Source organism: Phalacrocorax aristotelis, chromosome 3 (genome assembly GCF_949628215.1).
Source record: "Phalacrocorax aristotelis chromosome 3, bGulAri2.1, whole genome shotgun sequence".
Lineage (NCBI taxonomy): Eukaryota > Metazoa > Chordata > Aves > Suliformes > Phalacrocoracidae > Phalacrocorax > Phalacrocorax aristotelis.
Window position 1 is genome coordinate 1,273,750 of NC_134278.1, and position 224,109 is coordinate 1,497,858.

Sequence of the window (224,109 nt, forward strand, 5' to 3'; positions counted from 1 at the left end):
CCCAGGGCAGGGACCTGGGGAGGATGAGGAGCTCAGGCTGCTCCGCCTGGGCGGGCAGGGGAGCGTCGAAAGCCCCCGGTCAGCTGGGAGCAGGGACGAGAGGAGAGGAGGAGCAGCCAGGCGAGCTGCTGTGGAGGGGAAGCCCAGGGGGGGCAGCCAAACATGTGCACTAGTTATTATAATAATCAGGTTTTCCCAAGGAGCCCCAGCTTATAGATTGCCCCGTGCTTTCAGCTGCTCTCAGTAGGATAACCTTACCCACCCACACCCCCCTGAATCAATATTTCTAGTTAATAACTACTTCATAACCCTGCAGGAGGAAAACTTATAAAAATGCTAATATTTAATCACGGAATCACATTGAGGTTTTCCCTTCCAGAAAGGAAAACTCTCTTCTGGGTAATTAAATCCAGCTTTGTGCGTGAGTCTGGTTTGGGCCCGGCATTGCACGGAAAACCCTGTGGTCAGGAGGAGCGGACGCCAGGGTACCCCTTACTGCTGCAGGGTCAACTTTAGAACAGACACAAATATTTTACTTTATTTTGCCAAAGATTGCGATATCCTGATGACATGGCTCTTTGCAGGGAATGCCCCAGTCCATTGTAATTTGACTTACACAAGGAAAGCCAGAAAAAATCATGTTGTCAGGCTTTCTGTTGTCTGCAGCATCTGACCTGGGTAAGGCAAACCCAGCAGGTGCATCCTGTACCCCAACTCACCCTCCCAGCTCCCTGCCATGAATCACTTCACCCACAGATGCTCTAGTTTCTCAGGGATATAGGCAGAGCACTGAATTTATCTCATGCCAGTTGACTCTGGGTGAGGCTGGAGGAGACCTATGAGCCTCATCAGCTACGGGAGGGCTGCCCACCCTCACCCTGGGCATGCTGGCTGCCTCCCAGTGCAAGGGGACCCAGTTCCCTCCTTGCTTTCCGTGGGGTGGGATGGGAGCTGCACTGGGATGCAGCCTGGACCCCCTCACCCGCAGGGGGAACACGGACTGGGAATGGGACCACTCCTCCACTGAGATGGAGCCACCAGGAGTAGGGCCACCAAAATGCTCCAAGGGCTGGAGCCCCTCTGCTGCGAGGCCGGGCTGGGAGAGCTGGGGTTGTGCAGCCGGGGAAGGGGAGGCTGCGGGGAGACCTTATTGCGGCCTCTCAGGGCTTGAAGGGGCTGATAAGAAAGGTGGGACAGACGTTTTAGCAGGGCCTGCAGCGACAGGACAAGGGGTGATGGGTTTAAACTAAAGGAGGGGAGATTCAGACTAGAGAGAAGGAAGGAATTGTTCACGCTGAGGGCGGTGAAAGCCTGGCCCAGGCTGCCCCGAGAGGTGGTCGATGCCCCATCCCTGGGAACACCCAAGGCCAGGCTGGACGGGGCTCTGAGCAACCTGCTCTGGCTGAAGGTGTCCCTGCTCATGGCAGGGGGTTGGGCTGGGTGGCCTCTAGCGGTCCCTCCCCACCCAAACCCTTCTGTGATTCGATGATTTGATGGACCACAGCCTCCCAGGTGATGGGACAGACACCATGTGCCAGAGGCACAGAGCATCTCTTGGTGTGGGTTAAGGGGGAGCTGCAGAGCACCCTCGTGTAGATATGGGACCAAACTAATTGAGGAGGCGTGCACAGGTCAGGGGTGAATCAGCTGTAGGTGAACACATGTAGGAAGCAGTCTCTGGGAGAAGACACTCCAAGGGGGACAATCTGCCACCCAAAATATTTCTCCTAAAAGCATGACTTAAGCCAGCACAGTGGAACCTCCCCTGCCCTGTCCTCTCCCAGTCCAGCAAGCATGGTTGTGGTGTTTCACTACAGCGGAGTCGTCATCCACCAGAGCCGGTGGTGCTCCAGGGGGTACCCATGAACAACCTCCCTCATTTACACACACTAATCCAGAGACGAAGCCTCGCCAAGAAGCTCTTTATAACTCCATCTGCGATCAATTAGCTGATAAGCTCTCTAATTGCACCGGGGTGCAAGTTCCCCTTCACAAGTGTAATTAGGCTGGCCTAAGAGTGAAAACTGCTGCGGGCCAGTGACCCCGTATGAACTCAGACCCCGCTGGGGGACAGGAGCAGGCAACCCTAAAATGGGCAGGCTGAAGAAAATTCACCATCTTTCTGCTCTCCCCCTGCAGCCAGCCTGAAGAGCTCCTGGCGCCTCTCCCAGGCTGCTCCCATGAGTCCAGAACTGGGAGCTCCCGTCTGTGCCTCAGTTCCTCCTATTTGCGATACACAAATAGTGCAGCTACGGCTCACAAGGGTTGCCGGGAGTGCCGGGATCCCTGGGAGAAGAGGAGCAGCGTTATTCCATAGCCATCCCACATGGCTGTCAGTCTCAGCCCTTTCTCAGGAACACTTTTATCAGGGTGGTGATTTATTCATCTCCCACCTGAGCTGAAGTCAAGCAGCGTTTCAGAGCACTGCCCGCCTGCAGGAACGCACGTGGCAGCCTGTCACACTGGAATCAAACTCTTTCTTTAACTTCTTTTCGTGCAATAATAGATGCTTTTGGCTGAATGAGCAAACACCCACTCGGGGAGCTCTGCCTGAACCCCCAGGCTGTGCTAATGGAGGGTGAAGAGAGGGAGGAGGCTGGATGGCAGCTTGACTAGCAAAGAGCAGCCCTCTCTGCAATGTTCAGCAACTCCAGGAAAACCAGGGCACTGAGGGGCTGCTGTGAGGAGCACTGACGGATGCCAGGCTGGTGGAGGTCTCCTCACCCCATGCTGAAGGGGTCTAAAGCTCCCTCTAGAGTCACTGGAGAAAGGCAGGAGACTCTTCCCTCTAGTGGCCTTTGCACCAAAACCCAGAAATCCACACCGGGATGTTCCCCTGGGTCTGGCACTGAGGGTCCAGGCCAACGTGCCTGGCTCCATCCCGTCCCATCCCATCCCATCCCATCCCATCCCCATCGCATCCCCAGCCCAGCCCAGCCCCAGCCCTGCCCATCCCATCCCCATCCCATCCCATTCCCATCCCAGCCCCATTCCGTCCCTGCCCAGCCCCAGCCCATCCCATCCCCACCCCCATCCCAGCCCATCCCAGCCCCAGCTGCCCAGCCCAGCCCTGCCCTTCCCATGCCCATCCCATCCCATCCCATCCCAAGGCGGGGGTTAGCCTAGGGCTGGGCAGCCCTTGGGCAGTTTGGATGAGCCCTGACTGGAGGGAAAAGCCGTGGCCAGCCTGGATGGGGATGAGGGCAGGGGTGGCACACCATCATTTTAATCAAACAGCAAAAGTACAGCCAGGGATTTCAAGAGCAGGTCAGAGAGGATGAGGCAGCCAAGATGACACAAGTAATGCAGTGTCACAGCAGCGCTGAACTCACCGTGCCGTGCCTCTGCTGCCCATCATTCCCAGATTCTCATGGGGCAAGGGGACAGCAACGCATTGCCTGAGCCACAGAGACACTAACCACGGAGGAGCTCTGCCCCATCCATGCACCGAGTGCCAGGACGTTTCACGGCCACCTCCAGCGTGGGACCCGGTGGGGAGCAGACCCTGTTCCCAGCCCCGGAATGTGCTTATGCATGCCCGAAACAGCCCAGAGGCAGGAAAGCCTTTCAGAGAAGGCAATGCAAGGCAGTGCTTTGCATCGTCAGAGATGGGCGTCAGGAACCACCTGCTCTGGGACCCAGCGCTGGGACCCACTGGTGCAGGGCAGGGTCCAGCCCCGGTGCCTGCAGGACGCGGCCCTGGTGCCTCCAAAGCAAGGCGCAACGTGGCATGAGCCAATTCTCACAAGTACCAAAAAGCACATCAAGAAAAGACCGAAAGCATGTGAGAACTCCTACTTTACTAGTACTACAACTGCTGAAATCCATGGTGCCTCAGAAAGATCACCTTCCCATAAGGATCGTACCACTCATGGATCCTCATGGTGTGACAATTCTGGTCCCCTCATCCAGAACAAGGTCCTGCCCCCCACGCAAGGTCCTGTCCTGGATTCGCGTCCTGTGTTAGCCGGCCCCCCAGGCTCAGTGCTCTCCCACAAACCAAAATGATGCTGCTATGTGACAAAGAGCTGCCCCGGGGGTCTCTGCCCCCGGACTTGCCTGTCTGCAGGGCAGACACGGGGCTGCCTCCACTTGCTCCCCTTTTGGGACAAGGAATTTGGGTGAGATGTCAATCAGCTTTGGAGCTGGATGTGCTAAATATTGACATGACAATTTAAATTGCTGTTTCCTGTACAGGTGAGGCTTGCTGTGGCTTCTGACAACACACTGAGTGGCATGAAAAGGGAACAAAACCACACTCTCCTCCACCCGTCATCACACCCAAGGGATGGGTCGGTCCTAACCCCCCTACCTGCTGCCTTCACCGACCCAACCGTGCATGGGATCACTCCCTAACCCACTGCTACCACCCTTTTAGCAATAAGATTTTGCTAGCCACAGCCTCAGGATCCAGCCCTGCTGGGTCTGGTCACCGGGAACCTCTCCTCTAGGACCGAGCTTGGAGAAGACGGCGGCATCGGGTGTCTCTGCAGCTGCCCAGGATGGGCAGGGGAAGAGGCATCCCTGACTGGGGGTAGTGGTGTTATCTGGTGGTGATATTCACAGTGTGAGACTAAAGCCCCTCTTTGCACAGAAATTGACTGCAGCAAGCTACCAGGTGAAAAATTTCCAAACCCTGACCCAACTGCCCTTGAAGATGGCACTAAATTTCTTCCTTGGGAAAGAAATGTCCATGTGGAGCCCAGCTCCTCGCAGCTCAGCACCAGGGAAGGAAACACTCCCGGGAAGTTTCCTGTTGCACCTCCCCGGTGATAGCGATGGCAATCCTGCACCACGCAGGAGCCAGCCCGCGCCAGGGAGGATGATGGAGATGGGATCACGGGGAGCCCTGGAGAAATGCCCTGGTGCCCCCAGGCTCTGACACGGGACCTGGCAGGAGCACGAGAGGGTGGGTGCAGCGGGAGCACAGAGTGCTGATCTCAAAGCATCTCGAAGTTGGTGTCGTTCCCATGGCCCATCGGTTGGACCGTAAGGTCTTGCAGTGGCCCTTAACGCAAGGATGTTGAGGTAGGGACGGATCCTGCCCACCCGACAGGGACTCTGCGTGCCGGGCTCGGGGCCAGGCACACTCAGCACTGGAAACGTGGGTCCTCCCGGGGCTCACCGGGAAAACCCGTGGTGGCCTTTGGTCCTCCTGCAGATCCCCCCTGCCCGCTGCCAGGAGAGCTGGTGGGGTTTCACCAAGCATGGCTTAGGGCTGGGACCGCTCCAGGCTTCGCTGTCGGCCGGGGGGACGACCTGATCCTGGAGATGTATTTAGCTGCCCCTGCACTGATGCTGGGAGGCAGGGACAGGGAAATAAGGGGGTAATTGTGCCTTTTTAATGACTCTACGGCCTCTAAGGCAGTGCAGGGAAGGCCATTTCAGGCAGTGCTGGCTGGCCTGGCTTGGAGGTGATGAAAATACCTGGTCCCCTGCTCTCCCGCAGCACGTTCAGGGAGAGAAGGGATTCCTATTCCTGACTCCCAGTGCTGTCAAAACATCCCAACCCACCTTTGCCTGCCTGCCGGTGGGCTCCCGCACGACGACTGCGATCAAGGACGGATCCGGCACCGAGCCTGCCCCAAGCCCCAGGGAGGGTTGGAAAAGGTTTGGTGGCTGCTAAGGTTAAGCACCCCAGGAGAGGTTTTGCTCCTTTTGCAGCTTCCTTTGGAAAGCTTTGGAGCCGGCACGGACCCAAGCAATAAAACCAAAGCTGCAGCATCCTTAGGAGAAATCCAGGCACACGCCAGGTCTGGCACAAGGCAAGTTCTCCTCCTGGCCCTGCCAGTGACACTTTCTTGGTGGCACAGCTTTGTGACCAAACCCTTGACCCTACGGCAGGAGCCCAGCTCCCCCTAGCTGGGGCAGGGTCCTGCTCCCAGGGGGAGGATTTGCCACCCTGGGTCTTCACTTACTTTCCCCTGGATGAATCCCCCTCCCCAGGGGTGGCGCCTGCGGGCTGCAGTGTCCCAGGCTGGGTGCAGGTGGGCTGGGGGACCCCAGGAGAGCAGCTCTGGTGGGGAGGCGGGGGCTCACACCCCAGACGGGGAGGGGTGAGAAGCCCTTAAAGCCGGCAGGCTCGCATCCCCTCTTCCCAACCCAAGCACGGCCGCGGTGGGGAAACTGAGGCAGGGGGCAGCGGCGGCAGGGGCACAGCCCGTGCCGGGACCCCCCTCCCCAGCCACCTCCTCCCCACTAACCTCGGAAAACGGCTTTGGCGATGCGGTCGGCTTTGCCGCGGAGGCCGGAGACGGTGCGGAGCTGCAGCAGCAGAGCCATGGTGCGGGGCTGTGCGGAGCTGTGCGGGGCGGTGCGGGGCGGTGCGGAGCGGTGCGGAGCGGTGCGGGACGGTGCGGGGCGGTGCGCGGAGCTGCGGCGCGGTGTGTGTCTGTGTCTCTGTGTGGCTGTGTGTCTGTGAGTGTGTGTGTGTCCGTGTGTGTCCCCAGTGCTGAATTATTCAGCAGCAGCACCGCCTGCTCTTCCCTCCCCCTCCCCTCCCCCTCCCTTCCCCCTTCCCTTTCCTTCCCTTTTTCCCTTCCCTTCCCTTCCCTTCCCTTCCCTTTCTTTTTTCCCTTCCCTTACCTTTCCTTCCCTTTTTCCCTTCCCTTCCCTTTCCTTTTTCCCTTCCCTTCCCTTCCCTTTTTCCCTTCCCTTCCCTTTCCTTTTTCCCTTCCCTTACCTTTTCCTCCCTTTTTCCCTTCCCTTCCCTTTCCTTTTTCCCTTCCCTTACCTTTCCTTCCCTTTTTCCCTTCCCTTCCCTTTCCTTCCCTTTCCTTTTTATCTTCCCTTCCCTTTCCTTTTTCCTTTCCCTTCCCTCCCCTCAGGGAAGGTGGTTAGTTGGAGGGAGAACAGTGGGGGAGGACCGGCTGCAGGCATCTTCCCACTCAGGTTGCAGGAGGTTGTGAGTGGGGAAACTGAGGCAGGGCTCCCCCCAGCATGGCTGGGTGCACGGCATCTGCAAGCTGGAGCCTCTGGGACAAGAGTATATGTCTACCCCCACCCGATGTCCCACAAAATGTCACAGGGGAGGGGAGATGAGGGTGCTCAGGAGGGCTGGAGATCATCCCCCACTGCCTGGGACCACCAAGATCCGGCCAGCGCAGGGATTCTGCACCGTTCTCAGCATCTCCTGGGCTCCGGTGCAGAGGAATGGTGGGCTGTTACCTGTGTCCCCCCACAACGCCAGGGAGCAGCGGCGGGAGGCAGGGCTAAGATCACCCCGCGCAGCCCACGGCTATAGCAGTAGGGCCACCAGGTCACAGCCCTTCGGCTGGGCCACAAACGAGTTGGAGAGCAGGTCTGATGGGGGGCGGCTGAGGGGGCTGGGGGGGGTTAGCCTGGAGAAGAGGGGGCTGAGGGGAGCCCTTCTCGCTCTCTGCAGCTGCCTGAGAGGGGCTGCAGTGAGGGGGGGGCTGGTCTCTGCTCCCAAGTCACCAGTGACAGGACGAGAGGAACCGGCCCCAGGCTGCGTCAGGGGAGGTTTAGGTTGGATGTGAGGGAAAATGCCTTCCCTGCCAGAGCGGTCAGGCCCTGGCACAGGCTGCCCAGAGAGGTGGGGGAGTCACCGTCCCTGGGGGGGTTCAAACACCGTGCAGCCGTGGCACCTGGGGCCATGGTTTAGGAGGCCTGAGGGTGTTGGGTTGGGGGTTGGACTTGATGATCCTGGAGGTCTTTTCCAACCTGAACGATTCTATGACCCTAAGTTTGGGCCAGAGGATGGGACATGTCTGGTAGTGTTGCTGGATGCAGATAGGGCCCTGGCAGCGCGGGCGGTGTCGGTGCACGGTGGGGCTGTGCCATCCCAGCCTGGAAGAGCCACTGCTGCAACACCGGCGGTGCCGTGCTCTGCTGTGCCCGTATCCGAGCTGCGGCGTGCTCCGTGCTCCGCCCTGCGTGTTTGCCATGTTCTAGGCTGAACCTCAGCAGCATCAAGTGGGGTTTCCAGACATAAGTGACAGCTTTACAATCTAGACTTGCTGGCTCTGTTTGGAGCAGGTCTTGCCTGTAGGGTTGCACATGAACACCCTTCCTCAAGTCTTAAACTCATCCTTTATTTCAAGGAAAATGATTACTGCATGCATTTGGGAAGAAGAAGAGACAAAGGTCTTTAGGCCTCACACATTAGCCTTTCCTGCTTGAGCACTTCCAGGAAAAATCCATCTGCGGTGTAAAGCGAACCCAAGAAAGCCTTAGCATCATCAGAGAGAGAGACGTGAGGATGAAACCTTCGCAAATGGGTAATAAAACACTGGAAATAAGACATCTGTTTCCATCTACCACATCAGGTTCTGTTAGAGTGTCTGGACTGCTGTTCTCCTACCAGCGGAAAATATCATTATGATCATTCATAAGTGCATGGGAGTGAAGAAACTTGTGGGGATTAACAGCGTGTGCCATTTCTTATTAGGTTTGTAATTACCTCCTGGCAGCGCGGCCTGGAGGTGAGGGTGCTGTAGCAGGGAGGTAGAAGGTGGCTGTGAAGGCAGCAGCGTGCTGGGTTGCTGCTGACGGCTCAGGAAAAGGCAGGTTTGTGACAATATTGGGAGGGGAAGGTGCAGCCCTGCCCAAGCTGGTCCGCATCATGTGAATGAGAGTTTGTGCCCATGCAAGAGCTCGGGAGGCGAGACCGTGCATGAGCCAGAGACGGGCCCAGTATGCCTGATGCTGCTAAACCAGCATTTTCCAGTCTCTGGTTAGATCATGGAATCATGGAGGGGTTTGGGTGGGAAGGGACCGCTAAAGGCCACCCAGCCCAACCCCCTGCCATGAGCAGGGACGTCTTCAACCAGAGCAGGTTGCTCAGAGCCCCGTCCTTCAGTGTTTAGGTTTAGGAGGCCTGGGGGCGTTGGGTTGGCGGTTGGACTTGATGACCCTAGAGGTCTTTCCCAACCTTAATGATTCTATTCTATTTTCTTCTGATTTTATTTCATATGAAATTTAACTGTTCCTACAGTAAAAGCACAGGTGGAGGGCTCTTGGGGAGTGGCAACTCATAGTTTTACTCCCAGACCTAAATAAAGAGACACAGCAAAGCAAGAAAGAAGAAATTAAGACGGAAGATGGTATACATGTGGGTCTTTAACACAGTGCATTAAATCCGACGGCGATCTGGCGACTGTAGTCACTGAAAGCAGTGCAAGGAACCGCTGCCCTTCGGGTGCTGGACATAAGCATCCTCTTAGGATGCCACAGCCTGGGAAAGTTCTTCTGCTTATGGGTGAGAGACCTCTAGAGCTCAGTGCTCTTCTGGATGGTGGAAGATCTCCGCTTGCACCCCTGGTGATTTATCCACCCATTATACCCGTAAATTGGATAATGAAGATGAGCAGGAGCAGCACAGGAACCCAACTGCAACAAAATCAACAAAACACAAGGACTGTCAGAGTACGGCATGTTAAAAATGTTCTCTCCAGCCTGAGAGCTAGAGAGGCCTGCCTGTGATCAACAGCGCAAGATGAGAAAATGCCCTTTACAAACATTAATTTCAGGTTTTTTCACAACGTCTCCGCAATTTTCACATCGCTGCATGTGAATAAAATTACACACCCACCTCTGAATCACTGATGATTGCTCTTATTTACTACGGGTTTACACCAAAGGCAAGGGGGAGAGGACTGCTTGCCAGGGCAGAATCAGGCCTTAACTAGTCCCTCCACATACACCTCCCGCAGCACCACTATCCCATTAAAATAAATCCAATTGCACATGCTGAAGCAATAGTCTTATAATGATGCTACGGAATGTTAAGTCCAAAACTAATGAAATTTTCTCTTCTTAACTATTTTTCTCTATTTTTTTCCAGCTCTTCTCCTCCCACGCTCAGAAAAATCATAGCAGCCTCCCCATTTGTCAAACCACTAAGATCCTTTACATTAATTACATAAAGTTGCTGTGTTTTTCCTTTCCCATTCTTTTTCTGTCGCCTGAGAGTCGGGCAAAGGCATCACACTCGGGGGCTGAATTTGGCCCCCTTCATCAACAGGAATCTCTGGGACAGGCTCCGAGTGATGTTTAAATGCTGATGGAGGATGCTAATACATTGTGTAAGTGTGCATATTTTCCTGCATTATGTTTCTCTTTTCATGCCATCCAGGCTGCTGCGTAAAACCCCCAGGAATGCGATAGCCTGAGCGGATCCAGGCTGCTGCAACACAGCCCGAAGAAGGCAGTTCTTCCAGTAACATACCTGCAATAAACGTGCCAAATAACCTGCTCCAAATTTTCTCCCGATTGCTAGAAAGGCTTAATGGATGCCTGAACCACCCCCTTTCATTGCATCTGCAGGGAGGAGGCTCTCTGCTGGAGCTGCAGCCATCAGGCATCCCAGCAGATTGTATTTCACCCCGCCATCGGCCCTCCTCGCTCCCGGGAGGATGGAGGCAGCACGGGGCAGAGCCCATCGAGGGGGCAAACGGAGCCCTGCAGAGGGTCCTGGTGTCCTGCCGGCTGCAGGCAGCGTGGTCTGGGGACAAAGTCCTTTGGGGACAGCACATTGGTAGGGTGGCAGGGCAACGCAGCAGCAGGTGGAGGGGGGAAGCAGAGAACAGTTATGCAGCTCTGGCTGATGGGCTCCTTTCAGATATAGAAAATATCCTTATCAGAGAGCTCTCGAGCCAGGACGTGCGGCAGCTCTGTGCGAGGACAGAGAGAATTTCATTTTCCAGTGGGTGATTTTGCTAAGAGAAGTATCACCTGCCCTTCCCTCCAGGCTGCTTTATTTACTTTTCAAAGCAGATCCCCACGCTGGGTCCACTGTCTGCCGAGGTCCCCAGTGGCTGCGGTCGCCCTCTCTCCCATCGGCAGCTGAAGTCCCAAATCCTGCAGAACAGGAGCAGGGACCAAACCAGCTTTTCCGTCAGCATTGGCCTGGAGGGAAGCCCTGGCCAGGCAGCAAAGGAGCTGTTGCTGGAGGCATGACAAAAACAAGCAGAAAAGACCCTGCTGCAATGCAGATGTTCCTCAGACCAAGTCCAGGTCCCACGGTTGCAGGCAGCAGATGCCAGAACCTCCTTGCCCTGAGGGACAGCAATGTGCATTTCTGCATTTCCCATCAGACTAATTTTTTTTTGGCCCTTCTCTTCCTTGTGTGGATGCTGTCCCTTTGCTCCAGCAACAAGAACCGAGCTACAGCCTTGGAGGGTGAGTAAGAAGGACACCCTCATGGAGGCCAAATACCCAAACCAAAACACCTTTCTGGAGCTTCCTTGGGAGCTGTCAAGTGCCTTACAAATACCACTTACACCACAGCTCCCTGGAGAGCAGTTACACCAATTTAGCCCCACTGAAAGGGAACTGAAGCCCCCGTGGATGAACCGACCCATGGAGCAGTGACTGTGCCCTGTAGGTGCATGGAGAGCACCCAAGAGACTTAGTCATGGCTACCAAAGTTGGGGGCAATGAATGAGCAGAAAAAGGGCTGGGAGCAACCCTTGTCTCCTGTCATTTTTCATCGCTTCACTCACAGACCCCATCATTGAGATCCCAGCTCTTCCTGACCTTGACTCTGCCACTGCAAGTCTCCCTCCATCTGCCGTCGCTCCCCCTACCACCCCAACAGTTAAGTCTCATTTTAAAGAGTTTCAGGGATGCAACTGTCATGAACGAGGCTTTGTGGGATAAAGCTGCCTCGTAGCATCATCTAAAATTTTGAGTGCTGGAGTGGGTGGCTCTGCATGTGAGTAGCGGTTTCTGAAAAAAAGGGGGAAAACACTGTGGAGGCAGTTTTTGTACATAAGCAGACGCGTGAGCAAGTAAAAAGGGTGCAGCCGTGCAGGGAATAGGTGTGAGCTCTGCACCCTCAGTAACTGCAGGTCCTTCTGCCATCGGATCATAGAATCATTGAGGTTGGAAAAGACTTTTAAGGTCATCGAGTCCAACCATTAACCCAGCACTGCCAAGTCCCACTAAACCATGTCCCTCAGCGCCATGTCTACACGTCTTTTAAATACCTCCAGAGATGGTGACTCAACCTGTGCCAGTGCTTGACAACGCTGTTGGTGAAGAAATCTTGCTTAATATCCAACCTAAACCTCCCATGGTGCAACGTGAGGCCGTTTCCTGGCACGATGACAAGACCCTCACTCATTTCCAGAGCAGTTGAAACATCTCCCTGGGGTTTCCTGGCAGGGCTGAGCTGGTCTGTGCATTCATGGAGAGTCCCAGGCTCTGTTATAGTCCTCACATCTGCAGAGGAGACACCCGGGCTCCCTGGGACCCCACCCAAACCCATAATTTTCAGGAGGACAAAGAAGATGTGTGCAGGTGAGACCAAAGCTCCCTTAGCTCTGAGAGAGCAGCTCCAGGCACTCTTGTGCAATGCCTCTCCCGAAAGCAAGCTCCATTTAAACGCCCGTGAGGTTCTGCCTCTGTGACTGCTGTTGGAAAGCCATTGCTGAACCACACGGGTCTCGTGGCCAGGCGCCTTAGGCTAATTTGCAGCCTCATCCTGGTCATGGTTATCTTCTTTCTCACTCCCTTCTGTTTTCCCCTTTTTCCCTCCAGAAGAATTTCATAAGTGAAATCTTCCCCCCCCAGCCTCTCTTAGCTGACTAAACAAGCCCAGCTCTTCGCACCTCCCCCTGATGGACAGGATCTCTCTTCCCTGATCATCTTCACCTGCAGCTCCTCAGGCCAGGGTGGTGGTACCTGGGGCTCCACATCGTCCCCCCAGGCCATGCTTGAGGGCACAAACACCACCGGTGCTTGGCACTGGGCAGCATCTCCTTGCAGGTCTGGGACTCTCAGGCACGGTCAGATCCTTTCCCCTGCTCTCTAATGCATATTACACTCCATGAGTGATCTCTGTGCAATGTTCTCACCCTCCCTTCCAGCATGTCCTCAGCAGGTTTATCCGCTCTCCTCTTTTACGCCACAATCGTTAGTGAGTGTTGAATGCAGCAGGTCCCGCGTTTGGCTCCCCAAGGACTTCACTCGAGCTGCCTTGGGCCTGGCCCCTCTCCCTCCACCACAACCCGTCTCCTCTCCTTTACCAGCTTCTTCACGGCCTTCCAGCTTCGCACCAGCTCCCGCCCCCTCCAGCTGCGCCAGCAGCCCACCTCCCCTGCCCCGGCTGCACTAACCCCTGCTGGAGGAGGTCCAGTCCCCTTCCCCAGCCAGAAGATCAGCAGTTTTTGAAGCAAGCCATTTAGTCGGTCTAGCAGGAGTGACTTTTGCTAAATCCATTTGGCCTTTTGCATCATTTTCCACTTACTTTCTTATCTTCTCATTGTATCCTCCGAGACGGGTGGGAAAGCCGTGCGGGGCCGAGTCGCAAGCCCACAGTGAGCCGGGCGACCTTCTCGCCCCCTCTTAAACGCCAGAGCTACCCTTGTCACACAGTGGCTGTAGCAATGCAGCTGCTCTCAATGAGGGGATTTTTGAAATTATTATTATTTTAAATTTAAACGGGAGGTTTTCCCATTTTCCTGAGCTCAACACAATTATCAAACCGAGCTTTCCTCCTCTGCCCACCCTGCAGAGGGGAGCCGGCTCTAAGGACATGCAGTGGTTTTCTGCGTGAGGTTTCCCACGCCCATAGCAAACCCCCCTCCCAGTTTCTCACCAGTCCCATGTTGGCTGGATCCACATCTCACTGGGAACGAGAGAAGATGGCAGCGGGAGCCTGCCCAGCTCGGCCGCCGAGCCCCGGGGTCCCGCCCAGGGAGGTGCACGGCTCCGCAGCAGATCCGTGCTCGAGGAAAGCGATGCCACGTGCCTTTTGGAGACCTGAGGCTGCGTAACCTGGCGAGACCAACACGTGCCTCTGCTGCACGGCCCAGCTGGGAGAGAAGGCAGTGGGGAGACCTTCTCCCGGGCTGGCACTGGCATGTCCTAGCGTGAGGTGGGTGCTGAAAGCCCCTGGATTTCTATTTTCTTTCTGTTTCTTTTTCTTGTCTTCTATTATATTTTATTTGAATTATCTAAGAGCTTAGTTTAAGATGCAAATAAAGAAAAACCCCTCCAGTTCCCACACCTCCCAGTGCCCCTTACGAGCATAATAGGATAATTTTAATAGAATGTGCAATTATTATTTTTACATTGGTTCTTCACAGGAAACCGACCCTTCCCAAAGCCTTTCCAGGACAGGTCTCTGGTTGCCCTCCTGGGGCAGGAACAGAGCCTGCTATTCCCCTTACACAAGGAGCTGGGATAAAAAAAAACCAAAAAGCCTAAAGAATGCAATCCTGGGGACATTTCTGGACCCCCTGCAGGTGGTGGGTCAAGGGCAGGGGGTGCAGGGGTGGGTGCAGTGGTGAGGGCTGGCTGAGTGCAGGCAGTGGGCACAGGGGATGTTCAAGAGTGGGTGCTGGGGGCTGCAAGGGTCTCAGGGTGATGGGGAGCGCAGGCAGAGGGGTCTGGGAGGGTGCTGGGCTCCCACCATGTTTGTGACCCAGCTGGGCCAGGCAGAAGCAAACAGGGTGGATCCAGGGGCAGCTGCAGGGCAGGGACCCTTCACAGCCCGGACACGGCTGGTAGCAAGCAGGGGCTGGAGCATGGCCAGACCTGCAGCTCGGGGCCCCGCACCCTGCCCTATGGACACTGCACCCGTCATGGATCCTGCACCCCAGCCCAAAATGCCTGCAACCTGCCCCATGCACCCTGCACCCTTCACGGGTCCTGCACCCTGCCCCACGCACCCTGCACCCTGCCCCACGCACTCTTCATGGGTCCTGCACCCTGTCCCATGCATCCTTCACAGATCCTGCACCTTGCCCCATGGACCTTGCACCCTTCATGGCTCCTGCACCCTGCCCATGCACCCTGAACCCTTCATGGATCCTGCACCCTGCCCATGCACCCTGAACCCTTCATGGATCCTGCACCCTGCCCCATGCACCCTTCATGCACCCTGCACCCTGCCCCATGCACCCTGCATCCTGCACTATGCCCATGCACCCTTCATACACCCGGCACCCTTCATGCACCCTGAACCCTTCACAGGTCCTGCACCCTGCCCCATGCACCCTGCACCCTTCACAGATCCCACACCCTGCCCATGCACCCTGCACCCTTCCTGTTATAAGACTGTGTTTAACACGGGCTGTAAGAGCCGGGCACTGCAGGGACTCCATCTCCCCACTGCTCTGCCCTTGCAACCCCACGTCTTCGTGTTTCCCCGGTTGTTTTACATGGGTCAGGGGTTGTCTCTCATATCGGCAGTGGTAGAGAGACAAAGCGGTGGATTTTCTCACCTCCTCATGCATATCGCATGAGGGCAGTGAATAATGCATGCAGCCTTCTAGAGAGGCAGACTTCTCAAGTGCACCCTGCTAAAACACCTGCCTGGCCCTGGAAGGACTTTCGGGGCTTTTCCTCTCCCCGATAGACCCCAAAAGTCTGTTGCCCAAACAAGCTGCACCGAGTTTTGGCTCGTCCTCCCCCTGCCCTCTCAGGTGAGGCAGCTTCCCCAGCCCCTTCCCATCATATTTTCTCCCCGCTTCTCTTTTTTTCTTTCATGTCTCCTTTCATTTTGTGTAAGCAAAGACTCCTGCTGCAGCCAGGGCTGGTCCAAATTGCCAGGGGACACCCTTGCCCTGCGCAGCCCTTGCCCTGGGTGGGCAATGCCTGTCCTTGGCAGCTTTCCTCTGATACAAAGTCAGCCCGGGTGCCAAGGCTGCGTGTCCCATGCACCCAGGAGGTGCACCCGCACCCACGGGCTCCTTGCTGGTGGGGTGACGTGTGTGGCTGGCATCCATCCCTCTCGGTGATGCTCTTCAAGCGGCTGAAGTCCATTTCTCTCTTACAGGCAGAGCTATATTTATAGGAAAGATTTTTTATTATTATTTTCAATATAATTTTTAAATTATAATTTTTAATTATAATTTTTTAATAGATACATATAAAATTTTTCCTCTGGTCTTTTGAAAGCATCATTTTCAGTGCTCTGGCGACAGCCCACTCCCAGTTCACATCTCACCGCTTTAACCCCAAAGTGGGTTTGCTGCTAAAATCTCCCATCTTTCCTCTTCTTCAGCTGCTCTGGCAAAGAGCACGCTGCAGCCATGCTGCAGAGAGAAACACCAGAAGGCCTCGAGCTGCTGGCCCCGAGGCACGGGCGCTGGGCTCTGCTCTGCCTGCCCTGGGCTGCAGGCCGGGGACGCGCCTGCCTTTGCACGCTTAAACACGTCCCGTATTTTATTTTTGGCACTTGTACCCGTTCACACAAATATTGCCAGCACTGTGAAGCGTGGCAAGTGACAGGGTATGTCCAGAGGGACCTGGACAGGCTGCATCGATGGGCTTGGGCCAACTGGATGAGGTTTCACAAGGCCGAGTGCCAGGTCCTGCCCTTGGGTCACACCAACCCCAGGCAGCGCCCCAGGCCTGGGGCAGAGGGGCTGGGAAGGGCCCGGCGGAGAAGGCCCCGGGGGTGCTGGCTGACAGCCGGCTGGGCATGAGCCAGCAGTGCCCAGGTGGCCAAGGAAGCCACCAGCCCCCGGGCTTGTGTCAGCACTGGTGTGGCCAGCAGGAGCCGGGCAGGGATGGGGCCCCTGTGCTCGGCCCTGGGGAGGCCCCACCTCGAATGCTGGGCTCAGGTTTGGGCCCCTCGGGACAAGAAGGGCCTGGAGGGGCTGGAGCGTGTCCAGAGAAGGGCAGCGGGGCTGGGGCAGGGTCTGGAGCACAAGTGTGCTGGGGGGCGGCTGGGGGAGCTGGGGGGGTTTAGCCTGGAGAAGAGGGGGCTGAGGGGAGCCCTTCTCGCTCTGTGCAGCTGCCTGAGAGGGGCTGGAGTGAGGGGGGGGTCGGTCTCTGCTCCCAAGTCACCAGTGACAGGACGAGAGGAACCGGCCCCAAGCTGCGTCAGGGGAGGTTTGGGTTGGATGTGAGGGAAAATGCCTTCCCTGCCAGAGGGGTCAGGCCCTGGCACAGGCTGCCCAGAGAGGTGGGGGCGTCACCGTCCCTGGGGGGGTTCCAACACTGTGCAGCCGTGGCCCTTGGGGCCATGGTTTAGGAGGCCTGGGGGTGTTGGGTTGGGGGTTGGCCTTGGTGATCCTGGAGGTCTTTTCCAACCTGAATGATTCCATGATTCCAAGATTCTATGATTCTATTTACTGCTTTGCTTTGGATTTGTGGCCCGTTGGTACCAGTAGAGGTGAACAACATTGCAGGGCTGTGTCACATCATCCCTGGTGTGCCTCAAGAGGCTCAGACAAGAGAAATGCTCATTATTTGGCTGTTAAACCAGAGCTGAGCAGAGGGAAGGGGCCGGCACAGCTCTCCCATCCTGTATGTCTGTGAAGGAGGGTGTCGTCAGTCAAAGGCAGGGTATTTATATGTGCTGCAGATGAGGTGAAGCGAACTGTGACCTGTTGGCACTGCGCTGGGTCTGGCCACTGATGGCCTGACAGCCTTGTTGCACCAGTGGCCATGGAAAGCAGAATCCGTTTAACAGAGAGGTCTGGATTAATGACCTTCTCTTGTGAAAAATCATCTGGATCTTTAAATGAGGTGCTGGATCTTGCTCAAATACGAGCAAAGTCTGTAGCGTGCAAATCGTCATTCCCAGTTCAAGCTACACCATGGGAACTGGGCAGGGTCAGGCAGAAAAACTCACATATAATGGACTTTCCTGCAAAAGGTGGCGCTTTTTTTGTGCTGTGTTTGTCTGCTGGGCGGTAGTGCTGTCCCTGCTGCAGGACTGGGCAGGGACTGGGCTCGGCACAGGGGGCTGCTGGGGCCACCGAGCGCAGTCCCCGTGGGGGCAGGCATCAGGGCAGTGGTTTCATCCACCTGGACTTGAAAAACAACCACTTTGGCATCCCTGGGGAGGGAGGCACAAGGCACAGGACTCAGTGAGCCCCAGGGTCTCGTCGAACAGTAGATGCTCTAAGTAGTTTGTCATTGATTTTCGCCTTGAGTCATCTCCTTTCTTCAGCAGCTCTGTTTTCTTTGCCCTGGCAGCAAGGGCAAAGGGCTATATTTCCTTCTTTTCCCTTAGTTATTCCTTTTCTTCTGCCGGCTCTTGCAGAATGACACAGCTCTGCGCTCAGAGCCGAGGTCTCCTGCACCAGCTGAAACACCAGTTTCAGGTTATAGGCAGAGCGTCTCAGACTGCAGCAAAATTAACTCCACTATGCCTTGGCTGGGTTTGCTTGGTGAAAGGAAGACGTTTCCACTGACCCTTGTGAAACGCAGCAGTGTCTCGGCACATTGGGCTTTGCAGGAAAACCGGTTGCTCACAGCCATTGCGAGAAGCTGGAGGGAGAATAACGATGTATTTCCACGCTCTGGGAGTCCTACAAGCTCTCCAGGGTGAAAGCAGTTTATTTTTTTACTATTCATTATTAGTAATAACTGGGCTTCCAGCTCTGAGCATGCAAAGAGCTAAGGGAACTTTCAGATAATGCCTTTGTGGGGCAGATGAAGTGGTAGAAGTGAGTGTGTGCAGCTGTCCCCTGCCCCCAGGGCCAGCCGGCACCGCGTGCTGATGAATTCCCCATGTTGTGGAAAGGGGGCATCTGTGGGGCTGTTCCCTCACTGAGGTCAATTATTCCCTCAAAAAGCTCCTGGTTGCTTTTGGAAAGGCAGCATCATGGGGCCTCTGGGACTGTCCCAGCAGAGGTCTGGTCCCTGGAGATGTTCTGCAACATCTCCCCATCTTCCCGCCTAGCCCTGAGCGCTCTGTGAGCTGCCCGGTAGGAACGAGCTGATTTTGGTACCATATCCTCAGCCTGAAACCCCACGGTTTGTGGGAAGTGAGGCCACCAGGAGACAGCTGGCCAAAACGCATGCTGACCTCTCCTGGGTGCTGGGGGTCTGCGTGCTTGGAATAGAGGGGTCCCAATCATTCTGTTCTCCCTCTTCCTGCTGGTTTCCTGCCAGGACCAGCTGCTCCCCTTTCCCATTCCTCAGGTGCGTGGCCAGTCTCAGCACAGCCAGGGGTCGTGGTAAATCCTGCTCTGCCAGCAGCTCCCTGCCAGGGGCACCGCTAAAATGTAAGGAAGGATGCTTAAAAGGGAAAATGAAAACTGAACATGCCCCAGGTCATGAAGGCACCATTCCCTCCATCACCAGGATCCCTTGAGCAGCAGATGCAATGCTCAGATGCAATGCTGTGGATCAAATGTGTTTTTTTGTTTCTAGAGTGGGATTATTTAAACGCAGAAAGGCAGGTGGTGGCTCCCGTGACCGTTTTGCAGAGCTGTGGAGGAGAAGGGAGATCCTTGCTCCTGGAAAACCCCAGCGTGGCCCTTGCTGACCACATTTCTCATGCAGGTATTGAAGGCACATCCCGAACACAGTGTTTTCCTTCACCAACACTCAGGGAAACGCCACTGTGAGATACCCCCAGGGTCCCCAGACCGTGACGGCAAGCCAAGCAGAGGGCCAGGACTCACGCTCGTGCATCCCACTGCACACCCAGTTCAGCCTGGATGGCAGCCGATCCCAGGAGCTGAGCAAGTTTTACCAGGTGAGGACACCGTTGAAGGGAGCCAAGATGACCAGAGGCTCCCGCTGGCTGCTGGGGGCCGGAGAGAGATGACCCCTCCTCTGCTGCCTGCACATGGTGAGGCTTGCTGCCCAAAACCCGTGCGCGGGCAGCAGGCAGGGATGCCATCTCAGCAGCTGAACTTGATTTCGAGCAGCTGGAGTGTTCAGGTTCAAAACAAGCCTCGGCAGGGGGAGGTTTAACCCATCGTGTGCACACTGTGCATGCTTAATGCACGTGGGCAGCCAGGGCTGTTGCCCAGGGGGGCTGCGTGGGGAGCTGCCCCCACATTGCAGCAGCCAGCTCTGCCCCTTGCAGAGACCACGTCTCCGTGGGCTGGCATGCCGGAGGGCAGGGCACAAGGTGGGGGTCTTAAATGGAGCAGGTTCTGTCTTCAGTGGGCAGAGACTGGCGTGCACAAGCACCTGAGAAAACTCAGCATTGGAGAAGCAGCAGGAGCTGCAGGAGCTCCGAGCACCGCACTCTCCCCACACCTCGGCCACGGCAGGGCCCGTTTCTTGCCAACACTTCAAAATGCACCACGAATAACACAAGACAAGGTGCCAAATTAATGAGGCGAGTGAAGATGCTGCTTATTAATTTGCCTGTTAGCGCGGCAGCCTGAGTGTCTGAGGCAGGGCAGCTTAGGAGCACGGCTGCAACCCGCGTTTCTGCGCGGTTAGAGCAGGGAGGGGTGATCTCTATGTGCTTTGCGTTAGTAACCCCTGCAAAATCCTGGTGCAAACACGACTTGGAGCTCTGAGCTCAGCCGAAATGCCTGGATGTTTGCCTTTACCTGCAGCTGACCCAGCAGCACTGTGGGTTTTACCGGGACAAGAGCGGGGTGCTGTTCCTCCTTCCCTACTTTGTGCTGCCCGCGAAGGGAAGGGAGAGATATCCTCACCCACTCGACCTGTGAGTACTGACACCCCTGCGGACAGTCCCTAGCACATGGTGGCACCCAATTCCCAGGGCTTGGGCTAGTGGGATGAAACTGGAGAGGGAGAGTGGGAGAGCCAGCGCCACACTTGATCACTTGATCCTCCTCCTTTTCACCCAAACCTTCTGTCCTCAGAAAATTGAGAGCAGAAGAAACCAGATTAACCTGAAAGCAAAGAAGAGGTGGGCAGCGTGCCAGGCTGTGGGGCTTTTTCCCCTTCTCCTCCTGGGAATGCCAGGGCAGATGCTGCAGAAGTTGGACTGTGTGAGGGAGCTTGTCAGCATCTCTGGGGGCACAAAGGTGGACAGAAGTAGACGTAGCACTGCTGAAATGTGGATTAGGTGGCTGGATATTTCTTTTCAGCGCTGAAAGCACAGTGGTTATGTTGGGGGTGGAAAAAAATGGTCATAAATAATTTTTAGCAAGAATAAAGGGAAAGTAAAACTTGGTGGGGACGTGGAGTAGCGCAGACCACAGCCCAGATTTGGGGATCAGTGAGGCTAAACTCCACTGGGGAGACTTTGCATGTGCAAGAGAAATTTATAGAATCACAGAATCATTAAGGTTGGAAAAGACCTCCAGGATCACCAGGTCCAACCCCAACCCAACACCCCCAGGCCTCCTAAACCATGGCCCCAAGTGCCACGGCTGCACCGTGTTTGAACCCCCCCAGGGACGGTGACTCCCCCACCTCTCTGGGCAGCCTGTGCCAGGGCCTGACCGCTCTGGCAGGGAAGGCATTTTCCCTCATATCCAATCCAAACCTCCCCTGACGCAGCTTGGGGCCGGATCCTCTTACTTGAGACCATCTGACTTCACAGGCACAAACTGTGCATTACTGGCTTGCTCTGTGGCGTGGTGTCCCACCACCATCCTGGATGGACACCCACGGCACTGACAGCCCCCAGCACCCTGCTCGGCCCTCCAAGGACCAGAGGAGCCATCAGAGGAGCGTATTGCTCCCAACCAACGCAGGCTGTAGCTGGCATCCAAAATTCCCTCTTGCCTTGAGCTCTGAGCACAACAGTGGCCTCCTGGGATGATTACAGAGGACCTGAAATAGGCTGAAAATGCACCCAGAGCTGGGAGCCGAGCTGCGGTGGGAGGCAGCTGGAGCCAGCAGCCAGAAGTACATGGGTGCCCTCTAGTGCTGTATTCCTGTGGCTCAACGGGAGTATAAAATCCAAGGGGAAGAAAGCCTCCAGTCACCTTCAGATAAAATATCTTCAGATATTTTCCTTACATCTGGCTGGATCTGCCTGTGTTGTAACCTGTGCCCGTTGCTGCTCCTATCACCATGCACCTCGAAATTCAGGGTGCATCTTCCAGCCTCCTACATCTCTACATTGTCTAGATCCTCTCTTCTCTGCTACCTGCCCTTAGGTAGCTGAAGACAATAAGATGATCCGCCTTTGCCTTCTCCTCTCGGGGCTCAATAATCCAGGTCTTTTCCTCTCTTTGCACACAGAATCACAGAAGGGTTTGGGTGGGGAGGGACCTTTAAAGGCCACCCAGCCCAACCCCCTGCCGTGAGCAGGGACACCTTCAGCCAGAGCAGGTTGCTCAGAGCCCCGTCCAGCCTGGCCTTGGGTGTTCCCAGGGATGGGGCATCGACCACCTCTCGGGGCAGCCTGGGCCAGGCTTTCACCGCCCTCAGCGTGAACAATTCCTTCCTTCTCTCTAGCCTGAATCTCCCCTCCTTTAGTTTAAACCCATCACCCCTTGTCCTGTCGCTGCAGGCCCTGCTAAAACGTCTGTCCCACCTTTCTTATCAGCCCCTTCAAGCCCTGAGAGGCCGCAATAAGGTCTCCCCGCAGCCTCCCCTTCTCCAGCTGCACAACCCCAGCTCTCCCAGCCCGGCCTCGCAGCAGGGGGGCTCCAGTCCTCGGAGCATTTCTGTGCCCCCTCTGGCCCCGCTCCAACAGCTCCGTGTCTGTCCCGTGCTGAGGAGCCCCGAGCTGGAGGCGGCACTGCAGGGGGATTCCACACCATGTGCTCCAGCCCATCGCGGTGGCCCTTGCCGCAGAATGCCCATGTCTTCCTTGCACAGGGGAGCCTCAAAGCAGCCACAGACTGCAGACCCAGGGGGCCTGGATGTTGCCTCTGCCCCATGGATGGATGACTCTCTTGCTCTCACAGCCCAGGAGGCAGCTTGTCCCTCCTTGCTGTGGGATGGGATGTTGCGGGGATGCTGTGAACTGTGGCCAGCCCTGGACACCCGCGAATGTGCAAAGATTTTTGTGCGGAGCTCAGAGAAGCTGCTTAAATGAGAGGTTAAATGATGGGCATGGAGTGTTTCATCCTGGCTGTGTGCTGTGGCTAACGCTGTCTTATCAGCCCTTCGCTGTCCACCAGAAATGAGCAGGAGTGGGGGAGGCTGTCCTTCACCCAGGCCGGGTCTCATGGCAAGAGGGAAAAAATGTGTGGGATGAAGAGGATAGATGGCAGTGGATGGAGTAAAGTAGATGCTGTCAGGGCCACGAGCGCATCCCCTTCCAGGAATGTAGCTGGCAGAGGCCAAGATCAGCCCCGGTGCTGATAAGAGCTGTTGTGAGCCAAGCTGGAGGTGATGGCTGACACCTCCCTTCCTTTGGGATCTGTTTTTAAGCTGCAGATTTACCACCGGCCCCCGCCTCTGCAGCTGGCTCTGCGCCCAGGCTTGGACCTCCTCCGCTTCAACCTGGACCTAGATCTGGGCTTGACCTCAGAGCTGTCTCACTGCTGGGTGGCTCCAGGGTTGCGTCTGACCCTGACCACCCTCTCCAGACCTGATCCTGACCCTGACTTGCTGCTTCGCGCCCCTGATCCTTGCTGCTGAGGATCTTGCTGCTCCCTGACCTGTCCCGACAGAAATGATTTGTCTTTGACCAGCTCCTGGAGGGACAATGTGTCCTCAAAGGGGCACAAGCAGTGGCCTTGAAAGCAATCTGTATTTTCCCTCTGTCCCTTCAAACACGTCCTCATCCGCAGAATCTTTCCTGATGCAGATGTGTGACTGAGCCCATCTGGGTAATGCCAACACGCAGAGCTGCTCCTGCATTAATATTTGTGGCCTGGAGGTCACGGGTGCTTGCAAACAGGAGTGCGCCGCGTGGCCTTGCAGCCTCAGCTCTGACATGGCACAGATAAACTCTCCCAGTTCTGCCTTTCTCCTTGCATTCGGCAGCGGGCAATAGCCGTGCCTATGCAACCCCTGACAGCACGACTTGGGGGCACCTGGGGGGCTCAGGGGCAGGCAGAGGGAACTCAGGAACTGGGAGCCCCAGGGTTGCATCAGCCCAGTGCAAGGTCAGATTGAACAAGTCCTCTTGGGGGGACAGCGCTGCAACATCCCCTGCTTCTGCAGCTCTGCTGGGGTGAACAGAGCCAGGTCTGCCAGTGCCCCAGGGCCCTCAGAGCACTGCGCTATGGCCCCTGCCTGCACCTCCGTGACCCCTGCCTGCACCTCTGTGACCCCTGCCTGCACCTCTGTGACCCCTGCCTGCACCTCTGTAAGCTCTGCCTGCACCTCTGTGACCCCTGCCTGCACCTCTGTACCTGCTGCCTGCACCTCCGTGACCCCTGCCTGCACCTCTGTGACCCCTGCCTGCACCTCCGTACCTGCTGCCTGCACCTCTGTGACCCCTGCCTGCACCTCTGTGACCCCTGCCTGCACCTCCGTACCTGCTGCCTGCACCTCTGTGACCCCTGCCTGCACCTCTGTGACCCCTGCCTGCACCAGAACTACCAGACCTTCCCCTCGGGGAAGAGGGTCACCTCCCCTGGAGCGATCCGAGATAGCCCTTTCCAGTTCAGAGCCAAAGCGATGGAGTCCACCCTGCCCTCGGTGGAAACCTGGTTGTGCAGCTGCGAGGAACAACAGGAAAATAAAGGAGAGGGAGCTGCCTGCTGCCTCGGGCTCTGCGAGCCATGGGGTCCTGCCCGCGTGCGGCAGGGATGTCCCTTGTTTGTGGCCCCCAAGGAGAGGGGGCAGCTGCCCACCACACCGCTCCTCCTGCCATTCGGGATGATCGATGGGTTGAGGACAGGCAGGGGATTAGCTCGGTTTCATGGGGGCAGGCAAAACGCCCCCTCTCTGCCCCTGCCCGCTCACGCTGCTGCCTCCGCCGGGGTGGAAAGGTGGGTCTGCCCCGGTCCAGGCTCTGCTCGTGGTGGTGGTGGGGTCACCCAGGACCCTCTCACCTGGGTATTGCAGTGGTGGGGAAGAGCCCATGGGCTTCAGCATAGTCACCGGTGACCTCAGGCGGGGTGATGAGTCTGTGCGTGGCATGAAATCATCCAGGACAAGGGCTGGCTGCAGGAAGATGCTGCTAAACCCTCTGTGGGACTCCCAGTCCAGCGGCACCACCCGGCAGCCAGACCATAGGTTTACAGTGGGTGGGTGACTGGCAGTGGTCAAAAAAGCAAATCAGACCTCAGGAATACTTAGGAAGAGCGTTGAGAGCAGATCGGGCAGTACTGGGAGGCAAAGGGGGTTTGCCCTCCCTGCTCCCCATGTGTGGGGTGGCCGTCCTGCCTCCAGGAGATGGGGGAGCAGGAGGGGGAGAGATGCTGGAGCAGGAGAAGGTTCAGGGAAGGGCTTCAGATCAGCTGGAGGTCCTCGTGGCATCCCTGCAAGAAACAGCCGTGCAAGCCAGAGCCCAGCAGCCTGGAAGAGAGGGTGGGGGGACGGGGCAGAGGGTCAGAGGGGTGGCTGTTCGCTGGCTCATCCCATACGAGAGCAGAACAGGACCACGGGAGGTTACCACGTGTCACGTCCAACACAAACCCAGCGGGGTAATTCTTCTGAACTGCAGGGCTCCCCCTCCCAGGATGCTGCGCATGGCGAAATCTGACATGGTGTCAAAAAGCTACCAGAGAAATTGGTGGGAGAAAACTTCTCTCAGAATGACTCTACAAGGACAGCGAGCCTGGGGCGGGTGTGCTTTGCCAGGAGGAAGGGGAGCTTAATTCCTTCACCCTCTGGGAGGGCTTGTGCTCCCTGGAGAGCACATTAGGATGGGTTAAGCCATGCCAGGGCTGGTAGGACAGTGTCCCAGTGCGGGCAAGTTGTGATGCACAGGCTTAGCCCTGCTTAATTTATTTGAGATGTATTTTCACCTGCGATTTTGGAAGTGGGTGACGTGGCAGGGCACGAACAGAGTCCGTCACTGATGGTTACGACCAGGGCTCTGCCCCCGTGTGCCACCCATCCATGAGGGGACGTGGAGCCTTTGGGCCACTACCGAGCACCCTTGCAAGGTGTGTCCGTGTTTGAGAGACATCTGCTTACCTCTGAAGAGCATTTCCCTGGGTGTCAGCCTGTGCCCTTCGCCCATGGGGCTGGAGGAGGGGTCCGGATCCCTCTTCTCCACCATTACAGGCAGAGCTCCATCACCTACCCCATCTCGGAGCTGCTGGGAGGGAGGGCAGAGGCAGGAGGTCCAGCTCAGCCCCGGCACCACTGGACCCTGGGGACAGGAGAAGCCTCGTGTCCTCACCCCGCTTCCACCCCAGCTGCATTTTTCCTCCTTGTCTGATTCATAACCAGCCTCCTGCCTGACTCCCAGGGCTGATTCAAAACACAAAAGTACCCCAGCAATCAGGGGCTCTTTGTAGCAGCTCTTTTGGAAAACCAGATATGGTTTTTTAGTAGCTTTTTATTGACTTTTTCCCCCCTCTCACTGACATCTGAAGTGAAAGAACCCTTTTAAACTTATCTCCTCATTACCCCCCAGCCAGAACGTTTCATCCAGTTAGAGCAAGCTGATGGGGACTTAACTACTGCAGCACTTCAAAAGCCCGGGTTTAACACACCAAGGCAAGCCCTCATGTATTTTAGTGCATTACTAAAATCCCTTTAAACTCCTGTCAGGTCATCATTCGCAGTGAGACAGAGCTGTGCATGCTTTTTAGGGCTTGTTCCTTTGCCAAGATCAACCATGCAGCATTTACAGGCTGGGGGAAGGATGCGTGCAGCAGCCACAAGGAAGAAACTCACTTTGTGCCAGTGGTGCAAAGACCAAACACCAAGAGACATCTATTCATGTGCACTATAAGACAAAAATACATTAATGGCATCATTTCCACCAAATTTCCTTTGCCCCCCTGGAAGGGCTTTGTGTGTTGCCCCTGACATGGCTGCTAAGGTGTCCTGGGAAGGTTCACCCCTTGCAGGTCCAGGATCTGATCCTGAAATTGCTTTTAGGCACCTGGGCGGGGGGATGCTGCGGGAGCATCTGCACAGCAGAGCGGGGCCATGGGTATCTCTGTGCTCGCTCCTCTCCCGGGAGCTCTCTGCTGGGTTTGTGGGGGCTGCTGGGGTCCGTGGAGCACCCCTGCCTGCTCTCCCCAGCTCACAGCCTCCACCCGGGGTGGCCGAGCCCAAACCCTCCTTGGCTGATGGCTCTGGACCGTGGCCAACGCAGAGTCTAACATATCCGATGCCAAGTGAGGACCTTTTCTTTTTTTTTTTTTTTTTCCTTTTTATTGCCTTTTCACACTCTTGTGAGCTCCCTCTGCGGTTCCTCACCATCAGCCCGAGCCCCTCAGCATCACCAGCCCCCCTCCCTGCAGATGCTGGAGGAGCTCCATAACCCCGTCCTTGAAGCGCCCTGGAGCTCCCCCGCACATCAAAGCCAGTGCTGCAAATAAATCTCTCTTGTTTTCTTTGCTCTGGCCAAGACTTCCAAGACGGACTCATCCTTCCAGCCACCCCTGGAATTTAATTCAATTAATTTAATTTAATTTAAAACCCCTGGTATTTAATTCATGCACGGCACAGTCCGAGCACCGAACCCTGTGAGGTTGTTCCCCATCACGGGGAAACTTCTCCCTCATCTCCCCGCTCCATGAATCACAGTGGCAGCGGACAGGGAGCCCAGGGGTTCCCAAATCACGTCCCCAGAAGATGACCGGTCCGTCACCATGTCCCCGGGAAGGGCTGCCTGGCAGGGAGCTGGCAGGGGAGGTGATCTTACCGCAAATACCCGACGCGGGGTCTATTTTTAGCCAGGGACATGCTTTGTCACTGCCTAGGACGTCCCGACGTGCAGAGCTATGGTGTGCAGAGAGCACGGTGCAGGTTTGGTGCCCGGCAGGACTGACCTGCGGGCAGGGAAGAGATCATTGCCCAAATACACCCTGCAGGGTTTAAGTACAGGAAAGCAAATGAAAACAGATGGAAAAGAATCCCACAGTGAAGGAACCTTTCTGAGAACACCACTTTGGGTTTTCCAGGCTTTAAACCATGCTCATAATTACTGTGTCCAGTGTAACAGAGGCAAGAGCAGGTTCAACAGCTTTCCTGGCTCCTCTCCCTCCACCTCCCCAGCACTCTCGTGAAGGCACCGAGAACACCTCGGCCTTTTCAGGAGGTATTTTAAGCAACCTGTTCTGGTGTCCCCATTTTAGTAGCTCTTTAATGCAAAGAGAAATGGCGACGTTTGCAGCACGGGAGCACCCAAACTCTGCCAAGGGTGCAGACGATCCTTGCCACGTTTCTGAATGTCTTTAATAGGAAATGTGGAAGGCAGAGGAAGGTGAAAGCCCTTCTGCAGCATCACCTTGCCCAGCCTTCCCCACTGCAGCTCAAACATTAGGGTGAATTATTGGTGTGTTTAGTCCGTGCCCCCCTCCCTGGAGCTCTCGCACCCATGATATCCGCTCTCCATCAGCCCAGGAGGGTGGGTGCTTCTCCCCTCCCTCTTCCCAAGCAGCACAGATCCAGCAAACAGCCCCATTTTCTGGTGCTTCCCCCACTGCAGAGGGGTTTGGGGCTGCTGCGGCACAGGGGCTGGCCCCGGCACCCAGGGTGGCAATCATGGGGGGCTGAGAAACAGCACGATCCCGATGAAGCACATTTTTTGGGGGGCATTTGGAGCTGTATAACTCCCCCTAGAACAAGAAGCAGATTAAAACCGCTTCAAGTTTATACCCTTAAAGCCTCTCTCAGGGTTTCTGTGGCTTTCTCGTGCTCATCGGGGCTTTGATGATCGGATCCTCTTGCTCTGCGGCCCTGGCATCTCGCAGGCAGGGTCGCAGCAGGGGTGAGACCAGGCTGCTGGGGTGGTGCTGCTGGTGGAAGGAGTTCCCCCCACCCCAAATCCATGCTGTGTTTCCAAAGCAGAAGACATGTGCCTTGCAGCAAGGTGTCTGTCCTGCTAGGACAGGGGACAAGCCTGCTGGGGATTTTTCCCTTTGCTTCTCCCTTTAGAGGGCACCAGCGAATTGCAAACGGTGCTCTGCGGTCACTTGGCAGCGCGGTCAGGCAGAGGGTGGGCGACGGGACCCTCAGGCCTTTGGGCTGGTTTCCAAGCTGGCTGCTTGCACGGGCACCACATTTGCCTTGCTCCGTCCCGACTCAGTGTTTGCCCCACGCAGGTGCCACGGTGCCGAGGGGCAGCGGGGCTTTGCTCGGCGCGGCTGCGGTGCAGGGACACGCAATGCGTGTGCAGGCAAGGCAAGGGACACCCGCTTCCCCTGCCTCAGTTTCCCCTATCGCCTCCCTCGCTGATCTGGGCTCTGCAAGCAGGGGTTTTCCCTGGCACGGGGGAGGCTGAGGCACCCGGATCCCACCGGCACCGTGCCTGCTTGTGCAGGACCTGCACTCGGGCATCCCTCCTGCTCCCGCCGTGGGCTGGGGTGAGTGACAGGGGAAGGGCAAGTTAGAATAAGAGGGTGCCTCCTGCTTGCACAGCAGAACCAGGGCATGGGCAGGGTCCCTTCTGGCAGGGGAAAGTGCTGAAGTCTGCAAAACCCGGCTGTGTTTTCCAGCTGCTTTGGCTCCCAGCCCTCTGAGATAGTGTTGCTCGCCTGCAGGGCCCTCTCCAGGACCTGGGGAGACGGGAGAGCTGCAGACACCCCCCAAAGGGGACAGGGAGCCCCACGGCGCTGTCACTGTCTGGGGCCAGGAGACTGGGAAGGCTCAGCCACATCTGGGATTAAAACCCACCATCCAAGCAGGCCGTTGCACGTCCTTGGCACAGCGGGAAGGGGTTCTCCTTTGCAGTGCAGACTGATCCTGGCCATCACGTGCTGCTGCTCCTGTGATGCTGGAAGAGGCTGGATGAGGTAACCCCAAAGGTAATGGGGTGAAGGGGAGGGCGAGAGGGGAGGAGTAGAAGCCTGGGTAGAAATAAAGGGTTGGAGCATCCCCTCTGCAGCAAAAGGCAGGGGCAGGGTACAAAGATGGTCTTGAAATAGCTCAAGATGGTTGGAGTTCTTGGGGGAAAATGTGTTGAAAAAAATCCCTTCAGGAGTGAGACCTCCCTGCACTGAGCCCCTCTCGAAATCCCACTGGGCTCACCCCAAGCAGCTCCCTCAGGGAGTGGGGGAACAGGGTGGGGGGGTTACATGCAGACCCCATTAGAGACATGACAAGCCTGCTGGGGGCTGTCCTGTGGTGGTCTGGGGCACCCTGAGCAGCACCCAGCCCTGCAAGCACCGCTGGAGCCAGTGCACATCTTGGAGGTGAAGGTGCTGGGGGCAGGTCCCCCATCCCAGGATACTCCACAGAGGGACCAGGCAGAGCCCTGGGGACCCGTCCCGGTCACCACCGAGAGGTCACTGAACCTGAGATACTGAAAAAACAAACCAAAACATGTAGCGCTCCAGGGACCAGCGTTTTCCAAAAGAATTTTATTTCACTGGAAAATCTCCAACCATCAAAAAGATGATGTAAGGATAAAATCCAAAGTGTCAGGGAGGACTATATAAGGCGGTGCATAGATGGTACGATGTCATCAGTCATTAAAACATGCTCGGGAGCCCGGAGGTGCTCTGCTACAGCAGAAATTTGAGGGTCACGGCCTCAAAGGCTACACCAGTGTCACCGGGAGCGCTCTGTGATCTGCAGGTCCAGGAGCTGCGCCCTGGCTGGTAGGAAACACCACTGGATTCAGGGGAGGAACATGGACACAGTCACAGACCGATGGGGAAGAGGCACCCACCGACGGGGACAGTACAAGTGTCACCAGCACACCTGGTGTCCCAAGACAGCGAAAACCCCGTTAACCCTAAGGGAACGTGCCCAGCACTTTCCTGCAGCTCTGGGGAAAGGGGCACCAGCTCCTCCGTGCTGCAGAAGGGGAAGGTGCTCCTCTACTCTGCGAGGCTGCATGGCAAAGAGGTCTGCAGGGCGCAGCATGGGACTGGGTGCACCTTTGCGGCCACGGTGTGGGGACCAAGCTGTGCACGCCGCTGCCCTGGGGTGCTGCTCCTGCGGGCAGCGCTGGCCGTGTTGGGGGGTGGCCATCAGTGACGCTGGCTCTGCTCACTTTGGTGGGTCTGTAGTACCCAGGGGCTGGAAAAGCAACATGCTTGGATATGCCCAGACATCTTCTCACTTACAAGTGTCCTCTCTGCTCCTCAGTGTGGCCCTAGACAGTGTGGATCAGCTCTGTGTAAGCCAGAGGCGGGGATTTCCCCTGCCAGCTCAGGCCCAGGCTCTGGGATGGGTCTAGCCTAGCGAGGACCATTTCCTATTTCTCTCCTTCAGGGGTGCCCATGCCTGGAGACCCCACACCCCGCTGAGCTGCCCCTTTTCCAGGTGGAAGAGCTCTGCTCTGTCCTCTCCCTCGTGCTAGGGCAGCCAGGCCACTCGGCTGGCACCCCATGCCATCTACCACAGCTTTCCTTGGGATGTGCTTTCCAGAGCTGCTGTCCCCCTTCAACACCCCTAAACACGCTGCTGGAAGTGATGCCCCCCCTTCGCTCACCCTTGCCTTCCCCCTAACGTGGGGTTTGCCCTCAAGCCCGGGCACCTCTCCGAGCAGTCGTACTATGTTTAAAGCCCATCATGGCTCTCTCTTTCCCTTGTGCATTACTTTGCACTCAGCAATGTTGGATTTCGTGACCGATCTCCTGCCGAGGCAGCCTGCAATGAGACCTCCTGCACCTTGCCTGGCTGCAGGCTGGGTTTGAGTGTCCCAGCCCACTTGGTGCCACTTTTTCCGTGTCACCTATGAATGCTGTTGGGCACAGAGCTGCAGAGAGCCACACCAGCAGCTCTCCTCTGCTGGGAAGAAGACCCATGCCCACCCCTGCTCACTCCATCTGCTGGCCCCCAGCAACTCTGAAGATGCAGGAGGGTGGCCCAGCTCATCCACCCGGCTTTCCCAGCCTCTGCTGTGGGTCTTGGTCAAACCTGCCTGGAAAATCTAAGTATACCCTGAATACTAGCAGAGACTCCAGCCCTTCACACAAGCATGGGGAGAAAGGGAAGGAAAACCCTTCACTCCCTTCATCCTTTCAATTATGGCTTGCCCTAAGAGGCGGTCGATGCCCCATCCCTGGGAACACCCAAGGCCAGGCTGGACGGGGCTCTGAGCAACCTGCTCTGGTTGAAGGTGTCCCTGCTCACAGCAGGGGGTTGGGCTGGGTGGCCTTTAGCGGTCCCTTCCCACCCAAACCCTTCTGTGATTCGATGATCCACCACAGCAGAGATGTCAGGGATAAATGACGTGGTTGTTTACTGCACTCTTCCCACCCTCCAGCCTGTCCCATTAATTAACTCAGGCTCTGTGTTTTGCAAATGCAGGTTGATTTTGTCCAGACCCAGCTTAGCTCCAAGCAAGCCCTCTCCTCCTCCTCCTCTTGTGCCCCTGGAAAGCCGCCTCTCCCTCTGACCACCGCTGCCCCTTCCCCACCTCATCTGCTCCCAGGTCCCATCTCAAACCCGTGAAGGTGGGGTGCCCCCTCCCCACCAGCCCGGGCATCAGCTGGCACAGCCACGGGCGCCATTTAACCAGGTAAAGGTTAACCCAGGTCGGCGCCCGCCCTTACAGCCCCAGCCCTGCCGTGTTTTTCCAGCTACGGAAGCGGGCAGGTAGATGGTTACGGGATCGATCTGCTGCTTTTTTTACTGTCTTGATAATTTGTTTTATCTTTCTGCGCTCCACCTCCCCGAGACAGTGACATTGGCTTTTTCCCACCTTTTTTGTGTTTAGATGGGAGCTCCTTTGGAAGGGAGATACATGTTTTATTGCCTATTCATCCAGCCTGCGGCACAACGCACGCCTGGCGTTAGGCGGGGATGTTAGATACTTGCATAAAACAGATGACCCATAATAACGAAGTGTTTTCTGACTCCCATCATGAAAAAAAAAAAACCCCTCTTGGCTCCCTGGCCCCAGCTCTGTGCAAAATTCAGCAGTACAAAAGCAAACCAGAGCTGCTCCCTGACGGTGCCGGTGTGCTCGGTGCCGGATTATCTGCATAAGCCGGCGGGAGCTGCCGCTGGAGCCCTCCGTCCTGCTATTATGGCAACATGCACGGCTGTGTCTTCTTTATTGTCTGTTCGGCGGGTAATGACTGCAGAGGCAGCCCGAGGAAAGGCTCGCTTGAGCACTTTATAGCCCTCCCGAAATGCAAAGTGTTCGGCTGAAATGATCCATGGCAGGCGCGTGGCGAGACTCTGCCTCCTGCTCGCTCTGCGCCGCGTTGCTGCAGGAATAAATAAGCGGGGAGGCTCAGCACCGGTCCTGTCGCCTGCGGGGCTGGTTTTGTTTCCCAAGGGGGAGATTTCTGTGGGGGAGGAAGGAGAGAGCTGCACGGCAGCAGGGCCAGCACCCCAAAGTCCTGCCTACACCAAGGGGTCTTCTGCTCATCCAGGAGAAACCCCTCCGGACAGGAGCCTGTTGGGTGGGTGCAAGGCGATGGGACACATCCTGCACCTTCCCACCCTCGGGGGTGTTGCTGGCTCTGCAAAGGGGGTCCCCCCCACTCCGGACCCTCCCCACCCCACGGCAGGGGTCCCGCAGCCAAGCGGTGAGGGCGGTGGGAGTGCTGTGCCATCGCAGAGCAATGTGTACACCGGAGAAATCCTCATCGGAGCCACTTTTTGGGGCAGGAGTCACATGAATTAGTTCAAATGGTGGCTCTAGGAGGAGGAAAATCACACCCAGGAGACACCTCTTTGCCCACACCGCCTGGAAAGACACCCAAAGCTGGACTGTCGCCCTGGCCACACTCCGTGCGGCGTTTGCGAGCCGCCTCCGTGCCGCGGCTTTCCTGGGCGATCCCCACCACCACCCCCCTGCCTTGCTCATCGGGGCAGTGGGATGGAAAAAGCCCTCCACGTGTCCTGCTGGCAAGCGGGAGAGGGACACCGAACGTGAGGATGGGGCAGGCCAGCACCTGGCAGGTGTAAGCAACCCTCCAAGGCTAGGATGGGAGCAGGTGGAGGGGGAAAGGCGTGCAGGAAAATGGCCCAAGAGCTAGGCTGGCTGGCGAGCCGCCTTGGCTGCCGTATGATCTTCCAGACCCTTGCAGGAATTACACTGCATCCTTCTGCAGTGGCTGACGGCAAGTTTGGTACCCCCTGGCTCCGAAGAGGATGTGCACCAGGAGGATGGAGTCCAAAGAAGAGGAGTGGGAGCCACTGGGCGCTTTGGAAAGGGACTCAGTGGGATGCTGAGCCTGTCTACCTCTGAGGAGAGCAAAGGAAAAGCCTGGAAAAACCTTTCTTCATGATGGAGGGGAGAGACGCTGCTCCTACTGTGGGAAGGGGTGCATGGGATGACCTCCCAAGCACCTTCTCGCTCTGTTTTTCTTAGGTTTTATGATTCTGGCACATTTCAGAGTCCAGAGAGGGAAAGAAAGAGGGCCAAGAGGATAAAAAGGAAGTGACTGGATTGCCTGGTGAGCAAACAGCAGAGCAACACGCCTTAAAGAGGACTCCAGCAGGTATTTTTGTGGCCCAGATTGGTGCTGCTGATACCCGTGACCCCAAGTGATGTGTCCCGGACCATCCCAGCCAGCTTTGAGGCTGGTCTTAAACCCTTTTGGTTTAAAACCCCATCATCCCTGGGCTGAGTGAGACCTTGCAGGCAAAGTCCAAAGGAAGCTTCGCCCCAGGGGGGAGGGATTTCTCGTGAGGTCCAAGGAAGCTTTGCCCACGGGGAAATTCCTTGTGGGGTGTGCACGTACGGATCGTGTGCATCAGCCACAGGGATGCTCAGGAGTGCAAAGTCCTCACAACCTGGTCAGGGGGAAAAGGAGCACCGGGGTGGGCATCAGGATCAACCTGGTGATTTTCAGCCTCAAATTCGTCTGGTTTTGTACAAATGCCTTCGAGATGCCAAGCTCTGTTCAAAGATCTTGCAGAGGGGCACAGGTACAAAGTTGAGGAATGGGGGGAAATGTGTTTTTTAAAGTATTTTTGGTTATTTGGTTTGGAGAAGTGAAAATGATGCAAATTGTTGGTTTGCTGTGTTTAAGAGGAAGAGAAGACAGGCTGTGCTCACTGTTGGCTCTCTGGAGGTGTCTACCAACCTTGTATTACACAGAGGATGGCAGAAAACTAGTTTCCCTGGGTTCTGTGAGCAGAGTTTTGGGAAAACCAGGAGCTGAGCCCTGGGGGCCGGGCCGGGAGTCAGTGGGCACCACTCGTCCCCCGGGGCCCATGTGGGACATGGGCTGCATGGTATGGGTACCACGGTGGGGGGATGCCTGCACTGGCAGGTGGGGATGGGAAGTGCAGAGGAATCAGTTGGGTTCATTCATACTTGCAGAGGTGATTTAATGGGGCCAGAGGGGGCACAGAAATGCTCCGAGGGCTGGAGCCCCTCTGCTGCGAGGCTGGGCTGGGAGAGCTGGGGTTGTGCAGCCGGGGAAGGGGAGGCTGCGGGGGGACCTTATTGCAGCCTCTCAGGGCTTGAAGGGGCTGATAAGAAAGACGGGGGCAATCTTTTTAGCAAGGCCTGCAGCGACAGGACAAGGGGTGATGGGTTTAAACTAAAGGAGGGGAGATTCAGACTAGAGAGAAGGAAGGAATTGTTCACGCTGAGGGTGGTGAAAGCCTGGCCCAGGCTGCCCCGAGAGGTGGTCGATGCCCCATCCCTGGGAACACCCAAGGCCAGGCAGGACGGGGCTCTGAGCAACCTGCTCTGGCTGAAGGTGTCCCTGCTCATGGCAGGGGGTTGGGCTGGGTGGCCTCTAGCGGTCCCTCCCCACCCAAACCCTTCTGTGATTTGATGATTTCAGACCCCTGCCAAGGATGCAGCAAAGCAGGGAGATGTGCGATCCGTCTGGGTGACTGTGTAGGAAGAATCTGTGCTCGTGGCTGTGCACAGGACGGAAGAGCTGCCCTCTGCTAGAAAAAAACCTAATTACCAGATCAGGAAAGGCTCATTGCTAAGAGCCAGCGGGATTCCTGGCCACTGGGAAGGGGCTGCAAAAAATCAGTGAGTAAAGAGGATTACTCAGCGTGAGCGGGTCAGGACTGAATGTTTTTCTCTCCCCCCCCAGCCAGAAAAAGTGGAGCCTCGGGATGCTCCAAGTGAGCCTTTTCCAGAGAAAATCTGCTCTGCGGGGAAAGAATCTCCCAAGGCAGCAGGGCTGGGGCTGGTGATGCTCCCACCCATGGAGGGGGATGCTGGAGGGAGCAGAGGGGAGGCAGCACGGATGGGGGAAAGGCACGGCCGTGCCACGCTCACGCTGCTCCTTCGCCCACGCCTCTGCCTGCCGCGGTCGCAAAAGTAATCTTAGCAGTGCCGTTGGATGGAAAAAAGCACAAAGTCTGCCACAGCTCGGCATGTTTACATAACTCCAAATGTCAAGTGGCGAAGGCGAAAACAACAGAGAGAGGGATATTAAAACACAGGGTAATTAGCACGGGCTCTCAGGCAGCGCGGGGGTGACCGCCGTGACACGGTGTGTGCGACGCCCGGTGCGGGGGTCCCACCTGGGGCCTGTCCCGGGAGGTTTCAGCATCGCTGAGCTTGGTTTTCCCCCCAGCTGGTGGGGCTTGTGGCTCTGCCTGGCACGAGCATCTCAGCCCTGAATAAACAACTTCATCCGTGCTCCCTCTCAGCCCAGCCGGGTTTGGGGAGGACAGGGGGGTGATGCTGTCTGTCCCCGCTGCCAGCTCACCGCTGGGCTGTGGGGGCGAAGGGATGCAGGCATCGCCGGTGGAGCAGCCGGGTACCAAGTGCAGCATCCGTTGGGGATGTGGGAATGGGACATCTCCTGCAAAGATGGAGGGGGGGTGTCTTCTCTGAGCTCCCATCGCCCAGAGCAGGACCCCATGGCCCCAGATCTCAATGGATCTCTGGAAAGCAAAAAACCTCCCCAAAACACACCCCTCTGTCCCACCCCCCCACGCACATGGCAGTACAAGTCTCCCTTTGTTTTTTTCCAGTTTTCTTTTAACATTTAATGCCTCCGAGAGCTCTTCATTCTCAAAACATTTGTTCCAGGAGCTTGTAAAGTTGAGCTGTGAGATTTGTGTGGCCCGTTATGCAAAGAACTTTAATTAAACATGTGAAAGTCCAACACACTTGGTATAATTCAGACGGACAGTGTAGCTAAATATATTTAGTTCCTGGATTTTAACTGAGTCCTCTAGAGCAATTGTCTGATTCCTTAAGCACAACTCAGAATTCCTCTTTTTAAATTTTTTGCTGTTCCTTGGGACAGAGGACGGTTCCTCCATGGATATTTGCATGATTTCATATATTTTAAGTCCCAGAGAGGTGATGGATGCTCATGACATTAGGAGGAAACCTGGATGGGTCCCAACAAGAGAATCTCTCTGATTGTAGAAAAGGCAAGGCTGCTCATTTTTTGCCTTCCAAAAGAAACAATATATTTTTTGTAAAGTCATAAATATCCCATGAACAACCATCAGCACTGAAAACCCCTACAGGAACTCTACGAAGTACTTGGATGCTCCTGAGACGGGCGCAGGGGAGACACCTCAGCGCGGTTTGCTTTGGTCCATGGCTGGAGCGGGATGAGGGATGGAGAAAAGCCCCCGGGGGGTCTCCACCCCCCGACGCAAGCTGTCCCCAGATGCTGCTCTCCCGCCTCTGAAAGCAAATTTGTGGTATTAAGTGAAATGGCGTTATTAAGTGAAACACATTCCTTCCCCCTTGTGTGTGCCCTGCTTTCCTCTAATCAGTGCAATCCCTAAATGACACAGTTAGGGCACTAGAAATCAGCAATTGATAGACCCTTCTCAGGGCTTCTTGGGCTCCCGGGCGGGCTCGTGCCTGTCTGTCCCAGGGCGCTGCCGGGGTCTGGCCAGAGGAATCTGCTCTTCCAGTATCTCCCAGTTGCTTGCTGGGGCTGAGGCCTGGCTTGGGAACCACCAGGTCTTGCTCTGAGCTCGCGGTGAACATCTGTCTCCCACCCTGCTCCAAGCCATCTGTCCTGTGGAGGGGAAGTAATTAAATGAGACTGCTCATTAATATGTCCTTGATGCTACAGCACCCTGGGAAAGGAGAAGCTTCTTCCCTGACAGGGGCGTGTAATTATATGGCGGCACTGAGAGTGGCACAATTTTATGTGCATGGCTTGCGTGGTCCCTTGGGTACAGGTGCAGCTAAGGAAACTTCGGGGCCACCTTATCACCATCCTTTTGTATCTCTTATTACCACCCTTTGACATTTTTTCCCCCTCCCAGCTGCCTCCCTTTGTTTGCCCCTCTGTTATTTAGGGCAGCCCCTGAGCATCATTTCTAGGGCAGCCCCTGAGCATCATTTTTGGGGCAGCTCCTGTGCATCATTTTTGGGGCAGCCCCTGAGCATCACTTTTGGGGCAGCCCCTGAGCATCATTTTTGGGGCAGCCCATGAGCATCGTTGTTTTTAGGGACCGGCACTTCAGCTGCAGGTGATGCGAAGTGCAAACCACGCACGAGGCTACACAGCAGTGAGCAATTTGGGGACCCCATATAAAGTAATTTTTTTTGGCAAGCGAGCTCCGGCGCGGTTGTTTGCCCATCGCAGGAGGCGTCTGGGAGGGCCTGGAGGAAGCTCTGCTGGAAAGAACAGAGTTGCCCTGGGGTGGGAAGCATGAAAGGGAAGCGACAGCTGAAAATGCAAGGTCAAGCTTTAACCAGGACGATTGGAGCTGGCAGGGGGGAAAGAAAGCAAAATCCAGCAGCAGTTCTTAAATAAGCGGATGGTCTTCTCAGTTTTTGTCTTTAAGAAACAGCTTTGACAGTCCCTTTCACTGCTCCACAGCTTTCCCAGAGCTGGAAAAACTACAAAACAAGGGAAAAAGGGAAAAAGAAAAAAAGGAAAAAGGAAAAAGGAAGCAAGGGGGAAAATGTGGAAAGAGCTGAGTCTTCAGCATAATTCATTCGTATTTCAAGTCAAAAGAAGGCAGAAAATCCCAGTAAATCCTTTCTGGGCTCTGCAGATGTTTGGGGAAGCCGCAGGCAGGTGAGCGTAGGGGTGGCCAAGTCCCCCCATGGGGCTGATTTGGCAGGAGACAACCTTTTGCATGAGTTCGGTACGGATGTAAAAGCAGGAGGCCCTCGCCCTGGCCGGGACACAGCAGCTTTGCCTCCTCCGCAGCTGCCCTGCGGCTTGGGGAGCTCGCGGCCGCTCTGGCCGCAGAAACCCAACCCCAGCACCTTCCCGAGCCGTTGCAGTCGGGACGGGGATTTTCCCTCAAAGGGAGCTTTGCAGTTTTGCATGAAAGGCCCAAAGATGTCTTTCGGAGAACAGTTGGGGAAGTTCTTTAGCACCAACGCCATGCACATCAAGCAGGACCGAATCCCCCTCTCTGGAAGCGCTGCGGAGCCTTCAGCCCTGGAAAATACATGTGATGTTTTTATAATGGTATCCAGATGTCTGAAGGCGGGTGGTGGGGAGAAGATAAGAGGTTGAGAGCTGAGCACGGAGCGGGCTGTGGGTACCAGGAGCACTGCACCTGGCTGGGGACTGCGTCCTTACACCCTCCTCTACACCCTCACGCAGGTGTCCAGGGTGGTCCGTGTCCCGGTGGGGGTCAGGAGAGACATGTGAGCTGACCCCTGCAGAGCCCCACCCTTGGTTCACCCCTGTGGGGCTTGAGGAAGCCTTCAGGGAGGTTTCCTAAGTGACTGTGAAAGCTTCATCTGAAGACCCAGGCCCAGGGGTAGCCCCATCCCCTCGGAAAGGTCGTGCTGGGAAGCTCTGATCTTATTCCAACCTTCATCTTTGCTTGCTCCAACTTTAGTCTCCAGCACTTCCAACCTGCTTGATCAAAGATCCTCCACTAGCAGTCGCTTCCCCCCAGGAGAGATCATTATATGCTGTGACAAGTTTTCTCCCTCACCTTTATTTTGATGAATGGAAGAGCCTAAGCTCGCTGTGGGAAGGACTTCACAGACTGGGGATGTTCTGGCATCTAACTCTGGGTCTTCATTCTCCCTTGCAGACAGGGACCCTGCTGGGTACGGAGGTGACGTCTGTGTCCCCGTACACCCAGCAGCCTTGGGGGGAGGGGGATGCTGCAAGGGGCGAAGAGGAAAATAACCCTTGTTGCTATTTCATCTGCTTTAAACCCTGCATTGCTTCATCGTCCCCAAAGTGATCCACCGCTGCTGTGCTTCAGCGTCTCAGCCCGGCCGTTCGTCTCCCATCCATCATTGTGTCGGAGGCAAAAGCTCTCAGGAAGGATTTAAGGTTGGCTCTGGGCGCGTCGAGGGGAATACTGAGCGGCGCGGGGCTGGGAGCCGCTCACTAGCCTTGCTGCAGGAGCATGCATTTTCCTTCCCGCCGGGCAGATAAGGCAGCAGTGTTTCAAAAACCTTAACACGTGTAGTTTCGCTGTTAAGAAAATCTAGACATTATTCTCGGTGTGCATAGAGTGTTAGCATCGCCTTGGCTCTTGCAGGGACATGAGATACACGTGACATGACTTTTCTAACGAGGTGTTTAAACCCTAAAGCAGGCAGACTGATTAAAAAGGGAAATGACAAAGGGAAAATTAGGAAGAAAAAAAAAAAAGGAAGACATGGCTGCATGCTATGCGTGTCTAATCCCCTCCAGATGCGCTGTAGCAGGCAGGTTAATACCAGGTACCCGCCTTTTCCAGACTTGCTAGGCCGTCTGCACTGAAGATGCTGCTCTCTGCCGACAGGGGAAAACGTGTTAAACCCCAGACCCTCAACAGGAAGCTCAAAATTATTTTCAGATCATGCTCCAAGGCCCTTGCGTGTTGCTCTGCTGGCAGGACAGATGTTTTCCCAGGCAGGAGGTGTCTCGAACAAGCTGTGCTCGCTTGCTCCCGGCCCTGCCGCCGCCGGTGTCACCTCGCGTGACCCGAGCTTGGGCAGAGCCCGGTGGCAGCCAGGGAGGCTCCGCGCCCCTCCGCGTCCACCCGGACCGCCGCGGGAGATGCGCTGCTCTTCCCCAGGTGCAACGCCTCCAGCCGGACTTGGTGCCAGAGAGGGAAGAGATTTTGCATTCAGCTCCCTGCCGTGTCCCCACATGCTGATACGGATTAAAGGGCTGTGGCTTGTTCCCCAGCTGCATGTACACACACGGATAACACAGCAAAATTCCTTGTTTCTCCTTTTTCTTCATCTTTGACAGCCAGAGTACACATTGGGAGGCATAAGGAAATCCAGACCAGAGAACACATACTCTGGCGTAATGAATTTCCCTGTTCACAGAATAACTTGGGGTTTTGACTCCTTAGCTCAGTCGCTAAACCAAATTATCCCTTATTTACCCTGCTCTGCTCAGCATCGCTCTTGTTAGCGTCCTCCTTTCAATTATGGCAGCTTCGGAGATCAGTGGGTTTCCAAGGGCAATGGATTATATGTGAGTAAAATAACCCATTTGTTTCCCTCGTGCCTGCTGCCTGTGGGAGATAACTAATGAACAAGGGCTGCAGATCACACTTCTCCTAAATACAAATCAGTATGAGCAGTTGCACACAGCGGGGTTAAAAAGGACCATCCACCCCAGTGATCCCTGGGCCAGAGCCACAGATAAAACAACTCCATTTAACTGGAATTGCTGGGGTTTTGCTGGATTTGGGAGAGATTAACAGCCAGTCAGGTGGCTTGGTCTTGAAACAAGAAGGTCTGCTCCTGGGAAATGGAGAAGTTGGAGCATTTATCCACTTAAAGAGCTGCAGCCTCATGACACGCAGGGCTGAGGATGGACACAAAATGCCTTTGCAGCCTCCCCGGGGGATGCCGGCGCTGAGGGGACGAAGGGAAAAGTGATGCTTGGTGCTTTTCTGTAGTTTGGCATAAGCAGGGCTGTAGGAAGGGGCTGGCAGCAGCAGGGTTACCCCACCTTTGGGCCCGTGCAGCTTTGCAGAGCCACACAGCACCGAAGCCACGGGGCTTCCCAGGAGAGCTCTGTGCGTTGGGACGCTTCACCCCGTGGGGACGGTCGCCCCAGGCTGGCAGCAGCCTTGCGTGCATCTGCCATGGTCCTGCCTTCACACGCTGCCTGTGCTCCAGCTCTGTCCTGGGACAAGACCGCCCTCCCTGGCCCTGCTCCCCTGTCCTCGCACCGGTGTCCTGGGGTCCCTGGCTTGCTTCGGGGTCCCAGCATTTGCACAGACATCCCAGCCTCAGCCCCTGCTGCTTCTCACCCCCTGAGCACTGCTGGTGCTTCAGAGGTTCTTAGCGCTGGGTTCTCTCCTCCGTCATCGACCCTTGTGCTTTTACCAGCAGGCTGGCAGCGAGCCCGTGCCCCGGACTTTGCTCTCCACTGCCTCGGGTGACAGCAGAGCCACTTCACCCCTTCTCACCCCGACGAGCTTCATGGGCGGCTGGGGCACCCGGCACCCTTCTAGGACAGGGACTGCTGCCACCTCCTTGAGCTCTCCGGGCTCTTGCACAGGCTGGTTAGAGGGGATGGAGTGAGCTTCGCCCAGGATAAGGGTGAAAGCGGGGCTTCTCCAGGCCAGTCCAGGAACTGGTCTGGGAGACCACGGGCTGACCTGGAGGCTGTTGGTGAACAGCTGAACTGAAAGACTGTGTTAACCCTCTTGGTTCGGGAAAAAAAAGAATGGAAAGCGGGTGCTGTGACCTGGATTTTCCTTCTGCAATTAGGCTGCATTAGTTGTGCCCAGGGTAAGGAGCATCCTTACTCAACAGAAGTAAGGCTATCCTAGGCAAAAGCCTCCCCAGAGGCATGAGCTGTCACCAGTGTCTCCACCTCCTAGTCCAGGTGCACCTTTCTCTGCCCTGTCCCCTCCCAAAAACAGTGAGGGAGGCAGGAACGCAGAGGCACTTATAGCAAATCTAAAGACACTTCACCCCACAGCATGGATTTCCTCCTCGCCTGGCTGGAGGACACACTGATGGGTGGGCTAGTGTGTGTGTGCCGACTCATGTCCAGAACGTGCCTGGAAAAGGAGGAGGAGGAATGCGATCAGCGCCTGCCTAAGAACATCCTCCCTGGCTGGGACTGTTGGCTGGGGCAGGAGCCCCCTCCAGACGAAGGTCCCCAGCTGTGCCCTGGCATCTGCCCAGTACTTAAAGGGGGGACTATAGGAAGGATGGGGCAACCTCTTTAGCAAGGCCTGTTGTGACAGGACAAGGGGTGACGGGTGTAAACTAAAGGAGGGTGGATTTAGACTGGATATAAGGAAAAATATTTTACTATCAGGGTGGTGAAAGCCTGGCCCAGGCTGCCCCGAGAGGTGGTCGATGCCCCATCCCTGGGAACACCCAAGGCCAGGCTGGACGGGGCTCTGAGCAACCTGCTCTGGCTGAAGGTGTCCCTGCTCACGGCAGGGGGTTGGGCTGGGTGGCCTCTAGCGGTCCCTTCCCACCCAAACCCCTCCATGATTCTATGATCTGCACATGCTTTTGGTGCCTGGCTCCCGTTGCAGCCCATGGAGAGCTGGCCCAGGGAGCAATGCAGCTCTCCATGGGCCTGTGCTGTTGAATCGCTCTGGGCTCAGTCCCAAAGTCCAGATGAAGGCACAGATCTCCGTTAACACCCTCTAGCCCCACATGGGTGCCTCTGGGTGCCCACCAGCACCCTTGTTATGATCCCTGACATCCCAGCCTCACTCAAATAACGGAGCATCTGCCAAGGGAAACAGCTCCAGCCTGGTTAACAGGGTGGAATGATGCTCCTGCCAGCTTTGTCCCAAGCACCCTCCTGAAAGGCTATGTGTGGAAAGCACCAGTAGCATGAGTAATCCATTGCAAGTGTTATACTTGGAGGAATTAATTTCTCTGGGGAGCTAGATAGATAATTATTGTCCTTTTAGTATGTTACTTGGACACAGTGGCTGTCTCCAGCCTCTCTGGCCCTGGCTTAGCTTGCCTGCGTTCTCTCAATCATCAGACACATTTGGGCGGTGAAATTTCCAAGAAAATGTAATAAACTTGTCCTTAGAGACTCTATTTCACATCGTGTCAGAGATGAAAGCTAAGAGGAGTTAGGTCACATGAGAACTCCCTGCACTTACAGACACTGTCTCCACTTGGAACATGACTCAGCCTGTCCTCAGCAGATGACGATGATGCCAGGCTGGATGATGGGAAAAGGCTCGTCAGCCCATCCCACGCAGATGTGCAGGTCTGGATGTCCCCTGCCACCTTGGCAGTGCAGAATCACCTTCTGCCATGCGGGCTCTGGGGCAGCAGCAGCAGGGACCCGGGTGATGCTCTCCAGGCACCGACATGGGAGTCACCAGTAGAGATATCACAGAGTCACAGAGTCACACCGGTGGGGTTGGAAGGGCCCTCTGGAGCTCATCCCGTCCCACCCCTGCCGGAGCAGGCACCCCCAGAGCAGGGGCACAGGGCCGCGTCCAGGCGGGGGGTGAATGTCTCCAGGGAAGGGACCCCACAGCCTCTCGGGGCAGCCTGTGCCCCTGCTCTGGCACCCGCACAGGGAAGGGGTTTGTCCTCATGTTCAGGTGGAACTTCCCGTGTTCCAGCTTGTGCCCGTGGCCCCTTGGCCTGGCGTTGGGCACCGCTGAAAAGAGCCCGGCCCCATCCCCCTGACACCCACCCTTCAGATATTTATAGGCACTGATGAGACCCCCCTCAGCCTTCTCTTCTCCAGGCTGAACGGACCCAGGTCTCTCAGCCTTTCCTCACGAGGGAGATGCTCCAGCCCCTGATCCCCTTGGCAGCTCTGCGCTGGCCTTGCTCCAGCAGGTCCCTGCCCTTCTTGCACTGGGGGGCCCAGACCTGGCCGCAGCCCCGCAGGTGTGGCCTCACTGGGGCAGAGCAGAGGGGGAGGAGAACCTCCCTCGCCCTGCTGCCCACACGCCTTTCCATGCCCCCCAGGACACCGCTGGCCCCCTTGGCCCCAAGGGCCCGGTGCTGGCTCAGGGTCACCCCGCTGCCCCCCAGCACCCCCAGGGCCTTCTCAGCAGAGCCGCCAGGTTTAACACCAAAATATTGATCAGTTGGTTTAATGCCAAAATATTATCAGGGGCTGGAAGAGGCGAGCAATATCCTTTCTGACATGCAAGCCTGGTCCTGGAGTAGCGTAAGAAAAGTATTTGGAAGCAATGAGAACAACTGAGCATCAGCTGTTCACACAAGTGCACAGCCTGAGCCTCCATCTCTCCACAGCCCAGGAAGGAAAATACCCTCTTGCTTTTCTCCATATTGAAAGAGGCTGGAACGAGGTAATTTTATACAACCGTTGTTCTCTTCTGTTTTGGTGTTCCTCCATGTATGAAAGGAAGAAAGGACTCTCCTAATTAATTTGTTGTTGGGCAGATGTATGACCTACTGAGGAGTGTGAAAGAACAAAATAAAATAAATTGCAGCTTCCCTGAGATGTTTGCATTCCGGAGGATGGAACAGTGCAGGGCTGTTACTTTTTCATTCAGTTTTAGTAAAGAAACAATTAAACTCCCCTCTGTATTGAATCAGGACTCCAGAAGGCAGCAGAGTGACGACATCATTTCTGCCTGTTAAATGCTGAGCGTAGAAACTGTTGCTGCTTCTCACAGAGGGGGGGCGGGAAAAGAGAGGGGAAAGGGGAGAAATGGGATTTACATTTCTTCACCAGAACTAACATCGCCTCAGAGCTCAGTTTGCTCAGCCATCTTGGTCCTGCCAGGCAGGAATTACCGCCTCAGAGTGTTTGATTGATGTGTTCTGGGATGCTTGGGAGAGCTGGGACATCCCGTCAGGGCTGTCCCTCCTCCAGCTCCCAGGGCTTTTACCTCCTGGCAAGTGATGGGTTCTTTGGCTGCTGTAGTTTCTGTCTCTCTGGGGGGCTTTTGATGAAGAACGGGATGGAGCAATTGGGTCGTACGCTCCAAGGGCCCTGTGATGCCCAACACCATCTCCTCTCATCATCTCATCCCATCCCATCTCATACCATGCCATGTCATCCCATCCCATCTCACCTCCAGAATCTGAACTAGCTCAGGCTTAAGAACACTATTTCTTGACCCCTTGCTCCAGAGCCACTTTGCCTGCACGAGGAACAGAGTCTCTATGAAACGGTCCGGTGGGAGCTGTGAAACAAGCTGGAGGAACTCCTTCACCACCCAGCACCGCAGACTGATGCAGCCCCTTTCTTGCTGAAAGAGTGAAAATGTTCAAGACTGGAGGGAAATTCCATTCAAGGACTCTTGTATTCAAAACGTGGGTATGACCTGTGGTGCGGGAGGGTCTGAGATGACCTCCGATCGCCGAAGCTGGGCGGCACTGTAATGAAGAACAGAACAGCCGACGATGTGGGAACAAGGGCCACGTGGCGCAGTTATGAGTCCCTGGCACATCAGCACATCCCAGACGTCAGCAGATGTCTGAGAACTGAGGCACAGAGATGTTTGTCTAGTGCTTTTACCCACCCTCCACTGAACCGCGTTTCGAGGAGCCGGAGGTGGAGGGGGCACGAGGTAACACCCTGGTCTTACATGCTTTTCATGAGCAATCGCCACCGAAATTAGAGAAGACATTTTTGGTTGAGATGAGTCTTGGTGTGGGCTGAAAATGGCCGTTCTTAGGTTATTAATCTTTTCTAATTCACAGGCTTAGTTTCCTCATTTGCAACGTGTGTCTATTCACTCTTGTGCTGGAGCCTGGACAACTCGCCTCCCCACCCCGGTGCTCAGCAGCACCCGTTTATCAGGAGCACCCCTATCTCAACCCCTTTATCTCTTGCCTTTCTTTTCCTGAAGTCAGTACTTTGGTTCTGACGAATAATCTGGCAGATGGATGTCCCAGTGTTATCCGGAGTGGTTGGACTTTCAACCTGGGGAGAAGATAACAGGCTTCCAGCACAAACAAGGAAGTATTTCTGCACATGGCATCTGTCATTAAATGGTATCAAAAATATTAAAAAAATGTGTATGCATTCAGAAGAGCCAGGCTCATGGAGGACAGGTCCTCTGTTTGGTTGTCGTGCTGGTCTGCATGTAATGCCTGGTTCAAGGAGTCCTTTCTCTGGCTGCCAGCAGCCAAGACTGTCTGACCAGAGGAATGATCCATCATGCATGTCCTGTCCCAGGCTTCTGCTACCGGCCATGCTTGGAGGCGGCATCCAGGGCAGCAGGATGCCCCTGCAGCTGATCTTGCATTTAGAATCATAGAAACATGGAATCATTAAGTGGGAAAAGACCTCTGGGATCATCTCGTCCAACCCCCAACCCAACACCCCCAGGCCTCCTAAACCATGGCCCCAAGTGCCACGGCTACACGGTGTTTGAACCCCCCCAGGGACGGTGACTCCCCCACCTCTCTGGGCAGCCTGTGCCAGGGCCTGACCCCTCTGGCAGGGAAGGCATTTGCAGCCTCTGGCTCTCAAAGGGTGCTGGCAAACCGCTGGAACTGTCTCCTTCACCGAACGAGGTAGAGAATGGCTCGGATGACCCAAAATGGGTTTTTCAGCACCTCCGCAGAGGCAGGAGACGCAGGTGGCGTTGCTCGAGTGGTAAAAACATGACCCCCTCTCACTGCCTGCCAGATATTTTGGTTCCTGTCCCCCCGGGGATTAATCTGTTTCCATTGCCCACAGCAGAATCAGGTTGTGCAACATCCCTTGCCTTGCGTTATGATGATTTCAAAACTTCTCCACCTCAGACCCCTTAATCCACTTGCCACCACAAAATTCAACTATGTGCCTTAGGCAGATGTCCCTCACCATTCCTGCCGCAGTGTTTATTAAACCGCTGTTGCTGCTGAGGGTGGGTGTTTCAGCTCTCTTCCCCCGTGCCCTGGAGACAGAACGGCCTCCTTGGTGCTCTTTGAACTCCAGGAGAAGCAGAGCCCAGTGCTCTGCCCGGGGCCGCTCTGAGCTGGGACCTGGAGATGCTCACCCAGCGCCACCAGCATCCTCCCTGGGTGCTGCACTGGATGCTGGGTGTCTTTATTTTAGGTAAGCCTTAGTAGTGCACGTGCTCAGCCGTGCGCCCCGGCGGGGGCAAGCACTTTGCAGACGCCCTTGTTAATGGAAACCCCGCTCTCCGTTACCTCTGCAGCGTACATGGGAATCCGCCCAAGGGTTGCTGGGCCACCTTCTCACCCTGCAAGGTTCATGAGAGCTGCCACAGGACCTGAAGAGGCAACGCTGGAAGCTTTTTCTGCCTTCTTAGAGCAGGCGCTCCTGCTTTGTGGTGATGGTATCTCACCATGGTGGCTGGGAAAAGCTGAGTTTCCCAAGATGCTGCCTCACCCCTCCTGCATCCCTCCTTCTTCCCAGCCCTGGGAGAGGAAGGATCCCAAGACGACATCTCCATTGCAACCATCTGCGGACAGTGCCAACCTGTCCTCTGTGTCTGGGAGCTCTGGGTGGGGGAGAGAGGGTGAAGGGATACCTTGCTACTGTCCCCACGCTCTTGTCTAACATCCATACTGGTAACCACCAGCAGCAAATACCATCTGCAGTCAAGCAGGCTGGGTAACAGGCAGAGCCCTTCTCTGGGCTTGGATAACGTCGGAAAACTGTTTGCTGTGCGTCAGCCCAGCTGCTTTGAGCACGCTGCGGTGTGCAAGGAGGGTGTGCAAATACAAGTGGTGACCAGGTGGGCACCACCGCACCGATAAGAAGTCACTGTGGAGGGAAACAGCCTGCTCTTCCCTCTGCGCTCACCAGGACAAGGCAGGGATGGGGTGTCCTGAGTGGCACGGGAGGGTGAGGTTAGGTGATGTGACAAGGGACGATGAGGTTAAGCAGTGGAGGGACAGTCTCAGACAAGTAAAACTCTGTGATAGACTGGGAGAGGGTGGTGGCTCCATCCCAGCGTGGGCTGAGGATGGTTAGCACACCTCTGTCCGGGGTGACATGTGAAAAGCTGATCCCCATTTAGGGCAGGGCTGCCCTGCCCCAGCCCCACCAGCCTCAGCCCTGCTGATTCTCCTGCTCTTCCAGTGCCAAGCGTACGTGCTCCAGGTGAAGGGAGGCTGTCGCGTGTCCTGCGGGCTCCACCGTTACACCGCGCTGCAGTTTTCCAGGGACTCTGGGGTCGGTTTCGGCTCCCTCTTTGCTGCTGCCGCCGCTGAGCATCCTGCTCCAAGGCTGAGGGTGTGGAGCTCAGGACTGAAGCTTAAGCTATCCTGCCTATGTAATTGAATTAAGCTCCTTAATAAAGCCAGTTGTTATTTCCTTAATTCCCTACAGACTCTCTAATGCTATTACCTCAACACAACATGGTTTAAATAGCTTATTATCGATTGGTTCGCAAAGCAAACTTGCCATTTACGATGGCACTGGGCACTTGGGAGACCAAACGAAACAGAAGTGGACAACACTGCCTAGTGTGCAAGAATGCAAAGGTGCAGTCAAGGTTAAACCCGAAGTTAAAGGCAGCCGGAGGTGGCGGCTGGGACCCGAACAGGGCGTCTATGTGGCTGATGAAGCACAGCCTGGAGCATCTACTCCAGGTCAGGATCTTCTGCTCTCCAGATTGCTTATGGAAAGGTGCGTGTTCAGGTTGGATTGAAACCAGGCTCTGGATCTCAGCTGTATTCAACACCTTAGAGCAGAGAGCAGCTGGATATAGTTCCTCCCTCCACTGGGTTGTGGCTGTTTTCAAGCGACAGAGGGGTACAAACACCCGAGTGGCTTCAGGGCTGTGCCCAACAGCCTCTGGGTCCTGATGTTTGACATGGCATCTCTGCATCTCCCCCTCCTCTTCACCTGGCAGAGCTGATGTAGTCCAGGTGTCTTTGGCTGCAGCTTGGCCATGAGCTGGGAGAGGAAGGGCCTCGATACACAGCCCCAAAACAAACCACACGCACAGCTGAGATCAGCACCGAGTATCCCGACATCCGCAACAAGACATGACACCAACAGTCCTGATTCGGTGCCAGAACTCCTGGCCCTTCCTTGAAAGCTCTCATCCCTTTTCAGATGTGTGTTGTTCCCAAATGGGAACAGCCTCATGCAGCAGTGGAAAAGGTAGCTGAGCCACTCCTAGTGCCAAGAGCACTGCTCGCCTTTGCTTTGCTGCACAAGGAAGTACCAAATGAGGTGGGCTGAAGGCAGTAAATCATCCTCCGCCAGGTACCATGGAGCGGGCTGGGACTCGCTGGAGTATGGGACCCCGGGAAGTGGCTCAATCCTGGGCACAGGCGCAGCATTAACACCTCTGTCCTGCAGCAGGACCCCGGGGAAAAGATACGACTGGTATGACACCAGCCCACATGATGCCACCTCTGTGTATTCACACATTTCTTTGCTGCAAGAAAGAGAAAAAAAGAAAGAGTGAGACACTGCATCCCCCATAGGGGCTTAGTTGCAGCTCATGATCTTGGGGTAGGAAATCCTTCCTGCCTCAGAAGCTGCTTTTTAGCTCAGAATCCAAAGCTCTGTGTGGGACAACTTCTTCTGGCAGGACAGCTGCCCAGGACAGGAGCTGATGGACCTTCATCCCTCCTCCATGCTACCAGGGCACTGCCCTGCACCATCCTGGCCCCTCTTGCTGCTCTCCCTGGCCCCAGAGCCCATCTGCAACCTTCTCCTCAGCATGTTTTTCCAGCTCCACCATCCATCCAGTCCTCACCTACCCCATAGCCATGGCTGCCCATGGCCCCATCGCTTGTTGGGGGACAAAGCTAACTGCGGGGAGGATGGAGTGAGGTTGGGCTGTTCTGTTGGCTCCAAAACTCGGTCTGATTAATGCCAACAAGCCATGCCTGGAGGACAACTGGAGACTGGCCCAACAGGACAAAAATATGTCAGTATGCCTCCTTGGGTCAGTGGCCTCGGCTCCCTTTGGAGGAAGGAGGAGAAAAAGGTGCTTCTAGGAATTGATTCGTCTCAGCTAAGACAGATAAATTCCTCCTGGAAGGGCTCGTTTCTCTTTGTGCAACAGGAGCACGAGGTGCTTCGCCTCCAGGTGGGCACCGAGACTGCCAGGCATCTCAGCGTCGGCCAACGCCCACGGTGCCCCGCAGCAATTCTTCTACTTATCATCTCACCAATCTTAGCTGTGTATTACATCAAGAGAAAAGATGTTCCTTGGGCTTCCATGTGATGTTTTTGCCCTGAAGGACTGCTCGTATGGGGAGCTCGGTTCCTCCGCTTTCCGGATGACTTGGCATTCACCTGGAGCATGGGCTCATGGAAAAGCTGGAGCTATGGCACAGAGGGACCTTCAGCACCTTTGTATAAAATAAATGTCCATCCAGATTTGCTCAGATTACCCTTCTCTGAATCACAGGAGCAGCTCTGCTGATTTGCATTGCTCACCAGAGAGTAGAAGCCGGCCACACTGCGAGGACATCATGCCCGGCATCGCATGTGCAGCTGCCGAAGCCACAGCAGCAGAGCAGCACAGCCCCGGCAAGGGCCATGCTTCTGCCTTGGTGAGAGCCAGAACCAGAGAAGATGGGACGTCAGCTGCTCCCAGGGCTGCCCCTTGCTGCCCACAGTGTTTGCATAGCTTGGTGTCTTGCAGAAATCAGCTTGGCCTGACCCAGGTCTCACAGGGTCACAGAATGCCCTGAGCTGGAGGGGACCCACAAGGACCATCGAGCCCAGCTCCTGTCCCTGCACAGAACACCCCAAATTCACACCGTGTCTCTGAGGGCCTTGGCCAAGTGCTGCTTGAATATCGCCAGGCTGGTGCCGTGATGCCTCCCTGGGGAGCCTGTGCCAGGGCTCCACCACCCTCTGGGGGAAGAACCTTCCCCTAATGCCCAGCCTCACCCTCCCCTGGCACATCTCCCTGCCACTCCCTCAGGTCGATGTGCTGACAGTGAAGAATTAGGCTCAGAAAGCTGGGATGGTCGCTGGCAAAGTGGGGAATCCAGGAGATAACGCTTCCGTTAACTGTTAACCACTAGTGATCATTATCAGGAATTGGTTTTGGTGACTGACCAAGCATTAAGCAGTAATAATATAACCGTGGCAACAGGATAGTAAATGTTGATGAATGACTGACATAAATTTGAGTGATTTGAGTAGTCTATAAGAACTCAGTATCCCCCCAGGGTAATGCAAATATAGCTCAGAAATAATTTAGCGGTCTCCAAGGGCAGAAAGATCTTACCTGGGGGCAGTTCCTTGGAGCTGCTGTGGGCAGGTGGTGATTTGAACCAGCGCATGCTCCCATTTCACTCTCCCAAAAGAAAAGGGTTGATGATACCATCAGGACGCAGAGCTGCACCAGCGATGCTTGTCCTGGACTAACCTCTGCCTTGGTCCAGGATGGCGATGGGTGTGTTGGCCATGGTTTGCCCGTGCCAGGGCCATGCTGATGGATGATGGGCTGTAGCAAACAGTTTTGGCTTCAGCAGCAGGGAAGCAAAGTTAAGGAGCATCATGTCTTGCCCTCTGCCAAATTGATCCTGTTCTCCATGCAGCATTTTCTGGACGGTTTGTCTGGGACTGACCCGGCAGAGGCGCCAACGCTTGCACGGCCTCAGCTGCAGCAACAAGTCAAGCAGTCGATAAACCTGAGCCCCCTTCCCCAGCCTCTGAGAAAAGCAGCCGATGGCAGTCCCCTCCAGACCCCAGGGGCTGAGTTAAGGTTGTAGCAGCAACCTGAAGTCCAGCTGACCTTCGCCTTTCAATATTTATATTCCTCCTCCTTTTAATGGCTTTTGGCTCTCACAGCTCTTTCTACCTTCCTGTACCAATTTCTGCAACACAGGCGTTAATTAGTCTCCCTGTGCAGCCAAACAGGGAGCCATTACACTATAAATTGACTCAAGCAGATCAGACAAGGTCAGAAATACTATCATTGTGAGGATCTTACTTATCCAAGCGTTTAGCTTCTGCAAAAAGAAAAATGGGATTCTTTAGAGGAAAGCAGAGTTTAAAAATAAGCCCTTTGATTGCTTCAAAGGCAAAAAAAAAAATCAATTGCTTGTCATTTTTGAGAGCAGCCAAGAATCTGACACAGAGCGGAGTTGCCAATTAGAGCCACAGAGAAAGGGGCTGATGTGCTTTGCCATGAGGCACAGCATGGAAAGATGAAGGACCAGAGTGTCATTTACCCAGTGTGGAAAGCTGAGGGGAAAGGAGCCAAATAATGTTTTGTGCCCTCATTTTCTTCCATTCAAACCTGTCGACTCTGCCCTCCTCCTGCCGCTGGCCGCCTGCTCCCACATCCTGTCTCCATCACCCTTCTGCAGGTGGAAGAGGGATGTGCAGGATGCAGGAGAGGCTGAAGGAGGGCAGGATCAGGGCAAAGCTCCTCACTCCCCCCAGCCCCCAAACCTGCAACAGAAAGGGAGGTATTTGTCCCCGTCTGCTTCGGAAGCGCTTCTGTTAAATAGCGGTGGATGAGGAAAGCAACCTCAGCGCTTGCTGAGGTCCTGTCCTGCCTCCACCAGCTGCGTGCGGCAGGCTGGGAGGGGAGGGACGGTGACATATAAGGCCACCATGGGACCCAAAACCAGAGATGGACAACCCTCAGCTGTTATGCTCAGCAGTACCATCACTTCCCTGACATTAATTGCTCTCCAAAGCCATGCCACAGAATCACAGAATCCCAGGCTGGTGGGGGTTGGAAGGGCCCTCTGGAGCTCATCCCGTCCCACCCCCTGCTGGAGCAGGCACCCCCAGAGCAGGGGCACAGGGCCGCGTCCAGGCGGGGGGTGAATGTCTCCAGGGAAGGGACCCCACAGCCTCTCTGGGCAGCCTGTGCCCCTGCTCTGGCACCCGCACAGGGAAGGGGTTTGTCCTCATGTTCAGGTGGAGCTTCCCGTGTTCCAGCTTGTGCCCGTGGCCCCTTGGCCTGGCGTTGGGCACCACTGAAAAGAGCCCGGCCCCATCCCCCTGACACCCACCCTTCAGATATTTATAAGCACTGATGAGATCCCCCCTCAGCCTTCTCTTCTCCTGGCTGAACAAGCCCAGGTCTCTCAGCCTTTCCTCACGAGGGAGATGCTCCAGCCCCTGATCCCCTTGGCAGCTCTCCCCTGGCCTTGCTCCAGCAGTTCCCTGCCCTTCTTGCACTGGGGGGCCCAGAACTGGCCGCAGCCCCACAGGTGTGGCCTCACTGGGGCAGAGCAGAGGGGGAGGAGAACCTCCCTCGCCCTGCTGGCCACACGCCTTTCCATGCCCCCCAGGGCACCGCTGGCCCCCTTGGCCCCAAGGGCCCGGTGCTGGCTCAGGGTCACCCCGCTGCCCCCCAGCACCCCCAGGGCCTTCTCAGCAGAGCCGCCAGTGAAGTGAGTTGCTTGGACTTTGGTTGCTTAAGTCTTTCCATCCCAGGTGACCCCATTCCTTTCCTGCTATCTGCCAGCAGCTTGTAACCAAACCTCAGCTGTTTTGCTTTTTCCCTCTGCCAACTCACCAGGCTGCCACCTAAAAACCTTCCTTTCCCTTGCCAGACCTCACCCAGTGACACTGCGGTGGCATTACCTGCAGGGTTTATCCGAACCCCTGCAGGGCCTGACTAAGTGCATGGCTGTTGGAAGCTGCAGCCACCCCGCCGAGCTGGCCGTGGCCATTTAAAAGCACTAATTGCACTTGAGGGACCTGTTGCAGCAATCTCTGCTTTCCATCAAACACCTGGCTGGTCTAATAAGCCTCTGCTCGCACACAGCTGGTCGCCCCGGGCCCTTGGCTTGCGTCCTCGCTGATGCTGGTGCCAGGGATGCTCAGAGGCAGCCAGGACAAGCATGGCCGGTTCTCACACCTGAGTTTGGCTCCATGGCTTTACCCAACAGCTCTTGGGCAGAGGGGAAAACCAGCCTGGGATATCGTTCTTAAAACTGTCCTCAGGAAGGAGAGAGGGGTATGGGAGGGACCAGGGGAGGGATGTGGGAACCTTGTGCTGTGTGAGACACAGGCGGTGCAGCATCCCATCTCCCAGGGCACCCCATCTTCTGTCTGTGGCCCCCTCCATGCTGACCCTCTGGTCATTTTTTGGGTTGAGGTCTCTGGAAGATGCTTTCTCCATGGACCTTCCTTCCACCTCTGCACAGGCAGCTCTAGGTAGCAGTGGAGGGGGTCGAAGGTGGTCCAAACCCTGCTCTGAGCTTCAAGAACAAGACTTTTCTACAGCAGAAATCAACCAGGGAGGACAAAGACTTATTCTTTTCCGGGTTTTTGCCCATCATCCAGCTGTTACCACTAAGATGATGAGCAGGGAGGTGGCTATCAGGGTCTTTTTTTTTTTTCTTTTAGTTAGTATCTCAGCTTCCCTTTGGAAGACCGCTACCTCAGATCTAGTCTGAAGGGCCAGAGGAGGTTATTAGGAGGGAGGCTGGGCTGCTCTGGCCGATGGATGGCATTGCCCAGCCTCCCGGGGCAGCTGAACCACATTGCACGGGCAGAAACACGGCTTACTGCTCCACTCAGCCACTCGTACAGCCTGTGGCTCTGGCAAAGCCGGCACCGGCTCTTGATGATGAATGAGGAAGCACGATCCTACTAAATAGGGTCAATAAGATAATGCGCAGCCAGGGGGACCAGCCGTGTGCAGACACAGACACACAGATTTAAGCATTACAAGGATAAATGCTGGTGCTTGACACGGTCTTGTTTGGAAGGACAGATTGTTTTCTATCCCAGTCTCACTGAAGAAAGTGTTGCAGAAGGAGTGAAGGGCAAAATTTCTGCCTGGAAGGGCTGGGGGGTACTCGGCAGCAAAGCTCATTTGCAGCGGTGGAGTCATGCAAGGAGTTGTTTGAATGAGGATCAAATGCTTCAGCCATTTCCTTGCATTAACAAAGACGAAAATATTTTATCTGAGGTACTCCTGAGGGCTAGGAACAGCATCCTGGGTTCCCCATCTCCACCAGCTAACAAACGCTTATCAGGCAGACCTGTCCTGAGGCCAGTGACCGCCTTTCAAGAGGGGCTGAGCCAGCAGATGAGCAAAGTTCAAGCAGCAAAGGCATTCAAAGCACAGGACTGGGCTGAATTTCTTTCCCTCCTTGGGCTGCCTGAGCAGACTTTCCGCTATCCTCCTCCTCACTTGCAGATTAAACGTTGCTGGTTGCACTCAGCAGGGTCCACAGGAGAACGCGCAGCCGGAGGGACCGGCCACGTGCAGCCACAGACACATAAATTTAAGCAGAAGGGTAAATGCAGGCACTTCCCACAGTCCTGTTTGGAAAGGCGTTATCATTTCCTTTGGGAAACGGTTCAAAGCTGCATCAGGGAGGTTCAGGCTTGGCATTAGGAAGTGTTTTTTTACCAGGAAGGTGGTCAAACACTGGAACGGGCTTCCTGGAGTCGATGCCCCAAGCCCGTCAGTGTTTAAGAGGCATTTGGACAATGCCCTTAATAACATACTTTAACTTAATCACCCTTGAATTGGTCAGGCAGTTGGACTAGGTGATCTTTGTAGGTCCCTTCCAGCTGAGAATTCTATTCTATTCTATTCTATTCTATTCTATTCTATTCTATTCTATTCTATTCTATTCTATTCTATTCTATTCTATTCTATTCTATTCTTTCTCTTCCTGAAGAGCATAATTCCTTGCACAGTGTACAAAGCCAAGCACTTTTCAACTCTGAATTGCCATCATTGGGGCAATAGGATAAAGGAAATAGGAATAATAGAAAGAGAGCGCAATGATGAGGAACCCAAGTGTCGCTGCGGGGACCCAGCTCAGGTCCTGGGGGTTTATTGGCCCTGAATCAGCCCTTGAAGCCCTGAGTACCTCATGAAGATCCAGGCAGGGTGTCTGCACGCAGGGGAGGATGACAAGACAGGTGCCCCCTTGACCAAAACACAGGTCTAACCCATCTCCTACCCCAAAGTAGTACAAAGCCCCAAACAAGTACAAAGCCCAGCCCTGGAGGCCCCCCTCGGGGCGAGACACCCAGGGCCGGCACGGTGGGAGCATCCGCGTCCCGTGGGGCAGCGCGCCCGTGCCAGGGCTGCCTGCAGAGAAGTTTATTCCCAGGCAGGGATCCTGCCAGCTCCTCCCTGGCCAGGGGCGCACACAGCAGCCGTCGGTGTCCTGTTTCGGTGGCCGCGACCCTCTTTGTCCCCCCGCGGACAGCGAGACAAGTGGCAGCAGCTGGATAAGCCCCCGTGTACGGAGCTGATGCAGGATTGCTTAGATGATAAAAACAAAAGCTTCAAGCACACCCCTGCACTCCAGCCCTTCCTTTTGGGGCTGCCCAGGGAAAAATTTCTCAAAAACCGAGCAAATAATCGGTTTTTCATAGCTACGTAGCGGCAGCAGGGCTGCCGCATCCCTGCCAGCCCCCCAGGTTCCTCCTGCTCCCCTGCCTGATAGTGCAGGCAGGGGTCAGCTCATCCCAGAGCAGGGTCTGGCCGCTCTCAGCTGGATTAGCACCTTGTGGTTGTTGTGGCCATCTGTGCCGTGAGCTGGGATGCCCGGCATTGCTGCCCCAACCCCTCATGGCCACGGCTCTGCCCGCCTGGAGCTGGCAGCATCCCACCCGCCCCAGGGCAGCCGGCGCATCCATCCCTTCCCGTCTGGCACAGTCTAAAGCCTGTTTTTACAGTCCTGACCTGCAGAGAAGCCCTGGGGCTGCTTCAGTTCTGGTAAAGTAACCGGGAGAGGATGGATCCTCCACGTGGGGCAGATGCCTGCAAAGTGAGTCACGGACACACAGCAGCAGCCAGTCTTGCCAGGGATGATTTCCCCCTAAATATCCCTTACTGCTTCCTTTACAAAGCCCTGGCAACCAAGCTGAGCTAAAACGAGCCCGTGATTCAGGTGGCCGGCCATGGTCTGTGTGTCTCCTGCAAGAGGCGAGGGGCAGCGAAGGGAGGAGCGTGTAGGGGGCAAATTTCTCTAAGCTCTCCCTGGCGAGGACCCGCTCTGCTCTCGGCACCCGTTACTGCGAAAATGCTGGAAGGAAAACTGAAAGTCTGGAGGGGAAACCCGGCTGCCTGAAGCCCCCTGAGGTCAGACCCGGTGGATAAGTCCGGCCAAACCACCCCTGTTCTCCCTGGAGCCTTGGGAGAACGACAGTTAGGCAGCTTTAGTGGTCTGTCCAGCTTTCAGGGTCACCCCGTGGGCTGCAGCGTGGGGTGAGCGGTGGGGCTCAGCCACCAGAGGGGCAGGACAGGGGATATCTAGGATGCACCAGCAGCCCCCTCCCCACATCTCACACTCCTTCAGCTGAGGATTCAGGTCCCCGGTACCACTCCATCCCAGCATCCAGCACCAAGCTACTCTCAAATTGCACGTGGCTCTGAAATTCAGGTAGTACCCCCCACCCCACCGCAGGCTACGCCCCAACCTGACCCCAACCCCTTTGGCAGCTGGGGAAACCCCACGCTCTCACCCCCCGCCCCTGCTCCTGCTCTCTGCCTGCACAGGGATGTGGCAGGGATGCAGCTTTTGCCCTGCCCAGCCCCAACCTGCTCCCGGTGCAGCCACAAAGGAGGAAGAAGAAGGAATGAGGGCAGCAGGATGAAGCCAGGAGCTGCTCATGTAGGAGGCTGGACCTGGGTGAGCATTGCAAGTGCAATCCCTGGTGTGGTCCTCACCTGGGTGAGTCACTACCTGTCATGGAGGGCTGGCAGTGGGGCGGCAGGTTGCCTGTGAGCTCTTACGTGCTGTCTCTGGTGAGGATGGGAGGCAGCAGTGACCTGTTTTACCTCCGTGAGCAGGTACCCTCCCCGGCAGCGCTTGTCCCCAGCCCCTTGCTGCCCTTCCCGGCTGCCTCTGCCCCCATGATGCCGGGTGGCAGAGGTACCAGCCCCTTGGCAAGAGCATCCTTTCTGGGACGGTCCTCTCTGTAGCAAGCCTCTTGCTGCAAAGGGAAAGGAGAACCAGGGCGATGATCTCAGTAGAGACAAGCAGGGCTGTGGCATTGGCCCTGCCAGCTCCTGCTCTGCTCTGCCCTGCTGCCGGAGGTCACACCGGGACAGTCTGGCAGGGTTGCCTTGCAGTGACAGGAGGAGGCATCACCTCCTCCCCTCCGTGCTCCAGCTGAGCCTCCGACACGGTCCCTGGGTCCCCGCGGAGGAGATGGGGACTCGGCCGCGGCTGGAGCGGAGCGGTTCGGCTGAGGATACCTTGGCCAGGCCACCGCAGTCCCCGGAGGGCTGCATCCTCCATGCCACCAGCTCTGCCTCCCTCCTGGCCCCGCCTAAGGCTCCCATCCATCACCATCCCAACCCCGCCAGCTTTTCTTATTTAAAGCCCAAGTCTCCCTCTCTTTTCCGTGCCAGGAATCCTAATCTTTAGGACGAAGAGGCCGGGCATGCTGCGATGCATCAGCAGAGGCACCAGGTACATTGTGCTCCCAGCCCTGGCAGATGCCATCATCAGAACAAAGTCAGGGCCAGCAATGATATTTGGCCTCTGTGCCGCAGTGGGACTGTTTAATACCTACCATGCCATGGGCTTTGGATGCCGCATTCGGTCGCTGTGCCCAAAGAATTATTTATTCCCTTCCTAGCATTTTTATTCCCCGATCCAAACCCCCGTGGGAGCGGGGCTTGGAGAGAACGGATGCCGGCAGATGGCAAGCGTAAAAGAAAAAAGAATTAAAACGCACGACATGATGGGATTTGAAATAAAAGTCACAAGAGGATATTGCTGGTGACTTTCTTGCAGTGCTGAAAACCGGAGAAAAAGACCAAACCTCTTGAAGACGTGGGTGACGCAAGTCTTGTGAATGCTGCTGCCTCCCCATTGCCGTGCTGGGTGCCCTTCGCTGGGCATCCTTGCAGGAGTTGGAGCCTCCAGTCACAGAATCCCAGAATCCCAGACCGGTGGGGGCTGGAAGGGCCCTCTGGAGCTCATCCCGTCCCACCCCCTGCTGGAGCAGGCACCCCCAGAGCAGGGGCACAGGGCCGCGTCCAGGCGGGGGGTGAATGTCTCCAGGGAAGGGACCCCACAGCCTCTGTGGGCAGCCTGTGCCCCTGCTCTGGCACCCGCACAGGGAAGGGGTTTGTCCTCATGTTCAGGGGGAACTTCCCGTGTTCCAGCTTGTGCCCGTGGCCCCTTGGCCTGGCGTTGGGCACCACTGAAAAGAGCCCGGCCCCATCCTCCTGACACCCACCCTTCAGATATTTATAGGCATTGATGAGATCCCCCCTCAGCCTTCTCTTCTCCAGGCTGAGCAGGCCCAGGTCTCTCAGCCTTTCCTCACGAGGGAGATGCTCCAGCCCCTGATCCCCTTGGCAGCTCTCCCCTGGCCTTGCTCCAGCAGTTCCCTGCCCTTCTTGCACTGGGGGGCCCAGACCTGGCCGCAGCCCCGCAGGTGTGGCCTCACTGGGGCAGAGCAGAGGGGGAGGAGAACCTCCCTCGCCCTGCTGGCCACGCTCCTTTTCATGCCCCCCAGGACACCGCTGGCCCCCTTGGCCCCAAGGGCGCGGTGCTGGCTCAGGGTCACCTCGCTGCCCCCCAGCACCCCCAGGTCCCGTGTCCCCAGTGACACCAGGAGCTGGCCGGCCCCCATCCTAGCGTGGCGGTTCTTTGGTTATCAGGCAAAAGCCTGTGCCCAGCCTTAACTGGGGAGACATCGTCGGCAGGCCCGGAGGAGGCGAGAGATGGGCTGTGTGTGCTCACACGTTGGCTGTGACGGCTCCTGCTCCTCGGGTGAGCTGGGGCTCCTGCAGGCACAACCGATCCTCGGTCGTGTTATTAAGGATTGAGTCATCAGGCGTGCGGACAAGGGGGTCCAACCTCGTTGTCCAGGCAACCAGGATTCTGGCGTTTCCTACATTTCTGATGCTCCTCCTTTTTTTTTTTTTCCTTCGTTGTCAGTGATTTCTGAATGGAGTCACTTGGGACTGCATGGGCTGGGGATGACAGCATCGCCTCCCACACAGCGAAGCCCTCTGACAAATGTCTGCGGGTCTGGGGATCTTCCAGTCTGCCCACTCCTTGCTGGAGAAGACAGTTATTCAAATGGGGTAATTCCAGGTCGAATTTACCGTTTCTGTAAGTGAGGGTGAGCTGGGCTCTCCTGACTGTCTCTGGGCTGTTCCAGCCGACTGGCAGAGCCCTTAGTGGGCTCTTGTCACCCCCGTTTCCCTGCTCGAGGAGACCAGCAGTGTCCAGGGGCACTGGGCTCCCACTGGGCAGCAGCTGGGGGATTTGGGAAGGGAGGAGCAGCATGCTGCATCCTCCTACCTGCGGCACGCCAAGCAGTGAGGGATGCTCCGCCGTGGTGCTCCAATATTTCCAGGCTGCCTCAAGGGCTCAGTCTCGTCCCCTGACAGTAATGGGGGGGTCTGCCAGGGGCTGTCACCCACAGAACCACACAAGGCCCAATTTATCGGGGTCTGGGGTCTTCTCAGAGGGCATAGAGAGCCCACATCTAGACTTATTGCTGGTGGGATTAAAGATGTGGATTTGATTCCTGGGGTGGCTTCTCACCCTTTTAAATAATGGGGAAGGGGAAGAGCAGGAGGAGGACCCCCAGTCTCCTCCCTTTGGATTTCTGGGATCGGGGGTTTTGGGCAGGGAAGGATCTGGGTCTCCGGGCTCCTTTGTACCCCCTGTTCTCCCCTTGCTGACCCTGCCTCCCCCAAAACATGGAGCCCTGAAAGCTGCCACAGAGGATGAGCCACCTCAGAGTAGTGAGGGGCCTGTCTGTGCTCCACATGTGGGGGCATCCTGGCCTCCCCCCTCCCTGCAGGCAGGGCTGAGGAAGGGCTCAGGGTGCCAAGGGGTGCAGAGCTCCCACCCAAGAGACCTGCAGGGGTAGGTGTCCCAAAAAGGTCAGGTCTTCAGCTGCAAATGCTCCCGATGTCCCAGTGCTGGCAGCGCTGGATGGGGAGGACTGGCCAGGACCTTCCCAGTGCTTGGTGCTGCACACAGGGCCACCAGCCCACACCGGTTTCTGACCCCAGGACAGGGCTTTCAGCATCCTCACGTGTAAAGCTCAGCTCACACTGCTGCAAAATTTGGGGTGAAGTTGCTCTCGGCTACAAGGGGCCAAATCTCAGGCTCTGGGTGCTGCTCCCCAACCAGCTGTGCACACACAGGGCTGCAGGGCTCTGAGGAACTTCTTCCCACTCCCAAGCCCAAACCAAAGTCCCCTGTGGACATCTGGCTCCAAGGCAGCTCCTGTCCAGACTGTAGCTTGACATGTCCCTGTCACCTGCTTCCCATCCCGTGTCCCCGCCAGGCTTCTCTGATGGCTCATGGTGGGCTTGTGTCTGGTGGTGGGATGTTCGTTCACATCCCCGAGGAGAGGCTGTAGGGCTGTCCAAGTGTTGGGGTTCTCCTGCTGTCCTTGGGAAAGTGACCCCAAAAGTCAGTCTCCAGGTTCCCGCAGGGACCAGTGCAGCCACGACGCCCCAGGGAGCCAACGCTGCAGCTGGAGATGTTGTAAATCAGGGGGAGGAGGCTTTAGCTGTCACTGCTCCAAGACATGGAGGGTATTTTTAGCAGCTTTGCTCTGCAGGTTTGTGGTGGCATTGCCCAGGGTGCTTGTACCACACTCATCCCTCCCGGGGATGGTGGGGCAGGGGGTGGGCGCTTGGGGCTGGGTGTACCTGAGCGTGCACCATGTGCCGTGGGGCCGACTGAGACATCGGGGACTGTGCTGAGGGTGGCAGGGGCCAGTGGAAGATGTTCAGGAGAAGTCTCTGCTCAGGGATGACCTCTGGGTGTCCTTCACACACGGTGTAACCTCAGCAAGGGTGCTGGGCTTGTAGGCACCCAGCCCAGGGTCCCTCTCGCAGAGCCCTGAGAGCTCCTTGGGGCTCAGAGCTGATACAGGCTTTCCCCACATGCCCTTCCTGCGGAGAGCCTAAAGACACGAAATCAGCACCCCATCTTTAACAGCAGCCCTGAGCAGGTGCTTGGAAGAGGTTAAAAAACCCAGTGCAAGTGAAAGGAAACCCTAACCCCGGCCAAACCCTCTCCATCCCCTGAAAATGGCCAAGCCGATGCCCTCAGTGTGTCGCAGCACTAACGAGCCCCTCTGCCAGCAGAGTCCTGCCCAGCCCTGCGCCACCCCTCAGCAGCAAACGTCCCGGGTGTTCTGCAGCATCTCCTGCTGAGCTTGTGCTCTTGATGCTGCCATTCCCGTGTCCTGCATCCCCGATGGGAAACCACCTGCAGGGGCCGTGGGCTGCTATGGAGGGGGAGCCGGTCTCTGCAGCCTGGGGCTGCTGGCTTTGCTTCTCCCCAGGTGCCTGGAAAGAATGATGGCAAGCTGGGACATCCTGAGGAGGGTGCAGAAAATCACCGGGTTCACCAGGCGAAGTGGCCAGCCATCTGTGAGAGCAAGGACCAATGGCATCCCCGGCTCACAGCCGATGGGACAGGGACAAGGGCACCAGGGAGGTCTCTATTTGTGTTCCCAGTGCTGTCATTGATCATCTGCACAACTCTGGAAGAGATGGAGAGCATCTGCCTCCCCCTCCGCTGACCGCAACCCGGCTCTGAGGGCCTCATAAATGGAAAGCATCAATATTTGATGGCTCCCGTCAGCTGTTTTGCTCTCAAGGTGAAGGAGAGCAGACCCCTGTGTGTGCCCTGCCTGCGTCTGCGCAGTGCTGGGACATCACAGAGGGGCCAGCGCCACGTCCCTGCATGCCAGAAGCTGGTCCCTTCCCCACAAAAATCACCACCTCAATTCATACAGAGCTGCCATCTACCCCATCCATCCAGGTGGGATGCAGCAGGAGGGCTGTGATGGGGTGTGGGACCACCAGCCTGGCTGCAAACGTCTCCTCCCTGACCCCCAGGCAGGGGGCACGAGGCAAGAGCCATCGTGTCCTGCGACGGTGACTATCCGAGGAGATGGGTCTGAGGAAACCCTGCACTATCTGCCTCTGATGGCAAATAGTTTCGCCTAAATTGGGCATGGGGCTCGGTTTCAAGAGAAGCCAAGCGCGCCGCCGCGTTGCGATGCCATTTTGGCAGAAACGTGGGCTTTTTTGTGCATTAGGTTGTTGCCCTTAAAATAGCAGTTTGGAGTTTGTTCTTCAGATCCCTTTTCATTGAAACAATAAGGAAAGAAAGGGAGCGTAATTAAGCTGGAGTTAAAGTCCACTGGTGCATCGCCAGCATTACCAGCCTGTATCAGAGGAGGGAGGTGGAGGGGGTCTGGGCTTTAATCAGCATCCGACTGACAAAGCCGGTGTTGGGCATCATCCTGGTGGAGATGCTCCTGCCAGCCAAAGCAGGGCCTGGTGCTGCACATCCAAGGCTGGCCAGATCCAGCTTCCATCCTTCAAATGTGCTGCTCGAGCCCCAGAAGTGGTTCTAGAGGAGTCATGAGGGGCAGCTGGAGGATGGGGGTGGCGCGTCTTGTCTTCTCATCCCTACTAGATCTCACCTGCTGGATGCACGGCAAAGGGAGCTGCCTGCAGCATGACGATCCATGGGGCCCGGGAGCTGGCAGCAGCGCAGGCAGGGCCGTGGCAGGCAGCTCGTGGCACGTGGGGCAGAGCCGCATGGACGATGGAGCAGATGGAGGATGCGATTTTTGGGAAATGATGAGGAAGAGATGAGAAAGAGCTGAGGAAGCTGCTGTTGCAGTTGGTGGTGCTGGGAGCAGAATCACCTGCAGCTGGGGAGGGGGTTTTCTGCACCTGTGGGGTCCAGGCCTGCCTTGGGGAGTCAGGGTGGAGGGGACGGAGCGAGGCAGGGAGGATGGCAGGGTCTCCTGCAGCCTCAGTGGGGCAAGTCTGGCCAGATCCAGCAGATTAGCCAGGATATGGACTTCCTATGCTATTTTGCAAGGTTTTCTGTGGAGCAGAAACCTGCTTTGAAAAAGATAATAACTAAGAAGTAACATCTCTTCAAAGCATCATACGTCTGCAGGACCCTGAAGCCACAGAAAAGGAGCACGAAGCTCTCACAGAGGCTGTTGCTGCTTGGTCTTTTCCTTGTCCGCAGCCCCAAGCCCCTGCAAGACCTCTCTCCCTCCTCAGGACCCAGTGCAGATGCTCATGTAGATCCATGAGATGCATCACCTGCAGGAACAGGTATTTTACCTGCAAGGATGAACATAAAGGGAGATGAAACCTCCAGGCTCTGAGGGGAAATAGCTTGTTTCCACAGAAGCTGGCTCCCTGGTCCCCAGACACCAAAACTCTCCCGAGGGAGATGGGCACCTCTTGCAGTCGGTGAGTCCAGGCAGGATCAAGGCACTGCCAGGCTGCAAGATACCCACGGCAGACTTGCTTGCTCGCGGGCAGGATGCTCATTACCTGCTGGGAGCCGCCTTTGTGCGGCTATTTGTGTAATTAGAGAGGAAAACACAAAATTACAGCGTAAGCATTGTGGGCGTGCTAAGAGAACATGGGTTAGAAAAGCTGGTAATGATATTCTCAGGGAGAGCAGGCAGGAGACTGGCCACGAGCGATCCCCTCCCCATCTCCCACATGCTGCCTGGGAAGGCGTCGCGCCACCAGTGCTATAACCCTGTTACTCCTGAGCCAGGGTCTGGTTTCGGCCATGCCAACCAGCTCCAAGCAACCCTTTCTGCCTCCCAGTGCTTCCCCAGGGCTGGTTAGGACATGCCCATATGCCCCTCCAAGATGAGCTGTGGACCCACGGTCCTTTTTCCATCTGAGAAGCACCTTGATAAAGCAGCCTTATCAAGGGGAAGGAGAGATGGTGAGAGCGGTGGTGGGACAGAGGCCAGCAGCCGCCTCTTGAGCCTTGCTGGGCTCATGCCCCAGCAGAGATTCACCTGTACGTCTATCTGCACCCAGCTCTGCCAAGGGACGACGGCTGGAAAGGTCTCAGCCAGACGGCCGGGAAGCCCCCACACAGCCAAGCAGCACCCCGCTCCATCCCTGTGGCCATCACCCTGATTCTGGCTGATGTGCAAGAGCTGCCCTGGTCCCCACTGAGGTCCTCACCGCTGTCACGAGGCTGGGATGGAGCCTGAGCCCATCAGGGCTCGTCAGCGCTGGCGCAGCCCATCCCCAGCCCCTCTGGGCTCCTCTCTGCTGGTCTCGGAGGGGTTTGTAACCACGGGCACCGTGCAGAGCGCTGGGCAACGAGCTGGGCTGGGAGCACAGCCCTGGGTAGGGCAGAGCCCACGGCTGCCTGCACCGGCTCTGCAGGGCACAGCTCAGGGTCCCCATCCCTCTGGGGACCACGAGCCCAGGGCTGCGCTGCTGCCTGTCGGCCTGGGTTGTGCGCGTTGCCCGGGGAAGCGGAGGTTTTGGGAACGCGCGGTTCCCTTCCTCCCCTCGCTTGTCAGAGTTCGTTTTTGCTCTCCAGTAGAAATTGGATTTTCTCTGATTTCATTCCTCTGCTGCCATATCAGGCGCTTGTGGCTTTCATGCCTCTCCGCTCCCCGATGCTTTTCTGTTCTTGCTTCAAACAGCTCTTGGTGCGACAGCTGAGAGCTCGGCTGTCTTCGTGTCTTTTATTCGCCTGCACCCACTGCCGGGGCCAGTGCAGATGCTCTGAGATTCCACAGCAGCTCGCCGGTGCCTTTGCTCTGATTGCTTCCAGTGGTCCAGAAAATATGACCTGCAACAGCAGTCAGGAGGAACGGGAATTGCTTTAGTGTAGAGAAGAGGCAGTGCCAAGGAGACCTGGCCCTGGTTTTCAAGTGCAAAAAATACATCTGCAAATAGGAAGAAACCGTCCAGTCTTTGGTGTCCTGGTGGTCAGCAGAAAAGCCCAGGTTCAAAATGCAGCAAGGGGGATGAAGGTTAAGGAAAATCTTTCTAGAAAGAAGAGCAAACTGCTGGTCTGGACCATGAGAGGTCAGTGAAGGGAGATTTTCAAAGGCAGGTTAACAAGGACACGCCAGGGAGTGCTCAGGACAGGCAGGAGGTTTTGCCTGGGGGCAGGAGATCCCAGTTTTACATCCTCTCTTACACCACAGACCACTTAGACCCCTGGCAAGCAGAGTCCCAAACCCCGTGGTCTGGTGGTGTGACGAGACCCAACAGCAGCTCACAAGCCAACAGAAGTCCAGCTGAGCGTGGCCTGAGCTTTGCTCCCTGTCCCCTGCCTGCCCCCTCCTTGCTCAAGGGTGTGTAGCATTGGGTAGCTGCTTGGGTCACTCTTCTGCAGCCAGGTCTTGGGTGACCCCCACCATCTTACACAGGCTGGTGACCACCGGCGGTGTCACGGTGTGCCCCGCTACCTCTTGAAGACCCAGCCTGATCTTCTCAGCGTTACACATAGGTCCACTAAGCAGTTACACGCAGCTACGAGGTCAGCTTGCAGAGACAGCCCTGGCGCAAGCGACTGTCGTCCCGACCCCCCGCTCTCCTCAACGCCACCTCTGGGTTGGGTTTGCTTGAAGAGGTCCCACATGGACGGACCCAATGCACCCATCCCGGTGCCTGGTGCTCCTCATAAATGCATTTCCCAGGAAAGTCCAGGCCTGCGAGCCATGTCCTGAGCTTGGCCGCTCCTCAGCAGGGTAGCCTCCACTCCCAGCTTCACACACCTCCACTGAAGCCGGCCACTCTCCCACCCATTGCAAGTCCCTGGAGAAAAGCAGGAATACCTAGGTGCAATGAGATAAACTTGTTGTGCCTTGATGAACTAAGATGAGCTGCCCTTTGGAAATGCCCTTTGAGGAGAAGAAGAGCGATGTTACGGACTCACGTCAGTCACCCAAACATAGGTGGCCAGATCCACCTGAGGGACTCACGGGACCTGGGAGGATGCCCAAGACATCCCGATCGGCTGGCTGAGATGGAAAAAGATTCATGGGAGGCCCGTGGCTCTCTGGGCTAGCAGATGGGACCTGAGGGCATCACGAATGGCACTAGACACCTACCCATGGGCATCTGGATCGTGACCTGGTATCAGGGGTATAAATACTTACTTTTGGTCTGAACACGCTCCCCTGAGCTCCCCAGCTCCCAGCTCAGGCACAGGCAGAAGGTTTTGGGAAACGACACCAGCCTTCCTCAGCGGGTGCTCGAATCCAGACAGCAGAAAGAGCAAAAAGACTCTTTGAAAAGCAGGTCCTCTTGAGACACCCCCGCCTGCTGAGCCCACGCCTCCTCCAGCTCACCGTGGCCTTGCAGACCCGGAGCAAAGCCGCAGAGATGAACGCGTCCCTCATCCCATTGTGTCAGCTATTGTGCTCTGCGTTTTAACTCGGTGCTTTGCTCCTCTGGCCTCCTGGAAAGCAACCTCCAGTTGTACCCTATGATTCACGCCGCATCCTTCAATAATCCCTCTCTTCTTCATTTCCCCCCCTCCTTTTTATTTTTAAAGGGAAAAACCCAAATGTTTGTATTTCTTCTTGGCAGACTGCGGCTCCCAGCCTCAGACCTCAGAACGGCAAGATGATTATAGATTTCTATTCCATATTTTCCTGGACGTCCATGCCCATGACTCACCTGTGACGCCTCTTGCCCTTTCGCTGCTGAGAATACAAATGTCAGAAGTGTCCCGGGTGCCGCAGGAGCCCGTGCCCAGTTTTTGGCTGGAGTTACCCAGCCCTGCGTGACTTTCCCTGGGTACCTGCAAGAGGCAAGGACTTCCTCTCTTCCCAGCCCAACTGTCCCCTTCTCTCCGCTCTTTCCCAGGCTTTTCAGTGCAATCCTTGGCTGCCTGACTGAGGATGAACCGCAGCCAACTGTGTGGACCGATGCCTAGTTTCAGGCTGGTTGGAAGAGAGACGAATTGGGGCTTTGCCCTTGGTACCCACACGCAGTTAAATACCCGCTGTCAGCTGATGCCAGCGCCGGGTGGCACGAACCACGGCAGCCAGGAGCCCCTGTGCTCCTGGCAAAGGCTCTCACGTAGCTGGGGTGGGAGAAGGGACGTGATCTGGGTCACAGCATCCCGCGGATGAGCCATCTGGATTACTGAGCGGGACATGGGAAGGGGCTGGATCCAGCTCTGCTTGTGGCCATGGCCCTGGGACGCAGCCTCTGAAGCTGGATGCAAGGCAGTGGGTGGCCCAGCCGGCGCAGACAGACGCAGCAATGGGGCAGCCCTCAGCTGGAAAGAAGAAAATGGGAATTTTGCTAGAGCACCTCCATCCTTTCATCATTCCCAGCAGCTGTGGGGACACGGTGGTCCCGAAGGCCAAACCATGGCCAGGGACTGATGCCAAGAGATGATGCTCGCTGTCTCCAGGACTGGAGATGCTGGTGGCCAGACGGTGTCTCCCGTGATGTTTGTTTCTCCCCCGCTTTGCTCCAAGGTCCTGTTCCCCACAGTTGCCCACACCATGTGCAGCTCCAGACCCTGGGAGACCCCGTGCCCTCTGGCAGCCAGGGCATGCTCAGCTCTCAGGAAAAAGGGTCCTTTTAGGAAAACCCCAAAATGAACATGAGCAATGGTCCCAGAGCAGTGGCCCCTGCTCCAGCTTTGGGGAAGGGATGATTTCAGCTCAGCCCCTGGGCCAGCTGCCTCCCCAGGGGACTTCCTTGGGCACCTGTGGGGAAGGAGAAGAGGATCTCTGCCCTGTGAAGCCACCACCTGCGCTTTCCTCCTGCACAAGGCCCATTGCACGCCCTTTGCTCCTGCGATTTCCCTCTTTGCAGAACATCCAGCGCTTGGATGTTCCCATGAGCAGAAGGTTTCATCTCTCCATCACCAAGGCCCATCCCAGCCCCAGCAGCACCCATCCTAGCCCCAGCAGCACCCATCCCAGCCCTGGTAGCACCCATCCCATCCCCGGCATCACCCATCCCAGCCCCGGCATCACCCATCCCATGTGCTTCCCTCCAGAGGGTCCCTTATAAAAGTCATCTGGGACTGGAGCCAGCCCACCAGGGAGAAGGCTTAGTTGAGAAAACTCAATTTTCCTGAAAACCCCAGGTTGTCGTGACAACAAACAAAACAATTTGAGAAATGGGATTAAACTGCTCAGCTCGGGAAGCAGCACAACCCATTTCACTGCTGGTTTTTAGGGGAAGAGGCTGCAGCCTCCTCCTTGGCATTTCCCCAGTGATGGTGGGTCAGGGTGGGCTTTGCTCTTACAGCTGCTCTCCCCGTTAGCTCCCGGGAGGCCAAAGAGATCCTACTGGTGGGATCCCTGCTTCCCCAGACGTAACCGGGACGGGCTTAGCCATAAGGAGCAACCAGCGTCATCCCATTTTTATAGCACTACCCCATATGCCAACCCACCTTCGTGTCTCTTCTCTCCTGTCCCCCTGTTGCCCTCATAAGGGAGCAGCAGCACGGCCAGGATGATGTTCTTCCTCCACGCTGTGGCCAGGGAGCAGCTAGAGGTGGTCTCGCTTGGCTTATCGGTGGTATGAGTTTGCAAGGTCTCAGCATAGCAAAGGAAGGCTTCTCACATCTTTCCAGCCACTAGTGACCAGCAAATACCAGCCCGGGATGCAGGAGGGGTCCAATGCGCCTTCACTGCCCTTCTCTTAGCAAAACACCTCCAGCCTTCCTCCACATGCTTCCTCGCACTCTCGTTAGGCTGGGTCCATCCCTGGGCATCTGGCAGCGGTCCCGGTCAGAACCAGCACCACGGGCACGGATCTGGCATGGTGTGACCATTCGCCGCTTATACCCTTCCCATACATAACCCGGGACTTTTCCCAAAGCTCAGAGATCTTTCTCAAAGCGCCGGGCAGGTGCCAGCAGTGACCCCTCGGCTGAGCCAGGCTCCCAGCAGGTGCCGAAAGCCTGTGCGCTGTGCTCTTGGCAGGGGAACGGGACGTTGGCAGCGCCTCGCGGCTCGGCTCGACCTCAGCCAACTGAACAGCCCTGTTGTTATTGCAGCTTGCCGTGCTTTACGTAAGCCCAGCGTGGCCCCGGAGAAATCTTCCCGGTGTGGGGAGGCAGGAGGACTTGCAGGCACGAGGGCAGACCCCAGAACACCCCAAGGTTGCTTGTACCTCGCTGAATCCCACCCATTTTGGGGTGCTGCTGCTATGTTAGAGGTGCTGGGGAGGGAGGAGGTGCTGGGGAGGGAGAAGGTGCTGCTCTGGAGTACACGTGCGGCCCCTCAGTGATGCTGGGAGCACGGGGCTGAGGGGGCACAGTGGATGCCCCCACCCTGAGCAGGCGCAAGGGATGGCAGCCCCTCTGGAGCCAAGCTCTGGGGGTGCACCTACAGCAGGGTGTAACCACGGCCAAACTCCAGCAACGCCTCCTGCTCGCCCACCCCGGGGCACGCCCAGCTCCATCCCACCCCAGCGCACCCCCGGGGCGGGCTGCCTGGGCTGGTGCAGCGTGCTGGGCAGCTCGGGGCTGGGCGACTGGATGTGCCACCGCTCATTTCGCTGAGCAGAAACGATGCCGTTCCGGCTGTGCCTGTGCGCTGCAGGGGGCATGGTCCGGACCCTGTGCCCACGTTAGCTGCATGCTCAGGGACCTCGGTGCAGGCACGGGGGGGAGCGTGGGCAACCGCACGCTGGGCACCAGCTTCTCCCAGATCTCGGCGGTGGGAAACAAGCAGCATCCCTGAGGGGTGCCGGACAGCGAGAGGTAACCCAAGCTACGTCAGTCCTCCTGCATCCTTTTCTGGCTGTGCACGTGTCATGCCGAGGTACCAGGCTTGGGCTTTCGGACTGAGGAAGCCAGACAGGGTGTTTTTTGCCCTGGAAATGGCGCTGCTGTGTTTTGGGCTGGGAAGCTTGCTTCTACGCAGCCCGCGATGCCGCGGAGGCGAAAACAAGCCACCCCTACGCTGGGGTTATCAGCTGCTTGCAAAGCTCTCCCTTGGCGTGTTCCTGAGCGCGGCGGTTGTTGCCTTTGTGTGTCACTTAAAATCAGAACAAATGCTGGGTTTTCGTTGTTTTGACTGCATTGCTCTATATTTGCATTGCTTTCAGTTTATTAGCATTCTTGGTTCTGTCTTTTGGTGACAGCAAAAGTATGTACTTCAAATGAATCACAACATGCGTTCGGGAAAGTTTTCTGGTGCCTTCCAGTTTCCCATCAGTTTGATCTCGTTTCTCGGCCCATCAGAGTGTGTGCTCTTAAAAAAGCACTCGCGAAAGAGAATTCCCCTGCTCGCCAGCCCTGCTAGAGCACGGGACGTGAAAAAGCTTCAGATCAGCCCTGACGAGCCCTCCCTCGCCCCATTTTAAGCTGAATAACTTTGGTTTGCTTGATCTACTTAAATAATGATAGTCTTGTCGTTTCTGTAGCTGAAGGTTTCACATCTATTTGAAGTCCAGCAGCTTGTCTCCCTCCATCGTCTAGAGCGAGCAATCAGTATCTCAGAAGGTGGTTCATCTCACCCCTGGCTTAAACACCATGCGGAGGATATGCTGAATCACTGCATCACTCCTTCTGACCGACGTGGGTTTGGGAGCTCTCCAAGAGGGCAATAACCTCCTGGAGACGGGAAGATCTAAGTAGCTGCAAGCAGGTCCCACTCTTCCCGGCACTGCTGGATCCAGAAGACAACATCTGCCCAGAACCTCCTTGTTCCTGCAGGACTGGGAAGGTCCACGGTGCCCGGAGGGCTGGGGTCAGCAGAGCAGCTCCGTGATTTATTAGCAGGACTCATAAATGAATGCTGAAGAGTGCAAGCTCGTGCCAGGAAAAAGTTTCATCTGTCAAACTATTAAAAAAAACCCAAACATTTCATGACATCTCTGTACTCCTCACCCATGTAGTCACCCTCCCCCAGGGTGGGATCGGGCAGCCTTGACAAGACCCTCTGCTCACAAAAGCATCGCTGCAGAAGCCAGAGCAGCATTGCTGGGCTGGGGCAGGGGTCCGTGGGGTGGATTTGCCCCGTAACACCCTGCAAGCAGAGCTCTGCATTTCACCCAGGCCAGCTCTGCTCTCTCTTCCCTGGGAAGCAGCCTGGGGAGGGCTCGAATCCCATGTGCTCTTGCACAGGACGTACCCAGGAGCGGGCAGTGGTGGGGCCTGGCAGCACCCTGCAATGAAATCCCCAGCAGGGACCCAGGGCTCTTTTTTTGGGAGATTTTCTCTGTGTGAACATGGAGGATTTGAGATCTCTTCTGATAGACCTGCTGCTCGTTCCTGTCCCTCTTCCCTCCGAGGTTTCCCATGCTAGAGGAGATCAGCACTTCCCCGGTGAGGGTCTCCAGCTTCCCAGAGATCCGAAGGCAGAGCCTGTTTGCACAGCAGGGTATTACCTGTATTTCACTGCACTGGGAGCAGGACTGGCCTCACTGGGAACCACCTAATTCCCAGTGTAGGACCCTGAGAAGGACCTAAACAAAACCCTGGGTCTGAAGAACCTCTGGGATGAAACCACTTTCCCAAAATCTCCACCACAGTGTGGGTATTTTGGGACGTGCTTTGGGACACCCGTAAACTCCTGATGCTGGAAGTGCCCAGAGAGGGGTAGGGCTGTTCTGCTCCGGTCCCGATGTGGGGCTGTCCCCGTTCTCCATGAACAGAGACCAGATCGTGGGCCAGACGAATTTTTAATCCCACCCAGTGCTGCTGTCAGGAAGCTTTTCCTTTCCTGTTACTTCTAGCTGTCCATCATTAGGCTTCAGGGTTAACAGGTTCCATCTTCAGCCGAGGCAGCCGCAGGCACTGCCAGGGCAGGTGAGTCTGAGTCTCCTCTTGGCAGATGAGAGGGGCTGATTTGGGGGAGCAGCACACCTGGCAGTTTGGGGTCTGCTACCACAACTTTGCTGCTTCCCCAAGGTAGCTGCTGGTTTGATCTGTGTGTTATTCCCAGTCCTTGGAAAGAAGAAACCCAGGCCCCAGATTACCCGGAGTGATGCTTCCCTCCGCCGATGCCCAGATCTGCTGGCCACAGCCCAAGGGCTGGCAATCTCTGCCGGCCTCCAGCCCCGCGGGCAGAGAGTGACGAGCTCGGCCAGGGCTCCCCCAAACCACCGTGCACCGGGTGCTCGGGTGCTGCCGCTTGCCAGGGCTCGGGGAGAAGCTGGGCTGAATGGGAAAAGCAAGAGGAAAGAAAAATATCCCCAGAAATGAAAAAAACAACCCTGCTCCTCTCACTGAGCCCGGGACCTGTGTTCCTGATGGGTGAATAACTTACAGCAAGACGATGTATTTATAGCATCTAGCTCATGAGTTTTTAATTAAAATTCCATTTTCTTTTGCTCCAGATGGCACAAACAACCATTTTGGTGTTTTCATTGGGTTTTTAAGGGATCACGCGTCTCTTGCTGGGCTGGGTTTGTTTTGGGGGTGCGGGGAGGGGGTATTTTGGGGGAGGGGGAGGTCCTGGTGTCCTGCACAGCGCTTTGGTTGCCTTTATGGGTTTGCTGGGGCAGAGGAGAAGGTGGCTGGCTCCCCCCTCACCTCTGCAGACAAGTGTCAGGTCCTTGGGGACCACATCCACCCAGCCGCCGCGGCGGGGAGAGCAGCTCGCAGGGCAGGAATGGCTTCACGTCAGAAAAAATCAGATCAGGAAACGAAGCCATTTACCGGAGCTAAATCGAGCTGGCTGTAGAGGCTGATGATGCATTAGGGAGCAGCGATGCCAAGGAGGCCGGGATGGGTGCGCGCTGCCACCCTGGGGTGCGGGGCACCCCACCACCCCCACCGCGATGCCGGGCTGGGGTGCAGTCAGAGATTTGCACAGCCATTTTCCAGCCTAACGCTGCCCCAGGGGACACTGCGGACACCCCCTTTGCCCACCTGCACCTGCAGCACCCAATGACCCCAGGGAACCTAGAGCAGCCCGCTGGGGTCTATCAAGCCCCTCTCTGAAACCTGGGGGTGATGGGTGGCTCAGGAACTTCCCCTGGGAAAAAACCTGCCAAAATAATGAGCTGGTGCAGGAAAAGTTCACGCAGCTGGTGCTGCCAGGCTGGGGGACGGGCAAAGCCAGGGACACCCAAACCCAGAGGCACCGGGACGTGGCAAGAGGAGAAGACCAAGTTCAGGCCCTTGCTTTGGGTGTCCTCCTTGCAGGAACCCCTTCCCGTAGCCTGCACCACCCATCAGACCTGGGCTGGTTTGCATCGAGAGTGGCCGGGGCAGGACAGGGCTGAGCATCCACAGGGCAGCGGGGCTGGGGCAGGGTCTGGAGCACAAGTGTGCTGCGGGGCGGCTGGGGGAGCTGGGGGGGTTTAGCCTGGAGAAGAGGGGGCTGAGGGGAGCCCTTCTCGCTCTCTGCAACTGCCTGAGAGGGGCTGGAGTGAGGGGGGGGTCGGTCTCTGCTCCCAAGTAACAAGCGATAGAACCCCAAGCTGCGTCAGGGCAGGTTTAGGTTGGAGATGAGGGAAAATGTCTTCCCTGCCAGAGGGGTCAGGCCCTGGCACAGGCTGCCCAGAGAGGTGGGGGCGTCACCGTCCCTGGGGGGGTTCAAACACCGTGCAGCCGTGGCACCTGGGGCCATGGTTTAGGAGGCCTGGGGGTGTTGGGTTGGGGGTTGGCCTTGGTGATCCCGGAGGTCTTTTCCAGCCTTAATGGTTCCATGATTCTATGCACAGAGGCGATGCCCCAGGAGCTGCAAAGCCCAGAGCCAAGCCCTGGCTTGGCTTCTGCTCTCTGAGCCCCTTCCAGGTGCAGATGAAGAGCTTGGGATCACTGGAAGGGAAGAAGCACCAGCCCCAGGCCAAAGCGGGTTAGGAAGGACCAAGACGACTTTGCATCTTGTTCCCGTGGTGCGACTGCTTTCTGCACGGACGACAGAGATGTACCATGGAAGCCTTCTGGCTCTGTGGCCCTATACAGATATCCAAGCCCTGTATTTTGTTAGCAAATGCACCCGGTCATACAACATGGAGCACGGTGCAGCCACAGCTCCTGGGACCTCTGTGTGAACCCCAGCAGCAGAAGCAGTCAAAAATAGAGCAGCAGGAGCTCTGCAGATGATGGAGTGGGGCTGTACAGCCTCCCACCTCGGGGAATAAAGCAGAATGCACTGGGTGAGGTGTAGGAGCCCGGATCCGATGATCCCATCTAGCATCAGAGCCTAATGTCCTGTGCAAGATACACCCAGGTTATGTCAGTGGTCAAAGCACCCAAGAAAGCCAGACCTGGGCTAGGCTTGGGCTGTGCAGGGGGAGCAGACTAGGGCAGACCACAGGATCTGGCTCTCAAAGAGCAGAACCAGCCTGTTGCAAGGGCCTGGGTTCCCCGCTCCAGTGTGCCATCATTTCCCAAGTTCAGATCCATGCTGCTGATGGGAGATGTACAAGGAACCATCCTTCTGCCCTGGGGTCTCAGTGGCCCCTTGGTTATTGCTTTGCCTGGAAAAACCCTCCCATCACAGCCCAACACATCCCAGCCCAACACACCCCATCCCACCCCCAAGGCTGTTGCTCTGCCAGCCCGCCCAGCCTCTGGTTTGCAGAGAAAGGTGGTTCTTGGGGGGTTCTCCAGACATGCAGCTGTAGGAGAGGCCCATCAGTGCCAGCCCCCACGCAGGAGACCCAGGGGTGCAAGGGCTGCGGGTGCCCCCAGTCCCCTGCCCCAGCTGCTCTGGGAGAACAAGGGGGGACCTGTAGGGAGAGGGTGCCCTGGGAGACCCAGGCTGAGCAGCCACCGCCACGGATGTCCTTTCTACTGCACAGTCCCCAAACCAAACCTGTTTCCCAGAGTCCCACTTGCAGAGCTCCTGTCCCAGACCCCTGGCCCACCTCCCTGGATGGGGTGGGGGCTGGTCCCAGGGTATGGCTCTGCTTTCCTCCTGAGGCGTGAGGATGGGCAACCTGAGCATTTTCCCCTCCCAGCCCCCAAAAACTTCTCTCAGAGCAGTGTTTTAAAGCAGATTTCCACCTTTGGGGGCAGGGATGGCTGGGCAAGGACCCCAGCCCTGGGCAAGGACGGTACTGCCCGGAGGAGCCTCAGCAGCCCACCCCTTCCCTGCAGGACTCGGTGTCTGGCTGTCGGGGCAGAAATGCATTAGGATCCTGCGAAGACAAAATAAAAAGCCTTTTGGGAGTGACTCGGCTGCGCAGCCGGAAGAGAGACAGCACAGTTTGCTTTTTAGGAGGTCTTTTCGGTTTCTTTTTTTTTCTGTTTCATTTTATTTTTGGCAGCTGCACTGGCAGCAGGGAGGGAGTAAATGGCCTTGCTCGAGCCCGGATGCATTTGTGGCTTTCAAGAGGCAGAAGTGGCTGGAGTTTGAGAGTCTCTGCGCTGCAGAGGGCATGAGTCACAGCCAGGCAGTGGGGCTGCGGAGGGGAGGGGAGGGGAGAGGGAGGTGCTGCAAACCCAGCAGGGTGCTGGGATGGAGGAGCAGGGGTGGAGGAGCGGGGTGCTGGGATGGAGGAGCGGGGTGCTGGGATGGAGGAGCAGGGGTGGAGGAGCGGGGTGCTGGGATGGAGGAGCGGGGTGGAGGAGCGGGGTGCTGGGATGGAGGAGCGGGGTGCTGGGATGGAGGAGCAGGGGTGGAGGAGCGGGGTGCTGGGATGGAGGATCGGGGTGGAGGAGCGGGGTGCTGGGATGGCTTGGATTGCTGTCAGGGCAATCCAAGTGCCCAACGGACAAGCCCACACCAGTCTGATGCCAGAAATGAAAATGCCTGCTCACACCCTGCTTGTCCTCACTCCAGGCAGAGGGGCTCAGGCAAGGCCTGTCTCTGCTTCCCTTCTTTGGGCCCCTTTTAACACCATCCTCCTCCTCTCAGTGGTAACTGGAAGGGCTAGGGGGGGGTGTCCAGTGACCTGGGAAAGGATGCAGCACTTCCCCCCTCTCGCGGGGATGCTCTCCTTTCCCATTTTCTCTGGAAGCAGACAGCTCAATCCCTTTCCAGAGTCAGGCCTCACCCACCCAGCATCTCCAGTCCTGGGACTGGCAGCAGGAAGGTGCTTCAGCCCACTGGTGGGTCGGTGGGGTGCGGTGAGGTCTGCCCCGCCTCTGCCTCCTGGATAGCCCTGGAGCAGCCCTGGGGCACAGAGAGCCATGGCAGGCAAACTCTGTGCGTCTTTAGCAAGAGGCCAGATGGCTGGGGTCCCCGCCTGGGGCTGAGCAAGGCATCAGAGCTCAGGACCGCTGCTTTCCCACGTCTGAAGAGGTCCCAGAGCAGGAAAGAAGGTGCCACCAGCTGAGAGCGATGACCAGCGATGCTCCCAGGGCCCATCTCAGGGGCTCAGCAGGGAGCAGCGAGTGTTCGGGGGAATAAAGAGCTGCCAGCTGCTCCCCAGAAGGAGAGGTCGCCTCTGCCTTTTCCCCAGCGCACCCAGGGCTGCGGTGGTGGGCGATGCGGCAGCTGCTGGCGACAGCTTGTGTTGCACTCTGTTTGCTCACGCCTCGCAGCTCCGGCTGGCGAAGAGCAAGGCTTGTGCAGGGGAAGCAGCAGCACCCTGCGAGCTACAGCACCCTGCGAGCCACAGCACCCTGCAAGCCACAGCACCCTGTGAGCCACAGCACCCTGTGAGCCACAGCACCCTGCAAGCCACAGCACCCTGTGAGCCACAGCACCCTGCGAGCTACAGCACCCTGCGAGCCACAGCACCCTGTGAGCTACAGCACCCTGCGAGCCACAGCACCCTGTGAGACGCAGCACCCTGTTAGACACAGCACCCTGCGAGCCACAGCACCCTGCGAGCCACAGCACCCTGCGAGCCACAGCACCCTGTGAGATACAGCACCCTGCCAGATACAGCACCCTGTGAGATGCAGCACCCTGTTAGACACAGCACCCTCTGACCTACAGCACGCTGCTAGCCACAGCACCCCATGAGCAGCAGCACCCTGCTAGACACAGGAGCCTGTGAGCCACAGATCCCTGTTAGACACAGCACCCTGCGAGATACAGCACCCTGTAAGATACAGCGCCCTGCAAGCCACAGCATCCTGCGAGATACAGTGCCCTGTGAAGTACAGCACCCCGTGAGCTGCAGCACCCCATGAGCTGCAGCACCCCACTAGCCACAGCACTGGCGAGCAGGCACTTCCCAAGCTCCTGTAAATTATTGTCTTGGCTCTAATTTCCAGATGCAAAGAGAAATGGGAGTGTGACGTGGTCCCCTCTAGACACGCAGGTACAACCATCGCCCTCCCAGCGGCCGGCAGCGGGGTGAAACGGGCGGCCAGAGCCTGGCAGAGGCTTTCCCTGTCCCCAGGGGCACGGTGACACCGGCGGGTCCCCCCGCCTGCCGTCACAATGCTGAGCTGCTCTGTGCACTCAGGTCTCTTTCTTCCTGCAGAAATCCTCCCAAACCTGAAAGTAAACTTTCCCCAAAGTTGTTTTGCTTTTCCTGGCTGAGGAACAACCCCTGCCTTTGGCACAACCTGTTAGTGCACCCATGCTCGAAGGAAGCACAGGGCTGGAAGCGTGCTGCGGGGGGCAAAGAAGTCACAGCTCTGCCTCCTGCACGATTCTTGTTTCAGCATTTTACACACTTTACCTCCTGGAGAAATCTTTGGGTTTTCCTTCTTTTGCTTTCACTGGGTGCCAAACAAATGCAAACCGTCTTCTGGATGGGCTCAGTGTCCTTCTGTCCCGTGGGGAAGTGTGTCCTGGCGGCTGCAGCCTGGCCAGGCTGGGTGTCCCCTCCCTCCTCTCCTGCCCCTTCTCACCTGCCCAACTTGAAAACCAAACAGAAATGGTGCTGGGGGGGGCGGGGGGTGAAGACAAAGAACGGAGCTGGGAGCCCAGGAGGGCAACTGTCACTTCCTGGCATGAGGGAAGGTCCCCTGGGAAGCTGATGCCAAGAGCTAATTTAGTGTGACCATGGAGCATCCTCCCACCCCGTGCCCTGCGTCAGAGCAGCGGAGGCTGCGGCATCAAATAATTCCCATCCCCGCAAGCCCTTTCGGCACCGCCAGATGCCTTCAAGCCCCGTTGGGGCAGGATTTGTCCCCCTCTCCTGCAGCTGGGCATGATGAGGAGCCGGGAGGCAGCAGAGATGCTGCCACAGCTGAGCCATCAGGGCACAGCCAGGGGCAGGATGCTGGGGTGCTCGCAGCGCTGCTGCGGTAGGACCCCCCTGGGGACCAGAGGGGCCCCAGCATCCTGCCACGGTGACACATGTCACTGCTTGCTGGCAGCTCGCTTGAGGTGCCAGCACATGTGCAAAGCACAATTGTTCCTCGTTTCGGGTGTCAGCGGCTGATGAAACATGTCCCAGGGCCACAGAGACAAGCCAAGATCGTTTCCTTTTCCATTCGGTAGGATCCGTTCCTGCTTCCACCCAGGACTTTTTGCATTTGGGGCCTTTGTTCCAAAGATCCCCGATGCTTCGCAAGGCCGATGCCTGGGATGGAGCAGGGAATGGCACCCACAAGCACACACCGGTGCTGCGGCACCCCTGGGGTGCCAAGCATTCCCCCGGCAGCGGGGACAGCCCCCATCCCGCGGGTCTGGGCAGTTCAACCTCTGTCCCGTGCACAGAGCGTGCCAGGATCCGGCCTTTCCCTGCACATGGATGCTTTTGCAGGCGGGTCCCCGCACTGGGGATAGGGTGGGGTGAGAGCGCTGTGGGTGCGGGATCGCCCTCAGCGTCCCTTGGCGAGAGGAGAGGCTGTGAGGCTGACGCCAAGGCCCGAGAGCCCACCCCGCGTGGGGTCTGCAGTTTTGGGGTGCTCGCAGCGTGAGGCGTGCAACCGTGCAGCCGTGTGTGCACGTGCACGCACACGAGCGTCCGTGCAGGTAGAGGCGTGCTGGAGGGGCTGCGGGGCTTGCTGTGCGACATGTGAGCGTGCAAATCCACGCACGCGTGTGACTACGTGAGTGTGCGTCTGTGCGTGTGCGTAAGCGTCTCGGTATGTGCAAGCACGGGCACCCAACTGAGTGTGCACATGCGTGCATATACGTGGGTGGGCGCATGAGGGCGTGTACATGTGCATCTGAGTGTGAACACATGCATGTGTGTGTGGGTGCAAGTGCGGGTGATGGGGTGCACACGGGTGGGTGCGTGTGTGCCCGGGTGTGAGCATGTGTGCACGCGGGGGCGGTGCCCGTGTGTGTGCCCTGGCACAGGAGGTGCCGGTACTGGTGTGTGCAGGTGCCGGTGCTGGTGTGGGTGTGGATGCTTGAGTGGGTGCCAGTATGGGTGAGGGTGCTGGTACCAGTACCGGTGAGGGTACTGCTACAGGTGTGGGTGCCAGCGTGGGTGTGGGTGCTGGTGCGGGTCTGAGCACCCGTGCCAGTGTGGGAGCGGGTCTGGGTGCAGTGCGGGTGCAGGTGCCAGTGCCGGTACTGGTGTGTGTGCTGGTACTGGTGTGTGTGCAGGTGCCAGCACCAGTGCCGGTGCAAGTGCGGGTCTGGGTGCCAGTGCCAGTACCGGTGCGGGTGCTGGTGCAGGTCTGGGTGCGGGTGCGGGTACCGGTGCTGGTGTGGGTGTGGGTACCAGTGCCGGTGCGGGTTTGAGGTCTGGGTGCGGGTGCAGGTGCTGGCACCGGTGCCGGTGCGGGTCTGGGTGCGGGTGCGGGTACCGGTGCTGGTGCGGGTGTGGGTACCGGTGCCGGTGCGGGTTTGAGGTCTGGGTGCGGGTGCAGGTGCTGGCACCGGTGCCGGTGCGGGTCTGGGTGCGGGTACCGGTGCTGGTGCGGGTGTGGGTACCGGTGCCGGTGCGGGTTTGAGGTCTGGGTGCGGGTGCAGGTGCTGGCACCGGTGCCGGTGCGGGTCTGGGTGCGGGTGCGGGTACCGGTGCTGGTGTGGGTGTGGGTACCGGTGCCGGTGCGGGTTTGAGGTCTGGGTGCGGGTGCAGGTGCTGGCACCGGTGCCGGTGCGGGTCTGGGTGCGGGGCGGTGGTGCTGAAGGACAGCTCCGCCCCCGCCCGCCCCCTCCACCGCCCCCCGCCGCCCTCCCCGCTCCTCCGCCGAGCCGAGCCGCGCCGCGCCGCGCCGCGCCGAGCCCAGCCGAGCCGAGCCGAGCCGAGCCGAGCCGAGCCCAGCCAAGCCGCGCCGCGCCGAGCCAAGCCCAGCCGAGCCGAGCCCAGCCAAGCCGCGCCGAGCCGAGCCGCGCCGCTCCCGCCGCCGCTCCCCCCGCCGCCGCCGCCATGCCCCAGACGGCCCCGCCGCCGCCCGCCGCCGCCGCCGCACCATGAAGCGGCAGAACGTGCGGACGCTGGCGCTCATCATGTGCACCTTCACCTACCTGCTGGTGGGCGCCGCCGTCTTCGACGCGCTGGAGTCGGAGGAGGAGACGGCGGAGCGGCGGCGGCTGGAGGCGAAGAGCCAGGAGCTGAAGAGCAAGTACAACCTCAGCGCCGAGAGCTACCGCGAACTCGAGTGGGTCGTCCTCAAGCTCAAGCCGCACAAGGCCGGCGTCCAGTGGAAATTCGCCGGTTCCTTTTACTTCGCCATCACCGTCATCACCACCATAGGTACCGCTTACCCCCGCCCCGGCGCTTCCCGGGGGTCCCCGAGAGCCTTCCTCGCCTCCCGGCTCCGTGCAGCCCGTCCTCCAGGCGCCCATCCCCGCGGTATCGGGGCCACCCGCCCGCACGGCTCCGGGAAACTGCCACCCGGACCCCCCCCCCCCCCCCGCCGCCCGTCCCCGTGGTATCGGGGCGACCCGCTCTCCCGCCTCCTCCGGCACCGGGAAACCTCCGCCCGTCCCCGTAGTATCGGGGCGACCGGCCTGCCCGGCTCCTCCGCCACCGGGGAACTGCCGCCCGGCTCCCCGCCAGTCCCCGAGGTACCGGGGCGACCCCACCACCACCACCTCCAAGCCCCTGCTGCCCCAAAACGCCCATCCCCGCAGCGGCAGGGCTGCCCTGGGGAACCCCCTCCCGCACCTCCGCCCATCCCCGCGGTACCGGGGCTACTCACCAGCCCCATTCCCCAGCCCCGCAGCCCTCGCCGGACCCTCCCCGTCGTGCCCATCCCTCCTGCCCCGGCTCCACGTCCTCGGGGAATGGCGACCTGCCCATCCCCGTGGCCTCTGGTCTCCTTCCTCTCGAGGCACCCCCCACCCCGCCGCTCCCACCCCTGCGGCCTCTGGGCTCCCCATCATCACATCCCCCAGCCTTGGAGACCCCCGCACGGACCGGGGGCTCCTCACCCCTACTCCCACCCCTCTCTGCGGCTTGGGGGTGTCCGGGGAGGGGGAGGGGGGCTGAGCTGGGACCCCCTTTCCAGCCCTGCAGGGAGGTTCCCGGGGTGGGGGGGAAGACCCCGGCAGGGCACTGGGGGCAGTGGATGCTGGGGGGGGTCACAGTGGAACTGTGGGACAGGCAATTTCCTCAGCTGACCCCTTCCCTGGGGGGGGGAGGAGGGGGAGGAGGAGGAGGAGGAGAAGGAGGAGGAGGAGGAAGGTCCCCTGGGGACAGGGTTCCCTCCCAGCCCATCTCCTGCCCTTCCCAGGAGAGGGGCTGCAGGAGCTTGCGGGGGGTCTGCAAGGTTCCCCCGTGTCCCAGACCGTGTTCACCCAGTCGCATCGCCAACCCATCTGTCCTCAGGTCCCCTTGATGGGGCACCTGGGGTGACCCACCATCCCCCCAAACTGCCTGGGGGAGTGGGGCTGGGGGGCTGGGGGACAGCCGGGGTCCGGGCCAGGGTGACACATGGCCCTGGCCAACATCCCCGCAGGTACCCCGGCCCTGGAGAGATGCAGGCAGGAGCTGGGGGGTGGGAGAGCTGGGGGGGTCCCAGATTTGGGACAGGGGTGTTGGGGCGGCTGTTGGCTCCCAGCGGTGAGACGCGCGTGTTGGGGTGGCTGTTGGTTCCCGGGGGTGAGATGTGGGTGTTGGGGCGGCTGTTGGCTCCCAGGGGTGAAACATGGGTATCTGGGCGACTGTTGGCTCCCGGGGGTGAGACGTGGGTGTTGGGGCGGCTGTCGGCGCCCGGGGGTGAGACGCGGGTGTTGGGGTGGCTGTCGGCGCCGGGGGGTGAGACGCGGCTGTTGGGGTGGCTGTCGGCGCCCAGGGGTGAGACGCGGGTGTTGGGGCGGCTGTCGGTGCCGGGGGGTGAGACGTGGCTGTTGGGGTGGCTGTTGGCGCCCGGGGGTGAGACGCGGGTGTTGGGGCGGCCACGGGCTGAGCGGAGGCAGGGTCTGGCCTCTCCCGGCTGGCGGGAGCAGCTGGGAAAGGCTTTGAAAGTGAAGACAAGCAGCTTACGTTTGACGTGAGCGGGAGGAGGAGCGGGCAAGGGGGTGCGCAGGGGGCTGGGGAGAGGAGCGAGCGGGAGGCGAGCAGGAGCGAGCAGCGTCTCGCCAGCCCACACAAAGGATGCTGCAGTGACGGAGGAAGGAGACAAAGCCAGGCCGGTGTGCACGGTCCCAAGAGGCCGTGGCTCAGTGCCGGGCTGCAGGCAGGCGTCGGGGCCCCTGCCCTGCCTCCCCCGGGACACCCAGCTCCTGCAGCTGCCCGGGGCCCAGGAGGGATGGAGCAGGGATGGCTGAGCGTGGCTGAGCCCCGATGCAGGCGTTACACCCGCCAGCAAAGCATCCTGTCAACTGCAGCTGTGGGTGAAAACCTTAAAACCTCATCTTGGACTCGATGTGGGAGGGCAGGGTCCTCTCTGGGGTTGGGGTGATGACACCCGGCCCCGAAAACATGTCCAGCTGCAGCGGAGTGGGAGGGAAACGCAGAGGGAATGTCCCCAAATTGGGCTTTACGGCTCTGCAGACATCAAGCCCTTCTCTCCCAGTAGCTTCAGCTTCTCTATGTTGTCCGAGGGGGTGCAGGAGGAACATAAATAGGCATGAAAATATTGCTTTTATCAAAATCTGATGATTTTGAAGGCAGGTGTTTTAGCTGGCCTGTTGTAACAGAGCTCAGGTGCTGCTGAATGGGGCCAGCGTGCACCAGCAAAGAGAGCAAAATCACCAAAAGCCACAGGACGGGAAAGTAAATTCCATTATTCCCATGAAATGGGATTTTCCAGTGGGGAAATAAAAGGCATTCTTCCAGGAAATCACCAACCAGCCCCTCTGTAAAGCTCCTGTTGTACTTCAGGAGTGCGAAGAGCCAGGATCCTCCGTCCATCCATCGGGATGCCGGGGCCGCTGTGCCGAGGTCCCTGTGATGTGGCTGGCTTTCAAGCGGGAAGGAAGAAAAGCCGGGAGGGCAACGGGTCCCACTCAGAAAGTTTTTCTTACATTTTGGGGTTGTTTTGGGGATTTTTTCTGATAATTTTTCCCCCTTTATCTGGGAAATGAGCCAAGAGGCAAGCTGCCCTCCCAGCGCTGCTCCGAAGTCTCCCACAGCCCCGCCCATCTCTCCACGAGGCTGCCCTGAGCCCTGCACCCCGCTAGTGGGGTGAAGGCCCCCTCTACCCCGCAAGGAGCAGCCCCAGCACCCAGCGACCCCCAGAGCACCCGGGGCCTGGGATATTTAGGTTTGTCATCAGGGAGGGAGGGAGCGCACCTGCCCTTGGGGCCAAACAGAGCCCAGGGGGGACACCGGGTGCCCCCTGAACCTCTTCTGCACGTGGTGTCCTCATCAGCCTCCCCATCACCCTCCGTCCCTGTGCTGCCTTGTCTAGTGATGCCGCCGCCGCCAGGACGAGGATGTTGCAGCAATTTTGGGGCTGGAGCGGAGCTGGTCAGGGGGAGGAAGGCCAGGGGTGGGGCAGCCGCTCCCTCCAGCTCCTCCGGACATTTCTGTTCCCATCCTGCACTAGCTGTGCCTGCTGGAAAGGGTAGAAGTGGAAACTAGTGTTGACACCTACAAACATGCCTTTGATAGGTTTCAGAGTTAACATGGTGGGAAAAACTGTACCACTCCCTTCCAGGGCTGAGATTCCTCTCCCCTCACCCCCATGGGAGGTGATGCCCAGGCAGCAGGGAAGGATGGGCAGCATCTCACCCCTTTCAGCCCCTGGGGGTGCACAGGGCCTTCCCTGGGAGAGCGGCCCCGGCCAGTCCGGCAGCTCCTCAGCCACTGCTGGGGTTCGAGTGCCCCAGCTGTGCTGCTGAGCTGCAGGAGTCGGCAGAAAGCAGCACTGGGAGGTCAAGACCGCTTTCCTTCCCTCTCCAGTTAGGAATGAAGCCACCCCCGGCCACCTTTGCCTGTGGTATGCTGGGATTGCTGATTGGGGTGTTCACTCTGAAACCTAATGAGGGCATACGCATCTCTGCCACTGATCCTCATAGCAGGCAATGGGCAGGAAGAGGGTGAACGGGGAGGTGCCATGTATGCACCAAGAGCGGAGCCATCCCGGAGCCCTTCCCAGCAGCGATGTGGGGTTTAGGGGTGGCAGTCGCAGCCTGCTGCCCCACCAAGTCCGCCTGGCTGGGGCTCAGCAGAGCCTCTTCCCGCGGAGGCTCCAGCAAACCCATGGCATGGCGGGGTGGGGAAGGACTCTGTGTGTCCTCTCCCATGGGATTCAGCCCGGAGACCTTCCGAAGGTGGGGCTCGGCCGCTGGCAGGAGCGCTGCCCCTCTGCGAGCATCCCTCCCCCCATCCCGCTCCCACCTCCCCCCTCTCGCCCCCTCCGCCCACGCTATAAATTCCCTTCTCGGCTCTGTCCCCGAGCGATAACAGCAATTAATACCCGCTCCCTCCCTGCCCCCTGCCCGGCCTCTCCCAGCTGATGCCTCATTAAACTCGCCAGCAAAGCCTGACTCAGAGCAAGGCATAAACACCACGTGCCGGGGCAGAGATGCTCCGAGGTGAGGGTGGGGGGCGTTCATCGCCCACGATGAAAAACCCCAATTCCTTTGGTTTTCGGGAGTTTTTTCCCCCCAGTTGCCAAGCCCCGGGGCTGGGTGCTGCCAGGTCTGGTGCCAGGAGGCCAGACCCAAGCCGGAGCAGCGGGAGAGCCCCGCTCTGCCGGCGTGTGATTTATGAGCCGGCTTAAATATTTATCAGGCAGCTCTCGGGCTGAAGTGACTGCGATGCTGGATTTATAACAGGCACCGCCACTTTGGATAAATCACGGCGCAGAGGGTTAATTGAAGGAGCAAAAGCGGAGCGTGCTGCCGCGGGCGGGGGTCTCGCCTGTCTGCCTCCCCAGGGGGGTGAGGGAGGGCGGCCATGGGGCAGGAGGGCCCCACTGGTGCTGCAAGCGGTGCTGGGTGCTGGTGCATGGCGCTGGGTGTTGGTGCATGTTCTGGTGCACCTTGCTGGGCGCTGGTGCACGGCACTGGGTGTTGGTGCATGTTCTGGTGCACCTTGCTGGGCGCTGGTGCACGGCACTGGGTGTTGGTGCATGTTCTGGTGCACCTTGCTGGGCGCTGGTGCACGGTGCTGGTGCACGGTGCACGGTGCTGAGTGTTGGTGCACCATGCTCGGTGCTGGTGCACGGTGCTGGGCGCTGGTGCACGGTGCTGGGCGTGGGGGCACGGTGCTGGGAGCTGATGCACGGTGCTAAGGGTTGGCGCACAATCTGGGCACCTGTGCATGGCGTTGGGTGCTAGTGCATGGTGCTGGTGCACAGTGCTGGGCACTGGTGTATGATGCTGTTGCACGGTGCTGGCCGCTGGTGCATGGTGCTGCTGCGCAGTATGGGGTGCTGGTGCACGGTGCTGGGCACTAGTGCACGGTGCTGCTGCATGGTGCTGGGTGCTGTTGCATGGTGCTGGATGGTGGTGCACGGTGCTGGGCACTGGTGCACGGTGCTGCTGCACTGTGCTGGGTGCTGGTGCACCATGCTGGGTGCTGTTGCACGGTGCTGGGCGCTGGTGCACGGTGCTGAGTGTTGGTGCACCATGCTCGGTGCTGGTGCATGGTGCTGCTGCACAGTACGGGGTGCTGGTGCATGGTGCTGGGCACTGGTGCATGGTGCTGCTGCACTGTGCTGGGTGCTGGTGCACCATGTTGGGTGCTGCTGCACGGTGCCGGGTGCTGGTGCACGGTGCTGTTGCACCACGTTGGGTGCTGTTGCACAGCACTGGGTGCTCATACACGCCCCTCCACACCATGCCACTACCCAAACTAAGCAAAGTGCCAGGAGGAAGGGGCCGCATCCTGCTTTTCATAGGGGAGCCCGTAGGCAAAGGGACCCAGAGAGGTCCAGGGCTGAGAGATGGAGCAGCACCCCCGCCCCACCAGCCTTTGGCTCTGCCTTGTGAAGGCCTGAACCAAAAAATGGTGGAGAATAACCCCATTTTCTGTAAAGGAGAAGCCGCACATGGCACCCACCTGCCTCGCGGGGGAATGCGAGGGGGATTTGGCAAGGGTGGCAGGGAAGGAAGCTTCCCTGGCGTAAGGAGCTTTGCAGTGAGAGCCATCAAGTGCTCAGGAGCTTTAGCTCATCAGGGAGGAGGCGGCAGGGTGACCGGATCAGGCCGTAACTCCCGAGGGGGATGATGCCTGAGCTTGCACCGCATCCCCATCCCGCTCGGTGAACGTGGGGGGGTGCGTTTGCAGATGGGGTGAGAGGACCCAGGGCAGAGTGGAAGCATCCTTTGGGGTCTGAGACCCCGCCACCTCATGGCTGGGGTCTTTGTCACCCCCCGGGGGGGGGCTTAGGGCCTCCTGCAAGCGTGGGAGGTGGCCCCGGGGTGCTGCACGGGGTAGGGGGGGCACTGCTTGTGCCAGGGTCCCCCTGTCCAGTGGTGGGAGTCGATGGAGGCAGGGCAGCCCCCCGTCATCCCGCCCGTCCCAGGACAGGCAGAGCAAGCAGAAATCGGTCCTAAAGGCCTTAAATGACTTTTTATTCCCCCCGGAGGCCCCTTTTCCCTGTGCTGGTGTAGAAAGCAGCTCTGCTCCCGATTTCGGCCGTCCCAGGGGCTGCAGGGGTGTCCCCAGCCACAGGTCTGTGCTGAGCCATGGGGTTATGGGGTGTCCCCCTCCCCCACAACAGCAGGATCAGCCTCCCAGGTCGGGGTGTCCACCAGCATCCAGCCGTGCTCATCACTGGGGTATCCCGCCTTGTCTGCCAGCGCAGAGAGTACCCCCCTCCTGCTGCAGGACCCCTAAGGGCAGTGGGGGGGCCTGGCTGCACCCCGTTTTTGCAGGAGGAGGAGGAGGGGGGGATGGAGCAGGGAGGGATGGAGGGGGCCGGGAAGGGACCTGGCGGAGCCCCAGGACTGAGGGAAAAATTGCCAGTTTTGGCGCAAAGAGGCCGCTTGGCCGGCGCCGGGATTTTCCATGACACCATCCTGACCCCCCCGCTCCGGCGGGGTCCGGCCCCCGCCTGCAGGCAGCAAAGCCTGGGGGCGATGGACACCAGCTTCACCCCCAAACCCTCCTGCTCTGCCCCCTCCCCGGACAGGGAGAGGGGGTGTGGGGCTGCCCCCCACCACCCCGCTGCAGCAGGAGGAGGGATGGGGGTGGCTCCGAGCCCTTTTGGGGTTGAAACCCCCCTAGTGTATAGGATAAATCGGGGGGGAAGGGGTCATGGTGACACAGGGACTGGGGGTCTGGCAGGGGCACAGATGCTGCTGCAGAGGATGGGAGGAGGAACTGGGGGGCTTACCCTAATGCTGTGTTTTGGGGGGGTCCCCACCTTCATCCCCCCCACCCTGCTCTGGGAGGTGGTGTCCTCAAGTTGGGGTCTCCAATCCTAGGGTCCCTCCCACCCCACAGTCAGGCTCGACCCCCCACTCCCCAGGTTGACCCCCCCGGCCAGGGTGACCCACCCTGGGCAGTCCCCAGCGCTGCAGGGCTGGGCTGGGGCAGGAGGGAGGCTGAGCGTGAGGGGGTGGGTGGGATTTGGGGGGTGGGAGTAGGGAGATGGGGGTGAGGGGGTGGGTGGATGGAGGGGGGGGTGAGGGTGGGCAGGGAGAGAGATGGGCAGGAGGAGGGGTGGGGGGTAGAAGGAAGGAAGGAAGGAAGGAAGGAAGGAAGGAAGGAAGGAAGGAAGGAAGGAAGGAAGGAAGGAAGGAAGGAAGGAAGGAAGGAAGGATGGGTGGATGGACGGACGGACGGACGGACGGATGGATGGATGGATGGATGGATGGATGGATGGATGGCAGGGTGACAGGCTGGCTGGCTGTCCCTTCACCTGCCCTGGTGAAGATGCAGCAAGGCTAGTCCCGGCTCCTGGTCCAGGACCCAGCTGGGACAGGGCCAGCCTGGCTACTCTGGGTCCCAGGGCTTGCTCCAGCTCTGCCTAAGTTCAGCCCAGCGCCGGGGAGGTGCTGCCCGGGTCCCAGCCCTCTGCTCCGGCTGCCTCTCACCCTGCCCTGCCCAGGAGGTGTCCCCAGGCAGGACGAGCCCCTTCCTGCTGCCCTCAGCCCCTGCCCTGGGGGGACGGAGGCGTTGTGGGGTGCGTGTGTCCCCACGCAGCACAGGCAGTGCCGTGCCCCTTCGTGCCAGGGCCGTGTTTGCGCAGGGCAGGCTGGCAGCGCTGCTGCCACTGCCACATGCTGCTTTTCCCAGCCGCTCTCTCCCTGCTTGTTTGTTCACCTTGCAAAGACGGGGCATCTCCCGGGCAGCGCCAAGGGGCACCCCGTGTGCCGGCTGCATCGCCTGAGACCCCATCCCCGGCCTGGGGGGACGGCCGAGGTCCCCAGGCTCAGCTCTGGCACTGGTTAACTGGCTCCTGGCCACAGGCGATGGAGAGAGCTTGGCACTGTACCTCGGCCGAGCGCGCGTCACCCAGGGGACACACTGGGAAATGGGTGCCCATTAAATGCTGAGTGGGATGCTGGTCCTTACTGGGAGCAGCGGAGTGGGGGGCCGCAGGGCTGGCACGAGGAGAAGGAGAAGGATGCTGCCCGGGGCACGCTGCTGCTCAGGGGATGCCCATCCACCGCTTCCCCCAGGGTTTCACTGTGAGAGCCAGGAACTGGGGGGCTCAGGACTGGGTGCTTTGGGCTTTGGTTGGTTTTGGGTGCCAAAGGGTTTTGAGAGCCTGGCGTTGCTGCGTGGTCGCCGTCATACCAGCCAGCCACAAGCATAGGGTCTGCTTGGGGAGGGTGGTCTCATGGGGTGGCCAACATCTCCGGAGGATGAGGCTTTTCCTCCACCGAGGCATCCCTGGGCACTCCTAATTACAGATCCTTGCACGTCTCTGAATGCAGCTGGATCGTTCCTTTCACCCCAAAGTGCACAGGAACATACCAGCCTTGGTGGCTGCTGGACCTGCCGGGAAGCGGGGTGGGAAGGGAGGCAGGGCTCGGTGGGCTGTGGGGTTTCATGCTCCAGGGAAATCAGGCTTGGAAGGAGCAGCGCTGGCTACGCCCCAGGCTGGGGCAGAAACGGGCTGCTCCAAAGTGTTGGAGACCCCCAGAGTGGTCAGTGGCTTGGTGGATCCCCCATCAGCTGGGATAGCTGACCCTTCCCCACTGTCCCTCGTTGCTCCTGCAGCCTCACCGCTCGGCAATGGACAGCGAAAGCTGCAGCAGGTCAGAGATCACGGTGAAGGGCTCTGGCATCCCTGTGCAGGGGCCAGGGTAAGGGAGGGGGACACCAGCCACGCGTCCGCCCAGCAGGCACCCAGGCTATGGCAGAGAGGGTGGGTGCTAGGAGGAACCCACCCTGCACCCAGCATGGACCCTGGGAGCGTTCCCCACCACTGAAGCAGACGAGGAGAAGCGTGATGGCTCTGGCAGCGGGATGCAGAGCTCCTGCCTGGGCATTAAGGTGTCCTGGCGTGGGCCACAGCTCATGGCCACCAGCCCTCGCTCACTGCCAGCGCCTGCTTTCCTGCAGCGATTTTATAAAGGAGGGAGCTGGTTTCCTGACTGCTTCGTCCCCTTAGTACCCCAGCCCAGCTCCCAGCCCCTGTTGTCAGCTGGGACTTCTCATGCCCCCTGCCCTGGCTCCCTCTATCCCTCCCACCCTGGCTCCCTCCATTCCCCTGGTTGGCTCAGCCCCCTCCCATACCCCCCAGCACCCAGTGCCACCTCCCAGGGACCCTCTCCCTGCCTTCCCAACGCTTCGCACCCTTCAGCTTCGTAACACCTCTGCTCTGCAAAGTTCCCCCCCTCCTCCCGTCCCCAGCAGCTGCCCTGCTAATCCCTGCCATCCATCGCTCCCGACAGCCTGGGATTTACTCCAGGCCAGGGGCCAGCCGAGACCTGCACCTGCTCCCCGGAGCCGCGGCCAGATCCACCCCTGCTCCTCCACAGCCCTAAAAAGGAGACGAGCCGGCCGCGTTCCTCAGGGACATGTCATATTTTCTCCCTGGGGACACACGCTGTGCTCCCTGCCTGCTTGCAGCACCCTGAGTTGGAGCCCAGAACACCCTGTCTCTGCTCTCCCTTGGCAGCATCCTTCCTGGGGGACCCCCCCACGCCTGCTTGGAGGAGCATCCACCTAGCGGGAGGGTTTAGGGGGGCTGCAGGAGGGAGGCAGGAGATGGAGAGGAGGAGGGATGCTGCGTCCCTTCTGCAGGAAGGGCAGGAGCATGGCGGGGAGCCTCGCTGCCTGTGCCCGGGAGCCTTGCCAGGCCAGGACATGCCACAAAGCCAGGCACGCCGGTGCGGTGGGGCAAACAGAGCCGCTGTTGGACCTGGCAGCTGCCGGGACTTTGCGGCAACCCCGGGAGCCAAGCCCTCCTCTCCAATGCATTCCCATCCCGTGGTCATGAAACCGCAGGTAGAAGAGGGGCTCGGGGGGTTTCACCCTCTCTGCCGTCTTCCTGGGGTCTCCTTCTCCCTGCCAGCCAGATTTCATATCCCAGTGACCTTCCCCCTGTCCTCAGACGTGCTGCAGATCAGGCAGCGCCTGCTAAAGCCGGGAAAGGGGGGCTGGCAGATTGACGGACGCTTGGACGCGCTGCGAGAGCTCGTAAACTCCCTTCCCCGGGGAAACGGGGCTAAATATAGCTGCGGGAGGCTGCAGTGGTGCGGGGCAGGCAAGGGGATGCTCAGCGAGGCTGTTGGCAGGGACAGGGCCTGCGGGCAGCGCTGGAGGCTTGCATCCGAAAAGTCCATCCTCCGTCGGGCAGTGCATGAGGAATGGGGGGGTTTGGGCCGCTGGGAGGGGGGCAGAGGCGTCTGGCAGGAGAGGAAGGGCAGTGGCAGGCAGGGAGGGTGAGGGCTCAGGGGCAGCACGGTGTGACCCCGGTTCGAAACGCAGTGCCCGGCTCTGCTGTGGGACCCGGCGGCCGCCCGGGTGGCGTTGCCTCGGGATCCTCCATGCCGCTGGGGAGGGGACAGCAAGCAGCAGCCCCCTTTTCCATCGGTGAGGGAAGGCTGGCACCCGGCAACGATGAGAGCAGTGATGCTCTCCGGTGACACTGTCTGGTGATGCTCTCCAACGATGCTCCCTGGCGATGCTCTCCACTGATGCTCCTGGCTCCTGCAGCCGCAGCCCGAGCCGGAGGCGCTGGCAGCTGGGAGAGGTCACGCCAGCTCCTCGGAGGCGGCTTGGACGGAGATCTGACAATCCTTGGTTTTGCCTTGCCCCGGCCCGGCTTAATCCTTGGCCTTCTGAGGCTGCCGGCGAGGGTGACGGTGAGGAATGCCGCCTGCCTCTGCCCAGCCAGGCTTAAACAGAGCCAGGGCAGGGCGAGCTCCCCTCCGCCGTTCCCACGGGCTCGGGGGCTGCCGCGGCGTGGCGCGGCCGTGGGTGCCGGGGCTGGTTTAGTTGCTAGGACAGGCCTTGGAGGAGTCAGTGCTGCAGTGGGTGTGTTCGTGCTGGCACCCCCAGCCCTGTCCCAAACACACTTGGAGTCCGAGGGAAGGGTTTCTGAGCCCTGCGGGGTCTGAGGGGTCGTTGAGCCGCAGCTGCAGCCCCCAGCCCCCAGCGCTGCTCCTGCCTGTGGGAAAGGGAAATAGAGAGGGAAAAGGAAAGGGGTAAGGAAAGGAAAAAGGAAAGAAAAAGGAGAAATGAAGGGAAAAAGGAAATGAAAAGGGAAAAAAGAGGAAGGAAAGGGCAGGAAAAGGGTTCCATTAGGGATGAATCATCTGCCAGGGCAGAGGCAGAGTAAGTCTTAGCCATATGTGTTTCATGCAGGCGGGAGATTAATTGAAACCCAGATGGGCCCCCCGGGGCTGGGCACGGATACTCCCCCAGCTCCCATGGCAGCTCCTGGACAGTGGGCAGTGGGACATGGGGACATGGGGGCACGGGGCTGGGATGGCAGAGGAAAGCCAGCCACCCTTGTCTCTTGAGACCTTAAAAATCCCTATTTTCCTCATTTCCTGCACTTCTCCACCTGCTGCTCTGAGATGGGCCGTCCTGGGATGGGTATTTCAGGGAAGAACGATCTCCAATTTCCGAAACTCCAGGGCTGGGGAATGTCCCCCACCCCAGGTGGGGCCCATCCAAGCATCCCCCAGCTTCTCCTGCCCCAACCCAGGGAGGCAGCACCTTGTCCATCAGCCCCCCAGCTCTTTTCCCATGAGCCAAGGGCTTTCCCCCTTCTCCAGCCCCCTCTCCTTCATTTTCATTTGGACACCTCATTATCCCCCCCAGCCTGCCCACCCACCTGCAGTCATGTCTGGGGGTGAGCATGGAACCAGTCAGCGTTGGGGTTCACCACCAGCAACTCAGTGGGGGAAGTGGTTTGAGGGGCTGCCTGCCCTGCACTCCCCTCGGACCACCAAGCTGATCCCGCCCCGTGGCTTTGCTCCTCAGGTTACGGCCATGCAGCCCCCAGCACAGATGGGGGGAAGGTTTTCTGCATGGTCTACGCCCTGCTGGGGATCCCCCTCACCCTCGTCATGTTCCAGAGCTTGGGCGAGAGGATCAACACCTTCGTCAAGTACCTCCTCCACCGCATCAAGAAGTGCCTTGGCATGAGGCGGGCGGAGGTCTCCATGGCCAACATGGTCACCATCGGGTTCTTCTCCTGCATCAGCACCCTCTGCATCGGGGCAGCCGCCTTCTCCTACTATGAGCACTGGAGCTTCTTCCACGCCTATTACTACTGCTTCATCACCCTCACCACCATCGGCTTCGGGGACTACGTGGCGCTGCAGAAGGATGAAGCCCTCCAGAACAAGCCACAGTACGTGGCCTTCAGCTTCGTCTACATCCTGACGGGGCTGACGGTCATCGGGGCTTTCCTCAACCTGGTGGTGCTGCGTTTCATGACCATGAACGCCGAGGACGAGAAGCGGGATGCCGAACACCGGGCGCTGCTCACGCGCAACGGGCAAGCCAGCACTGTCCATGCCACAGACACTGCCTCGGCCGTGCCGGCGGCGGCGGGGGGCGGCGGGGGCGGCTTTCGGAATGTCTACGCCGAGGTTCTCCACTTCCAATCCATGTGCTCGTGCCTGTGGTACAAGAGCCGGGAGAAGCTGCAGTACTCCATCCCTATGATCATCCCCAGGGACCTCTCCACCTCAGAGACCTGCGTCGAGCAGAGCCACTCCTCGCCCGGCTGCTGTCCGGAGACCCCCTCCAACAGATGCTTCTGCAATGCCCGCCGGTCGGCCATCAGCTCCGTCTCCACCGGTCTCCACAGCCTTGCGGCTTTCCAGGGGCTCATGAAACGCCGCAGCTCCGTGTAGCCCCTCTCCATCCCCACCCGCGCCTCCCCAGACCCCACCTCAGCCCCACGGCCAAGGGCCTTTCTTGGTCACGGCAGGAGAAAACCGCCCTGGGGTCTGGCTGCTGAGGGGGAGGCAGCGGGCTGGGACCCCCGGGGGGGGCCGTGCTCCTCTGCTGGGACTCGGGAGGGATGCAGGAGCAGCGGCGAGGCTGCCCCAGTCTTCTCTGACGCGGAAAGAAAGGAGCTGCTGGTTTTATTTTATTTTAATTTAAATTAATTTTATTTTATTTTGCAAAACCACTCCTCAAAAATGTGAAACTTGAAGAGCTGGAGAGTGTTTTAACCTGACTGGGGGGGGGCGTGGTGTAACGCCTGCTCCTCCGGCTGCGATACCTCTGTGCAAGCGGCTGGGGACACCCCCACGGCAGCCCCACGGCAGCCCCGGCGTGCGAAGCTGCGTGCCACGGCATAGCCGTGAGCCGGACGCGTGACTGGAGCACCAGAGGCCTCGTGAGGCATGGGGAGAGGAGGACATGGGGCTCCCAGCACCGGCCACAGGCAGCAGCGGGGTCCCGTCCCCTCCATACTCTTCCTCCTCCGGCCACGGGGCCATCCCAGGGGAAGGCAGGTCCCGGGGGAAGCAAGTGATGCTGCGACGAAGGCGAGTGTGCATCAGCGGGCAAATCAGGCTAAGAGGGGCTTAGATGGAGCTTTTTCGATCGCTGCGCACATCAGCCTGCCCCTGCGGCCGAGACAACAAGCCTTGAGTCACGTAGGCTGCTGAAAACGCCTGCTGCGACGCGGTGGGCAGCCCTCCGAGAGCTTTATGCGGTTACTTTGACCCTTTTTAGATGGGCAAACCTGGGCGTCCCCAGGGTTTTCCTGGTGGCGAGGCAGCGGGAAGCCTGGAGCCATCCCTGGGAGGCAGGACGGGCAGCAGCAGCGTGGTCCCCTGGGACCCCTGTCTCCATCCTCCCCTGCGGCAGAGCCATTACCCTTGGGGAGATTTTTGGGGGACAAGCTGGGGCATTATAAGACTTTTTCACCCTTCTCCTTCACACCCCTGGGTTGCACCGGTCCCCTTTCGACCCACACCCCATCTCGTCCCAACACCTTGAGCCCAGAGCAGGGGATGCTCCCAGGGCTTCCCTTGTCTGAGACCCAGGACATCCTGGGGGTCACCTCCGGCACGGCCATCCCGACATGGCAAAAGGGGGTCGAAAACTTCTTTCCTTGCCCCCCTCTATGCAGGGGGCAGCCCCCGGCCCTGCAGGGAGCACCTACATCGCTCCCAGGACGGTGGTCTCCCCGCCAGCACCCAAAGCACAGGCTGTCCCCCCCACCAGCGGGGGACACTGGGGGACACCGTAACATGCACTGGCCCTTCTTTGAGCCCTGGGGGTGCCAGGGGGACTTTGGGGACAGCTGAGGCACCCAGCCCGCCTGTTTCTTTTCTCACCTTTTAACAGAAGAAAACCAATGTATTTCTAATACTTGACGACCTGTACATACTGTTAGATACCAGAGAGGATATTTATTATAAATCATAAATCATCATATCTATAAAAAGCTATAAATATGTATCAGAAAGGAGTCTCGGGGGGGGGAAGGGAACTCGTTGATGACTCTGGGGAATTTCTTTTTGCTCTCTGCATCTTTCTCATCCTAGGGCACCCACGAGGAACCGCGCTCCCCCCAGCAAGGTTTCTCTGGTTCTCATGCCAAAGTATATTTGTACCGCTGAGTTACTTTCCTTAGAGAGAGAAATAAAGGCTGGTTCAAACCCCGGCATTGCTTCGGCTTCTTCCCTCGGGCGCTGGGTGAGGGTGAGGGGCTGGGAGCGGAGGGTCCTGGTCCCCTGGGATCTCCCCGTGCTGCAGCCCCGTGCCCCGTCGCCTTTGCTCCGCGGTGATCAAGGAGTGTGAGAATCTCCTCGGGACGAGCCTCTGCCCCTCTCCTGATGTTTCCCACAGACAAGGGAGAGGAGGAAAGGAGAGGCTCAGCTTTGAGCTGTACCAGGCCTGCAGCATCCTTTGGTGGGCTCAGTGGGAGAAAGGCTGCTGGGTAGGGCAAAGCCCCTCGGAGCTCCCCAACCTCTTCCATCCCACCATCACCCACTGATGCGGGGCTGGAGGGGACCCTGCAGCAGCTTTTCCCACGGGAGCCCCCCCAAAAGCCAGCACCGCTGTATCCCTCCTGCTCTTGCCCATAGCAGCTCCTCTGCAGCCTTCGCTCCACGGCACGGGCTGGAGACCTCCCTCTGCTCCGTGCGGCAGCCGAGCAGCGTCCAATGATTGCGAGCAGTCCCAATCTGTGTGACCCGGGGGGACAGGGCTGGGGCCCCCCTGTCTGGGGCTGTGTGGGGAAACTGAGGCACCGGCAGGAGACGCACAAAGAGGAGAAGCCGAGGGTACCTTGAACGGTGTTGGGTATCTGGCTCCAAACCTCCAAGGGGGATTGGGTGTCACTGATGGCCAGGACACACCAGGGTGGACGGGGACATGCCACCTCCGTGGCTGGGGCCACCTGCAGAGCTCTGGGCTGCTCTACTGCCTTTAAGTGGATAAAACCGGCTCCCTCCAAACCCAGGCGAGAGCCACCAGCTAATCTAATAATGCTAAGCCTGCAAAAAGGAGATCTGTCTTGGCAGCAGCCGATGGAGAGAGCGGCTCATCCCAGCAGCAGCTTTCGCCCTGCCCGAGGGTGCACCCATGGGGATGCGGGAGCATCGGGGGACTGGGTGCTTCCCCAGCACTGGGTCCCTCTGTGAACCCTTCCCTCCTGCCTCTGGGATGTGGCGGGAGGGAGTGGAGGCATCTCTTCATCCTCCTCTACCTCCAATGCTTCCCATTGGGAAGACATGATGCTGAGCCAGCTGGAGCTTTGGGCTGATCCAGTATGACCATTCCCAGGGTGTAACTGGTCCTCCAGGCTCCCAGCCCTCTGCACGCCGCCGCCAACCTGCCCGGTGTGTGCACAGCCCCCTGGCACCGGGGCAGCTGGGGACAAGGTCACTGATGGGCTGGGGTGGACCTGCTGGGAGGCAGCCCTAGTCCACGAGAGACGTGGATATACTGGATAGAGTCCAGGGAAGGGCCGTGAAGATGGTGGACTGGAGCATCTCTCCTAGGAGGAAAGGCTGGGGGAGCTGCGGAGCAGAGAAGGCTCAGGGAGGTCTCACCATGGCTATAAATACCTAATGGAGGAAGAAGATGGAGCCAGGCTCTCCCAGTGGTGCCCAGTCACAGGATAAAAGGCTCAGCCACCTCCAGCGGGTCCCTCAGCACCACCGCCCGCTTTGGGGAAATGGGGCATCCTCTGGGGAGCAATGGGGACCCGCAGGGGCTGGGCCGTGCAGGCAGGTCCCTACTGCGGGCAGAGGATGCGCTGGGAGCTGGCACCCCCCCATGGCGGGGGGCTGAGAGGTGTCCCCTACAGAGCAGCCCCCAGTGGCAGCCCCAGGGAGCACCCAAGCCACCTCTCTCGCTGCCTCATCCCCTCCATCTGCGTGATTTTTTTTCCCCTCTCAAAGCATTTAAATTTTCCTTGTCAGCCGTAGCCCAAATATTTACAGTCCGCTGGAGCGACTTAAAATTCCTCCCCAGTATTAAGCAGCATGGCCGTGAGCGAGCGGCCCCGGGGGAGGCTTAGCCCCGGGTGACCGGGGCTCATCCTGCCACCTCCTCAAAGCCACGAGGAAGAGGAGTAGAAGGGGTGAAGAGTGAAGACTGCTAGCCCGGCCAAACAGGGGCCAGGTAGGGAGTGGGAAGTAGGTAGAGAATGGGGAAAATAGGGTTTTCCATGAGGAAAAAAAGAAGAAATGAAAACTCACACTGCTTTGGTTTCTAAAGGCATTTCAGTAAATAGGGGCTTAATTTAAAAAAAAAAACAAAAAAAAAACCACCTTATTAAATGTTTCTGTTTTCCTTCCCAGCTCATTAAACTGCAAAAAGCTCTGCTGGTGAGGGGGAAACCTTATATTTATTATCCCAACCTTTTCCCCACCCAATCCCATGTGTAGCCCCAACATCTCTATTGCCCTGCACCAGGATCCTTTGGATGCTGACGGCATCCCGAGGGAGCCGGGGGACTCGGGACCTCAAGGACATGCTGGAGGCCACCAATCCCTGTCCCCAGACTGCCTCCTTTATTGATCTGAATTTGGGGAGAGGCGCCAGGGAGGAACCCTGCGCCCGGCTGGATGGGGCTGTGGGATGGGAAGTGCCAGCGGCACCGGCTTGGGGACCCCGAGATGGTGGTGGGGACACTGGGGTGACCTGAGAGGTGGAGGGAACCCGCGGCAGCTGGTGGCTTTGTGCCATCCTCTGTGGCATGACATCACTCTGGGGTGACAGGGTGATGTCACTCCCCTCCTGACCTCGCCGGAGCAGCACCAGGGCTGCCTTTCCACCTCCTGCCTGCAGCCCAAAAATGGGGGTGCTCCAAGGAAGAGCCACCCCGTGCCTCGGCTGGCATCAGGGCTGGGTGCAGGTTTCCCCAGCATCGTGCGAGATGGTGATGAAGACACGGTGGAGGCAGGCAGGCCCACATCTGCCGGGGAGCGTCTCTGTGGGTGAGGGGGGTGTGCACGTGTGCCAACCTGCAGGGATGCATGCGTGCGGGAAGGAGACGCCACCGTCCCCACGCTGCCAGGCTGCCCCAGCTCCTCCTGGTCCCCAGCTGCAGAGTGCCCTGGGATGTCCCTAATGTCCCGTCTCCTCCCCCCTGGGGACCCCAGACAGCCCCACACGGGTGTCTGTGTGGGGCTTGCGCTGGGTGGCCACACACGTGCGTGTCGTGTGTCGTGCAGGGGACTTTGGAAGTCAGCGGCTCTGCCACCGCTCACCTGCACGTCCTTGGGACGCTCACCCATCCCAGGGCTAGAGGAGGGTCCCAGCATGGGGGGCCGTGGGGGGCCGTCCCCAGCTGTCCCATCCTCCCCATCCAGCCCGTAGCATCCCCGTGGGTGACACCGGCACGTGGCACGGTGCCCGCTGCCCGTGCAGACACATGGTTGGGCTCCTCCGGGCACGAGCTGCCCACAGCAGGAGGCTGCCTCCCCCGCCGTGCCCCCCGCCCGCCTGCCACCATCTTATCGCCCGGTATTTTCCATGGGCGAAGGCTGCGGGGAGGGACGGAGGAGGACGGGGGGTGTTTGTCTTAGAGCGAGGGGTGATGAGAAACGGCCACGCGCTCGGTGGCACCAAAGAAGGAGAAGTTGGTGGGGCCAGAAGAAGGCGGCCACATCCTGATTCCTTCGGCCTTTCCCTTTGGACATGGCCGAGCGGCTGCCAGGGGTCCCCACCGGGGGAGGGATCGGGATGCGCTTGGGGTGCTGCAGGCACGGGGGTCACCGGGGGTCCCGGAGGCAGATCCACAGCCCAAACAGCAGCAGGTGCCAGTGGCTGTTGGGTGTCCTGGTCCTGTGGGGTTTGGGGGAGCTGCTCTGCCCCAGCCCTGTGTTGGGAGGAGCCCCCTGCCATGAAGACACCAGAGCCAGCGCTCACTCCCTGCCACATCCCTCCCCAGGGATGCATTACAGTCCCCTCTGCATCCCATCCCTCCCCAGGGACATGTTTTGGTCCCCTTCCCGCAGCATGCCGGCGGGCAGCGAGGGCAGGAGGCGATGCCCATGCCTGCCCTGCCCCTGCGTGGCCACCCCAGCCGCAGGAAGGGTTAACTCAGATCAGCGCAGACAGCCTTGGCGAAGGCCCTTGGAGTGGGTTTTTCTCCCCCCGGCTGCCTCCCACGGGTCACGGCCGCTGGGGCTGACGTCGGATGGAAAAACAATTTATCTCCGGCTGGCGGGGAGGCCCGTGGGGGGGACAGCGGCAGAGCCCGCTGCCAGGTGTGGAGGGGCCCCCGGGCACCCCTCAGTTGGGGCAGTGTGGGACTGGGGGTCACAGGTGCGTGTCAAGGCCCCAGGGGCCAGGGCTGGCCCTGAATAGGGCTGAGGGGGGAACTGCCCCCCCCCCGCCCCTGAGAACCAGCCCCAGGGAGTTCGGGGGGGGGGGGGGGGGGGCTGGGAGGGCTGGAGGGGGTGCCCTGGGGCTGCGTTCATGAGAGAGGGTCCTGAGCCCCCTGGGGTGCTGCGGGGATGGCATCCCCACCCAGCCCAGCCATGGGTTAGCCCGGGAAGGGCAGCGTTAGGCTAGGCAAGTGTCAGCCCATGGCAAGATTTAGCCCAGGCAGGGCAGGGTTCAGCCCAGGCAGGGTTTAACCAAGGCAGGGTTTATTCCAGGCAAAGCAGGGTTTATCCCAGGCAGGGTTAGACCAGGCAGGGTTTAGCCCAACAGGGTTAGCCTAGACAGGGTTTACATCAGGCAGATAGGGTTTAGCCCAGGCAGGGTTTACCCGGCCAGGGTTAGCCCAGGCAAGACAGGGTGTAGCCCAAGTGGCGTTTAGCCTGGGCAGGGTTAACCCGGGGCGAGCAGCCCTGGAAGGCGAGCCCACCGGGGGGCTCCGAGCCCCCGGGGCGGCGGGAGCCGAAGCCTGCACCGCCGGCGCCATCTGCCGGCACGGGCGCGGCGGGACACGCGGGACAGGGACACCCGCGCGGGAACCGCGGGACTGCAAACCCGGCGGGCACCGGGGCACCGGGGACGGGGATCTGGGATGGCGGCGCGGCGATGCGGGGGGGACACACACCCCAAAGCAGGGGAACCGTCACACGGGGTCGGGGACAGGGACAGGGACAGGCAGCACAGGGACAGGCAGCACTGGGACAGGCAGCACTGGGACAGGCAGCACTAGGACAGGCAGCACTGGGACAGGCAGCACTGGGACAGGCAGCACTAGGACAGGCAGCACTGGGACAGGCAGCACAGGGACAGGCAGCACTAGGACAGGCAGCACTGGGACAGGCAGCACTGGGACAGGCAGCACAAGGACAGGCAGCACTGGGACAGGCAGCACTGGGACAGGCAGCACAAGGACAGGCAGCACTAGGACGGGCAGCACTGGGACAGGCAGCACTAGGACAGGCAGCACAAGGACAGGCAGCACTGGGACAGGCAGCACTGGGACAGGCAGCACTAGGACAGGTAGCACTTGGACGGGCAGCACAGGGACAGGCAGCACTAGGACGGGCAGCACTAGGACAGGCAGCACTAGGACGGGCAGCACAGGGACAGGCAGCACTAGGACAGGCAGCACTAGGACAGGCAGCACTGGGACAGGCAGCACTAGGACGGGCAGCACAGGGACAGGCAGCACTAGGACAGGCAGCACTGGGACAGGCAGCACTAGGACAGGCAGCACTAGGACAGGCAGCACTAGGACGGGCAGCACAGGGACAGGCAGCACTAGGACAGGCAGCACTGGGACAGGCAGCACTAGGACAGGCAGCACTGGGACAGGCAGCACTGGGACAGGCAGCACTGGGACAGGCAGCACTGGGACAGGCAGCACTAGGACAGGCAGCACAGGGACAGGCAGCACTAGGACGGGCAGCACTGGGACGGGCAGCACTGGGACAGGCAGCACTAGGACAGGCAGCACAAGGACAGGCAGCAGTGGTACAGGCAGCACAGGGACAGGCAGCCCGGGGACAGGCAGCACTGGGACAGGCAGCAGTGGTATAGGCAGCACAGGGACAGGCAGCACTGGGACAGGCAGCACTGGGACAGGCAGCACAAGGACAGGCAGCACTAGGACAGGCAGCACTGGGACAGGCAGCACTAGGACAGGCAGCACTGGGACATGCAGCACTGGGACAGGCAGCACAAGGACAGGCAGCACAGGGACAGGCAGCACTAGGACGGGCAGCACAGGGACGGGCAGCACAAGGACAGGCAGCACAAGGACAGGCAGCACTAGGACAGGCAGCACTGGGACAGGCAGCACAAGGACAGGCAGCACTAGGACAGGCAGCACTGGGACAGGCAGCACTAGGACAGGCAGCACTGGGACATGCAGCACTGGGACAGGCAGCACAAGGACAGGCAGCACAGGGACAGGCAGCACTAGGACGGGCAGCACAGGGACGGGCAGCACAAGGACAGGCAGCACAAGGACAGGCAGCACTAGGACAGGCAGCACTGGGACAGGCAGCACTAGGACAGGCAGCACAGGGACAGGCAGCCCGGGGACAGGCAGCCCGGGGACAGGCAGCACTGGGACAGGCAGCACTGGGACAGGCAGCACTAGGACAGGCAGCACAGGGACAGGCAGCACTGGGACAGGCAGCACTAGGACAGGCAGCCCAAGGATAAGCTGTCCTAGGCCGGGCCCCCGGAGCTGAGCGCGGCACGGCCGGAACGGAGGGCGTGGCCATTCGTGTATGTGGGCGTGGTTAGACACTGAGGGGGCGTGGTTTTAGCGTCTTTTTTTCCTCGGCTAGACTCCGGGGGCGGATCCACAATCATGATTGTGGGCGTGGTTATCCCTGAGGGGCGCGGCGGAGCTAGGCGGGGCGTGGTTTTGCTATGGGGGCGGGCCGCAGGGGCGTGGCGGTATCGTGGGGGCGTGACCGGAGGAGTGTGTTTGCGGCGGGGGCGTGGCGGAAGGCGTGGCTTTGCCGCCGGGGGCGGGGCGGGGGGCGGGGCGCCGCGGTGGGGCGGGGCGGTGTCGGCGCGGCCCCGGTGCAGGGCGGGAGGCGGCGGCGGGCCCGCCATGGCCTGGTCCCGGTACCAGCTGGGCCTGGCTGCCCTCATGCTGATAACCGGCTCCATCAACACCCTGGCGGCCAAGTGAGTCCTGCCTGGGCCGGGGGGGGGCCCACCCCCGGGATGGGCTGCGGCAGCGCCCCGGCCCCCCCAGCCCCTCCGCTCCCCCGGGAGTCCGGTTGGAGCCTGGGCTTCAGCCCCCCCCATCCCCTCCTCCATCCCAGGGTTGGGGGTCCCCCCCCAAAAAAAGCTCCAGGGGTCCCCTTGTGTGGCCTTGGGGACTGCTCCCCTCGGCCCCCTCCCCAGCCCCGTGCAAGGCTTGGGGGGCCAGGTCTGGGCTTTGGGGTGCCCCATTGGACTGGGGCTGCTGCTTCTTGGGGGGCCAGCTTCTGGTGATGGGGGGAAAAAGGGGGGCTGCACGGCCAGGGGAGCAGCGGGGGGGTCTCCAGCCCTCTTGTGGATGCTGCTATGGGGTGCAGGTGTCCCGGCGTGGGTGCTGTGCTCGGCCCTGGGGTGCCGTGGCGAGTGCTCCCCAGAACCAGGCTCGCTTCTGCACTCCAGCTCACCCCAAAAGCCAGGCAGCGGGCTGGACTGAGCCCCTTCCCACCGAGGGCACCCTGGGGTGCTCCTAGCCTTCGCAGCGAGGATGAGGATGGCGTTTCCAAGAGCTGCCCGCGCACGGCAGACCTGCCAGGCCGGCTCGTCCCGGCGCCGCCGGGCAGACGCGGAGGCGTCCGTGGGGTTTCAGGGGTGGCCAGGCTCCAGCTGGTCCCGGTGTCGCAGCAGATCGAGGTTCCTCGGATGGGGAAACTGAGGCAGAGAATCCCTCCGCGGCGCACATGGGAAGAGGGCAGAGCTGGGAGAAGGCACCGAGCTCCCCGCCGGCTCACGAGACCCGCGCGCGGCCGACAAAAGCCTCTTGCGAAACGCTGGCCCATGGCAAGGGGCTGACTCACGCCAAAATCTTGCTGGCCTGGCTGAAAAGCCCCTCGCCGAGCGGCGAAGAGTGGGCTGGGGATTGCCCCCGGTCTCTGCTCGCAGCCCGTTTACCCGAGCTCAGCAGGTCTGTGGCTGCTCGGCGTCAGCAAAAAGCAGCTGGAGTGGAGCTGGGTGCCTGCCTGCCTGTGTCAGGGTGCACCGCTGTGCTGGGGGGGTCCTGGGGACTGGCAGCTGGCCACCGAGGGGCTGGGGTCCCCTCCCAATGCACTGGGGTCCCTGAAGAGGGGAGATCCTTGCCAAAACGGGCCATGGGGACCTGTGCCACAGCCTGCGTTTATCCAGCGTTGCCCTCTGTACTGCCTGGAATACCCAAAAGAGGGGGTTTGTGCCCCGAAACCGTGGCTGGGGGTATGAGCAGTGGGAGCTGCTGCCCTCCCCCCAGCCTGCGATCCAGCGTCCTTTATGGGCTCTGTGTCCCTTAGCCCCCGAGTCTTCAAGGCTGGTGACATGGGGAGGGAGTTGGGGCGACCCCCCCCCCCCATGATGCCATCCTGGTCCCCCCGCCAGGAGACGGTGCTGCCCGGCGGGCTCCGGCCACACGCGCCGGCAGCGATGGGCGTGGGGACACCGGATCGCCAGGCTGTGCGACACGGTGGTGTCCATTTCCCTGCCTGTCGCTCAGGGCTGGGAGCCGGGCCAGGAGCAGGTCGGGCTGGCCGCGGCGGTGTCTCCTTCCCCACAGATGTCCCGTCCCCGGAGCTGTCACCTCAGGGAGCTGGTGGCCCAGAGGACAGCCCTGGGCTGGTTCTTGTGGGTCTTCTCCAGCCCCCCACACCCTCCCGCTCTAACCACCACCCTCTGCTTTGTAGGTGGGCCGATAATTTCAGCGCAGCCGGCTGCCGTGGGACGGAAGAGCACGGCTTCCAGCACCCCTTCCTGCAGGTGAGCCCCCTGCCTGGGGCAGGAGATGTGCCAGCAGGGCCAGCCCCCCTCACCCACCTCTCCCGCAGGCCGTCGGCATGTTCCTGGGTGAATTTTCCTGCCTGGGGGTGTTTTACCTGCTGGTGTGGAGAGATCGGCGGAGGCCGGAGCCCAGCATGGCCCCGTCGCAGCCCTTCAGCTCGCTGCTCTTCCTGCCCCCCGCCCTCTGCGACATGACCGGGACCAGCATCATGTACGTGGGTAAGTGCTGGGGATGGCGCCGCCGCCTCCGTCCCCCCTTCCCCAGACCTGGCTGTCCCTGGGGCCGGACTCGGCTGTCGGGCTGCAGGACTCCACGGCACGTTCGGTTTGGGGGGAGGACGGCCCCGAAGCCGGTTAGAGGTGTCTGACCAAACACTTCCCACCCATGCAGCGAGTTGTGGCAGGGCTCAGCAAGCCGTGCTGTTTGCGGGGCACAGGGTTCCTGTAGAGCTGGGTCTTGGCATGAGGTTCTCTGCTGCCGGCTCAAAGTAGGAGTGGGGGGACACAGCGTCGCTGCCCCTTCCTCCTGTTAATCACTCTTAATTACTGCAGCAGGCCGTTAAGCAGAGGGGTGGCAGCATTAGCTGGCTCCGGCAGCGTGCACGATTCACGGGTCGATCTCCCTCCCCGCAGCTTTGAACATGACCAGCGCCTCCAGCTTCCAGATGTTGCGAGGATCTGTCATCATCTTCACCGGGCTTCTCTCCGTGGCCTTCCTAGGCCGCAAGCTGGAGCTGAGCCAGTGGCTGGGCATCCTGGTCACCATCGTGGGGCTGGTGGTGGTGGGGCTGGCTGACCTGCACAGCTCCCACGACCAGAAACACAAGCTCAGCGAGGTGATAACTGGTACGTGGTAACCCTTGGGGGAGGCGGGACGGCCACGGCGGGGAACTAACTCCCCTCAGGGTGCATGCCTGGCTCTCCGGGCATGGCTCTGCCATGCTGCCCGTTGGTGGGCAGGGAGATGGGGGCTCAGCCTCCCCTTTGCCCCTCTCCCCCTTCTCTTTGCTCCTCTCCCCCTTCTCTTTGCCCCTCTCCCCTCCCCGCAGGCGACTTGCTCATCATCATGGCCCAGGTGATCGTCGCCATCCAGATGGTGCTGGAGGAGAAGTTTGTCTACAAGCACGACGTGCACCCACTGCGGGCCGTCGGCACCGAAGGTCTGTCGCGACATCAGCTCGGGGGGAGCTGAGCCCTCGAGGGGTGCCAGATCCTGCAAAAACCCAGCCCGGGAGGACTGCTTGTGCTGGGGGGGGGGCACAGGCTGCAAAAGGGGTGCTGCTGGCGGGGCTTGGGTCCCATGGGGCAGGGAGGGTTAGCAGACAGGCATCCCCGGGGGGGTGCTTGGAGCCAGCACCCATCTGACACCCACTTGCACCCAGGTTTTTTTGGCTTCGTCATCCTGGCCCTGCTGCTGGTGCCCATGTACTACATCCCGGCGGGCAGCTTCAGCGGGAACCCTCGGCGGACGCTGGAAGATGCCCTCGACGCCTTCTGCCAGATCGGCCACCAGCCCCTCATCGCCCTGGCCCTGCTGGGTAACATCAGCAGCATCGCCTTCTTCAACTTCGCCGGCATCAGCGTCACCAAGGAGATCAGTGCCACCACCCGCATGGTGCTGGACAGCCTCCGCACCCTCGTCATCTGGGCCGTCAGCCTGGCCGTGGGCTGGGAGACCTTCCACGGCCTGGAGATCTTGGGGTTTGGGGTGCTGCTCATGGGTGCTGCTCTCTACAACGGCCTGCACCGGCCCCTGCTCGCTCGCCTGCCCTGGCGCGTGGAGGAGCCCGCCGGGGTGGCCGAGCGGGAGGGTTTGCTGCGTGGGGAGAGCACGGCCATCAACAGCGCGAGCTGAGCCCCCGCCGCACCGCTCCGTGCCCGCCTTGGCCCCGGCGTTGAGTTCCCCAAATGATCTCTTCCCCTCCTGGGAGGGGATCAGCGTGGTGGTGACGCCGGCCACTCTCCTGCTGCTGTTTGCGGGACAAACCTCTGCCCTTGCCTCGCTGCGGGGGCTCCGGGAGGGGACGGTGAGGCTGTGCCTGCCCTTCCCGGTGGGAAGCGGACCCCCAGCCGGCTCTCCGGGGGGAGATTGGGGCCTCTGCCCCTATTCCCAAGGGGCTCTGGGGGGTGGGGGGTGGTGGGGCTGGGGTTGGGGCTGGCCCCACTGCTCCCTGACCTGCATTTCCCCCCGAATAAAGTGCCCGTGGCTCGCTCCCTGGGTGTCTGTGCTGGCTGGGAGGAGGGCCTGGGGGGCAGCGTGGGGTGCCGGCAGGGGTGGGGGCTGAGGGCTGACCCCCAGGGATCCCCGCTGGCCCCAGGGGCCATGCAGGACATGATCCTCGGTGTCCCCAAGGGAAGGAGAGGACCTGGACCTCTCACATGGGGTGGGGGAGAAGGCAGCAAGCTCCGGCATCCTTGGGCGGGGGGTTTCTGCCAGCCCAGGTTTGGGGGTGCTGGGTCCTGGCCCCTCCAGCTTGTGTCCTGTCCCACCCACCCCTCCCATTTCACAATATCCGATGAGCAGCACCGGACACAACGCAGCTGCTTTTTTGCAATGTTTATTTGCTTGGGGGGGGCGGGGGGGCGCGTCCCAAAGAGGCACAGGAGAGCACTGTCAGGGTGTTCGACTCTACCTTTATTTTCAGTTTGTTTGGGGCCCACGGTGGGGCCCCGGCAGCGGCAGGGGGGGGTGGGGGGGTGGCGTCCGACCCCCTGGGACGGGGATGGGGCAGCGGGGGGGGGCTTGCTGCGGCACGGCGGCGGCGCAGGAGCATCGCTCGGCTACTCTCTGCCAGAGGAAGGATGGGAGGGGGTGAGCTGTGGCATGGCCCCCCCCCTCCACCCCGCCAGGGGGATTGGGGGGTCCCGGGCTCACTCACATGGCGTTTTGCTTGTAGTGCTGAAGCGCCTGCTCGGCCACGATCTCCATGAAGCGGGGATCCTCCCAGGAGATGTCCCCGGGCACGGTGAGGGACAGCGGCTCCGCATCGAAAAGCTGCACCGTCACCTGCGTGTCGGGTGGGGCCGAGGGGTCCTCGAGGTTGGGAGTCTTGGAGAGGACCTGGATGGAGGGAGGGGGGGGCACACAAAGCAGGGAGAGGCGGGCTAGCCCCCGCGCCGGCCCCTCGCCCTGGCACGCGGCCCCGCGGCCGGCTATTGTGCCGAGAGGCGCCCAGGCGGGTGCACAATCGCCTCTTTCTCCCCCTGACCCACTTTCGGTGGCTGCCGGCCCTGCCGTGGTGGGGGAACCGTGGCGGGGGCGGGGGATAAAGCCCTCCGGCTGCGCCGGCGGGACTCACCGTGGTGACCTGGAGGAAGCCGTCGGTGCCTTGGGTGAGGTTGGCCAAGCGCGAGACCCAGCCGAACTGGCGGTTGAGCTGGTCCAGGAGGCTGGTGGTGTTGAGCATCTCGGCTTGGAAGGCGCGGAGGAGGTCGTCGTAGCGGCGGGTGAAGCGCTCGGCCAGGCGCAGGGCGTCCTCCAACTGCTCCCGCAGCTGGCTCTGGGCAGGGTCCGTCTGCCAGCAGTCTGCGAAGGGGTTTTGGGGGGGTATCAGGGGGTGCCGGGGCTCACCCCCAGCCCCAGTGCGTGTACCCCCTTGCATCTCCCGCCCTCCCCGAGCACGGTCCCCGTCCCGCCCCGTCTCACCCACGGAGAGGATCTCCCGGCATTTCTCGCACTCATCCCGCATCCGCAGGCAGCCCGCCGAGTTACGCCGGATCTCCCGACACACCATGCGCTCGTCGCTGAAGTTACGGGACTCTGTGGAGAGCCCAGCCCGGCCTCAGCACCCCAAAACCCCGCAGTGGTGGGGAGGGGGGCAGCGCCACAGACTCCCCAACCCTGGGGCAGAGCTGCGGGGCCAGCCCCGGCCAACACCCCGGGGTGCTGTGGAGGGACAGAAAAGTGCTTTTTCCGGGGCGTTTTGACCTGTCCAGCTATTTTTTTCCCCAAAGCAAAGCACTCCCTGCCAACCTCCGTTTCGAAATCCCCCTTTTTCCAGCCGCCAGAGCCGGCGCTGCGGCGGCAGACAGTGACGGCACCGGCGGCCGGGATGCAACCGGCGCTGCCTGCCCAAAACAAACACCTTCCCGGGACGGCAGCTGCTCCGGCAGCCAAGATTTAGGGAGGGGGAAAACCCGAAAACCACAACCAGGCTCTGCAAACAGTGGAGCTTGTGATTCTTGGGCTCCCGTGGGGATTCTCTGATGTGTCGTAGTAGGGTTGAGCTCATCCTCTTAAGTTAGTCACCCCGTAATAAGGAGGAGGGGTGGCACTGCCGGGAAGCCTGGCCGTAAACCTGCTGCTTTCAGCCAAATTGGGGAGCCCACAATACCCAGCCCAGGGCGAGCACCCTACCTGGGGCAAAGCCACCGAACGGGCGCTCCCAGCCGCCCTGTGCTTCCTCCAGCATCCTCTGCGTCATCTCGAAGAGCGGCTGGAAGAGGCGGTGGAAGCCGTGGTGGGGATGCTGGAAGAAGGGATGCAGATCCCGGGAAAACCTCTCGCTGCGCGGGGGGAAGTAGATGTGCTGGACGGGGGGGCGGAAAGCCTCGCGGAAACCACCGAAGGGTGCTCGGAAGAAGGGATACATGCGGCTGTAGACCTGGGTGCTGTCCTGGAAGATGTCATCCACCCCGTCCTCCAGCAACCCAAACCGTTCTTCCATGTCCTCGAACTGCCGCTCCTGCCGCTGGTCCCGCTCCAGCAGCGAGTCGATGCGCTCGCCGTTCACCCAGATGGAGAAGGGCGAGGAATGGTTGAGGAATTCCTCCAGCTGCCGGGCAGGGAAGCGGGATCAGGCCAAAATCCCATCCCACCTCAGCATCGCAGGGCGTTGAGGGACCACTCACCTGCCGTCCCACCAGCCCCGAGCCGCTGTGGCATGTGCGGGAGTAGAATCGCATGCAGGTGTGCTTGAGGCAGGGCTTGCACTCTTCCCAGAGCGCCAGCATCGTCTCGTTGCACACCTCCTGCTTCTCTGCCAGCTGCTGCTCCTTCTCCCGGGCTAGCTGCACCGCCTCCTGCAAGGCAGCCGCGTCCAGCCCCGAGGGTGTCCCCCTGCCCCCCGCACGCCTGGATCCAGGGCACGGCATCCCCCGAGCGCCTTGGATGCACCCAGACTGGCTGGGAACTCCGGGTACCAGGGCCGGAGCAACCACCCTCCTCATCCTCACTCACCTCCTTCCTCCTCTTGGTCTCCTCCAGCGTGTGCAGGATGGCCTGGTGGTCCTTACTGGTCTTGTCCATGAGGGTCTTCATCTGCTTCACACCGTTGATGGCATTTTCCACCTCCGTATCGATGTATTTGCTACCAGCTGCTGACATCTCTGGTGGGGGAGGGGGGAGGAAGAGCATCCCTCAGCTGGCTGCTCCCAAGGAGGCAGTGGGAGCCCCACCAGCGCACGCAAATATTTGTGGGTGCAGAGTCCTGTTTGCTCGCCAACAGCCCGATTCCACATCACAGAACTCAAGAAAAATGACCCAAAATTCTCACCTGGGCTGGGGCCGCGTCTACCCACCCACCACCCCCAATGATTGGGCAGCACTGCCCGTGAGGCCCGACTGCCCCCCCTGACTGGCCTCGCGCCGGGGCGGCCCTCGGGCTGTGCCGTTCCCCTACGGCCATCACCACTGCCTCATAGGGTGGCCGTGCCCGCACCGGCCCTTGCCCTCCCAGCCCAGGGCGATTCCTGGGGGCAGAATCTTCCTTTCCCCCCTCCCCCAAAAAAGCATCCAGCCTCAACCTTTGATCCCATCCCAGGGATGATGCCCCATGGCCCACTCCATCCAGCCCCCCCCAGGGACGATGCCCCATGGCCCCCTCCATCCAGCCCCCCCAGGGACGATGCCCCATGGCCCCTCCATCCAGCCCCCTCAGGGATGATGCCCCATGGCACCCCATCCAGCCCCCCAGGGACGATGCTCCATGGCCCCTCCATCCAGCCCCCTCAGGGATGATGCCCCATGGCCCCCTCCATCCAGCCCCCCAGGGACGATGCTCCATGGCCCCTTCCATCCAGCCCCCCCAGGGATGATGCCCCATGGCCCCTCCATCCAGCCCCCCCAGGGATGATGCTCCAGGCCCCCTCCATCCAGACCCCCGAGGGATGATGCCCCATGGCCCCCTCCATCCAGCCCCCCAGGGACGATGCCCCATGGCCCCCTCCATCCAGCCCCCCAGGGACGATGCCCCATGGCCCCCTCCATCCAGCCCCCCAGGGCTGATGCTCCAGGCCCCCTCCATCCAGCCACCCCCAGGGATGATGGTCTGGGTCCCCTCCAGCCCCTGCCACCCATGTATCCTATCCCTGGTCCTACACACACCCCCCATGGGCACAGCGCTCCCCCACTCTGCAGCCGGCCCGCTGGCTCCCCCAGCCCGCAGGGAACCCACCCCCCCCCCAATGAAATGCTGTGTCCCCCTAACCCGGCAGGTCCTGCGTCCTCCGCACCCAGCGCTGCCCCGGGCACGGTGCTGCCAGGCCCCCCCACCCCACGGCACCCATCCGGGCTGCACCCCACCCCCACCCCCCCACCGCACGGCCCCCCACTCACGCTTGAGCTCGCTGGGGGGGACGAGGCCTGGCCCCCTCCCAGGGGAGCAGGAGGCCGAGCAGCGGGAGCAGCAGCAGCGCCATGGTCCCGTCCCGGAGGCAGCTGCCTGCGCAGGCAAGAGTGGGGGCTCAGAGCAGGATCCAGCCCCCCCCGACACGAGACTCTGAGTCAGCAGCAGGGACCAGCCCCCACCCCACCCCCCCCGGAGCAGGATTTTGGGGACATAGCAATGGTTGAGCTAATGCCATGTAACCGGGGGGGTGCAGCCTGTACCCGGGAGGGGGTCCCTGGGTGGGGGGATCCCGCTCGAAGCCCTGGCTGGGGGGGCCGGGATGCGTGTGTGTGTGTCCCCCCGCCTGCCTGGAGGACAAACAAGCCCCAGGCCCGGGGCCAGGTGGGGCGGGCGGCCAAAACGGTGACCGGGCACGGATTTCCCCCCGCCGTGGGAGCCAGCGCTGCCTTTCTCCTCCCGTGGGCCCCCCCCCGAAGGGGCTGCAGAGGGGCTAGGGGTGGGGGGGGTGGCGGGGGCTGCAAAGCCAGGCCGGGGCTGGGCTCCTGCCAGCTGCGGGCAGGGGTAGGCACTGCCGGGAGGACCCGCTCCCCCGCCCCCAGAGAAGGGTGCTGTGCCCAAGGCACCCCCCAGCTCGGGGCCCCCCCCGGGTTGTGCAATAGCCCAGCTGCAGGGTGGCTACCAAACACACACACCCCCAGCCCCCCACCCCCAAAAAAAAAGTCAGATTGTGCAACCGGCCCAGCTGCAGCGGGGCTCTGGCCCCCCGCCCCCCCCCCCGCCCCGCTGCACTGGCCCGGTGCCCCGCAGCACTGCAGCACCATTGCAGCACCGGGTGCAGGTACCGCTGCACCCCCCTACCCAGTGCTGCCCCCCAAATAACGCCCCCCATCCCACCCCAGCTCCATCCCGCCTGCCCCAGGGCATTGTGGGAAACTCCTGCCTGATGGGATGAGCATCCGCCCGCTGCATCACCACCAGCAGCACCCCCCCCCCAGCAGGGCCCGGAGGGGCAGGGGGCACCCTGGGGTACACAGCCCCCACCTCTGCCCCACAGAGGGTCCCCCACACCCAGGGTGGCCGTGGCTCCCCCTTGGCATCCCCCTTGCACCCCCAAACTGGGCATGGAGCCCCATCCCTCCCATCCCAGTGCAACCCAAACAGGGCAGGGAACCCCTGGGTGCACCCTGGGGGACCCCTGTGTCGAAGGGAAGGGAAGGGAAGGGAAGGGAGGGGAAGGGAAGGGAAGGGAAGGGAAGGGAAGGGAAGGGAAGGGAAGGGAAGGGAAGGGAAGGGAAGGGAAGGGAAGGGAAGGGAAGGGAAGGGAAGGGAAGGGAAGGGAAGGGAAGGGAAAGGGAAGGGAAGGGAAGGGAAGGGAAGGGAAGGGAGGGAAGGGAAGGGAAGGGAAGGGAAGGGAAGGAAGGAAGGGAAGGGAAGGGAAGGGAAGGGAAGGGACCGTACCTGCGGTTGGCACCCCCAGCCGCCCTGGCGAGCTCCGCCGCGGCCGCCCGCCCCCGCCCGCCCCTATTTATCCGGGCCGCCGGCGCTGCGGGTCCGCCCCGCTCCAGCCCCGGAGCTTTCTGGAACCGGCGGGACCGGCCCCGGACCGGCCCGCCCCCCCCCCCCCCCCCAGTGCCCCCCCCCCCCCCCCTCCGTCCCGTCCCGTTCCTCCCCCTCCCGACCCGCCGGTGCGCGGCGCCCCGAGACTGCGGGGATGGGCGCGGTGCCACTCGGCACCGCCTCGCACCCCCCCCCCCCCCCACCCCCGCCGCGGGTGGGCATCGTCCTCCCCAGGGCGCCCCAAATATGGGTGCTGCAGTCTGTGGTGGGGATGTTAAACCTCGCAGGACACCGCGCACCCCATTAAATCCCCCTCCCCAGGGACCCCCTATTCCCCCTCCCCTGGGTGCTGAGGGCGGGGGGCTGGTGCGAACGGGGTATCTCCTTCCACGCGTGGCCGTGGACTTTGCGGGGGCTGCGTGGGACCCCTCCAATCCATCTCCCACCACCCCAAGAGCTGCAACACGGGGGAAACTGAGGCACCGCACACACCACACACCCCCGCTCCCGACCCCCCCCCCGGCTGCCCCCCCCACCCTGGGGCGCTAAAGAACCGGTTACCACCCAGTGCAAAAATGCAACCTTGTGAACTGGCGGAACTGGTTGGCGCCCCGCAAAGGGGCGGGGGCGGCGCGTAGGGGGCTGGGAGGTTGCAGACCCCCCCCTCCCCCCCCGCCCCACAGCACGGCAGGAGGAGGGAGCGGCCCACGGCCCCGTGGGACAGAACCCCCCCCCACCTCAGGAGCGCTCGGCAGCCCGGCTGCACCGCCCACTCGGGACGGGACGAGGTACGGGGGGGTGCGTGTGCTCCCGTGTGCGGGACACGCATGTGCGTGAGGGTGCAAGATCTTCCGGGACTGTCTAGGGGACGTGTCGGTGCATGTTCTCGTTCTCCCGGGACCGTGTGCGGGACACGCGTGTGCGTGGGGTGCAAAGTCTCCCGGGACCGTAGGTGGGATATGTGAGAGCATGGTCCCCCAGGACCGTGGGTGCCTGCTGTCCTGGGACTGTGGGACATGGGGTGCATGGTCCCCCGGGACTGTGGGTGGGACATGGGGTGCTGCTCTCCCCAAACCATGGGTGGGATACGTGGGTGCATGTTCTCCCGGGATTTTGGGTGGGATATGTGGTGCCTGCTCTCCTGGGACCATGGATGGGACACGTGGGTGCATGTTCCTCCAGGACTGTGGTGAAACATGGGGTGCACACTCTCCCCAGACAGTGGGTGGGACATGGGGTGCCTGCCCTCCCCAGGCCATAGGGGTCTGGTATCTCAGCTCTGTCCTCACTGCCATCCTCCCCCTGAAAGAGGCCTGACCAGCCTTTCTCTTCCTCCCCCAGCTTCCTCTTCCTCCCCAGACGCAGAGCAGCCACGTAACCCTTTCGCTGCCACTCCTGCCGGTGCTGGCACAGACGGACATCCCTCCGTACCACCGCAAGCCCCCGTGCCGCAGCAGTGGGAGGCAAACGTGAGGGGCCCGTGGGGTGACACCTCGTTTCCTTCCCAGTTTTCGGGGCGATGGCATTTTTCTGGAGCAGGAAGGACAAGCAGAAAGGGGGTCTCCCGCCACCGCTGGCCTCGCAAGTGGCAGATTTGGGGACACTCGTCCAGGAGAGGGGTCCCAAGCCCTGGGTGGAAGATGCCATCCCCCAGCAGCCGGTGGTGGGGGAGCTGGAGGAGGAGTTTGCCAAGTTCTGCCGGATTCAGCGCCCCGGTAAAGGCCGGCGGCTGACTGGGACCCTGCGGTTGCTGTGGCACATGGCACAGTTGAAGGGTGGGAGCAAACAGCGCCGGGCTTCCCAAGGAGCTGAGGAGAGCCGGAGAGTCGCTGGGATGCAGGCACAGGCTGCCGGGAGATGCACCGAGCTGAGGGGGGAAGCGCCGGGGCTGCCGGAGCAGCCGTGGACATGCCAAAAAGCCACCCAAGGTGGGGAAGCCCAGCAGGAAGAGCAGGTGAAGGCGGTCAACATCCCTAGCATGGTCCTACACCTCGGGGAAGACGGCTGGGATGAGCCGATGCTTGGATGCAAAGCACGAGGTGGGGATGTGCCGAGGGGAGGTGGTGGCCATGGGGATGAGATGGGGCAAACTCAGCCCCTGGTCCAGGCAGGTGCCAGCAGGAATGAGGGGGGAAGGACCACCGGCTCACCCGGGAGCCTGGGGTTGTGGGTGGAAGACAAAGATGCTGCCATCATCCCTCAAGGGGACTGGGATGGGCAGGACTTTAACCCTCCATCAGCAGAGGGAAGGTCTGGGGTGGAGCGGAGGAGGCAAGTGTGGAAGAAGCTGCAGCGCCTGGGAGAAGACATGGCGAGGTGGAGAGGGAGGTCCACGAGAGACCTGGCAGTCAGGCTGGTGGAGGTGATCCTGCAGACAGAAACCAGGATGTACCCTACAGAGACAGGGAACGACAGTGACCGGCAGGAGCAGGGGCTGGGGGGGGCGAGAGCCGGGATGGGCAGCTCGGAGGACACGGGTGCTTTGGTGGACACCCGTGTGAAGGCCAGCACGGTGCAGCAGCGCCCACAGCTGCAGGACCTTGCCGCGTACCACAACATCCCCGTCTCCATCGGTGGGACCGTGTATGGGGATGATCAGCACGTCCCCACCATGCTGGAGCCATATGGGGATGAGCAGATCTGGGAGGACCCCGATGATGACATCCTGGAGCAGGGAGGTCCACCAGCTCCTCCTAGACCCTCAGTGGTGGTCAACTGTCTCGTGGCGGCAGAGGCCAGCAGCAAAGAGCAGTGGAGAGAGGAATTCCCAGACGTCTGGGCGCAATATGAGACGGACTGCGGGCTGGTGTCCGAGGAGGAGGAGGTGAGCGGAGCACCAGTGCCCTTCCAACGGCAACCCCTGTTTCCAGCAGACATGGAAGACGAGGTGGCGAGCATCCTGCAGGACCTGCTGGATGACGGCGTGGTGGTGGAAGGCACCTCTTCCTCCAACAGCCCTTTACAGCCCATCCGAAAGGCTAATGGGAAGACCTGGCGCCTGACATTGAATTGCAAAGCTGTCAACAAGGCCACCCCCATGGTGGTGGCTCCGGTGGTCCTGGACAGGACCAAGCTCATCACAACCCTCAGCCCCAAGAGCAGGTATTTCTCGGTGGTGGATCTATCGAACCCCTCCTTCGCCATCCCCTTGGCAGCAGGCTCCAGAGCCAGGTTTGCCTTCACCTTCAGGGACCGGCAGTACCTCTTCACCCGGCTGCCCCAGGGCTTCCACAGCACCAACTCCATCGTGCATCGGCGGGTGGCTCAGATGTTGTCCCAGCTGGCCCAAGGAGATAAACCTTGGGTTTTTTCCTACGTTGATGACATCCTCATCACTGGGAAAAAGCAAAAGGAAACTGAAGACCGAACAAAGAGGGTCCTGAAGCTGATCCAAAACACGGGCTTTAAAGCCAAGTTTGAGAAGGCGCAGCTTGTCCAGCCCAAGGTGAACTACCTGGGGATGACGATCGGGGCCAAGGGGCGAGAGATCCAGGCCAGCAAGCTGGAGGCCATCAGCAAAGCGCCCTGCCCGTGGGACATCCACAGCCTTCGCTCGCTGCTCGGGCAGTTTGGCTCCTTGCAGGATCACATCCCTGGTTTCTGGGAGCTGGCCCAGCCGCTCCACCGCCTCACCATGGGGCAGGTTGGGTGGGAATGGGGTCCGGAGCAGGAGCAGGCGCTGAGCAGCCTGAAACACGCCGTCCTGACAGCTCCCACCCTGCGATTCCCTGATAAGTCCCAACCCTTCGTTATCAGGTTAACGACCAGCAAAGAGGCGGTAGGAGCCACCTTGCTGCAGGAGGACGAACGGGGCCAGCTGGTCCCAGTGGGGCACAGCTCCCGCATCCTGAAGGACCACAAGGTCTCCTACTCACCACAGGAGAAGGGGTGCCTGGCGGCGGTCTGGGCCGTGCAGGCGTTCGAGACCCTCACGGAGCCGGCCCCCATTGTTATCCAGCTGCCCCATTCCCCATGGAAATATCTCCTGTGGGGCGAAGTGCTGGGTTCCCGCAGGACGAACCCGCACCCAACGCGGTGGACTCTGCTGGTAGTGAATGGGGGCGCGGCGGCAAGGGGACCCCAGCCTAAGCGGGGACACCCCCCCAACACCCCGGTCCCCACTGCTCCCGCCCTACGGCTGCTGCCCTCTCACGTCCCCAAGGCCAACGTGTGGTTCACGGCCAGCAAGAAGGCTCGCTCCGCTGGCTTTGCTGCGGCCAACCTGGAAGAACGGTGGCTGCTGGGGGTGGCCGAGGGCAGCTCGGCGGAGGGCGCGGAGATGGTGGCTCTCAGGCAGCTCCTGCACCATCACCGATGCTCCTCGCCCCTCTATTTGTACACCAGCTGCTTGTCCTTGGTGGAAAAGCTGCAAAGGCAGGTCGGCGAGTGGGAGTGGGGACCGTGGGTGAGCCCGGGCGAGGGTCTGTGGCCGAGCATCGTGCAGTGGGTCTGCGCCAACCCAGGGGTGCTGCACGTCAGGTACGTGGCAGGGGATGGGAGCAAGGAGCCAGAGGAGTGGATGTGGAGCCAGGAGGTGGGCAGGAGGGCCGCGGCGATGTCTGGCAGGGCCGTGGGCAGCTGGCAGATTTGGGAGCCTTCGAAGTATGAGAAGCAAGAAATCATCGCCCAGTGTCACAGCTGGTTGCACGAGGGGGTGGAAGGGACGCTGGCAAGGGTGCAGGAGGTCGCGTCCTGGGACGGCGACAGCGGGCAGGTGGCCTGTTGGGTGCAGAACTGCCTGAGCTGTGCGGCAGGCAGGGACGGAGCCGGCAAGGTGCTGCCCCAGCGGGAAGAGGGGCCGTGGTCGCAGATCCAGCTGGGCTACATCAGCGGCCTCCCCGAGACCGAGGAGGGGTACCGCTCCCTCTTGGTGGTGGAGGATGAGTTTTCGGGGTGGGTGGAAGCCTTCCCGATGTGGGAGAGGACGGTGGAGGAGGTGGTGGAGGTGCTCTGCAGCCAGATTTTTGTGTGGTACGGGACTCCTCGTGCCATCCGTTTGCCGCCCAGGCCGCGCTTCCTCCGGGATGCCGTGATGGTGGGATGTGGCGTGGAGCTCCCGTGGGACATCCTGCAGCCCGGCCAGGTGGGACCGGCCACCGCAACCCTGCAGCGGCTGGCCTGGGGGGCTGGCAAGGAGTGGGTGAAGATGCTCCCCTTGATCCTGGCGGGGACCAGGTCCGTATGGGCGCAGGGAGCGGCGCTGACCCCCTACCAAACTATTTTTGGCTTCCCGTTGGAGATGCGGTGGGCATGCGAGGAAGGGGTCTGCCCCCAGGGCAATGTCCTCCCCTGGCTCAGGCAGCTGCAGGAGGACGGGGCCAGCTACAAGCACCAGACCGAAGCCGCGCTGCTGAGGGACTGCCCGGAGGGGGATGCTCCGTGGCCGTAGCCCCCCAGCTCCTCCATGGGCTTGCTGTCTGTGTGTTGTATATTGTGGTGTGGGGAGAAAATGGGGGTACTGGGCTTGCTGGGGGGCTTTTAGGCAGGACTGGAGAGCTTTTAGGCAGGACTAGAAGGTTTTAGGCAGGACTGGAGAGCTTTTAGGCAGGACTGGAGGGCTTCTGGGCAGGACTGGGGGGCTTTTAGGCAGGACTGGAGGGCTTCTGGGCAGGACTGGGGGGCTTTTAGGCAGGACTGGAGGGCTTCTGGGCAGGACTGGGGGGCTTTTAGGCAGGACTAGGCAATGTGCAACCTCTTCTTGCTATGGTGTTCAAGTGCAGGGAGGGAACACTTGCTGGGTATACTGGTTTTGACTGGGATGGAGTTGGTTTTTTTCCTAGCATCCAGCACGGCACTGGGCTCTCCAGCTGTGACCTCCAACAGTGCTGGGAGCACTGGGATGGTGCTGCCATCCACCAGTCCTCTGGGGCTTGGGGGACCTGGGTTGTGGGAGGGGTGGGCAATGGCCTTGGCCTCACTTGCTTTGGTTTCTTTATTTTCTTTCCCTCTTTTTCCACTTTGTTGTTTATTAAATGATTTTTTAAATCTCAACCCACAGGTTTTCTTGCTTGTCCTCTTCCTTTCTGTACTGGGTTTGGCTGGGATAGGGTTAAATTCTTCCTAGCAGCTTGTGGTTTGGGTTTAGGCTGAGAACCGTGTTGATCACAGAGGGACGCTTCAGTTATCGCAGTGTTTGCACAGTGTCAAGGCCTTTTCTGCTGCTCCCGCTTCGCTGCCCACGACACCGGGGAATCAGATCCCAAGGCTCAGCAGCCTTTGGGAGCAGTGGAGGAGGGGAGAGGGGCCGCGGTGTCCAACACCCGAGTCTCCGTCCCCGTTAGTGACCTCCAGGTGATCTCCTGATGCTCCTCGTGGTCTTCAAAGGGCTGTGGGTCTGTATCCTTCTCCATCTCTCCTGATGGTTCTCAGGTTATAGCTCTCCAAGCCCCTCTGCTACTTAAAATCATAGAAATCAGAATTATCCAGGTTGGAAAAGACCCTTAAGATCGACTCCAACCATTAAACCAAACGACAAAGGCAATGCAGGGCGACCACAAGCCCCTGGAAACCTCAAGCTCTGGCCCGTAAGCTGGTTGAAGCCAGAGGAGCAGCGAGGCGGGAGCTGTGGGCTCACCTGGGGACCCCCAAAGAGCTGCGCTGGACGACAGGATCCGGGGCACAACAGGTAGCCCAGGGGCTCATGGCAGGAGCCCATCTGCCACCCCAGAAGAAGTGTATTTAGCACTTCTGCAGCGAGCGAGCAGCCCGAATGCTGAGTCAGCACAGACTCAAGAGAGCAACCCCGCCGCTGATTTAGCACCAGCATTTAGCTGGCCGGTAAATCCCGTAGCAAGGCAGCGGTTAAAATAGCTGCAGCTAAAGGAAGCCGGGATCGGCTGAGTTGGACATCTCTGGATCGGCTCCACCAGCCGTGAGTCATCGGGGATGGCCTGGACGGGCTGAGGAAGAGCAGCAAACTGCAGCCGCCGAGGATGAGGATGGTGGGAAGAGGACCCCGATTGCTGGCGAGCATCCTCTGGCAGCTCTGGAACCCCAAAGAGAAGCCATGGGCCGGGGCGTCGAAGGACACAACCACGGCAAGAGCATCGCTTGCGGGGCTCTGGCGATTAAAAAATTATCGTGATAGACGTTGGCATGTTCTCTGGTACGACCTGGTGGGGAGAGCCCGGGGATGGAGCAGAGGCACCCCAAAAATGCTTCCAGAAACGGTCCGGGGGAGTGAGGGGGAGGTTCCGGGACCCAAAAACACGGGATGGGGATGTGCAGGAGCCACGTCCGAGCAAAAAGGGGCTGGCAGGTGCTGGTATGGGGAATATTATAGAAAATCAACTCTTATAAGCCAGATGAGAGGGGCTGGAGCAAGTAGGGGGCTGCTGCAGGAGCGGCAGAGCTTTGGGTGGCTGGAGACCCCTATCCCCGGTGTCCCCATGGTGACCGGGGACCCTTGGAAGAGGAGGGAGGCCGTGCCGGGAGGAAGGCTGGCCTGGGACCCCAGGTAGCAGCAGCCTGACACAAAAGCCTCAGTGGAGAGGGGGTCTCGGCAAGGAACCCCCAAATGTCCTTGACCCACACAGGACCCCTGTTGCACGTCTCTGAACTGGGACCACCGCTCCAACCAGAAGCTGGGAGCCAAACAACAGCACCCTGGGTCCCAGGCAGGACCCCAGACCCCAAACTACAGCACCTCATGTCCCTGACCCAGAACTGGGCCCAGAGCAGGACCCCAGACCCCAAACTACAGCACCCCCTATCGCTGACCCAGATTCAGGGGCCATACCCAGGACCCCAGACCCATCTCCCTGTGTCCCTGATCCAGATCCAGGGGCCATACCCAGGACCCTAGACCCATCAAACCGCCCCAGGTGCATGTGCCCAAACCCCCAGACCCCCCAGTCCTGACCCCAGCCCCTCATCTCCCTAAGCCAGACTCCTGAGCCACGCTGCCCTTGGTCCAGGACCTCTTCCCCCAGACCAGGACCCCTTCCCCAGACCCCAGGCCCCCCAAAAGCCGCTGAGTGAGGCCGGCACAGCACGGCACGGCGTTGGTCGGACATTTGTTAGTCATTAGGGCTGGAGGGAAGGAGGGCGGGCGCGGGACCAGCCTTTCTTCTCCAGCACATATCCCAGCGCCTCGCCTTTCGGTGGCCAGCGTCCAGCCCGGCCGGGCTCTGCCGTCACCCGTCACCCGTCCCCATCCTGCGTGGGCAGAGGCCATGGGTGACCGGGTGGCTGCGGGGATGCTCCACCACCGTGGTTGTTTTTAAAGGCTCCCCAGGAAGTTTTGGGAGCGGGGGGCCGGCGGGGGGGAGCAGCCCCAGCCATGCTGGCCGCTCGCTGACGCTCGCCGGGAGGAGACGTGCCGGGGCGGATGCGGGAACCGGGGCGGTGAGGCCTGGGTCGGTGCGGGATTGCACCCACCGCCCCCCAGCTTGGGGGCTATGAAAGGTGAGTGGGGGGCAGCCCTGGGGGGGGGGTTGGAGCCATGGGGAGAGGAGCTGGGCTGGTGGCACGGGGGACAAGACGGGGTGGCCATCCCGGAGCGGGTGGTGGAGCTGGGGGGGCAGACGGCACCGGGGGATGCAGCCCCCTGCTCCCCACGGGCAGCATCTCCCCATGGCCCAGGGGCACCCACACCGCTGTGGGGGCAAGAGGGGCCGGGCGGGGGCGTCCCAGCAGCAGTGCTTCCCCTCGCTTGCTCAAAGCCCACCACTTGTGGACTCCCCACGGCAGAGAAGCACAATTTGGGGCAGCTGAAAAGTGAAGGGCCATGCCAGGGAGGACAGGGGAGAATCACCACCGCCCCCAACCCTGCGAGTCCCCCCCGCCCGAGCCCCCCACCCACCTTTGCATGGGGGAGGCCCCAGCTGTATAAAGCAGGGGGTGCCAGTGCTGTGGTCCCTCCGGCCGTGCCTGTAGCCCCCCTGCGGCACCCCGGGCTGGAAACCCTCTTTCTGCCAGCGAGGAGGTTGGGGAGGCCCTGGGCAGGGGGTGGCTGGGCTGGCAGGGGGCTGCGGGGGGCTCTCGGGCACGGCACAGCTCCCGGGGAGCTTTGGGGAGCCAGGGAGGGAGGCACCATCCCCCTGCCCCAGGCACCTTTGGGGTCAGGTACCGGTGCTGAGCGCATCCCCTGGGCCGAAGCCACAGGTGGGATCCAGCCCAAGGTGTTTCCCACCGTGGGGGAGCACCCCAACTTGCCCCCCACCGGGCTGGGGGTCTGGCCTGGGTGCTGGCTGGGGCAGCACATGGGTTTTCTTTGCTCCCACGGTTTTTGCAAGAAGGGGCTGGGAAGCCACAAAGCCCCTCAGGGGGGCCATCAGCTTCTCCATCTCCCACTTTTTGGCCAAATGCAACCCATTTTCCCCAAGTTTATGGTGTCTGAGCAGGGTCGTGTCCCCATGGGCTGGTGCCGCTGGGCTTTGGCCAGCTGAGGGTGGCGGTGATGGCTCCCATGTGGTTTCCCATATGGGGGGACACTGGGTCACGGCGACGCTCGGCAGGCATCTCCAGGGACCACCGGGACCCTCGGGGCTGGGAGCAGGAGAGTGCAGGCAGCTCAGGTCCCTCCTATGTTGGCTTTCAGAAGACGAGCCGATGGGAGGAGAGGAAGAGGAGATGCCGACCTTCAGCTGCCGACAGAGCGGTAAGGACATCCCCCGGGGTGGGCAGGGGGTGCGGCAGGGTCTGATCCTTTCCCCTCTGCACTCAGGCAGGGCATGGACCAGCTGCAGCCGGTGCCAGAAGAACCTCTCCCTCCAGACGGCCGTCAAAGTCCTCTATATCTTCTCCATCCTCCTCATCGTGGCCGTGACTGTGTTGGCTGCCTTGGGTGAGCACGGGCAGGGTTGGGAGGTCCAGCTCCTGCCTTCCCTCCTGCCCTCATCGGGGCAGACCCTTGGGGACACCGGGGCTCCCCCAAAGCACCTTCAGCACCCGGGCACGGACAGGAGCTTCCAGCTCCCCCTGACCCACCCCTGGGATGCATGTGGGACCCTGTGCGTGATGCCACCTCACCAGGGGATGGCTTTACCCCCACGGGGACCTCAGGAACCACCCCAGAGTCCAGAGTTTGCCACCCCAGCACCTCCACGGGCAAGAAACTGTCTCCCAGGCTTCAGCTGACGTGGGCTGGACCCCAGGAGATGCTTTGTAGACCTTAGTCAAGCCCTGAACCTGAAATCCCCTTGGGACACTCACCCTGGGGACCCAGCACTCACCAGCCACCCAGCCCGGCTCTTCAAGCCCTGGCCACCCTCCTCGCCGGGGAACAAGCTGGGAGGAAAGGTGTGGAGGACGATGACATCCTGGCACCTGCCCACCTCCCCTGACACCCCACCTTTCCTCCACAGTGTTCAAGAAAGTTGCCTCCATCTCCAACGACATCAGCTCAGCGCAGACCTATTACGAGAAGAAGATCGTGTCCATCCAGGAGGACCTCCAGGGACTGGGTGAGTGGTTTGCACCTTGACCTGGAAGTCTCCTCCAGGCTTCGGCACCGTGTGTCCCTCCAGCTGGGTGGACCTCAGCTGCTTGGTGCTGTCAGCCAGGGGCTGAAGCATCTCCATGTCTCAGGTCCTGGGGGGTCCCTCAGAGCCAAAACCCCACTCCTCTCCCAAGATTTTGGGGAAGGACAACTGTACAACGCCAAGGGTGGGGTTGGTGGTGTTGGGCTCTTTGGGGAGCTTGCTGCACAGAGGTGGCAGGAGGAGGATGAGGGTGGGAGCTGGTGCAGGCTGGTGGCATCAGGGTTGTCCCAGCCATGGCTCTGTGGTGCCCATCTCCAGGGATGGACCATGGTGCTCCTTCCTCTGCTCTGGGCCTCAGGCCCAGCGAGGTCCGGGGTGGGGTAAGAGACCTCTCTGCCCTTCATTCAGATGAGAAGACCTCGGGGAACTGCTCCCTGTGCCACGAGACGGGACAGCTGGGCCAGGAGATCACCAAGCTTCAAGGCGAGCTGGAGGAGATCCAGAAGATGCTTTTGGTTCAAGAAATCCTGCTGGACCGGACCTCCCAGACCCACGACCAGCTCTCATCCACCAGCAACAAGATCACCAGCGAGGTGGACAACTGCTCCTTCTCCATCCGGCAGGTCAACGAAAGCTTGGGGCGGTTCCTGGCCCAGGTTGGGGGGTGGCAGGTCGTCACCTCCCAGCTAGACAACTCTCTCAAGGGCTTGGCCCAGGAGCGCTACGACGTCCGAGCGGCCATGCAGCAGATGAACTTCACCTTGGGGCAAACCTCCGACTGGATCCAGGTCATCCAGAGGAAGACGGACGAGGAGACGCTGACGCTGCAGAAGATCGTCAGCGAGTGGCAGAACTACACCCGCCTCTTCGGCGGGCTGCGGGCCACCTCCTCCAAGACCAGCGAGCTGGTGAAGAGCATCCAAGGCAGCGTCAGCGCAGCGGCTCGGCAGGTTGGCCAGAACTCGGAGAGCATGCACGACCTGGTGCTGCAGGTGATGGGGCTGCAGCTGCAGCTGGACAACATCTCCTCTTTCCTGGATGACCACGAGGAGAACATGAACGACTTGCGCTACCACAACAGGTATACGCAGAACCGCACGGCCGAGCGCTTCGAGACCCTGGAAGGTCGCATGACCTCCCACGAGATTGAGATCAGCACCATCTTTGCCAACATCAACGCTACCGACAGCCACGTCCACAGCATGCTGCGCTACCTGGATGACGTGCGGCTCTCCTGCACCCTGGGCTTCCACACCCACGCCGAGGAGCTCTACTACCTGAACAAGTCCCTCAGCCTGGTCCAGGGTACCACGGACCTGCTGCGGGAGCGTTACAGCCTGCTCAGTGCCCGGCTGGACTTTGACATCCGCAACCTGTCCATGATCATGGAGGAGATGAAGGTGGTGGATGTCCGGCATGGGGAGATGCTGAAAAACATCACCATCTTACGAGGTGAGGTGCATCCTGGCTGGCACAGCCTAAGCCTGGCCTGGGATGGATTTGGGGAGGTAATCTGGCATGGGGAGGAGGGGGCTGTTTCTTCTGTGGCTGAGCATGGTGGGATCTGGGCTCCTTGGGAGCGTCCTGCACCATGGAGGACCCAAACCACCATTGGTGAGGCCAAGGCTGTGTTGCGATGTGCATGAAGGCACCCAGACACTTGCCCATGGACGACAAGAGTCCTGGGGATGGAGCTACGCAGACTCACTTGCACAGCTGGCCCTGCCTGGGGGGACAGGGACAGCAGGGAGGTGACCCATGTCCTTCCAGCACGGCCAGCTTGCATACTGGTGCCAGTGACCCCTCTTGCTGGTCCTGGTGGAGAGGGCATGGCTGCCCCTGGATGAGGGTGCCTGAAGCTTCTCGCAGTGGCCTGGGGACATCTCCACCCACCCAGGGGAGCAGCGGGGCTCTCCCAGCTCCACCACTGGCCCCACAGCACCCTGGCAGCTTCCCGCTCCACCACGGACCACCCAGCCCAGAGCCACACGGCAACCGCATCTGCATCGTTACGGGGCTGCCCGAATGAGTGAGCCTGGGCCACTTCTTGGATCTGGTTTTAGGAGAACCCCTGTGGTGGCCCCCCCGCAGCACTGTGCCCCCAGGCAATGCCAACTGCCCTTGGAGCCCGGAGTAAGGGCCACAGGGCTGGGGGAGCCGGGCTCAGCTGATCCCAGTCTTAGCAAGGGCCACAGGGCTGGGGGAGCCGGGCTCAGCTGATCCCAGTCTTAGCAAGGGCCACAGGGCTGGGGGAGCCGGGCTCAGCTGATCCCAGTCTTAGCAAGGGCCACAGGGCTGGGGGAGCCGGGCTCAGCTGATCCCAGTCTTAGCAAGGGCCACAGGGCTGGGGGAGCCGGGCTCAGCTGATCCCAGTCTTAGCAAGGGCCACAGGGCTGGGGGAGCCGGGCTCAGCTGATTCTGATGTTACCAAGGACTATGGGGCTGGGAGAACACAAAACCTCTGGGTACCTCCCCCTATCCGTGCTTTGGGGTGCTGCCCCCCATGCTTCTTATTCACCCCTCCTCTCCCCCCAGGTGTGCCGGGCCTCCCAGGCCCCCGCGGCCTCAAGGGCGACGTGGGCGTCAAGGGCCCCCCAGGAAGCGAAGGAGAGAAAGGCGACGCGGGCAGCCTGGGCTCGCCGGGACCCCCGGGACTCCCCGGCCCCCCAGGACCCCCAGGTCCCCAGGGCGAAAGGGGTCCCCTGGGTTTGAAAGGCTTCCCTGGCCTCAAGGGCACCAAGGGCAGCTTTGGGCAATCTGGCTCCCGGGGACAGGGGGGCCCCAAGGGAGACCCTGGCCCCCCAGGGCCATCTGGGGTGCCGGGGCCAGTGGGACCCCCCGGCCCACAGGGCAAACCGGGACTCCCCGGGAACCCCGGGGCTGTGGGCCAGGCTGGCCCAACGGGGCCCAAGGGAGACCCTGGTTTGCAAGGCCCCCCAGGGCTGCCGGGCCCCCCCGGCCCCCCAGGACAGTGACCCTGCCAGCCAGGGCACCAGGGCAGATGAGCTGGTGTGGAAACAGGGGGGTCCCCACCGCCAACCCCCACCCCGGACCCCCAGAGCATCCCCGGCGGGGGCGTGAGGCAGAGCCTCACAGGACTTGGGGGGTGGAGGGATCCCAGTACCCCCAGCGCGAGGGGCTGGGGCTGGTCCCTGGCTCTCAGGGGTGCTGCCGGCTCTGGGGTCTGGGCTCGGCCATTCCTGGCCCTGGGGTGGGGGTCCCCATGGGACAGGGGGTCCCCACGGGACAGGGTGCAGCTGGTTTGTGCCCTTTCCTCACCCCTGGCCACCTCTGACTCCCCCAAGCCCGAGTTGTGTCCCCAATGTACTCCCGGCACAATAAAGCTGTATGGGGAGAGGCAGCTCCTGCGTCGGGGGCAGCGGGGTGGGGGGAGCACCCACAGCCAAACGGCTGCTGGGACGGGGTGCAAGTGATGGGCGAGTGCACGCGTGGGCATGAAAGTGTGCACGTGTATGCACGCGTGTACCTGAGGATGCCAGTGCACGCGTGGGCAGGTGCACGCACATATAGGCACGCGCGCAGGGGGTGCCCACAGATGCGTGCACGCGTGTGCAAGCGTGCACGTGTGCCGTTGCTGATGGGGACCCCGCTCTCCTGCCTCCCACAGCCGCGCTCCCCACGTCCTTGGCAGTGAGAAACGGGGCTCTTGGCTCTCCCCAAACCAGAGCCCCCCTACCCCCCCCCGCCCTGGGGAGGGGGGAGGGTCGCAGCCCAGACCCCCACCACAGCCGGGAAGGTGCGTCACTGCTCCGCTCCGTGCCTCAGTTTCCCGAACCGGGCCCTGCGGTGAGACGGACCCCCAGTGTCAAAGGGATGGGTGTCACCTCCTCTGCGACCCAAAGCCAGGGTCCCCGAGGCCTGGCTGTGGGGGGACCCCACCAGAGCAGGGGGTGGGCAGGGAGGGGGTGCAGCTGGTACCAAGAGCATCATGGTGCTGGGGAGAACAGCCAGGCCGGCCCCACCGGCCCCGTCCCCTCCGCCGGCGGGTGCCCCAGCTCGGGGAGCCCCATGCCCAGCCCTGCCCAGGGCACAGGATCCCACCGGCCCGGCGGTTTTATTGCTGTTGGCAAAGCAATTTCCTGTTTTCATCGCAGAAACAGCCCGGGGATGGTTATTAACACGGGCCAACGTGGCCCCGGTCCTGGTTTGTAGCTGCCGCGGTTGGAGAGGCAGCACAGAGTGGGGGGTGGGGGGCTCTGAGCAGGGGGTGGTGGGGGAGCAGAGACCTGACAACTCATTACATGGATGGGGTGCGGGGAGACAGGCCCCCAGGCAGTGGCTGGGATCGCTGGGGCTCTGGGGATCAGGATAAAGCCCTGAGCCCCCCTGCCCCGAGGGGTTGCTGACTGGGGGGGTCGTACCCCAACCCAAGCTGGTGGGCCCTTGGGGCTGTGAGTGCCACACCACAGTGTGCGATTATCACCGGAGCCGGAGCCTCGGCCATGCCCAGCACCGCTCCGTGCCTCAGTTTCCCCCAACTAGGCAGGTCCTGACCATGCTGTAACCCCCACCCTGACCTCCTCAGCCCTTCCCAAACTCCTGCGTCCGCGCAAAGCCGGAGCACATCTGGCGGGGATTGGCCGCAGCATAACATTGGGCAGCGGCTGTGCTGGTGTTTGTGGATGGGCGGCCGCGTCCTCCCCCGGGCCCGCGAAAAATGTGCAAAGGAATGGGTTTTCCCTGCCTGGTACGGGGCAAAGCTGTGCTTTCCGGGCGGTGGCGAGGGTGGGCGATAGGATTTCAGAGCTGGGAGCAAAAGGATTAATAAATAAATGAGGAGCGGAGGCGGGGAAGGGCTGGGTGGGAATTGCTGACGGCAGCCGGGAACGCTCGCCTTCAAGGGGGTTATTCTTGGCTGCTGCTGGCCGGTGGGGTGGGCACGGAGGGGAGCGGGACGGCTGGGCTGCACGGCCTCTCCCCATCCCTGTCCTTCCAGAAGGGTTGTCCTAAACAGTCTTGTGGAAGGATGGCGTGGACACAGCACCTCCTGGTCCCATGGCAGCTGTGCACAGGGTGCTGGGGACACACAGCCCCATGGCAGCAAGGCACAGGGTGCCCAGGGACACACAGCCCCATGGCAGCCGTGCACAGGGTGCCCAGGGACACACAGCCCCATGGCAGCTGTGCTCAGGGTGCTGGGGACACATGGCCCCAGGGGACAGCCGTGCTTTGGGACGTGTGGCCCCATGGCAGCCATGCACAGGGTGCCCAGGGACACACAGCCCCATGGCAGCTGTGCTCAGGGTGCTGGGGACACATGGCCCCAGGGGACAGCCATGCTTTGGGACGTGTGGCCCCATGGCAGCCATGCACAGGGTGCCCAGGGACACGCAGCGCACAGACAGTGATGCACAGGGTGCCCCCGGGGACACATGGCCCCCAAGCAGCGATTCTCAGGGTGCCGGGGATACGTGGCCCCATGGCAGCGATCACACACGGTGCTGGGGACACACAACGCATGGGCGGCCATGCGCAGGGTGCTCTGGGACACGTGGCCCCCAGGCAGCGATGCGCAGGGTGCCTGGGGACACGCAGCCCACAGGTGGTGATACGCGGGGTGCTTGGGGCCACGAGGCCCCACGGCAGCGATACACCTGGTGCTGGGGGACACACAACGCCCGGGCAGCCATGCGCAAGGGTGCCTGGGGACACGCAGCCTGCAGGCAGCGATGCACAGGTGACATCGGCCATCGATAAACGCCGCAGGACGCCGGAGGCGCCGGGCGGGCGCCGCAGCCAAGCACAACAGTTTGCAGCTGCAGGGCTGCGGCCGCGGGCGTTGCTGATGGCGGCGCAGCTCAGGACCGGCTTTCAGGTCGCCGGCCCCAGCCAACACCCATGAAAGGGCCCATTGATGGCGGGGCGGAGGGAAACCCGACGGTGTCGAGTCTGCAGGGTGAGGTGGGGTCCCTCCAGCTCCTCGTCCCCCGCCCTGCCCCGCGGGGGCTTCCTGGACTCCTGCCTTCTCCCCTGCCTCTGCCAGGAGCAGCTGGGAGGGGGAAGAAAACCAGTCGCTGCACCGTGCCTCAGTTTCCCCATCGGCCCCGGGGTGGTTCACCCCCACCCAGGCCCTGGGCCAGCTCACATGGCAGGTCCCTAAAGCGGTGGGATGCTGGGGAGAGTTTGGGGTGCCTTAGCTGGAGTCCCCCTAGATTCAAGGTCAGCCTGAGGTGAGACAGGACACGAGCAGCAAGAGGATGCACAGCCTGACCCCCACTGGGGAGAAGCAGTGCCAGAGGCAGAGGGGGCTCCTCCCCCAGCTCCTGTGCCGCCGAGGCTGCAGCCAAGCTTGCAGCATCGAGATGTACCCCAAAAACAGAATTCCCTGGACTTTTGCTGTCCCCCCTCATGCTCCGTGGACCCTCACAGCTCCGCTCCCTCTCAGAGGCGCGAGCGCAGCAGGTAACTCCCACCTAGCAGCACATTTACCAGCATGGTATGAATTTAATCGTGACACGTATATACAGGGGCTGCAAGGATTACCGTGACTGTTTCATACAGGCTCATCCACAAAATCTTACAGAGCTCTGGCCAAGACAGGCGTAGATTCTGCGCAAAGCTCAATTCTTCACAAACTTCTCTCTCCAGAGAAGGTTTCCGAGGAACAGCCCAGGAATTGCGCGTAATTTAAAAGAAGATACGCCGTGGGGCTATTCTTATTCTGCGCTAAAGGCGCAGATCAAGTAGGCTGCAACAACAGCCGAGCTCAGTCTTCATCATCTGTAGCTCTGTATTTAATGAGGAGCCACCAGATTTACCGCCAGCACGGGCCGGGGAGGTCTGCAAGGAAGCTGTGAGCTTCTCCAAATATACACCCCGCAATGGCAGGGGGATCCCCCAGCTTTGCTGACCACCGCCAGCGCGAAGAGGGACGTTACGCAGTCAGCAGCGTCGCGCTGGGGCTCGCGTATGTACCGGCGACGGCGAGTTAACGGCAACCGTTTCCGAGACGCTCCGCTGCCGGGCCAGCGGTGAGACAGCACGGTTTGGTGTCTTTTCTTTAAATCTCATTGGATACAAAGCTACACCAACCCCTTCCCTAGAATAAATATCATCGTCTTTACAGAACTGAAAGTCAATTCTCTTCCTTCCACCCACGTCCCTGAAAAAAAAGAGATGTATGTGCAGGCATACAGGTCTTCTCCCTTCAGAAGGTGTCCGTGGCACAGAGCTGGTCAGGCTGCCGGGAGAACCAACCAGGTTCTGAAGAAATGGCGTCAGAGTTCACTTTTTTGGGTGTTTTTTGTTTTTTGGCATTCTTAGCGATGATGACATATTAAGACATCTCAAACCACCTCATGATTGAGAAAGGAGAGAGACTTTATTTACATAAAGTCATCCGAATCGTTGCCATCCTGTGGGAAGAGAGACAAATCAGGACCATTGTGCACATTCAAACGGAAAATGGAGAAGCGGTGCGTTCAGCAGGATTTCAGAGCTGCCATTTATTGTGGTTTCCTGCTGTTACAGTACAAACACCACGAAATCAGACCAAACACACACAACGGCAGCTCTGAAGCGGGAAGAGCCCTGAGTGAGGCTCTGCGTTGTGAAACCGCAGCGGCTGTTTGCTGCCCTGAAGCTGCAGCCCATCTGCTGCGACCTGGGAGGAACCAGAGAACAGGTCCACCAGCAGCCCTGCAGACCACCGCCATATCACAACCTGAGCTTCTTTCCAACTTGGGAGAAGGAAAGCAGTCTGGCATCACGCGGGGGTCAGGTGCTGAGCGGAGGAGACCCCCTGCACAGCATTTCTGCCATGCCTCTCCCCGGCAAGCGTCACTGATCAGGCACAGCCTGCTTGTGCCTGTCAGGAGACGCTCGTACTTCAACCCAGTTCAAGTTTCAAAGGGGATCTCCATGCCAACCCGGAGGAAAAATCAAGAATTCTTGAAAACCACACGCTTCTCTAAATAGGTAGTCTGGGACTTGGATGGAAAGGGTGGATTTTAAACTGAGAGTCACTCAGAGGGGCTCCAAGACCTGTTTGCCCAAGGTCCCACCACGGAGGAAGCTGTGGATGCGCCAGACCTCAGGCAAAGCACAGGTGCATCCAGTGCATGTCAGGACCTCTTCTGAACTTCAGCCCCCAGCCCTCCTGTGATCACTTTCTCATTTCCCCCCTGCTGGCCTGTGCTCCTCCCTGCTTCTGCTCCTTCTCCATCAGCCTGCAGCCACACTATGCTGCTCCAGGCTCCGGGCTGACGCCTGCTTGGCTCGCTGCAAGCACATCCCTTCAGGCTTCCTCTTCTGGCCCTCAGCACCTACACTCATCCCTCCCCAAACTGTTGTCTGTACATCTCCAGTTTACCTCCTGTTAAAAATATGCATTTTCCCCCCCTCCCTTCATAGAATCCCGGACTGGTGGAGGTTGGAAGGGCCCTCTGGAGCTCATCCCGTCCCACCCCCTGCTGGAGCAGGCACACCCAGAGCAGGGGCACAGGGCCGCGTCCAGGCGGGGGGTGAATGTCTCCAGGGAAGGGACCCCACAGCCTCTCTGGGCAGCCTGTGCCCCTGCTCTGGCACCCGCACAGGGAAGGGGTTTGTCCTCATCTTCAGGTGGAACCTCCCGTGTTCCAGCTTGTGCCCGTGGCCCCTTGGCCTGGCGTTGGGCACCACTGAAAAGAGCCTGGCCCCATCCTCCTGACACCCACCCTTCAGATATTTATAGGCACTGATGAGATCCCCCCTCAGCCTTCCCTTCTCCAGGCTGAACAGACCCAGGCCTCTCAGCCTTTCCTCACGAGGGAGATGCTCCAGCCCCTGATCCCCTTGGCAGCTCTCCCCTGGCCTTGCTCCAGCAGTTCCCTGCCCTTCTTGCACTGGGGGGCCCAGAACTGGCCGCAGCCCCGCAGGTGTGGCCTCACTGGGGCAGAGCAGAGGGGGAGGAGAACCTCCCTCGCCCTGCTGCCCACACTCCTTTCCATGCCCCCCAGGACACCACTGGCCCCCTTGGCCCCAAGGGCCCGGTGCTGGCTCAGGGTCACCCCGCTGCCCCCCAGCACCCCCAGGGCCTCTCAGCAGAGCCGCTCTCCAGCAGGGCCCCCCCAGCCTGTGCTGGTGCGGGGGGCTGTTCCTCCCCAGGGGCAGGGCCTTGCACTGGCTCTTGCTGAATTCCCTGAGGCTCCCCTGGGCCCAGCTCTCCAGCCTGGCCAGGGCTCGCTGGGTGCCAGCACAGCCTCTGGTGTATCAGCCGCCCCTCCCAGCTCGGTACCGTCAGCGAACTGGCTGAGGTTACGCTCTGTCCCATCCTCCAGGTCACTGATGAATCTATTAAACAGGACAGGGCCCAGCACAGACCTCTGGGGAACACCGCTAGTTACGGGCCTGCAGCCACACCCTGCCCCAGTGATCACGACCCACGAAGTAACAAGGTGGTACAGGCAGGTCATGGTTGCCACCGGGGAGACCTCCTCTGCTCACGAGCCAGGTTATGCCCAAACAGCCACCAAGAAGAGTCAGGTCTGGTGTGTGCCTCCTAAATCTCTACTTGTTCTTTGGCTTCGTGGGAAGGGGACTGGGAGGGCTGTGCACACACTTCCAGCAGCACAGGCTCCGGCTGGCTGATGTACAGGCAACAGGGCCCTCTCCGAAAGGGGAGGAAAGTGGCAATGCCCTTCAGGGAGAAGGGGTGACGGAGACGTGCTCTGTCATGCAGAAGCCACCAAAGCCAGACTGCAGTGCGGGAGCTGTGCCATCACGATCCCGCATTGAATTTCAGCCGTCTCTGAAAGGTTTTCTGTGGGCATCAGCCGGCACTTACCTGATTGGAGGACATGTTCTCAGCCTTCATTAATGATGAGTAGCTCCTGGAAGGGAAATGACATTATCTTGCATGACATGTTTTCAAAACCCACCAACAGTGAGGCATTTTGATAAAACAGGACTGAGTCCCAGAAAAACACATTTTTTTTCCTTTCTAAACTCAGGCAGGCTAGACAAGCACTCACTTCTTCATCCTCTTTGGCTAATTAAAACAACCTGAGAAAGCCCAGGCACTACGCAGACTGCTTCTCCACAGCTTTGTTCAGGAACTACCAGCTAGATCATCCCAGGAGGTAGAAAATCCTTTACTTTGGGGGATGGCCAAGAGGCAGCTCTGGGGCAAGGTTAAATAAGCAGGCAGGCCCCTTGTTCTGCAGCACAGACATGCCTGGTTTAGTTTTCAGTCTCCTCAGTTTAGTTTGCTTCTCTAAGCCCTCTTTTCTGAGCTTTCCATGTGTTGAATTACTCAGGAAATCCCAGAGTTTTTCAAATTCTGGTTTACGCTGTCATTTACAGATGAACACGACTCACTAAGGCTTAAAAGTGAGCTTTTGGGGCCAGCCAGCAGCTGTGTCCAGCGCGTACGTACAGGGCCGTTGGTACTAAGGAACGAGCTCACTCATGCTGCGGCAAGGACAGAAAGGTCAACGTGACATTTCAAAACATCGTGCCTCATTCTGTGTTTAAAGGAGCGTGCGACTGAGGATTCACACACTGTAGTTAATGTCAGTGATGCAAGAGATGGCCGAAGAACTCTAGCGAAGGCTTGGTGCTTTCCGAAGCCCGCGCAAAGCTGGAAGCAGTTGCTGCCATCCCTATGGCAGAGCGAGCCAAGCGGCTTGCCCCATTTCACCCGAGTTAGGAACAAGTTTGAGAAGACACAGTCCTTTCTTTTAACAATGGTTTAACATCCAGGTTTATTTTAGGAAAAAAATGGGGAAAACGCATTTCATAGGATCACAGAATGTCCTGAGTTGGAAGGGACCCACAAGGATCATCAAAAGTCCAACTCCTGTCTCTGCACAGATTTATTCTAAAGACAAAGGAAATCGCTGGGCCATGCAGACGCCCACGCCAGCGCAGGTCAGCTGAACACCGAGGGCCGACTACTAAAGAGAAACTGCTGACCCACGACTCCCTCCCAGCACCGATGAAAACTGCACAAGTTAGAAGTTGGCACCACAATTTTATTACTTACCTAAGTTCTTCCAGCTCTTTCTTCTTCTTCATCTCTTCCTTTTCCTTCCGCTTCATCTCTTGGATCTGGGCTTTTTTCTCATTCCTCTCCTCTCTGTCCCGGGCTTCCTTCTCAGCAGCCAGGTCTGGGAAGCGCTCCACTTTTGTCTTCTCTAGCCGGTTCAGGATCTCATTCACCTTCTTCTCCACTGTCAGCATTTTCACCTTTGGAGTGCAAAGAACTGTGGTCCTTATAAAAAAATACTTTTATTCTGGCACTTTCTCAATGGAAAGAAAACACCCTATTTCCACTTTACACATGGCTGGATCCCACAAAACCAGACGCTAAGGAAAATTGCTGCCACCGAGGCCTATTCAGCAGGTTGTGTAACAGCGGAGAGAGGCCCCCTCCCAACACTCAGAAGCACATAGCTAATAATCGTAAGCATTGCTAAGTACATAAGCATTACTAATTTCGTTTCTTGGCACATGCTTCAACAAAGAGGCCAAGAGACAAGAACCAGCCTCTGCTGATTCCTGAAGAGGTGGCACGAGGTTTCTGGGGTCCGTTTTAGGAGAGAAGCTCACGTGCTGCTTGTTGACTGCAGAGTTTTTAGCATTTCTTGCCCTGGTACAGACCGGTTTTAAGCAAACAACGGCATCTCTAGAGAGCCTCTCTCCCAGCAGTCAAGCTACTCAACCAAAATTTAAGCATAACACTACCTGGGGACACTAGGTCAGGCTTGGCAATAGCTTAGTAGACTGCCTTGACCCTACACCAAAGCCACGCAGCTCCGCCTTTTACCAGGTTTCACAAAATCAGAGGCAGCACCAGGGCGAGACAGCTCTCAGAGCAGAGACAGCAGAGCCAACCCAGCAACAGACATCTCCAGGACCCCACGCAGCCCTGCTCTGCACAGCAAGTTCAAGTCCTGAGCCCTTCCGGACATGTGATTATACTACTGCCTGTGAGCTGATCTGAAGTGACTGCTCATATGCAGGCCCTTCAGCTGCAATAAGATGATTTCCGCAGAGATAAATTCAAGCGAATAGCACAGCCTGACGCGTGACACCATTCGGCGTCAGCAAAGACTCATCAGCTACACCGTGCCGCAGTTTAGAAACACATGCTGTGCAGGCTACACTATGCTGCAGGCTGACAATCAACCACGGGTTTTCAGGTGATGTTCAGGCAAGACCAAACATGCCCCGGGATCTCTCAGGAGCGGACGATTCCCTGGCTGTAGGGCAAACGCTGAAGACAATCCACCCAGCTATAAATATGGAAACATTAGAGTCTGCCGCCAGGTCACCGTTGCTGCCTTGCAGCAAACACTTACATCCTTCTGCCTGTGAAAGCCGATCTGCCCCACATCCATATCTGCGGTCTTCTTCAGGTTAGTCCACGGCGTGTACACCACGTTGACGTTGTTCATCTTGCAACCTAGGACGCAGGGGAGAAAGGAAGGAGGGAAACATTGCAGTTCTCTCCCTGCTGCAGGAGGTCTCAGCGCCTCCCATGCGCACGGAAACCGGCAGTTATTCTTGTCACAAACATTACTAGCTAGGCAAGAAAGAAGAAAACGGAGAAGTCCTTCCAGTGTTACAGTGAAATGGAAGAACACCACAACATCATTTTCTGCAGTAACACGAGCGCTGCGGCAGCGTTAACGAACTCCAGATGGAGACCGTCCTTGCCAGAGGAGCGATTCCTATGGAAGGGGGCCCCAAGGTGGTGTTAGAGAAGAGACTGCACGGCCTCCCTGGCTCAGCCAGCAATACGGAGGCACAAACGGGAATTTCGGAGATTTAAAATCCCTCCTTATGAAAGCATAAGGGGCAGCCCCAGCAGCTGCAAGCGACATCTGCTTCCCGTAAGACCTGCAGGCGCAGGCTTAACAAGAGAGCACCACAGCAGAAACGTCACAAACGTTTTGATCCAAAAAAACACACACTCGTGAGGACCAGAAACGTCACAAGCACCTCACGCCGATCTCCCGCGAGTCAGTATTACCTTGAATGCTGTTCGCCTTCACTAGATGGGCGCAGTCTATCAAAACTTCTTTAGGAATGTCATCCACTGTCTGCCCCTGTGAGAGAGCAAGGCAACGTGAGCGGCCTGCGGCAGGGGGCTGGGGGGGAGAGAAGGCTGAGGGGGGATCTCATCAAGGCTTATAAATATCTGAAGGGTGGGTGTCAGGGGGATGGGGCCGGGCTCTTTTCAGTGGTGCCCAACGCCAGGCCAAGGGGCCACGGGCACAAGCTGGAACACGGGAAGTTCCACCTGAACATGAGGACAAACCCCTTCCCTGTGCGGGTGCCAGAGCAGGGGCACAGGCTGCCCAGAGAGGCTGTGGGGTCCCTTCCCTGGAGACATTCACCCCCCGCCTGGACGCGGCCCTGTGCCCCTGCTCTGGGGGTGCCTGCTCCAGCAGGGGGTGGGACGGGATGAGCTCCAGAGGTCCCTTCCAACCCCCACCAGTCTGGGATTCTGAGACTGACGAGCACACAAATACCTGCCATGGCCAGGACGCAGGGCGTGATGCTCTGCAAGCACACCCAGGACCTCTACGCTCCACATTTTTGAAGACTGGAGTCTTCCATAGCATTTGTAAGGAGAGGCTTGAAATACCACAAGTGATTTGCACCCTGCTTTTCCCAAAAGTATTCTCCCCATTTGAGTGGGGTGATGGTTCCTTGACACACACTTGGTGTCAAGCCAGGAATCAATTGTTCTGTTGGGCCACATTAAAATTCCCACTCCTCCCCATATTATTTGGTAATGGAGGCTGTAAATTCAGTCTCCCCACACCAGTGGTTACCTGCACCCTTAGGGACCCCCGCAGGCTTTGCACATGAGCAAAGAGAGTCTTCTTATGCGGGTGGATGTTAATGTTTTTAAATATACATGTCACAGGATTACCTTGTGTAACCGAAGGTACACGTGTGCTGACGAGAGTTTATCCACATGAAACCTACAGAATAAAAAAAAAGCACATTTAACAGAGGATGAGAGATGCTGATCTGTTCTGAAAGATTTACTTCCTAATAAGTGACGAAACAGCCACTCCACGGACGACAAAAGTAGAGAAACATTCATTATACACATGCTTAAAAGCAGGCAAGAGATTGAGCCCACCCTTCAAGGAACAGCAGTCCTCTCAATGGGAGAGTGAAAAAATAAAAACCTCCCTTTTTTCCCTTTTAAATGCTATACTACATGGAGGCAACACTCACAGGATGAGCCCATGCATGTGGCATTTTGGTCTATTTATCCTTAAGAGAAACAGCAAACTCATGACCCCTGCAGCAGGTGCCGCTAGTTACGCCACTGACATGACTGGTCTCACCCCACAGAGCATATAAACCAAACCCCAGTTTCTCAGCGGTCAGCAGAACCGTCCACGGAGCCCCATGCTCTGCCGCCAACAGCAGGAACAGCGCCGGAGCTTGTGGCTTCAGGGGGCACCAATCCCGATGGCAGGTGAACACCAGTTCTGTGTTCACTTCATCCACTCCCTCTGAGATGTCACAAGCCTCGATCACCCCCCAGACCTCTCCCCACCAGCGGGAGGAGCGCTCTCCTCTCCAGTCCCTCCTGACAGCACGGCCGCTCAGCTCCTCGATGGCTTCAGCTCTCCAGACCTTTTCTAACCTGACTGCGTTTCTACCTTTATCACCTATTTTTAAGCCCTGCCCCGATCAACGCTCACTCCAACCCTGCAAACTTCCAAGGACAGAGCGGGGGGAACTGATCTCACGTCACCTCCCAACCTTTCTTTCCACCGCTTTCTTTTTAATGTAACGAGACCTTTTCCCTTCCTGACGCAAGACAGAAAATGCTCCAGCACCAACATATGAACTCTCGCTCGTACCTCCTGAGCCTCCTGCCCTCGTTCCACTGGATCCTCCTTAAGAGGAGTAAGTCTAAAAGGTGCCAGGCACTGTTAGGATAACAATTCCCAGGAGGCCTCCGCAAGAGGACCGATGGTATTTCGTTGAGGTGGCACTAGGGTACAAAAAAAAGCATCTCGGATGGTGTTGGTGTGAGCCACAAGATACGAGAGATGGGGAAAAGATTACTTTCGTGGTTCAGGTGATTTGAGGATGCATTTCAAGGTCGCTACTAAATAACAGTATAGACATACCTTAAATTCTGTAGTGATAGGACAAACACGAGACAGAAAACGAATGTGATACTGCTACAACAAAGCGTTATTGAGCTGAAGTACAATCTCTTCTGCTAGAAAAGAAGAATACTCCCCTGCCAGTTAGCTGCCTGCTGACAAAACGACCTCTACGGGGCACGTTAGCTACTACCTGTTCAAACCTACCGAGACGCCTCAGCTCGTCCCGGCAAAGCCACCCTGAAAAGCGAGAAGGAGCACAACCCACATGGTGATTCTTGCTACAAGCTGTCAGCGAAGGAGAGGGCAGCAGCTGCAATACATCTGCCTGTGCGATAGCGCCTGAAAGCAAGCTACCTCCTTCATAAACATCTCACAAACCTCCTCGGGATGGAAGCTTTATGGACTGATCCAGCCAGCAAAGATGCCACCAGCTGCTGCTGACAGGATCGGGAACTCCCCTTCTCTTGGATTTCTCTTCTGATGAGATCTTACAAGCCAAAACCAACCCACACATGTCAGAGCGCTGCCTTTTGCCCATCTGGCCACAGCTCTAGCTTTCACCCAGCAGGAATCACAACGTCAAACTCCTCTGCTCCTGCTCACCGGCTCCGACTCCCGAGACAGCGACAGCTGTTTTCCCGGACAGGCCAGCGCTTGCCCACAGCGCACGCAGCGGGGACACGGAGCACACACAGAGGAAAAGGCACTGGGAGGCAACAGGCAGTTTTCTCTAAGCATAGCATTTACTATTGCTCAGAAAACTCCTGGCTCCATCCCCAGGCCCCGTCTGGCTGCTCCATGATTTCACAGGTTTGTGCCGCCGCTCTCCTCATCCTGGTAGTCTTTTGGTTTTGCTGGTTTGGCTTGTCCGTGCACGGGGATATCCAGGAGCTGCTACTCCTGCTTGACTCGGGAGGTGCTCTCTTACAAATACCTGGCTGCCTTTCCCATTTAACTCTGCCCATTTCCCAAACACACTAAGAGCAACAGCAAGCAAGCACCTATATTCTGAAACACAAACATCTGTGTGTGGAGTTACTGCTGCTCCAGCAGCTCCACACACAGATAAACCCCAAAAAGCTTCACGAAGGGACCAGCTCTTATGATGAACGAACCGAGGGATGGAGGGTGTAGGGACTAGAAACTTGTCTCAACATTGCTGGCGGGCAAGTTTCACTACTAAAGCCCGATCACTCCGGCAGCTGAGCAGAACGGTTTAATCACCAAGGTCGACCCGGCAGGAATGTGCACCCCGTTATCTCGGAGTGCTCGTCCTCCACGCGTATGCCCGGGCCCAAGGCCGACTGGCGACATACGGGGGGGGCTCGGACCCTCCAGAACCTTCTAGCGACAGTACCGGGCATGCGCCCCACCGCCGAGTGGGAGGCAGGGGTACGCAGAGCAGTTACTGACTACGCAAGAGAGCAACCTTATAAAAGGGGAAAGCAGCGGAGACGACGGGGCGTGTTCTGGAACATCCCCCCCTCCACCGGCTCCAAAGATGCATCGGACGCCTGGACTCCCCCTGCACCCAGGCCAGACGGACCGCCGCAGATCCGTGGTGATAGCTATCGCGACAGCCCCACTCCCTCCCTCTCTCCCTCTCGTTCCCTTTTTCACCTTTTTTTTTCCTCTTTCTTTGCTTTTCTCTCCTGTATCTATTTCGGGCCAAATAACACGACTTGGCACTTGACTCCGTTTTGAGTCTTAATTCTGTTCCCGAGAACGTAAAAGGAACCTGGTGACGATAACACATTGGCGTTAATCAGAAGTTAAGCCCAGCCGCCCCCAACCTCCCAGAATTATCTGAGGCCAGTTGGAAAGCAAGGGGGTTTAACCTCTGCCAAACCCAACAGTGGGTCGTGACATTTTAAATTGCCGTAGCCGGCAGGATTCTCGGAGAACAGAAAGTGCAACATTAATGTGTAACCTCCTGAGGGTGAATAGGGGCAACTTGGAATATTAAGCTGTGGCCCCCTCAGGGCGATATCGCCCCTTTGTGTTAAGTAAGATGGCCGTTCAGAGGGCAGTGGATGCCGGCGATTACGTCTCTTCACTGGTGGAAGGGATAAATAAACTATACGATCTTTTGGCGGCACACCGATCTCGTCCCTCACCCCAGGGACAAGATTGGGCAAAAACCCATTGGTTTCAATCGCAGGGTGTGGTAGACAGGATAAGGGTGCTGCAGAAAGAAGCGGAGGTTAGACTGGGGAAAGGAAAAGCTATAATCTGTGCAGTACTGGGAGCGAGTCTGGCAGCGGCGGTGGAAGATAAGAAACGGCGGCTTTGTCAAGCCGCCGCCATAACAGACTCACTGCAGATGGCCACAAGGTCACTGCAGGCGCAACTGAAGGAAAAGAAGCAAGTGCTGGAGGAGGAGAGAAATCAAAATTCCATATTAAAGGAGGAATTGAGGATTAACTCCTGAGGGAAGCGGGTACGCTGGCGGAGGTAGAGGTGAAGCTTTCGGAGAAAGGGATACGGCAAGTTTACCCTTAGGGAGACTTGCAGAAGGCAAGGGAAACTGTAGAAAGCCTCCCTCGTGTATCCACGGGTTAAAGCAGAGCATTTGTATAAGGACGATAATGATGATCGTCTTCAAGTTCTACGGAGGAAGAATTACGGCCGCTCTAGGAGGGACAACAACCCCGGACCATCCGCGGTCGGGAAGGAAAGTGTGGATGTGGGGGGATGTAGTGCAGGAATTAATTCAGTTTTGGCAGAAGGGACCAGAAGGTCCTATCCGACCGACTGGGTTTTATTCTAGAAGTTTTAAGGACGCCCAAAAGCAATACTCCAGCTGGGAAAAGGGTTTGTTTGTAGTGAGCTTAGCCCTTAGAGAAGCGGAGCAAACCATACACCAACAACCTATAGTTTTAAGGGGGCACTTAAGGTAATTAGACCTGTGTTAGCAGGGACCCCTCCCCCTGACGGGGTGGCCCAAAGGGAGACTGTGAGAAAATGGTATGCTAAAATTGAACATTACTGTAGTGTTTTTTCCGTCACTGAAGGTGCCCCAAAGGTGTTAAACATATAGGAAGAAGTGACAAACGTTCCGGACTAGGGTACCCCCCCTTTTTGTTGTTAAACTTGCTCCACCCTTTTCAGAGGAGCTGCGAAATGTGTGGTTCACAGCCGCCTCTGCCAAGCGAGAGGGTCAACAGTGGAAGTATCGGGCTGTGGCTGTTAATGTGGGTACCAAGAGGGAAATAATAACCGACAGCGAGGGCAGTGCCCAAGCGGGAGAGCTAGTGGCAGTACGGAGTGTGTTACCATCGGGGCCGTACCCCCCGTGCTTGCTGGAGCCCTTACTAGGCATGCCTGGAAGGCTAAAGGTGCCTGGGGAAAGGAGCACAAACTTAACACTCGCTGGATTGTCCCCTCATTTTAACTGTGCAGACGAAGCCCAAGCAGGGCGAGTCGATGTTTTGTTTCATTTCACAGGAGACCTCCGTGGGAACGAGACCGAGCCTGGTAAGATCAACATTTGATTGATGTAACCATTTGTGTTTTTGTAATCTTTTTTTTTAACATTTGTAAGCTTAGGCTGGATTTGCAGAGCAGAATGTCAGTTTTGTTGTTTGGGTGTATCGTATGGACCGCGTCCCCTGGATCAGTTACCCCCTCAGAGACTTTGGGGATGAAGGGAATGATATGCAGAATTCTGTCATGCAATTGGCCAAACAAATGGCAGGTGTTCACAACCTCACGAAATGCTGGATATGCAGAGGGCTTTTTGGTCCTTAAGTTGGCCCTGGGTAGCTATCCCTTTGCTGCCGAAATGGTCGGCGAGCAGATACAGCGAAGCGAAAGGGAACAAAACGTGGGAAAGCTCACGTGATTCACCACGGCACATAAAATTTCCCGAGAAAGGTAAATAGTGCTTGGCTGGAACACAAAAGGATGGGCCCTTTGTGGGCAACAGCCCGTGCGAGTGGACGTATCAGAATGTAAGCATAGCCGTTTGGGTGGGGGAAGAGCCACATAAAAAGGATGACTTCATACACCCCTGTGCCTGGGTGAATGATGAGGGATACACGAACGCATTTCCCAGATTTTGGACTCTTACGCTTGATGCAAGTCAAGGTGACACTTAGGCCATGATTGTATTTGGGACCAGGAAGCAGGAGCTTGTAACTGTAATATTGTGATAGAATAGATTGGCCCCGTTGGAGGGCAACATGGGAAGAGCTTTGTTCAGACAAACCCTGTTGTGAAAACACCACAAAGGAATCGCTGTATTGTTGTGTTGAAAGTGGCCCACTTGGTTTAGAACCTACCCCTTATTTTGACCCTTCACCCCGTGTGGAACATCAGAGAGGACCCTTTGCCAATGGATCAGTGGCCCTCGAGGGACACTGTTGGATATGGGGAAACCGCGCGTATGAAGTGCTGCCAGCAAACTGGTCAGGGATGTGTTGTGTTGGGGTGATCCGTCCTTGTTTTTCTTACTCTCAGAAACAGGCAGAAATCATTTAGGTGTTCAAGTATATGATTTAAAGCAGGAAAATGATCCAAAATTATTGATCCCTCCCTCACTGATGGGCCAGTCCTGGGGTAAAGGTGTGTGGGCCCCGCAGTGTATCATATGACGTTATGGACCCACAACGTGGAACCCTAATGAATGGGTGCTCGAGAACCCATTTACAACCCAAATCGTATTATCCAGCTGCAAGCTGTATTAGGAATTATCACCAACCAAACAGCTGAGGCCCTTGACCTAGTGGCAGATCAGGCAACCCAAATGCAGGCTGCAATTTATCAGCATCGCATGGTTCTCGACTACCTACTAGCCAAGGAAGGCAGAATCTGTGGGAAATCGAATGATTCTAATTGCTGTTTAAAGAGAGATGACAATGGCAAGGTCGTAAAACAAATTACTGCTGGAACACGGAAATTAGCCCATGTTCCTGCCCAAACCTGGGAAGGCCGGAGTGTTGATACGCTCCCCTGGCTTCCGGGAGGGTGTTGGGTTAAATGAATCTTATTTTACCTACTGTGTGCTCTAGCAATGTTACTGGTTTTGCCGTGTGTCATCCCATGTTTCATTTAACCCAATGTGTTGTCGCAAACATGCAGTTTGTACCCACGGTGTCACAGGATGGAGTTAAACAAATCCAAGCTGTACATCAGCCTGTGTCACCCACAGAGCAAATTGCACGAACTGTTTGTCTCCCCAGTCTTTTTTTTTTTTATTGAAAACTGAATTGTTACGGATGTTAGGCATTGGCCTTGTTTAGAGTTGATACTACTACAACGTTTTGGCCTTCATAGCTAAAATCTTTGTTATTGATCTAATCTTTCTGCCTTTTTGTTCTTTCTCTCACCACTGTCTCTATATTCGCCACCAATGTTGAGCCACAGGGTGGTGTCAGGGACTAGAAACTTGTCTCAACATTGCTGGCGGGCAAGTTTCACTACTAAAGCCCGATCACTCCGGCAGCTGAGCAGAACGGTTTAATCACCAAGGTCGACCCGGCAGGAATGTGCACCCCGTTATCTCGGAGTGCTCGTCCTCCACGCGTATGCCCGGGCCCAAGGCCGACTGGCGACATACGGGGGGGCTCGGACCCTCCAGAACCTTCTAGCGACAGTACCGGGCATGCGCCCCACCACCAAACTGTTCAACCCAACAGTGGATCGTGACAGAGGGGAATGAATTCAGAATCAGCAGGGTCCCAACACCTGCACCTGGGTCTGCTGCAATCCACCTCTGCCCTGGGATTGCCTCTAAAGTGCTAAGTGGCCTTGGGAAAAGAGACACTCCAGTGTTGGTGGGAGTGAGAGGGTTGTTACAATCCTTCAACTCAGTCGCATAAGGGAAGGCGGTTTGTTTCAGTACCTACCAAATATCTTCAGGCCAGCCATACTTTATTAGGTCTTCATCTGTAGGAATAAAAGTATCAATGAGCAAAGCCCAGGACCTCATCAACAACAAATCGAAGTACGTGACAAGAGCAGGAGCCCTCCTGTTGCTCAGCCGTTTCACGGTGGCTGAATGGAAAGAAAAGGGCTTTAATGCTGCTCCTGCCGGCTCCAGGTATGCCAGGAGCCACCATTTTGGGAGCAGGCAGCAGCTTTGGGAAGCCGGAGGTGACAACCAAAACCCTGAATACACCCCACGTCCATCCCTTTCCACCACTCTAGCGTTTAGGAAACTTTTAAGTGAAAATATGTTTCTTCAAATACCAATCTAATGGGGGGAGGCTTTCAGGGCAAGTGTTCAAAACAGGGGCACTAACACTTTTCCCTTGGAGTGGGACGCCTGGGTTTCACTGCTGCGGAACCAGGAGGAACAGCAGAACCATAACCCTCACCGTGAGGAAAAGGGTGCGGGAAACCTACGGAGTACGAATGATCCCTGGAGAGGGGAGAAACGCAGACTGAGCAGGGAAAAGGACTGTTGATTTGCAAGATGTTAGCAGACACAACCTGAAAAACAGTATTTTTCTATAGACAGATTTTGTTTTTGCACTTAATTTAGTTTTCCCTTGTATCTGAAGGCAGTTACTCTGCCTAGAGGAGTTACAAATGTATTTCTCCTAACTAAAAGTACCACGGTGGGTTTCAAAGGGGTAAGTCAGAATCACTTGCAAGTGCAGACAAGTATTCAAAGAGTATTTCAAGTTAAGACAAAGACACCTTTTCAAAATGACCTTAAATCCCCACAAATCTAAACCCAGTCTGTTGGGCATCATTACATTAACGTACTTACTTTCGTACTTATCTTTTCCCATGTAAATGGTGTAAACGGAAGGAACGACTGCAGGATAGAAAGAGAAAAACAAATCAAAAATGGTTTGGACAAATTGTGTAAGGAATGATGAACACACCAGTCTTGGTCACAGAAATTAGGATGAAAACTGCTCCCTCCCACATCCCTCCGGGGAGGCCAAATGAAGATTGTTTTGCGTTTCCTCCAGATTTTATCCCAAATGCTTCAAAGGACTTTGGAAAGAAGCATTTCCACTGCTCTCCAAGGAAGATTATGCAGCAAGGAACAGCTTTCTGGGCAAAACACCCCCCACATCTAGGTGGTTCAGGTGGTTATCTGAAAAGCAGGTCCGCCCCCTGGTGAGCCATGAGCCAATAATCACACCCTCAGGAGAGACGTTGCTAATTTATTTCAGGGTTGCGCAAGCCTGGGTGCACAGTGGGTTTCCACAAATCAAGCACCCCAAAGCCTTAAACCTTATCATATTTATACAATAGGTCCATACATATTCTACCTAATACATATTCATTCTAATCTACATAAGTTATATCTTTGGCACTGAGTCATGCTTCTTGGCTCCGCTTCGGTTTCTTCCACGCATGCTTTCCTTACTTCAGGGGTCTTTGGTGATCTTGATGGACGGGGCATCCTAACTCCTGTTCCACTGAAACAACTTAAAAATATTCTCTCTTAGAAATTCTCACTCACTTTTCTTCCCCCCCAAAAAAACAACAAACCACGCTTGTCATTAATTAAATGAGTGAGCTGATGGCCAAGACATCTCGGCCCTAGCCTTAGATTAACTATTAACAATGATTAATCAAAAAGGAGTCTATATTCACGCTAACTTAATCACACACAATATCCCTTAGATTCATGCTAACTAAACATATACAACACCCCTCAGATTCATGCTAAGCAACACTCCTCAGATTCACGCCAACTCCTTGTATCCAAGGTTGGGGGGGGGTTTTGCCCTCTTACAAGATTGTACCTGTGTAATTGTATAATCTGTTTGATTAAGCAGATATCTGCAAGCCAGAAAGGCTGACATCCTATTTACAGTATGGGATTAACTCTCTGCGTGGCCTTGAGTCAGACAGCTCATCTGCCTGGCCCTCACTTCCCCACAGGACCAGAAGTCCAATGTGAGCTTCTCCCAGGTAGCCGGGGAGGATTAAAATTCAATGGAAAGACTGAGGTTGCATAAACAGCAGCTGGTGACTCGTTTGTCTCATCTATGCCTTTTCAGGACACTTGAAGTAACGTCCTTCTCTTCTTTAGGGCTCATTCCATCATGCAGTAAAGAAACTGCCAGCTCTGGGAAACCAAACACATGTCCCTTCAAGGCCAGCAGCCTTGGGGCAGAGGGGCTGGGAAGTGCCCGGCGGAGAGGGCCCCGGGGGTGCTGGCTGACAGCCGGCTGGGCATGAGCCAGCAGTGCCCAGGTGGCCAAGGAGGCCACCAGCCCCCGGGCTTGTGTCAGCACTGGTGTGGCCAGCAGGAGCCGGGCAGGGATGGGGCCCCTGTGCTGGGCACTGGGGAGGCCCCACCTCGAATGCTGGGCTCAGGTTTGGGCCCCTCGGGACAAGAAGGCCCTTGAGGGGCTGGAGCGTGTCCAGAGAAGGGCAGCGGAGCTGGGGCAGGGTCTGGAGCACAAGTGTGCTGGGGGGCGGCTGGGGGAGCTGGGGGGGTTTAGCCTGGAGAAGAGGGGGCTGAGGGGAGCCCTTCTCGCTCTCTGCAGCTGCCTGAGAGGGGCTGGAGTGAGGGGGGGGCTGGTCTCTGCTCCCAAGTCACCAGTGACAGGACGAGAGGAACCGGCCCCAGGCTGCGTCAGGGGAGGTTTGGGTTGGATGTGAGGGAAAATGCCTTCCCTGCCAGAGGGGTCAGGCCCTGGCACAGGCTGCCCAGAGAGGTGGGGGAGTCACCTTCCCTGGGGGGGTTCAAACACCGTGCAGCCGTGGCACTTCGGGCCATGGTTTAGGAGGCCTGGGGGTGTTGGGTTGGGGGTTGGACTTGATGATCCTGGAGGTCTTTTCCAACCTTAATGATTCTGTGATTCTATTCTATGAAATAAGAATTCAAAATATGAAAGGATTAGATGCCTGTGGGAGTTAAAGATTGGAAAAAGTCCTCGCTGGACGCACAGGAAATGTGAGATCATCATGACTACAGGCACTATCTGTAAGTGTAAAATTAAATGCTCAAAAATAGAGTTGCATTAGTGATGGGTCCATGAAAATGAAGTCCATCCTACCAAAAGAGTAGGGGAATGCCAACATAACCGAGCAGGAGATTACTTCCAACCCATATAATTTAATACGCGCAGTAACAGTGCCACACATTTTAGGCAAACCGCGATAGCCTCGTTATTGTAGATCTCTCCCTGGCAGCACAACTGATTATAGCATGTCACAAGCCCTCTGCGGAACCGTCAGTTAAAAATAAAGGATATTGTTCACATCATTTGCAGAGTTACCCGCAGCTTGTCCACTCCTCGTACCCCCCGAGTTACCCTATGTGTCTGTCGGGCACTGTGTTCAGCCCTTTTCTCTCCAGAAAAAGGCCCACGTCCAGGAAAGTCTCTCAACTTCTCACTAGCAGCCTGCTCTCAGCAGAAATTACTTGCATCTGAGCATCAGATTAAGTGACCAACACAGCCAGTGCAGCTGTCCGCTGGGTGTATAAAGGGCCTGCCTTCCCCCAGCAAAGCAAAAAAGGGTTTTAAACAAATCCCAAGAACAAATTTATTTTAAGAAACATTCACAGACTGTTAAGTCTTGCCTTGCCCAAGGAAAATCAAGCAGCCAGACGCTCAAATCCTTCTCATTAACGAGCATCACCTCTAGGACTGAGGATAGGAATGCTGTGCAATTCTAGCTTGTGGATACAGTGGGCAAAGGGTAAAAATCATGCTGAAACTTTCACAAGTTATACACTAGTGAAATGACCAAACAGGAATATTCCTGTACCTCTGTATCACCAGCCCATACTGCATCAAACCACAGATTTCTGATGCTTTGGAAGTGGCTACCCTTTTTGTACGGGCAAGCAAAAGAGATCTGCCTGTATCAATTAAGAATACTAATTAACTTTGCTGATGATGCAAAATTGGGAGGAGCTGTTGATACTCCCGAGGGCAGAGAGGCCCTGCAGAGGGGTCTGGACACACCGGAGAGCTGGGCAATCACCAGCCCTATGGAGTTTAACAAGGGCAAGCGCCGGGTTTTGCCCCTGGGGCAGGGCAGCCCCGGCTGTACAGACGCCTGGGGAACGAGGGGCTGGGGAGCAGCTCCCCAGGGAGGGACCGGGGGGCTCTGGCCGATGGCAGGTTGAACACGAGCCACCAGCGTGCCCTGGCAGCCCAGAGGGCAACCGTGCCCTGGGGGGCACCGAGCCCTGCATCGCAGCCAGGTGAGGGGGGGGATTGTCCCGCTCTGCCCCGCGCTGGAGCGGCCTCACCCCGAGCGCTGTGGGCAGCGTTGGGCGCCGCAGGACATTGGGGGTATAAAGGTACTGGAGAGTGTCCCGAGGGGGCCGCGGAGTTGGGGAAGGGTTTAGAGGGGAAACCGTACGAGGAGTGGCTGAAGTCCCTGGGTTTGTTCAGCTGGAGCAGAGGAGGCCGAGGGCAGCCTCATGGCGCTCTGCAGCTCCCTCCCGAGGGCAGGAGGAGGGGCAGGGCTGGTCTCTGCTCTCTGGTGACCAACGCCAGGCCCCGAGGGAATGGCAGGGAGATGTGTCAGGGGAGGGTTAGGCTGGGCATTAGGAGAAGGTCCTTCCCCCAGAGGGTGGTGGAGCCCTGGCACAGGCTCCCCAGGGAGGCATAACGGCACCAGCCTGGCAATATTCAAGCAGTACTTGGACATGGCCCTCAGAGACACGGTGTGAATTTGGGGTGTCCTGTGCAGGGACAGGAGCTGGACTCGATGGGCCTTGTGGGTCCCTTCCAGCTCAGGGCATTCTGTGACTCTATGATCAAAGGAAAAATAATGAGACAATTTACATCTTTTGCCTTCCCTCCAACTTCTGACAGCGGTGCACTTGAGAAAGCTCTTCAGAAGTCACTCACCGAAGCTGTTAATTTATTCAAAGCTGTTGTTAACAGCTGCTGAGCGGCTCCTCAGCGCAGGGAACCCCGCAGCTCCTGCAATGACTTTAAACTGTCTCTGATTCCGGCCCAGCCCCGGGGCTCGCAGAAAGGCAGGGACAGGGCTAACGGGGGTGCTCAGAGGGGTGGGGGCTGCGCCGTTACCGGGCGGCGCCGCTCGCTGAGGGACCGGGCGCGGCCCAGCGTTCCCTCACAGAGGTGGGGCCCGGCCCGCCACAGGCCGCCCCGCGCAGGCGCTAAGGCCACTCTCCCCTCACCCACTCACCATTGGAGGTGAAGTAAAACACCATGGCGATGGCGGCAGCGGCTCCTCAGCCCGCGGGGCCCGAGGCTCCACACAGCTGCCGCGACCCAGCTCCGGCGGCCCCTGGCGACGGGGCGGAAGTGGGGAGCACGGCGCATGCGCACGGAGCCACGCCGCATGCGCAGTACGGGGCGAACGCGCTGGCCCTACCCTTACGCATGAGCTAACAAGCCGGGCGGTGAAGCCAGTAAGAGCGTTGCGCATGCTTCGAGCAGTGCTGGCACACAGCGTTGCGCATGCGCACCACTGAAGTGAGCGTGTCTCCCAGACCATATGCGCATGCGCGAAGTTCCTCCTGTGCAGTGTATGTGTGGGGGTGCGGGGGGCCCGGACACAGTTTATTTATTTTTTTCTGAATACGCGTAAATGGTCTCCACAGTATGCTTGGAGCCCATGGGAGGGCCTCAGCGAGGAGCCTCCGTGGGGAGCCTCCGTGGAGTTGCCGCCGCCTTGTGACCCCTTACAGGCCCCCTCAGCGGCCCACCCTCCTCACCGAGGTTTCATTGACGGGAGAGTTTTTTTAACGGAGCAAAGGGCATTTTAAAAGCAAAATCACTGATGGGCACCCCCGTAGCATCCCCTTAACCTTCGTAAACGCCCCTTAATTCATTCCACCCCTCCATATGCCAAAATATTGCCCCGCCTTGAGGCCCTTCGGCCCCAGTGCACGGCGCACGGACTACAACTCCCATCAGCCACCGCGCGCTCCCCGTCCGGCCGTGGCCCTGCGCTCGCGAGGTACGCTGGGAGTTGGAGTCTCTCGGGGGACCCGTGTGGCGATCTCTGCCATCGGATTGGCTGCAAAACGGGCAGGGCGGGTGCAAAGCGTATTTAGGCCAATGGTGATGAAGTATGTGTGAGCGACGAGGCTTTCGGTCCAATGGAAAGAGGAGGGCGAGGTGAGCGGGAGTAAGGCGCGCGGGTTCGAAGGCGCGGGAGCGGTGGTGGCGGCGCTCAGGTGAGGGAGGGAGGGTGGCCGGGCTGGGGGTGGCGAGGCCGGGAGAGGGCGGGGGGCTCGGGAGGGGGCGGCTTGGCTTTGGTGCCGTGCCGGGACGTAGGGTTTGTGTCGGGGGAGCGAGGGGTGCGGGTGTCAGGGCCTGGCGCGGTTCTGCGGCGCCTGGGTGGGCTGAGGGGGACGTCGCTGGCCCCCGGGCCTGGTGTGGGCTTCGGGTGTGTGTGTGTGAGGTCTGGGGGGTCCCGGATTAGGGGTTTGGTGAGTTGCACCAGGCCCTACGTTCTGGTGCGGGTGGGTTGGGGGGCTGGGGTGGTGTGGGGGTGATGGCGGGGCAGTTGGGACCAGGCCCTGGTGTAGGGAGGGGGCTTCTGGGGGCTGTGGGAGGCTTTGGTCAGGTTCTCGTGGGGTCAGGGAGGTGTGGGAGGCTTTGGTCAGGTTCTGGGGAGGGGTGGGAGAAGTGTGGGGGTGCTGGGGTAAGGGGCTGGTGCCCCAGAAGGGTGCGGGTGCCTGTGGGGTGCTGGGATGAAGGCCTGATGCAATACTGGGGCGAGGGGCTGGCTGGCACCTGGACTATGAACGTTTTGGGAAGGGGTGTGTGTAAGCGGGAGCTGCTCCGCAGGGTTTGTGGGATCCTCGGGTTACTAGTGCAAATTCTAAGGATTGCTCCCCCCACGCGTGCACCTGGACTCTCCTGCCAACAGCGTGTCCTTGACTCATCTCCTCCCTTTCATCTGCACCTGATATCTTATTTCCCAGCTACCCACAGGCTTGTTATTGCTGCCCTGTGCCTCTGAGGCATTGCCCGCCGCCTCCTGAAGTTCCCCTCTATCAAGCACTGCTCTGTGCTGAGGTTGTGCGGCTCCTGCTGCAGCCACGCAGCTCCTGGCTCGATCCTCTGCCACTGCTCGTGTCCTTGGTGCTCCTGGGCTTGACGACAGCTTGTCGTGTCTGGGCTGTCACCGGTCACTGCTTCCCCAAACCCAGCAATGCATTAACGCTGGCAGGTTCTTCCCCCTGCTGGCAGATTATTGAATAAATTAATCTCTGTGGTGTTCTAGCAGTTTATGAATATTTATTATTAGTTCTTTTGGATACAGGATACTTGCTTACTCTGGAATTTCAGTTATGAAATGCCACATAACACAAAAGCAAATATTGTATGATAATTTTATCAAGCTGGAAGAGATGGAACCAACAGCGTTGAGTGTTAAACCAGTTTAAATGGCTGCTGTGTTAACGAAGGCTAAAAAAGCGTGGGTTGTGGTATTTGGCAAGAAGGGAGCTGGGGGAGAGACTCTAAAAGTCTGTTGGGTAAAGAGCAGTCTTGGCTGGAAGGTGAATGCCAATGTGAAGTCCTCATGGGAATAAACTGACCATGGATATAGGAGGAGCAAGCAGGCTTCTAGGAGTAGTGTCAGTGAGGTATGGAACAAGCTTTGTGAGAGGAGTGTGAGAGATGAAAAGTAAAATGTCTTGTATTGGGGATAGTGTGGCCAGCAGGGGCCGGGCAGGGATGGGGCCCCTGTGCTCGGCCCTGGGGAGGCCCCACCTCGAATGCTGGGCTCAGGTTTGGGCCCCTCGGGGCAAGAAGGCCCTTGAGGGGCTGGAGCGTGTCCAGAGAAGGGCAGCGGGGCTGGGGCAGGGTCTGGAGCACAAGTGTGCTGGGGGGCGGCTGAGGGGGCTGGGGGGGTTCAGCCTGGAGAAGGGGGGGCTGAGGGGAGCCCTTCTCGCTCTCTGCAGCTGCCTGAGAGGGGCTGGAGTGAGGGGGGGTCGGTCTCTGCTCCCAAGTCACCAGTGACAGGATGAGAGGAACCGGCCCCAGGCTGCGTCAGGGGAGGGTTAGGTTGGATGTGAGGGAAAATGCCTTCCCTGCCAGAGGGGTCAGGCCCTGGCACAGGCTGCCCAGAGAGGTGGGGGAGTCACCGTCCCTGGGGGGGTTCAAACACCGTGCAGCCGTGGCACTTGGGGCCATGGTTTAGGAGGCCTGGGGGTGTTGGGTTGGGGGTTGGGCTCGATCTTAGAGGTCTTTTCCAACCTAAACAATTCTATTATTCCAAAACTTTTTTCTGAATTATCTGACTCTAGAAAAAGGACTTCAGGATGTGTTTGTCCATGATGGCAGAATTGGATTTGGCCTCAGCCTCTTGATCTCTTCTGTCTGTGCTTGTTTTATGGCTTATGCTCAACTGAAACACAGCCCTGTGTTGCACTAGGCTTTGTCACACCTAAACTGCTTCCATTCAGTGTTTTCTCCCCAGTCCCTCATGTTCTTTTTCTTCTTTACTAAGTTTTTTTTCACTTGTTGTTTTTTTTCTTATTGGAAATCTGTTTTAAGGTATTAAAAATGTGTTCTTGTAGGCGCTCTGGTGAAGACATGGCAGCCGTTACCCCGCAGAAAAGGAGCCGTCATTCTTCCAATACCGATGGGTATGTTATCTTTTCATAGATCTTGGTTTTTTCCTAATAAAAACACCTTAACTGCTGGACATGGAATAAAATAGATGTTTAAAATCCTTGAGAACTTTTAATGTAGAGTGGAAAAAATAATTAAGGTGGTTCTGAGACGCAGTACTGTCAGCCCATGTTATTATTCAGTGGCTTGTATCATTTTTATATTGTACTGGGCATCTTGAGAGATTTTATCTAATATGTAGGGAAACCAAAGAGTGATCTCCACTCTGTAGCGTCGCTCGGAATTAGACATGAGAAAAAGCCATTGCGCTGAGCTGATACTCTGCAGGCCCACGTTAGGACGCTGCTTAAGGGCACTTTTATTTTTCTTTTATTAAAGCAAGGTATCTCGTTTTGGCAGCCACCTTCGTCAAGTGCGTATCCCCGTACACGACGTTTGCGCGCAGACCTAGCCTTGAGAAAGTCACAAAACCAGCAGAAACCTAAAACCTGATTGTTTAGAAACTTCAGAAATAAAACCCCTGACGTTTGCGTTCCTGTGTGGTAAAGCCTCAGCCTTTCCCATTTGACAGGGCTCTGACGTACAGTACATAAATACTGAGGTCTGCACAAATTATCTGAGTAGTCTTCTACTGTTAATAGAAAAATAGTTCCTTTGTAACATATACCTAAAAAATGATAGAATTTTTTTTTCCCTAAATCTAGTGGAGGAGAAGCCACTGGCCACGAACAAAAAGCAGAGCTTTAGATCTGAAAGAATAGCTTGTTTCTCTTTCACAACTCTACCAGTTAAACGGATTTTTCTTATGCTTGTCCTGTACTCCCCCCACAAAAATTTCAGGGTGGGGAGGGGAAAGACCAGGAGTGAAGGAGCTAAATACGTTACAACTGGGGACGGCTGAATGTGTTCTTCCTATGAACGTGTATCTCCTCTTGGGCCGTAGGCTCAGAAGCCGTTAGAGATTTACTGATGAGGTTTTAGACTCTGAAATAGCTGTTAGAGTAAGATTTCTGTGCGTGCCTTTCAGAAACTGGTGTTCAATATTGTGAGATCCCCCCGGCCTTACCAGCCTTATGTAGGGCGGTGGGAGGTGCACGAGCTTTTTCGGAGGCACAAATCTGAGTCGACAGAGTTGGCCTGAAACAAATCAAATGTGGTGGTTTTTTTTTCCCCTCCTTAAGCATGAATAGGGCTGATCCTGTCAGCAGCGTTCCAGAAAGTAGAATGACTGTTGTTCCCAGGTGCTTTAACAAGTTCAGGCAGGAAAATAGATTTGCTGTTTAAAAAAATGAAAAAGACTGTCTTAGGCCTTTAGATTTTTATATATTATATTTTGGTATTTGATATTTGTATTTATTCCAGGGCATCTACCAGCAGAGGCAACCAGGCTGAGTAAAAATGAAGTGTTATTTAAGTAAAGTAATAATTTAAGTGTTCAATAATATATGTGATGTTTCGCTCTGTAATTATTTTTACAGTTCACCCTTAGCCTTTGAGAATCCTGTGAAAAAAATGATGATAGGCTCTGCTGAAGGTCTGTCTCCACTCAAGAAATCAAGAAATAATTGTTTTGCTTCCCAAATAAAATGGTCATCGAGCTCCAGCGATGAGATGAAAGAAAATGAGGCTGTCCCGGTGAAGCCGGTGCTGTCGAGGAGGCTGGATGTTTCACCCCTTCAGGCAGCCAGTGTTCCCACAGCTGCGCAGAGGGAGTCCCTGAGGAAATTATCCCCAAAGGCCGCTTCCTCGTACAAGCCCCGTGTGCCAGTGGTGTCTTTTTATAGCAAGGAAAAGCGATACCTTACTCCTCTCGAGAGGAAGCAATTGAACAAGAACCGCTGTTCGGGTGGGAGGAACAGGGATGAAAATCTCCCAGCTGCCAGCAGGACTGAGAAGATGAACACGAACTTGAGCAGGAACGCAGCAAGCTCAAAGCCAGCCAAGCACACAGCCAGCTCCAAGCATGGCAAAACTGCCCCCAAAATGCCGAAGAAGGCGAAGGGAGAGCTCCCGGTGGGAAAACCCAGTGTGGAGAAAGAGAATGTGAATTGCCTCATAAAAAAGAAGATGGATTCGCCGTTCCGAGTCCTAAGCATGACAGTTAAACCAGCCCTGAAGCTCCAGTTGGGAGCGGCGTTCTTTTCTGCCAGGAAGAAATCGCACTCTAAAAAACCAGTTGTAGATGCCAAGTCCTCCCAGGGACCCCCCAGATCTCTGCAAGAGAACGATCGCCCCGGACCCCTGACAACTACAAAGTCCAATTCAGCTGATAGAAACAAAATTCTTGAGGCAGGCGGTGTATTGAGAAGTATTCCTGTGCCTCAGAAGAAGGAAAATGAAAACAGGGAGGGCTTTACTGACTGTGCAAATCAAGAGACAGATGTGGCGTGCGAAGGAAGAACATCTCCGCAGAAAAGCGGAAGCGCCTCCGGTCCCTTTTGCACACCCTGGTCTGCAGCTGCTGGAGAGAACGATGTGGAGAACGTGGTAAGCAGGGGTGGCGTTGGGAGCAGCGGGGGCGTTCGGGTGACACACGCATTGTTTGAGTGAGCTGCAAGTAACACGTGCTCCAGTTACTTGGGCATAGGCTGTTTATTTACATCTATTAGTGGATTTTGCCTAGGAAAACTTCCACAGATTTATTCCTGCCTTATGAAGGCATCAAACTGTGGAAAACTTTGAGGAAGTTCTTGTCAGCATCCCTGTCTCCCGCCAGCTCTGTGATGTAGTGAAATAGTTGGGAAACTCTAGGCCGGTCAGCCTCACCTCCATCCCCAGAGAAGTGATGGAGCAGTTCATCCTGGAGGTCATCTCCAGGCATGTAGAGGCAAAGAAGGTTATCACAAGTAGGCAATGTGCATTCACCAAGGGAAGCTCATGCCTGACCAACCTGACAGCCTTCTACAGTGGCGTGACTGGCTGGGTCGACGAAGGGAGAGCTGTGGGTGTTGTCTATCTCTACCTCAGTGAGGCATTCGACACTGTCTCCCATAGCATCCTCATGGACAAGCTTAGGAAGTGCAGGTTAGGTGAGAGGACAGCGAGGTGGGTTGAGAACTGGCTCAACAACAGGACTCAGAGGGTCGTGATCACTGGGGCAGGGTGTGGCTGCAGGCCCGTAACTAGTGGTGTTCCCCAGGGGTCTGTGCTGGGCCCTGTCCTGTTTAATAGATTCATCAGTGACCTGGAGGATGGGACAGAGCGTAACCTCAGCCAGTTCGCTGACGGTACCGAGCTGGGAGGGGCGGCTGATACACCAGAGGCTGTGCTGGCACCCAGCGAGAGCTGGCCAGGCTGGAGAGCTGGGCCCAGGGGAGCCTCAGGGAATTCAGCCAGAGCCAGTGCAAGGCCCTGCCCCTGGGGAGGAACAGCCCCCCGCACCAGCACAGGCTGGGGGGGACCTGCTGGAGAGCGGCTCTGCTGAGAGGCCCTGGGGGTGCTGGGGGGCAGCGGGGTGACCCTGAGCCAGCACCGGGCCCTTGGGGCCAAGGGGGCCAGCGGTGCCCTGGGGGGCATGAAAAGGCGTGTGGGCAGCAGGGCGAGGGAGGTTCTCCTCCCCCTCTGCTCTGCCCCAGTGAGGCCACACCTGCAGGGCTGCGGCCAGTTCTGGGCCCCCCAGTGCAAGAAGGGCAGGGAACTGCTGGAGCAAGGCCAGGGGAGAGCTGCCAAGGGGATCAGGGGCTGGAGCATCTCCCTCGTGAGGAAAGGCTGAGAGACCTGGGCCTGCTCAGCCTGGAGAAGAGAAGGCTGAGGGGGGATCTCATCAGTGCCTATAAATATCTGAAGGGTGGGTGTCAGGGGGATGGGGCCGGGCTCTTTTCAGCGGTGCCCAACGCCAGGCCAAGGGGCCACGGGCACAAGCTGGAACACGGGAAGTTCCCCCTGAACATGAGGACAAACCCCTTCCCTGTGCGGGTGCCAGAGCAGGGGCACAGGCTGCCCAGAGAGGCTGTGGGGTCCCTTCCCTGGAGACATTCACCCCCCGCCTGGACGCGGCCCTGTGCCCCTGCTCTGGGTGTGCCTGCTCAAGCAGGGGGTGGGATGGGATGAGCTCCAGAGGTCCCTTCCAACCCCCACCAGTCTGGGATTCTGGGACTGAATTTACAGCAGCTGAAAGGAAAGCTTCCTGTGTGATGTTTTTGCAAAAGACAATATGTTCTTTTTTCTCCCCATGGAAAAACAGCAAAGCTGAAAAGAAGTTTTTAAATGTCCCTATTTTTTTTTCTTTCTTAATAAATGTAGTAAGTGCCAACTTTGACTTCGCTGAGTTTTGGGGGAGGTCGAGCCCGCAGCCAGGGGTTCTCCCTAAGTAATTTGTCTGTCTTCAAAACGTTACCTGTTCAAAGCTGGAGGAAGGACGCGCTTTGTGCATCCTGTTGCCGTGATCCTCGAAGCCTTTCTTCTTTTTCCCCAGCCACGTGCTTCTTGGCTGGTGCAGTAGTTGGACAGAGAAAGCAAAACTGTTTCTAGAGTGTCTCTACGCAGAGATTTCGCATGGGTCAGTAGATGTTGCTTGCGGGAGCAGCCTGGGCTGTAATTCGAGCTGCTCTAGCAGGCTTTGGGCTGCTCCGGGGTTATCGTTTTAGCAATTATTTCCTCAGCAGGAACTCTGTGTACCTGTGCTGCAGCTCCCTTTGCCAAGGAAGAGAGACCAAGCCCCGGGTTCTCATGCTTTAACAAAGCAACAATGAGTTTTCCGAGCTGGTCTGTGTTTGAAGAACAGCAGGCAGGTCTGTGTTTGAAGGCATATGAGCAATTTTTATGCTTTGCTACCTTAGCAGTGAATATTTCTGGTTATAGGAAAGTGTTATTGTGGGGTTTTTTTAAACATTCGCTTGATTCACATGCAAACGTGTTTAGCCATGCCAGAATGGTTAAACTTTGCGATGAGTCTCACTTATTGCCAACCAATTAACGCTTGCCAGGCCTCGCTTTTAATTTTATGATTTGCCAGAGAGTTGTTTAGCTTGGGGCATGAATATCGCTGTCTAACGCCGGGCTCAGGTGTGGAAGGTGAGGGTGGCAACGAGACGAGCGCAAATACAGATTCAGAACAGGTTTGCAAACCCTTTCATTGCACTTAATGTCATAACTTGCTGTTGTGTTCTGGCATCTGAAATATTGGAAAGCAGGAAGAACCAGTGGAATGCTACCGTGGTGTGCTACACTGGGCGTTGAAGCAGTGAACAAGATGGGAAGCTGTTTTTATAGGGCTAATGGGTTTTATATTCCTGTGTCGGCTCAATAAAGGCCAGTTTATTGCCTTCTTTGTTCACCTGTGCTATTTTAGCGTCTCTCTTGCATTCTTGACTTGATTGTCAATATGTTTTTACAACGAGGCGTTAATAAAACACAAATGTTAGCTTGTGTGACCTCATCTTGCACATGCAGTAAAGAAAAAAAAAAGGTGAAAGCGTTTGGTTCTGCCGCAGTGGCAGTTTTTTGGATTGGCAAACTAGTTCTCAGAGGTGAACCAGAAGTGCGGAGCGTTTGAAAAGGGAACTTAGTGACTTTGTTACTGCAAACTGGGTAGAGACCAAGTCTGGCCTTGATCTAGCCTCAGGTTCTGCTACAGCCGGTTGCTTTACCTGGTGACTGTCTGGGGCTCCTGACGAGATGGGAAATAACACACGTGTTAGCTACAAAAAGAGCAGAGTTTGAGGCAAAAATCACTTTGGCAAACTTTGGTTTTTACCGAACGTCTGAGAGGCTTCCAAAAGCTGGGGAGGCGCGTTCTCTGTCTGCAGAGAATGAAGCAGAGTCCCAGAAATGCTGAGGGGGGGAGACCATACAAACCTCTATAGTTAAGATTTACTTAAAAACCAAATAACCCCCCACACACATCCTGCACTAAAACAGGAGCAGGGCAGAAGTAGGCGTTAAGGTGTTGAGAATCAAAAAAGCACGATGGCGGTTTGTCAACAGCTCGGTCAAGGGCAGGTAGAGGAGAAGTGTCGATGGTACTCCTCAAGGCTGCAAGTAACCTGCAGGAAATGAATTCTTCCTCGGTGCTGGGGTGCAACGTGTTCAGCACCACTTTTGGATTCAGTGTTCGGGTGTAACTTTAATAACGGTGAGATGGGTAGTCTGTGAAGACTGCGTTCTCTTATTGGACGATAAAGCCATTAGTAACGCTTTGTTATGTCAGTTAATGCTCGTCGTGGAGGTCACTTGAACTATATGTGATTCCGTAGCCGCTGTCTGAGAGCTTTACTGGAGAGTTTTATTTTTGCCCTGAAAAAAATTATCTTAATTTATAGGATGTTGATGAAATCAGTTCTACGACCAGCGAGTCAGATGATTGTGTTATTCTTTCAAGCCAATCCCCGCGTGAGGTGGGTAAGCGAGGTAAGTTGGATCATACATGTCTTGGTCTATGACTTGTTGCTGTAGGAAAATGAGGTGGAACGGACTTTGAAAAATCTCTTGGGTTACCTGCTTCTCCCTGGGAGGATCAGCTCTGCTGAACTCCCATCTCGTCCTATCGCTTAGTGTTTTAACAAGCTGGACAGGAAGGATGGAGATTCTGCTGCCTCCCCGCCAAATCTGTTTGAATGTTGAGGAGTTTTTATAGGATAAAAAAAAGGATAAAATAGGATGTCTAACCTCTCTTTCCTCTTTGCTTTACTACATAGCCTGTTCCCAGTAAGATTTGGGAAACTGCTGTATTTGAATTCTATTATTAAGTTTTCCCCCATTCCTTTCTCCCCGGACCATTACCCAGATTCTTTCAGCTTTCCTTTCTAAGTCTTGATTTTTAGGCCTCTGACTCTTCCAGTTCTCTGCTTTCTCCAGCCTGAGTCGTGTCTCTGGCACGGTACTCCCGGGCAGAGCTGCACCTGAGCCTTACCAGCACTGGTTAGCAGGAAGGGAGTGATGAATACATTCCACACGCAGGGAAGGCATACATTTCCACAGGAAACTTTGCGTTTGAGATGCCTTTGGCTTGAGGCCGACAATAACCCAAGTGTTTTATGTGCAGCTGCTGCCCAGAGGTTTGATCCCCCTCTCTTATTTTGCCCTGGCTTGTTGTTAAGCGTAGTGGTTCCCCTTACCCATATTTCGATCAATTTGTTTCTGCCCGTTTGCAATCTAAAAATGCTTTTTAAATTTAACTCTTAAATGCCCCTATGGGTTAGCTATTATCTACAGAGCTATAAGCATATGTTATTGTTCACTCCTGATGGTCACCGAGGAAACTCCGCTCTACCCTTTTTGTTTCGGCAGGGAATTATTAACAAGAACTATTTGAATGTGATATTCCCCCTCCACTCCCCCAGCTTTCCTCCTTTTCTTAGGGTTGGTTTACAGAGACAATATTTCCCTCCTAACGCAAGGGAATTTTCAGAAGTTATATATTAATTTTAAGACATTTATTATTTTCCCTCTTGGGAATAACAAGTGATAACAGAGAAGAAAATAGGTTGCTTAAATATTATTAAGGCAAAATAATGCGTTGGCCTCTACCTGCTGTCTCATCTCCCAAGTATGCACTAATGTGTGCCAGTATGTTTGCAGAAGTTGAGGCCGTGTTATTTTATCCTAATTTCCTGGTTTCTCCGTTTTCCCTTTTAAAAACAGGCAGCATTCCCTATCCTAGCCTCAGCAGCCCTGGGTTAAGTCAATCCTTGCTAGTCTGAAAAGGGCTAATTTATCTGAGAGTCCTCTTCACACCGTTCCCCAGCCGTGGAAGTTCATAGCTCCTTCGTGTCTTAATTGTGCTACCAATCTCAGCACAACCAGTTCTTTTATTGATGGCTGAAATAAAAAGGCGCTGAATGTTTTGTCCTCTGGTTTTAGTGTTTCCTCCTCTTTTTGGTAGCCAGAACTCCTGGGTTTTCCCCTTGCTGTTCCAGGATGCTTTCCTGCTTCCGTGGCCTTTCCAGGTAGAGCTCATCTTGCAGTTTGGTGTTTCTGCTTTCGGTCCTTCACGTTGCTGCTCTGCTTTCCCCTGGGTTCCACTCCCAGTGTGACGCCTTGGGTTTCCAGTCAGAGAAGGAGTCATGATTTAGCCTCAGTGTTTTGCCTCTTACTCCACTCCTTTCTGGCACATCTGGTCTTAATCTGTTTCTTGGATAAATTGCCAGCGCTCCTGAGCCTTCCCCCACTCCCTCCCCTTTAAGTCTTGCTTCACAGGGGAATTTATTTATCCGCTTTGGAACTCAGTGAAGTCTGTTTTCTTGAAGGTCACCCTTTCTCTGCTGTGCCTCCTCCTCTTGCCCTGCGGAGCGGCACGCGCTGTGCTGCCAGCTGCTTTTCTGTCCGCCATCTGCAGCTCTGTATAAAAGACCCCTCTTATGGTGTTTCCCACCTGTTTGTAAGGCTGCTGCCATCACGTTCCCAAAGATTGCCTGATATGATTTGCCTGCTGGGGCCTTTCCCAAGAAGTGCCTTGGCCCTCTAAGATCCTGTGTTTCTAGGAAGCCGGAGGCTTTTTGTTGTTTATTAGTGTTGTCTTCGTGACTTCTCACAATCTTTTCCACCACTGACATTAACGAGAGGCTTTTTTATTCTGTCCTATTTCCTAGGAACAACTGGTTCATCTTCACGGTATGTTTTTGGGAGGCTTTTAGGGCCATTTTTCTGCTCAAGTACTTTATCTTACTTTCTGTACATGCTTTTTCTGTAATTCATAAGAATTCTGTCTGTTTGCGAATGCAGTCAAAATACGAGAGCATAAAGCAGTCTAGTACCTAAACATTTGCACTTGAGGGAAAATATATTCCTAACTAACAATTTGTTTGGTTTTATTTACAGAAGTCTTTGCTAAGTTATCCTAAAACTTGCAGCTTGTATGCCATAACCTAGTGCTGGGCCTGCCACTTCCCAGCTTCTCTGGGATGAAGGAGCTCTAGGTTCAGGCTGCCTTAGCCAAAATAATGGCAAATGGAGAAAGCTCTGCTTGATTAACACTCTAATTAATGGCCAAGGAAACACGAAGCTACTGCAGCAGCAATTTCTGCGTGATATAATGCTTCATAATTCCAGTATGAGAAGGGAAAGCACCGGACAGCCTGATCGGTGTGCTTAGGTGGATTGAAGGTAATTATGGCTGGACACCACTCCTGAGCATAGCCTTGATATCCTGCAGCATCAACAGCGTCCCAGTACTCATTAAGCTCTTTACAGAGTTCAGTTTCACCGTTGCGTGTCATTTTGAAGTCTCATTGGTGTGTGAATTTGTTTCCCTGTATCAATGTGTTCTGCAACTAAGGAGGATTCTAAACCGCAATAACTTCACTCCTCTTTTCCAGTGTCTCCTTCAAATGCCGTTGTCTACCCCATATTCAGCGCACCTCCCACCAGCAAGAAGAGGTAGGCTAATCTTTGCCAAGTCTCTCCAAGAATGATCAGAAGTGTCGTATCTGCAGAATAATCGTGGTGGTTTTTTTTTTTTTTTAAAAAAAACATACTAGTTTTAAAAATAATAGCTTAGCTTTGTCCCAGCCCTTGTAAGGTCTGGGTCTCTGAGGGTGGTTTGGGTTTGTTTGGGTTGGTTTTTTTTTTTTTGTTTAAAGAGAAGATGAAAGATTAAATTTGCATTGGTTTAGGGGGATTCTAGGCTGTGAATAAGGAAATACATGCTTACCGCCTGTAGTAGATTTTACTTGTGAATTTGTACGTATTATTGAACTGATGGGCTTTACTTTTTGAACTAAAAAGGAAATATTGGTTTTCTCTTAGCTGTTACTAATGATAAAATCATTAGAACAAGGGGGGGGCTGTATCAGGATATCTTCATCACCAGGGCTGGCACAGCCTTGGTGTTTTCTGAGCCACGTAGAGGGGTTTATTGATTTATACTGCTTCTGCATGGCCTGTCTCCGTACCTGGAGTGTCCACAATGAGCAGTAACTTTCAGTCTTTATGTACTGGCTCTTCATCGGGGGCCTGCACCCTCCCTCAGCCAGACCAGAGACCCTCAAGAGCACTAACTACGACTTTTGAGTGGGTACCAGAGTTGTCAAAACGAATTGTTTTCACTCAGACAGTTCAGCGAGTGCAGCGGTGCTGTGTAACGTTGCCTGCTGGCCATAAATGAGCTGTCCCTCGCTCGAGTCTAATAAATGGTATGGGTTTCTGTCTGTACGCTTAAGTCTGCACCGTGGACAGCAAACGCATGTTCGTGAGATTCCTACACCTCCCTCCCCACCCAGGATGGCAGCGATGCCGCTGGCGTAGGCGTCCTTGCCAGGCTTGAAGCACTTCTGTGTTACAAGCAACCTTTTGAGTTTAAGTTTGTGTATGTCAGCTGTGTGAAAATTCCACTCTGTGTTAAACTGGGCCAGTTAAACTGTGGGTTCCTCGTTGAGTAACGCTGGAAAGGCTGACGGGGCAGGTCAGTGACTCTGCTCAGGCCGGTCTGGGGCTCTTGCAGGAACTGGCAGCTTCTCTGCCTCTGTCACGCTCGACCTCCTTTACCAGTTTAGCCTACAGTATTAATTTTTAAACTGTTGAAATGACTCACTTTTGGGGAAGGCACTGGCTTGTTAAAGTTGTACAAGCTAAAGATTGCAGAATGCTTGTTTACCTGCCTGGTGCTGGTGGTGCAGAATACCCATGTTCTTTAAATCTAGTGTCAGACCGATCCCTCTCTGCCATCAGGTTCATTGCTTTCCTATAGTAACTCTTCCCGTGAGATGCTTTTGTAAATATTACAGCGCTGTGGCTAACACTGACCAACACCTGCAGTGTTAGTACCCCGAGAAGTATGTGTGCTATGCAGAAATCGCCTAAAGTGCGAAGACCAGTAACCGTGCTGCTCAGGTGTGCTTCATATTGTGCTTTTTTAACCTGAGAAATCTTAGTAAGCAGGGCTAGGTTGCAGCATGCTCACAAGTTTTGATCCAGGTGCCGAAGACAAGACAGTAGTTGCCATAAAAATGGGTGAACAGGATTAATGGAAGCATCTGCTCCTCTTCCCGTCCTCACCTGAGGGGGTATTTCATAAACCTGCTGGGCGATGTTTGATATTCGCTGTGATGGAAATGAAGTGCAAGCACGTGGGGGCAACCTCTTTAGCAGGGCCTGCAGCGACAGGACAAGGGGTGATGGGTTTAAACTAAAGGAGGGGAGATTCAGACTAGAGAGGAGGAAGGAATTGTTCATGCTGAGGGCGGTGAAAGCCTGGCCCAGGCTGCCCTGAGAGGTGGTCGATGCCCCATCCCTGGGAACACCCAAGGCCAGGCTGGACGGGGCTCTGAGCAACCTGCTCTGGCTGAAGGTGTCCCTGCTCACGGCAGGGGGTTGGGCTGGGTGGCTTTTAGCGGTCCCTTCCCACCTAAACCCTTCTGTGATTCTAAGGTTCGATGATTCGAAACGTGAAGTTTGCTTTTTGCATCTGTAAAAAGCACGATCTTGACACACGACTTGCAAGCCCTGAGCCTCTTTATTCGTAAGGTGTAATTCTGCTCCCTGATGTCTGTGCTTCCGACGAGTTTATTTCTTCAATTAATTTGCTGTCGCATTCATAGACTTCCCATGAAAGAAGACTTATTTTCCCATGCAAGAACCAGAGCCACTAATCCCTCTCCCACATTGAATCAACTTTATACATTTCGTTAGCAATAAAAGCATTCTGAGCCGCGTTTGTTGCAACCATAAAAAAAAAAAACCCACCACTTAAAGTTGCTCCTAAAAGAGCCAAAATAAACCTTCCAAGACTTGTTGTGCTACTGTAGCCCTCTGCCACAGAAGTGTTGAAAGAGAGATCCGATTGCAACACTTGCTTCGCTTCCTCATGTGGCTTTTCAAATACCTTCCGTGGTGCAAGTGGGACCCTGGAATGTGTGGAAATCCTGGTGTTTGTGATTAACTGAAAATGTCTTGGATTTGCAGTTCCCTCGTGGGAAGCTGATGAGCGCAAGCTTTTCCTACATGAAATCTGTGCTTTGGAAATTCTCCTTAGTATCCAAATCTATAATATTGTTTGGTGTAGCTCTAAATTAGTTCCATGTGCAATTAGTAACACCCCTAACGCTGTGCTTCGCTGAAACTCGCGAAGCCCGAGATGAAACTCTAAAAATTCATATAAATCCTCCATATCTAAATCTGAAAAATTCCTCTTGGCCTTGCTTCAGTCTGCTCCCCTCTTTGGGAAGCCGTCCCTGCTAGATGGCAGAGGAGAGCTTAGCTCCAGCACCGAGGGGTTCTTCCCAAGATGCTGCTGATCCCGGGGTCTGAAGGTGGTGTTGGCATGAGGGGCTGGGACTCGTGGTGGTGAAGCAGTGGCTGTGGGGGGAGAGAGGGCCTCGGGGGTAGGTGGGTTGTGGGCTTGAGCTCAAGCAGTGGTGATTCTCGGCCAAAACCTTGTCCCGAGTTCTTGTATACCTTGATCAAATCCTAGATGAAATGGTTCATGGGTTATTGGAGTTCAGTTTTTCTTCTTCCTTTTTTTCCCCTTGAGGGGAGAGTGGCGCTGATGTGGTGTGCGCTCTAGTCAGCTTTCCTCACAAAACGGGAACACTTGAAGCTTTGTAAGATGATTTCAGATGATGCTACCTCCCCCGCTGAGCCTGGCAGGGGCAGGACCCTTAGCCTTGCCGTGTATCCCACTGCCCAAAGGACCACGGACCCCTGTGCTGCTCAGACCGAGCCACGGTACCGTGGGTTGCAGCGTGGTCACGCAGCGAGGCATGTGCTCCCTCTGCCAGCTGGGCTGACCTCCCCAGGTACTCACAGCCACATCTCCCTGTGAGCCGCTGGGGACTTCACAAACCCACGGGGCTCCTCAACCCACCCAGGGGTAGGCACATTTTGGGCATGTGATCGTACCTGTAACTTTACATACAAGTGGAACAAGTTAGGAGCATGTCTGTGGGACTGTTAAGACTAGGTTTTTTGGCTCCCGGTTGTACTCAGGTGCAGGGTCGCCAGAGCTGAGCAGCTTGCTGCCACAAAACCCTGAGCCTGCGCAGGAGCGTTTTGGGTGTCCAGACGCACGTAAGCAGCGGTTTGGGGAGGGAGCTGTTGGAAGTGGGCACCTATTTCTTCACTTGCTGTTTCCTTACTTCATAACCTGGCCCTCTGCTCCTCGGTTTGTTGTGTATCCCTTTGTTCAAGGAGCTGCTGAATTTCTGATATCCTGGCAATAGGATGCGTGTTGAAGTGGGAGAGGTGCTTAATGAAGAGTTATTTAGCTTCTGTGCAACTGTGACTCTTCCTAGAGCCCCTCTCCTTCATTCCCTCCTCCCTCCCCCAGAGGAGCTGGCAGCAGAGCTGTCACAAGGGTCGGAAGGTTCTGCAGAGGGATCTGGGCAGGCTGCATCGATGGGCCGAGGCCAACCGGATGGGGTTTAACAAAGCCAAGTGCCAGGTCCTGCCCTTGGGTCGCACCAACCCCAGGCAGCGCCCCAGGCCTGGGGCAGAGGGGCTGGGAAGTGCCCGGCGGAGAAGGCCCCGGGGGTGCTGGCTGACAGCCGGCTGGGCATGAGCCAGCAGTGCCCAGGTGGCCAAGGAGGCCACCAGCCCCCGGGCTTGTGTCAGCACTGGTGTGGCCAGCAGGGGCCGGGCAGGGATGGGGCCCCTGTGCTCGGCACTGGGGAGGCCCCACCTCGAATGCTGGGCTCAGGTTTGGGCCCCTCGGGACAAGAAGGGCCTTGAGGGGCTGGAGCGTGTCCAGAGAAGGGCAGCGGGGCTGGGGCAGGGTCTGGAGCACAAGTGTGCTGGGGGGCAGCTGAGGGGGCTGGGGGGGTTTAGCCTGGAGAAGAGGGGGCTGAGGGGAGCCCTTCTCACTCTCTGCAGCTGCCTGAGAGGGGCTGGAGTGAGGGGGGGGCTGGTCTCTGCTCCCAAGTCACCAGGGACAGGACGAGAGGAACCGGCCCCAGGCTGCGTCAGGGGAGGTTTGGGTTGGATGTGAGGGAAAATGCCTTCCCTGCCAGAGGGGTCAGGCCCTGGCACAGGCTGCCCAGAGAGGTGGGGGAGTCACCGTCCCTGGGGGGGTTCAAACACCGTGCAGCCGTGGCACTTGGGGCCATGGTTTAGGAGGCCTGGGGGTGTTGGGTTGGGGGTTGGGCTTGGTGATCCTGGAGGTCTTTTCCAACCTTAATGATTCTGCGATTCTAGCTTTGCTCTACGTGGCTTAGTTTGGGGTCTTCAATAATAAGTCACCACCCTGCCCTGGTACCTGACGTGTAATATTAGTTTTTCTCTGCAGTGACTAATTTTCATCTCTCTGGAATGATTTTCAGGGCGCAGGCTGCGCTGGATGAACTGACTTCTCCATTTGGGTCCAGCCCACCTGCAAAAACATCTCACACCTCGCAGAAAAGCAAGAAGGCGAAAGAGCTCTGCAAGCATTCCAGCGATCAGATGATCATTGTAAGGTTCCCGTCAGGGCATTCCGGGTCCTCGGAGGGGCGGCTTGGTGGTGAGGAAACAAGAAATATGTCTTGAGGCTAACCGATAAGTAGATTTCCTTACGTGCAAACCTCAAACCAACCACTCTGCGATGACTGTAACGGGGCAGAGATTAACACACTTAGCACTAGACGAGGACAGGGAGTAGCTAGGAAATAGGTTGTTATAGTTTGCCTGGGACTAGTGCTTTATTACGTTTTAGAATTCAGAAGAGATTTATGGAACGTAATAATGGGGGGAAAAAAAATAAAAACCCCAAAAGGAAACTCGGCCAAGCCTGTATGGATGCTATAGGAGCGAGTTTGGCCGGATAATTTTCCTTTCCCACGGCTTCCTGGCCCTCTGAGCGAGCAGAGTCAGCGCAGCACCGCAACCGCAGCAGCGAACGGCAGCCAGGGCAGCACGGGAGCAGGAATGTGCGACCGAGAGCCGAGCCCGAAAGGAGCTTGCTCTGGTAACGAGCGGGCGCCTCTTTAGCTCCGTGGCTGCCTTCCTGCTGTTTCCCCTTCGCTGCGGAGTACGGATCTGGGAGCAGGAGGAGGCCAAGCGGTGTTGCTGAAGGCTCGCGTGTCGTGCAGCCGTCACGCGTATGCGTTTCCAGAAAATACGCCCTCAGCGATGAGTAATGTTTCAATAAACCATTTGTTCTCACTTGGTGACATGCAGACATTTTCAAGCCTGTTTCCTGAGGGAGAAGGGCTTATGTGATCGCTCTCGTCTGCTAATCTGCCCTTTCTAGCACCTTTTGAGTCGTTTGGATGCTTTTTCTGTCAAAGTTGAGACCTCACAGATATACATATTTTGGAGTGTTTTGAAAACTGGTCCCTGTGGGAGGGAGGAACCCGATGAGTGCCTGTGCTGAGAGGAAAGCATCGGCGCCCCTGAACGAGCCCCGAGCTCCAACCCTGCCCGGCACGGCTCGGCTGCGTGTCGTAGCTGCTGGGCCCACGAGGGACAGCCTGTGGGTGCCGTGACACCACGGGGAAGCCTGAACTGGGACGTGGGGAAGGGAAAGCAGTAGTGGCCAGCGCAGGGAAATAAGGCAAGTCCTTAACAAACCAGGCTTTACTTCCCCTCACTACTTAGAGAGCAATCTGCTCTTTGCTTGCACAACTGGTGTTGGGTTCCTTCTCTTCGCCTCCCTGTGTACTGGCAGAGGTAAAAGCAAGGTCATTTTTTAGGTAACTGATGGAAAGACCATACGGGGTTTTCCTCTGGTTTTTTTGTGGTGCTCTTCTACATCAGTTCCTCAGTGAGGATGTTGCTGGTCTGTTTCAAGGCTCGTTCCAAATAATGCATTCATTGTCTTCCCTGCATGATTTAATGCTGTGCAGGTCTAAATATCCTGCAAATAAGCAAAGGCTCATCCTCCTCTTCACAAACTCAAATGAAAGCAAATACTCGAAGCTTTGATGGTTGTTACCAGAACCAATTCTCAACCTCATTCCTTAAACCAAGCGTGGTTTTGAATGGCTTCAAAGCGCTTAACTGTCTCTGTTTGTCACTAGGATGCCGGTCAGAAGCATTTTGGTGCCATAGTTTGCAAGTCGTGCGGCATGATCTACACGGCCGCTAGCCCAGAGGATGAAGCCCAGCACATCCAGCACCACGAGAGATTCCTCGAGGGACTGAGATACCTGGTAAGGTGACGGCTGCGCTGCAGCTCGGCTGAAGGCGAGGCGGGGAGGTGGTGCGCCGCAATATCCAGGTACGAAGTCGAGGCATGTGCAGGGGAATGTTTTTGCCACCCAGAGGGGAGGTTAAAGCGTGAATTAGGCCGTTCCAGCAACTGTCGGCCTTCATCAGTTTGATGAATGTGACTTGACTTTATTCCTGAAAGCTGAAGCGGTTCAGATTACAGCTTCATCTGGCAGAGTCTGCACTGAATCACTTCCTCTCTCTTGCTAGGCCACTAACTTTTTGTTTGTTTGGGTTTTTTTCCTGCCCCTCCTCCCCCTCCTTTGTGGCAGGGTTGGAAGAAAGAACGGGTTGTGGCCGAGTTCTGGGATGGGAAAATCGTATTGATTCTTCCAAATGACCCAAAATATGCCGTCAAGAAGGTACATGTTTGTTTATTTTGGGGTTTATATTGGAGATTAACTTTCTGCTGGCTCAGCTCCCAGAACTACCTCAGTGCGTGATCATACATCACTTGCCAGTGCAGGGGGCAAGCAGGAGAGGTGAGTGGGGCTGTGGCGGCGATCCACATTGCTGTGGATGCCCACCCCGATGCCTCCTAACCCTGCCCCCTGCCCGGAAGCTCTTGTTCTTAAACGACCAACAAAACCTGATGCTTTCCATCCCAAAGACTGGGGCGAGAGGTGGGTGCGCTCTGTGAGAGGTGTGGAGGGACAAAGACCTGAGCGAGAGCCTGTTCTTTAATGTTCTCTGCAAAATTAGAGCCTGGTCTTGTGTAAGGACAGGCTTAATAGGGGGAAGAAGTCCCCTTTCTGACAGCTTTCATGCCAAAGACCATTAGTTCCTAATGCGCCTCTCTCTGGTTTTGTTTTCTTAGGCAGATGATGTGCGAGAAATTGTAGATAACGAATTGGGATTCAAGCAAGTTTCTTTGCGCTGCCCAGCCAAGACTAAAACATACTTGTTTGTGTCCAACGAGATGGTCGTTGGGTGCTTAGTGGCTGAATCGATCAAGCAGGTACGTGGTGTTAGTTGTGTGGGGAGGGGGTGACGTGACGGGCTAATCACTGCGCAAGCCTGTGTATTGGGAATCCTGGCTTAGCACAGGATGGCGGCAAATAAAACTAAGGAAATAAAAAACAAACAAAAAATCCATCCCCCCCAAAAAAAAAGAAATTAAGGAAAAGCTCGTGTTTTTATCAAGGTGAGATGTTGCTAGCAGGAGTTAGCTGGGTTCGCACGGCTGATACTGCTGCGAGCTTCCATCTGACCCTGGTTTGGGCTTACGTGGTGCTCTGCCCTGTCAGAGAGGGCAGAGGGCGAGGCTGGGGGCACGGGAGGCTCTGTGGCTCTGTGTCCCATCGGGAAGGAGCAGTTTGATGCCTCTGCTCATCCCCGCAGGCTTTCCGGGTGCTGTCGGAGCCGGAACCTGCGCTGTCCCCCGGCCGGGACACGCTGCAGCACCACCGGGCTTGGCGCTGCTCCACCGAGCCGGAGCCCGCCGTCTGCGGCATCAGCAGGATCTGGGTGTTCGGCCTGAGGCGCAGGAAGGGCATCGCCCGACGCATGGTGGACGTGGTCAGGTAGGGAGCGGCGGGGAGCCAGGGTTTGTCCTTGCAGCGGGGGGAAAAACCCCCTGATGATGGCAGCAAAAAGTGTTTAGAAGGAACTTGTGGAAAGGGGTAAATTTATATCATTCAGCAAGTCTGAAATCCCCACCTCGCAGCGGAAGGGTATCAAGCAGACAGATATTCTCTGTATATCTGATATTTAAGTAATAGTTCTACTTAAAATCTGACACAAGCGTGGGCCAAGCTGTAACCGCTGGGTATAACAGGAACACAGAGCTACATGGACCCGATTTTCCAAGAGAAATTGTCCTCGTTGGGGGGGGAAAAAAAATATTGTCTCTCAACTGGACAAGTTGATGGGCCCAAACACTTTAGTTTTTCCAGGCAGGAAATTCCAAGCTTTTCAAGCTGGGACCAAACCAAAGACTTAAAAACTTCCCCTTGGCTGTGGTTAAGGACTGCCTTGAGGTTGAGCTCGGTAGCCTGTGAGCCTCTGGTAGCACGTGTCATCTTAGTGTCCCCTCTGATCACTGCATGTGTATCAAATACAGACAGGTAAAGTACTTAAGTACGTATGTGTATATTTCTATTTAATCCTATGTGATTGAATCTGGAGCTCAGTATTCTGAGGATTCGTCAGCCAGTGTTTGGTCTCAGCTTCTTCCCAGGGTCAGTGTTTCACATGCTACCTGCGTGATGCCTTCCAAACCCATGGGACGTGCCAGCCCGCTGCACCCAGGTGACCCATGGGTGCCCATGGGGGCCCTGGCACGGCCGTGGTGGGCTTCACTCGGGAACCACTCTGAGATATTTAACCAAAAGCTCTGGGTTATCATGTAAAACTGTGTTTGCAGGTTTTCTGCCTGTATTTTCTGGCTGGGCATGAGCTAGCAGTGCCCAGGTGGCCAAGGAGGCCACCAGCCCCCGGGCTTGTGTCAGCACTGGTGTGGCCAGCAGGAGCCGGGCAGGGATGGGGCCCCTGTGCTCGGCACTGGGGAGGCCCCACCTCGAATGCTGGGCTCAGGTTTGGGCCCCTCGGGACAAGCAGGGCCTTGAGGGGCTGGAGCGTGTCCAGAGAAGGGCAGCGGGGCTGGGGCAGGGTCTGGAGCACAAGTGTGCTGGGGGGCGGCTGAGGGGGCTGGGGGGGTTCAGCCTGGAGAAGAGGGGGCTGAGGGGAGCCCTTCTCGCTCTCTGCAGCTGCCTGAGAGGGGCTGGAGTGAGGGGGGGGTCGGTCTCTGCTCCCAAGTCACCAGTGACAGGACGGGAGGAACCGGCCCCAGGCTGCGTCAGGGGAGGGTTAGGTTGGAGATGAGGGAAAATGCCTTCCCTGCCAGAGGGGTCAGGCCCTGGCACAGGCTGCCCAGAGAGGTGGGGGAGTCACCGTCCCTGGGGGGGTTCCAACACCGTGCAGCCGTGGCACTTGGGGCCATGGTTTGGGAGGCCTGGGGGTGTTGGGTTGGGGGTTGGCCTTGGTGATCCTGGAGGTCTTTTCCAACCTTAATGATTCTGTGATTTGGTCTTACACGATCCTTCTTGCTAAGTTTAAAATGCCTCCTGGTTCCTGATTACGCCAGAAAACCAGAGGGCAAACTGGCATCTCAACTCCCTTCTCTGGTTTGAAAGCGAAGCGAAATAAGATCTCCGTGCAGCGGAGGGCTGCGGGCGGGGAGCACCACTGCAGGTAAAGCAGCGGCTGCTTGCAGCGCGCCGATAGCTCTGCTCTCTCTTTCAGGAGCACCTTCATGTACGGCTGCTACCTGAGCACCGAAGAAATCGCCTTCTCCGACCCGACGCCGGACGGCAAGCTCTTTGCGATGAACTACTGCCAAATCCCCAACTTCCTTGTTTACAATTTTATTTATAACAACTGAGTTCAACTTATTAGAAGCTGAGGTTTGTTTAAATAATCTAAAATAATTTTATGTTTAAATTAATAAGCATTTTTAACCTGGCTAAAAGCTGTTTTCCTGCTGAGCGCTGGTCCTTCCTCTCCCTGTGCGCGAGCTGGGGGAGAACGTGTCACTTTGTGTACAGAGTTGTATTTTAGCGTGTGCTGTGAAACCTTGCTTGGATTTCAGGTAGGTTTGTTTCTTCTGAAATGAAATTTTATTGTGAGTAACTTAATTTCTTTAAGAGGTTTAATTAATATAAAGATGGTTGTTTTCTCCCTGATGTGTGGGTATGTAGTTCTGAGCTCTCCGCAGCGTGTGTGTGCTGTAAAGGGCAGGGTAGAAGCCATAAATCTATGCACAGAGTATGAGATGTCTTAAACGGCACGACTCGGGGCAGGATTTCCCACCCTCCCGGTGGTGGGCTGCAGGGGAAGCTGCCCCGGGGGTTGCCCGCTCAATAAAATGTGTGAAATGCTGCTGCTCGAGCTCTTGTGTCTGTGCAGAGGAGAGCCGTGGGGACCCTTCTGTCGCTCTCCTACTTGGAGGAGTTCAGAGAAGGGAGCAGTGGCTGCGTGGGGGAAGAGGACAAGTATGTGTTGCAACCTCGTTGTTTCCAGGCAGCCAAGGGCAGGAATTTCCCAAACCACCAGGGTTTTCTTTAATAAATCTCCAATAAATTGTTTTTTATTAACCTTGCACCCTCTTCTGCGCAGTACCATTCTGTGTACCAACCTGTTGTTTTCCTTAGACCCATAGGAAAAGAAAATCTCAGTGTAAAAGCGGTGCTTAAGAAAACAAAATAACTTTTAATCCAACACCAACATCAAAGGAAGAGTTTTAAAGCAGCTGTGACACGACAGCTAAAAGCACAAGTACTGTGCAGACCATGTAGCTTATTTAGGATCTAAATCCAGGTAGGAGGGGATCTAGAGGAATCTCCTTAAACTAGGGATTAGTGCTTTTCATAAGTTTAGACTCTGGTTTTTAGTATTAGAAGTATAGATGCTGCAGGAGTAACTTCTAAATTCAGTCCCTGAGCTCCTGCAGCCCTGCCATGGAGCTCAAGGGCAGCAAAGCGCCACAGTGCGAGTGGAGGAGCTCCGAGGCTTTTATTCCTGGGGCAGAGTTGCCTCCAAGGCTTCCACGATGCACGCGGCCGAGGGGCGCTTCTTGGGCTCCTCGCTGGTGCAGACGGAGAAGAGGTCGATCATGCACTGGTAGGAGGCATCTAGTTCCTCCATGTTGAGGGCAGGGCGGGTTCCCAGGGCTGCATAATATGCTTCCTCATCAAAGCTGTCCTCTTCATCAGAACACCCATCTGGATAAGGAGGTGGAAAAGGGGGTGAGAAGGGTGCTGGAAACTGCTCTGCCCCCTCGGATCATGGGGCTTTGTACCCCAGGTGCCACTCATCGAATCACAGAAGGGTTTGGGTGGGAGGGACCTTTAAAGACCACCCAGCCCAACCCCCTGCCGTGAGCAGGGACACCTTCAGCCAGAGCAGGTTGCTCAGAGCCCCGTCCAGCCTGGCCTTGAGTGTTCCCAGGGATGGGGCATCGACCACCTCTCGGGGCAGCCTGGGCCAGGCTTTCACCGCCCTCAGCGTGAACAATTCCTTCCTTCTCTCTAGTCTGAATCTCCCCTCCTTTAGTTTAAACCCATCACCCCTTGTCCTGTCGCTGCAGGCCCTGCTAAAAACTCTGTCCCACCTTTCTTATCAGCCCCTTCAAGCCCTGAGAGGCCGCAATAAGGTCTCCCCGCAGCCTCCCCTTCCCCGGCTGCACAACCCCAGCTCTCCCAGCCCGGCCTCGCAGCAGGGGGGCTCCAGCCCTCGGAGCATTTCTGTGCCCCCCCTGGCCCCGCTCCAACAGCCCCGTGTCTGTCCCGTGCTGAGGAGCCCCGAGCTGGAGGCGGCGCTGCAGGGGGGTCTCACAGAACGGGGCAGGGGGGCAGCACCCCCTCCCTCGCCCGGCTGCCCGCGCTGCTGGGGATGCAGCCCGGGGCACGGCTGGGTGTCTGGGCTGCGAGCGCACATGGCTGGCTCATGGCCCATTTTTTTGTCCACCAGCACCCCCATTCCTGCCTTGCAGGGGCGTGGTGGGACATGATCTTGGTGGCAGCTTGGCTATTCCTTTGTTAGCACTAATTACTGCCTGGGACACATCATTACTTTCCCCTTGGCTTAAGTCACTTATTTTGAAGCTGTATCTAAACCCTTTCTCTCAGCAGAATAGCTCTGAGTCACCCCTGCAGAGCTGTCTGGGAAAAATCTCTGCAGCCAGGAGATGTGGAGAGCAGGAGCGAGGAAAAAAATGCCCCTGCTGCCTGGAGACCAAGCAAGAAAACACAAACCAGCCTCAGGTCTGTGCCAGCGCAAAGGCTGGAGCAAGAGGGGTTTTCCCAGCACAGGCTGTAGGATTTTTAGCTTTGTTTCACTCCAGGGTGCAGATCTGTCTACAGGCAGCTGTAGCATCCCCTGCCCATCCCATCCCCTTGCCTCTGCCTTGTCTGCTGGGTGCAACTCCAAACGAGGCCCGGGTGGCCAAGGAGGCCACCAGCCCCCGGGCTTGTGTCAGCACTGGTGTGGCCAGCAGGAGCCGGGCAGGGATGGGGCCCCTGTGCTCGGCCCTGGGGAGGCCCCACCTCGAATGCTGGGCTCAGGTTTGGGCCCCTCGGGACAAGAAGGCCCTTGAGGGGCTGGAGCGTGTCCAGAGAAGGGCAGCGGGGCTGGGGCAGGGTCTGGAGCACAAGTGTGCTGGGGGGCGGCTGGGGGAGGTGGGGGGGTTTAGCCTGGAGAAGAGGGGGCTGAGGGGAGCCCTTCTCGCTCTCTGCAGCTGCCTGAGAGGGGCTGGAGTGAGGGGGGGGCTGGTCTCTGCTCCCAAGTCACCAGTGACAGGACGAGAGGAACCGGCCCCAAGCTGCATCGGGGGAGGTTTGGGTTGGATGTGAGGGAAAATGCCTTCCCTGCCAGAGGGGTCAGGCCCTGGCACAGGCTGCCCAGAGAGGTGGGGGAGTCCCCGTCCCTGGGGGGGTTCAAACACCGTGCAGATGTGGCACCTGGGGCCATGGTTTAGGAGGCCTGGGTTGAGCGTTGGACTTGATTCTGGAGGTCTTTTCCAACCTAAACAATTTTATGCTTCTATGACAAATCCCCACTTGGGCTCACAGGAGGTGCCCAGCGTAACTCAAACTGCCGCCCCCGTGCTTTCTCAGAGGGAGCAGGTGTTTGGCAGCCCGGGTCCAGCCCCGAGCACCCTTGGCCTGGGCACCGCACATTTCCTTGAGCTTCTCCTTTCTGAAAGTCTCAGCTGCCTCAGTTACTTTTTTGTGAGCCATTTCAAGCCCAGTATCATTTGAAGCTCTTCTGGCCCCATCATTTTGGCAGTATCGAAGCAGCAGCCACCAAGCAGCCACAGCCTGGCGGGCTGCTCCTACACCGCATGGGTGCGGGACGGAGCGGGAGCACGGCCCAGCACACTGCGGGGCTCTCCGGGGAGCAGCAGCCAGGCTCAGGGACATCTTTCAAACCTACCAAACCGTGCTGACGGGAATCTTGACAAGCAAATTTCAAGGAGCTCTCTCCAGCTGTTGGATGAGCAGCTGGAGCACTTCAAGAGCGCTGGTTTGCAATGATTATTTCCCATCATTTATCCACTTCTCATTTGGAGTTAGAAAGCTAAATGAAGGTGAAAGCAGCCCAGCCCCCTGCACCTGCTGCGGAGCAGCCTCGGGGTGGTGCTGAGCACCTCCGTGCTGCAGCGAGCACGGAGCTCCCAGCGAGCTCCCCGGGACGGCAGGCCGGGCTGGGAGACGCAGCAGGCACAGACAGATCGGATGCAGCCCTTCGGCTGGCATCCAAGTGAGCCCCAGCACTGTGGGGGTGCTAACATATGCTGTAAAAATCAATCCTACTGAGAGAGGAAAGCATTTCTAGGAGTTGTTGTTCACCAGCAAAGTATAGAAACAAACCTTCGTCATCAGAGTCATCGCCCAGGTTGACGTGGGGCACGGAGAGGGTCATCATTTCCCAGAGAGTCAGTCCGAAAGCGAAGATGTCGGCCTTGTCAGTGATCACGCCGTCATCCTCCAGAGCTTCCTTGGGCTTCCAGGGCTCGGTGCCGATGTAGTACATCTCTGGGTCGCTCACTGGAAGGAAACGAGACAGCTTGAGTGCCCGCAGGCACAGCAAGACACAGTCACAGCTCACCACGCAGGATTTAGCCTGTCGGTCAGCTCGGGCCTGCTAAAGCCACAGGGCAGGATCTTTTGGGGGCCTGAACCCATTTTTCTTTCACTTCTGTGTAGTCTCGAATCCCCTGTAACCTGCAGTTTGCTCTGCAGCACTGCCAGACAGAGCCGGACTCGGGCTTCTCCGCAAGCCCGGCAACGCACATCAGGGGCTGCGGAGAAACCTCTGCTAGGAGATTTCACGGGGAAGCGTCTGAGGTGACGCAGAGCACGGAGAGAACTGAGAGATTACCTGCGTTTTACCCAGGCGTTTCCTTTCCCCAGCCTGGACCCCCCGGGGAGGCAGGACCACGGTGCCAGCCCTCACAGGGCGCCTTCCTCAGCCCAACGCCGGCGGGGACAAAGCTGGTGCTCGTGGGGCTCCGGCAGCCTCCTGCCAGCCACGCAGTCCTTCTATTTTCTTTACCTCAGCACACACCAAGCTCTCACCAGTTTGTTCAATTTAACGCCTCCTTGATCTTAATTAGCCTCAGGAGAGTTGAAGCGATGGGCTCTCAGCCCGATGAAGGAAGCACCAGCTCTGACTTGATCCCTTACATCCCTCTCTTAATTACAGGCACTGCTCCCGAGGGGAGGGTGCCACATTTCCCCCCCCGGTCTCCCTAGCAAATTCCGGAGCTGTCAGCAAATCTCAGCTGTTCAAGAAACTTTCCTCTTGCCGAGCTGATCTTCAAAGCCCAGCTTGTAACGAGAAGCGAATGCCAAAATCCCTCAACACTTCACAGGCTGTTGCACTTTAATCCTTGGCTGCCACACGGATGGGGACCCGGCCTCCTCGCCATCGGTGGGTGCTCGTCGTCTCCTCGAGACCACGAGGAGGCAAAGCCAAGATCAGGGCTGGGTGGAGAAGAATTCTTCCTGTTACACCAGCCCAGAAAGTGATATTTTAACCACTCTCTTCTCCGGGAGATTACGCTGGGGCGCTGCCTCCAGCTATCTTGCTCCTTATAAAAGTGAACAGCTACTAATAAAAAATGTAATAGAGCAGCTTTATAAATCATGAGGCTGTCGCAGGCCCAAGCGCTGTGTAAAGAGGCAGAGAAAAGCATTCTTGTAATTAACCGAAACACATTCCTGCTGTTCACAGCCAAGCCACGACGCCATTAGACATCTGCTTCTCGTTTACATGAAGTCTTTATAACGCTTGCATTTGGCCCGTGCTTCCTTTTAACCCTACGAGAAAGATTCATTTACTGAACTCTCTGGCAAAAGCGTCTCCTCAACGGGGCCCGATCCAGCATCATGCGTACGACGGCGCTGCTGCCCACGGGAGTGAACGTATGAGCGTGGAAGGGCACGAGACGGACGTCACAAGGCTGGAAAATTAAAGCTGGGCTTTCCAGAGATCCCCTTCACCCACGCAGGGTGCAAACCACGAGCCAGCCCTTCCCTCCCAGGGCACAGAGGGGTCAGCGCGTTCGCTCGGCTCCCAGAACCAACTCCGGCAGCCACCAAGCATCCCGGCGGTCCCCTTCCCGACCTACCGGTCATGTTCTCATCCAGGGGCAGGGACACGCCCACATCGCAGATCTTGACGGCTTCAAAGTCGCCTTTAATGACCACGTTTGAAGACTTGATATCTCCGTGGAGCAGCTTCTTATCGTTGTGAAGATACTAAAAGGCAGAGAGGAGCCATCAACACCTGCTTACAGATACAGCTACGGAGAGGCAGAACCATCGGGCTTGGACCACAAAGCACCAACTTCTTAATGTTTAACATTTTTAACCTTAAAACCTCGAGGACGGGTCAACACCTACCTGTAACACGTAAAAAATGCAGGGCACGTTGTTCCACCCGGCCTAGTTTTGGAGCCTTTTAGTGAAAGGCTGCGAGAAGCGCCTCTAGCAACGAGCACTTGAGAGCGGGGGGCGAAGCGTGAGCATTAGCTGATGGCCAAGCTCCTGGGAGCTCAGAGCTGCGTCGCCTCGGCAGCAACAGCACAGGACACGCTGCCGGGGCAGCCTCTGCTTTACCCTGAAGGCTGGCACAGCCCAGGGGGAGGCTCAGAAGCCGTGCTGTGATTTAGACAGTCTCCGTTTCCCCTTTTCCCCTAAAGACAACGCTGCAGCTCAGCGACAAGAGGCACGCAAGCGGCACCAGCCAGCAGCCGCGGGCATCGGCTGTGCATTTTCACTGCCAAGACCAGGTTCCTGCAGCCGCCTGGCGCAGCAATAAGGAGGCAGGAGCCAGCAGCCGGCTAGCGAGCAGGGCCAGCAGGTAGCCCCAGGGGAGGGCAGCAGGATATTTGTGACAAAAACCCTGTTGTGTCTCTTTTTTATTACTTCAATCTCAAATTTCAGGGCTGTTTTCACCTGAGTCTGTCCAGCACCCTGGTAAAAACAAACCACCAAGGCCTTATACAAAGCGTCACAGCATCTGCTCTCCATCTGCCGGCGGGGCCTTCTCGCACACCTAATTCATTTATTTTTCCAGCGTCACCAGCGTACGCGATTCCACGCAGAACATTCAACGTACCTTCAGCCCCCTCGCCATGCTCAAGGCGACTTTGAAAATCGTGGCAGCAGGGAAAGCGCCCAACCCTTTTGCGCTTCGCTCATCGATTAAGTCGTTGAGAGATTTTTCTCCTCCGTACTCCATGGCCAGACACATGCTTCCGTCGTTGGCCTCAGTGAACGCACGGTAACCTTCCAACACAGATCGATTTGTTAGAGAGCCAAAGCAGCCACCAGCATTTCCACGGGCCCGTCGGCCCGATGGAATCACAGCATTTGGAGCTGCAACAACCCCAAACAAATTCACATCCCGGGGGGACCCGGCTCACACTTTACATGGCGAGGTGAAGCCACAGGGATGTCCGTGGAGACCTGGGCAAGGTAAAGGAGCTCCCTCCTCCAGGAAAGCCCACAAACACCCGCCCTGTTGCTTCCCAGGTCACTTCTGCACCCCGCACCGGGGAGGTTCACCCCGATCTTTGCAGGAGAAAGGAGGGAGGAGAGCGGCAGCAGATCTGCAGGGCCCATATCTCCAGTTGCAGAGGTAAGAGACAAAGAGCAGGGGGATGTTTGGGAAAGCCGAGCCCTTGTCTCACAGGGGCCACTTCACAAGGTTAAGGCTGATGTGCATATGGGCTTAAGTAATCGGGTCTCAGGTAAATCTTTCTTTCTCCACGTTTTAGTCCTGTCTGTAAACAATATCCTTCAGGTGGAGTTATCAATTGCAGTGTTTTGCATAACGGTGTAGCAAAAGTCTTATCCAGTGCCCCTGTACTCGGCACTGGTGAGCCAGCAGTGCCCGGGTGGCCAAGGAGGCCACCAGCCCCCGGGCTTGTGTCAGCCCTGGTGTGGCCAGCAGGGGCCGGGCAGGGATGGGGCCCCTGTGCTCGGCCCTGGGGAGGCCCCACCTCGAATGCTGGGCTCAGGTTTGGGCCCCTCGGGACAAGAAGGGCCTGGAGGGGCTGGAGCGTGTCCAGAGAAGGGCAGCGGGGCTGGGGCAGGGTCTGGAGCACAAGTGTGCTGGGGGGCGGCTGAGGGGGCTGGGGGGGTTTAGCCTGGAGAAGAGGGGGCTGAGGGGAGCCCTTCTCGCTCTCTGCAGCTGCCTGAGAGGGGCTGCAGTGAGGGGGGGGCTGGTCTCTGCTCCCAAGTCACCAGTGACAGGATGAGAGGAACCGGCCCCAAGCTGCGCCAGGGGAGGTTTGGGTTGGATGTGAGGGAAAATGCCTTCCCTGCCAGAGGGGTCAGGCCCTGGCACAGGCTGCCCAGAGAGGTGGGGGAGTCACCGTCCCTGGGGGGGTTCCAACACCATGCAGACGTGGCACCTGGGGCCATGGTTTGGGAGGCCTGGGGGTGTTGGGTTGGCGGTTGGACTTGATCTTAGGTCTTTTCCAGCCTCAATGATCCTACAAAAGGCGCAGGCAGCCCAGCAACCCATCTCAGAAGTGTAAGGATGGGGAAGCACGCAGTGATTCTCCCCCGTGCGCTCTCCCAGCTGTCACGCCCCAGGGCTCCAGACTTCCAGAGCCAGCCGAGGAGGTCTGTAACCCCCAGCCCTCGGTGTGAGAGGAGCCCAGAGCCAGGGAGGGTAGAGAAACCCAGCAGCAGCCTCGTGTGCCATCAGCTGGCTCCAGAGTTGGCTCCAACATCTCGGTTTGCAATTCAAGCGGTGCAGGCTATGCTGGAAACTTACCCACAATGTTCGGGTGCTGGAGGTTTTTCAAGATCTTGGCTTCTTCGTTCAGTCTCTGCTGATAGATGCTTTGCTGGCTCCTGTTGCATTTGGAATTAATTTTCTTCACAGCCCAAGGGGAGCGAGACAAACCTCTGGGAGATCTGCAGGAGAAAACCCACACGTCTCAGCTCTCTTTGTAAGCGGCACCACGGTTAAAGCTTGCACAGGTCACCGAGGAGCTATTCTGGAGAGCACCCGCCTTCATTTTGTGGAATTAATAAAGATCAATGCTAAAATAAACCGAAGTTTGCTAATGTGCACACCGCAGAGGTGCAGAGCAACGCTTTGCCCGTATACAGCGCCCCTCCACTGAATTTTCAAGCATTTTAGAAAAGGAGGCTTATCGATTCTCATTTCCAGGTGGAGGAGCCGAGGCTCAGGGAAGGAAGCAGCTTCCCAGGAGGCCAAAAAAAGCCAAGAACAGCCCCCAAACACCTCAATTCCAGGCTAGGGAATGGCTGATGGGGTCATCCCAAAACAACGGGCTCCTTCCCAGCACCGACACATCCAGCACACGTGGGAAAGCTGGAAATCCCACAGCCCTTCCACAACCCCGCGCCCATTTGAAGGGGTGCGGGCAGCACTTTCTTGCTCAGAGCTCAATCGCTTTCCATCCCCTATGTTATTCTAGAAGAAAAAAAAGGATGCCAAGCCCCACTCCGGAGCACCGCCTCGCCCCTGCGCTCTCACACATACCTTTTCATCAAGTAGACGCTGACCCCAGTGCCGTATCCAAGCTTCTGCATGAAGGGAGAGGCTGGGATAGTGACAGAAACTGGCCCCCTGTCTAAAAAGAAAAGAGAAACCCAGCCCCATGCAGCAGATCAAACAGCAAGCAGCAGCTTCGCAGCTTCCCTTGATTTCTTGGGAAGTGTTTCTTAGAAATCAAAGCTTTCTTTGATTCTGTGGTTCCCTGTGCAAGGCCTGGGGCAGAGGGGCTGGGAAGGGCCCGGCGGAGAAGGCCCTGGGGGTGCTGGCTGACAGCCGGCTGGGCATGAGCCAGCAGTGCCCGGGTGGCCAAGGAGGCCACCAGCCCCTGGGCTTGTGTCAGCACTGGTGTGGCCAGCAGGAGCCGGGCAGGGATGGGGCCCCTGTGCTCGGCCCTGGGGAGGCCCCACCTCGAATGCTGGGCTCAGGTTTGGGCCCCTCGGGACAAGAAGGGCCTTGAGGGGCTGGAGCGTGTCCAGAGAAGGGCAGCGGAGCTGGGGCAAACACCGCGCAGCCGTGGCACTTGGGGCCATGGTTTAGGAGGCCTGGGGGTGTTGGGGTGGGGGTTGGGCTTGGTGATCCTGGAGGTCTTTTCCAACTTTAATGATTCCATGATTCTCACTAGGAGCTCTGATGCTCTCTCATTACACACCGCTCTCCCACACGTGCCGTGCTATGTGCAGAACGAGTTTCAGATGTGAGAGAAGGTCCTTTCCAACCCCCTGCCCCAGTTCCTTACCAAACACCAGCCCCACTGAGCTGTCACTACCGCCCTCAGCAGGCTCCTCACCCAGGAGAGCTCCCTGTGAATGCTGTGCGGCATTTTACGTTCAAGCCTGATCTTAGGCGCAGCTTTTTGGTCCCATCTACTCTCCAGGCTGAGCAACTGTACTGGGTTTGGCTGGGACAGAGCTCATTTTCTCCACAGCGTCTTGCGTGGCGCTGGGTTTTGCATGTGAGAGTAAAACGTTGTGGGTTACCCAGGGATGGTTTTGTTATTGCTGAGCCACGCTTACACAGCGTCAAGGCCTTTTCTGCTTCTCCCGAGGAGATGGGAAAGGACACAGGTGGGACAACGGGCCCCACCTGAGAGCAGGGACGTCCCATGCCGTCCAACATCACGCTCAGCAAGAAAGCTGGGGAGGAAGAGGAGGAAAGCGGGGGGACACACACATTCGGAGCAATGGCATTTGCCTTCCCAAGTCACCGCTAGACGGGACGGGGGTGTCCAAACACCCCCCTGTCCGATGGGAAGCGGCGAACAAATTCCCGAGGTTGCTTCGCTTGCGCGCACAGCTTTTGCTTTACCGATTAAACTGGTTTTTATCTCAACCCACCAGTTTTCCCACTTTTACCCTGGTGATTCTCTCCCCCATCCCACGGGGGATCAGCGAGCGAGCGGCTGAGCTGCCCACGGGGGTGAAACAGTGGCACCCGCCCTGAGAGGCCGGTTTGACCCCCCCAGCAAAGCACTCGCTTTCCCCGCCAGCCCCTCTGGAAAGATTTAGGGCTCGCACCTGAACGCGACTCACCGGGTTTCTCCTCGTGGGCCAGGTTGTTTTGAGACTTGAAGGTTTCCATCGCTGCAAACCGTCCCGACGCCTACGGCAGAGGGGGGACGTTATTACACGTCCGCCCCCCCTGGAATGCTGGGGGGAACCGCTCAGAAGGACCGGGGAGCAGGAGCTGGGGGTGGGGGGAGTGTCCCCAGGCTGGTCCCACTACGACAGGGACCCCCACCCCCCACCAAGCACCAGGGCACAGGGGGGCTGAGGGTCCCATCTCAGGGGTGAGTGGAGTCCCAGGTTTGGGGGTGAGGGGAACACCCCTGTGTGCCACCTCTGGGGGTGAGGGGGGGGTTCCAGGTCTGGGTGGGGGCAGGAGAGGACCCCTGGCTGCCATCTCTGGGGTTGCCAGAGGGTCCCAGGTTTGAGGTGAAGGGGGGTCCCTGGGCACCATCTCTGGGGGTGAGGGGGGCAACCTTAGATGCCATCTCTGGGGATGAGGGGGGTCCCAGGTTTGGGGTGAGGGAAGGACCTCTGGGTGCCATCTCTGGGAGTGAGGGGGGTGGTCCCTGTGTGCCACCTCTGGGGGTGAGGGGGTTCTCTGGGTGCCATTTCTGGGTTCGAGGGGAGCCCCAGGTTTGGGGTTGAGGGTAGCACCCTGGGTGACATCTCTGGGGGTGGCAGAAGGTCCCAGGTTTGGGGTGAAGGAGGGTCCCTGGGTGCCATCTGTGGGAGTGAGGGGGGGTCCCAGGTTTGGGGTGAAGGAGGGTCCCCCGGGTGCCATCTCTGGGGGTGGGGCTGTGTGTCCCTGGGGCCGAGGGGGGACCCCAGGTTTGGGGGTGAGGGGAGCACCCCTGGGTGCCCTCTCTGGAAGTGCCGGAGATCCCCAATTACCCGCAAACCGATCCCACAACCGTTACCTGCCGCCGCTGTTTGAATCGCGCGCGCGGGAACTCCGACTCCGCCCCCGCCCCGGCCCCGCCCCGGCCCCGCCCCGGCCCCGCCCCGCCTCAGCCCCGCCCCCGGCCCGCCTCGGCCCCGGCCCCGCCCCGCTCCGCTACAGCGGCCGCGCGCGGACAAACATGGCGGAACGCAGAGGAGGGGGCGTGGTCAGGCCAGGGGGCGGGGCTGTGTGGGCGGGGTCTAGGGGCGCCGTCGGGGTGGGCCTCAGGGTGTCCCCAAGCTCCGAGGGGGAGTTTTGGGGGGGCGGAAAAATCCCCAGGTGCTTCTAGGGGGGTCTGTTGTGACCCCAAGGCCTTGGGGGGCATCTGAGAGGGGTCCTCGGAGCTCCAGGGTGGGCACCAGGGTCACCAAGACTTTGGGGTGGGTCTCTGTGGGATTCCCAAGGCTTTTAGGGGGAGCCTGTTTGGGGCCCCCAAGTCCTTCGGGGAATCCCTAACATGCAGCTGGGTCCCCAAAGCCCATGTGGGGGTCTCCATGGGGTCCTCAAGCCTGTGGGGAAGGTCCTCCGTGGGTTCCCCACACCCTTGGGGGTGGACATTTTGGGGTCTGTGGGGTCCCCAAGTCCTTGGCAGGATCTTCGTGGCATTGCCAGCCCCTTGGGGGGGTCTCTGCAGGACCCCCAGGCCATGGAGGGGGGTGTCTCTGGGGTTCACCAAGGTTCCCAATCCTTTGGGGGACCTTCATGGGGTTCCCAAGCCCTTTGGGGCTCTCAGAGGGGTCCCCAAGCCCTGGGAGGAGGGTGTCTTTGTGGGTGGGAGCCAGACCCAGGGTTTGTATTTATAGTCCCCCCCTCATCCCCTCCCCGGACCCCCATGAATCCCCATTGCTCTTTGAACCCCTCCCCACCCCCTCCGAGCGTGGCTGCACCAGCAGGGTAGAGAATAATAAAAAGGCATTTATTTCTCTAATAATAAAACCATTTCAGGAAGCACAGGTGAGATCCACGGGGTGGGCCGAGCCTCCCCGGACCCCCGCAGCCAGCCTGGGGGTGCCATCTCCCCCCCCCCCCCAAAAAAAAAATCACGGCATCAGGCATTTCACGCCGGCGTCCTCGGCGTGGCCGCAGTTGGTTTTGCCCCAGCTGGAGAAGCTGCAGTGCAGAAGGCTCTCCTCTGTCCCCTTGCAGGAGACGTCGTCCATCCAGATCCTCCCCGTGCCTGCAAAAACAGGGACGCGGTGAGCGGCACCGGCACCGGCGCCTCGGTGGATCCCCTCCAACCACGGGCACGGGCATCGCTGCATCACCAGGATAAAGCCATTAGGAAAATTCCCTCCCTTAACTATTATATCGATCCTTCTTTATAGGAATGCGTATTCGTTTTGGTAAAATCTATATTCGCTCACATTAAACGCTGTATTGTAAAGAGGTTTTGGAGATTTACTGGAGATTTTTGTATTTTTCATGCTTAAGTAAAACAAACTAATGGACTAGAAATAAGGATTTTGCTTCTTGGAAGCTTCAAGCTGTCCGTGGGGGATGAAGGATGCCCCTGGACAACCAAGATAACGGCAGCATCCTATAGCCCCCCACCCCCAAACCGGCTTTGAGACCCTCCTGGCATAGCCCGGTGTCAGAGATCAGGAATTCAAGCAAGACCGGCTCCAGGGACGTCTGGATCGATAGGAAAGCAGCGAGAATGCTGCAAAAGTAGAGTTGCTTTGCAAAGTTTTCCTGTGATCAGTCACCGGTAACGTGGGTGCTGGGGATTAGTCCTGTCGGGGTGTCCCTGAAGGCTTGGAGGGGAGAAGCACCCCCTGTAAAACCACATTCGGGTGCCCCGATTTGGCTGGGACACCCCACGCGCGAGAAGAAATAATGACTCTTGGAATTTTACATTTTTCCATCCCAGCCTCTCCCGCTCGGTGTGAATTCTCATGGCGCGTCCTAATTCCCCATCGTCGCAAACCAAAGCTCCGTGCCGGGGTTGGGGCCTCCGGGATGGGGTGGGGGTCCGGTCCCCAGCCCGAGCCTCCCAGTTGGCAAAACCCTCCATTATCTTTGTGGTTGTTTGTTTTTTTTTCCAGGGGCACTATTTATAGTAACGCAAGGTGTCCCTCGGGGTCCCTACTGGGACCAAAGCTATCTACCATCCTCGTCAATGGCCTGTGGTGGGACCCAGGTTTGCTGATGACCCCAGGCTGAGCGGTGGGTTGACATGCTCTAGAGGGACGGGAGGTCGTCCAAGGGACCTCGATGGGCCCTTGTGAACCTCATGAGGTTCAACAAGGGCAAGTGCAGGGCCCTGCACAGGGGTCGGGGCAGCCCCCGGGATCAATCCAGGCTGGGGGATGGAGAGATGGGGAGCAGCCCTGCCCAGAAGGACTTGGGGGTGCTGGAGGTGAAAAGCTGGACACGAGCCGGCAACGTGCGCTCGCAGCCCAGACCCCCAGCCATCCCCCAGGCTGCATCCCCAGCAGCGCAGGCAGCCAGGCAAGGGAGGGGGTCCTGCCCCCCTGCCCCGCTCTGTGAGACCCCCCTGCAGCGCCGCCTCCAGCTCGGGGCTCCTCAGCACGGGACAGACACGGGGCTGTTGGAGCGGGGCCAGAGGGGGCACAGAAATGCTCTGAGGGCTGGAGCCCCTCTGCTGCGAGGCCGGGCTGGGAGAGCTGGGGTTGTGCAGCCGGGGAAGGGGAGGCTGCGGGGAGACCTTATTGTGGTTTTTATATATTTAAATATATAAAGGGGGCTGATAAGAAAGATGGGACTGATAAGAAAGGTGGGACAGACGTTTTAGCAGGGCCTGCAGCGACAGGACAAGGGGTGATGGGTTTAAACTAAAGGAGGGGAGATTCAGACTAGAGAGAAGGAAGGAATTGTTCACGCTGAGGGCGGTGAAAGCCTGGCCCAGGCTGCCCCGAGAGGTGGTCGATGCCCCATCCCTGGGAACACCCAAGGCCAGGCTGGACGGGGCTCTGAGCAACCTGCTCTGGCTGAAGGTGTCCCTGCTCACGGCAGGGGGTTGGGCTGGGTGGCCTTTAGCGGTCCCTTCCCACCCAAACCCTTCTGTGATTTGATGATTCTCCCCATTCACCCCATGGAAACACAGACCCCTGTCTGTCCACACAGGAGCCAGGTGCAGCACAGTCCATCTAGCACGTGGCACTGGGGTAGCCCCAGATTTTTGGGGCTACCAAGCCCCTGGGGACGCACAATCCCTGTTCTGGAGGAAACAACCCCAGGAGAGACACCAGCCCCCATCACGTGGGGGGTTGTGGCCGTGGCAAGGCACTGGACGTACCATGCTCGATGGGGCATCGATAGGGTTGTCCTGCCCCATCAAGGATGACCCAAGGTGGCACCGTGGTGAGGCAGAACCTTTGGGGCTGGGTGTCTGCATCGGCTGGGCATCTGCAGGCTGCTGGGTTGGGGGATTTGGGTGCTTTTGTTGCTCCCGAGGGGGTCACGGGAGGAGGAGCAGCAGCTCTTCCCGGTTGGGACACCCCAAGCCAAGCCTTTCCCCCAGCGCAGGCTCTGGATGATGGCATGCCAGGACCCCAAAGCCACTGTCCCACCTTCGGGGGGTGGCAGAGGACCCAGGTGGGAGACAGGGGGAAGAAACCCAGGCGTGGGCAACAAGGGCACTGGTAGTGAAACAAGCTCTGTGGTCTCCCAAGGCTGGTGTGAAGGATGCCAACTCTTGGAAGGGTGCTTGCAGAGAAGGTCTGGCCACCTGGCATGTTCATGGCTAGATTATGGCAGCGGTGGCTACCTGCTTTTGTTAGCCATCATCTCCTCGGCGGCCGCGAGCACTCAGGGAATTAAAAAGCCTACGTGGAAAGAGCTGGTCTGGGCAGAAACACCCCAACCCAACGGTTTGGGGCCAAAGGCCACCCCTCCGCCCTCCGAAGTGTTCCTGACATTTCCCCTCTGTTTTTAAAAGCTTTTCCTTGCTTTTCCCTTTTGTTATTCTAAAAAGAAAAATAGATCTCAAAAGTCACATCCGGCTGAAAAAAACCCCAAAGAGTTCGCTCAAAAACAACAAGCCCAGGGACGGTTCTCCGGTGCTGAGTCAGCGTGCAGCAGGGCGTGCGCGCCAAGGGAGCCGGGGCAGGGGAAGGAGCCGCCTGGGCCAGCGCCAGCGATGTGCTCGCACGCAGTCCTGCAAGCCAACGCCAAAATATTTGGAGCCACCCGGGGCTGGCCGTGCTGAATAAACCGGTGCTCGACCAGACCGAAGCTTCTCAGGCCGCCACAGCCCCTGTCCTGCTTGTGGGGGCCATGCCGGATGCCTCCAGGCACATTTTTGGGGGTCTCTGGTTTATTTATGGGCTGGCCTCAGGTATCTGTGCTGGGTGAGGGGAGGGGACCCCACAAGGGTCTTACCTTGGCCGAACCGGGCCATGCGGTACACCTCCTCGGCGCCTCGGAAGCCCAGCATCCGGCACACCACATCTCCATCCTTCTTGTCCCAGCCGTCGTCGCACACCGTGCCCCAACGTCGGTCGTAGAAGACCTCCACCCGTCCCTCGTGGGAGCCGGAGCCGTTCACCAGCCGAATCAACTCTTCCTCGGCAGCTGCTGGTGGGGAGAGAGAGGGAGGTCAGAGAGGGCATGGTGGCATCTCCAAGCGCCGTCCCTCGTCCGCCCTGGACCACCTTCCCTGCCCTCTCCGTGGTGAGCGCGGCTGCAGAAAGCACTGGGTGATGCACCTCCAGGAGACCTGGGGACATCTCACCACTGCTGGGTGCGGTGCTGGAGGGGTCCCCATCAAACCCAGGGCTTCGCTGGAGGAGGCTGAGCCTTGCAATGGTCATGCTAAGATGGGCAACCTGTTTGCAGCCTAAAACTGCTGCGGGGAGGGCAGGCACCGAGCAAGGACTGGTCCTGAAGCCATCAAGGTGAGACCAAATGGAGACAGCTCAGGCTTGCGATAAGAGAGACCTGAGCAACCAACAGGAGGAGTGAGATGCCAGCAGAATCAGGGCACAGAGTTCCCAAGGGACTATGAAAGGGGGCCGCAGGTGATGAGGAGGGTCTTTCAGCCTGGACACAGGACGCCAGGCCAAGTCCACGCTGCCAAGGTGGACCCTGAGTTCATGCTTGAGGGGGTGGCAAGGGGAGGCTCATGTCGGTGCAAAATGCCAGACTCGGGTGGGGGGACGTGGCTTGTCGCCCTCCCCACTGTGGCATTGATCCCTGTGCTCCCAGTTGCCTGTCTGTGGCTGCTCAGCCTTCCTCCCCCCATCACCACCCTCCCACTAGGCAAGACCAGCATGGTCGTCCTTCATTCTTCAGCCAGGGAGAGGCACGGGGGGGAGGCGGGGGGTTCGTCTGACAGGGGAATGACTGAAGAACTGAAGAACCAAACCACAACAGTTCTTCCTCCGCCCCCAGCCAAGGAAACCCAGCGAGCGGAACACACCACAAATCCCATTATTTGGGATGAGAAAGGGGTTGAATGGAGAAAAATCGCTGTCAGGCAGCTGGGCTCGCTCCATGACTCACCGCGGGCTGGGATGGCAGCCGAGCGTGGAGCTGGGCTCCCCCAAGAAAGGTTGTATTGCAGCTACTCGGAGATTTTTATTTAAAGCCATTTTCTCAAAGCCAGGGCTTGGGTTTGGGTTGGTTTTTTTTTCCCCCCTAAACACACGTTCCCATTAGAAATGCTCGATGACATTACTTCTCAAATGCAAAGATAAATGGGGTTTGGATTGCTGCGTGAAGCATTTCCAGGCAGACCGAGGTCTCCTCCTTGATGACCATCAATGCTCCAGCTCATCCCATGCTGGTCCCTGGTGGAGAAGGGGTCAGGGGGCTGCGCCCCACTTCCACACCACCACAACCACAGCTGCCAGCCAAGCCCCAGCAATGTAAAATGGAACAAAAACCTTCTCGTCTGTGATTTGGCCCGTACACGGACCATGGCAGCTTCTCAAGTGATGAGCCCAAAAGGTCTCCGGCTCACCCAGAGGTGACCATTGCGGAGGGAGTTGCCAAGAGTCGGGTAAAATCTGACATTGGTCCAACATCTGTTTTAACTCCGTGGTGGTGGGAAGTCGCAGGCAGCCGTGCTTGGCTGAGGTCTCTTCTGGCACCTTGGCCAATTAAGCTGGTGACCACGACATTGGCCAAGGTGGGCAAAGCAGGGTCCCAGCCTGCCCCAGGCTCTCAGAGCTGGGAGGTGCAGGGTTAACGGGACATTTCAAGACCGAAGCAGTGTTTGGGACCTGCTGCACAGAGATGCAATGGGTTTTGGCACTGCTGCCTGGCTGGGACCTGCACAAAAGTTGTTGGGTTTTTTTTTTTTCATGTTTCAGGCTCTGGGTTTTCCCTGGCTCACTCCCAGTGGGAACAGGGCCACCTCTTCCAATGACCTCCAGAAAGCACAGTCCTTGCTTGGCCTCGGCACTGACCGAATCTCCCACTTCCAGGTCCCACTCAGGGTCAGGCTCAAGAAGGGGGCTGGAAACCCTGAGCATGTTTTCCTGGATCTGGGCAGAGCACCGGGTTCACAGAGGAGCCAGGAAACATCTTGTGCTGTCCCTGAACCATCTCGCTTGTATTTTGCACAGCTCTGCCATGGACCTGGAGAGGTGGCATCACAGCTCAGCCGAGGGTCTCGTTTGGGATGCTGCCAACTGTTGTCTTCAACGAATCCTGGTAATGAAACCCAGCCGGTCCCTGGGATGGGATATCTCCTCCCAGCCGTTGTGCAGCTTTGCCGAGGCAGCTGCCTTGGCTCACCCTAGGGGTGGTGTCATCCGAGGGCTGGATGAAGTGACTCTTCTGAGTCGAACACATGTGCCGGAGCTCTGGACACTGCCTAGAGCTGCCAGGGGAGCTGCTCCTGCCAAGCCGAGCTTGTGCTGGGTCCAACACCAGCGTCCCCTGCTAGGGAGCCAGCCCAACCTCCCTGCTCCAGGCGGGATGCGGCCAGGAAAACCTGGGGTCCAGCACTTCTCCTCCACCGCTCAGGTCAAGGTGGCGAGCCACGCAGTGCCACCTTCCCAGCTCCACGTGTTCGACCACCCTGGCCGCCAGCACTGCAATAGCTAAACGGCTGCGTGGACCGAGCCCGAGGCGGGGAGCTGGAGCCCCCCGGCAGGCAGTAATCCCCTCTGTAAAACCATCCAGCTCTGCCTCCAAAGCCGCCAGCCTTCCCTGGTGCCAGGAGAGCAGGCAGGTGACCCGACATCCAGGACCAGCTCGCTATATCCAACATCAGCCGGTTGCTCATCCTGTCCAGGAGCAGCTCCATATCTCCAGACGAAGCCAGCTGCTCGTCCCAACGTCCTCGTTCCCCCTCCTGCGAGTCCGTCCTCGCCCTGGCTCTCCGCTGGATGCTCATCAGAGCCTGTGCGTGCTGGAGGACAACGACCCCTGCTCCGAGGAGGGGAAGAGATGTGCAATCGGGGCAGGGATCCAGGCACCACCGGGATGTTCCCATTAATCACCAGGGTGAGGGCTGCTAATAAAGCCACAGAGCTCAGCCGCGTGAGTCCTGGCCACAGTCCTTCGACTTAGCCTCTAACAAGCATTGCTGAGAGGTCTAATAAAAGCTAATAAAACCCAGAAGTCTCCTCCCAAACCAGTGCCAGCTGCCCGAAACAGCCCCGCAGCCCAGTTCAGCCCAGCCCAGGGCTGTTTCAGCGCCCACGGGCCCTGGGGACTCTGCAAAATCTGCAGCTGGAATCAGGGCTGTGTTCTGGTCCTGGCCCCGGGGAGCCGGCAGAACCATCAGGAGATGCACCGGCACCAAAAACAGATTGTCCACCCCGTTGTGCTGCAGAAGGTTGTCCAGGATCAGGCCCTCCCGGGCTGCAGCTCCAGAGCAGCACGGGCGCATCCCAGCCGTGCTCTCTGCCTGCAGCAACCCCCTGCCTGCGAAATGGCCCAGCCTCGTCCATCTCAGAGCAGCTCCCTGGCCCCTTCCCTCTCCAACATACACAATAAACCCCAAAAGCGTCGTTTCTTTCTCATCCTGTGCATGTGCATTTGTTTTTGCTGCAGCAATTACTTCCAAAGCCCTTGACCTCCCCCCTTGCCCAGCTCCCAAAACAAGAGCAAAACAAGAAAGGAAAAGCTAAAGAGGAGAAATAACCCCCGGTGGCCGAGAAAACAAGGGCCTGATTCTTTGCAGCTGGGCTGAGATAGCATCTCCCCCCTGGTAATGGAGACCATCTGCCCCTGGCTCCCTGGGCTCCCTTCCGCCCTCTCCCGCTGCCCCTGCTCTGCTCGGGTCCCCCTGGTTTGGGAATATGGATGCGAACATCAAGTTTCCAAGGGGGGAAATGTGGAAATTAAATAGTGTTATACCCTGTCATTTGTAGGTTGCGGATGGGGACGAGCTGTGCTCGCCCACCAAGCAGCGGCTGGAGGGGGCTGGGGTCCTCGGTCCTTGCTGGGGTGCTGGTGCATCCCGCTGTGGTGCTCCCAGCCGCCTCTGCTGCCGCTCCCCTTCTTACCCTGCTGCATCCTCGCTCTTGCTTGGCACCGTTTGGGCGTTGTGGTGGCCGGCGGCATGGACCTGGAGCCCCTGCGTGGGTGCCTGAGGCGGGAGGGATGATGTCCAAAGCTTGGAGGAAACCATCAGCATCTCCAGGGATCCAGGGACGAGCTCCCTGCATGGCACAGCTGTAGCACAGCAGAAGGTGGGCAGGAGCCAGCCCTGGGCTCATTCCCTGGCATTTCTTGCCTTGCCAACGCTGGGGATCGGCGGGCACGTGCTGGTCTTGGCCCCAGAGGGAATCCCAAAGCAACGGCAGCGCCGCCAGGCACGGCCGCGGTCGGCAGCGCGGCGTGGCCCGGGTGCCTCCATCCAAATGGGCATTTCCATCTTTAAGCCCTGGAAAATCACTTCCTTGGGCCAATCCTGCCACGGGGCGATGGGTGGAAGAGATGTGTTCTTTGAGCCCCTCGTCCCTCTTGCTGCCAGCTCCAGGCTATCCCCGGGGCGGTGGTGATGCTCTTTGCCGGGAAAACACCTGCGTGGGTGGGCGAGCTCAGCCCTGACCTTGATCCTATTTGTTCCCCGGGAAGAAGGGGGGAGCAGAAAGTCCCAGCAGGCTTTGGGCATCCTCAATCCAGCCCCATCAGCCTGGCTGGGGTCTCGCACACCAAGGGCTCCTGGCGCTGCAGAGCAAGGCGCTTCCCCCTGCTTGGCTCTGCCTTAACACCATGACCGCTTTCCTTGAGCGTCCTCGGTCCTTGCATCCCTCCCACCTCCTTGCCCAGGCAGGAAAACCCGAGCACGGGGCTCAGCAGCCTTGTCCTGGCAGCGACCGCTGCTTTCCTGCCTGCTTTGCCGCAGGCATTTGTCCTGTGGGCTCCAAACCCCCCAAACACCACCAAAACCCTGCCCGGCGCACCGCGAGTGAGCGCTTACCTGCGCCGCCGCCTCGGTCCCCCTTCTCTCCCTTTGGACCTCGGTCGCCTGGTAAAAGAAAGGGCACAGGGAATAAATCTTGCTAAAATCAGATTTTTACTGGATATCCTGCTTTTAGCTAATGTTGTGTGTCTGCAGCTCTTGGAGGGCTTTATCAGTTGGGGAAACTGAGGCACAAAGCCCTTCTTTTGACCCCCCGGCCGTGCTGCATGATGATGGGACCCACCTTCTCACTCCCCCGGCTTCTCCTGGGAAGCTTCTGTTTAAATGTAAAACCAGCCCAGCCCTGGGAAAACACGGCTTCGTGCATGTTCATCCCACGCGGCTCCAGCTGCTCCCTGGGTTTGTATTTCATGCCAAAGTGGCTCTTGCCCTCTGCACCTGCAGTGGGGGGCTGCCCTGGGTGTGTGTGCCTGGGGGTGTGCAATATCCCCCTGCTCGGGGTGCAGGGTAAGGATGGGAGAAGGGAATCCCCCGAAAGTCCTCCTGGGGTGCACGTCCCGTAGCAGAAGGAGGATGGAGTCCCCCACCCTGAACAGCCGAGCCCTGGCTGCCAGGCAGCAGCGGAGCAGGAATAAAGGAAAGCAAACCCTGAATCTGGGGCTAAAAAACCACTATTTAGGGCTAAAAAAGCTTCATTTTGCAGGGACTGGGGACAGGGATGTGGTTTCCTGCAGCCTCGATGGAGCATCGCCCTGTCCCACACCCAGCTGGTGCCTCCTCAGGAGCAGATCTGCTGAACCAAACCCTGTAGCCATCGAAAGGCAACGATGCTGGGGGGCTCAGGCCAGCTGGGTAAACAGACTGCCTTTAAAACCACGCCTATTTCCATATAAAAATAATGAGCTCAATAATTATCTGTGTCATGGCTTGGCTTTCCCCACCGCTCGTGAGCGTGGGCTGCCTCTGCCTGCACCCCACCATCTCCCTTAACCCCTGCCCACGCTCCGGCTTTGCTCCTGGCAGGCAGCAGCCGTGTTTTCCTGCGATGCGCACCACTGAAAACACCGTCCTGAGCGGGGCCATAGGCTTGGCTTTGCTGGTCCTGGCTTCGCCCCGAGGCTGCGGAGGGAAGGGGCTGGGGGGCTGCTCCAGCCCGCGATGCTCCAGGCAAGCCCCAGCCCTGCAGCGTGGCCCCGCTTCGACATATCCTCCGCTTTTGTCTCCGTGTAAGAACAACAAATAACACACACGCTCTCAGAAATTTCTTATAAAATAAAATAATAAAATAAAATAAAACAAAAAAAAAAAAGCGTGCAGGAAATTCCTGCCCTTTAACTTGGAGGCTCTGGGAAGATGGGATTGCTCCCCTGGGCAGCCGCAGCTGTGTCAGATGGAGGAAAGCTGCCTGCAGCCTGCCCCGCTGATGGGAACCAGATGACAACAGCCCCCCGAGCAGCGGGAGGGAGGCCAGAGATGCTGCTCGCCGGCACGTGATGGTACTGGGACGCTGGGGCAGCCCATGCTCGCCGCCACCTTCCTTCCCCAGCCCAGAGGAAAGGGGGCTGGAAAGAAACCGTTATGGCTCTTTTGTGATTGTCCCCAAAAACCCGGCTCTTCCAGAGCAGAAGTGCTCTCCCTGCAGCGTTTGGACTGCATCCGATAGGAATGACGGAGAGAGGTGAAGGTGGAAAGGTGGAGCTGGAGGAACAGGAATGTATTGGCTGCGCTGGGCAGAAACACTGTGGGCTGAAACTCCTCGGGCAGATAACTCAACTGCTGTATCGTTGCTGGTCTCAGGGAGGTGACAGCAACTGGGACAAGTCGGGGACTTTAGAGATCACAGAATCACAGACTGGTGGGGGCTGGAAGGGCCCTCTGGAGCTCATCCCGTCCCACCCCCTGCTGGAGCAGGCACCCCCAGAGCAGGGGCACAGAGCCGCGTCAAGGCGGGGGGTGAATGTCTCCAGGGAAGGGACCCCACAGCCTCTCTGGGCAGCCTGTGCCCCTGCTCGGGCACCCTCAAATGCAGGGGGGTGCATTTGATGCAGATGCTGCAGGGAAAGGAAATACTTTAATGATGGGAGACCTCATCTATCAGAAATGGTTAGAAATACTTAAGGAAAAGACCAAGGCAAAAAAATTCGTCACAAATTGAAACTGTACTGCACCACTGCAAGAGGAACAGGCTGCCCTGAGAGGTGGTCGATGCCCCACCCCTGGGAACACCCAAGGCCAGGCTGGACGGGGCTCTGAGCAACCTGCTCTGGCTGAAGGTGTCCCTGCTCACGGCAGGGGGTTGGGCTGGGTGGCCTCTAGTGCTCCCTTCCCATCCAAACCCTTCTGTGATTCGATGATGCTGTGTAAAGGCACGGCTGGCAGAAGGCAGCAAAGCCGGTGGTGAGACGTCTCCAGCAGCTGGGAATGTTGTGGGGGAAACCAGGGGCTCCTGGCCCAGGCAGGGCGAGACGCCCAGGCGCACAGCCTCAGGGCCAGGTGCTGCCCGCCTGGGAGCCCTGATGTGGGTGTCATTAACCAACAGAGCACACCCATGTCTCCAAAAAGCAGCAGATGGGCTCAGCTTAAAGATGCTGAACTGTTAAAAATGGGTCCAGAGCCTCTTGAGGAGCAGGAACTGGTTATGGATGGTGAAGGAGGAGCTGGTGGAATGGGCTCTGTGGCTGGACCCATCCCAAACGCTGCTGGGGAAGAGCCCATGGTCGGAGCTGATGCTGCTTTGGGATGGGTTAGTGGGTCTAACCAAAAGCTCACCGTTCTAGGTGTCCTTCTCCTCCCCATCCCCGGCCTGTGCTACTGCATTAGGCATAAGCTGGGTTATTTTGTTGTTTGGTCTTTTTTTTCTTAGCTTCATAGACATCTGGCTGAGGAAAGACCCTTTAAAAGAAAGAAGCGTTTTATGGATAATGCCAACAGATTTGCACCGGTGCTTTAAAACACATCCCATCCCCTCGGCCTTATCCTTCCCTCTCTGCCTTGATTTTCCCGTGCAATCCTCCAAGCTCCTTCATTTCCTCGCTCTCCTGGAAGGCTTTTCTTCTTATTTTCTCTTTTTCCCATCTTCCCATCCCTCTTTTCCCTGCAGAAGCTCTCTGGTGAGCAGAGAGGACAGCCCCTTCGGTGGCACCGCTTGCTGGCGCCACTCTGGGGTCAAGCCCAGCTCCCCTGAGGTGTCAGGGCTGAGGAGCATCCCTGGCTGGGGACAAAGCCCCTGTGAGCTGGAAAGGAGAAAGCCTCGGGGCTGGGACAGAGCCCACAAGTTCAGGAGAGCCCTTACTGGCATCACCGCTGGTCCTGCCATGAGGTTCTGCACAGGGCCTTCACCCAACGAGCGCCAAGGTCTCGCTCGGCCGTTTCCCGCTGCGGGAGAATCGGTGCATCTTGGTCTGTTTCTTCTGGACTGCGCACGCAGTTTTGGCACAGATGCCGTGACAAGTGACCCTCAGCTCTTCCCATGGCAGAAGCTCGGTCCCCACCAACGTCCTGCTCCTGGACATCATCTCTGCTCCGAAAATCAGCGCCGATGAGAGAGGCAGAGCACAAAAGCTGCAAAGCTCATCAGAGAGGGCATCAATGGAGGAGGGCGGAAAGAGCTCCTGGGTCTGTAGGGTGAGGTGGACCACCATGGTCTTGGAGCAAACGCCAGGAGAAGCTGCCAAACCCCCATCTTCACACACAGAAACATGTTCTGCCTTCAGCAACAGGCCAAAAACTCCTCCTTGCCTGCACGTGGTGTTTAGGAAGGGGACTTCTCTTATTGCCCTGAATTTATCTATAAATTACCCATCCCTACCTTGGCTCATTCACTGCTGTTTCCTCCTGAACATGTTCCCTGCATGATGTTCTCCATGGAAGAGTGAAGAAGACGACTGATACACGCTCATTTTCCAGAATAATTTTCCCCATTTGGAAATGAGGAAAATAATACTCCACTGGGGCAATTTTGAGGGAAAATGCATCAAGGATAGGAAAATATCAACAAGGGAAAATACTCAGGACCCTGCTGAGGAGAGGAAAAGCTCTCCCTCGAGCAGGTCAGCCCATCTCTGTGAGATGGTTTGACCCAGAATTTTTGGTGAGGGGGCTCATCCGCCCCAGATGCCCCCCGCCCCAGGACAGGCTGCATTTCCCGGGGAACCGATAGCTCTCCTGTGCTCAGAAGAAAGTCATTACAGATATGTAGGAGTAGTGCTGCAGAAAAACAGGCCCTTACTTAAAGCCTGGGCTTGGACCGTTGCCTGGCTCAGTGTCTGTTTCCTATAAATTTCAGAGAATCCCATAAACCGTAGAAATTCAGTGCTTGCTGCCAGCATGGTTTGCCATTTACTGGAGAGGGGGTTGGATAAAACCCCCTTATCTGAGCACCCCTGACCTCCAGGAGGTGGGAAATGGGGGCTGTAGTTTGGGGTCCTTTTGTAGAGGATACATCCAAGCCATGGAGTTGTTGACCTTCATCCACATGGGCCAGCAAGGGGAGGTGGAGGGAGGGACCCTTGTGCTGGTGGTGGGCTCTGGTGGGACCTGGGGGTGGGCCACCCCCCCGGGGGGAACGCCTGATGGCCTTGCTGCTGCGGAGTCATCCTCACGCCAAACCAAGGATGCCTCCAAGAAACGCATGAGGAAGCAGGTGCATCAAGGCCATGGCAGGTAGAGCCCTGGAGACAGATGAATCTTCTTCAAGACAAGAGGCCTCCTCAGATACGGGGATTACTCTACACCACTGAAAGGATGATAGGTAGAAGCAATGCACCACATGGCAAAGATCCACTGACCTTTTGGCATGCCATCCGACCCATCGCCTCCCAAAACCAAGAGCAGAAGCGCTTCATCTCCCCAGGCAAGGGCTCTGGAGATGCAGACTTGCTTTGGTGAAGGGTCACCAAGCTTGTGGGGGTTGATGTTCTACTACGGTGGCACGGCCACAGCTCTTCCCTGGAGGCAGGGGCTGTGCTGGGGGTGGTCTCCACCACCTCCTGGGCTGGTTAGCACTGGAGAAAGGCTTCATCTGCTGCGTTGTGTCTCCGGAGAGCTCCTTGCTGGAGCTGTGATGCCCACCGCGGGGTCTGTTAACACATCTCAGCACTGGCCCAGCACAGCAGCTATTAACATCTCTGTCTTAGGGCTGGAAATGTGATGCAGAAGCCCATCAACCTTTCTCTCCAGAAGGGATATGTCCCCTGGGGATGCGCTTTGCAGAAAAAATCTTGGCATCAAGTCTTGGTCCTCTACTGAACCTTTATTCAACTGGCCCAGGCTCCTTGGGATAATTTGCTTGTCTAATGAGTGCTTGGCACCAGCCAGTGAGAAAAGCCCACTTTCCTCTGCTCCGGGGGAGGAAAGGAAACCGTGGTCCCAAAGCGCGTTGTGGTTTTGGTTGGCAGACCTTGGCGTTTGATGCGCTGCCAGGAACATCTCGGCGCCGACGTCTCCCTTGCGTTAGCACCCGTCCCTGCAGCACTCACGCCTGTGCAAGGCTCGTGCCAGGGACGTACCCAGGGGTTGGTTTGACCTCCTGCAGCATCAGGACTAGCATTTTCACCCCGCAGCTTGGATGAAGTCCTGCACCCCCACAACACGATATTGCAATCTTGCAGGCCAGAGTTACCTCCAAAAAACGCAAGAGGTGGCGCTGGAAAACAAGCACGACATGCTGGTTTCTTTATTCTTGCAGCACGTAGGGGTCTGTGCCCCCCTGGCAGCCTCTGCCTTGGTAGGAGAACGGAGACTTGTCCCAGCTGCATCAGCCCAGAAACCCTGGTCTTCCAGTTAGATGGGATGGGGTGATGGAAGTAGCACCCAGCAGCCTTCTTCAAGACTACACAGCACTGCATAAATATCATCTAACCAGCCACGTGGCCTGGAGAGCCATCTCCAGCAGCTAATGGGCCCCAGGATCTCAGCTTGTGCCTGGACTGGGGTGACTGGGAGAGCGGTGGGATGAACGGAGCCATCGCGTCAGTAGGGCAAGTGATGACAGCAGCGATGGCTTGAGGGAAAGAGCAGAGGTGCTAATCCTGCAGGAGACCTTCTTGCCTTGGGCTGCAGCTCTGGGAGCTTCATGCTGCTCCCTCGCTACGGAAGGAAGCCACCAGCAGCATCTCATCTCCTGCATCTCCTTTCTGCCTGGACCTAAAGCTTCCTGGGGCTGCACTGGGAGGCACTGGCACTGGGATGGTGTGTCCCTAGGAAAGGTCCTTCTCCTAAAGACACCATGAAGTGGAGAGGGATGGAAGATGTACTCCTGCTCGTAGACAACAAGAGGTTTTCTGGTGGTGTGCGAGGTACAGGAGATGGCCACCACACATAAAGGATGGGCCACCAGACACGACACGGGGGTCTCACCCCAACCCCTGCCCCTGGCTGTGGCCAGCACTTTGGAGGGCATACAGGAAAACCTGACAACAATTCTGGCCAGCTCGATGCCAAGTTTGCAGATAGAGGAGAGAGAGGGCATTAAATGGACAGATTTAACGGATAATTAAATGGACAGATTAAATGGACAATTTAAGAGGACATTTTCCTTCAGCTTTCACACGTGCAATTCACCCAAGGCGCTCGCTGCACGAAAGCAAGAGCTTGTAAGACAAATAACAGAGCAACACCCCCTGCCCGGAGCGCTGCCTGCAGGGGTCCGGGCATTTTCCAGACCCAGAGTCTGCTCTGTGGCCACGGGCCCAGGTCCTGGTGGCCAGTGTAGCCACGTCCCAGGTCGGCATCACCCACAAGCATGGGATGAGGGGAGCGCACCGTTTTGGGCCCCTTTGGCTCTGCCCAGGGAGGTGCTGCTTCTTTGGGCTGGGCTCTTCCTCCCTGCCCACATGGTATTTTGAGGCAAAAAAAGCACGTTTTGGGATTATCCATCCTGTTTTAGGTTGTGGCACGGAACTTCTTTTAAAAGGTCTGCTGGGACAGATCTGTCCTGCTAAATAGGTGCGTGGCCACTTCCCACACCCACAGCTTCCCCCTGCTCTCAGCCGGGGTGTGGTGAGGCGCTGCAAAACCACAGCGAGCCAGAAAAGGTCGCCAGAAAACAAACACAAGGCTATTCCTAAAACGCCGGCGGAGGCGAGCAGGGGAGGGCCGCCGGGCAGGTCCCCGCAGGGCTCTGGTGAGCGCCTGGTGCAGGCGGCGCTGCCTGTGCTGAGGAGCATCACAGACCCAGTCGTTCTGCCCTTCTCCCTCCAGTCCCCGCACTCCCTCCGCTCCTGTGCCATGGTGGGAAGGTCTCGGTGTGCACGCTCCCGGCTCAGCAAGGTTTCCTCCCCACCCCCGGGAGCTCCAGGTGGGTACCAAGCCAGGCGACCCACCGCTCTCACACCCGTGACTCTGCCCCTCGTGCCAGTGGTCTCCAGAGCCAGTTTGCTGCCCAACAAGCCCAGCCAGACCAGGCGACCCACCCGGCAGCATGCGCAGAGGCTGGTCCTTACCTTTGAATCCCCGCATTCCCACTGGACCTGGAGGACCAAGGTCTCCTTGGTCCCCTTTCAAGCCACGTGGTCCTGGTGGTCCTCTCTCCCCTGGTAGCCCTGGAGCGAGGACAAAGAGGCAAAAAATTAGGAGACATGGTATTGTTGGGTTGGGGGTTGGACTTGATGATGCTAGAGGTCTTTCCCAACCTTAATGATTCTGTGATTCTATGAAAATGACCCTGTCGCAGCAGAGACCTACACAAACCAGACGTGTGTGCGCACACACACGTCCTGCTTGCCAGCAGACATGCCAGGTGGTCTCTGGTTCTTTGCCAGAAGTCAGGAACCATCAGGAGACACCTGAGAGTCCAGCCCACCTTCTCCTTCTGCACCTGCCCCTGGATACAGGACAGATTTAACCCAGAGAGCATCTTAAGGCTCAGAATAAGGTAACTGAGCTCCAGAGCTGGAGACCAAGGAGGAAAGGCCAGGATCCAGGGTGGAGCAGAGAACCCAAGGAGACATGATGTGGCCAGCACGAACTGCTGGTCCGTTGCATCCGTGCACACTGACCAGGTGGGTTTGCTGTTTATTGGAGCAGGGTTTGGATTAAAACTCCTTATCTGAGCACCCCTGACCTCCAGAAGGTGGGAAACGGGGTTTTCAGTCTGGGAACTTGGGCTTCCTTCGTACAGGTCATGTCCAAGCCCCAGAGGTGACCTCCGTCCATGCAGGCCAGGGGAGGTGGAGGGAGGGACCCCTGTGCTGGTGGTGGGCTCTGGTGGGACTCAGGGGTGGTCCCACCAAACTGACCCATCAGGGACTCAGCCCAAGCCTGTGCTTGGGTCAGATCTGAAGCTCCTGGGGGAGAAGCCCTTCGGATAGAGCTCCTCCAGCATCCGAGCTCGACCCCCTGCCCGGCACGATGCTGCTGGTCTCCCCTGCCCACACAGAGGGACCCCTGGATTCCCTTGGTACTGCGCCTTGCGCCCCCCCTGGGCAGAGCTTTTCCAAACTTAGTCAATATTTTCCACTGGTTTAAGAGGAAAAAAAGCTGCCAGGAGGAATTTGGGCACCAGCTCCAGTGGACATGGTCTGGGGCTTAATTCTTTCCCTGCTGTGTTCGGGCAAAACCTCGCCTCCCTCCCAGGGGCGATCCTGCAGCGTGTTAGGACCTGGCTTAGTATTTGGGAAGAGGAGCTGGGGCAGAGGCAGGATGGCAGATGTGCTGTGCAAAAGGGGATTTACCAGGGATGCTTCGCAACGCCTGGCTGCACCTGAACCTGACCTTCTCATATCCAAAGGGCTGGTGCCGTGACCACATCCAGAAAAGCACCAGAGAAAGCAAGACAGAGAAAGACCTAAAAATAGTGGCCCTTTCAGCAACTCTTCCCGAAGGTGAAGCCTCCAGAGATTGTTTTGGTTTTCTGTTTAAAACTGAAAAAAAAAAATAAAAAGAAAAAAGGAAACAAGCCAGACGATATATTTCTGATGCTTGTTACACCCAAGAAAAACAGCCATGAATCTGTCAACGCAAAAAAATATAGCTGTCGGTGAAACAAGCACAGGCAGCCAGCGCTGAGAAGGGCTTTCAGAGAGCGATCGAGTTTCCAGGCTGGCTCTGCCTAACTTGGCTGGTCCTGCCGCCCGCCAGGGAGCAGGGGGAAATGGGGTACCAAAATATGAGGTTTTAAGCCCATCCTAATACTGGCAGCTCAGATGCACGGGGCTGGGGAGCTGAACCTGACTCTGGCGCTGATAGCCCTACGTGGGTCTGGCTTCAGCTGTCCAGGTGAAGGCAGGGCTGGACACCCTGTGGGATGGAGAGGGAGGTCCATGTCCCAGGCAGGATGGATCCTCAGTGGGAAAGAGCCTCCTGGGGACAGAAAGTCCTCAGCAAAGGGCATCCTCCATCGCCTCTGTGCTATCCCCGGCTCCTGGATGCAAAGCCAGTATTTCTAAGTTTGGCTTAAAATTAGAAACAGGCTCAAGCCGAGTCTTGTTTCTCGGGGTGGGGGGTGTCTTCTGTGGGTTTTTAAATTGAATTTCTCTCAAAAACAATGGTTGGAATTAAGAAGGGGGAAAAAATATTGACATTCTTGACATTAAATAAAGTGTCCTATGAAAAGCCTCAATGCTGCAGCTGGTGGCCAAGTCCCCTCTGCCAGGCTGGAGGCACCCCGCGCCGGGTCCCCGTGTGCTGCCGGGAGGGTGCAGGCAGCGGGGCCAGCCCCGGCACCTTGCAAGGGCTCAGTTTTAGTGAGCGCAGCTCGGTGGTCAGCTCCTGCACAAACCTGAGCTGGGTGGCTGTGTCAAAGGAGCCTGGGGGCATCAACCTGCAGGTGACAGACCCTTGCAGCTCTTGCTGTCCTGAGGCCCGCTGGGAGATGAGAGAGACTTTTGGCCCCTAAAGACTGGCAGTCTGGCAGGAGATGGGGCAGTACGTTAATCCTGTTGTTCTTCAAGGCTTGTGCAAGGGACGTCCCAAGGGTCCCAAGGTTGGGAAGTCACCAGGAGTCATCCCGTTGACTCTACAGACTCTGGGTGAAGGCTTGCAGGGTTATGGGCACCTTGGACATGTTGTTCCTCACCTCGCAGCCCAGGCAGGCCGGGAAGACCAGGTTCACCCTCCATCCCTTCATTGCCTTGGTCTCCTTTGGGTCCTGGTGGCCCTGAAACACAACAGGTATTGGAATGCGGCCATCGCACTCCAGCTTTGCAGCCGCGCAGCAGATGCATGGGTGCGTGCACCCACCCACCCTTCACCGGCCGTCATCGTTTGTCAGGTGTCCAGGGACCTCTCACAAACACAGACCCCCGCAGACAGGAGCAAGGTGACAGCGAGGGAGCTTGCCAGCAGCCGCCTTCTGTGACCTGTGGATTTTAAAGGCCAAACACAACTCCCTCAACCGGTCTCGTGTGCCCGAAAACTTCGCCTTGCAGCTCCTGCGCTTCCACCTGAAGGGTTTTCTATGGGAAAATTCCAACCTCCTGGAATTCCCTTTTGACCCAAAGTTGTGACATCTCCAGTGAAGTAACATTAAGAAAAAAAGAAAACAAAAAAATGCGTTTTGGAAATATTGAGATGAACCTTTAGGAGGAGATTTGCATCACTGATCTCATCAGGAACCAGCCATCGGTGACTGCTTTTCAGTGTAAACTCTTGTGAGCGAGCAGAAAGTTCAACCCAGGAACAGAGTTATATTCCTCAGCCTGCAAAGGGCCAAGTCCGCAAAGCTGAAAACAATTATGAGCTAAATCAATTGGAAGAAAGAATTTGAACAGAAAAAAATAAAAAATTACTCATGGGATGATAGAAAAGAGGGCAGAGAGAGGCCTGGAGGGGTCATTCGGTCTTTGTCCTACTAAGCCAGGGTGATAATTGGAAACTGTTAAACGCTGTTTTCCTAGAAACCCCAACAGCCATAAACTCGCAGTTGTGCCGAAAGCAAACAACCGGCCATGGCTACAGGCGACGTGGGAGTGTGAAAGGATCAGGAGAGGAAGAGGGGGGCTGTTTAGCAATCCTAATGAAAGGGTAATTAGGATCTGCAAATATTATCCAGGAATTAACGGGTTCCTGAGCAGACAAACCACAGCAAGCTCAGGAAACGGCCGAGCTGGAGATGGTCAGGGGCTGGTAGGGGACTATGGGGAGATATTGCATGAGCTTGCCCTGGGTTTCCTCTTCCCTGGACGACGTACATCTCTGGGCGCTGAGGGAATGCAGGGATGGGCCCTAGACCCTGGGGAAATGCCTCCTGTTGGCAAAACAAAAGGATGCGAAGAACAATGGATGCCCGGGAGGGCTGAGTACAATGAGGAGGCATTTTCTGGTGGGGGGGAAAAAGAGGAACCACACACAGCAGGGACGTTGCCTGGCCCTGGGGAGGAGAGCTGGGGTTCTCCACGATGCAGAAGGCCCAGTAACATTCAAGATTTGCTCCACAGGGGGATGTGGGGCAGGATCCAGGCGAGGTGTGCACTGTATGAGGGTGCTGGCATGGCTGGTGAAATAGTTGTCATCCCCACAGCAACAAAGATAGGCATTACACAACAGCCATTAAATCGTCGAATCACAGAAGGGTTTGGGTGGGGAGGGACCTTTAAAGACCACCCAGCCCAACCCCCTGCCGTGAGCAGGGACACCTTCAGCCAGAGCAGGTTGCTCAGAGCCCCGTCCAGCCTGGCCTTGGGTGTTCCCAGGGGTGGGGCATCGACCACCTCTCGGGGCAGCCTGGGCCAGGCTTTCACCGCCCTCATGGTAAAACTATATATACTTAAATCCACTTACTTGCCTGCTGGAGTTTGAAAAGCTGAATTAATGGGCAAATAAATAAGCAATAGGAAGCACCTGATGGCATAAATAGATGGTGTTAAGTACAGCCACTGATTTTCAGTGCCCCAAAAGAGCAAGAGGGACAGTCAAGTCATGCCACTTTGTTGAAGTGGAATAATGTGGGTATGTTTGGGCTGCCCCGTATCACCCATCCCCATCTGAAATAAGGAACTAATGGAGAATGTAGAAGTACAAAATTAAAATATGCTGATACCATTAATTTCAGCCTACAGGGCATTACAGAAAGCAGAGCCTGCCAGAGATCCATGGCTGTACAGAGGTGATAGTGAATTTGATAGGTAGCAGTGGGAGTGACAAGGCAAAGGGGTTTTCCTACCCGCATATTTCCTGCCTGAAGGCCCCAGGTGTCCCAGGATGAGCAGTGAAAACTCTGCATGACCCAGCCGTGCTCCTGGGTTTGGGTCGAGTTCTTCCCTCCCCGCCTGCTCCCCAGCACATTAAAGGTTGGGCTGCTGAAAACCACTTGCTTAAACAAAACAGACGCTTTCCCACCAGAAGCAAAACGAAAAGCAACCCTGGAAACATCTGCGGTGGGAGCCACCAAGGAAAGGTCTCCCATTTCGTCACCCTGACTTTGCCCCAGGCATCCTCTCTGAAGGGAAGGGGTCCCACGCCAATGGCACTGGAGCAAAACTACTGCTGACACGAAAGGTCTTGCTTCCCCCACGCCGGCTCCAGCACGGCTCGGCTGAGGTCCCCTGTGCGGGGGCAGCTCCGACAACTTCCATCTGCTCTGGTTTTATGGGCACACTGGGAAATAATCCATACTAGGGCCCCACCTCAGTTGTTAACCCTGGAAGGGACATGGGAGCTGCCTGCTCAGGGCACGTCTCGGTGGGATGGGGGTTGGAGCTGCCCTTCCTCCTTAAAAACCAGCTGCAGCCCCCCAGTCCTCTGCCACCTTCTCGTCTCATCTCATCTTGTCTCATCTCATCTCATCTTAGGCCCCATCCCTGGGAACACTCAAGGCCAGGCTGGACGGGGCTCTGAGCAACCTGCTCTGGCTGAAGGTGTCCCTGCTCATGGCAGGGGGTTGGGCTGGGTGGTCTTTAGCGGTCCCTTCCCACCCAAACCCTTCTGTGATTCTATTATATGATCTCATCTCATCTCATCTCTTCCACCACCTCGGAAAACCATCCCATGGGATATCGGGGAGGTCAAGGGCATGGACAGGATAAGAAGGGAGCTAAGTTTCATGGAGGATGACCATGGGCAACAGACAATCTCATCTGCTCTGTAAGAGCTGGAGGCTGGGAGAACACACCAGGGAAGAGACATGTTGTCCCTTATTCCCTTTCCCTAATGCCTTGGGTTAGAAACAGGGCTTGGGGATGGGCAGATGATAGGCCTGATCCTGTCTGCTGGCTCCTGGTTTTGGCCTTCATCCTTCAGAGCTCACAGTACTGAGCCCTGTGGTCCATCAGCCACCTGAACATCTCCTCTTGGATACATCCAGGCTGCTCCATGAGCAGAGGTCATCCCATCCCCAGGGACAGCTGGTGGGATGGGACACAGGGAGGAGCTGGAGTGGAGGATGGAGGAGAACTGGGAGGGGTGGTTGGGAGAGGCCGAGCAGCACTGCAGACACCATGCCAAGCTGGTCCCCACCCCACAGTGTCTGAGGTTTGCACTCAGGAAAGAAAACCCCAGCCCAGATGCACCCCTGCTTCACCCTCCCGCCTGCACAGGGCTGGGCTGTTTGCTGCTTCAGCGGAGGGGAAAAACCCTCCAAAACCATCAGGATGAGGACTTTCATGACATGCACGGATCTGACAACCAGATGGGACCGTTGCAATCACCCCGCCAGACTTGCTGCGAGCCAGCACATCCCACCCAGTGAGTTGTGCAAGCGGCTCCAGGCGGGCGGTGGATGATCCTGGGCATCCCCCCCTCCCGGTGATACCGTTATTTAAGACACAAAGCCCCTCGGCGCTGCGAGGCCAAGCCCTCTCCAAGCCATGTGAGCTGCTTGGCATGGTCAGCTGCTGGAGATGAGCCCGGGGCACCTCCCCAAGCAGCCATCACCAGCAGATAGCCTCAAAAAAGCCAGAGCCTGGGGTAGATAAGGTCTTGGGGGGAAGGAAAATGCACCCCCAGGCAGGCAGCCCTGCATGGCCCAGGACTGGCTCTGCTGGTGCAAATCCACCTGGAAGCACAGTGGATTCATCCAAGCAGATTTGGGGCTGGGGTAAAGCCAGTTGGGCACAAGGCTCTAAATTATCTATGACCCATCGCTGCCGACAGCAAGTGGGGAGGGGGGAGGGAGGGGGGGAAAGGGAGGTGGGGGCTGCCAGGAATGTGTCAGAGCAGCTGAAAAATCAGGTGCTGGACTGTTGGGAGGGGATTTGTTTTGCTTTCTGCTCATGTTCATTGGAGTAACGTGGCGCATGGGTGTTGGGCTCCATGACAGTCCCCTTCCTCAGTGGCTTAATCCAAGAGAGGGTGATGTCCTCCCCATGGCATTGGGTGGAAGAGAGGGCGCGGGGGTCGGTGGACAGCTGTGAAAACCTCAAAGCAGTGGGTGCAATGTGGTCCCAGCAGCCCCAAACCAGGCTTCATGAGCCAACGTCCCCCAAGGACCAGGGAAATGACCCCAGTGAGCTGCTGGTACCCAAGGGTGATGGTTGGCCTGAGTGGGGAGATGTAGCTGCTGCGGTTGAAAGCACATCTGTCCCCTCTCGGCTGAGCAGACAGCCTGAGGGAGCAAACACCTTGGCATCAGCCTCTTCTTTCCCCATCTGGCATTTCAACTGGAAGCACCAGAAATGAGCAACAGCCCGTTGCATCTCCGCCAATGCAAACCATCAGCCTAGAAGTGAGACAGCAACAGCCCCACAACTCGTGCTCTGCCCCCAAGAGCTTGCGCTGGGCTCTTCTGTGTTTCTTAATGGTTTTTCCCCCTCCCATGGCCAGTTCATTTACTGGGACTGTGATCAGGTCATGGCATTTAACAGCCGCAGATGTGTCCTGCGTGAATTTGTCTAGCTCCTTTTGGACCTGCTTGGGTTTCTGCCTCCACAAAGTCCTGCAGCAAGAAGCTCTGGCTGGGTGAAAAGGTGGGATGTGGGCTGAGCCTCTCCTGGGCTTGCTGCGCACCATTTCATCAGGTTCCCCCTTTGCTCTTGTGCCATAAATCATGAAGATGCTCATGACTTTGCTGTCTCCCATCACAGCCCCGTTCAATTGCCCCTGTTCCTGAAGAGCCCTTCCCCATCATCCCATGAAGCCAAGCTGCTCCCAAGGAGTGCAGCTCCCTTCACTCCCTCTCCTACTTCAGCCTTTAAGATCTTTGAAGCAAAAGCCACCTCTGCCTTGGTGCAGCACAGAGGAACCCCTTACATCAGGCAACCAGACTGGGGTCCACCACAGCAGACGTGGGTTTCTCCAGTGTAGGCATCTCCACCTGAGCTGGTCCCCTTGGAGCTGGGCTCTCCTAGGAGATCTAGTGCTGAGGGGTGCAGAGAAGTAGGTGATCCCACAGCAGCAAGAGATACAAACCAGCTGGAAATTCCTGACATCAGAAAGGAAGAAATGTCCAAGCAGATGGTGAACCCTGGCCATACAACTACGCTCATGAGATAATGGTGTGACAAATGCTTGGACCTTGCAGATAATTGAGAAAAAGGGAGTGGATGCTCAGCAGACTGAGGTGGGGATTACTGAGGCGACCATATAAATACCAAGAAAAGGGGATCAGCACAACTAGAGTCAACGGTCAAGAGTTAGCAGGGATGGGTTCTTTGTTTCACCATGATGCGGGTGGTAAAAGCCTGGCCCAGGCTGCCCCGAGAGGTGGTCGATGCCCCACCCCTGGGAACACCCAAGGCCAGGCTGGACGGGGCTCTGAGCAACCTGCTCTGGTTGAAGATGTCCCTGCTCACGTCAGGGGGTTGGGCTGGGTGGCCTCTAACAGTCCCTTCCCACCCAAAACCTTCTGTGATTTGATGATTCTATGATTTGGGAGGCACTGAGGGTGGTAAAGGAGGAGAAGATGGGAGGGGGGAAATGAAGTAAAGGGGACGTACAGCAAAGCTGATTATGTGATTGATGATGACTGAGGGTACTGGGGGGCAGCCTTCTGCTTGATCACTGCGGTGCAAATCAGGGCAGAAATCCCACCATCCCTGCTGCGCTCGGTCTGGATCACTTTCATCATCAGGAGGGACCTGGCGGAGGTTTTCCTGGCATATTTGAGGGAACCATGGGAGCTTTCTTCCTAATGTGGATGGAGGAGCCTTTGGAGAGTCCAAGAGTCTAAGGTGATAGAGACCTCTGAACACTGCAGACACCTAAACTGCGATGCCAGGTGGATTTGATACACCAAACAGTACCTGAGACATCCCCACAGGACATCCCCATGCCACAGGGACCATTTCCACCACCACTCAAAGCACCGAGGCCACCCCCCTCCTCACAACTTCATGCACCAGCGAGGGAGCTGCATACAAGAGGTGCTCGGCTTACCCCGTATCACGGAGATGTTCTTCAGTGCGACGGAGTGCTCCCAGTCCTTCAGCCGCAGGTCCTCCGTCACGTTGTTGAGGATGGCCAGCTCGTGCTTCAGCTGCTCCTCCATGGCTATGTGGATGAGGCGCATCTGCCGGGCATCTTCGGTGGCGTTGCTGATCAGCACCTGCAGGTCCTGGATGCGGGTATGGTGGATGTTCACGTCGTAGGAGAAGGTCCTGTTCATGGTGTCCATGGCCCCATTCATGGCCGTCATCTGGTCGCTCAGGCTCTCCACCCTGCTGCCCAGGTGGCTCAGGAGGTGGTCGTGGTGCTGCAGCAGCAGCCGGCTGCTGTTGCCTTCCACGGAGAGCTTGTACATCTCCTGCTGAGCCGCGTCGCTCTGCTGGGTCAAACTGTCCCAGAGGTTGGACACTGCCTTGTCAGTTTGGCTGGCCTGGGTCTGCAGGCTCCAGAGGAGCCCTTCCAGCTTCTGCAGTGACCCTGTCATGAGGAACAAGGAGTCCGAGTGGTTCTGCAGGAGGTCCTGGAGCCTCCAGATGTGATCCAGCATGTCCCCCTTCAGAGGTAGGTGCAGCAGCTTCAGCTGCATGTCCCGAAAGCTCTCATTGAGGCGGTTGACGTTCCCCATCAGCGCCTTCAGGTCCTCGGGGGAAGTCTGTGGTCTGGAGACTGCAAGGGATGGAGAGGAGGGGACATCAGAAACCACCCATGGAGGTGGGGACCCTTCTGAGATGTGCAACACTGGAGGAGGAGACCTTTGGAGCACTTGGACATCCCCCTCTTCCTCGGTGCTTGAAGGTGGAAGCCCTACCTCAAACCCCAAAAGGTTCCTCCCATCAGCCCCTCTTTGGCCCCATGGTTTTCTCCATGGTTGGAGAAGGAGGTTGGTTGCTGAAGGCCTGGAGAAGGAGGCACCTCCCTCAGGAAGGACAGCAAAGGTTCCCAGCAGCTCTGGGCTTTGCCAGATGGATCATGGTGCTACAAAGCTCCGCCTCGTGGCTTCGCCTGGCCTGTGCTTGCCTCTGGTCAGATGACTGTCTGCTAACAGCATCCGCTTCCCTTTCCTAAAAAACCAGACCTTTAAAACTCCTTCTTCCCCCACTGAGGTTTTAATTTTAATTTTAACAATCAGGTTTCCCTTCCGGCCGCTGATCCTGGGCCTGAGCTCAGCCCCTTGCTCTGTAAGACCTGGCTTGGCAGGTCTCCACGGCTCTGGGTGCGGTTTGCTCTCAGCCTCCAAGTACCGCATCCCGCACGCGGGGGCTGCCAGGGCTCTTCCCAAGGGAGGAAACCCGCCCCGGCTCAGGATTATCCTTTGCCCCTCGGCATCCCTGGTGGCAGAGAGCTCCTGGCCATCCAGGCACCCACTCCAAACCCCTCCTGGCCTCGCACCAGCTCCCAGAGCACCGGGATGGGGTTCGGAGGGGGAACCTGGAAATTTAGGGGGGATCCTTTTGCTCTCAGCCGCTCCTAGCACTGCTCCAGCAATGCTTTGCCCAGCAAGCCCAGTAGCACCCGGTAAAGCATGATCCTGGAGTCCATCACCAGGGTGTACGCCTTGGTGCACCCCAAAAACACTGATCCGGGCAGGGAATATCATCTTCCTCCGCCTTGAATCGACGCTAGGTCTCCAATGCAGCCTGGGGTGGGGGACTCAAAACCAAACCCACATGAATAATGAGATTTAAAAAAATGAAATAAAACAAAATAAAATAATCCCCATTGTTCTTTAAGCCGTGGTTGGGCTTTGGCTGGCGCGACGCCGCGGGCTGGCGTGGGACCGGCCTGGCAGCTCACCCCCTCATTTCCACGGAGGAGAAACCGAGCGAAACCATTTGGTTTGAATTAAAATCGCAGGAGTAAGGAGAGGGTGAAAGCAGCCGCGCACACACGAAGGGCTTCAGCCCCCCCTGGGCTCGGGGCCGCCGGCAGTGGTGGTGCTGGGTGCCCCAGCAAGGGGACCGGGGGAGACCCACTGTGCCCAGAGAGGGGGCTCTGGGAGCACCATGGGGGCGAGCAGCCGCCCCCCCCAGCTCTGCCACGGGCTGGCGGTGCCATAACAGAGGAGCTGAGCATCTCCCAGGCACTAAAGGCATCTTTCCTCCAGTAATTAGCCCCCGTTAATTAATCCTGCTGCTGGACTCTCAGCTTCCCAGGCTGGGCTGCAGCGTGCCAGCTCGGAGCTCTCCTCTTGGGGCACGGGGACGTTGTTTGGTCCCCTCTGCATGTCCCTGCTTGTCACTTGCATCGCGGCAGGGGGAACATCTCAATGTCACCAGTTATCACCTGTCCCTGCTGTGCCAGGCACCCAGCTGGCACCGCCTCGGGGGAGCCTTTGCCTGTGGGGGTTCACAACAGGGAAAGCAGCCAAGCAAGCCTGTGTGGCCAGCGCAAGGAGGTATAACCCAGATTGCAGGTCCTGCGGAGGCCGAGGGCTGGGAAGCACGGGCAAGCTTCCCCCTTTGCACCTGCGGCTAGTGGCAAAGCCTGCAGAGTTCCCCACGTTCCCATAAATCACTTCCAATAACTAGCTGGGATCCCCACAGCTCTCCTGTGCCCAGCCCTGGCACCGCAGCCACCAACCCGAGAGCAACCGAGGCTGCTCCGGCACATCCCGCAGCCAAAACCACGCCGGGAAGCTTCCAAGCACCAACACCTCCAGCCTTGGGCTGCTCTGTGCATGCCTGTGCGTGCCAGCAGGTCTCCTGCCTCCCAAATCTTCTGCCTCCAACTTTTTACTTGCTGGCTTGGTAGGATGGACTAATCCTGCTGCAGATGGACGTTGCCCCGCTCAGCAGGCAAAGCGGCGGGCCAGGGCTGCAGGCACAGGGCTGAGCCAGAGGAGCAGAACGTGGGCATTGTGGGCCACTGAAACCCTCCTTGGTTTCGGTTCTTTGCCTGAAATCAAGAGCTGGTGAGTCATAGAGTTGCTGAGAGCCTGGAGCACACGCATAAATGCAAGCACACAGCTCACGCGTGCACACGCACGCTCGCACGCAGCACACACAGAGCCTGCACGCACCCGAACGCACGCGGCACGCGTGTGCACAGCACACGTACAAAGGCACCCAGTCCCCAAAGGGCTCCGCGAGCAGACGCTCCCTCCTGCTATTTGTTTTGGGGACATGCCATTTTCCTGGCTGCTGCCCCCACCAGTGTTTGAAGGAGAAAAGGTCTGCAAGAAAACCCTGTGCTCCTACCCCAGACATACACGCACACAGCGTGATGCCCTTGGGTCGCACCAACCCCAGGCAGCGCCCCAGGCCTGGGGCAGAGGGGCTGGGAAGGGCCCGGCGGAGAAGGCCCTGGGGGTGCTGGCTGACAGCCGGCTGGGCATGAGCCAGCAGTGCCCGGGTGGCCAAGGAGGCCACCAGCCCCCGGGCTTGTGTCAGCCCTGGTGTGGCCAGCAGGAGCCGGGCAGGGATGGGGCCCCTGTGCTCGGCACTGGGGAGGCCCCACCTCGAGTGCTGGGCTCAGGTTTGGGCCCCTCGGGACAAGGAGGGCCTGGAGGGGCTGGAGCGTGTCCAGAGAAGGGCAGCGGGGCTGGGGCAGGGTCTGGAGCACAAGTGTGCTGGGGGGCGGCTGAGGGGGCTGGGGGGGTTTAGCCTGGAGAAGAGGGGGCTGAGGGGAGCCCTTCTCGCTCTCTGCAGCTGCCTGAGAGGGGCTGGAGTGAGGGGGGGGCTGGTCTCTGCTCCCAAGTCACCAGTGACGGGACGAGAGGGAACGGCCTCAGGCTGCGTCAGGGGAGGTTTAGGTTGGGTGTGAGGGAAAATGCCTTCCCTGCCAGAGGGGTCAGGCCCTGGCACAGGCTGCCCAGAGAGGTGGGGGAGTCACCGTCCCTGGGGGGGTTCAAACACCGTGCAGATGTGGCACTTGGGGCCATGGTTTAGGAGGCCTGGGGGTGTTGGGTTGGGGGTTGGGCTTGGTGATCCTGGAGGTCTTTTCCAACCTGAATGATTCTATGCAAAGGTGCACGCACGCACCTGCCCTCGCTGCACATCTGCGTTGCAACCTGTGCACATGCACCCTGAGCTGTGCGCACACACACACACGCACATTTTTGCACAATGGGGACCACAGGCAGCTCCTCCCAGCTTGCTCCAGGGGAGCATTTTGTCCCTGCAGGCCATCAGCTCTGGCAGAGATAATCCAGCCTTGACGGAATCCACCGCTTTGCTGGGGTTAACGAGGAATGTGACCTGTGCCCTCACGCTCCTGCTAATAACTTTCATGTGACTTGTCCCCGAGGAGCCCTGCAGAGGGGACAAGCACGCACACCACTGCCCTGCACCCCGTCACCGCTGCCGGGACCCGCTCCCGGGTGGAGCTGCGCACCATGCGCACGTACAGGCATCTGCACCCTCGCATGCACCCCAAATCTCTCTCCCTCCTTGTTAGGCTCACGTATAGCCAAGGTGATGCTGCAAAGTCGATGCGTGCATGTTGAATATGGAAATTCTCACTGTCTTCAGGAAGCGCACTCCCCATCCCGCTTCTGCAGCGTTACGTGACTGCAGAAAACCAAGAGGCTACAGGCAAAGTCTTGCAGGACACCTCGGTGTGCTCTCCAAGCTGGAAGAGCTGATGATGGTTTCGGCCCAGCTATAAGCCCCAGGGCATTGCTATCAGCTGCCCTGGGTTTTATTTCCACGGAGGAGTCGGGCAGATGCTGAGCGTGAGGTTCGACACGCGCCCGGACGCACAAGGGCAGCAGATCTGGGCATCTCAAACCTCCAGCCCAACCCCATCCGGCCCCAGCCCTGCGCGGGAGCATCTCTGGGAGGAAACCTCCTCCAGCATTTCAGAAAGGGTGGAAACCAAGCCTTGGGCTGGGGGAAATAACTGCAGGAGAAGAATTTGGGAGAGGACGAGCAGGATGGGGGGCGGGGGGATGGTGGGCACAGCCAGCATGAGCCTCTTGGGGCACAGCAGCCAAGGCGCGGGGACGCAGGGCCCCGCTGCCGGCAGCTTTTCGGCATCGTAGGTTTGCTCCGTGTCCCAGGAAGACGCTGGCTGCAGGCACAGACCTGCTTTGGAGCCAGCTCACGAGGAGCAGGAGGCGTTTGCGCTGGAGCTGACCGGGGAGCGTTCACATGATGGCTGGCCGTGGGGCTGGGACTATCACCCTCATCCACCGCCATCCTCAGAGCATGAGTTTTGGGGCTACAGCTCTTGAAACGGAGGGTGCTCATTTCCATGGGTGCTTCTTCCAGGCACCCAGGGGTACCAAGCGTGGAAACGTGGTCACTCTCAGTGCAAATATGAGCGTGGAGATGGGGTGCAGGTTGGATGCCCATCCATATGCATGGTTCAGATGCCCACACGAAGGCACTTGGCTCCTTCGCCACGTCCCAACGAGCCCTGCCTGGGCTCTCATTGCAGAGCAGCTCAGGGCTGGGTGCCTGGGGTGCACGGGCATGGGGCCAGGCGGGGATTTGGGTTCCAACACCAAAATGCAGGTCTGAGCACGCAGGCGGCTGGGATTTAACCCAGACCTTGCAAAAAAGCCAAGTGTGAAGTCCTAACCTTGGGCTAGGTACCTTTTTAGTGGATGGCGGGGCAGGGAGAATGGGAGTGTGCATCCTCAGGAGCCAGAAAACTGCTGCCAGGCCTGCAAGAGAGGATATTAAAAGCAGGCTGCATTGAAGCCACCCCGGCTCAGTTGCTGAATACATCCTGTTTCCACAGCTCTGAGGTGGTTCACAGTATTTTTAGCAGTTTACTCATGTTCTAACCCATTTCCATGGAGCGTGTTGTGAGTCGCAGGACACCTGCCCAAGCTGGCTTCAAAACGATGCCTGGGGGAGCTGCCTCGCCAAAACCATGAGGTTCATGTGCCGGGGACACCAGCACGTGTTGCGGGGTTACCTCCAGGGGGGCGGTCTCCCCTGCAGTGCCCCAGCCCCACGGGGTGGGCCGGTGTGCGGTTGCACGCACATGCGTGTTTCTGTGCGTGTCTGCATGCGTACGCACTTCCCCTTTGGGATTTTTTCTCCTTTTCCATGGCCAGGATGGGAAGGAGCGGAGCAAGCCAGGTGGAGCATCCCTGCTCCGTGTTGCTGGCCCTGGGATGAAGGGATGCTGGCAGTGGAGGGCATGGACCAGGGGCACAGCCCCCCGTCAGTGGATAGCGTGGTGAGAGTTGCTTTTCGGGGAGCAGTTGGGGGTATCACAGCTCCACATCCTTCTCCAAAGAGCATCGGGTCTGGAATGAGCTGGACACCCAGCACTCATCCGTCCCAGGTGGGACCTGCTCTGAGCAGGGACCTCACTGCTGCTGGGGGAGGACAGGGATGGCATCACTGACATTCCTCTTCCAGCATCGCAGTCGGCTCTCCCCGGCCCAAGGAGCAGGTGAAAGCAAGTCTACTTCACTAAATGTTGGTTCTTTCTGCACACCTTCCCCTCTGATGGGTGACGAGGGATGCTGGGCAGAAATTCTCAGCTCTGGCAAGCTGGTGTCTGGTCTCCAGTAGCACAAAGTGGGATTTTCCGTGGGAAAACCCAGCCCTCCATGGTTGAGGGTGCACATGAACACCCAGTCCTCATCCTCTGAGGACCACCAGCTCCAACGTTGAGGTTTCAGCCACAGACACCTGAAGCCAGGGACCACCAGGGCTGTCCCCCTGGGCTGCATGAGGCTCCCAGCTGGATGCGGTCTCTTCACTATGTTGCAAGACCAGCCTGTGGTTTTCCTGGATGTGATAAGACGGCTCCGGGCACCCGCCGTCGGCACAGCTGGCTCCAGCGCTTGAGTCAGCTACATCCAAAGCCAGAGGCTTGGCTTAAAGTTCAAGACATGCAGAAAGCAATAATGGAAGAGATTATTTTCCTCTTCATGTTCCTCTCTTTTCCAAGATTGTGGTCCACAAACCAGGGGGGGTAAGGTGGTTTTACTGGGGTCTTACTGAAAGCTGAAATCCTGCCAGTCACGGGACTCCAGGAGGTGGGGCTTTGAAGATGCCCATGACCGTAAGCCTCCAGCTCTCCCCGCCGTCAGCTGATGCCATAATGTTATTGTTATTGCTGGAGCTGCTTTCGGGTGAGCAGCTGTATCTCAGTCCAGGACGAGAGCGCCTGTCCTGAGCTCTTTGCACAATTCATGGCATCCCTCGCTCAGGGTTTCACAGGCCAACAACAACATTAAAACAATGTAATGCAAGAAATAAGTGGGAGAGGCTTCAAAATTCCAGCAAAACCTTCTCTGTCCCTTTGCCAGCCCAGGAAAAAACTAAATCCACCCTTTGCAAAAGACAGACGCTGCCTTCACGGTGCTGGCATTACCGCAGCTGGAGTCAAACAGGAAATCCATCACCCTCCCAGCTGCCTGCAGCAGGCAAGGCACAGGCAAAGCACAGCAAATCATCCCGAATGGATGGTGCGGGGGCAGCGCTCAGCCCTGCCCAGCCCTCGAGAGCAGCTAGTGGAGATTTGGGGCTGGAAAGGGGGTCCCCCATATCCCTACCCTCCATGGATGCTGGGGTTAAAGCCAGGAAGGAGGTGGGTGGGAAGCGAGGAGCTGGTCCTTGGTGGTGGCATTGCTCACCTGTGCCCGCTGAGGCATCCATCCAAGCCCCCCCACCCTGCAGAGACCACCACGGGGGGGGGGGTATGGGTGCAAGGATGGGGTACTGGGACTGTGGGTTAAACCAGGCATCTTCCCAAACGGCTTCCAGCAGGCCAAGGGGGAAAACAAGCTGGCGGCGACGCGGCCCACATGGGATGTGTATACAGGGACGAGCTGGGACTCGGAGCAATTACAGGCATTTGCGAGCAGCTTTCCCATCCCTGCGCTCACCAAAAAGCCAGAGAAGGGAGGCAGGACCCCTGTGGGATGTGCCACGGAAGGATAACACCCTGCCTGCATCTCCATCGCTGATGGAGCCGGGGCTTATCCTTGCCCCAAGCAAAATGGGGGGTTGGTTCCAACGCAGCAGCCATGACCTAGTGACGGGAACGGTCTGAGCCTTGAACATGGAGCTCCTGAGCCTCCCCATCCCCAACACATGATGCTTGGACCCTCAAGCAACTCCAGCCTCAAAGCCTAAATCAAAACCACTCCAGACGTGCAGAATGGAGCCGGTGTGGGCTCAGGTCGTTGTGCCCATGAAGCTGGAAACATGGTGAGGAGGCGATGCCTGCCTTGGTTTGCAGCCACCGGTGGCTGCAAACCGAGGCAGGCATCGCCTCCACACCCCGCTTCTCCTGGATCCCGTATTTTCCTCCCCTGGATGGCATGGAAAACCCTCCCGAACACCTCTGCAGCAGAAGCATGATGCCATGCCCACAGCCACACACGGTTCACATTGCACCGAGCCCTGCATGGGGGAGCATCACCCTGGGGTACCGCTGCGCCACGGAGGGAGGACCCAGGCTCAGCCCTTACCTGCGAGGATGAAGACCCCGACGAGGATGAGGAAGACGAGGAGGTAGAGTCCCACCACAGCATACTTCAGTGCTGCCAAGGAGCCCAGCCAGCCGCAGCGTCCTGCTGCCTTCATCCTCCTCCCGGGACCTGGGGGACAGAGTGAGGTGTCAGGGAGAGCATCATGTACCCAGCCTGCCTGGGCTCCACCTCCCACTGGGAAAACATATTGCAAATATAATTCCAGCACCCTTGTGGGTGCAGGCACAGCTCTGCATGCCCTGGATCCGCATGGCTTTCCCTGAGTTGGGACCATCAATGCTGGCACAAGCCCACGCTCCTAGGTGAAGGCTCGCATGCAGCCGGGCCACCATCAGCAATGCAGTAGGCAGGGGCAGGCCTGATCCTGCCCATGCTGGTGCTATGGGGTCTGGGTTGGGGGCAGGCAGCCCAGCTGCAGCATGCACACATCTCCCCTCCTGCATGGGCAGAGCTGGGGTGCAAAGGGCCTGCTGGGGATCCCGGGTAGGGAAACATCGGCATCACCCACCCTTGCTGAGCTGTCGCTCCTCCAGCTCCCACCCTTCACCCCATCCCCTGCCTTCCCTGCCTGCAGCCCTGCGACTGTCCCTGCCAGGCAGGAGGCAGGCAGCAATGAGGGGATGGGGAAAGACAGGACAAGGGGTGATGGTCTTAAACTGAAAGAGGGGACATTCAGACCAGAGAGAAGGAAGGAATTGTTCACGCTGAGGGCGGTGAAAGCCTGGCCCAGGCTGCCCCGAGAGGTGGTCGATGCCCCATCCCTGGGAACACCCAAGGCCAGGCTGGACGGGGCTCTGAGCAACCTGCTCTGGTTGAAGGTGTCCCTGCTCACGGCAAGGGGTTGGGCTGGGTGGCCCTTAGCTGTCCCTTCCCACCCAAACCACTCTACAATTCTAAGATGCCCGGATCCTGACATCCCTGACAGCCCCCACTTGCCCAAACCTGCACCAGCTGTGATCCAGCTCCTCTCGGACACTGCCAGGAGCCCCGAGCAGCAAGAGCTGTGTGTGAAGGAAGGGGGTGTTTATGAATAAAATAGCCAGGAAGAAAGCGCAAGGAAAGATGAGGAAAGGCTCCCGTGCCATGAACCCAGCGGCAGGGAGAAGTCATCTGGTTTTGGGCTTTGCACAAGTTCAAAGCTGAAGCTTTATGTTGAAATCTGGGCCAGGTCGTGGTCTTAAGTGGAAGCCAGAGCCTGACCTGGATACAGACCCCGCATCCCTCGGTCCCCAGCCCCAAGGCTGCAGTAATGCTTCAGCCTGATGCCTCCGCTCTCTGGGTGACCGCGTGCTGCTGGGATGGGGCGCAGGGCATTGGGTGTCTGCATTTTTGTGTTGAACCCTTGCAGAAACACAAGGTTTCTGAAAGCAGCTGAGAACCAACAACTTCATGCCAGGTCAACTAGTGCTGCCAAGTTTTGCCCCTGGCCTGATCTGAGATGTCTCCAGGGAGACACCAACAAAAGGTGGAGGAAGAGTCCAAAACTCCCACGCCCTTGACATTTGGGTGCCTCCATCCCATTGCTTTCTGCCCTTTAAGCCCCGAGGCACAGCGTAGCACTGCTCCAGAGCCTGCGCCAGCCCAGCGGAAAGGGTGAAGCAGGTGAATCATGGCCTCGAAGCCAAACCTGGGGAGGAGATCACACTCACCCACGGCCATGAGCAATGCCCACCTCCAGCCGAGCCCACCCCTGCTGGGCTTTGGGACCTCACCGCATCCCACCCCCCAGCCACGGGGCAGGAGCTCAGCTCCCCGGGGGACCAAGCTAGCACTTGGGGTGCCAGAGGAGGTACAGCAGGTTTGGGGTATCCCTAGCCTGTCAGGGACCCCTCCCCACTGCACCCTTACCCTTCCCCAGCTGACAGCCCGTGTGTCTGTCCTGCTGGAAGACAGAGAGGCTTGCAAAAGCCTCCAGCCAGTGAAGGGTTACGCTGGGTGTATCGTTTAACTCCGCTCCATTTTGGGGCTCTGAAATGATAAAGCGCTGAGGTCAGGCTCGCTGACACCCAGAGGGGATCCCGCGGGGATGTGGGGTGCTCGAGGCGCCCCAGCTCAGGTGCAAAAGGCGGTGCCGCTCCTCCAGGACCCCTCCATCTGCAATTCATTACCCACACGCGGTTCCCATTTGCTGTCACCGGCCAAACAGATGGAGCCGAGGGTTTCAGAATGAGGAAAGCTGCAATATTTTTCTGACATTAACACTTATATCAGGTCCTGGGAGACTCCGGGAGGAGCTGGCCCCGAGCCCCGAACCACCCACTCCTCTTTGCTGCTCTCGGAAGAGCAGGAGGGACCGCAGCTGCGTAAGCAGGCTTTTCACAACACCCGCTCCGAGGAGCCCACGGGCGGGCTCCGGCCAGTAACCAAGGGAAAAAGCAAATATTTCTTCCCCCTGCCCATGCCCGGGGGAGCTGGAGCTGTGGCCCGCCCCGCCAGTGGGGGTGCAGAAGGTGGGAGGCTGAAAGCAGCCAGGACTTGTCGTCCCCCGAGCCCTGGGGGAAGGTCCAGGGCTGCTCTCCTGGGGGTCATGGCAAGCAACAGGCGGCCGCACCAGCCCTCAGCCCCACGCCGAGCATTTTCCACGAGCCCAGGAGGGACTCAGCTGGTCCCATCTTCATGATGGAGCTCTCAGGGTTGACCTTGCCCCTGCCCTGTGTGGCTGCAGACCAGACAGAGCCCCACAAGTCTCCTTCCAGCAACCTCACCAGTGGGAATGAGGTTCCTTGGAGCACCAGCTCTCCATCGAGGTGAGTTATGGATGAGCAGCTTTGCCCTGAGACATCCAGGGCAACCTGCCACAAAAATACCAAAGCCAAGGAGATACCCTGAACCCTTCCTGCCATGACTCCATGCGAGTGGAAGGTCTCTGCTAGGGGTGGTGGCCTTGGCCCTAGAAGACACCAACCCTTCCCTCCCATCTCTTCCAGCATCGCTCCCTCCAGGCTCCGCTGGCCCCCTGCCACGTTTGCGGCATGGGCAGAGCACGGGGGCAGCCCGTGGGTAGGATCTGCCCCTCTTTCTGCTGCAGGAAGGTGGGGTGGCTGCTGGATTTCACCAGCCGGCAGCAGGAAGGTGGGCAGAGGCAGGAGCAGCCATGCCGCGGCGAGCAGGGGGACCCTCGCAGGGTGACATGGGGAAGGGCGTCAAGACTCAGCTTTCACCTGGATGGGAAACTCGCCCTCCGGACTCAAAGCTGTCCCCATCCCGGGAGCTGGAGGGCAGGAGAAGACACCCACACGGCAACACCACATCTCTTGCAATAAGCACCGTGAGCCTGTGCAAGGACCCAAAAGCAATCTGGCCAGGGTTGGGCGTTCCCAGCTCACTCAGGACACGGATACAGCCCATCCTGGCACACGGGCTGCCCTCTGGAAACACCCAGGGCTCTCCATCACATCCCAGGGATGTCCCACGTGCCCAAAACCAGGCAGGTGAGTCCCCCATCTCACCGATCCCATGCTTGTGGTGGGGCACAGCAGTGCTGGGAAGCCTGCTCAGAACAGGACCGGTTTCCCCAGCAGCCCCACAGGTCTCTGAGCGAGGCTGACAGCGAAGGGGACCTCAGAGCTTTGCTTGAGCACCCAACTCCACCACCCTGGTCTCTCCCAGCAGGGCTGCAAAGGCCTGGGGAAAAACTCATCAGAGCTGTTTGCTTGGGGACCAGACCTAGAGCTGGTGAAACACAGACAGCGTTTCATGGGGCGAGAGCTAAGGAAAAGAGCTCAGCAGGTCCACAGCGGAGATAGAGGCCAGCTATGGTGTATGGAAAGTGCAAGCGGGTCCCACCGTGCACAGTCCCGGTACTGCCATCCCACTGCATGGCACCTCTGGACAAGACCACGTGCAAGAGACCCAGAGGCTTGGAGAAGGAAAAAACAACCCCAAAAAATGCAAAAAAAAAAATAATCAACCTCTAGCAAGTAAAGTGACTTTCCCTGAAGCGCAACCCTGATCAGTGGCAGAACCAAATGAGATCCTGGGCACCCTGGGAGGTCCGTGGTGCCCTGGCCCTGTCATCCCTGTGTCGGAACAGAAAGCGGGGACAGGAGAGGAGGCACAGGAACCTCCTTGCCATGGGATTCCCTGAGTGTTTCTCCCAGTGAGGCCGTGCCAGCAGGAGAGGAGAATTTCCCTGCTCTGGTTGGGACACACATTTATCATGGTGCTACTTCCACCAAAGCACCCTCCCTTCCTGGGGCAGGGATTGCTCCTCTGCTCTGGTTCCCCGGGACCCACAGCTGGAGCCGAGCACCTAAGTCAGGCCAGACACCTTTGCCTCTGTGGGGCCAAATCACTCAGCTGCTCCCTGAGCGATCCAAGTCCCCCGGTGCCCCCCAGAAGCTCTCCAGGTTTCTGCCACCAGGTTCAAAGCCCCCCCCACCAAACTGCACGTGGACTCACCGTCCTCGCAGAGGTTCAGTTTGGAAAGGCTCCTTCCCTCGAAGGGCTCCTCGAAGATGGAGCCGTTCTCCCTCTCATTGAAGGTGTGAAGGTACATGGCTTTGTTCTCCATCCTCCTGCTGCTGGTGGAGCAGAACAAGCATGTGAGATGGTGCTTGGTGGCCATCCTGACGTGGCAAGGGCCTGATCCTGGCTAATCCTGTACCCTGCATGGCTCTGGCACCATGGACCAGCGCAGCATGGTGTGGGCTGGTGCAGGGGACACAGACCTGCCGCCAAGGGACCCCCTCCGCTCTCGCTTGGCAAAGCTGGCCGCCGCAGCTCAGCGTGCGGTTTCTTGACTTGCCCATGGCCCAGGCTGGGCTTGGCCGTGCCCCAGACGAGGGTCAGACCCTCTCCGCAAACGCAGGGAGAAGCTGGGGGACAAGCTCAGCAGGACCACGAGGCCACCACCACCTAGTCCTTCCTACCTGCGTGTTTGCAGCTCACCACCAACACAAACCCCTTGCTGGTTGGCCAAGAAGGGGCTCCTACCACCTACCCATACCCAACCACGTGCCCTGCAGATGTCCAGCCTGCTTGGTGTCCGCTCCGGGATGTCTGTCCTTCCCCAGCGCTGGGGCTATGGGGGCTCAGTGCATGCATGCAAGCCCCCGGCCATGGGGAATCAGCCCCCAGCAGGGCTCTGGTGTGGAAGGAGTTAAACTCACCCTCTAAGTGGGATCTGCTGAGCGCTCCCAAACTCATCCCCAGCACCCCTGCCACTGCCTCAGCTCCAGCCACCCCTCGCTGTCACCACATGGGTGCTGTGCTCCGTGGGGACCCCCAGCTCCTGCCACCTCCCCCCCACCCCACTAGCTGGGAGCATGCTGAGCAGGGGCCTCCCTGTTTGGGAACAGCATCCCCAGCCCCCAGCCCCACTCCCACAGGGGAGACACCACCCGTGTAACCGGGGCGTCTCGCAGCACGGGGGAGTCAGGACCAGGGGGGCAGTGGCAGGACCCGTGGGTGGCGGCTGCCCACGCAGGGATGCTTGGGGAGACCCCGGCCCCCCCGCGCCCACCCCACGGGCCTCCCCTCTCCCGGAGCTGCGTGTCCCCTTTCCCCACGGAAAATCCCCTGAGCTCTCCCCGCCGCGATGCCACTCACCTTCTGGGCGGACCCACGCGGGAGCGAGTTTCCCGTGGGTCCTTCCTCCACCTCCTCGCTCAGTCCCCGGGCTGCGCCATGGTGGCCGGGGCAGGGGGGCGAGGACAGCAAGGGGACCCCCCGACCTCACCGCCAGCTCCCCACGGGCGCAGAGGGGCCGCCGCTCCCGGGCCGTCTCCCATGGGTGGGGAGGGGGGGGGCGGTCCCCGCGGGTGGGTGATGCGTGGGGGCGGCTGCGGAGCCGAGAGGCTGTGAGCAAGGACCGCTCGGCCGGGACGGTTTTGTAGGCGGGGAACGGGAGGGGGGCCGGGCTCCCCATGCCCTCCCCCACCCCCACCCCACCTCCCGGGGCCGCCCCGGACGCCCATTCGCCGGCCTCGCCCCCCCACCCCCGGTCGTGAGGAGCTGGGGAGGGGCGGGAGGACCGGGGCAGGAGCATCCCGGGGGCAGGAGCATCCCTCGGGACCGGGGCAGGGGCATCCCGGGGGCAGGAGCATCCCTCGGGACCGGGGCAGGGGCATCCCGGGGGCAGGAGCATCCCTCGGGACCGGGGCAGGAGCATCCCGGGGGCAGGAGCATCCCTCGGGACCGGGGCAGGG

At 57.8% G+C, this 224,109-nt stretch overlaps 8 protein-coding genes across 17 annotated transcripts; 4 read left to right on the plus strand and 4 right to left on the minus strand.

Annotated features, from left to right (window-relative positions):
- The first annotated feature begins 80,935 nt into the window (after positions 1-80,935).
- Positions 80,936-96,103, plus strand: KCNK3 (potassium two pore domain channel subfamily K member 3). Its single transcript, XM_075086391.1, has 2 exons — positions 80,936-81,417; positions 93,454-96,103. Exons 1-2 carry the CDS (start codon positions 81,135-81,137, stop codon positions 94,332-94,334), a joined length of 1,164 nt encoding a protein of 387 aa, XP_074942492.1. The 5' UTR covers positions 80,936-81,134; the 3' UTR covers positions 94,335-96,103.
- A 6,750-nt stretch (positions 96,104-102,853) lies between these two features.
- Positions 102,854-107,037, plus strand: SLC35F6 (solute carrier family 35 member F6). Its single transcript, XM_075086392.1, has 6 exons — positions 102,854-103,005; positions 104,730-104,802; positions 104,871-105,042; positions 105,457-105,669; positions 105,873-105,983; positions 106,206-107,037. The coding sequence occupies exons 1-6, from the start codon at positions 102,929-102,931 to the stop codon at positions 106,676-106,678; spliced, it is 1,119 nt and encodes a 372-aa protein (XP_074942493.1). The 5' UTR covers positions 102,854-102,928; the 3' UTR covers positions 106,679-107,037.
- A 661-nt stretch (positions 107,038-107,698) lies between these two features.
- CLU (clusterin) lies at positions 107,699-113,555 on the minus strand. Its single transcript, XM_075086393.1, is given in 9 exon segments — positions 107,699-107,884; positions 108,123-108,349; positions 108,470-108,583; positions 109,181-109,598; positions 109,675-109,845; positions 110,003-110,151; positions 111,380-111,405; positions 111,407-111,485; positions 113,532-113,555. Coding segments are annotated over 8 exon segments (1,347 nt in total). The 5' UTR covers positions 111,463-111,485; positions 113,532-113,555.
- A 7,448-nt stretch (positions 113,556-121,003) lies between these two features.
- SCARA3 (scavenger receptor class A member 3) lies at positions 121,004-126,728 on the plus strand. The gene is made up of 6 exons (XM_075089809.1): positions 121,004-121,355; positions 122,491-122,550; positions 122,617-122,736; positions 123,257-123,355; positions 123,782-124,825; positions 125,909-126,728. The coding sequence occupies exons 1-6, from the start codon at positions 121,349-121,351 to the stop codon at positions 126,346-126,348; spliced, it is 1,770 nt and encodes a 589-aa protein (XP_074945910.1). The 5' UTR covers positions 121,004-121,348; the 3' UTR covers positions 126,349-126,728.
- A 3,706-nt stretch (positions 126,729-130,434) lies between these two features.
- On the minus strand, positions 130,435-149,716 carry CCDC25 (coiled-coil domain containing 25). Of its 2 annotated transcripts, none has more exons than XM_075086466.1 (9): positions 149,557-149,716; positions 145,184-145,231; positions 144,315-144,354; positions 137,259-137,310; positions 136,350-136,425; positions 135,676-135,779; positions 134,358-134,560; positions 133,158-133,203; positions 130,435-130,749 (listed from the first exon to the last, which is right to left on the minus strand). In XM_075086466.1, exons 1-9 carry the CDS (start codon positions 149,579-149,581, stop codon positions 130,720-130,722), a joined length of 624 nt encoding a protein of 207 aa, XP_074942567.1. In that variant the 5' UTR covers positions 149,582-149,716; the 3' UTR covers positions 130,435-130,719. The 2 variants fall into 2 exon arrangements, with proteins under 2 accessions (XP_074942567.1, XP_074942566.1); XM_075086465.1 differs by having other exon boundaries at positions 130,697-130,997; positions 149,557-149,697.
- ESCO2 (establishment of sister chromatid cohesion N-acetyltransferase 2) lies at positions 139,930-173,118 on the plus strand. Of its 4 annotated transcripts, none has more exons than XM_075086455.1 (11): positions 139,930-140,026; positions 152,909-152,977; positions 154,442-155,450; positions 159,224-159,311; positions 162,218-162,278; positions 167,153-167,282; positions 168,830-168,961; positions 169,292-169,381; positions 169,837-169,977; positions 170,361-170,542; positions 172,263-173,118. In XM_075086455.1, the coding sequence occupies exons 2-11, from the start codon at positions 152,925-152,927 to the stop codon at positions 172,399-172,401; spliced, it is 2,025 nt and encodes a 674-aa protein (XP_074942556.1). In that variant the 5' UTR covers positions 139,930-140,026; positions 152,909-152,924; the 3' UTR covers positions 172,402-173,118. The 4 variants fall into 4 exon arrangements, with proteins under 4 accessions (XP_074942556.1, XP_074942553.1, XP_074942555.1 ...); XM_075086452.1 differs by lacking the exon at positions 139,930-140,026 and adding an exon at positions 149,817-149,899; XM_075086454.1 differs by lacking the exon at positions 139,930-140,026 and adding an exon at positions 150,459-150,553.
- A 90-nt stretch (positions 173,119-173,208) lies between these two features.
- PBK (PDZ binding kinase) lies at positions 173,209-184,040 on the minus strand. 4 transcript variants are annotated; one of them, XM_075086463.1, is made up of 8 exons: positions 183,988-184,040; positions 183,095-183,164; positions 181,551-181,641; positions 180,813-180,955; positions 179,145-179,314; positions 178,153-178,282; positions 176,390-176,566; positions 173,209-173,740 (listed from the first exon to the last, which is right to left on the minus strand). In XM_075086463.1, the coding sequence occupies exons 2-8, from the start codon at positions 183,141-183,143 to the stop codon at positions 173,532-173,534; spliced, it is 969 nt and encodes a 322-aa protein (XP_074942564.1). In that variant the 5' UTR covers positions 183,144-183,164; positions 183,988-184,040; the 3' UTR covers positions 173,209-173,531. The 4 variants fall into 4 exon arrangements, with proteins under 4 accessions (XP_074942564.1, XP_074942562.1, XP_074942565.1 ...); XM_075086461.1 differs by having other exon boundaries at positions 183,080-183,164; XM_075086464.1 differs by having other exon boundaries at positions 183,962-183,990.
- An 865-nt stretch (positions 184,041-184,905) lies between these two features.
- On the minus strand, positions 184,906-223,767 carry SCARA5 (scavenger receptor class A member 5). 3 transcript variants are annotated; one of them, XM_075086394.1, is made up of 9 exons: positions 223,511-223,767; positions 222,362-222,480; positions 217,940-218,068; positions 209,548-210,222; positions 203,315-203,395; positions 200,742-200,840; positions 193,357-193,404; positions 188,355-188,549; positions 184,906-185,187 (listed from the first exon to the last, which is right to left on the minus strand). In XM_075086394.1, the coding sequence occupies exons 2-9, from the start codon at positions 222,471-222,473 to the stop codon at positions 185,051-185,053; spliced, it is 1,476 nt and encodes a 491-aa protein (XP_074942495.1). In that variant the 5' UTR covers positions 222,474-222,480; positions 223,511-223,767; the 3' UTR covers positions 184,906-185,050. The 3 variants fall into 3 exon arrangements, with proteins under 3 accessions (XP_074942495.1, XP_074942497.1, XP_074942496.1); XM_075086396.1 differs by having other exon boundaries at positions 188,355-188,546; positions 223,511-223,763; XM_075086395.1 differs by having other exon boundaries at positions 222,362-222,483; positions 223,511-223,678.
- Between the last annotated feature and the right edge of the window lie 342 nt (positions 223,768-224,109).

Coding starts and splice junctions, on each gene's coding strand:
- ESCO2 (XM_075086452.1), top strand. CDS start 149,832: ATGCGCACCACTGAAGTGAGCGTGTCTCCCAGACCATATGCGCATGCG. Junction 162,279..167,152: donor CCTCCCACCAGCAAGAAGAG/GTAGGCTAATCT, acceptor AATGATTTTCAG/GGCGCAGGCTGCGCTGGATG. Junction 168,962..169,291: donor TCGAGGGACTGAGATACCTG/GTAAGGTGACGG, acceptor CCTTTGTGGCAG/GGTTGGAAGAAAGAACGGGT.
- SLC35F6 (XM_075086392.1), top strand. CDS start 102,929: ATGGCCTGGTCCCGGTACCAGCTGGGCCTGGCTGCCCTCATGCTGATA. Junction 103,006..104,729: donor ATCAACACCCTGGCGGCCAA/GTGAGTCCTGCC, acceptor TCTGCTTTGTAG/GTGGGCCGATAATTTCAGCG. Junction 105,043..105,456: donor GACCAGCATCATGTACGTGG/GTAAGTGCTGGG, acceptor CCCTCCCCGCAG/CTTTGAACATGACCAGCGCC.
- PBK (XM_075086461.1), bottom strand. CDS start 183,143: ATGGAAACCTTCAAGTCTCAAAACAACCTGGCCCACGAGGAGAAACCC. Junction 180,956..181,550: donor AGCGTCTACTTGATGAAAAG/GTATGTGTGAGA, acceptor TTTCTCCTGCAG/ATCTCCCAGAGGTTTGTCTC. Junction 179,315..180,812: donor CCAGCACCCGAACATTGTGG/GTAAGTTTCCAG, acceptor CTGTGTTGGAAG/GTTACCGTGCGTTCACTGAG.
- SCARA5 (XM_075086394.1), bottom strand. CDS start 222,473: ATGGAGAACAAAGCCATGTACCTTCACACCTTCAATGAGAGGGAGAAC. Junction 203,396..209,547: donor GAACATCTCCGTGATACGGG/GTAAGCCGAGCA, acceptor GTTGTGTTTCAG/GGCCACCAGGACCCAAAGGA. Junction 185,188..188,354: donor CATGGCCCGGTTCGGCCAAG/GTAAGACCCTTG, acceptor CTGTTTTTGCAG/GCACGGGGAGGATCTGGATG.
- CCDC25 (XM_075086465.1), bottom strand. CDS start 149,581: ATGGTGTTTTACTTCACCTCCAATG. Junction 144,355..145,183: donor GGGAAAAGATAAGTACGAAA/GTAAGTACGTTA, acceptor TTATTCCTACAG/ATGAAGACCTAATAAAGTAT. Junction 137,311..144,314: donor GGCTGGCCTGAAGATATTTG/GTAGGTACTGAA, acceptor TTTATTCTGTAG/GTTTCATGTGGATAAACTCT.
- SCARA3 (XM_075089809.1), top strand. Junction 122,551..122,616: donor CTTCAGCTGCCGACAGAGCG/GTAAGGACATCC, acceptor CTCTGCACTCAG/GCAGGGCATGGACCAGCTGC. Junction 123,356..123,781: donor GGAGGACCTCCAGGGACTGG/GTGAGTGGTTTG, acceptor CCCTTCATTCAG/ATGAGAAGACCTCGGGGAAC.
- KCNK3 (XM_075086391.1), top strand. CDS start 81,135: ATGAAGCGGCAGAACGTGCGGACGCTGGCGCTCATCATGTGCACCTTC. Junction 81,418..93,453: donor CACCGTCATCACCACCATAG/GTACCGCTTACC, acceptor TTTGCTCCTCAG/GTTACGGCCATGCAGCCCCC.